Source organism: Somniosus microcephalus, chromosome 11 (assembly GCF_052327205.1).
Source record: "Somniosus microcephalus isolate GS21.2 chromosome 11, FLI_Smic_1.0, whole genome shotgun sequence".
NCBI classification, from domain to species: domain Eukaryota; kingdom Metazoa; phylum Chordata; class Chondrichthyes; order Squaliformes; family Somniosidae; genus Somniosus; species Somniosus microcephalus.
The window spans coordinates 222646877-222901721 of record NC_140997.1 but is presented as its reverse complement, the minus strand read 5'-3'; the positions used below and the strand labels follow the sequence as shown (position 1 = coordinate 222901721).

The 254845-nt window shown below is 46.8% G+C and overlaps 4 protein-coding genes and 1 pseudogene across 7 annotated transcripts; 2 read left to right on the top strand and 3 right to left on the bottom strand.

Annotated features, from left to right (window-relative positions):
- Positions 1 to 38071: 38071 nt before the first annotated feature.
- Positions 38072 to 57728, bottom strand: brk1 (BRICK1 subunit of SCAR/WAVE actin nucleating complex). Its single transcript, XM_086002034.1, has 3 exons — positions 57559 to 57728; positions 41310 to 41392; positions 38072 to 38497 (listed from the first exon to the last, which is right to left on the bottom strand). The coding sequence occupies exons 1-3, from the start codon at positions 57674 to 57676 to the stop codon at positions 38471 to 38473; spliced, it is 228 nt and encodes a 75-aa protein (XP_085858160.1). The 5' UTR covers positions 57677 to 57728; the 3' UTR covers positions 38072 to 38470.
- A 1126-nt stretch (positions 57729 to 58854) lies between these two features.
- On the top strand, positions 58855 to 64571 carry LOC147111280 (FANCD2 opposite strand protein-like). The gene is made up of 2 exons (XM_086002294.1): positions 58855 to 59070; positions 63488 to 64571. The coding sequence occupies exon 2, from the start codon at positions 63488 to 63490 to the stop codon at positions 64019 to 64021; it is 534 nt and encodes a 177-aa protein (XP_085858420.1). The 5' UTR covers positions 58855 to 59070; the 3' UTR covers positions 64022 to 64571.
- Positions 64572 to 67178: 2607 nt separating this feature from the next.
- Positions 67179 to 196650, bottom strand: fancd2 (FA complementation group D2). Its single transcript, XM_086002033.1, has 44 exons — positions 196426 to 196650; positions 185096 to 185236; positions 183732 to 183799; positions 180853 to 180956; positions 176808 to 176868; positions 176658 to 176710; positions 175822 to 175900; positions 174186 to 174310; positions 171320 to 171407; positions 168067 to 168171; positions 166127 to 166227; positions 165045 to 165153; positions 163424 to 163459; positions 161085 to 161231; positions 143356 to 143490; positions 132491 to 132622; positions 128686 to 128793; positions 128365 to 128474; positions 125794 to 125854; positions 124531 to 124650; positions 120351 to 120424; positions 118467 to 118613; positions 117158 to 117258; positions 109929 to 110044; positions 109554 to 109662; positions 107758 to 107859; positions 106842 to 106957; positions 105683 to 105823; positions 105235 to 105351; positions 102369 to 102497; positions 99706 to 99824; positions 98484 to 98594; positions 95865 to 95992; positions 94828 to 94927; positions 93745 to 93867; positions 90677 to 90770; positions 89480 to 89551; positions 88782 to 88820; positions 85894 to 85968; positions 84248 to 84322; positions 82392 to 82538; positions 81022 to 81105; positions 78996 to 79076; positions 67179 to 70048 (listed from the first exon to the last, which is right to left on the bottom strand). Exons 1-43 carry the CDS (start codon positions 196493 to 196495, stop codon positions 78996 to 78998), a joined length of 4353 nt encoding a protein of 1450 aa, XP_085858159.1. The 5' UTR covers positions 196496 to 196650; the 3' UTR covers positions 67179 to 70048.
- LOC147111279 (5S ribosomal RNA) lies at positions 183263 to 183382 on the bottom strand (annotated as a pseudogene).
- A 5995-nt stretch (positions 196651 to 202645) lies between the features above and the next one.
- emc3 (ER membrane protein complex subunit 3) lies at positions 202646 to 237924 on the top strand. Of its 4 annotated transcripts, none has more exons than XM_086002031.1 (9): positions 202646 to 202837; positions 209105 to 209162; positions 211675 to 211768; positions 213691 to 213795; positions 214940 to 215021; positions 217209 to 217288; positions 218105 to 218159; positions 226929 to 227011; positions 237649 to 237924. In XM_086002031.1, exons 1-8 carry the CDS (start codon positions 202683 to 202685, stop codon positions 226999 to 227001), a joined length of 702 nt encoding a protein of 233 aa, XP_085858157.1. In that variant the 5' UTR covers positions 202646 to 202682; the 3' UTR covers positions 227002 to 227011; positions 237649 to 237924. The 4 variants fall into 4 exon arrangements, with proteins under 4 accessions (XP_085858157.1, XP_085858156.1, XP_085858158.1 ...); XM_086002030.1 differs by lacking the exon at positions 237649 to 237924 and adding an exon at positions 232193 to 232322 and having other exon boundaries at positions 202648 to 202837; XM_086002032.1 differs by lacking the exon at positions 218105 to 218159 and having other exon boundaries at positions 202649 to 202837.
- Positions 237925 to 254845: the final 16921 nt, after the last annotated feature.

Sequence of the window (254845 nt, the reverse complement as noted above, 5' to 3'; positions counted from 1 at the left end):
ATTGCTTTGAAACATATCGACCTTTGAGGGACACTGACCTACGAATAACGCAATCGCCTGAAATTCCTGTCTGCGCTTTTTAATTTTTTTTTAGCACAGATTTAACTTTAAACAGCTCAAAGTCTCCGCGACAATATTGCAGAGAGATTTCAGCTGAGTGCATTAAGACAGTCGCCCACAGGGTGATTTCAAGGCACTTAGATTGTCAATTGTAGGAGAGCACTGTGGGGGAAATGATGATTGGCTTCTCCGGCTCTGACAGAACCTGTATCTCAAATATTAACCTGTCTCTCTCAGAAGCTGATGTACCTGCTGTGTATTTCCAATATTTTACTTTTTTTTTTCTTCTTCTGATTTTTCTAATTCACAAAGACAACATAAAATTGCCAAGCATTTTTTTTTTAACTAAGGCCAAACCTTCTCAAAGTGGCAGTGCCCAAGGTAAAGTTCCTTCCAAAACACAGTTACTTTTTTTTATGCAAGCGGGGTTGTTGGGGCATGGGAGGGCTTTACCATAAGCAGTAGTTGAGGTAAAGATAGAGGGCTACAGAGTCAGCTGTGGTTCAGTGGGTCATCTCTGAGTCAGAAGGTTGTGGGTTCCAAGTCCCACTCCAGAGACTTGAGCACGAAATCTGGGCTGACACTCCCAGTGCAGTGCTGAGGGAGTGCCGCACTGTCGGAGGTGCCGTCTTTCAGAGGAGACGTTAAACCGATGCCTCGTCTGCTCTCTTAGGCTGGATGTAAAAGATCTCACGGCGCTATTTTGAAGAAGAGACGGGGAGTTATCCCCAGTGTCCTAGGCCACTATTTATCCCTCAATCAACATCACTAAAACAGATGATCTGGTCATTATCACATTGCTGTTTGTGGGAGCTTGCTGTGCACAAATTGGCTGCCGTGTTTCCTACATTACAACAGTAATTCAAAAAAGCACTCTATTGACTGTAAAGTACTTTAGGGTGTCCTGAGGTTATGAAAGGCGCTATATAAATGAAAGTCTTTCTTCTATAGGGAAAAAGCAAGGCAGTGGGATTAGTTCCCTATGGCCTACATCTGCTCCTGTTTCTTATGTTCCAATTGCTCTAGCGAAGAGCCAGCACAGATACCATGAGCCAAAAGATGTGCTGTAAAATCCTATGGTTATAACTAGAGAGGCACATATTAATGAACACTAAGGGGGCAATTTGGCCAGCCCTGGGGAGGCAGGTATGGAGGCGGGACTGCCGGGAAAATGGCAGAATTTGGGGGCGGGTGCCCAACCCTCCCCCAACCCGCCTGCATGCCATCTTGCCAGGAGGCGGGTAGCCGTCCCGCGCCGGGTCCCGTCTCCTTGGAGGCGGGAAATGATTAAAGCCTATTAACTGCCTGTTAACAGGCAGTTAACAGGCAGTAAATAGGTGTGTACGCGGAGAGTCACGGACCTCCGTGTTGCAGATGACAGATGGCCATCGCATTCTCAGATGCAACAACCATCTCAGTTGTGTAAAAGAAAGAAGTTTGATGAGGTCTTAAATTCAAGACCTCATCAAACTACAGAGAATGTCAGTGTTTGACAGCTTCACAGAGCTGTCAAATGATGACAATTAATCTGTCAAAAAATGTTGACAGATGAAACGTCATATTTTGACGTTCTCTGCAACCGGCTTTCCCAAAATTGGCCTGCTAAGCCCGCTGGGCGGGCTTAACAAGGTCAATCAAGGGAAAATAGTGTGGGTTGGCCAGAAGTTGATGGAGGCGGGACATCGACCTGACAAGTGGGAGTCCCGCCTCCAACGCGCCCCCATTGACAAAATTGCCCCCTTGGATTCAAATAAAATACATTGAAAAATACCTCCCTCACAGGCCTAGTGAGTTAAGGCACCAGCCAGTGCAGCATTAAGCCAACCAGACTAGAAGATCCTATGTTCAATTCCTGGGCTTTTGTTGAGTTAGCTAAAGGTGCTACAATTGGCCACTGCACCTCCAGCTATGAAGGAGAGAAATGAGCCAGGATTCTCACTTCAGATCAGTGACCCCCACCCCCACCCCCCCATGGAAAGTATGAATGTACGGACATTGGGTGAGGACAACAACAACTTGCATCTATATAGCGCCTTTAACATAGTAAAACATCCCAAGGCACTGCACAGGAACGATATCAGACAAAACCTCCGAGAACCCTACATTCCTCCAACTCTGGCCTCTTGTGCATCCCCCGTCCCGCCATTGGCCGAGGAGCCTTCAGCCGTCTAGGTGCAAAGCTCGGGAATTCCCTCTCTAAACCTCTCCACCTCTCTCTCCTCCTTAAACATTCACTCCCTCCACCACCGGCGCACCGTGGCTGCAGTGTGTACCATCTACAAGATGCACTGCAGCAACTCGACAAGGCTTCTTCAAAAGCACCTCCCGCGACCTCTACCACCTAGAAGGACAAAGGCAGCAGGCGCATGGGGAACACCACCACCTCCAAGTTCCCCTCCAAGTTACACACCATCCTGACTTGGCTGTATATCGCCGTTCCTTCATCGTCGCTGGGTCAAAATCCTGGAACTCCCTCCCTAACAGCACTGTGGGAGTACCTTCACCACACGGACTGCAGCGGCTCAAGAAGGCGACTCACCACCACCTTCTCAAGGGCAATTAGGGATGGGCAATAAATGCCGGCCTTGCCAGCGACGCCCACATCCCAGGAACGAATAATAAAAAAAAGACTCTGCTCCAAAGCTACCTACCTCTTTGACCAAGCACTTGGTGAAGGATCAGATTTAGCTGTGACACGCCCTAGGATAGGAGAACCTGCTGGCACTCACTCTATAGAATAGGCACTTGAGCAAGGAACCGGAGGGTGACAGGCACCAGAGGAGCTTTACCCCAGCATGTCAACCAGAGAAAGGGGAGGTGTAAAGGAAAATGTTCACCTGCTGCACTTGTCAACATGGTGACAGACCTGCGCACCTTGCTGCCGGCTGCCCCGGCCCAATTTTCAGGCTTCAGTCTGCTGAGCTTAGATTGAGCAGGTTGGGTCCATTCTCTCTGGAGTTTAGAAGAATGAGAGGTGATCTCATTGAAACATATATGATTCTGAGGGGGATTGACAGGGTAGATGCTGAGAGGTTGTTTCCCCTGGCTGGAGAGTCCAGAACTAGGGTGCATAGTCTCAGGCCATTTAAGACTGAGATGAGGAGGAATTTCTTCACTCAGAGGGTGGTGAATCTTTGGAATTCTCTGCCCCAAAGGGCTGTGGATGCTGAATCATTGAGTATATTCAAGGCCGAGAGCACTAGATTTTTGGACTCTAGGGAAATCAAGGGATATGGCGATCGGGCAGGAAAGCGGAGTTGAGGTTGAAGATCGGCCATGATCTTATTGAATGGCGGAGCAGGCTCGAGGGGTGGTGTTATGTTCTTATGAGCTGCATCGGGTCACCTGTTTAGAGGTCCCTGCCAAATTTAAATCAGGCCGAAGCCTCAAAATGATGAGGGGGTCCTCTTCACCGCCGGAATGGGTTGGCCAGCCAAAAGGCCGAAATCTACCCCACTAGTGGGTGGAAACAGCAACCAACGCTGTTTCTCCAGGATTTCCGCCAATCTTCCGCCCAAGTGACGATGGGCAATTTGAAGAAGCCCCACGGAAATTCTAGGCCTGTACGCCTTTTAGAGTAAGATGGAGAGAGAGAGAGAGAGAGGAATGAGGAAAAACAGAAGTGAGTGTAATACAGATAATGAGAGCGAGAAACCACAGAGAGATCAAACACAGAGTCAGAGTAATACAGAGAAAAACGGGGTGAGTGACAAACAGGCAGAGAATATCAATTAGTTCTGGACTTTCCTGACATTTACTTTATAGAAATAACCACAAAATATAATAACATTCCATCTGCCTTAAACAAAGTCTGTTGATTATCAACAGGTTTCCGTGATTTGGAGCAACTTCAAGCATATCAAGCATAAGAATTAGGAGCTGGAGTCGGCCACACGGCCCCTCGAGCCTGCTCCGCCATTCAGTAAGATCGTGGCTGATCTTCGACCTCAACTCCACTTTCCCGCCCGATCTCCATATCCCTCGATTCCCCTAGAGTCCAAAAATCTATCGATCTCAGCTTTGAATATCTGAACCAAACATGTTTGGTGATGAATTTTAACAACTCATTTATTGATTATATGTTTGGCTGTGTGGTTGACAGAGAGGAAGGAAGCTGCAGACTGCAGGAAGATATCAATGGACTGGTCAGGTGGGCAGAAAAGTGGCAAATGGAATTTAATCTGAAGAAATGTGAGGTAATGCATTTGAGGAGGGCTAACAAGGCAAGGGAATACACAATAAATGGTAGGGTACTGAGAAATGTAGAGGAACAGAGGAACCTTGGCGTGCATGTCCACAGATCCCTGAAGGTAGCAGGACAGGTAGATAAGGTGGTTAAGAAGGCATACGGGATACCTTCCTTTATTAGCCAAGGCATAGAATATAAGAGCAGGGAGGTTATGCTTGAACTGTATAAAACACTAGTTAGGCCACAGCGAGAGGACTGCATATAGTTCTGGTCACCACATTACAGGAAAGATGTGATTGCACCGGAGAGGGTACAGAGGAGATTTACCAGGATGTTGCCTGAGCTGGGGAATTTTAGCTATGAGGAAAGATTGGATAGGCTGGGGTTGTTTTCTTTGGAACAGAGGAGGCTGAGGGGAGATTTAATTGAGGTGTATAAAATTATGAGAGGCCGAGATAGAGTGGATAGGAAGGTCCTATTTCCCTTAGCAGAAAGGTCGCTAACCAGGGGTCATAGATTTAAAGTAATTGGTAGAAGGATTAGTGGGAAGTTGAGGAGACATATTTTCACCCAGAGGGTGGTGGGGGTCTGGAACTCACTGCCTGAAAGGGTGGTAGAGGCAGAAACCCTCATCGCATTTAAAAAGTGCTTGGATATGCACTTGAAGTGCTGTAACCTGCGAGGCTAAGGACCAAGAGCTGGAAAGTGGGATTAGGCAGGTTAGCTCTTTTTCAGCTGGCACAGACACGATGGGCCAAATGGCCTCGTTCTGTGCCATAAATTTCTATGAAGTTCCTTTTACTGTATGGCAAATAACCCAGCCTCTGATCTTCTAATGGGTAATGTAAACGCTCAGATACCGAGTTGAGAAAATAGTCCTAAGCCTACTGTTATACGTCATGCAAATAGGTTCAATGGAAGCGAAACACAGGGTTAATAATACACAGGAAATCAGGGAATCACAGAGAAAGCTGTGGAGAGTGACAACATCGGAAAACTGTGAAGTTCATACAAATTTCAAGTACTGGCATAGAGAGAAAGACAAAGTCAAAACGAGACTTAGACATGTTGATACACATAGAAATATAGAGAAAGGCAGAAAACAGAGCAGGGAGGTTGATACAAGCACACCTTAAACATTCACCCACGATATATGCCTCTCTGCCACCTGGCAGTAGGAGATATGTGAGCGTTATCCCATCACAGGATAACTTTCCCTCCAATTTTCCAGCCTGACAATTTACCTCAGTTCGGTGACTCCCCACGGCAGGGCTAGGACTGGAACTCGTTGTACGGGGAATCATAAATCAATTGTCCTGAGTGCACCTAGACTTGGGGAGGGCGGAACGGAACGGCCAGGATTGCAGCTCCATCCCTGTCGCTAAGGAGCATGTGTCAATGTTGGGTACAGATTGGGTTGGGCGCAGATTGGGATGGGTTCGGTTGTGATGACCCCTCTTGATCAAACGGCTTCAAGGCACTCACTGTCATGATGGTAGCATGAAGAATGGCCACTTGGGTGAAGTACCAGAAGTTCCAGACACCAAACTTGGGGTAGATCTTGACTTTGTGCAAAGCCTGTTATCGCCCTGGGCGACTTACATAAGAACATAAGAAATAGGAGCAGGAGTAGGCCATTTGGCCCTTCAAGCCGCCATTCAATAAGATCATGGCTGATCTTCTACCTCATCTCCACTTTCCTGCACTATCCCCATATCCCTTGATTCCCTTAATATTCAAAAATCTATCGATCTCTGTCTTGAATATACTCAACGACTGAGCCTCCACAGCCCTCTGGGGTAGAGAATTCCAAAGATTCACCACCCTCTGAGTGAAGAAATTTCTCCTCATCTCAGTCCTAAATGGCCGACCCCTTATTCTGAGACTGTGATCGCTGATTCTAGACTCCCCAGCCAGGGGAAACATCCTCCCTGCATCTATCCTGTCAAGCCCTGTAAGAATTTTGTATGTTTCAATGAGATCACCTCTCATTCTTCCAAACTTTAGAGAATATAGGCCTAGTCTACTCAATCTCTCCTCATAGGACAATCCCCCCATCCCAAGAACCAGTCTGGTGAACCTTCGTTGCACTCCCTCTATGGCAAGTATATCCTTCCTTAGGTAAGGAGACCAAAACGGTACACAATACTCCAGGTGTGGTCTCACCAGGGCCCTATGTAATTGCAGTAAGACGTCTTTACTCTTATACTCAAATCCTCTTGTAATAAAGGCCAACATACCAGACTTCAATGGAAATAAAAAGCGGGAGACTTGCTATCAACCCGTTACACTATCGCACAAAGTCAAGATCTACCCCAAAGTCTTCAGGAGAGGAGGGCAGAAATGGTGGGGTTGGGGGGGGGGGTGGAATTATGACAAAGTGCCTCACACAATGAGCGTACTGCCCCTTTAAATTCAAAAGCAGCTTTAAAATGGAGGTTTGTGTTTTACAATGCAAGGACAGTCAACAGAGTAAAATACTCCAGTTGTGTTTTGGGATGTACTTGAGTTAGTTACAACTTTTTAGATTAAATGTGCAATCGATTGCCTATTGCCACAGCTAGTTTAATGCATTAGTTCTCTCGGGAATGCAAGCATCTATAACACAATGTTATTTTACTGTCTATCTCTTTACTGGTAAGTTGTGTAATCGAGGACAAAGTGTGTCTGGTTGTGTGGCTGACTGCGGGTGATTGACGGCTGAGTCTGACTGCTCCCGGAGGCTTTTTTTTAACCTTTCACATCTCGGTCTTTCTAACAATTGTGTTTTTTTCTTCCTTTATTAACTGTTGCGAAGGACTGTTGGCCATAATAATTGGAAGATTTTTACACTTGGATCACCCACTATCAGCAGGAAGAACTCCTAAGTGAGGCATAGCATGAATTAAATGCAGAGTTTACACTGACCCAACAATGCAGCTTAACCCTCACCTTCAAAATAACATCCCCCCTTTTCAGTGTTGCGACATTCCCATTTTTTGTATTCCCATCCCAGCCATCTTTAGTGCCTTACTGTCAGCCGTGGCTCAGTGCCTGTGTCAAAAGGTTACGGATTTAAGCCCCACTCCAGAGACTTGAGCAATTAATCTAGGCTGACACTCCAGTGCATAAAATAACCAGGGCATTATTTCGAAGAAGAGCAGGGGCGTTCTCCCTGCTATCCTGGTCAATATTTATCCCTCAAGAAACTTCACTAAAACATTATCTGGTCATTATCTCATTGCTGCTTGTGGGAGCTTGCTGTGCGCAAATTAGCTGCCGCGTTTCCTACATCACAGCAGCGATTGTACTTCAAAAAGTACTTCATTGGCTATAAAGCGCATTGGGACGTCCTGAGGTTGTGAAAGGTGCTATATAAAGGCAAGTCCTTTCTTTATTTAATGGCACCAGTCCCCTCTTCCCTGCCACTACTGGGAAACATAGAAACATAGAAGATAGGAGCAGGAGTAGGCCATTCGGCCCCTCGAGCCTGCTCTGCCATTCAATGAGATCATGGCTGATCATCCAAATTCAGTACCCTGTCCCTGCCTTCTCCCCATATCCCTTGATCCCTTTAGCCTTAAGAAATATATCTAACTCCTTCTTGAATATATTTAATGAATTCCACAGGTTCACCACTTTCTCGGTGAAGAAATTCCTCCTCATCTCAGTCCTAAATGGCTTACCCCTTATCCTTAGACTGTGACCCCTGGAAGTTGTGTGGCTATCCTAAGCTTCACTGATTGATAATCACTGCAAGAAATGTTTGGAAAGTCATTCTGCAAACAATGGGAAGAAAGAACTTGCATTTATATAGCACCTTTCACAACCTCGCGACGTCCCAAAGCGCTTGATGTGTATTGAAAGCCGAAGAGCTTTTAAAATTTATTCATGGAATTATGGGCATCACCAGCAAGGCCGGCATTTATTGCCCATCCCTAATTGCCCTCGAGAAGGTTCTGGTGAGCCACCTTCTTGAACCGCTGCAGTCCGTGTGGTGAAGGTACTCCCACAGTGACTTTGTCGTAGCGGTTTGGTACAACTGAGAGGCTTGCCCAGCCATTTCAGAGGGCAGTTAAGAGTCAACCACATTGCTGTGGGTCTGGAGTCACATATAGGCCCGACCGGGTAAGGACGGCAGATTTCCTTCCCTAAAGGACATTAGTGAACCAGCTGGGTTTTTCTGACAATCCGGTAGTTTCAGGGTCACCATTACTGATACTAGTTTTTTTTAATTCAAAATGTATTTAATGAACTGAATTTAAATTCCTCAGCTGTCGTGGTGGGATTTTAACTCGCGTCTCTCTAAGATTATTGGTCCAGGCCTCTGGATTACTAGTCCAGTAACATAGCCACGTACCTCCTTTAAAACACCTACTCCACGTTTGGCTCAACTCGCTTGGGCGAGTCAACATTCGCAGCGATCGCTTTGCTGATGTCAAAAACACCGTTCACAACCGCCGGAGGGAAAACTAAAAGCTGCACTAGGTTCCCCAACCCCGCACAGCCCGCTTCTACCTCCTTCCCAAGATCCACAAACAGGACTGCCCTGGTAGACCCATCGTTTCAGCCTGTTCTTGCCCTACAGAACTTATCTCTTCCTATCTTGACTCTATCTTTTCTCCCCTTGTCCAGTCTCTTCCCACCTACATCCGCGACTCTTAGGACGCCCTCCGCCACTTTAACAGTTTCCAGTTTCCTGGCCCCAACCGCTTCCTTTTCACCATGGACGTACAATCCCTCTACACCTCCATCCCCCACCCGGATGGCCTGAGGGCACTCCGCTTCTTCCTTGAACAGAGGCCCGACCAGTCCCCATCCACCACGACCCTCCTCCGCCTGGCTGAACTTGTTCTCACATTGAACAACTTCTCCTTTAACTCCACTCATTTCCTCCAAATCAAAGGTGTTGCCATGGGTACCCGCATGGGTCCTAGCTATGCCTGCCTTTTCGTGGGCTATGTGGAACAATCTTTGTTCCAGTCCTACTCGGGTCCCCTCCCTCACCTCTTTTTCCGATACATTGATGACTGTATCGGTGCCGTTTCCTGCTCTCGCCCCGAACTTGACAATTTCATTCACTTTGCCTCCAATTTCCACCCTTCCCTCACCTTCACATGGTCCATCTCTGACTCTTCCCTTCCCTTCCTCGACTTCTCCGTCTCCATCTCTGGGGATAGGTTATCGACCAATATTTACTACAAGCCCACTGACTCCCACAGCTACCTGGACTACACTTCCTCCCACCCCGCTTCCTGTAAGGACTCTATTCCATTCTCCCAGTTTCTCCGCCTCCGCCGTATCTGCTCCGACGATGCCACCTTCCACACCAGTGCTTCAGACATGTCTTCCTTTTTCCGCAACCGAGGATTCCCCTCTACCGTGGTTGACACTGCCCTCGACCGTGTCAGTTCTATCTCCCGCACCTCTGCCCTCACGCCTGCCCCTCCCTCCCGGAACCACGATAGGGTTCCCCTTGTCCTCACCTTTCACCCCACCAGCCTCCACATTCAACGGATCATCCTCCGGCATTTCCACTACCTCCAAAGTGATCCCACCACCAAACGTATCTTCCCCTCCCCTCCCCTTTCAGCATTCCGCAGGGACCGCTCTCTCCGAGACACCCTAGTCCACTCCTCTATCACCCCAAACAGCCCTTCCCCTTCGCCTGGCACCTTCCCATGCAAGCGGAGGAGATGTAACACCTGCCCCTATACCTCCCCCCTCCCCACTGTCCAGGGCCCCAAACACCCCTTCCAGGTGAAACAGCGATTTACTTGTACTTCTCGCAATCTAGTATACTGTATTCGCTGCTCACGATGCGGTCTCCTCTACATTGGGGAGACCAAACGCAGATTGGGTGACCGCTTTGCGGAACACCTCCGTTCAGTCCGTAAGGGTGACCCCGAGCTTCCGGTCGCCTGTCATTTCAATTCACCGCTCCATTCCCACTCAGACCTCACCGTCCTTGGCCTCTTGTACTGTTCCACGGAAGCTCAACGTAAACTCGAGGAACAGCACCTCATCTTCCGATTAGGCACTCTGCAGCCTTCCGGTCTCAATATCGAGTTCAACAATTTCAGATCATAACCTCGGCCCCTATTTCATTTTTACTTACATTTTTCCACCCCTTTCCTCCCCCCCCCCCTTTCCTTTTGTTTCTCTCTCACACCTGGCAGCTATCTTTTGCCCTGCCAGTACACTTTACACCTAATCCCAGCCTATTACCATCTCGTCTAGCTTCTAATCTCTTTTACTTCTTTTGGTTCTTTTATTCTTTTGTCCGATCGCAGCCCTGCCTTCGATCTAGTTCCTTTTCTCTCCAGTTTTGAAGAAGGGTCAAACCCGAAACGTCAACTCAAATTTCTCTCCACGGATGTTGCCTGACCTGCTGAGTTTTTCCAGCATTTTCTGTTGTTATTTCGGATTTCCAACATCTGCAGTATTTTGCTATCGTACTAGGATGAGCTGTGTCTGATTAACTCATGACGGAATGCCAAACCTTGGTGAAAAGGAAAGACTATAAAGTTTTTGCACTGAGCGGTGGTAGGTGTCCGTCAATAAATTCACGCACATAAGGTGCCTTTACCTGTATTGTGCGAGTCGGTGTAAGGCATGTATTCCACTAAAGTTAGCGCATGTGGCTAAAACAAGTGTCACCATAGCCACAGTTGCGGCTAGTCAGTGACTTCTATTGGACAATACTGCAATAAAGGGTGCTCTTCTGAAGCTGGAGGTAGGTGCCTGGGGGTCAAGTAAAGGAGCTTTAGTTCGCATCAAGCAGAATTATAAATCTCTGAGCACTCGTTCCTTTTACCAGCAAGATTTTTCCTCAGCTCTAATACTCAGATGTCAAGAAGGCCTGACTGGTAACAATCTGATAACTCTTGCTGCAGCTTTTCTTTAAGACAGTCACTTTGCTGGATTTATTTTCTTAACAGCGTGCAATTTAGAAGCAATATATCCCCGTGCATCAGACTTAGGTCAGTTATCAACAGTGGAACAATGTGAATTACTCCTCCCCTCCACCCCCTCTTTTTTTTTTAAGTAGTCGTTTGACTGACATTGTGAGTCATTGCAAACTGCAAAAAAAGGCTCCCTTTGAATGCAGGCAACCTCCTGAAAGCCAATTAAGAAAGAAAGACAGACTTGCATTTCTATAGCGCCTTGCATGACCACCAGACATCCCAAAGTGCTTTACAGCCAATGAAGTACTTTTGAAGAGTAGTCACTGTTGTAATGTAGGGAACGCGGCAGCCAATTTGCGCACAGCAAGGTCCCACAAACAGCAATGTGATAATGACCAGATAATCTGTTTTTTTTTTGTTATGATGATTGAGGGATAAATATTGGCCCAGGACACCGGGGATAACTCCCCTGCTCCTCTTCGAAATAGTGCCGCAGGATCTTTTAAGTCCACCCGAGAGAGCAGACAGGGCCTCAGTTTAACGTCTCGTCCGAAAGACGGCACCCCCGACAGTGCAGCACTCCCTCAGCGCTGCACTGGAGTGTCAGCCTAGATTTTTGTGCTGAAGTCTCTGGAGTGGGACTTGAACCCACAACGTCTGATCCAGAGACGAGTGTGCTGCCCACTGAGCCACGGCTGACACAGATGAAAAGAGAGAGAGAGAGAAAAAACTGCAAATGCTGACAATAATCACAGAAAACGCTGGAAAAACACAGTACTTCTGTCCCCTATTGAAAAGAAGAAAGACAGATTAACACTTCAGGCACAGGCCCTTTCTCACAATGCAATTCTGGTGAAGCATCCATCGCTCAAACGTTAACCTGTCTTTCGTCTTTCCAGATGCTGGTGGACCTTTCTGTATATCCCAGCGACTGCCGACTAAAGGGTTAACCTTGTTACAGTTCAGGAATCTGTGTCTGTCAAAGGGAAGGGGAGGGGTAGGTACAAGTCAAAAAAGCAAGTGATTCTTACCTTCATGAAGGTGTTCCTTATCTATACGTCCACTTTCTAGTCTGCATGTTCACTCTAAGTAATAGATTGCACAATGTCAATTCTTTATCTAACTAAGGACATGTCACATCAAAACTAGAAAACAGAACAACCTGTTAGGAATATAACAGAGACATAATGGTGAGACGTTAAACCGAGGCCCTGTCAGCCCTCTCAGGTGGACGTAAAAGATCCCGTGGCACTATTTCGAAGAAGAGCAGGGGAGTTCTCCCCTGTGTCCTGGGTCAATATTTATTCCTCAATCAACATAACAAAACAGATTATCTGGTCATTATCATGCTGCTGTTTGTGGGAGCTTGCTGTGCGCAAATTGGCTGCCGCGTTTTCTACATTACAACAGGGACTACACTTCAAAATTGGCTGTAAAGCACTTTGGGACGTCCGGTGGTCGTGAATGGCGCTCTAGAAATGCAAGTCTCTTTCTCGTCTATAATATTAAAATTAGAGCTTAGGCCATTTAGGAGGGAAATCAGGAAGCACTTTTTTTTCATACAAAAGGGAGTGGAAATCGTGAATTCTCAACCCCCAAAAGGATGTGGATACCGTGGGGGCAATTGGAGCTTCTGAGAGCGATAGCTTTTTTTTTTGTTAGGTAAGGGATATAGAAACATAGAAGATAGGAGCAGGAGTAGGCCATTCGGCCCTTCGAGCCTACTCCGCCATTCAAGGAGATCATGGCTGATCATCCAAACCCTAGCACCCAGTCCCTACACCGACAGCCATCCCACCCAAGCCCTATCCCCATAACCCCGTAACCCCATGTATTTAATCCCCCCTAACACTAAGGGTCAATTTTTATCATGGCCAATCAACCTAACCCGCACATTTTTGGACTGTGGGAGGAAACCGGAGCACCCGGAGGAAACCCACGCAAACACGGGGAGAATGTGCAAACTCCACACAGACAGTCGCCCGAGGCCAGATTTGAACCCGGGTCCCTGGCGCTGTGAGGCAACAGTGCTAACCACTATGCCACCGTGCTGCCCTTGGAGCTAAAGCGGGTAAGTGGAGTCGAGGTGGCAGATCAGCCATGGTCTAATTGAATGACGGAGAGGGCTCGAGGGGCGGAATGGCCTCCCTCCTGTTCCTGTGTTCCTGGACAGCAGGTTCCCTTTTGAGATCTTTTAGATAATTTCCTTATAAGTTTGTTTTAGAGAACAGGAATCTATGTCTTTGAAGCCGAGGTTAAATTCACAAAGAAGTACAGAGAAGGGAGATGATTCAGCCCATTTGGTACATCCTTCCATAGAAGCCAATGGTTCTCCCATTAAAGCATCTAATTGCCTCTTGAATGATTCATAGAAACATAGAAGATAGGAGCAGGAGTAGGCCATTCGGCCCCTCGAGCCTGCTTCGCCATTTAATGAGATCATGGCTGATCATCCAAATTCAGTACCCTGTCCCTGCTTTCTCCCCATATCCCTTGATCCCTTTAGCCTTAAGAAATATATCCAACTCCTTCTTGAATATATTTAATGAATTGGCCTCAACTGCCTTCTGTGGTAGAGAATTCCACAGGTTCACCACTCTCTGGGTGAAGAAATTCCTCCTCATCTCAGTCCTAAATGGCTTACCCCTTATCCTTAGACTGTGACCCCTGGTTCTGGACTCCCCAGCCATCGGGAACATCCTTCCTGCATTTAGTCTGTCTAGTCCTGATAGAATTTTATAAGTTTCAATGAGATTCCAGAGGTTTTTTTGGCTCCACCATCCAACCAAGACCATTCCAGGTGCTGATCATTCTTTGTGCAAAGAAGTGCTTTCTGATATCCTGAACTTGCCTTTTAACAGTTTTTACCTATGTCCACTTAACCTGCAGTTATAGTTTAACATAAAATAGTTTTCCAGATTTCTCTTTGCTATTCTGCATATTATATATAACGACGTGTATCTATATTGCGCCTTTTATCACAGTAAAATATCCCAAGGCACTTCACAGGAGCGTTACAAAAACAAAATTTGACACCGAGCCACATAAGGAGATATTAGAGGCAAGTGACAGGTTTTAAGGAGCGTCTTAAAGGAGGAAAGTGAGGTTGGGGAGGCGGAGAGGTTTAGGGAGGGAATTCCAGCACTGAGGGCCGAGGCAGCTGAAGGCATGGCCACCAATGGTGGAGCGATTAAAATCGGGGATGCTCAAGAGGGCAGAATTGGAGGAGCGCAGAGATCTCCGGGGGGGGGGGGGTGGTTGGAGGCAGTTACAGAGCTAGGGAGGGGCGAGGCCATGGAGGGTTTTGAAAACGACGGATGAGAATTTTTAAATCGAGGCGTTGCTTGACTGGAGCCAATGTAGGTCAGCGAGCACATGGGGTGATGGGTGAACGAGACTTGGTGCGAGTTAGGACACAGAGCTTTGGATGACCTCATGTTCACGGAAGTAGGACGTGGGAGGCTGGCCAGGAGTGCGTTGGAATAGTCAAGTCTAGAGGTCTTCTATAAGGAAACCTTTCATTTGCCTTCATTCAAGGTGGAAGAATCTGAGCGGGTGAAATTTGCCTTGGGCAGTTGCACAAACCAGGTGATAGCGAATCGGCTGCCTAATTTACATGATGCCCACTCTTCTTCTCCAGTGACCACCCAATGTTCTGCACCAGTTGGCACTAAAATTACACGCTCACTCAAAAAAAGCATTCGAAAGAAAAAAGATTCACATTGGTGCGGGGGGGGGGGGATCCCCTTTTGAGGTCGGGTTGAAGCATCATTGGGACAGGGCATGGGGACCTTTATGATTCTGCATCCAACTCATGCGATACATGATCTGGGAACAGTAGGTGCTGATGCGGAGGAATTTCTTCACCCAGAGAGTGGTGAACCTGTCGAATTCTCTACCACAGAAGGCAGTTGAGGCCAATTCATTAAATATATTCAAGAAGGAGTTAGATATATTTCTTAAGGCTAAAGGGATATGGGGAGAAAGCAGGGACAGGGTACTGAATTTGGATGATCAGCCATGATCTCATTGAATGGCGGAGTAGGCTCGAGGGGCCGAATGGCCTACTCCTGCTCCTATCTTCTATGTTTCTATGCATGTGATAAGTAAAAATGTTTTCCACTCCCCCGTGGTGACAACTCTCATCTTGACAAGCACAACCTATACACTAAAAATGAGTAGTCTTTGGCATAATGCGATACTGTACTTGTGAATACAGTCTTTGTATGAATTATGTAAGCAAAATCTGACTGAGCTTAATTCACCCCCCCTCCCACCGCCCTCGTGTGTTACAGCAAGTTAAACCCCAGTTGAGTCATTAGTTGGCAGCGCTCTGTAACTTTGATCTAAAAGCAGTTTCCTCGGCGGTCATTTCAAGTTGTTCATCCCGACGAGATCACAAAGAATACATTCTTTACAAATTGGTCCAAGGTATGTCAACTTTTAACAGCAATCCAAACATAAGCACATCAAAACGCTCTGGGCTCCTTCAAAGAGGCACTGTGTTAGTAAGCTGAACGTCTAAAATGTCTGGATGCGCACTGTTGGTGGCTGAGATGCCCTGTCAGAAGTGTGCAGCCAGAAAATCGTACCCCTTTTCTCTGAGCAGACATGCCGACTTTTAATAAAGGTTTCGGGTGTGTTGGTTGAAACTGCTATTTAACACTTAAGCATGGACAAAAAGTGCAATTTTTGTTACGGTAACCATACTTATAAATAGCAAACACACACAACTGCACATGTATGTGAATACGGCAGTGTAGCGGTTATGGCACTGGACTAGTAATCAATGTTCCCTCTCATTTTTATTCAGCCCATGCGCTCGCACGGTTTTTGCATTTAAATGCCGGAGAGCCGCCTGCGCGAGAGCTCCAGAGCGCTGCGCGGCCGGGCAACTTAAAGGGAACACTGTTAGCAACCCAGAGTTTGTGAGTTCAGATCCCACCATGGCAAGTTGTGATATCTGGTCATTTGTAGACAGGTATTGGAAAAATGACCATGAAAGCTACAGGAGTGTTGTAAAAAAAACACACACTGGTTTTACTAATCCTGTTCAGAGAAGGGAATCTGCCAACCCCTACTAGGTCTAGTCTACATGTGAATCCAATTGGAGGAGACAATTGCTGGAGAATCTATTCATCCCACTTGTATTCTGCCACAAATACCACACAATCAGAAGTGTGTTCATTCTATCTTTCCACTCTTCCCGGAAGCCCGTTGCAAGCAATTGAAAAGAAAAATCATCTCTAGTTTTCTCCATGTTATGTATAAATTCCAATGCTCAACAACAGGGCACTTTCTACGAGTGCTCCTCTACTGCTTCTGTTCACCAGTCACTAGCAACTCTTCCTGCAGTTTCCCCATCTTTCCGGTGGGTGAACGGCCTAGCCTTCACTTTGCTCCTGAAAGTATGGCAGATATCAGGAACTCATTACACGATTAAACGTAGAACCATAGAAGCTTACAGCACAAAAGGAGGCCATTCGACCCATCGTGCCTGTGCCAGTAATTTATTAGTGCAATCCAAAAGTAATCCCACTGCCCTGCTCTCCCCCAATCACCTTGTATTGTCCGCTGCTCAAAATGTTCATCTGCTCATCCCTTAAAAGAGCCAATGATGTCGACCTCAACTATTCCCTACGACAAGCAGAAGGTTCGGTAACCAGAGGTCACAGATTTAAGGTCATTGGCAAAAGAACCAGAGGTGACATGAGGAAAATAAACATTTACACAGTAAGTTGTTGTGATCTGTTCAGGCAGCGGAACCAGATTCAATAGTAACTTGCAAAAGGGAATTAGATAAATAATTCAACAGGAAAATTTGCAGGGCTATGAGGGAAGAGCAGGGGAGTGGGACTACAGGAAACTCTTTATTATCCAGCACCGACGGGACCAGCGTGGTGCCGGTTTATCAAAAAGTCCGGATTACAGAGAGGTATAGTTTAAAAGCTACGAGAGCTCCGTACACAGCAACAAACCCAGGCTTCCCTGTTGCTTAGCAACATGTGCAGGAACTCCGGCCACAGACCAAGCGTCCCTGTTGCTTAGCAACAAGTGCAGGAACCCCAGTTACACAGCCACAGATCCAGGAACTGCCACTAATATGAAGTAAAACTTACCTGAATCTACTCCTGAATTTTGCCGGTTAACAGAGATTTCCGGTTATTTAGGTGCCGGTTAAAAGAGAATTTCCTGTAATTGGAGAGCTCTTTCAAAGGGCTGAATGGGCCTCCTTCTGTGCTATATAAAGCATTCCAATCTCTAACAATTGTCTGTATAAAGACATTTCTCCTAATCTCGCTTCGTTCCTCACTCTCTTAGTGACAATTTTACTCCCCAACGAATTTCCCTATTCACCCTATCAAGACAATAACAACAACAACAACCTGTATTTATATAGTGCCACATCCCAAGGCGCTTCACAAGAGCGTTATCAAACAAAATTTGACACCGAGCCACATAAGGAGATATTAGGGCAGATGACCAAAAGCTTGGCCAAAGAGGTAGGTTTTAAGGAGCGTCTTCAAGGAGGAGGGAGAAGCTTAGGGAGGAATTCCAGAGCTTAGGGCCTTGGCAGCTGAAGGCACGGCCACCAGTAGTGGAGCGATTGAAATCAGGGATGCTCAAGAGGCCAGATATCTCGGAGGGTTGTGGGGCTGGAGAAGATTACAGAGATAGGGAATTTTCAAAACCTCTAATAAACCTTGGCTTATCCTTCTCTGCTCTATTGGAAACAGTCCCAGTATCTGAAGTTGCTCTCCATAACTATAATTTCTCATCCCTGGCATCACCTCAACATTTTCTGACATGGCTGTGTCCACTGTGTCAAATTTTATTTCTCAAGCAAGGACGAGCACGTAACCCAGGCGGATGTGAATATTGACACTACTGTCTCAGCCAATTAGTTGGAGGTGGAGCAGGAGTTGCGTTTTTCATTTACAGAGTCTCTGAACTCATGGCCGAAAGTACAGCAAACAGTTTACCGCGTACAGCGGGATTATTTCTCCAGCAAAGTACAGCGAATGGAAGATAGTTAGATAATGCAAAATATGTGCGTAAAATCAATCCCAGTCACTTACAGCAGTGATTGACGGGGGAATTACACAATCATCTACATTGTGGTTGAGGCTTATGACGTCTTTATATGCCGCCAGTCTTGGCTGATCCTTCATGTGCAGTGCTGAGGGAGTGCTGCACTGTCTGAAGTGCTGCCCTGCGAAGGATTAAACCAGGGCCCTATCTGCCTGTTTAGATGTATGTTAAAGACCGCCATGGCATTAAACCAAGAAGCTAAAGAGCTCTTCCAGTGTGCAGGCCAACATTCCTTCCTCAGCCCCATAAAGAAAAGATTAGCCAGTCATTCATCTGATGGCTGTTTATGGGATGTTGCTGGCACAGACTGACTGCTGCATTTACCTACATAACAGTCACTCTGCGAACTGAAGCACTTTGAGACATTTCAATGACGTGATAAGGCACTACAGTCTATTAAAGTCAATGCCAAGGGAGACTATCTTTTTTTTTAAAAGCAAGGCACTGCTTTAATCAAGCACTGAAAGTATCGAGTCACACCAAATCACAAAGACAGTTTTGTTAAAACAAGTAAATAGTCAGTCAGTCAGTCAGATCACTGTCTCAGATTAGACATGTCTCTTTAGCTCTAAAGACTCAATTTAGAAACACGCAGGCTTTAAAGGAGACATCTGAAAGCAAGAAAACATAAGCTACGAAAAGATTTTATGCAATCACAAATCAAGACAGGAACAATGCCTCGTTGGCTAGCTGCAGAATTACTCCAGGATTTTCTTGAGAATTTTTTTTTGATGAATAACCAACTTACCAGAGTTCAAGTGCAGCAATGAATGAAAACCCCAGGACTCACACAATCAGTCCAGTGTTCAACTGGAGAGATAATCTTAGCCATATCCAGGAAGTGGATAATTTGCAGGAACAGCTGGTGTGTGCACTGACCTCTCTCTCTCTCTCTCTGCTGTTCCCCAGTTTACACTTTCACCTTTCCCTTATTTCACAATCATAAAAGCTTGTGGCTTAAAGTGGCAGCGAACGAACTGTACTTCCTGACTTTTTGGAGCAATAAAGGATTGGAGGGAGAGACATTTCTAGAAATACGCTGCTGAATAAACACATCTCCTGTTGCTCCACACAACCTTCCAAACACTTTTCTTTAAAAAAAATTATTGTACGAGAGCCATCGTTTTTAAATTACCCTCTGGGTCCTTAACAAATGTCATGCGTCATCACTTGACATTTGAGCTCGACACAAAAAAGTGTAAAACAACACCTGGCTGGGAGGATGATTTGCTCAATGTTTCTGACCCCCTTCCTCTCCCAAAGGTGTAAGTCTTGCTGAGATGTCGTACAATGGGAGTCACTGGCACTCTGGATGCCCCAACCAAAGGTGGGGCCTGGACAGTAAAGGTTGGCAGGCTGTTCAACCACAGAGGCAGGACTGCTGAGCCCAGTCCCGTCTTCTCCCCGTGTCCACACACGTGCGCTTTGGGGCAGGAGGCACTGAATAGCAGTTAGGAGCAGAATCCTTGGCTGGTTTATTCCCTCCCTAACTCAGACGCAATGAGACCAATGCAGCAAATCCAACTTAGCCCTTAGATGACATTTAAAAAAAAACAGAAAATGCTGGGAAACACTCAGCAGGTTCTGTGGAGAGAGAAACAGAGTTAAGGTTTCAGGTCGATGACCTTGCCTCAGAACTGGAAGATGTTACAGATTTAACAGCTTTTAAGCAGGGAATAGGGAGGGAGGGAGCGGGGAATAGGGAAGGGGGAATAGGGAGGTAGGAGGGAGGGGGGGAATAGGGAGGTAGGGAGGGAGGGGGGGAATAGGGAGGTAGGGAGGGAGGGAGCGGGGAATAGGGAGGGGGGAATAGGGAGGTAGGAGGGAGGGGGTTATAGGGAGGTAGGGAGGGAGGGAGGGGGGGAATAGGGAGGTAGGGAGGGAGGGAGGGGGGAATAGGGAGGTAGGGAGGGAGGGAGGGGGGAATAGGGAGGGAGGAAGGGGGAATAGGGAGGGAGGGAGGGAGGGAGGGAGGGAGAGGGAATAGCGAGGGAGGGGGGAATGAGGGAGGGAGGGGGAATAGGGAGGGAGGGAGGGAGAATAGGGAGGGAGGGGAATAGGGAGGGAGGGAGGGGGAAATAGGGAGGGAGGGAGGGGGAAATAGGGAGGGAGGGGAGAATGCGGAGGGAGGGAGGGTGGGAGGGGGGAATGGGGAGGGAAGGAGGGGAGAATGGGGAGGGAAGGAGGGGAGAATGGGGAGGGAAGGAGGGGAGAATGGGGAGGGAGGGGGGGAATGGGGAGTGAGGGAGGGGGGAATGGGGAGGGAGGGAGGAGGGAGGAGGGAGTGAGGGAGGGGGAAATGGGGAGGGAGGGAGGGGAAATGGGGAGGGAGGGAGGGGGGAAATGGGGAGGGAGGGAGGGGGGGAATGGGGAGGGAGGGGAAGGGGGAGTGAGGGAGGGGGAAGGGGGCGTGAGGGAGGGGGAATGGGGAGGGAGGGAGGGAGGGAATGGGGAGGGAGGGAGGGGGGAGTGAGGGAAGGGGAAATGGGGAGGGAGGGAGGAGGGAATGGGGAGGGAGGGAGGGGGGAATGGGGGGGAGGAGGGAATGGGGAGGGAGGGAGGGGGCAGGGAATGGGGAGTGAAGGGGCAGGGAATGTGAGGGGGGCAGGGAATGGGGAAGGAGGGGGCAGGGTATGGGGAGGGAGGGAGGTGACAGGGAATGGGGAGGGAGGGGCCAGGGAATGGGGAGGGAGGGAGGGGGGAGGGGGCAGGGAATATGGTGGGGAGGGATAAAAAAAAGGGAGAGGTATGCAAAAGGGTGGGAGGCAGGAGTGAAAGGGTTGCTAAAGACAGGCAAACAAAGGCAATAACGAGACAAGTATAGAAATAAAAGATGGGGATGGGTTCAGAGGTGTAAATGGTTACAGCAGAATAGCAGAGGGGGAGGGAAGCATGGGAAATCTAGTAAAGAGAAGGCACCCGTGGCCCAGGAATGTGGTGGAAGAATGGCGGGTAGACCCCAGAGGGGTTGACCACCCCACTGCCTGTGTACTGATAGGAGATTCCCCACCCCAAGCACCGGCCCACACCACCTCCACTCCCAGTGGCCATCCTCCAATACCAGCACCTGCTGTCCGACAGAAAGTGGGAGCAGTGGTTAAGGTGTAAAGTTATTAAACTCGATGTTGGGGCCGGAAAGCTGGAAAGCTCAGCTCGACACTATCCAGAAAACAGGCCGTTTGACTGGCACTCCCTCCACCACCGGCGCACCGTGGCTGCAGTGTGCACCATCTACAAGATGCACTGCAGCAACTCGCCAAGGCTTCTTCAGCAGCACCTCCCAAACCCGCGACCTCTACCACCTCGAAGGACAAGGGCAGCAGGCACATGGGAACACCACCAGAGAAACATAGAAGATAGGAGCAGGAGTAGGCCATTCGGCCCCTCGAGCCTGCTTCGCCATTTAATGAGATCATGGCTGATCATCCAAATTCAGTACCCTGTCCCTGCTTTCTCCCCATATCCCTTGATCCCTTTAGCCTTTATAAATATATCTAACTCCTTCTTGAATGTATTTAATGAATTGGCCTCCACCGCCCTCTGTGGCAGAGAATTCCACAGGTTCACCACTCTCTGGGTAAAGAAATTCCTCCTCATCTCAGTCCTAAATGACTTACCCCTTATCCTTAGACTATGACCCCTGGTTCTGGACTCCCCGGCCATCGGGAACGTCCTTCCTGCATCTAGCCTGTCCAGGCTTGACAGAATTTTATAGGTTTCGATGAGATCCCCTCTCAATCTTCTAAACTCCAGTGAGTATAAGCCCAGTCGACACAATCTCTCCTCATACGTCATTCCTGCCATCCCAAGTATCAGCCTGGTGAATCTTCGCTGAACTCCTTCCATGACAAGAACATCCTTCCTCAGATAAGGCGACCAAAACTGCACACAGTACTCAAGGTGTGGTCTCACCAAGGCCCTGTACAACTGCAGCAAGACATCCTTGTTCCTGTACTCGAACCCTCTTGCTATGAAGGCCAACATACCATTTGCCTTCTTAACCGCCTGCTGCACCTGCATGCTTACCTTCAGCGACTGGTGCACAAGAACACCCAGGTCTCTTTGCACTTCCCCTTCTCCCAATCTATTGCCATTCAAATAATAATCTGCCTTCCTGTTTTTGCCACCAAAGTGGATAACCTCACATTTATCCACATTATAGTGCATTTGCCATGTTTCTGCCCAATCACCCAACCTGTCCAAATCGTACTGGAGTTTCACGACATCCTCCTCACAGCATACCCTCCCACCCAGCTTTGTGTCGTCTGCAAATTTGGAGATATTACATCCAATTCCCTCGTCCAGATCATTAATATATATTGTGAACAGCTGGGGTCCTAGGACCGATCCTTGCGGTACCCCACTAGTCACTGCCTGCCACTCGGAAAATGACCCTTTTATTCCAACTCTTTGCTTTCTGGCTGCCAACCAGTTCTCTATCCAAGTCAATACCTTGCCCCCAATCCCATGTGCCTTAACTTTACACGCTAATCTCTTATGCGGGACCTTATCGAAAGCCTTCTGAAAGTCCAAATACACCACATCCACTGGTTCTCCCTTATCTATTTTACCAGTTACATCCTCAAAAAATTCCAGTAGATTAGTCAAGCACGGTTTACCTTTTGTAAATCCATGTTGACTTTGTCCTCCAAGTTTCCCTCCAAGTCACACACCATCCTGACTTAGAAGTATATCGCCGATCCTTCATCGTCGCTGGGTCAAAATCCTGGAACTCCCTCCCTGACAGCACTGTGGGAGTACCTTCACCACATGGACTGCAGCGGTTCAAGAAAGCGGCTCACCACCACCTTCTCAAGGGCAATCAGGGACGGGCAATAAATGCCGGCCTTGCCAGCGACGCCCACATCCCGTGAATGAATATAAAAATGAACCCAGAGACCGAGACTGGGGTCTTCCTGTGCCACAGAGCTGAGTAATGTGGCAGGTGGTGGTCAGTCACTAAGCCAGTAGGGCACTGGAACTCGGCAGACAGACTTCCGCCGGAATTCCCCCAATCGTCCACCGTAACATTGGCGCAATAGCGCCGGAAACCCCAGGAAAAGGGCCCGGATGGCGTTTCCGCCGAAAGGACAATTGGGAGAATCCCCACGGAAATTCACGTGCCATATTGTTCCCAAGTGTAATTTATTTAACTCTGTGACGAGTCTGTGACCCCCCCCCCCCCACCACTGCCTTGCCTGTAGAATGCACAGAAAAACGTTTTCTATTTTTCTGGCGATACAAAACCATTTTCAATGCACGTTACATCATCAAGTAACGCAGTGATGAAGCACGACCAAGGGTTTGCCAGCTGCATTTCGGGGGAACGAGTGCCCCTTTAACAGCAAAGTACTAGCGCGAGAGAGGGGACAGAAAGGGCATGGTGTAAGGGTTACATATCATTAATAACCGAATGACTGCCCGACTTTCTGAATCTTGAAGAATGTACTTGTTATGTTAGTAAAGTTATGTCAAATAAATACTGCTAAATTTAAAGGCAATGGGAACTAAAGGAGATTCATCAGAGAGTCGGAGTTAAAGGGGAGGTGCCAGAGACAGCAGGAATTAAAGGGGAGGTGCCAGAGACAGTCAGAGTTAAAGGGGAGGTACCAGAGAGTCATAGCTAAAGAAGAGGTAGCAGAGAGTTGGAGTTAAAGGGGAGATGCCAGAGACAGCAGGAATTAAAGGGGAGGTGCCAGAGACAGTCAGAGTTAAAGGGAATGAATGGGAATGGGAATTTGAGTGTATGAATGTAGAGGCAGAGAGAGTATGAAGTGGTGAATGTTTTTAAGGAAATGGGAGGATGAGAGGTGCATTTAGAGGAAGTTTGATCGGTGAATCTAAAGACAGTAGAAGCTTAAGTGGGTGAATCTAGGGAGCGGGAGTTTGAAGGGATGAAATTAGGAATCAAGTAAAAGTCTAAATGGGTGAGACTAGGGACTCGGGGGGTGGGGAAAAAATTCAACTCCCACCAGTTTATGCACAAAATGGGTGGCACAATCGTCCGAAGACGCCGATGAGAGATCCAAGCCAAAAAAGGGCCTCAGGCCTCATTTGAATTGAACCGGCGAGCTGGAGATGCCAATTAGGTGTTCCCGATGCTGCTTCCCGGTTGGGGCCTTAGGAATTCCGACCAGACAAGCCAGCCGGATGGCGAGGGGAAGGGAAGGGGCGGGGATCTAAATAGTAGGGTCGCGCCCAGGCCAGCGCAGCCTGCAGTACTTGTGCGTGTGGAGCCAGGAGAAATACTCCTGCTCCTCCTGGCTCCACGGAAATGAAACTTTGAAAAACTTTCCTTACCGTTTAAAAAAAAAAAATTTGACCGGCTTCTGCCGGCTCCTTTAAGGACCGCAGGTTAGGCCGGTCAAGTCCCAGAACAACTGGGCAAAGTATGAGGAACGCAATCTCCGCCCGTTTGCTGACCAATTTCGATCGGGGCCCTACGACGCCGAATCGCAGTTGCAAGGTGCCCAACGCCCGTTTCAGGTGGGCACCTCTAACACCTAGAGCTCGCCAGCTTCCAATCTGGCAGCCGGCGCACTTCCGGGGAAAATCGGGCCTAGGAGATCACGACCCGAAATTCGATAGATCCCCTCCAACATTGATTTAAGGCCCAAAGACTGGCACAAAAATTTTAAATTTCTCCCCTAGGAGTTGGAAGGGATGAATCTCGAGTTAATGGAGTTTCAAGGAGTGTATCTAGAGGCAGTGAGAGTTTCAGATTATAGAATCAGAGAAAGTTACAGCACAGGAGGAGGCCATTCGGCCCATCGTGTCTGTGCCGGCTGAAAAAGAGCGATCCGGCCTAATCCCACTTTCCAGCTCTTGGTCTGTAGACCTGACGGTTACGGCACTTCAGGGGCACATCCAAGTACTTTGTAAATGTGATGAGGGTTTCTGCCTCTACCACCCTTTCAGGCAGTGAGTTCCAGACCCCCACCACCCTCTGGGTGAAAAAAGTTCTCCTCAACTCCCCTCTAATCCTTCTACCAATTATTTTATATCTATGGCCCCTGGTTATTGACCTCTCTGCTAAGGGAAATAGGTCCTTCCTATCCACTCTATCGAGGCCCCTCATAATTGTATACACCTCAATTAAGTCTCCCCTCAGCCTCCTCTGTTCCAAAGAAAACAACCCCAGCCTATCCAATCTTTCCTCATAGCTAAAATTCCCCAGTCCAGGCAACATCCTGGTAAATCTCCTCTGTACCCTCTCTAGTGCAATCACATCACAATCACATGAATCTAGAGATAGTGCAAATTTGTTGCAATGATTTCCAGGGGGTAAGTGCATACAGTGAGAGTTTGGAAGGGGGGGGGGGCTCATTTAAAACTGAGGGTTGTAGGGCTAGAAGAGGTTACAGAGATAGGGAGGAGCGAGGCCATGGAGAGATTTGAACACAAGGATGAGAATTTTTAATATTGAGGCATTGCCTCAATGGTAGCTATTGTTGCTGTATAGGCAAACTCAGGGCACTATGTATCATCCACCTATTGCTTAATTCAGCTTAAAGACAGCAGCACTTCTAAAAAAATCTGTTTTTAAGAATGTTGTCGAGGGAAATGAATGAACACTGGGGAGTTGCGAATGATAAAAATCCATTGTTAAGGAGGTAATAGCAGGACATTTAGAAAATCACAAGACAATCAAGCAGAGTCAACATGGTTTTATGAAAGAGAAATCGTGTTTGACAAATTTGCTAGAGTTCTTTGGAAGAGAAGTTCTGAGGAAGAGAGTGTTTGAAGACCAGGACCTCAAACCCAGCACCAAGCTCATGGTCTACAGAGCAGCAGTGATACCCGCCCTGCTGTATGCCTCAGAGACATGGACCATGTACAGCAGGCACCTCAAAGCACTGGAGAGGTACCACCAACGCTGCCTCCACAAGATCCTGCAAATCCATTGGCAGATTAGGCGCACCAACGTCAGTGTTCTCGCTCAGGCCAACATCCCCAGCATCGAAGCTTTGACCACGCTCGATCAGCTCGAATGGACGGTTCACGTCGTCTGCATGCCCGATACGAGACTCCCAGAACAAGTGCTCTACTCAGAGCTCCGACACGGCACGAGAGCCCCAGGTGGGCAGAGGAAACGCTTCAAGGACACCCTCAAAGCCTCCTTGAAAAAGTGCAACATCCCCACCGACACCTGGGAATCCCTGGCCCAAGACCATACAAAGTGAAGGAGAAGCATCCGGGAAGACGCTGAATACCACGAGTCTCTTCGCCGGGAGCAAGCGGAAGCCAAGCGCAAACAGTGGAAGGAGCACCGTCAACCCAAGCACCCCACCCACCCACCCCTTCAACCACCATCTGCCCCACCTGTGACAGAGACTGTAGGTCCCACATTGGACTCATCAGTCACCTGCGAACTCATTTTTAATGTGGAAGCAAGTCATCTTCGGTTCCGAGGGACTGCCTAAGAAGAAGAATTCTTTGAGGATGTAACAAACAGGGTGGATAAAGGGGAACCAGTAGATGTAATGTATTTGGATTTCCAGAAGGCATTCGATAAGGTGCCACATAAAAGGTTACTGCACAAGATAAGGGCGCACGGGGTTGGGAGTAATATATCGGCATGGATAGGGGATTGGCTAACTAACAGAAAATCAGGATAAATGGGTCATTTTCTGGTTGGCATTCAGTAACTAGCGGGGTGCCATAGGAATCAGTGCTGGGGCCTCAACTATTTACAATCTATATTAATAACTTGGATGAAGGGACCGAGTGTACTATAGCCAAATTTGCTGATGATACAAAGATAGGTGGGTTAGCAAGTTGTGAGGAGGACACAGAGGGGTCAATTTTGTCGAACCTGTTGGGAAGAAGGCGGGACTTCCCCTCTCGGGTTTCTGACCCGCCTACTTCGACGTCCGGCCAATCCGCGTGATTTTCCCTTGATTGACCTTGTTGAGCCCGCCCAGCGGGTTCAGCAGGCCAATTAAGGGCCACCCAGCAACAGGTGACGTCACAGACTGAAATTTCATCTGTCAAGATTTCTGACAGATGAAATATCAGTGTTTTACAGCTGTTTGAAGCTGTCAAACACTGACACTCTGATTTCTAAGATGAGTCCTTCTGCGCAGACTCATTTAGAAATCTCAGCAGCACTAAAAGCTGAAGGCTGTCACTTTTGACAGATCACAGCCGTTCAGCTTTAAGTTCCGGCTGAGTGATGAGCCCCCGACGGCTGCAGGAAGAAAGGCTGTGAAGGTAACTACAGGTAAGTAAAAGTTCTTTACACACTTTAGACACACCAAACACACTTACCTTTACACTCATGCACCCATCACTCACCTGAGCACCGACATCGCAACCCCTCAAACTCATTCAACCCGACGGCCCGCCTGCACTAACCTGGCGTGGTTTGGAGCCGTCGGGAAACCCACACGAAACCCCTCAAAATAGGGATTAGGCTAAAAACTGCCTGTTAACTACCTGTTAACAGGCAGTTAATTGGCACTAATCCCTTCCCGCCTGGTTTCGGTGGGTCCCAGTGCGGGGCAGGTACCCGCCGCCCCTGAAACTTACGTGGGGCGGGGTTTTGGGCGGGATGGTGTCGGGACCCCCAAAGTCGGGATTTTCTCCCCCCACACGCCTGAAACCCCGACTGACGGCTCCCTGAAAATCCAGCCCAAAGTGTCTGCAAAGGGATATCGATCGGTTAAGTGAGTGGGCAAAAATTTGGCAGATGGAGTATAATGTGGGAAAATGTGAGGTTATCCACTTTGGAAGAATGAAAAAGCAAATTATTATTTAAATGGAGTGAGACTACACAATGCTGCGGTACAGAGGGATCTGGGGGTCCGAGTACATGAAACACAAAAAGTTAGCCTGCAGGTACAGCAAGTAATTAGGAAGGCTAATGGAATGTTGGCCTTTATTGCAAGGAGTATAAAAGTAGGGAAGTTTTGATGCAATGTTACAGGGCGCTGGTGAGACCGCACCTGGAGTACTGCGTCCAGTTGTGGTCTCCATATTTAAGGAAGGATATACTTGCATTGGAGGCAGTGCAGAGAAGGTTCACTAGGTTGATTCCTGAGATGAAGGGGTTGAGCAGGTTGGGCCTATACTCATTGGAGTTTAGAAGAATGAGAGGGGATCTTATTGAAACATAAGATTCTGAGGGGGATTGACAGGGTGGATGCTGAGAGGATGTTTCCCCTCGTGGGGGAATCTAGAACTAGGGGGCATAGTTTCAGAATAAGGGGTCGCCCATTTAAGACGGAGATGAGGAGGAATTTCTTCTCTCGGAGGGTCGTGAATCTTTGGAATTCTCGACCCCAGAGAGCTGTGGAGGCGGAGTCATTGAATATATTCAAGGCGAAGATTGACAGACATTTGAACTACAGGGGAGTCAAGGGGTACGGGGTGAGAGCGGGAAAGTGGAGTTGAGGCCAAGATTGGATCAGCCATGATCTTATTGAATGGCGGAGCAGGCTCGAGGGGCCGATTGGCCGACTCCTGCTCCTGTTTCTTATGTTCTTATATCTGTACAGTAAACAGTGGGGTCATAGATTAGGATTAGCGGTGATAAATCTATGTGAGACTAGTCACTGGTGTTGAGAGGTGAAGCCATGAGCAATAACTATATAAACTAGGACTCTTCAGCCTAAAAAAGACTTTGCAGAGGGGGCTTTATGGGGTATATAAAATAGTTAATGGGATAGAGAAAGCAAGCCCTGAACAATATTTTCAGATACAGCAAGGCAGCACGACAAGAGGGCACATGATCAGAGTTGTGAAGGACAAATGCCAGTAAGCATTTCTTCACACAGTGGCTGATCAACATCTGGAGTGGGTTTCCTGCAAGTATGGTTGAGGCTGGGATTCATTTAAGAAACAGCTGGCTGTTGTAACGGGAAGGCTCTAGGCTGGAAGTTCGGGAAGGGTGAGATCAAAGGGGCCGAAGGGCCCTCTTCCTCTGGCGATCTTGCAGAGCATTAGTAGTACACTTGAGGTTTGTAGTTTAACACATTTTTAACGCAAGCAAAATCTATCTATATATATATAAAGCGGTTGATCTGTCTGTCTGTGTGTATGTCCTCTATACACTCAAAAGTTATAGAGCGTACCTACACATATGTTATATCAAAAGAAAACTTATGATTATGGAAGTGTCATAGGCATATTTACTTTTTGGTCAGACAAAATTTGTTCTGACAGTAGACAAAAACGTTCAAAAAATGGAAAAAAATCTGCTCATTAGCGGTTCACCAATCCTACCGCTCATTAGCGTTGAGTGACGTGATGCTTGACCAATCCTACAGTTGAGTGACCTGATGGTTGACCAATCAGTGCATCACGGAGGGCGTTTCATTGCGTGTGTGGGTAGGCCTAATCCTTCTGAGCTGAGGCAAGTGGCCGCCATCTTGATTCCTAACTATTCATTTATTTTTCCCACTTTTTGTGTGTTTATTTTGAAATATACATTTCCAGCAAAAAAAAAAGTTGGTTTTAAAAGAAAAAACCATTCTTTTGCAAAGGGGACTCGGGCTTTCCGCCCCCCCCCCCTCGGCGGTGGATGAGCTGCCTGCAGGCCTCAGGGCCTCGGCCTCTCCTCACCAGCCACGCCCGAGCTAGGCACCGCCAGTCCCGCCCCGCGGTCTCCGCCATCTTGGTAAAGGCTGGCGGGGCTGGGCTGAGCCGAACGCAGCCATCTTGGTAAAGGCTGGCGGGGCGGGAGACAGCGCGCGCGTGAACGTCGCCGGTGGCCCGGAGTGCAAACTGAGCTAAGGTGAGTCCAGCCGGGCCTCGCGCTAGGCCGCGCACCGGCCGGCCCGGAGGCGCTGATCCGCACACGGGGGCTTCAGGTCACCACGTCCGGGCTCTAAGGAAAGGGAGAGAGAGGGGGAGGGAGGGAAAATCAGGGAGAGACAGGGGGAGGGAGAGGAGAGGGGGAGGGAGAGGGAGAGAGAGGGAGGGACAGACAGAGGGGACAGGGGCAGGGAGAGAGAGGGGACAGAGGGGCAGGGAGAGAGAGGGGGTCAGGGAGGGAAAGAGTGACACAGAGCGGGGGTGCGGCTGCGCCCGGCCGTAAACCGCGTGGCCCAAAATTGCCCTGGCAACGCCGGGCACCCCCAGCTAGTTATAAATAAAAAGAAATGGGTACAAATTTAACTACAGTATGTGCAACTTGTATCAGATTGTTCAATGGAACTTTTGATTGTGAAAAGAAATTTGCATATTTCTATAGCGCCTTTCACGCCCTCAAGATGTCCCAAAGCGCTTTACAGCCAATGAAGTACTTTTGAAGTGTAGTCATTGTTATAATGTGGGAAACGCAGCAGCCAATTACAGCCCACAAACAGCAATGTGATAATGACCAGGTAATGTGCTTTTGTTATGTTGATTGAGGGAAAAATATTGGCCAGGACACCAGGGTGAACTCCCCTGCTCTTCTTCGAAATAGTACCATGGGATCTTTTACGTCCACCCAAGAGGGCAGACAGGGCCTCGGTTTAACATCTCATCCGAAAGACAGCACCTCAAACAGTGCAGCACTCCCTCAGTACTGCACTGGGAGTGTAATAGAAACATGGAAGATAGGAGCAGGCATAGGCCATTCGGCCCCTCGAGCCTGCTCCGCCATTCAATGAGATCATGGCTGATCATCCAAACTCAGTACCCTGTCCCTGCCTTCTCCCCATATCCCTTGATCCCTTTAGCCTTAAGAAATATATCTAACTCCTTCTTGAATATATTTAATGAATTGGCCTCAACTGCCTTCTGTGGTAGAGAATTCCACAGGTTCACCACTCTCTGGGTGAAGAAATTCCTCCTCATCTCTGTCCTAAATGGCTTACCCCTTATCTTTAGACTATGACCCCTGGTTCTGGACTCCCCTGCCATCGGGAACATCCTTCCTGCATCTACTCTGTCTAGTCCTGTTAGAATTTTGTAAGTTTCAATGAGATCCCCTCTCATTCTTCTAAACTCCAGCGAGTATAAGCCCAATCGACCAATCTCTCCTCATACGTCATTCCTGCCATCCCAGGTATCAATCTGGTGAATCTTCGCTGCACTCCCTCCATGGCAAGAACATCCTTCCTCAGATAAGGCGACCAAAACTCCACACCATACTCAAGATGTGGTCTCACCAAGGCCCTGTACAACTGCAGCAAGACATCCTTGTTCCTGTACACAAATCCTCTCGCTACGAAGGCCAACATACCATTTGCCTTCTTAACCGCCCGCTGCACCTGCATGCTTACCTTCAGCGACTGGTGCACAAGGACACCCAGGTCTCGTTGCACTTCCCCTTCTCCCAATCTATTGCCATTCAGATAATAATCTGCCTTCCTTTTTTGCCACCAAAATGGATAACCTCACATTTATCCACATTATACTGCATCTGCCATACATCTGCCCAATCACCCAACCTGTCCAAATCATACTGGAGTTTCTCGGCATCCTCCTCACAGCACACATGCCCACCCAGCTTTGTGTCATCTGCAAACTTGGAGATATTACATCTAGTTCCCTCGTCTAGATCATTAATATATATTGTGAATAGCTGGGGTCCTAGCACCGAACCCTGCGGTACCCCACTAGTCACTGCCTACCACTCGGAAAAAGACCCGTTTATTCCAACTCTTTGCTTCCTGTCTGCCAGCCAGTTCTCTATTCAAGTCAGTACCTTGCCCCCAATCCCATGTGCTTTAACTTTACACGTTAATCTCTTATGCAGGACCTTATCGAAAGCCTTCTGAAAGTCCAAATACACCACATCCACTGGTTCTCCCTTATCTATTCTACCAGTTACATCCTCAAAAAATTCCAGATTAGTCAAGCACGATTGTAAATCCATGTTGACTTTGTCCAATCCTGTCACTGTTTTCCAAGTGCTCTGCTATTACATCTTTTATAATGGACTCTAGCATTTTCCCCACTACCGATGTCAGGCTTACCGGTCTGTAATTCCCCGTTTTCTCTCTACCACCTTTTTTTGAATAGTGGGGTAACATTAGCTACCCTCCAATCCATGGGAACTGTTCCAGAACTTGATAGACTCTGGAAGATGACGAGCAATGTATCTACTATTTCTAGGGCCACTTCCTTAAGTAGCCTAGGATGTAGATTATCAGGCCCTGGGGATTTATCGGCCTTCAATCCCGTCAATTTCCTTAACACCATTTCCCTACAAATACTGATTTCATTCAGTTCCTCCCTCTCATTAGACCCTATGTTCCCCGACATCTCTGGGAGGTTATTTGTGTCCTCCTTTGTGAAGACAGAACCAAAGTATGTATTTAATTGGTCTGCCGTTTCTTTGTTCCCCATTATAAATTCTAGGTTTTTGTGCTCACGTCTCTGGAGTGGGCAGGAAGTGTTTTGTGAGACAGAGTATTCCTCAAGAACGAAGACTGCCAGTGAGTCACTGCACTTGGGGAATACTGGGCAAGCAATATTTGATGTTTTTAAATATTTTTTATACTATAAATATGAGAGATATGGTGCGATTTTACTAAATTACACCAAAATAAAAATCACACCCATCTGTGAAACTCAGCAAGCATATTTATCACACAAATGTGGATCACAATTTAATTGGGTTAACCAAACTCATTTACAATGCAACTGAACCAGGTTTGGCCTTATAACGTAACATTTAAAACTTAGGCTAATGAAACCAGAGGATATAATGGTTATGGTAAAAGGCAGAAAGCTAACGAAACATTCTAAATGGACTCAGTTTGTGCATATAGATCAAGTTAATTACAAAATAGATTTTCTTGCATCTACCTGTATCAAACACCATAAATTCCTGTTACCATGGCAGTATTGTTTTTTTGAAAGTTAGATTGAATCACTGAATGGATGAATCAATGGGCTGTGGTACACAGTCCTGGCGACTAGCTGCTTTGTATCACGCTAGACTGAAGCATGGCTTTATATCCAAAGCATCTGAAAATGTAGCATGCTCAAGAAGCTCGACACCATCCAGGACAAAGCAGCCCGCTTGACTGACACCCCATTCACCACCTTTAACATTCACTCCTTCCACCGTGACTGCAGTGTGTTCCATCTACAAGACGCACTGCAGCAACTCGCCAAGGCTTCTTCGGCAGCACCTCCCAAACCCGCGACCTCTACCACCTAGAAGGACAAGGGCAGCAGGCGCATGGGAACACCACCACCTCCAAGTTCCCCTCCAAGTCACACACCATCCTGACTTGGAAATATATTGCCGATCCTTCATCGTCGCTGGGTCAAAATCCTGGAACTCTCTCCCTAACAGCACTGTGGGAGCACCTTCACCGCATGGACTGCAGCGGTTAAAGGCGGCGGTCTTGAGGGCAATTAGGGGTGGGCAATAAATGCTGGCCTTGCCAGCGACGCCCACATCCCAGGAATGAATTTAAAAAATGCTCGAGGTGAACAGTAAATCCCCTTTGTAGATATTAAACTCACTGGAAACAGTGTGAAAAGCTTTGTACATTCTAATTTAAGGACAAGCAGCATTCTGGCAGACGACATCTCAAGCCGAGAAACCACAAATAACCAAACCAATAAATAACCAATAGCAAAACACAAATTTCACTGGACTTTTCGCAAAATAGTTGGTTCCGCACCAGTATCTTTAATTCCTTCTCATGAATCAGAAATACCTGAAAAGTTTTGATAATTCTCAGAATTTGACAAACATATCTGTGGGAAAAACTTATACATGAAATCAGATTTTTTTTTTTTTTTTATAAAAACAGCTCTTTTCCATTAGCCCCAGCTCATCAATTACCTTATGAAGCAGAAATTTACTAATGAAGCCTTGATTTGAGACCCCAAGATTTACTGATGAGTAAACTGGGAGACTTTTCACAGTCAAACAGTTCTTTAGTGAACCTTTTCTTCGACCTTGCCTTAAGCTGCCCCTCCCCTCATTTTCTCCCCCCTCTGGTTTGGTGCCTTTATCTTCCTTAGCTCAGGAACTGAAACCATTTTGTATTATTTAATAAGAGAAACTGCCAAGTGTTAAGGTAACTGGGCTGCAAGTTTGTTTTTATATACAATGTGAGAAATCCATTATTTCAAACAGTAGGCACTTTTATACAATTGAAAGACCATGAGGAACATTAGAATATGCATCTCCCTCTCTTTGCATAATCAAACATTTTCTAGATGCATTTTGTATACAATTTCAAAGTTCAAGACTTAAAAATCAAACCTGAATACCTTACTTCAAATACCAGTGGTGTTGACATTTCCCGCCCGTCAGCCGATTTGATTTAATCTTTAGAAACTGACTGTACAGCCAACACAATAGGGGCCACAGGAGTAAAGAGACCATTGCAGTCTGAAAATGATCACACACTATCTCTCTCACTCAATGGCTTTCTCAATCAATTATCTATCCAGTTCCCTCTTGAATTTGTTCCTATGCAGAATCCACAGTTGCTCACATACTCCCCACTGTCTGTATAAAGTGGTTAAATCTTCTGTAGCTGGAGTCGGTAACCCCTTGTGGTAACATACAGTGCAAGAGGCCCGACAAAATCAATGCATTAAACAGACAAGAGGTAGAGATCACAGTGAATTCCCTCCACACCATAACATTCCTAACCATCATTCAGTCAGCTGTGGCTCAGTGGGTAGCACCCTCGCCTCTGAATCTGAAGGTTGTGGGTTCAAGTCCCACTCCAGAGACTTTAGCACAGAAATCTAGGCTGACACTCCAGTGCTGCTGAGGGAGTGCTGCACTGTTGGAGATGCCGTCTTTTGGACGAGACATTAAACCGAGGCCCCATCTGCTCTCTCAGGTGGACGTAAAAGATCCCACGGCACTATTTCGAAGAAGAGCAGAGGTGGTGTCCTGGGCCAATATTTATCCCTCAATCACTAAAAGAGATTATCTGGTCATTATCACATTGTTTGTGGGAGCTTGCTGTGCGCAAATTGGCTGTCGCATTTCCTACATCACAACAGTGACTACACTACAAAAAAGTACTTCATTGGCTGTAAAGTGCTTTGGGATGTCCAGTGGTCGTGAAAGGCGCTATAGAAATGCATGTCTTCCTTTTCTTCATTCTATGCCAAGTCCAGGGTATCAACGAGCAAGGCCTGTGCTACCATTCTCCAGTCAATCTTTTGAGGTTTGCAGGTATGCCAAGGACCAGTGATTTATTTCCCTTCCTAGTGGGAACATACCAAGACTCAGCCTGCTGCCATTCCCCTAGACAACAGGAATCCATTTCTCACTGTTGTTGCATAGTACAGTGATGCACTAATACAGTGCCCAAAAGGCCAGACACCCGTTATCTCTTCGGCTCTCATTGTTTGACTAGTGTAATCTCTCAACCGCCAACAACTAACCTAAAAAGGAAGGATATACTTGCCATAGAGGGAGTGTAACGAAGGTTCACCAGACTGATTCCTGGGATGGGGGGATTGTCCCGTGGAGGAGAGATTGAGTAGGCTGGGCCTATATTTCTCTAGAGTTTAGAAGAATGAGAGGTGATCTCATTGAAACGTATAAAATTCTTACAGGGCTCGACAGGGTAGATGCAGGGAGGATGTTTCCCCTGGCTGGGGAAGTCGAGAACCAGGGGTCACCGTCTCAGAATAAGGGGTTGGCCATTTAGGGCTGAGATGAGGAGAAATTTCTTCACTCGGAGGGTGGTGAATCTTTGGAATTCTCTACCCGAGGGCTGTGGAGGCTCAGTCATTGAGTATATTCAAGACAGAGATCGATAGATTTTTGAATATTAAGGGAAGCAAGGGAGATGGGGATGAGGCAGGAAAGTGGAGTTGAGGTAGAAGATCAGCCATGATCTTATTGAATGGTGGAGCAGGCTTGAGGGGCCGAAAGGCCTACTCCTGCTCCTATTTCTTAAATGAGAACGTTTGCCTCAGGTTCCCCGATATCCAGTCACGCCAGCATAGTACAACGTTCTTTCCATTGTCATCACTTGCTGTTACTTGTCTTTCTCTTCCTCATATGGAAGAAAATTCCACCCAGGGTTTCGAATCAGGTCAACAGACCGCTAAGAGTGGAAGTTTTCAACACACAGGCTTTTGTAATTACTCAGTAAAGACAGAAATATTCAGTAACACTGGACTATCGTAGGATGCCCAGCAAGGAGAAAATGCCTTCAGGAAAGGCATAAAGAAAAACAGAAAGCGCTGGAAACATTCAGGAGGTCAGGCAGCATCCGTGGCAAGAGAAACAGAGTTAACGATTCAGGTCGACGACCTTTCGCCAGAACTGGAAAAAGTTAAGAGATGTAACAAGGTTTTAAGCAAGTTTTCTTTTTAAAAAGAACAGGGGAGTTCTCCCCGGTGTCCTGGGGCCAATATTTATCCTTCAACCAACACCTAAAATCAGATTATCTGGTCATTATCACATTTGTTTGTGGGAGCTTGCTGTGCGCAAATTGGCTGCCGTGTTTCCTACATCACAACAGTGACTACACTTCAAAAAGTACTTAATTGGCTGTAAAGGGCTCTGGGACGTCCTGAGGTCGTGAAAGAAAGAAAGGTTTGCATTTCTATAGCGCCTTTCACAACCTCAGGACGCCACAAAGCGTTTTGCAGCCTGAAGTGGGGAAAGAGTTAAAATGACATCGCTGGTAGTTTCACTGAATGGTGTAAGAAGGACAGGTGCTAACATGAAAAGCCACATCCATAAAGAGGCGGTCAAGATAGCTGACCTTTGAAGACTAAAAAGCAATTAAGTGGAGACAGGGTGTCTAGCATTTCAACTGCCCGCAAGAACTTTATTATGTAGGTCGCATTCCAAGGTATCTTTTAATCAGCATTCAGCAGTTTGAATGAATTAATGGAGGCAGCGGCTTACACGTGTTTACCATAGGATATATAACCAATCCGTGAAGGTGCATGCGGGCCAAGATCCAATCAGGTTGCAGGAATGAATTGTGCATGAGGCTGCCATGCTTATTTTAATGTATAAGAATGTAGTGTTTGCTGTAACAATTTGGAGAAGTCTGAAACACAGAAGATAGGAGCAGGAGTAGGCCATTCGGTCCCTCGAGCCTGCTCCGCCATTCAATGCGATCATGGCTGATCATCCAAATTCAGTACCCTGTCCCTGCTTTCTCCCCATACCCCTGGATCCCTTTAGCCCTAAGAAATATATCCAACTCCTTCTTGAATATATTTAATGTATTGGTCTGGCTAAAGACAGAGCAGACTGTCTCCCCACTGGTGCAATAAAGACAACTTGACTATCGATCTGAAAACCTTGTGTCGAGTGTTGGTTTAAAATGCTCCACAACACAGCCAATGAAGTACTTTCGAAGTGTAGCCACTGTTGTAATGTGGGAAACGTTTGTGGAGTCAGTCACTGGCACAGCAATTCGACTTCCAACTAAAAAAAAAAAGTATATAATTAAAAAAATACAGGTCCTATTCTTGCTACCCTGTCAGGGATGGCTGTTCATGGAGAAAGCGGGCTCGATAAACTACAACTGTGTGTGTGCGCATCAACTCCACTTGCTAAACAGCACTGTGCTGTAGCAAGACATGGTGGGGTACTCCAGCTGATCGAGAGGAAAATGCAACAGGCCGGTTTGGAGGTACACGAAAACTCTTCTAATAATTCCATTCCCCCCCGCCCCACCAAAAAAAATTCAATAAAAGTTTCCTTCAGGTACAATATACCCATTTAATAATACCAAAAAAAGTGTTTTTCTTCTCCACATTTTTATTTTCAATATACAGTGAACCACACTGGAGCAATGAAAATAAACCATAAAATGATAATTTATTTGTAATACCCACACCAACCCTCCCAAAAAAATTGTTGCATATGTGATGTTTTTAAGAAAGGCGGTAGTTATTTTCTCACCCAGGTGCTAGCTGGATAACTGGCAGGCTGAACATTAGCAATGGTTAGACATTATTTAATCAAGAATAAAATGGAAAGACAGGATTCATATACGTTACACTTAAGAGTTAGAACACAGTTCTTGAAATCTTGGAGGGGAAAAAAAAGCCACATCACCACAAATAAGAGTTGGCACAATTCCGCATCCACCCCCCTACACACGCCCCTTCCCCACTCCCCAAAACGGTCATCGTTTAATCCGGTGCTCCCTCTTTACAAATGTGGGAGCCAATGCAGCGTGGAACTCGCAGTCCGAATTATTTCAAACTCGCTCGTTAAAAGGCTTTTAATGATCAAAAGAGTTAAGATAGAAAGGAACAAAAATTTGATGGCATCTGTTCATCACCGACATGATTACGTCAAGTCCACACTCCAAGCAGTTCTTGAGACGCACCTGTTTTAGGTCAGGGTCTCCCCCTTGGTTACCTGCAAAGCGAATCCCAAAAAAAGTGCATCGTTAGCGCAAAATATTCATCGCAAACAATATCATTAAGCGGTTCTGCTGCACTCAGCTACCACCCACCCCGCCAACCCACCCCCAATGACTCTCTCTACCTCGCACCCAAAGAATGGTCACTACGGTGAAGTATGCAAAACCTTGGTTATAAATCTCATCATCAAGAAACTACTTATGAAATAACGCTGGACGGCCAGCTGGTGGCGCCGTCCAAGGAGTATAAATACTCGGGCGTAGGCCCCAGCTTGCCAGGGACATTTTGTAAGACAAGGAACTAGTGAAGTACAACTAGACCTCCATGTTCTGAAACAAGTTGATTAAAGCCTTGCTTTATACTCAAACCAAGTGCGTAGTGAGTTTTATTACGTCAACCTTTATTCATTCGCAGGATGTGGACGTCGACGGCGAGGCCAGCATTTATTGCCCATCCCGAATTGCCCTCGAGACAGTGGCGGTGAGCCGCCTTCTTGACTGCAACGGAGTGGCTTGCTAGGCCATTTCAGAGGGGCGGTTAAGAAACAACCACATTGCTGTGGGTCTGGACCCTACACATTGAACCATGGGTGGATCAAACTGAAATAAAGCCAGTCAAATCACACCCGCATATTGTCAGTAGACTTGTTCTGTCCATTATGGCCATTATAGGCCAGACCGGGTAAGGGCTGCAGATTTCCTAAAGGACATTAGTGAACTAGATGGGTTTTTACGACAATCTGGTGGTTTCATGGTCACCATTACTGACTCCAGCTTTTTATTCCCGTTTTTTATTTAAACAACTGAATTTGAATTCTCCAGCTGCCGTGGTGGGATTTGAACTCATGTCTCCAGGTCATTTGTCCAAGCCTCTGGATTACTGGTCCAGTAACATCACCGCTGTGCTACGTACCCTACGCACTGAACCATGAGAAAGGGCGGATCAAACTGAAATAAAGCCAGTCAAGTCACACCCGCATATTGTCAGTAGACTTGTTCTGTCCATTAAAAAAAAACGCATTTAAAAAGAAAAACATTTTCATACACGGAGTTGCATTCCTGCTACAGGGCTGACGTTACTATGACAGCTGCGTGGTCCGACTCTGTTACAGCACAATGCACTCTGACCCTGTTCCCCAGGTAGCTACGGAGCGGTGAGACACTCAATACAAAGTTCGCCAATGACGCCTTTACCTTTTGTTTGGGGGTGCGGGGGGGGTGGGAAAGAGGGTCTGGGTCTTGAGATTTGGCCAACGGTGCACCATTTTCCTGTGTTTATGCACTGAAGTGGAGTTGGCTTCAGTCTAAACAGACCGGAAATAAATACCTGTTGTGTTCTCCGCAGGCAAGGCTCCTATCCCCGAGAGCTTTTGGGCACTGGGCATCCACAAATGATCGATATTCCGACAGTAAAATGATCCGCCATGTTCCCAAGATTGAGCCGGATCATTTGAAGTTTAGGTTTTGGGGCGGGGTGGACCAAGGAACAGCATGTTATCAAGCGCAGCGGGTGGGCTTGTCCGGAAATCTAATACTGAACCTCAGGCGCACAGAACATTAAAAAGAGGTGAAGGATACACTTCCACGGTGTTAACAGCTACAAGAGTTCGAATGTGCCAGGCCCTGTCTTTCTCTCGCGCTCTCACAACAGCAAACGTACAAACGCACTGGATTAAACCTTTGCTACGATTGGTCACCAACTCCATTCTCAGTGTAACATGCGACTACCAGGATGGTAGAAGGCGAACTAGATGGATCTTTGGTCTTTTCTCATTCCTATGTCCGACAGTATATTTTCAGCACTTTTCTGCAGGATTACACTCAAGGTGATTTGTTTAAATAAAGTGCACTAATGTTCCACCATAGAATGATACAGCACAGGAGGAGGCCATTCGGCCCACTGAGTCTGTGCCGGCTCTTTGGAAGAGCAATCCAGTTAGTCCCACTCCCCCGCTCTTTCCCCATATCCCTTTTAAACGGGCCCATAATATTGGTCCCGCTTCCCTCAAATTCGCTTACTCAGGGTCAAGTGCCAACCACTTCTCCAGGCTGCGGCTGAAGCTCAGTAATCACCGCCAGCGATCTTCAAACTGAAACGCTTTCACCTCTGGGATTGGGGGGGGGGGGGGGGGGGGGGGGGGTGCGGCTCGAGGCCAACCCAGGCCGGAGAGCGGAAAGTCTCTTCTGTCTCCTGGCGAACAGGAGTCCGTTGTGAAATGAGCTTGAGCGGTTGTTAGTGGGCAAGGACTTGCAGCACAAAGCTGTCCCAACAGAAACCACAGGGTAACCAGTGCTGGAAATGGAGAATTTCACACGGCGCGGGAGAGGAGCTCTTTGGAGGGCGGGATCGCGGCACATGGCTGGGGCTGTAACTCCCGCACTTGACCTGAAATTGCTTGATGCTGATACTGGGTGCCCGTGTGAAAAGTTTCATTTCCCAGTCAGCCCACAATTCAAGACAAAAAGTTTTTAAAAAGAGTATTGCAAGAGAGGCAAAAATAATAAAATTATATGGGGGGAATATTGAATGTCCACATCACAAACGCAATATCCTGTGAAGTCCTTAACATGCAACAATACATTGAATGGAATGTCCACCACCATATTAGCTGAACACATTCACCAGCCTCGCTGGTTTATTAGAATGGATTATACACAACCACAAAAGATACATGACTGCTCTGTGCAAATATGGAGAGGGACAACCGCTCAAAGCTATGATTTACTTTAGTACTAACAAAGAATGAAACATTTTCTCTCAATATAAATTTTCCCATTGCACAATAAATCCAACCAGGTCCCTCTTACCCTTGCTTCGATGTATTCAATCCTTCGCTCGAGTGCGGTCAGCTTTTCATTCAGTGTTGCTAGCCGGGAGCGGCAGGACATGTCTGCAAAAAATGAAAGTACCACGCTTTACCTTTCTGCGTACATGTAGTGTTCCTTTTGTAGGCACAATGTTCCGAATTAACGCCCAACACTAAACCCAAGTTGTGCCAGATACACCGGGCAACACCAGAGTACGCTTGTTGAAGGTTAAGGCCAGCGGCCATGAGGATTCAGTAAAAAGAACTCCGCATTTATACGATAGCAAAATACTGCGGATGCTGGAAATCAGAAATAACAATAGAAAATGCTGGAAAAACTCAAGCAGGCCAGACAACATCCATGGAGAGAGAAATAGAGTCAACGTTTCAGGTCGAAACCCTTTGTCAGGACTGAGAAAAAAAACACAGGAAATGAAACAGGTTAAAAGGTCAGTTTGGGGGGCTGGGAAATGGCCTTTTAATCTGTTGCATTTCCTGTGTTTTTGACACTGTTGTCATGCAGGAAACGCGGCAACTAATTTGCGCACAGCAAGCTCCCACAAACCGCAATGTGATAATGACCAGATAAATCTATCTTTTAGTGATGTTGATTGAGGAATAAATATTGGCCCGGGCGCCGGGGATAACTCCCCTGCTCCTCTTAGAAACAGTACCGTGGGATCTTTTACAAAAGATATCCGACTGCTCTGCGCAAATATGGAGGGGGACAATCACTGGGAGAATCTAGAACTAGGGTTCACTGTTTAAAAATAAGGGGTCGCCCATTTAAGACAGAGATGAGGAGAAATTTTTTCTCAGAGGGTCGTGAGTCTTTGGAACTCTCTTCCTCAGAGGGCGGTGGAAGCAGAGTTTTTGAATATTTTTAAGGCAGAGGTAGATAGATTCTTGATAAGCAATGGGGTGAAAGGTTATCGGGGGTAGGCGGGAATGTGGAGTAATCGGCTCAGCCATGATCTTATTGAATGGCGGAGCAGGCTCGAGGGGCCGAGTGGCCTACTCCTGCTCCTAATTCGTATGTTCGTAGCCACCCGAGAGCGCAGACGGGGCCTCGGTTTAACGTCTCCTCCGAAAGAGGGCACCCCCGACAGTAAAAGAACGGAATCCAGCAAGTAATTGTGAAACCCGCATGTCAGGAGCTGGCAGTACCAGCGCACTGTAAAAACAGCTCTCGGCCAGTGACTGCGGGAACGCAACTTGCTTAAATACACCAGAGTTCATTCCCACAGCAACGCATCCTCGTTGCACGCACCTACTGCTTGCGGGATTAAAGCACAATGTTGTCCCCTGGTGTCGACAATGCACTTCAGTCCCTCCGCCACCCACCGGTCACGGGAGGCCTCAAGCGTGCCGGCGGACGCGGCATGCTCCCTCTCCGGGGACACCCGGGCGCGGAAATAGTTGCGGGAGAGAGGTGGGCAGTCGGGCTGAATGACCCCCCCTCGACTGCGCGCTGCCTGGACCGGTGGATGGCCACCCTCAGCCAGGTCAACTGGTGCCCAAGGTCGAGAATACATTGTGGCACGAGGAGGGAGCAGGAGTCGGCTGTCTCCATCTCCCACACCGAAAACTGGAAGGCAGCAAAATAAAGGTTACATCTCATTTTAAAATGTCTGTCTGGAACATTAAATGTAGGAAGTCACACAACACCAGGTTATAGTCCAACAGCTTTATTTGAAATCACAAGCTTTCGGAGCGCTGCTCCTTCGTCAGGTGAAGTGGAGAGAAGCATACAGGCTTTGGCTTGTTCTCTCTGCACAGATGCGGCCAGACCTGCTGTGATTTCCAGCAAAGTTTTTTGGTTTTTTTCTGTTTTTCATACAGACCCCAGCATCTACAACATTTGACTCCTTATGACCCCACCTCATTGTTCTTTGATATAATGTTTTCCTGACTGACCTGTTTGGACACCATTCACACCTTTGATTGCTGTGATTATCTCTCTGCCGAGGTGTGATAAAGGGCAGTTAGAAAGATTACCTGTAATCATCTGGCAGCTTTCTCTGACTATATATGCTGTGCCTGTATGCTTCTCTCCACTTCACCTGACGAAGGAGCAGCGCTCCGAAAGCTTGTGATTTCAAATAAAGCTGTTGGACTATAACCTGGTGTTGTATGACTTCCTACATTTGTCCACCCCAGTCCAACACCGGCATCTCCACATCATGGAACATTAAACACTTTTAATCTCCTCCTCTCTTCCCCACCTCCCCCAACAAAAGTACAAAAATAATCTGACGTAAGAAAACTACTAGGCACTTGGTCAGAGTATTAAACAAGGCTTTAATCAACTGTTTTTCAACATGGAGATCTAGTTGTGTCCTTCACTAGTTCCTGTTAAAGAATGTCCTGAGCAAGCTGGGCCCATGCCCGAGTATTTATACCCTCCCTGGACAGCGCCACCAGCAGGCCGCCCAGTATTATTTCATAAGTCATTGCCACATGAATGACAAGATTCATGTCATAATCCATTCATCATGATCTTGTATCGATACACAGAATTTACAAAGCATCAAGAATCCATTAGCCAACACCCAGCACAATCACAGCAACTGAGCCTGTGACCAGGGTTAAAAACACAGGGCTGGATTTTGCAGGGGGGGGGGGGGGTCAGCGGGCGCGATCGGTGATGGGTCGGAGGGTCAGGACCCAACTGTGAACCCGCCCCCACGCACCTTTACCAAATGTTGGGTCTGTCAGCGCTGAGCAGACCCAACACGCAGCGGCGGGGGAGGCAATTACAATCATTAGTGGCTTGTTTACAGCCACTTATCAATGGTTTTTCCCCAGTTTTTTGGATTTGACAGGTCGCCCACCGGTTTCCCGCTGTGCCTAGACCTCGTCTGTGAAGCTGAGGCGGGAGGTCACTGGCCATTGAATCAGCTGATGAGTTGACAGCTTCAAATGTCAAGTCAAAGCTCCCAGCTAATTGAGAAATGTTCCCTTAACCACTAGCTTCTCTAAACTGCATTTCCACTACAGATTCAGCATACTGCATGTCTTTACACAAGTCTCCATCCAGTCTGACCTCATTACCTCTCCCACCATTGACAGATCGCTTCTGTCATCTCTACTTCACCTGCCATCTATTCCATCAGCATGGGTGCCCTTGAAACTCTCACCTTGGCCCTCAAAGCCCCAACACCAGCATCACCAACCTTCTCCGCAATCAAATGATGCTGCACAGGACAGAGGGCATCAGCACCCGACCACATTGATGCCCGGGAGGCCAGGGATGGCCTTCCCATGGCCAGATTTACTTCATTTGATGCTGTACACATGATACACCAGGTTGGCACCACCCTACACCAAACACCATAAAGCATCCTGACAATGACCAAGCCATTCCTTTCACACTCATCACCACTGCAGGGGGTACCGTTATGTCTCACCATTCACTGTAACTCACTAAGCCACTTTGAATGGTGCACACAAATCTGTCCAAGAACGCAGTGTTGAAAATAAAGGTTTCAATGTTTGACATCACATTAACAGAAACTTTACATGAACATTGCATAAAACACCCAAGTACCTACCCTTGTGTGTTGTTAGTTGATATGATTGCACTAGGATGAGGGCGAGTGTGAGGGGTGGCTAGTGAGATGGGGAAGTGATAATGTTGATAGAGAGGGATGGGTGGAGGTGCAAGGTAAGTTGGTGTGAGTAAGGATGTGCAGGAGTAGGGTAGAGAAGGAAGAGTGATGGGAATGTGATGAGAGGCACAGCAGGATGAGGTTGAGTGTGGCTTTGCAGTAATATTTCCTGATTTATGAGATCATTGAAACTTTTGCAGCACTGCACCCAGGTCCTCCTGACCACATCCCTGCTTGTGCCCTCCTCTGCAATGTGCAACCAGGCTGTGTTGATCTCCTGGGGAGGTCTCTTCCGCCCATGGGAAGGGAAGAGGACCTCCCTGCGTGCTGTGACTCCCTCCAAAGGCATATGGAGGGAGTCATGGGAGAGCCTGGGTGCAGCCGTGCACCACTTGTCAGTGTTTGCAGCACCTCAATGCTGCAGAACACTGACAGCACAAATGTCAAAAGAAAGTTGGCCATGGTCCCTTTAAAGAAACCAGTTGATGACGCGTCATCAAATGACGTCACCAGATCCGCTTCCTCTAATTGGCCGGGAAACACGCTGGGTGGGCAGCGGGGTCGGGACCGGCCGAGGTTCGTAAAACCCAGCCCAAAGTGTCGGAAACAAACGGCAAGCCTGCCTGCATCTGAAAAGAGAAATGTTAGCTTAGCTCCTCTGGACTGCAGCTCAGTATCCAACCCCAAGGGACAGCAGCAGAAACATTAATGTCTGAAATGGAAATAAAGAGACAGGTTTATATTTCTAATGGGAGCTCCTTAGACCAGACTAGACCCTGATGAATGCTGATCACTCTTCACTCCTTTCCAGAAGCTGACAGATCTGCTCTTTGCCTCCAGCAACTTTTAATTTTTGATTCCGATTTCTAACATTTGCCTCTTTTCCTTTTTAATCCTACTGTAGACACTGCGTGCAATCAGGCACATGAATCTGTTAATTATGGCCCTTCACGTAATCCTATCCTCTGTCCTTTCATCTCGCTTGTAACCTTCTGAATCAGACTTACTGTGCATGGCAGTTTTATCCAAAGCCAATATAATACAACACCTAGTATATGCCATAGTTGGGAGTAGCGTGCGCTGTCCTGGGCACCTCAATTTAAAAATTCTCATCCTTGTTTTCAAGTTCCTCCATGGCCTCCCCCCTCCCTATCACTGTAACCTCCTCCAGCCCCACAAGCCTCCGAGATCTCGGCGCTCCTCCAATTCTGGCCTCCTGCTCAACCCCGGTTTTCATTGCTCCAGCGTTGGTGGCCGTGCCTTCAGCTGCCCGGGCCCCAAGTTCTGGAATTCCCTCCCTAAACCTCTCCGCCTCTCTCTGCTCCTTTAAACCTACCTCTTTGACCAAGCTTTACCTATCCTAATAGCTCATGTGGCTCGGTGACAAATTTTGTTTGATAATCTTCCGCGAAGCGCCTTGGGATGTTTTACCAAGTTAAAGGTGCTAGATAAATGCAAGTTGTTGTTGTTGTGGTGGTGGTGGATTTATTTACATCTAACAGAAGCAGATTCTTCATTCCCGGCACTTAGCAGGACAGCAACTTTCTAACTTTATTTTTTACCAAGTCAAATTAGCACTTTCTGTTAACTCATGCACGGAAACAGGAATCTCTCGATAAAAAGAAACTTTTGGAAACAGATGTTCTTGCAACAGAACTTTGCTGTATTTACAGCTCAGTCGCCCAGCTCTGCTTGGCCACAGTTCATACGAGCCACTTATTCTTTCATAGCAGCTGGCAATATTTAAGTACTAGATTGACGTCAATCTTTGCATCAGGAAGCACTTTTTCCACACAAAGGGTAGTAGAAATCTGGAACACTCTTCTCCGCCCGCCCCCCCCCAATATCAAGGGATATGGAGCAAAGGCGGGTAAATGGAATTGAGGTACAGACCAGTCGTAATCTAACTGAACGGCGGAGCAGGCTCGAGGGGCTGAATGGCCCCCGTCCATTCCTACTCCAAGAACAAACTGTGAACAGCTTAATGTGGGCTGCTGCTTATTCCTGGGTTTGTATTTACTGGAGAAGAAAAATTAAGTTTCTTTTTTTTAAATGTTCTGCTGAGTCAGTGAGTAAAGCTGGCTAGGACGGTCTCAGACTGAATTGCTGATTTGTCCTGGGTTAGCTGATCTTAGTCAGCAGCAGGAGCACTGCATGTGCCCTTAGCTTGACAGGGCAAAATAAAAAGGGCTTCTGCTCTTAATCAGCCTCAAACCACCCTTCGCCGGGTAATGCTGAGGCCTGGGCGTCAGGTGCGGACAGGGTCTGGTGCGGCCTGGCGCCCCCAAAGACAACTCACCGGGATGAACTTTCAACTTTGGTGGGGGCGAGGGTGGGGGTGTAAAATGGTGCAATAGCGGAGCGGCTGCCCATTCTACACCCCACCCGATTCCCCTTTCCGCTGAAGTCCAGAGAGAGGAAATTCAGGCGGGGTGTAACGAGGAGGCGATTCCCCGGGGTGTACAACGGGGGGGGGGGGTCAATTCGTTGGGGTGTATTATGGGGGGGGGGGGGGGCGATTCTCTGGGGTGTATTACGGGGGGGGGGGTCGATTCTCTGGGGTGTATTAGGGGAGGGGGGCTCGATTCTCTGGGGTGTATTACGGTGGGAGGGGGGTCGATTCTCTGGGGTGTATTACGGGGGGGGGGGTCGATTCTCTGGGGTGTATTACGGGGGGGGGGTCAATTCTCTGGGGTGTATTACGGGGGGGGGGGTCGATTCTCTGGGGTGTATTACGGGGGGGGGGGGGGTCGATTCTCTGGGTTTATTACGGGGGGGGGGGGTCGATTCTCTGGGGTGTTTTACTGGGGGGGGTCGATTCTCTGGGTTTATTACGGGGGGGTCGATTCTCTGGGGTATATTAGGGGGGGGGTGTCGATTCTCTGGGGTGTATTACGGGGGGGGGGTCGATTCTCTGGGGTGTATTACGGGGGGGGGGGGTCGATTCTCTGGGATGTATTACGGGGGGGTCGATTCTCTGGGTGTATTATGGGGGGGGGGGTCGATTCTCTGGGTGTATTACGGGGGGGGTCGATTCTCTGGGTGTATTACGGGAGGGGGGGGTCGATTCTCTGGGGTGTATTACGGGGGGGGGGGCGATTCTCTGGGGTGTATTACGGGGGGGGTCGATTCTCTGGGGTGTATTAGGGGAGGGGGGGTCGATTCTCTGGGGTGTATTACGGGGGGGGGGGTCGATTCTCTGGGGTGTATTACGGGGGGTGGGTCGATTCTCTGGGGTGTATTACGGGGGGGGGGGGTCGATTCTCTGGGGTGTATTACGGGGGGGGGGGGGGTCGATTCTCTGGGGTGTATTACGGGGGGGGGTCAGGGTCGATTCCCAGGGTGTATAACGGCCGGCTGACCCGCGACCTCCCATTTGATGTTTCTGCCGACATTGAAAGTTCCGCCCACTGTCCACAAATCAGACATGGGTCAGAGCCACGTGGGCGAGGTGACAGGGAGCAGGATACACCTTGGAACCTGACCCTACTAAGAATCAGCACTTTCAAGCGAGGAGGGAAGGAAGCTGTGCTATAAAAATTATTCACTATGCCTCTCTCTCTCCGACTGACTTACATAGAATATACAGCACAGAACCAGGCCATTCGGCCCAACTGGTCTATGCCGGTGTTTGTGCTCCACACCAACCTCCTCCCCTCTTCATCTAACCCCATCAACATATCCTTCTATTCCTTTCTCCCTCATGTGATTAGCTTCCCTTTAAACGTATCTATATTATTTGCCTCAACTACTTCCTGTGGTAGCGGGTTCCGTGTTGTAACCACTCTCTGGGGCAAGAAGTTTCTCCGGAATTTTCTATTGGATTTATGAGCGACCATCTTATATTGACGGCCCCTAGTTCTGGTCTCCCCCACAAGTGGAAACACCTTCTCTAAGATTATGAAAGGATCTGATAGGGTAGACGTAAAGACCTCCATCTGGTCAATCCTCATCCTTCTCTTTTCTAGAGAATAGTGCCCCGGTCTGTTCAGCCTTTCCTGACAGGTATAACCTCTCAGTTCTGGCATAGAAAACATAGAAGATAGGAGCAGGAGTAGGCCATTCGGCCCCTCGAGCCTGCTCCGCCATTCAATGAGATCATGGCTGATCATCCAAACTCAGTACCCTGTCCCTGCCTTCTCCCCATATCCCTTGATCCCTTTAACCTTAAGAAATATATCCAACTCCTTCTTGAATATATTTAATGAACTGGCCTCCACCGCCTTCTGTGGTAGAGAATTCCACAGGTTCACCACTCTCTGGGTGAAGAAATTCCTCCTCATTTCTGTCCTAAATGGCCTACCCTTTATCCTTAGACTGTGTCCCCTGGTTCTGGACTCCCCGACCATCGGGAACATCCTTCCTGCATCTAGTCTGTCCAGTCCTGTCAGAATTTTATAAGTTTCAATGAGATCCCCTCTCATTCTTCTAAATTCCAGCGAGTATAAGCCTAATCGACCCAATCTCTCCTCATACGTCATTCCTGCCATCCCAGGTATCAGCCTGGTGAATCTTCACTGCACTCCCTCCATGGCAAGAACATCCTTCCTCAGATAAGGCGACCAAAACTGCACACAATACTCAAGATGTGGTCTCACCAAGGCCCTGTACAACTGCAGCAAGACATCCTTGCTCCTGTACTCAAACCCTCTCGCTACGAAGGCCAACATACCATTTGCCTTCTTAACCGCCTGCTGCACCTGCATTCTTCTTTGCACCTTCTCCAGTGCCTCTATATCCTTTCTATAATACTAGGAATTCCCAGAGTAGAGCACTTTGTGGGGAGCCCATCCTTCTTTCAGCACCTCCCTCACAAATACTCTACCATAAATTAATAGAACTCATGACTTCAACCAGCATTCTAATAGATAGATTTTTGGACTGATCGATAGATTTTTGGGACTCTAGGGGAATCAAGGGATATAGGGATCGGGCAGGAAAGTGAAGTTGAGGTCAAAGATCAGCCATGATCTTATTGAACGGCGTATGGCCTACTCCTGCTCTTATTTCTTATGTTCTCAGGTACCACACCATGGCATAAAGCAATCAGTGTGCACGAATATTTTTTTATACCAAAATGTAAAAGTAGTATCGCAGAAAATGTTCAATTTTTGAGTTATAAGAACATAAGAAATAGGAGCAGGAGTAGGCCATACGGCCCCTCGGGCCTGCTCCGCCATTCAATAGGATCATGGCTGATCTGAATCTAGACTCACATCCACTTCCCTGCCCTCTCCCCGTAACCCCTAATTCCTTATCTGCTAGGAAACTGTCTATCTCCATTTTAAATGTATTTAATGTTGCAGCTTCCACAGCTCTCTGGGGTAGCAAATTCCATAGATTTACTACCCTCTGAGTGAAGAAGTTTCTCCTCATCTCAGTTTTGAAAGGGCAGCCCCTTATTCTTAGATTATGCCCCCTAGTTCTAGTCTCACCCATCAGTGGAAATATCCTCACCGCATCCACCCGATCAAGCCCCCTCACAATCTTATATGTTTCGATAAGATCGCCTCTCATTCTTCTGAACTCCAATGAGTAGAGGCCCAACCTACTCAACCTTTCCTCATACGTCAACCCCCTCATCTCTGGAATCAACCGAGTGAACCTTCTCTGAACCGCCTCGAGAGCAAGTATATCTTTTCTTAAATATGGAAACCAAAACTGCACGCAGTATTCCAGGTGTGGCCTCACCAATACCCTGTATAACTGCAGCAAGACTTCCCTGTTTTTATACTCCATCCCCCTTGCAATAAAAGCCAAGATTCCATTGGCCTTCCTGATCACCTGCTGCACCTGCATACTAACTTTTTGTGTTTCATGCACCAGGACCCCCAGATCCCTTTGTACTGTAGCACTTTGCAGTTTCTCTCCATTTAGATAATAACTTGCTCTTTGATTTTTTCTGCCAAAGTGCATAACCTCACACTTTCCAACATTATATTGCATCTGCCAAACCTCTGCCCACTCACTTAGCCTGTCTATGTCCTTTTGCAGGTTTTTTATGTCCTCCTCACTCACTGCTTTCCCTCCCATCTTTGTATCGTCGGCATCCTCCAAATCGTTAATATAAATTGTAAAGAGTTGGGGTCCCAGCACTGACCCCTGCGGAACACCACTAGTTACTGACTGCCAGCCCGATAACGAACCATTTATCCCAACTCTTTGTTTTCTGTTAGATAGCCAATCTTCCACCCATGCCAGTATATTACCCCCAATCCCGTGATTTTTTACCTTGATCAGTAATCTTTTGTGTGGAACCTTGTCAAATGCCTTTTGGAAGTCCAAATACACTGCATCCACTGGTTCCCCTTTATCCACCCTGTATGTTACGTCCTCAAAGAATTCAAGCAAATTTTTCAAACATGACTTCCCCTTCATAAAACCATGCTGACTCGGTCCTATTAAATTATGTTTATCCAAATGCTCTGTTACTGTTTCCTTAATAATGGACTCCAACATTTTGCCAACCACAGATGTTAGGCTAACTGGTCTATAGTTTCCAGCTTTTTGTCTACTTCCCTTAAGTAAGGGTGTTACATTAGCAGTTTTCCAATCTGCCGGGACCTTTCCTGAGTCCAGGGAGTTTTGGAAAATAATCACCAATGCATCCACAATCCCTACCGCCACTTCTCTCAAGACCCTAGGATGTAGGCCATCAGGTCCGGGGGATTTATCCGCCTTAAGTCCCATTATTTTACTGAGTACCATCTCCTTAGTGATTTTAATCGTCTTTAGCTCTTCCTCCCCCTTTGCCCCCTGTTTGTCCAGTGTTGGGATATTTTTAGTGTCCTCTACTGTAAAGACTGATACAAAATATTTGTTCAGCGTCTTTGCCATCTCCATGTTCCCCACCACTAGTTTCCCGGTCTCATCCTCTAAGGGACCAACGTTCACTTTAGCCACCCTTTTTCTTTTTATATAGCTGCAGAAACTCTTGCTATCTGTTTTTATATTTTTTGCTAGTTTACTTTCATAATCTATCTTCCCTTTCTTAATTAATCTTTTAGTTATTGTTTTCTGGCTTTTAAATGCTTCCCAATTGATATACCTATCACTCCCACTAGATTTGGCTACTTTATATGCCCTTGTTTTCAGTCGGATACTATCCTTTATTACTTTACTAAGCCACGGATGGCTGTCTTTTCTTTTACTCCCCTTTTTCCTCAGTGGAATATATTTATCTTGAAAGATGTGAAATATCTCCTAGAATGTAGACCACTGCTCTTGTACCGTCTTACACTTTAATCTGTTTTCCCAGTCCACTTTAGTCAATTCTACTCTCATACCTTCATAGTCTCCTTTATTTAAGCTCAGTACGCTGGTCTGAGATCCAACTCTCTCACCCTCAAACTGAATTTGGAATTCTACCATATTATGGTCACTCATTCCAAGGGGATCCTTTACTAGGACATTTTTTATTAATCCTGTCTCATTACACAGGACCAGATCTAAGATTACCTGCCCCCTGGTTGGTTCAGTTACATACTGCTCAAGGAACCCATCCCTAATACACTCTATGAACTCTTCCTCAAGGCTGCCATGCCCAATTTGATTAGTCCAGTCAATATGAAAGTTAAAATCCCCCATGATTATGGCTGTTCCCTTATTACAAGCCCCAACTATTTCCTGATTTATACTCCGACCAACAGAGTTGCAACTGTTAGGAGGCCTATAGACTACGCCCACTAGTGACTTTTTCCCCTTCTTATTCCTTATCTCCACCCAAACCGTTTCACTATCCTGAGCCTTTGACCCAGTATCATTTCTGACTATTGTAGTGATTCCATCCTTGATTAACATATCCACCCCACCTCCCTTTCCTTCCTGTCTGTCCTTCCTAATTGTCAAATACCCTTGTATGTTTAGTTTCCAGTCATGATCATCTTGTAGCCATGTTTCCGTAATGGCCACCAGATCATACCCATGTGTAGTTATTTGTACCGTCAACTCGTCTATTTTGTTACGAATGCTGCGTGCATTCAGATAAAGAACTTTCAAATATGTTTTCTGACAATTTATTCTTGCTTTTACCCCTTTTACTACTTTAGCATTATACATTCTGTCCCTTCCTGACACGCTCTGGTTTTTAATTCCCCCACTGCTACCTTGCTCTATTGCCTTCTCCGCTGTGATTTTTATTTTTCGCTCTCTTAAAACCTCCCCCCCACTAATTAGTTTAAAGTCCTCTCTACAGCCCTAGTTATTCGATTCGCCAGGACTCTAGTCCCAGCACTGGGCAAGTGAAGTCCGGCCCAACGGAACAGCTCTCTCCTGTCCCAGTACTGATGCCAGTGTCCCAAGAAGCAAAACCCATTTCTCCCACACCAGTCTTTGAGCGACGCATTTAACTCTCTAATGTCAGGGGCGGAGGAGGACGGGGGGGGGGGGGGGGGAAGGGGGAAGACAGGGAGAGGGGAAAGTGGGGAAGAGTTGCAGTAAGAGTAGGAGAGGGGAAAGATTAGGGGTCAATCTTTGGGGCGAGAGGAGAGTCAAAAACGTAAGTAAATATTTGAATTTCTCTTACTGATTTGATGTCTGAATTGACTCTGTTAAAAACTGCATACGTTGGTAGGAAAGAGATTAAGATATCAACACTTTATTGCAAAAAGACACAAAAGAAAACTTTCATTTCTATAGCGCCTTTCATGACCTCAGGACGCCCCAAAGCGCTTTACAGCCAGTGAAGCATAGTCACTGTTGTAATGTAAGAAACGCCGTGGCCAATTTGCGCACAGCAAGCTCCCACAAACAGCAATGCGATAATGACCACATCATCTGTTTTAGTGATGTTGATTGAGGGATAAATATTGGCCAGGACACCGGGGATAACTCCCCTGCTCTTCTTTGAAATAGTGCCGTGGGATCTTTTATGTCCACCTGAGAGAGCAGACGGGGCCTCGGTTTAACATCTCATCCGAAAGATGGCACCTCCGACAGTGCAGCACTCCCTCAGCACTGCACTGGGAGTGTCAGCCTAGATTTTTGTGCTCAAGTCTCTGGAGTGGGACTTGACCCCACAACCTTCTGATTCAGAGGCGAGGGTGCTACCCACTGAGCCACGGCTGACAGTGCTGCTGTCAAAATAACAGGACTTAAGCCCTGGTTGCAAGTCTGAAACACAGAATTGGCTGTTATTTGCATCTGCTTTCCGGAGTCAGTTCTCAAACTAACTATGAGGAACTGACCCATATCGCTTCATGAGACAAAGTCAAATGAATTGCTTGGCTTGACCCACTCCTCTCTCTGGTCACAGAGCCACAGCAGTGATTTACATGTTAGGGGTGGAGGAGGACGACAGGGGACAGGGAGAGGCCGGGGGGAGGGAGAGGCCGGGGGGGGGGGGGGGGGGGCTGGCGGGGGAGAGGAGAGACAGGGAGAGGGGAAAATGGGGAAGAGTTAGAAATCAGAGAGCAAGTCTTAATTGATTCTCACAAATATCCAAACAGCATGCCACAGAAAAGCACAGGCAGAGGACAAAATACTTCAAAATGCAATCAAATAGGAAATTTCATTGCAACTGGAAAGGCAACCTTATTTCAATACACTCTTTCCCATAGAGACCCGTCTTCATACAACTACCACACTTCCTTTCAAATATAAAACTCAGGAATCAAGACAATTATACACCATCAACCCAACAAGCACGCTCAATTTGGCGTCAGTTGATAGCACGTTCACCTTGATTCAGAAGGTTCAACAACAACTTGTATCTATATAAGCATTATCCAAGGCGGCCTTCGAGACACACAACAACGCAAAATCGTAGAGCAGAAACTGATAGCCAAGTTCCGCACTCATGAGGACGGCCTCAACCGGGATCTTTGGTTCATGTCATGCTACATGTAACCCCACCTGACGTAGGGTCATCCAGACTCGATTCGTCATTGGCTTGTTCTCTCTATACAGATGCGGCCGGACCTGCTGTGATTTCCAGCAAAAAAAATGTTTTTTGTCTGTTTTTTGTTTTTCATACAGACACCAGCATCTGCAACATTTGACCCCTTGTGACCCCACCTCATTGTTCTTTGATGTAATGTTTTCCTGACTAACCTGTTTGGACACCATTCACACCTTTGATTGCTGTGATTATCTCTCTGCCGAGGTGTGATAAATGGCAGTTAGAAAGATTACCTGTAATCATCTGGCATTATTCTCTGACTATATAAGTTGTGTCTTTATGCATCTCTCAACTTCACCTGACGAAGGAGCAGCGCTCCGAAAGCTTGTGATTTCAAATAAAACTGTTGGACTATAACCTGGTGTTGTGTGACTTCTTACATTTGTCCACCCTAGTCCAACACCGGCATCTCCACACCATATCTATATAGCGCCTTTAACATAGTAAAACATCCCAAGATGCTGCACAGGAGTAGCACAGGAGTATTTTAAGACAAAAAATTTGACACCGAGCCACATAAGGATAAATTAGGGCAGGTGACCAAAAGCTTGGTCAAAGAGGTAGGTTTTAAGGAGCGTCTTAAAGGAGGAAGCGAGGCGGAGGTGTTTAGGGAGGGAATTCCAGAGCTTAGGGCCGAGGCAACAGAAGGCATGGACACCAAAGGTTGAGCGATTATAATCAGGGATGCTCAAGAGGGCAGAATTAGAGGAGCGCAGACATCTCGGAGGGTTATGGGGCTGGAGGAGATTACAGAGATAGGAAGGGGCGAGGCCATGGAGGGATTTGAAAACAAGGATGAGAATTTTGAAATCGAGGCGTTGCTTAACCGGGAGCCAATGTAGGTCAGCGAGCACAGGGGTGATGGGCGAACGGGACTTGGTGCGAGTTAGGACACGGGCAGCCGAGTTTTGGATGACCTCAAGTTTACGTTTTGCTCATCCAGAACTGTATGTCGGACAAGCAGTCTGACCATTTAGACATCGTGGAGGGGCTGAGAGAGGAGGTGGTGAGGTAGAGCTGGGTGTCGTCAGCGTACATGTGGAAACTGACGCTATGTTTTTGGATGATATCGCCAAGGGGCAACATGTAGAAGAGAAATAGGAGGGGGCCACGGATAATTAGTTCACTAGAAGATTGAACGCATAATCTTCAGTGCAGTACTGAGGGAGCGCTGCATTGAGAGAGGTTGGAGACTAGAGATAAGAAAGTCAATGACAAGCTTTTGTGTCCTACCAACAAGGTGAAGGAGGTCTTTAAAAGGCCTTCCTTAATACACACTGTGGACACACTGGTGTAATAGAATTAAGAGATGTTCCTCTTTACAGATACTCAATTTGGTGGATTTCAATGCACTGCTGTTTAGGGCCTGATTAACTTAAGGTAACAGGCAATTCAGGAAACAATCTTGAGACAATGCATCAGTGTTGGGGCATTCATAAGAACATAAGAAATAGGAGGAGTAGGCCAATCGGCCCCTCGAGCCTGCTCCGCCATTCAATAAGATCATGGCTGATCTGATCCTAACCGCCAATCAACACGTTTGTCCATGGAGTGTGAATGATGCTTGTGATAAGAGTTATATTTTTGAATGAGCAAAATTACCTCTAATATAATAACACAGTCGTTCAGACTATTTATTACACAGATGATTTAAAACCCATTCAAGGTCTAGACGGTGTTAAATTGGCTGATTCCAGCCTGGGTGGCAGTTGGGGTGATACGATTAGCTTCAGCAACCTCTGCATGAAGGTCAGTTGAGAACGGCAATGCTGCCATGGTCAAATAGCTGCCGACGCTCACGGTCTAGATTCACACATGAAGAATGGGTACTTGGATGAGACTTCAGAGGGCAACCGATACCCAAGGAACCATCACCGTACAAGAAGACAACACCCTGGGGGGGGAGCTAGAAGACAACACCCTGGGGTGCGGGGGAGCTAGAAGACAACACCCTGGGGTGCAGGGGGGGAACTAGAAGACAACACCCTGGGGTGCAGGGGGGGAGCTAGAAGACAACACCCTGGGGTGCAGGGGGGGAGCTAGAAGACAACACCCTGGGGTGCAGGGGGGGAGCTAGAAGACAACACCCTGGGGTGCAGGGGGGGAGCTAGAAGACAACACCCTGGGGTGCAGGGGGGGAGCTAGAAGACAACACCCTGGGGTGCAGGGGGGGAGCTAGAAGACAACACCCTGGGGTGCAGGGGGGGAGCTAGAAGACAACACCCTGGGGTGCAGGGGGGGAGCTAGAAGACAACACCCTGGGGTGCAGGGGGGGAGCTAGAAGACAACACCCTGGGGTGCAGGGGGGGAGCTAGAAGACAACACCCTGGGGTGCAGGGGGGGAGCTAGAAGACAACACCCTGGGGTGCAGGGGGGGAGCTAGAAGACAACACCCTGGGGTGCGGGGGGGGGGGGGAAACTAGAAGACAACACCCTGGGGTGCAGGGGGGAGCAAGAAGACAACACTCTAGGGGGGTGCAAGAAGACTGCACATTGGAATTTCTCTCCTTTCCCCTTGCCCAAACATATATTAACCCCACCCCCTTTAATCGATAATTGGAAATTAGATGCAATTTTATTTTCCCACTACCGTCAAGTCAGAGCCAAACTAGCAGCGGATATGAGCTGAAGCAGGCCCTCCACCCCAGCATCACTGGCACCCACCGGGGTGGGTGTAAAGAGGAAGCTCGCCTCTGGTGCCACTGCTGGCTGTTGTTGCTGCTGTTGCCACCGCTCCTTACCGAATGAGTTGAGGAAGTCCGCGATCTTCTTGATGCTGCTGGTGATGACCTCAATGTACTCCCTGTTGGCCCAGTCCTGGTGGATCTCCCTCTGCACCGGATCGCCCTGCCCCGCCATGTCTGAAGCACCCGGCCCGGCCACCGCCTGCCACCGCCGCGCTGATTGGCTGCATCTCGCCCGTCCCGCGCGCCGATTGGCCACCTCCAAACCCAGAAGTGCGAGGTCGGCAAAGCTGATTGGTCAGGACTCAGACGTCGGATGAAAGGAGAGCTTCCATTGGTTAGACGCGAGGGAGGCTCGGACTTTGTAGCAAATGAAGAATCTGAAGTGGCTACATTTGGATTTCATTGAAGAAGCAATGATTGGTTTAAATTGGGTTAAGCAATATTATGAGGGCAATGAATGGATGATGATGATGAGAACAATTCAATTGGCCAAGGTGAAATAATAATATTTTTATGAAGACAGAAGTTATTGGGTTATAAGAGGGTGGGGGACGTAACTGATTGGTCGCAAGTTCATTCATAAACATAGAAATAGTAACACAGATTCACCCGATTGGTTAAACCCTCCAGCTCCAGGTTAAAGCTCTGCTGTTTCCAAAAGAAAGACTTCTGTATATTTATCTCTTCTTTCTCTTAGGCAGCCCCTCGGAACCGAGGATGACTTGCTTCCACATTAAAAATGAGCTCGCATGTGGCTGATTAGTCCAATGCGGGACCTACAGTCTCTGTCACAGGTGTGGTTGAAGGGGGGGTGCGGGTGGGGTGCCACACAGTGCTGCCCCCCGATTATTGTATATTTACATAGCACCTTTCACGACCTCAGGACGTCTCGAAACGCTATTACAGCCAATGAAGTACTTTTTGAAGTGTAGTCACTGTTGTGATGTAGGAAACGCGGCAGCCAATTTGCGCACAGCAAGCTCCCACAAACAGCAATGTGATAATGACCAGATAATTTGTTTTTGTGATGTTGGTTGAGGGATAAATATTGGCCCAGGACATTGGGAATAACTCCCCTGCTCTTCTTCAAAATAGTGCCATGGGATCTTTTACGTCCACCTGAGAGGGCAGATGAGGCTACAGTTTAACGTCTCATCTGAAAGACGGCACCTCCGATAGTGCAGCACTCCCTCAGCACTGCACTGGAGCATCAGCCTAGATTTTTGTGCTCAAGTCTCTGGATTCAGGACTTGAACCCACAACCTTCTGACTCAGAGGCGAGGGTGCTGCCCACTGAGCCACAGCTGAAAATGTAGCATTAAAGTTCTAGAGCGTTTTAACGCACAATATTCCGTCCATTGTGATGTCAGCATCAATGTATCGAATTGTTGCTATATAGTCAAACATTAACACACTTACATTTCAGGTAACTAAGCAACCTAACACAATTGTGTCATGACTCACCGAAACAGACAAATCACATAAAGAGTCGTAGAAGGTGGGATTTCAAAAATAGCCTTACCTTCCAGCATTATTTTTTCATCCTGATCACTGGATCAGTGGAACGTTGAGTGTTAACTAAAATGTTTATTGTTTCATGTCATGTTATGAAGACTGGTCACACCGAATCGTGCTCTAATCATAGAAATTTATGGCACAGAAGGAGGCCATTCGGCCCATCGTGTCTGTGCCGGCCGACAAAGAGCTACCCCGCCTAATCCCACTTTCCAGCTCTTGGTCCGTAGCCCTGTAGGTTACGGCACTTCAAGTGTATATCCAAGTGCTTTTTAAATGTGATGAGGGTTTCTGCCTCTACCACCCTTTCAGGCAGTGAGTTCCAGACCCCCACCACCCTCTGGGTGAAAAAAGTTCTCCTCAACTCCCCTCTAATCCTTCGACCAATTACTTTAAATCTATGTCCCCTTTCTCAGACGCCAAACCTACGGCACTCCTCCCTCTCACAACTTACAGACTTTAAAAAATCCAAGCACAGCATCATCTCGCCATTACTTGGCCAACTTCGATACTGGCGCATCGCTTTACAAGGGACAGAGTTGGAAAACAAGGAAGAATTGGAGGAATTTGGGGAAGGGGAACAGAAGCATGGCTCAGGAGATGGATTTTGAAGGAGGTTTTGAAAGCAGAGAGGTATTGAGGTAAAGTCGTTTCAGAAGAGAATTCCAGCGGACATGGACCTAATGGTTAAAAGATCACTCCATTTATCATGGCCCGGAATTTGTGGTCGGGATGACGGTGAACTGGCAGCGTTCGCCGTCATTCCGCCTTTGAAACTGACCGCGACTTCGGGATTTGGCGCATGCGCAGGCGTTGTGCGGAAATCTTGAAGTTGCAGTTTGTCATTCACTGCTCCTCCATACCCAACCCCCGCACCGCCCCCCCCCCACCCCCGCACCCCCTCACCCCACAGAGCCGGCAATCAGTAAAATCTCTCAAATCATTGAAACTGACAGAAACTTCCTTCCGCAGTAAGTACACTGTTAAATACCCCCATTAAAAGTTAGATCCAAAGGGATTAGGTGAATCTGGAATTTTAACAGTGTTTTGACTGCTAAACGAAGGTTATGGGCCTGAAAAACTAATTTTAATTTTGTACAGTGTCAAATTTATCCATTTTAATAAAAATTAAATTTAAGAAACTTTAAAACAAAATGTTAATTAAAAAAAAAAGTTTGTTCATCTTTATTTCAGGTTTGCCTTTTCCCCATGTGAAATCCCCAATCTTTGTTTTGCTCTCTCCGATGTTTTTAACAAGTTAGAATTTTAAGAGCTTACTCACTTCCTTGTTCGCTGTCTGTGAGAATTCTGCATTTTGATTGGCTGCTTGGACAGCTTGTTGATGGCACAGCAGCTCACACTAGGGGATCCCCACTATACGGCATTGATTTGAATTACACGTCGGAAAACCCGAACTTCTTGACACAGAGATCGCAAGATCTTTGTACAAAGCTTACTTCGGGGCCAGAGGCGAACATCTTTACTTCGCTGCTGACCGCAAATTCTATGCCCATGTTTTTTATCATATTCCTTTCACACATGTCACTCAACCAACATCTGTAAAGAGCAGATTAGCTGGTCACTGTCATTGTCTCATTGCTGTTTGTGGAACCTTGCTGTGTGCAAATTGGCTGCAGCGATATGTTGCATTACAACAGTGACTACGCTTCAAAATTGCTTCTTTGACTGTAAAGCACTTTAGGACATCCTGAGGTCGTGAAAGGCATTACATAAGTGAAAGTTCTTTCTTTAACATTACATTTGACATGTGAAACTTTTCCAAGTTTCTCTCCTCATTCCCCCAAGGCATTGATTCCTTTCTGGTTATGGTTCCACTAACAAAATTCACCCAAGTATCAGTAACCTTTTCAATTACATCACCTAGGTATAATCCTGACTTTATTTTCCATATGGAATAGAGGGATGAAGTACAGTTTGAGTTAGCCTGTCTCTCTGGTTAAAGAATATAGGTTTCCTCCCTGGCTGCACAAGCCACTTCATCTTTTAACTTAAAAGATGAAGTGGTTATGCTTGAGCTGTATAAAACACTAGTTAGGCCACAGCTAGAGTACTGCATACAGTTCTGGTCACCACATGACAGGAAAGATGTGATTGCACTAGAGAGAGTACAAGGGAGATTTACCAGGATGTTGCCAGGACTGGAGAATTTTAGCTATGAGGAAAGATTGGATAGGCTGGGGTTGTTTTCTTTGGAACAGAGAAGGCCAAAGGGAGACTTAATTGAGGTGTATAAAATTATGAGGGGTCTAGATAGAGTGGGTAGGAAGGACCTATTTCCCTTAGCAGAGGGGTCAACAACCAGGGGGCATAGATTTAAAGTAATTGGCAGAAGGATTAGAGGGGAGTTTAAGAGAACTATTTTCACCCAGAGGGTGGTGGGGGTCTGGAACTCGCTGCCTGAAAGGGCGGTAGAGGCAGAAACCCTCATCGCATTTAAAAAGTACTTGGATATGCACTTGAAGTGCCGTAACCTACAGGGCTACGGACCAAGAGCTGGAAAGTGGGATTAGGCTGGATAGCTCTTTATCGGCTGGCACAGACACGCTGGGCCGAATGGCCTCCTTCTGTGCTGTAAATTTCTATGATAACCCAGGGTAGCATCACAGCCACATCCAGCCCTGTCTTGTTACAAAAGCAGGAACTGCTAGAAACGCTCACCAAGTCAGCCAGCATCTGTGGAGAGAAACGTTGACTGTTTCTCTCTCCACGGATGCTGCCCTGGCCTGCTGAGTTTTTCCAGCGTTTTCTGTTGTTATTTCAGATTTCCAGCATCCGCAGCATTTTGCTATTGTAGTTAAGTTAATGTTTCAGGTGTGGAGCCTGATCTTCACTCATTGTTCACACGCACACACACCTCCAGCAGGGAGTACTGGATAAAGAGCAGGAACTCTGGCTGATTTCCCTCCCCATAATCCTGTAACGTTGCTACATTGTCAAGCCTTAACACTCTCACATTTCAGATTGGTTACTAATTCACCAACCAATGGAAACACTGTCACCATTCAGCCACTCAAATTTATTTGTAATTTTGAAAACTTCTATTATATCCCTCCTTTGTTTGTGAAGAATCTTTCAAGGCTTTCTTCATAACTACAGCTTCTTACCCCGGTGCCATTCTAGTGATTTCACTGTGCCTTTTCCAGTGCTCTAAAACAACCACAACTTGCATTTATATAGCACCTTTAGCATAGTAAAGCGTCCTAAGCAATGTTCCCTGTAATTTTTTTTGAGTGTGCAGCCCATTATAATCTCTGCGCATGCGCGGTACTTCCATTGGAAAGCCGGTAAGCGGCCTGTGAGGGACCTCCAGACCGCTCCGCAGCTTAATGGGAACATTGGTCCCAAGGTGCTTTACAGGAGCATTCTGAAACAAATTTCGACACTGAGCCACACAGAGAGATATTGGGACAGCTGACCAAAAGCTTGGTCAAAGAGGTAGGTTTTAAGGAGCATCTTAAAGGAGAGGTAGAGAGGCGGATGGGTTTAGGGAGGGAATTCCAGAGCTTAGGGCCCAGACAGCTGAAAGCACGGCCACCAACGGTGGAGCAATTAAAATCGGGGATGTGCAAGAGGCCAGAATTGGAGGAGCGCAGAGATCTCGGAGGGTTGTAGAGCTGGAGGAGGTTACAGACATAGGGAGGGGCGAGGCCATGGAGGGATTTGAAAACAAGGATGAGAATTTTTTAATTGAGGCTTCTTGTAATAGGGTGCCCAGGACAGCACACAATACTCCCAACTAATGGCATATGTTAGGTGTTGTATTATGAGCTGAACAATAGGTTTACATTATAAGTGTTAGCTGTGACTCAGTTGGTAGCACCCTTGCTTCCGAGTCATGAAGGTTATGGGTTCATAGTCCCACTCCAGAGACTTATAGCACAAAAATCTAGGCTGACACTCCAGTACAGTACGGAAGGAGTGCAGCACTGTCGGAGGTGCTGTCTTTCGGATGAGACCTTAAACCGAGACCCCGTTTGCTCTCTCATGTAGACATAAAAGATCCTGTGGCACTATTTCTAAGAGCAGGAGAATTATCCCTGGTATCCTGGTCAATATTTATCCCTCAATCAACATCACTAAGACAGATTATTTGGTCATGATCACATTGCTGTTTGTGGGAGCTTGCTGTGTGCAAATTGGCTGCTGCGTTTCCTACATTACAACAGTGACTACACTTCAAAAAGTACTTCATTGGCTGTAAAACACTTTGGGAGGTCCGGTGGTCATGAAAGGTGTTCTATAAATTCAAATCTTTTCTTTTTTGTAATATATTTTGTTTTAACTATTTTTACACATATATATCATGATATCAATAAAAAATATTTTCAAGCACCACCAGTGCAATTGGATTTTTTTCTCATCACAAGCATTAAGTGAAAAGTTGATAACTGACATCTTTTTTTCCTCTTTTCATGGACCTGATCTTTCATGAACTTTACGACCGAAGATGACTGCATATCAGCTGTGGGATCCGTGGTCTCCGTTTGATGGGAGTTTCCAGTGGGTCGGATACAGCACGAGTTCCCTCGGGAAACTAGATGGGGCAGAGACAATCCAGAGGCCCTCGCCGTCAGACCAAGAGGTGGCACTCTACCTGCAAGACGACGTGGTGACCGCTGACTGGAATCTCTTGGACCTTCTTGGGGAAACGGGAAAAGTCACTCCCGAGATGTTGTGTTACACTTCAGAAACTGAGCACACTACAGTGCTATATAAACCTCAACCCGTCAAACTCAGCTCCGTCGATTCAGTATTCGGAAGAGCCATCACCACCGGAGCACCAAAACTGGCGGGGGGCTTCCAAACTTCCGAAGGGTCGGCTTTCACCGAGATCGTCAGCGTCGGGTCCCCCACACCCACGTTAACTGCGCGGTATAAAATTAATCTCCTCATGATAATTTACAGGCAATTATTAAGGGTCGTCACCTTAATTTACACAGCTTACCAGAAATGTTTTTATGTCTCACAGCATCCAATTTGATACTGGCAAAATTTGTTTCTTAAAAGACATATTTGATTCTTTTTAAAATTTAAAATAAATATTATTTTATTCCCATTGCTCCTCCCTATAGATCCCTTCAGCTAGGGCAGCAGAATACATGCTGACCTTTTCCCGCAACCACTGTAGTTAATGGGTAGGCTTGTCTTCTTCCCTGGAGATACTAGTTTGTGAGGCATCATAATGTTTCCGACCGGAGCCCTTTAAGCATACTCCTTCAACAAAAATAAATCATGAACAACACTGGGCAAGAAGTGACATAACGTTATGTTACTAGTACCACTATTTGTGTGTTTGCATCAGGAACTGGATGAGGTGTGATTTCAGTAATTCCTTTTTCTGCTGAGAATCAACCAACCCAAAACCATGGTTGGCTGTAACTGTGTTGCCCCTTCTGTATTTACAAACAAAATACAGCCAATAGGGATGAAATTCAACAAATTATTAGATAAGACTATTTAAAAAAAATAAAGTTTTAGAGAAGTCAGACTTTAGGAACAACCAAAATAAAACTGACATTTTTATTACTGTTTACACCAGCTTCATGAGGTTTTTTTTTACACATTACTCCAAGTCATTAGAATTCATCCACAATTGAAAAGAAAATGTTATTAATTTTTTGCTTAGGCTGCAATGCCAACCACACGCTGGGGTACGGTAGCATAGTGGTTACTTTACTGGGCTAGTAATCCAGAGGCCTGGGCTAATGATCCAGAGACATGAGTTCAAATCGCACCACGGCAGCTGGGGAATTTAAATTCAATTAAATAAATCTGGAATAAAAACATAGAAACATAGAAGATAGGATCAGGAGTAGGCCATTCGGCCCCTCGAGCCTGCTCCGCCATTCAATGCGATCATGGCTGATCATCCAAATTCAGTACCCTGTCCCTGCTTTCTCCCCATATTCCTTGATCCCTTTAGCCTTAAGAAATATATCCAACTCCTTCTTGAATATATTTAATGAATTGGCCTCTACTGCCTTCTGTGGTAGAGAATTCCACAGGTTCACCACTCTCTGGGTGGAGAAATTCCTCCTCATTTCAGTCCTAAATGACTTACCCCTTATCTTTAGACTGTGACCCCTGGTTCTGGACTCCCCGGCCATCGGGAACATCCTTCCTGCATTTAGTCTGTCTAGTCCTGTTAGAATTTTATAAGTTTCAATGAGATCCCCTCTCATTCTTCTAAACTCCAACAAGTATAAGCCTAATCGACCCAATCTCTCCTCATACGTCATTCCTGCCATCTCAGGTGTCAGCCTGGTGAATCTTCGCTGCACTCCCTCCATGGCAAGAACATCTTTCCTCAGATAAGGCGACCAAAACTGCACACAATACTCAAGATGTGGTCTCACCAAGGCCCTGTACAACTGCAGCAAGACATCCTTGTTCCTGTACTCGAACCCTCTCGCTACGAAGGCCAACATACCATTTGCCTTCTTAACTGCCTGCTGCACCTGCGTGCTTACCTTCAGCGACTGGTGCACAAGGACACCCAGGTCTCGTTGCACTTCCCCTTCTCCCAATCTATTGCCGTTCAGATAATAATCTGCCTTCCTGTTTTTGCCACCAAAGTGGATAACCTCGCATTTATCCACGTTGTACTGCAATTATCCACTTTATTAAAAGCTAGTATCAGTAATGGCGACGATGAAACTACCGCATTGTCGTAATGTCCTTTAGGGAAGGAAATCTGCCATCCTTACACGGTCTGGCTTATATGTGACTCCAGACACGCAGCAATGTGGTTGACTCTTAACTGCCCTCTGAAATGGCCCAGCGAGACACTCAGTTGTACCAAACCGCTACAAAGATGCATCACAGACTGCAGCGGGTTCAAGCAGGGAGCGCACCACTTTCTCAAGGGCAATTCGGGATGGGCAATAAATGCTGGCCTTACCAGCGACACCCACATCCCGGGAACAAATAATTAAAAAAAAAAATCTTCCTCCACTGTGGGCAGTTACCAGGTTTGGGGGGGGGGGGGGGGGTGGTCTAGGCAGTTCCGAGCAAAAGAAAGCATATAAAGGTACTGCATAATCTCCTCTATTATTGAAAGTACATGTTCTCTATTTACAGTACCACATTCAGATGAAATACATTGGAATTTTACACCCTTTTCACACCTAGGTGCATAATTTATCCTAAGCCCAAGGGCATCATGCAGTGCAACGTAGCTCCAATATATTGTGCTGCAGAGCAGTAAGATGTGCGTCTGCACGATTGCCCACACGGTGATATATGGATAACTCGTCATTGTAAGACGTCGGAGAGAAGAAATTTATAGGTCCACTAATAATTCTAATAAAAGTTCTGTTTTAATAGCACTCCATCACTTGCTGTGTGGAAGACCTGCAATAACCATGCCTCCTCATAAGCATTTCCTGACTTCTTTTTGCTGAAAGGCAGGAAGGAGAGAAAACAGCACCGAGTTCAGCTGGGTCAGTCAACTTTACAGCAAGGTGACTTATGAGCGAAGGCGCATACAGAGGCAAGTCTATCGATGGCCATGGATGAAGGGCAGATTGATCCCAAACAGCCACTGCACTGTACACTGGGTGTTACTGCTTCATGACTGAAATGGACTGGTCAATGACCAGATTTAGGAAATACTTGTTGGAGTAATTTTTCAAGCAAAAAAAAAAAATCAGATAATGTTCGATTGGGCTTGTACTCACTGGAGTTTAGAAGAATGAGAGGGGATCTCATTGAAACTTATAAAATTCTGACAGGACTGGACAGACTAGATGCAGGAAGGATGTTCCCGATGGTCGGGGAGTCCAGAACCAGGGGTCATAGTCTAAGGATAAGGGGTAAGCCATTTAGGACAGAAATGAGGAGGAATTTCTTCACCCAGAGAGTGGTGAACCTGTGGAATTCTCTACCACAGAAGGCAGTAGAGGCCAATACATTAAATATATTCAAGAAGGAGTTAGATATATTTCTTAAGGCCAAAGGGATCAAGGGGTATGGGGAGAAAGCAGGGACCGGGTACTGAATTTGGATGATCAGCCATGGTCGCATTGAATGGCGGAGCAGGCTCGAGGGGCCGAATGGCCTACTCCTGCTCCTATCTTCTATGTTTCTATGTTCATCCCAATCACTGAAAGCGGACGTGCAATAAAAACTCAGATAAAAACTGTTAATAAAATTCTGACTTTTATTAATCTTTATACAGCAGCATAACTTGTTAACAAGACGGTAGTTTATAATTGAGTCACATAGCCCTTACAATCAGAAACAAAACACACACCTTGTTGAGCAGCATAAAAGGGACTGCAGGACCTTCTCCATTATTAAAAGTAATTGTTCTGTATTTACAGTAGCACATTCTGATGACATGCCGTGCAGTGGAATTTGACAGCAATTTCCCATCTTGGTGCATAATCAAGACTAGTCCCAAGGGCAACATGGTGTTGGCGTGCAATGTAGCTCCAATATAATACATTAGAATCCATCATTTAACAAAAAAGTTATTTCCACTCCCTGTAATATGCCTGGCTGATATGACCTCTGATCTCCAATTCAAATTACAGGAAACTTTCGTTTATCCGGAGGTTAAATGTCCGGAAAGCTCTATCTACCGGCAAAATTCAGGAGCCATTCTCTAAGTTTTTTTTACTTCTCGTTGCTTTTTTTTCCCCCCAGTCAGGCTCTGCAAGGTCTAGCTGAAGCTGTTGCTTAGCTACAGAGACGCTTTTAAGCTGCGGCCGACTGTTTAGAAGCTGTTGCTAAGCAACAGGGTTTGTTGCTAGATACGGAGCTCAAAAGCTCCGTATGCTTTAACATTAGCGCTGGTTTGTCCGGCAGTTTTGATGGGACGGCAACAGCTCGGTCCCGTCGGTGCCGGATAGCACAAAGTTTCCCGTAAATGAATGTTTTAAACTTCAGGAAAGCAGCCCCCCAACAGCAAACTCAGACACACCGTCTGACGGTAAGATGGCAGCAATGTGACTTCGCCAAAGACACATCATTACCGTGTGTCTTTAGTCTGTACAGTCAACTCCTAATAATTCAAATATAACAACAGAAAATGCTGGAAATACTCAGCAGGCCTGAAACGTTAACTCTGTTTTTCCACTCTCCACGGATGCTGCCTGGCCTGCTGAGTATTTCCAGCATTTTCTGTTGTTATTTCAGATTTCCAGCATCCGCAGTATTTTGCTATTGTCCTAATAATTCAGTCAGTTTGTGTGCCAAGAAAATTGGAATTATCCAATAATTTGAATTAAGCAATGTTAACACAGCTAAATTGGTGCTAAAAATCTGAATGATCAGATAATTTGAAATGAACGGACTTTAAGTTAAGAATAGAAAATTAAGGGACTTAAGACACACCTCTTGTTCATACTTAGGTTACCTGGGTCTCCCAAGACCTTTTTTTTGTTGTAAATTATGTAATTAAGATTGGCTACATCTTGTGTAACACCCTACGACATTACTTTATATAATTAACAAATACCAGGTCGGGCTACAGAAAACATTTCACGAGTAACTCAGCCTCAAAAGCTACAAATTTATGTTGACTGACCTTATCTGATGTCAGGCCACAAGCGGTAAAACTAATATGAAGCGTGCTGTTTAAGTCGCCAAACAGCCACCTGCGAATGCTCAATCCACAGTTCAAAGCCATTGAGCATTAGTGAAGTACAGGAAACTCTTTTAACTGGCACCTAAAATAACCGGAAATCTCTGTTAACCAGCAAAATTCAGGCGTAGGTTCAGGTAAGTTTTACTTCATATTAGTGGCCGTTCCTGGATTGTGGCTGTGTAACTGGGGTTCGCGCACTTGTTGCTAAGCAACAGGGACGCTTGGTCTGCGGCCGGAGTTCCTGCACATGTTGCTAAGCAACAGGGAAGCTTGGATTTGTTGCTGTGTACGGAGCTCTCGTACCTTTTAACTATACCTCGCTGTAATCCGGACATTTTGATAAACCGGCACCACGTTGGTGCCGGATAATAAAGAGTTTCCTGTACCACTCAATAGTGCTAGGTAAAGTGTTCTGGCCAAGACACTCACCAGCAGCTCCACATGCCTCGAACTGAGATTAATGACCAATTCTTTAATGTTGCTTTATGGGATCTAAAAGGAGAATAGGCTCATTTTGGGGGGGGGGGGGGGGGGGGGGGTCTTTGCACACAAAAGGCAAGTTAGTGAGTCCATAGATCAGAATTATTTTAACGATCCTACCACACACTACCCACAGCAGGAAGGGTAGGCAGCAATGTTCTCCCTAAGGTGCGCATCCATCGGGAGGGCCCTGCGCAGGCTGCTCACAAGTCGCCGAATCTGGAAGATACCGCACGTGCGTGGCCACGTAGCAAATTCAAAGGGACCGGGGGGGGAAGGGTGAAAAAAATTAGAGGGAACATTGGTAGGCAGGATACCCGCTCGTCGGCGGCGTGTGAACAAAGATCAGGGGTGACTGTCCCTGAAATTGTTCCTGCCTTTGTGAGAGTGCCTGGCATTCGCTTAGGCTCTCGTCCATAATAGCAGATCCGAGAGATCAGTACGGAGAATGGTGGACCGGGACGCACACTTCACCCAATTCATGGCACTCGGCTCCCCACGGCCAGTGTTCTGCTCCCCTCGCCACAGTGCACAGGTGCTCCAATGGACTATGTTGTTGAAATGCAAATCTCAAACATGAACAAGTACAACTGGCTAAAATAAATGTAAAATGCTCTGACTGGAGGTATAAGAAAAAATCATAATAATTAGATAGAAAAACAGCAAGTAATACAAGGGCGAGAACACTTCACCGTGGGAACTGAAGTCCCTTTCACGCTGCATTATATGATTTTACAATATATTCATTCACCAAGTTGATTTTTTTTCTACTCGAGTGGTTTAGCAAGCTCTCATTACCTGGGCATTACCAGACTTTTTTTTGGTATATTTACATGTAGATCATGAACTGCATTACAGAAACATAAGATGGGACAAGACACTCCTGACTATTCCTCAGCCTCAATCCGTAACACTCGATAAGACTCCAGTACTGACCTGCGAAAAGGGAAAGGAATACAAATGGATTAGGATGGATAGTCGGCAACTTTTAAATTAATAGGGACTCATATTTATAGAATCATAGAATGGTTACAGCACAGGAGGCCATTCGGCCCGTCGAGCTTGTGCCGGCTCTCTGCAAAAGCACTTCAGCCAGTCCCACTCCCCCGCCCTTTCCCCATAGCCCTGCAAGTGTTTTTCCTTCAGGTACTTATCCAATTCCCCTTTGAAAGCCACGATTGAATCTGCCTCCACCACCCTTTCAGGCAGCACATTCTAGATCCTAACCACTCGCTGCGTAAAAAAGTTTCTCCTGTCGTCTTTGGTTCTTTTGCCAATCACCTTAAATCTGTGTCCTCTGGTTCTCGAACCTTCCGCCAATAGGAACAGTTTCTATCGATCTACTCTGTCTAGACCCCTCATGATTTTGAACACCTCTATCAAATCTCCTCTCAACTTTCTCTGCTCTAAGGAGAACAACATCAGTTTCTCCAGTCTATCCAAATGACTGAAGTCCCTCATCCTTGGAATCATTCTCGTAAATCTTTTCTGCACCCTCTCGAAGGCCTTCACATTCTTCCTAAAGTGCAGTGCCCAGAACTGGACACAATACTCCAGTTGAGGCCGAACCAGTGTTTTATAAAGGTTCACCATAACTTTCTTGCTTTTGTACTCTATGCCGCTATTTATGAAGCCCAGGATCCCGCATGCTTTTTTAACCGCTTTCTCAAGCTGCCCTGCCACCTTCAACGCTTTGTGCACATATACCCCCAGGTCTCTCTGTTCATGCACCCCCTTTAGGATTGTACCCTTTAGTTTATATTGCCTCTCCTTGTTCTTCCTACCAAAATGTATCACTTCACACATTTCTACATTAAATTTCATCTGCCACCTATCCTTCCATTTCACCAGCCTATGTCTTCTTGAAGTTTATCACTATCCTCCTCACTGTTCGCTATACTTCCAAGTTTTGTCATCTGCAAATTTTGAAATTGTGCCCTGTACACCCACATCCAAGTCATTAATATATATCAAGAAAAGCAGTGGTCCTGGTACCGATCCCTGGGGAACACCACTGTATACCTTCCTCCAGTCCAAAAAACCACCTTTCACCACTACCCTGTTTCCTGTCACTTAGCCAATTCCGTATCCATGCTGTCACTGTCCCTTTTATTCCATGGGCTTCAACTCTGCTGGCAAGCCTATTATGTGGTACTTTATCAAACTTATAAAAAAAAACAGCAGAAATTCAAACTAACAGGTTTCTTCTCTGTTCTCTTTCAACTTCCCCTCCCAAAAAGAATTTTGCATTCACTGCAGATATCTGCCCTCCTTAGGATTCACATCATTACCTAACCGGGATGCCTATTTTGCTCTGTAACTGGCCAGCAAGCAATGTGTAAGCACGGGACGGGCGTGACTCATCCACTGATTTTTCTCTTGTGCAAAGGAGTGACTCCCAGCCTATATTCCTTGCCTCCCTCCAACAGTCTTGGCAGAGATCGGGACTTGCCATGATGGGCTCAAAGAACCTACTTGCGAGCACATTAGGCTTCCCCAGCACACCTCAAATGTCCCTAGCCTGACGTCAGTAGTTGGAGATGTGACTTGGGGTGACTCCAGGTGCAAAATTTAAGTTTCTTTTGTTTGTTCTTCAGATGTGGACAGCACTGGTGATGCTGCATTTATTGCCCATCCTTAGTTGTCCGGAGAAGATGATGTATCTGGCTTACTGGACCACTTTAGTGGGCATCAAGAGTCAACCATGTTGAGTGGGACTGGAGTCCCACGTAGGTCAGACTGGGTAGGGGTAGCAGGTTTCCTTCCCTGAAGGAACATTAGTGACAATCCAGCAGCTTTCATGATGATTTTTTTCCCCTAATGCCAACCTGCAAATGACCAGATTTATTGAATTAATTTCTCACGTTACCACTGTGGAATCTGAATTCACAATGTCTGGGCTGCTAGTCCAGTACCATAAGGTACACTAAACCACTAACCTGAAGGAGGAAAATAATAATGTGGTGTATTTTAATTTATCAGATGGAAAACCAATACATAACATGAAGAAGCAGCACTGACTATGTAATTTTGTTCTGACTAAAGTCAGATTATTTGCTGGGCAGCTGGATGGTGCTCTCACATGCTGTACCACCACATGGTTCGTCAGATGTTCAAGAATGGTGATCTCTCCTGTCTCATCACGGAAAGGCAGCCAGTCAAGCACAAGCAATCCAACATGATACGGGAGGCAAGTCACCCCAGCCTACTCTTAACTTGGGTTTGACTTCCTCTGGTAGCTCACTACTCAACATGCTTGCAATAAAATAGTTTTGTGCAATGCTTCACCACAGCTGCTGACCCGTTTGTTCAAATAGCTGAGCGGTCGACCTAAAATAGCCCAGAACGGAATTTTATATGACTGTGTTAAGCAGTGCAGCACCAGCAGAATTTAAACCCTTAACTTGCACCAATTCCCGCTCACCCATCTCCCACGCTCGCTGACCTACATTGACTCCCAGTTAAGCAACGCCTCGATTTTAAAATTCTCATGGTCTTCAAATCACTCCATGGCTTCGGCCCTCCTCATCTCTGTAATCTCCTCCAGCCATATAATCCCCCTAGACCTCTGCGCTCCCCCTATTCTGGCCTTTTGAACGTCCCTGATTTTAATTGCTCCACCATTGGCGTCCACGCCTTCAGCTGCCGAGGTCCTAAGCTCTGGAATTCCCTCCATAAACCTCTCCGCCTCTCTATCCTCCTTTAAAACGCTCCTTAAGCCTACCTTTTTTTTGTTCATGGGATGTGGGCGTCGCCAGCAAGGGCAGCATTTATTGCCCATCCCTAATTGCCCCGGAGAAGGTGGTGGTGGTGAGCCGCCTTCTTGAACCGCTGCAGTCCGTGTGGTGAAGGTACTCCCACAGTGCTGTTAGGGAGGGAGTTCCAGGATTTTGACCCAGCGACAATGAAGGAACGGCAATATGCTTCCAAGTCAGGATGGTGTGTAACTTGGAGGGGAACTTGCAGGTGATGGTGTTCCTATGCGCCTGCTGCCCTTGTCCTTCTAGGTGGTAGAGGTCGTGGGTGTGGGTTTGGGAGGTGTTGCCGAAGAAACTTTGGCGAGTTGCTGCAGTGCATCTTGTAGATGGTACACACTGCAGCCACGGTATGCCGGTGGTGGAGGGAGTGAATGTTTAAGGTGGTGGATGGGGTGCCAATCAAGCGGGCTGCTTTGTCTTGGATGCTGTTGAGCTTCTTGCGTGATGTTGGAGCTGCACTCATCCAGGCAAGTGGAGAGTATTCCATCACACTCCTTACTTGTGCCTTGTAGATGGTGGAAAGGCTTTGGGGAGTCAGGTGGTGAGACACTCGCCACAGAATACCCAGCCTCTGACCTGCTCTTGTAGCCACAGTATGCGTGTTGCTGGTCCAGTTAAGTTTCTGGTCAATGGTGACCCCCAGGATGTTGATGGTGGGGGAATTCAGCGATGGTAATGCCGTTGAAGGTCAAGGGGCGGTGGTTAGACTTTCACTTGTTGGATATAGTCATTGCCTGGCACTTGTGTGGCACGAATGTTACTTGCCACTGATCAGCCCAAGTCTGAATATCGTCCAGGTCTTGTTGCATGCGGGCATGGACGGCTTCATTATCTAAGGAGTTGCAAATGGAACTGAACACTGTGCAGTCATCAGCGAACATCCCCACTTCTGACCTTATGATGGAGGGAAGTTCATTGATGAAGCAGCTGAAGATGGTAGGGCCTAGGATACTGCCCTGAGGAACTCCTGCTGTGATGATTGACCTCCAACCACCACAACCATCTTCCTCTAGGTATGACTCCAGCCAGTGGAGTTTCCCCCCCCCCCCCGATTCCCATTGCCTTCATGTTTTACTAGGGCTCCATGATGCCACACTCGGTCAAATACTGCCTTGATTTCAAGGGTAGTCACTCTCACCTCACCTCTGGAATTCAGCTCTTTTGTCCATGTTTGGACCAAGGCTGTAATGAGGTCTGGAGCCGAGTGGTCCTGGTGCAACCCAAACTGAGCATCGGCGAGCAGGTTATTGGTAAGTGCTGCTTGATAGCACTGTCGACGACACCTTCCATCACTTTGCTGATGATTGAGAGTAGACTGATGGGGCTGTAATTGGACAGATTAGATTTGTCCTGCTTTTTGTTGTCAGGACATACCTGGGCTGTTTTCCACATAGATGCCAGTGTTGTAGCTGTACTGGAAGATGATGCCTCTACGGTCATCAGTGCGTACGCCGCAACACTGGAAGCCACAGACGAGACCAAAGAGGAATTCTACTCCAGCCTCGAACAATCCCTGTCCCGAGTCCCAACGGACTACAAGCTGATCCTCGTCATAAGCAACACCTTGTTCCGTCAGAGAGACAGGTACAAGGCTTCATGGCAACACCCTCGCTCCAAGCACCGGCACCTGCTGGACTACGTCATCGTCCGAGCGAGGGACCGCAAGGACGTCCGCATCACCCGCGCCATGACAGGAGCAGACAACTGCTGGACAGACCACCACCTAATCTGCTCTGTCATCTCCATCAACGTAGCCCCAAAACCACGGCGGCAACAGAAGCAATGCCGCAGGAAAATCAACGCTGGAGCTCTCAAAGACCCTGCTCAGAAAGCCCTATTCAGCCTGCGCCTCACAACCAACCTGACGACTCCCAGTGATTCAGAGACACAGAGTGTCCACAGCGCCTGGGCTGCACTCAAGGCCTCCATAATCAGCACCTGTGAAGAGACGCTCGGTCACTCGGCCAGGAAACACCAAGGCTGGTTCGACGAGAACGACCAGGATATCCAGGAGCTAATAAGCCGCAAGCGCAAGGCATTCCTGATCTGGAAACAGCAACAGAACTCAAGAGCAAGAAAGCAGCTCTACAGACGCCTGAAGGCCGAGGTCAAACAAGAAACTCGCGACCTAAAGAACAGATGGTGGGTGGAGAAAGCGCAGGAGATCCAGCAGCTAGCCAACAACCAAGACGTGCGTGGATTCTTCAGCGCAGTCAAGACCACCTACAGCCCAAGCACCCAAGTCCTACCCCACTGCAGGTCAAGAACGGAGAGGTACTCATCAAGGACAGAGAGGCAGTCAGTGCTCGCTGGAAGGAGCACTTCGAAGATCTCCTTAACTGACACTCTGTCTTCGACGCGAGTGTCCTCAACTCCATCCCGCAGCATGCTACCCGCCACCACCTCAGCACAACCCCAGCCCGGCATGAGGTTGAAAAGGCCATCCGACAACTGAAAAACAACAAGGCCTCAGGAGCAGATGGAATCCCCACCGAGGCGATAAAACATGGCGGAGAAACACTATTGGCACGAATACATGAACTAATTTCTCTTATTTGGAAGGAGGAGCGCATGCCAGGGGATCTCAGAGGTGCCGTAATCGTGACCATCTTCAAGAAAGGTGACAAGTCCGATTGCGGTAATTACAGACGAGTCTCCCTGCTGTCTGCCACAGGGAAAGTCATCGCAAGAATCCTCCTCAATCGCCTTCTCCGAGTGGCTGAAGAGCTCCTCCCAGAGTCGTAATGCAGATTCCGCCTACTAAGGGGCACAATGGACATGATCTTCACCGCGCGTTAACTACAAGAGAAATGCAGGAAACAGCACCAACTGCTGTAAGTGGCCTTCTTTGACCTCACAAAGGCCTTCAACAACGTCAACCGTGAGGGATTATGGAGTGTCCTCCTCAAATTCGGCTGCCCTCAAATGTTTGTCACCATCCTCCGCCTGCTTCACGATGACATGCAAGCCGTGATCCTGACCAACAGATCCACCACAGGCGCAATTCACGTACAGACCGGGGTCAAGCAAGGCTGTGTCATTGCACCAATGCTCTTCTCGATCTTCCTGGCTGCAATGCTTCATCTCACCCTCAGTAAGCTCCCTGGAGTGGAACTAATTTACAGAACAAACGGGAAACTGTTCAACCTCCGTCGCCTCCAGTCCAGATCCAAGGTCGTCCCCTCCTCTCATCGAATTACAGCATGCAGACGACGCTTGCATCTGCGCACACTCCGAGGCCGAACTCCAAACCATCGTCAACACCTTCACCGAAACGCACGAGAGCATGGGCCTTACACGAAACATCCGTAAGACAAAGGTCCTCTACCAACCTGCCCCTGCCCCACAGTACTGCTCCCCGATTAAAATCTATGACGAGGCCTTGGACAACATGGACCACTTTCCATACCTTGGGAGCCTACTGTCAACAAGGGCAGACGTCGATGACGAAGTCCAATACCGCCTTCAGCGTGCCAGTGCAGCCTTCAGACACCTGAGGAAGAGAGTGTTTGAAGACCAGGACCTCAAACCCAGCACCAAGCTCATGGTCTACAGAGCAGTAGTAATACCTGCCTTGCTGTATGCCTCAGAGACATGGACCATGTACAGCAGGCACTTCAAAGCACTGGAGAGGTACCACCAATGCTGCCTCCGCAAGATCCTGCAAATCCATTGGCAGGATAGGCGCACCAACGTCAGTGTTCTCGCTCAGGCCAACATCCCCAGCATCGAAGCTTTGACCACGCTTGATCAGCTCCGATGGACGGGTCAAATCGTCCGCATGCCCGATACGAGACTCCCAAAACAAACGCTCTACTCGGAGCTCCGGCACGGCAAGAGAGCCCCAGGCGGGCAGAGGAAACGCTTCAAGGACACCCTCAAAGCCTCCTTGAAAAAGTGCAACATCTCCACCGACACCTGGGAATCCCCGGCCCAAGATCGCACAAAGTGGAGGAGAAGCATCCGGGAAGGCGCCGAACACCGAGTCTCTTCGCCGGGAGAAAGAGGAAGCCAAGCGCCAACAGCGGAAGGAGCGCATGTCAACCCAAGCAGCCCAGCCACCCGCCCCTTCAAACACCGTCTGCCCCACCTGTGACAGAGACTGTCGGTCCCACATTGGACTCATCAGTCACCTGAGAACTCATTTTTAGTGTGGAAGCAAGTCATCCTCGGTCCCGAGGGACTGCCTAAGAGAGCTGTACTAGAACAGCTTGGCTAGAGGCGCAGCTAGTTCTGGAGCACAAGTCTTCAGTATGACAGCCGGGATATTGTAGGGGCCCATAGCCTTTGCTGTATCCAGTGCGCTCAGCCGTTTCTTGATATCATGTGGAGTGAATCGAATTGGCTGAAGACTGGCTTCTGTGATGGTGGGGACCTCAGGAGGAGGCCGATATGGATCATCCACTCGGCACTTCTGGCTGATGTTGGCTGTAAACGCTTCAGCCTCGGCTTTTACACTCACGTGCTGGGCGCCACCATCATTGAGGATGGGGATATTCATGGAGCCTCCTCCTCCCGTTAGTTGTTTAATGGTCCACCACCGTTCACGACTGGATGTGGCAGGACTGCAGACCTTTGATCTGATCTGTTGATTGTGGGATCGCTTAGCCCTGTCTATAGCATGCTGCTTCCATTGTTTAGCATGTACGTAGTCCTGTGTTGCAGCTTCCCTAGGTTGGCACCTCATTTTTAGGTACACCTGGTGCTGCTCCTGCCATGCTCTTCTACATTCTTCATTGAACCAGGGTTGGTCCCCTGCCTTGGTGGTAATGGTAGAGTGAGGGATATGCCAGGCCATGAGGTTACAGATTGTGGTGGAATCCAATTCTGCTGCTGCTGGCCCACAACGCTTCATGGATGCCCAGTTTTGAGTTGCTAGATCTGTTCTGAATCTATCCCATTTAGCACGGTGGTAGTGCCACACAACACGATGGAGGGTGACTTCAGTGTGAAGACAGGACTTGGTCTTCACAATAACTGTGCGGTGGTCACTACTACCAATGCTGTCATGGACAGATGCATCTGCGACAGGTAGGTTGGTGAGGATGAGGTCAAGTAGGTTTTTCCCTCTTGTTTGTTCACTCACCACCTGTCGCAGGCCCAGTCTGGCAACTATGTTCTTCAGGACTCGGCCAGCTCGGTCAGTAGTGGTGCTGCCGAGCAACTCTTGGTGATGGACACTGAAGTCCCCTACCTAGAGAACATTCTGTGCCCTTGCTACTCTCAGTGCTTCTTCCAAGTGGTGTTCAACATGGAGGAGTACTGATTCATCAGCTGAGGGAGGGCGGTAGGTGGTAATCAGCAGGAGGTTTCCTTGCCCATGCTTGACCTGAAGCCAGGAGACTTCATGGGATCCGGCGTCAATGTTGAGGACTCCCAGGGCCACTCCTTCCCAACTGTATACCACTGTGCCACCACCCCTGTTGAGTCTGTCCTGCCGGTGGGACAGGACATACCCAGGGATGGTGATGGAGGAGTTTGGGACATTGGCTGAAAGGTATGATTCTGTGAGTATGACTATGTCAGGCTGTTGCTTGACTAGTCTGTGGGACAGCTCTCCCAATTTTGGCACAAGTCCCCAGATGTTGGCGAGGAGGACTTTGCAGGGTCGACGGGGCTGGGTGTGCCATTGTCGTGTCCGTAGCCAGGGCCTAGGTCGACGTCAGGTGGTCCGTCTGGTTTTATTCTTCTTACTGATTTTCATAGCAGTTTGTTATAACTGAGTGGCTTGCTAGGCCATTTCAGAGGGCAGTTAAGAGTCAATCACATTTTTGGTCATCTGCCCCAACATCCCCTTATATGGCTCGGTGTCACCTCTTCTTTAACAACGCTCCTGTGAAGTGCCTTGGGACGTTTTATTACGTTAAAGGTGTTAAAGTTGTTGTTGATGTGGAGATGTATCGCAGGAAGCCTACAGGTGGGAAGAGTGGTCAAAGAACTGCTGAACTCAAAATCCCAATTAAGAAAAAAAAAGGAACCTCCTCAGCCTTGCAAACTGTTCAGGACGTTAGGAAACAACCAGATGACATGCCAAGCACCGAGTGATACAAGTGCATTCTGAAATGTAATCAGTAAGGAGCTTCCAGTTGTATTATGCAGTAGCGCTGTGTACAGTAAATACAGACCTAATCACTGTCAGAGTCTTCATCATCATCCCTTGTAGCTTTCTTTGCGTCCGACTCACAACTATCATCCTCCGCCATCTCCTACAAGAAAACAAACAAAAATTCTGTAAAGTTTTCTCTGTCCCCTCTGTACGTACTAAAGCAAACCAAGATTCCCATGCATCATTATAAGTCATTGATGGATTATTCCAAAATCTGTCTGCCGTGGCTCAGTGGGTAGCACTCTCACCACTGAATCAGGAGGTTGTGGGTTCAAGTCCCAATCCAGAGACTTGAGCACAAAAATCTAGGCTGACACTCCAGTGCTGTCTTTCGGATGAGACGTCAAACCGAAGACCTGTCTGCTCTCTCAGGTGGACGTAAAAGATCCACGGCACTATTTCGAAAAGGAGCAGGGGAGTTATCCCCGGTGTCGTGTCCAATATTTATCCCTCAATCAACATCACTAAAAAACAGGTCATTATCTCATTGCTGTTTGTGGGACCTTGCTGTGCACAAATTGGCTGCCACGTTTCCTACATTACAACAACGACTACACTTCAAAAATGTACTTCATTGGCTGTAAAGGGCTTTGTGACGTCCTGAAGGGTGCTATGTAAATGCAAGTCTTTCTTTCTATTGAAGTGTTAAATATTGAGGTTGTAAGCTTTACTATTTTATTCCAGTCAGATAAACAAAAGATTTTCCTGGTCTCCTCCCTCCTGCTGTCCAGGATGAGCCATGGCCAAATTTGGTGTGTTGGGCTGTCAACACGGCCCAATTGCAGCCCCAGTGCAGGCACGCCCCCCGGCAAAGCCTTGTGCCAGAAAACAGGGGAGAAAAATGCAGTGTAGCTGCAGGTCTGGCCGCTGGTCTCTAGGCCTTCTGGCTGCTGCTGGAAATCAACAGCTACAAGGTGCCAAGGCCCAAAGATCCGGCGGTCGCTTAAGAAAGAAGAATCTAACTTACTGTGGGGACTTCTCTTCAGCTTGCCGCAGCACCCCCCTCAAACCTACTGATCTGAGGAGGCGCCTTGCACAAGTCAACCTGCCAGGGCACCCTTGCATCTGAGCACCTCATGGACGCTACTTCAGGAAACTGAGATGGGAGGCTGGGGATGTCCCTTCCCTACCCTGCAACTCAGGCAAAGTCCCAGAAACTCTCAGGTGACATAAAAAGGGGCAGAGGCCCAATCTTAAGGGTCTCCACCCCCTTTTTCCTGACCGTTGCTCTGGGGAATAGGTGTTCCCTGAGGTGATTATCCCTCCCTCTCTCCTCGCCTGGATACCTGCTTTCCACTTCATGGTGGGGATCAGAAACATATATATTGTATCACAGACATGAGCCTGCATCGTTCCACTTCCTAGCGCGGAAAGAGGGAAACCAATTTGAGTGTCCCCACCGTCACCTTGGCTGAGAGCAGTTAAAACGGTGACCAGAGATCAAACCCTGGACCTCCATGGTCTGTATGGCTTGGTATCTCACTATAAGGGCACACTTACCTGCAGAGCTATTGGGAGAGTTAATTTTTTTAAATTATACTACGACAAAGCAGCTAGCTGTCTCTCATGTTTAAGGCATCATCTGAACTTTTATAACTTGCTTCCTCGTATCCATTATTCCAAATACAAAGAAAAAAACTTGCCTTTCTATAGCGCCTTTCATGACCACAGGACACCCCAAAGCATTTTACAGCCTATGAAATATTTTTTTTGTAATATAGGAAACATAGCAGCCAATTTGCACACAGCAAATTCCCACAAACAGCAATGTGATAATGACCAAATAATCTGTTTTAGTGATGTTGATTTTGAAATCTTTGGAATCAACTGATTGAATTACTGTCTGATAACCATACCCACTGTCTGATAACCATACCCTGAATACTGTCTGATAACCATACCCAAGTAGTAATTGGTCATAATTCTCTTCCCATCAGCTGATTCAATTTTACACCTTGAATAGCACTAGTGTGTTTTTTTGTACAATTACAGCAAATTATTTTACTGTGAGCACCCCCCCCCCCCCAACCACCCCAGGAGCTTACCTCTTCTGCATCGTCATCCGGTAACTGTGATTCTTCATCACCCCCACTCTCCTGCTGGGGGCCCTGGGATAAGATCTCTTCTCCCTGTGTGAAAACAAGAGTCAAATCAGTGAACCGCTGAAGCATTCGCTCCAGCAAAGACTTCATTTTGAAGTGTTGCTCAGCACAAACATACACACAACTTTCAAGTGGGTAGGCGTGGTGGGGGGGGGGGGGGGGGGGGGGAGGTAACTGTCTCTCTGTAACAAGCCACCAGGACATGCATGAATGCAACCCATTGTGACCCATCCTTTGATTCACTGTCCATTCCTGTTGTGAAGCGCCTAGCTGTTCATCTTCGCACCTCCCTCGACAAGTCATCCAACATCAGGAACTCACTATATGCTCATATCCAACAAACAAGATTCCCCATTGGGCTGTCCTCCTGTTAACAAAATTTTAAACTTAACACCGTCCATTGATGAGTAGCAATGGCTACCACAATGGGGCAAACTGGCGCCCCATTTGACTATGCACAACACCAGATATTTTCAGTCACTGTTTGCCGCATAGTTAGACATCTGGAGGGTGGTACAATAATGTCAGCACCAAGCTCGCTGTTGCAGGCAGTTCCAGACCAAGGCTGGTGGTGGCCTTGGACATTCAAAGCGTCTTAATTAAAACTGAGAAACTTGGGTGGTGGGCAATGGCAAATGTCCATCATGCAAGACACCAGCAAGGCTGAAAAGAATAAAACAGAAGATGAGGTAGATGAAAGAACCAGAGGCGGCAGGGGGAAAAACTCTTTTACGCAACGAGTGGTTAGGATTTGGAATGCACGGCCTGATGGGGTGGCGGATACAGATTCAATAGTAGCCTTCAAAAGGGAATTGGATAAATACTTGAAGGAGAAAAAATTGCAGGGATATGGGGAAAGAGTGAGGGAATGGGACTAACTGGATTGCTCTTCGAAGGAGCCGACGCAGACTCGATGGGCCGAATGCTCTCATTCTGTGCTGTACTGTGAGGAAGCAGTGACTAGGTGACGTCACCCTTGGGCGTTAAAAAATCTGCAGACTGTGGGAGAAGTGAAGATTGAAGGGCGTAAGGAATTCAACAGTGTTGAGATTCTGGAAAAGAATGAGCTAGAAGAGAAGATGATGTGATCATTCTTGATTTCAACACAGCAAGGAGGGAGCGAGGAGTGTGTAGGAGGGAATATTTGTGGCTTAGGAGGAACTAGCCTAACTTGCTAACCCAGCAATTTGTGAAGCATAAAATGTGGTAACAAAAAGCAACCGAGACACATCGATAAGCATGTGACAATGCAGCAAAATACAGTTCCACTTTAATGAACCTACAAACATAAATCCACACGTGCTTATGCTCACCTGCAGGTCTCGGTTTTTGAGGTTTCCTAGCCAGAATGCCTCTTGGCACTTGTTGATGGTTAACATTGCTTTGACTCGGTACACAAATAATTCCAACAACTTCTTCAGCAGTGGGACGTGATTAGTCAGATTAGTATCCTGGTTGAGCTACAAATTAAAGGGGAAGACGACATTTAATTGACAGTGAATCCCAGAAGTTCATGTACTCCTGATTGATGGTACAGTTAAAAACATCAAAATGCACTAACAAGGCAACATTGCCTAAATTTTACTTTCTATTAATGTAAGACTAGCTGGTCTATAACCTGACAATTCACAGCTCACTCCATTCTCCATTTTTTTGACATCATTGCAAAACAGTCTCCTGTTCTTGGGTACTACCCTTGTACTCTTGGTGTATTCCAGATTCCAGACAATAGCCTGGATTTTCTGATCCATGTTACTTTAATACTGATGACATTTCATGTAAAAATGACTACTGACTTTAAAATAAGGCTGATTGGAAAATCTAGGCTAATGTGGCCACAATTCACTTGTGACTTATTCACCATGATATTCTGATTTCAATTGTAGTCATTCAATATGGTGACACTCTGAATGTTTAGTCTGCAAACACATATAAATGTTTTTTGTGTACTTTACCCGTTATAATGTAAGAACAATTATGTTAACATCAATATGTGTTACCTTACATTTCTCAACATTAAATTTCTGTAAATCTAATCATTGTCCATAATTTGAATAATCCTGGGTCCCGACAGAGCTCCGTTCCATCCACCACCTTCGATGAAGTGTTTACAGTAATTTCGCTAGGGTGGCACAGTTGATTCAGACACTCTTTCACTGTAAGGAGCTGAATTTCAATCCAAACTGGCTGGATGAAGATTTTGGCTCCACTGGCTGAAAGCATGCTCAGATGATTCTAATATTCCCATTTACAGGAAACTTTGGTTTATCCGGAGGTTAACTGTCCGGAATGCTCGAGCCACCGGCAAAATTCAGGAGTCGGTTCAGTAAGTTTTTTTTCTTTTCGTTGCTTTTTTTTCCCCACTAGTCAGACTCTGCAAGGTCTAGCTGAAGCTGTTGCTTAGCTACAGAGACGTTTGCAAGCTACGGCCGACTGTTTAGAAGCTGGGTTTGTTGCTAGATATGGAGCTCAAAAGCTTCCGTATGTTTTAACATTAGCGCTGGTTTGTCCGGCAGTTTTGATGGGACGGCAACAGCTCGGTCCCGTCGGTGCCGGATAGCACAAAGTTTCCTGTACATGTCTTTTAGACCCATCTGTTGTTTCTTTACTTGTGCCATTACCATCTCCTTTTGCCTTTTACAATCATACCTTTTGTCATTTAATCTCCCCTACTTTCCACCCCATCACAGACCTTCCCTTTTGTACTTTCATCCCTTCTCTCCTTTCCCAGCCTCAGCAAGTGCTTAAGACTTGCTACATCTCGAACTTTTTCCAGTTCTGACGAATGGTCATCGACCTAAAATGTTAGCTCTGTTTCTCTCTTCACAGATGCTGCCTGACCTGCTGAGTATTTCCAGCATCTTCTGTTCTCATCTCAGTGAAATGGGTTTTGGCATGCTCGATGCAGAAGTAAAGGAAGTGGTATGAACACAGATATATTTTCTCACATCTTCCTCATTTAGCTCACCTAAAATGAGTTTCCAGGATCCTCCTAGCTTATAGTATTTAAACTAATCCAATAAAAAATTATATTGTAAAATTAAGTTAACAGTGGAGGTTACATCTTAATCATTAGATATTTTTGCATTAAATTCAAACTTATAACAAGAAAGCACACTGATACGAACTATTTCAACTCCAATAATCCTGGGTGCTACAGGATACATACCTTGCTATGTCCACACATATTGTGGAGCTGACGAGTGCTCAGCTGCAGGGTTTTTAGCAAACTCTGAACATCATCCTTTAAGAAAAAGAGATTCAAGTTATAAGAAAGAAGAGAATTTGTTATAACGTAAGAATTTTAAAAAAGAGCCTTTTGAAAGTGAACTTGTAACATCGCTGCCCTTTAAGCTACAATAGGCTGACACTCCAGTGCAGTGCTGAGGGAGTGCTGCACTGTCGGAGGTGCCGTCTTTCGGATAAGGCATTAAACTGAGGCCCCGCCTGCTCTCTCAGGTGGGTGTAAAAGATCCCATGGCACTATTTCAAGGGGGGGGGGGAAAGAAAGAGTTCTCCCCGGTGTCCTGGGCCAATATTTATCCCTCAACCAACATCACTAAAACAGATTATCTGGTCATTACCACATTGCTGTTTGTGGGAGCTTGCTGCGCACAAATTGGCTGCCGTGTTTCCTACATTACAACAGTGACTACACTTCAAACTCTTGCATCAAATTAAAATACAATTCCAAGACTTTTTTGGTCATATCAAAGAGCAAGAAATGCTCCAGAGCAGCACAATGAGAGTGCACACAGTTACTTCGGCTGAGTTAGTACACATAGTTCCTAACCTCAGGGACACAAGGAAATCTGTAAGGTGAGGCAATGCAGGATGTGGCTCCGAGCAGACAGCTACAGAGCAATATTGGCAGAGGCCTGGGAGCAAATTCCTTGCCTGCCTCCTGGCTGAGGGAATAGTAAACTAAAATGAAACGTGTAGAAATATAAATAGAAAGACTCCTCTATTCCATACATTTCTTCAATTCTACTTTTTAAATGTGGTGTAGAGATAATTACTGATTATGTAAATAAACACTTGGAAATTCTGTTTTGTCTGTAAAGATCTTCGGTATGTATGTATCGAACTTTGCATGTATGAGGTCGCAGGTTCAATCCCCGGCATTTTCATCCACTTCAAAATTAGGTGTCAGCCTTGGCCCAGTGGTAACACGCTCACATCCAAATCAAAAGGTTGTGGGTTCAAGTCCCACTCTAGAGACCTGAGCACACAATCAGGGCCAAAGTGTCTGCCGTACTGAGGGAGCGCTGCACTGTTGGAGGTGCCGTCTTTTGGATGAGATGTTAAACCGAGGTCCTGTCTGCCCTCTCAGGTGGACGTAAAAGATCCCATGGCACTATTTCGAAGAGGAACAGGGGAGTTCTCCCCGGTGTCTTGGACAATGTTTATCCCTCAACCAACATCACTGACGTAAGAAAACTACGAGGCATTTGGTCTAAGCGTTAAACAAAGCTTTAATCAACTGTTTTACAACATGGAAGTCTAGTTGTGTGCTTCACTAATTCCTGTTAAAGAATGTTCTGAGCAAGCTGGGCCCATGCCCGAGTATTTATACTCTCCCTGGACAGTGCCACCAGCAGGCCGCCCAGTATTATTTCATAAGTCATTTCCACATAAATGACAAGATTCATGTCAATCACTAAAACAGCTTATTTGGTCATTATCACATTGCAGTTTGTGGGGCCATTATTAGATTACATTTAAACCACCTGAACCCCTTGATTAGATAAGAGCTTTGTTGTCAATTCCTACTTATTTTCTACTGAGCTTGCATTCTTTGCTGGAAATTCATACCCTGTGCTTCTTGAAGCTGTAGTCGAGGAGTGGCATGCCTTGCTTAAGAAAAGATTCAATGAAAAGGCGTCCATGCTGCATCACAAAAATATAACATGCATTAGACGAAAACACTGTAGCAATTCCACCATCGTAGAACTAATTTCTATAAAAACTGTACAGTATGTGCAAAAATCATAGTTTCCGATAGGAGGCTTCCTGCGTGCAGATGCCCCCTATCGGGGAAAAAAAATCTACGCCCTTACCCGAGGGCTCCCGAGGTCCGGCCATTTCCGATCCTGGGCCTCTCCTGGTCCGCGCGCGCAGAGGCCCACGTATCCAAGGGGCGCATGCGGTTCACAAGCGTCCCTGGGATCACGTGGGCCAGGCGAGCCAATGGGAGAAGGGGATCCCCCTTCATACTTTTTGACAGGTAGACCTGTCAAATATATGAATGGGGATCACTGAAAAAGGACATCAAATCATTAATTACATTTTAAAAAACCATCACATTTTTAAAATGAGTTAAAATTACATTCAATTAAATATTTTAAACAAAAATTTTATTTTTTGAAAAAAAATTGAAGTTTTTTACGGGGCTAAAAATAAACTTACCTTTTTAAAAAATATTTTTGAATTATAGATGAGTGAAAGGAAAAAAAAAATTTTTTTTTAAACTCTTATGCTGGTAAAAGCAGGCCTGCTTTTACCAGGCGTAAGATTTTTAAGGGATTTCAGCAGGTGGAGGTTCTGCAGAAAGCAGAACTCTCCACCCCCACAGAGGCCCTTCTCCAGGGCAGGCGTGCGATCTGTCAAGAGGATCCTTGACAGATCGGAAATGCCGGTTTTCAGCTCATGCGCTTCGCATGCCTGAAACCGGCACTTGCGAGGTCCCTACGGGTGAGTACACAGCTCGCACACACCCGTAGGGATCAGAAAATACAGGCCAATGCATTTTGATGTTATTTGTGGCAGCCTGATGGTGACGTACTTTGGTGTTCCAGTCTGACATGCTAAATGTAGTAGTTAGGACAACATTTCAATTCCATAAACCCCATGGTCATTCAAAGTCTTGATCACACACAACGAGGGGAAAAACAGCAACTACAGGCTAGGCATTATCCTTGGGGAGGTGGGAGCGGATGGGTGTTATAGGAAGATAGAGCATAGTCACTGCATCCTTCCCTCTCATGTCTTCTAAAAGCAGGTTCAAGACCAGTATTGAGACGCCACGGAACACGTTGCTTGTCCATCTTTTGTTTCAGACAACGGGCAATTTACCAGATGATAAGATTAGAGTATTTTACTTTTTTTCCCCCAATTTCTTTTTAACCCATTGGCAGTGTGGGACACTACTGTGAGGCACAAGTAGGTAAACATCCAATCTCCATTTTGATCATTACATTTCAAGCAATGAAGATTTACCAGTGCCATCAACTGTGGGCACAATTGCAGAAGTGTCAGCAGTCTTATGGTTTTGAGCCAGCACCAAGGCATAATCTAAACTGACACTCCAGGACAGTACTGAGAGTGTGGACGTTGTCAGATAAGATATTAAGTTGAGACCTTGTTCCCCGCCCAGGTTGAGGTGAAAGGGGTAATTTGAAGATTACAGAATTGATCTTCTGGAAGGATGAGATCAAGCGGAACAACGGTCCTTGTCCATCTGAACCCAGCTTGTAGTGGGCTTTGCAAAGTAACTGTTGGTTGCAAATGGGAAACTGCGTGTATGGGGAAGGGGAGAGAAGAAAGGATAAAACATCTCATCACCATTATTGGTCAACTGAGTGTTCCATTAAATAAAGGGGAAAACCCCAGCCATTTCCTTAGTCAATTTTCAACAGCCTCATTGGCACTATTGTGAACTTTGGAAAGAGATTATACTTTAATACTGTAGCCACACAGTTGTAGTTCTGTAAACTGCAGAATTTCCCCGCTCATGAGCTTTTTGAATACCATAACAATCACAGAGGTTGACACAGCAGTGAAGTACTAAGAAAATGCTTCATTTTTAGAGGCATATAGAAAGAAAGAACTTGCATTTATATAGCACCTTTCATGACCTCAGGACAGCCCAAAGCGCTTTACAGCCAATGATGTACTTTTGAAGCGTAGTCACTGTTGTAATGTAGGAAACACGGGAGCCAATCTGCGCACAGCAATGTCCCCCAAACAGCAATCAGATAACGACCAGATAATCTGTTTTAGTAATGTGGATTGAGATATAAATATTGGCCAGGACACCGGGGAGAATTCCCCTGCTCTTCTTCAAATAGTGCCATGGGATCTTTTACATCCACGAGAGAGCAGACGGGGCCCTCGGTTTAATGTCTCATCTGAAAGACGGCACCTCCGACAGCGCAGCACTCGCTCAGTACTGCTCTGGAGTGTCTGCCTAGATTTCTGCGCTCAATTCTCGTGTAGGTCTTGAACATCACAACCTTCAGACTCAGAAGTGAGTCTGCTACTACTGAGCCAAGACTGACACATATTGTTCATATGAGATGCTAAACTCAGGTCTCATCTGTTTGTTTAAAAGATACTAAAGATACAATGGCACTATTCAAAGAAGAGTTGGGAGTTTTCCCAGTGTTCCGGCCAACATTCCCCTCTCAACCAATAGCGCACATTATATATACACACACACACGTATATAAAACATATATTTTAACTGGTCGGTCATCTCATTGCGGTTTGTAGGATGTTGCTGGTAAGGAATAGCTGCTGGTTTTGCCTACGTAACAGACACTGCACTTGGAACAAAGTAATTCATTATATGAAGCGCTTTGAGATGTTTCAATGATGCGATCAGGCACTATATGAATGCAAGTTCCTTTTCTTTATATTTAAAAAAAAACCTAACACCACCACTGCCAAACCAAAACCAAAAAATGTATTAAGTTCATTACCTTGAGACAAACACCCAAGACAGGCCTGCTGTCAAACACCTGTGTGGTTAGAAAACATTAATGAACATAAAAATAGATTTGTTCAAACTATGACCAATGCAAACAAACCGATACTAAAACAAGGGTTCACAACAAGAAGCCACATAAACAGATAGCAGTCAGGCAACCTGTTGCAGCATTAGCATGTAGCACCATAGTCATGCTTCAGTCACCTACTCCCTCAGGTTCTTGATCTCACCTGCACTGGTGCAGGGAGAAACTGAGTAAACAGAAAAACAGGAGGAGTGAAAATCCCAAGGCTGTCTTACATGTGTCCTTGCAGCTAGTTCAGAGTGACACTGGCAAAGGCTTGGGAGGATCTCAACCACCTGCTGTCTTAGCCAGGTACTCTGTGATGTGAAGTTAGGAAACACTTCTACACACAAAGGCTGGTAGAAGTTTGGAACTCTCTTCCGCAAATGGCAGTTGAAGCTAGGTCAATTGTTAACTTTAAATCCGAGATTGATAGATTTTTGCTAACCAAAGCTATTACGGGACATGGGGCATATGGAGTTAGGTCACAGATCAGCCATGATCTCATTGAATGGCTGAACAGGCTCGAGGGCCTAAATGGTCTACTCCTGTTCCTATGTTCCTATCAGAGGAATAGTGGGACAAAAATAAGAGGAATTGCACACCCTTACCAAAAATAAAGTTACCTTTACAAGATTTACTAGGATATGGAAATCCCGCACAGCTACGTTCCAACGCAGCAGCTTCTCTATCTGTACCTGAAACCAAATGCGAGTCAGTTAATGTATAAAGTCACAATTTTTCCCTATTCTGTCATTATGACATGAACAGCTCCCTTCATCTCCTTCATGTAACAAATTGTGTGCAGTTTTAGTCGCCTTATCTGAGGAAGGATGTTCTTGCCACGGAGGGAGTGCAGCGAAGATTCACCAGACTGATACCCGGGATGGCAGGAATGACGTTTGAGGAGAGATTGGGTCGATTAGGCTTATATTCGCTAGAGTTTAGAAGAATGAGAGGGGATCTCATTGAAACTTATAAAATTCTAACAGGACTAGACAGACTAGATGCAGGAGGGAGAGTCCAGAACCAGGGGTCACAGTCTAAGGATAAGGGGTAAGCCATTTAGGACTGAGATGAGGAGGAATTTCTTCACCCAGAGAGTGGTGAACCTGTGGAATTCTCTGCCACACAGGGCAGTTGAGGCCAATTCATTAAATATATTCAAGAAGGAGTTGGATATATTTCTTGAGACTAAAGGGATCAAGGGGTATGGGGAGAAAGCAGGGACAGGGTACTGAATTTGGATGATCAGCCATGATCTCATTAAATGGCGGAGCGGGCTCGAGGGGCCGAATGACCTACTCCTGCTCCTATCTTATGTTTCTATAACCCCTGATCACAGCCTCTTGCTTGTGAATGGCAGTACATGCCTTCACCAATGTAGTTTTCTGTTGTACCCGTTGAGTGCCCGTATTTCTGCTCTAAATATTACTGTACATCATTCCAAACCTTTGTATAAACAGGTTGCATAATGATTCAATTGTCAATATCATGGGGATGAAATCAGACAAAAAAAAGGAGGCAAGCACATATGGGCCTGATCCTGCCTCCTCCAGAGTACCAATCAAAAAAAAAGTTTACAAATAAAAATGTTTCTCCCCCTCCCCTTGATGTCCCCTCCATGACACACACTATTCCTGGACTGTTTGTGAATGCCAAGTCAACCTTAAATGTATTAAATCCTTAAAGGATGATCCAATTGATGTTCTTTTATTCGAATTTTGCCATTTTGCTTCTGGTGACAGGTTTCGTTCCGCATGAGTAGAACTGAAGTGCTGCAAGATGGTGAAATGTCAAGAGACCAACATGGTCTGCATTACCTCAGCTGAATCGGACTGCATGCCAGCCGGAATATCCTTTACCGACTTGTCCAGTTCCCTCATCATCACCCGGTAGAAGACCAGGAAAGTTTGCCTGTAAAAAGAAAAAGACTTGCATTTATATAGCGCCTTTCACGACCACCGGACGTCTCAAAGCGCTTTACAGTCAATGAAGTACTTTTTGACGTGCAGTCACTGTTGTAATGTGGGAAACGCGGCAGCCATTTTGCGCACAGCAAGCTCCCACAAACAGCAATGCGATAATGACCAGATAATCTGTTTTTGTGATGTTGGTTGAAGGATAAATATTGGCCAGGGCAGTAGAGAAAGTAAGCAATTTATTTCACTGTTTTTCCAAGTTTTCCTAACCTCAATCCCCTTCTTCACCTTGATGTCTTTTCGCACCAAACACTGACTGAAAAGTGTGGCAGACTGAACCCAGTGCCTTCCTGATGGTGCTCAATATGTGGCCACAATGACAGTGGCCTTGGGATGACTCATTCTCCAATTTTCTTTCCATTTCTGTCACTGAATGCTTGTATTCCACTCGATATCTCTTAGTGGCCAGTGAGATTGGGTACTCACTGCAGGAGACCGTGGGCACACATCAGTTTCCTGCCATTGGATGGCACAGCTCAATTCAGCTCCAATGCACCCAGATTTAAGCACAATTAAAATGAACCCCCATACTAACAGCAAATTCTATTAAATCCGTTGCTTATGGCCTACCGCTATTCATGCTCTTCCACTTGGGAGGGCTAGATGGTCTCAGGTGCATACTTCTCCATGACCACCAATGCTACTGTGATTGGCTATTAGCTTGTGCAATTCAAGCCAAATAAGAACATAAGAAATAGGAGCAGGTTTAGTCCATTCGGCCATTTGAACCTGCTCCGCTGTTCAATAAGATCATGGCTGATCTTCTACTTCAACTCCACCTTCCTGCCCTATCCCGATATCCCTTGTTGCACTTAGTATCCAAAAATCTATCGCTCTGTCTTGAATATACTCATCGACTGAGCCTCCACGGTCCTCGGAGGTAGAGAATTCCAAAGATTCACAATCCTCTGAGTGAAGACATTTCTCCTCATCTCAGTCCTAAACGGCTGACCTCTTATTCTGAAACTGTGACCTCTAGTTCTAGACTCCCCAGCCAGGGGAAACATCCTCCCTGTATCTACACTGTCAAGCCCCTTAAGAATTTTATACGTTTCAATGATATCACCTCTCATTCTTCTAAACTCTAGAGAATATAGGCCTAGTCTACTCAATCTCTCCTCATAGGACAATCCCACCATCCCAGGAATCTGTCCAGTGAACCTTTGTTGCACTCCCTCTAAGTTTAGGTCATCGTATTGCTAGTCTTCTCCAGTTCCTATGCCAGTATTCCCTCACTGAGAATGTGGACAGGCAAGCAACTTATTCCCAGGTCACTCCACACCAGTCAACAAACCTTCACCGTGGCAATTCTCCAGATAATTCACAACTTAGAAACATAGGGGAAAAAATTGGGTTGCTTTGCGTCTCCCGTTAGCGCCCCCGGCACAAAGAATGTAGCGCCCCGGCGCGGTGCCGCTAACGCCTCCCGCGGAATTCAGCGGGAGGTTCGTGGCTGCGTTAGCCGGTTGCGCCCCACGGCACAGTGTCCCACTCGCAAACTTCGCTCGCGATCCCCTGATCCACCGCCAGACGCTATGTCCGACAGGGTCACAGTGCCGTGCTTGCGGCCAGGGCAGCGCAAATTAAAGGGCAGGTGCCGGGCGGCCATTTTTTTTGGGCCGCCTGCCAGCACCTGCCCCTTTCACCTCTTCCTGTGGGGTGCCGGCCACGATCGTTTAGCCCGGCACTCCTCTAGAGCGCCGGGCTCTTTTGCCGGCACCCCGCTCCCCGCTGGTCCAGCAGGGTCCCGGTGCGCGCTGCGCTAGGCCCCTCCTTTTTAATAAGGGGAGGCCTGTAGTACCATAGCACAACGTACCGACACGCGTGGAGCTGCGATATTGAATAGTAGCGCCCCAAGAGGGAGTGGGAGCGCTTCCAGTAGCGCCCCGCCTCCTGCTTGGGGCGTTACCATTCAACTTCTGGCGTGGGGGCACTAACATTTTCAGGGCGCTAAAAGTAGCGCCCTAGCGAAGTTAGCGCCCCAAAGGGGGCGCGACCCAATTTTTCCCCCCATAGGGTGCTGGGAATGGCCAATGAGAGCTCAAGTTCTACCATTCTTCTGCTCAAAACTCTGTCGCCTCCTCTGGGGTCCCCCTTTGCTTGTAGGATTTGATATCCCCCTCCCCTATTTTCTCCTTAAGATGTTGACTGATAAAAAGAGGTAGTTTCACAAGCATCGTTAGCTCTTCGGTGCTTCAACCAGGTGAGATCGGAGACAGTGAGTGTCGGTATGCTGACATTGATTCTGTCCTCAGCAGGCATCTGCACACTTTCCAGCAGGCAACACTGGACAATGATCGAAGCAAGAATATTCTCATCCCTTCACATACTTAAGAGCATGGAGGCCAATTGCAGCACCCCACCATCCCACCCAGCTGCGATCGTGAACACAGCACAGACTAGGTAGGTGGGGGCATTCAGCCACTGCGACATCAGTGAGCTGAATTGTGCGATTTTAACTAATGGTTACGCCATAACTTCAGAAGTATATTTTTTATATATATTTTTTATCCACACCTTTGGTTTGTACCTTTTCCTTTTTCTCTCTCCCACATGGCAGCTCTCACTCTGCCAGCGCATTTCACACTTCATCTCGAGCCGTCTTTTGTCTCTTTACCTGTCCTATTACCATCTCGTCTCGCCTTGAATATCTCTTAATGTCTCTTCACCTCTCCCAGACCTTCCCTTTTGTTCTTTCATCCTCTCCCCCATTTCCCAGCCCCCAAACTGGCCTTTTAATGTTTCATTTCCTGTCTTTTTTTTCCTCAGTTCTGAAGAAGGGTTTCGACCTGAAACGTTAACTCTGTTTCTCTCGCCACGGATGGTGCCTGGCCTGCTGAACTTTTCCAGCGTTTTCTGTTGTTATTTCAGAAGTGCTATTGTTGGTAGAAGCAAAACTCCATTCACACCTGGTCAATGTTGGAAATGTGACCGAGCTGCCATCCTTGGTCGAGTTCAATAGCTCGGGAACACCCACACCAGCGATTTCCTCTACAGATTTCAACACGTCATCTGTGTGCTTCAGGTAAATACTGCAAACCAGGTAAAAACAAAAATTAGCCATCAGATTGCTGAACGTTCAGTTGATGCTGGGTTACCCAACATAGCAATACTTCACATAATTTGCCAACATTTGTTTTATTCTATTCCCCCCCCCACACAACATTTTCTTGTAAAACAGGGAACGCAAACAACTTTCTCTAGGCCTGTTAATGCCGCTATTTAAAAGGAAATTAGTGAGGAGAGTGATATGGAGCAATTCAGAATCCAAAATTTCCTATTTGCTTTGGAACGTATATAGCTGCCACATAGCGAAAAGCAGGCAGAGCATGTTTATACATAGTCTGAATGAACGTTTCAGGCAAAAAATAGGTTTATTTAAACAGAGTATCTATATATAAACCAGCTCACTGCTCCCAAAGGTATCCTACATGCCCAAAAAGACATCACACAGATTCAGAGCCACAGTGCATTGGTGTATGAACATTCTGGGCTGAAGGGTAGTAGAATGTGGTTCTATCTTGTAACCAGCTATATATATTAAGCTCCTAATCTCTGCAAGATCAAGTTGAAAGGGGGAAATAAAAAAAATAAGAGAAAGGGAGTGGGGATAAAAATGTGTATTTGGGACTTCTTAGCTGATGGTAAACAAACTGCACCACAAGCTGCCACAATATATTGGAGCCCCAGGATGCTGTAGATTGGTTGGACCTGAGTGTGCACCAGAGACAGCAACACTAATTTTCTGATCTCATATAACAGTTTCACTGCAGGACCAACCAGAGGCCAGGCAAGTAAGGAGGTTGGGCACTCTCACGCGTGCCCTAGCAGCTGGTATCAGAGTGTACTTCAGCTAAGCTTTTCTACTAAAAGAGCCATCATCAAACTTAACGTTTACCTCGTATGCACTAATATGGGCTTGCCTTCAGAGACAGACAAAAAGAGGTCCATCTTCATCCCAGGCAATTCATTTGATTACTGGTTGTACTTACCATAGGAGGGTTTGCAGAGTTTCATTGTATCGATTGCCTTTCTGTTTATCCCCACTGGGCAGAACCCAGGATTGGCACAAGAAGCCTCGTGCTATTGATGCTGAAAGGAGAAAACTGAGAGCAATCACTACAACCATTTTTACAATGTAGATATACATATCACCAATTCAAAATAAATTTCGTTAAGTATGTAACTTGCTACAGGTTAAAAAAAAATTTAAATGCAATCTCAGAGACAGGGAAGTTCTGATCAGAACAGGCCTCAAAGCAACAGAAGGGAACGTTAGGAAGTGGGTGCTGCGTAAATCACATCCTCGCTGTACATTTGTAACACCGTCAGCCCCATAAAATGCAGGATATACGTGGCCTCACGGAGAGGGGACCACTCAGAAATTAGTTGAAGAAGCAACGCTCTGCCCTATCTCTGTAACCTCCTCCAGCTCTACAACCTTCTGAGATCTCTGCGCTCCTCCAATTCTTGGCCTCTTGCGCATCCCCCTATTTTAATCGCTCATCTATTGGTGGCCGTGCTTTCAGCTGCCTGGGCCCAAAGCTCTGGAATTCACTCCCTAAACCTCTCCGCTTCTCTCTCCTCAAAACCTACTTCTTTTGGTCATCTGTCCTAATATCTTCTTATGTGGCTCGGTGTCAAATTTTTGCTTGATAGTGCTCCTGTGAAGCACCTTGGGACGTTTTACTACGTTAAAGGCGCTATATAAATGCAAGCTGCTGCTGTTATTGCACTGCGAAGTGGCAGCATACAAACTTGAGCTCATGCTGCATAAATGAGCCGAGATAAACAGTCGTGAAGGAACCAGCCCCTTACCAAAAGAAACTGAGGGACAGTCATTCCCCCATCCGACTGGACTCACAATTTCAAAGCAACGTTGGCAGTGGAACAGGTCTCTCGGAGACTGTTCGTGGTGGGAAAATACTTAAGGTTCCAGCTGCGCCTTCTTCCTTTATTACCCTACAATCTAGCGCTCTCCCGCCTCCCCAACCCAAATTATAAACATGACGCCAAAGACGGAACAAACCTATTTTCTCCTTGTACTGGTTGTCTGGAGATCTCGCTGCTATGACAATAAGAAGCTGGGTAAGAGTCACGGCAGAGGCGCAGCGGGGAATGCTGCTGTGGAAGTTCTGCAGGTATCGGAAGGTCTGCCTGCAGGGATAGAGATGATATTTCGTTAGCTGCACGAGACCGAATTTCCGAAGCGGACTAAATAATGTAGATTTTGCTTGCTTTGTTACCTGCAAAAAATTCCAATGTTCAACATTTTAAAAGTGAAATTAAGAGAACAGCACTGGTGAGGGAGCAAAGGTTAAAATATAATTAGAGGGAAAGGGAAAGTCAGTAATCTCTAATGCACCCCCTTACAGCCAGGTTAATAGAAGCTTTTGCATGTGGTGCAGAGAGAGCGCTGGAAGGATGGGGAGAAAATATCATTGAAGGGGAAAATAAAAACATTTTAAAACTGAGTCAGTTGTAGAAAGTCTTTTTTGTTTCTTTTAAATTAGATTTATTCTGGGTTTTACCCCCCAAACAGCAAGAGTTATTGATCGCTGCTGGGCCGCTGTGGCAAAGAAAATGATTAAAATTTATGTCAAATTTGCAAACGATACCAAATTGGGAGCAGTGGCAAATGATGACTATTAACGTGCACAAATTCAATTAAAAATCCTCCCAGGCTGTTAACAAAGCAAAGAGAATGTTGGGATGCATAGCAATAGGGAATAATGTACAAGTCTAGAGAGGTCAGTTTAAAACTGTAGTTGGCCCTGCTGCGGCCACATTTGGAGTCCTGTGTGTGCAGATTCGGTCTCCCTATTTCAAAAAGAACAATCAATTATTGGAGCGGGTACAGAGAAGCGCTATACAGTTGATCCCAGAACTTAAGGGAATGACACATGAGGAAAGATTGACTGCCCTGGGACTTTTCTCTCTCGAATAGACTGAGAGGACACACGACAGAAGTGTTTCAAATTATAAAAGTTTTGGATAAGTTAGTAAGCTTTTCTGCCGTGTACAAAATTTAAGCACGAAAGGCCAAATTTACAAATGAAAGATTTTACTAAGAGGGTGGTAAGTTTTGTTTTATTTATTCATTCTTGGGATGTGGGTGTCGCTGGCAAGGTTAGCACTTATTGCCCATCCCGAGTTGTCCTGAGAAGCTGGTGGTGGACCACCTTCTTGAACCGCTGGTACTGGTTTGATACAACTGAGTGACTTGCTGGGCCACTTCAGGAGGGCAGGTAAGAGTCAACCACGTTGGTGTGGGATTGGACTCGCATATAAGCCAGACTGGGTAAGGGTGGCTGGTTTCTTCCCCTAAATAAATGAGTTAACCAGTAGGGTTTTAATGGCACTTTTCCGACACTTTCATTGACACTTTTACGGACAACAGCTTTTTATTTCCAGATTTTTTTGAGCTGAATTGAAATTCTCAACCTGCCATGGTGTGATTTGAACTCACGATCTCTGGATTATTAGTCCAGTAACATAACCGCTGCACTACCGTACAGATTACCGGCGGTGGAACAAGAAACCTTAATGGGTTACAAGAAGGAACAAAACAGCTTCTTGTCAACGTTGAGATTCAGAGTGATTAGAAACGCACCAAGGGAATCCTGTGGATAGGGGGAATGAGATAGACCAATGGTCTTCTCCTGCCTGAAACCGTTACTATATTACTAACTCTACCAATGTCTGGCTCAATATCAGCACCAGCAGAGACATGGGCACAAGTTATTTGCCTGACCTAATGGTCAGAAATAGACGGCAGCATGGGGAGAGAAGAGAAAAAAACAAAATGTGATTCCGCAATCTGGCGATGCCAACTAGGAGCAGTACTCACAGGGTGTGCATTGCCAGAAATTAATTGATGGAAAATCGTGGCTGCATACCTACGATTCCTCAGATGCACTTCCTTAGTGTGCCAGACTGTGGAATCACCCCTACACAAGTCAAAAACTGCCCGTGTCCTGCTCACCCATCACTCCTCCACCTTGTTGACATACATTGGCTCCCAGTCCACCAATGACTCAGAATTTTAAATTTTCATCCTTGTATTTCAATCCCTTCATGGCCTTGCGCCTCCCCATCTCTAACCTCCTCCAGCCATATAACACCCCAGCGTACTCTCCATTCCTCTGACTCTGGCCTTTCGTGCATTCCCCCCCCTTCATTGCTGGCCATGCCTTCAGTCATCTAGGCCCCACGCTTTGGAATTTCCTCCCTAAACCTCTCCACCTCTCTCTCCTCCTTTAAAGCCCCCCCTTGAAACCCACAGCTTTCTCCCATCTAAGATCATCTTCTCAGTCTTGCCGTCGATTTTTATCTGATTGCACCTCTGTGAAGCACCTTGGAACATTTTTCTACGTTAAAGGGGCTGTATCAATTGCAAGTTGTAGATGTTATAATATACAAAAATGAACAGGAAAAAGAACATCCAGGGGTGGATGGAGGGCAATAAATGCTGGCCTTGCCAGTGACGCCCATGTTCCACGAATGAATAAAAAAAAAGGCGCCATTTTCTTCTTAAAGCCTTTGTTTGTCAAGCCTGAACTTGAATTATCTTTTTGGCCCCAATTTCAGTCAACAGAACTCATGTCTTTACACTACGGTCATAGCAATGAAAAGTTCCTCATAATACCTGAAGAGCTCCTCCAGTTCCAATTCACCATCTCCTGCTTTGAGTCTGTTGGCCAGGACACCAAGGGCTACCTTCAGTAGCTTACGGTTTTCATGCTGGGCAAATCCACACCTGTATGTTAAAAAGAAAAACACCAACTCAGTTACTGTACCAGTAAAGTCTCCCGCTCCTAATTCTATCCCAGTGAGAAATCAATTGTTTTATTTTGCCACCACCGAATCGTAGAAACTCCATCTTCTCTTCACCTCTCCTTTCCCAATTTACAGGAAACTTTGGTTTATCCGGAGGTTGTATGGCCGGAAACCTCGATCTAACGGCAGAAATCAGCAGCCGTTTTGTTAGGTTTTTCTTCTTTTTTTTTCTTCTCCTAGCATTTTTTTTTTTTTTTTTTTAAAAACAGTCAGTCTCTGGAAAGCCTCTCTGAAGCTGTTGCTAAGCTACAGAGACGCTTCCAAGGTACGGGCCGACAGTTTACAAGCTGTTGCTAAGCAACACAGTGTTTGTTGTCAGATACGGAGATGAAAACCTCTGTATCCTTCAACATTAGCGCTGGTCTGTCCGGAAGTTTTCACAGATCGGCATCACGCCATCACCCCATCGGTGCCGGATATCGCGAAGTTTCCTGTAGTACAGATGTTATTTTTATCTGCTGTACTGAGGGATGTGTGTGTGTGTGTGTGTGTGTGTGTGTGTGTCTCTCAGAGGTGTTGCTAGAGTACGGTGGAACCTTGATTTCTGCCATAATGAAAAAGACACCCCAGCAGATAATGGAATTTGCCACCATTTGGTTATGCTGTTCTGCTGGCAAGGTCCAGTTGGTGCTTGAACAACTGATCTAACAGCTGATCACCCTGGTGACCACAGCTTCCTCATGCCCATGCCTCAACTCCAGAACCAAGCAAGCCGGCCATAAGCATGGCAACTAAAGCACCCAAAGTACTGGGATGATCATTAAAGGCAGCATGTGCTCACTTCCAGCAATCACAGCTCCATAAATCTGATCCCAATGAAGGTGCTAACTTTGAAAATGAATCCACAGCCCGTCTTTCTGAACACATTACTGTGCCCATGAACGGAACACATGCTGGAAGTAACACCAGCCTTTACTTGATTTTATTAAACATCTCCAAAAGAGCCGTTTATTTCACTCACACAGTGCAACTCATCAATTCTTTTCAATTAGCCTCTACCCATCTTCCACTATAGCAGACTCTGTACCTACCAAGCAAAGAGCGTGTTCAAGATCTGAAGAAGTAACTGATAGCATGCAGCCATCCGCTGATGTTCTTTTACATTTGCTCCCAGAACATCCACCACACCATTGTTCTCAGCCATCATCACCTGTACACAAAAAAAAGCGACTATTTACAAAGGAAAGCGGTCAGTCTTCACCAACACAGTCCACAAATCTAAAATAAGGGCTTCGTCATTCTAAATATTCACTGAAGTTTCATTAAGATTAAGTTAATTCCAGGTAACATACATTAATTCCTGCGTGGGTTAGGCCTCGCGATTCCTAACTTGGTAAATTTTCACTCTTAGGTTTTGCAGAAGGCGCAAGCAGATTCTTCCCACAGCGGCACTTTCATACACTACCTCGCGCACGGTTAGAAAGTGGCACAGAGAGGGTCAAGCGAGCACATTCCTATTTGGCTCAGAGATGGTCTTGGATTACAAGAACCCCCAGCTTTCGCCCTTCATCTCTTGAAGGTGGTAATGCATGCTGGGGTAGCATTCCACCAACCCTGACTCAAGTAGTTGTGCTTCATGTGTGAGCCCCGACAGTGATTGTCAGATATAACAACAGAAAATGCTGGAAATACTCAGCAGGCCAGGCAGCATCCAGCATTTTCTGTTGTTATTTCAGATTTCCAGCATCCGCAGTATTTTGCTATTATATTAGTGATTGTCAGATGGTGGTTTAACATTGGGGACCTCATCATAGCCTGATTGTGTCCTAACCCAACATCCATATGTGTGTTGTCCAAAAAGGATTGCAATCAAGATCGGAAATCTGTCTGATTTTTCCTGTGCCGAGCCCACAGGTATAGAGATCAATTGCAGTGCCTGAGTGGTCACCAGGCTGAGATCAGGTAACTCAGCAGAGAGTAAGAAATTAATCTTGGACTTTCTTGGAATACACATTTCGGTACCACACTTAGGATAAAATTTGGTTTAAGGGATATAAAGGGGTTCTCAATATTCGACCGGTATAAAACTGTCTGAAAGGTACCATTTAGTCTTGTTAGCTGGAAAACAAACGCAAAGCACCATGGGATACTTGGCTATATTAACCCTTTTTAAACTAACAAATAGATTTAGATGACCAAGGACATTCCAAAGCTCCGCTCGTAAATTACTCCGAGTACATGTTTGGAGGAGGCCTCTTGAAAGAGATAAGGGTACAAAGGCACACTGATGAGGCCTTTGCAGACAGGTCTTGGAGAATAGTCAGCTGGCCCTTTTGACTAGGGCTTTGTTCAGCGAGGCCATGTCTTGCTGAAGATGCCTGCCTCCCTATTTTGATAACAAAAATAAGAGATAAGCTCATGAATGCGAAGTTAGAATGAAGCCTTTGCAGCCCATCAGCCTCTCACTGACGTATTCAGGGGGTACTCGAGTTTGAAGGACAGGCTTAGTAGTTGATTGATTAACCATGTAAATCAATGAAGTATCAATATTCCCATGTATACACCCCATTAGTAATAAGTGGGTGTTGTCTAATAAACTGTATAAACTAAGCTGTATTGTCACTTTTCCTCCGAGAACGATGCCTCTAGCTAAGGGTAGCTGAGGTAGTTCTCCCGTGTGCACTCGTAATAAAACTATTGATCTGGGTAACACCCGAGTCTGTTAGTTCTGTTTTACCATCCAGATTTTCCTCGCTTACACACACCATGTGGTGCGAATACCCAATGAGCCATCAGTGGAGTATTGTCTCAATTGCATTTTGAGGTTTAATTTTTTTTTTTACTCCATTCTTCCCTGATGTCCCTCACTGTACGGTAGCATAGTGGTTGCGTTACTGGACTAGTAATCCAGAGGCCTGGACTAATGATCCGGAGACATAAGTCAAATCCCACCATGGCAGCTGGGGAATTTAAATTCAGTTAATTAAATAAATCTGGAATAAAAAACTAGTATCAGTAATGGTGACCATGAAACTACCGGATTGTCGTAAAAACCCATCTGGTTCACTAATGTGGAAGGAAATCTGCCACCCTTACCTGGTCTGGCCTATATGTGACTCCAGACCCACAGCAGTGTGGTTGACTCTTAACTGCCCTCTGAAATGGCCTAGCAAGCCACTCAGTTGTACCAAACTGCTACAAAGAAGTATCACTGTGGGAGTACCTTCACCACACGGAATGCAGCGGTTCAAGGCGGCGGCTCACCACCACCTTCTCAAGGGCAATTAGGGATGGGCAATAAATGCTGGCCTTGCCAGCGACGCCCACATCCCATGAACGAATAAAAAAAATCCCAGTCACAAGTACGTGCTGGAGTCCTTGCCAGAGGTTTCTATAAATAGCTACCATAATCTACACGAACAATTTATGGCAACTAACCCTTCAATTTTCCATCCTTTCCTGTGGGGCTGTGTCTTCCTCTGCTCAGTCCCTTACCACAACAACACAACGGAGATTGGAAAACATCACATGGGAGAATCACAGGAGCAAACCCACATCTTATCCTTTTAAATGAAACCTTTATTTTATGTTTTGAAGAGAAATCCTATATCTTATTGATCAGGAATAAACAACTCCCGATTTAGAAAGAATTGTAACCCACCTGCCTTCAGGGTTCATGAGCTAGCTCATACAAATTTCAACATCTCCTTGCATTGCCCTGGCTAATTATGTCTCAGCAGACACCAGCCTTTACCTGAAAGTAATTGTGGGTATTTTCAAGGTGGTTACACAAGGGATTGAGCAACTCTACAGCAAACCGAGCGAGTTCTTGGGGAGTCATTTGGCGCAAATGCGAAAATCCAACATCCCGATCTCCTTTAACCTGCATGAAGAGGAGGAAATAGTACAACGTGCTTCTAAAGATTTTCAGAATTTAACCCTCATTTATTCACAATGCAGCCATCACATTACAGTAAAGATAGAAGACAATACAAACACATTGAAAGACAAAGTCCTTTGTAAAGCGCCTTTCACAACCTCGGGACGTCCCAAAACCCTTTACAGTCAATTAAGTACTTTTGAAATGTAGTCACTGTTGTAATGTAGGAAATGAGGCAGCCAATTTGGGCATTACAAGGTCACACAAACAGCCATGTGATAATGGCCAGATAATGGTGTTTTTCTTTTTAAGTGATGTTGGTTAAGGAATAAATATTGGCCAGGACACCGAGAAGGACTCCCCTGCTCTTCTTCGAAATAGTGCCATGCAATGATCCTTCTGAGCTGCACACGTGCGCGGACACGCAGCAAGCGGGAAGGTACCGCACAGCCGCTCACGAGCGGTTCCCTCTAATATACCACGCACAAAGTTTTTTTTTTAATAAAAGAGGGAACATTGGTGTCATGGAATCTTTTACCTCCACCTGAGAGGACAGATGTCCTCTCGGTTTAACGTCTCATCTGAAAGATGGCACCTCTGACAGTGCAGCGCTCCACTCAATACAATAATACAATACAATACAAATCGCTTTATTGGCATGATAAGGTACCTCTTATGTTGCCAAAGCATCAAAATACATTTATGGTTGAACACATAAACGCGGTTCCATTCATACAGTGTATAAACAGGTATATCCCTGAGTTTATAAATATATTTTCGCCTTGTTTATATGTACTCTTGTCTTAGTTTACTGGTTGTCCCTCTGTTCATGGCAAGCTGTAACATAGTGTGCCGCCAGTGTTACACAGCTTCTCTCCTCCCCCAGTAGGAATGGGAGTTTTTGGTTGTCAGTCAGATTTCTGAATTCAGGGCACTCCCTCAGTACTGCACTGGAGTGTCAGCCTTGATTTTGTTGCTCAGGTCTCTGAATTGCTACAGTGAAAACAGACAACAGAGTAGCTTGGATTTTTTATAACCTTCCTCACACAAGGGAATATATTGGAGCTCCTTACTTGGTTGAAGAGGCAGTTTTAAAAAAGGGAGAAGTCTAATGAAACAACAGTTGAGGACTACAGCATTTCAGTCTTTCTCATGTAGCAAGTAAAAGTAACTTAGGTGGAGAGTTTCAAAGAAGGATTAGTGACTAAAACTATGTGTGTGTGTGTTCGGGATCTTTTTGCTGCAATGTTAAGAAAGATCTTCCTTTTTTTCCACTTCCTTCCATTTTTAAAGCTATTTTTAATGTTATCTATATTTTCTTCCCTTCTTGCTATATTAAGTAATTCAACAACTGAGAGATGCAGGCAACCTGTGCCCAGGCTGCCACGTGAGTTGGCTGCTTTCCGCTTCTGGTTTTCTGGCCTCCCCAAGAATAAGTGCCTCACTCTGCCAGGAACCATCTTCTACCTCCCTCCCTCCCTCCCCCAGCAACAGCCTGACTGAGATCAGGATGTTATCATGTGGGAAATATTCAGATGAACCTATGTTCTCTCACAGACACATGGGGCAGGATTTTCTTTGGGCCGTGGAGGCGGGATTGGAGGCATGTGGGGGATTAAAATCTCGAAATCGGGGGGGGGGGGGGGGGGGCACGAACCCACCCCGCCCCCAAGGCGGGAAGGGGATTAGTGCCAATTAACTGCCTGTTAACAGGTAGTTAACAGGCAGTTTTTAGCCTAATCCCTATTTTTATTGCTGAAGTGTGGGATTCCCGACGGCTCCAAACCACGCCAAGTTAGCGAGGCGGGCCGTCGGGCTGAAGGACTTGGAAGGTTCGAGGTGTCCGGTGTTCAGGTGAGTGATGGGTGCATGAGTTCAGAGGTAAGTGTGTTTGGTGTGTGTACAGTGTTTAAAGAGGTTTTACTTACATTTACTTACCTTTACAGCCTTCCTTCCTTCAGGTCTCGGGAGTCCCTCATCTCACCGGCACAGAAAGCAGAATGGCCGCCAGCTGTCAAAAGTTGCAGCATTCAGCTTTCTGTTCTGGAGAGATCTCTAAATCAGCCTGAGAGGAAGGAATTAACTTAAGAGTACAGATTGTCAGTGTTTGACAGCTTCAAACAGCTGTGAAACGCTGATATTTCATCTGTCAAAAGCTTTTGACAGATGAAATGTCAATCTGTGACGTCACCTGTTGTTGGGTGGCCCTTAATTGGCCTGCTGAGCCCGCTGGGCGGGCTCAACAAGGTCAATCAAGTGAAAATCGCGTGGGTTGGCCACAACTCGATGGAGGCGGGACTACAACCCCAAAAGTTGTAGTCCTGCCTCCTACACGCCTCCTCAATGAAAATCCAGCCCATGGCATTAGTACAGCAATGTGTTTTGGTATTGAGCCACCTTTAATTGAAACAGCCAATGTGCAACGTAGAAGAAGTCAAGTTCAAACAGTTAATTAGTTCTAATGAAACAACAGATGAGCGACTCCAGCATTTCAGTCTTTCTCATGTATCAAGTAAAAATAGAACAAGGGACATTTGGAAAAGATTTGCAAAGCTGCACCCGAGGGTACAGAATATTGCTCGTATATTGTAAACAGTTTATGGCTGTTGCCTAGTCTTAAAGATTACAGCATGTGAACTCTCATATCGTACTTCCACACCCAGAGAACATAATTTATCATAATTTAAAAATATATACTTCCTATTATCATGAGCATTTCCAGTTTCAATGACATATGTACCTTTAGGAAGAGCATTTTCTTGAAAGCAGCTGCTACCAGCATGTAGTCCAATTTACGAGCTAGGTCCTCCAGAAGAAACACGAGTTCCGCTGACCCCAGCTGTACAATCTCAGTAACCTACAAGACAAGACAGGACGGTCCTCAATACTGACATTGGCCTACAAGTCAGCTTGGGATTAGCAGCCATTTTTGGTCAATTTAATTCACTACTTTTGCAACTTAATTTACACTATTAGTATGGTTAAACTGACAGTGTTACATTACACAGCTAATTATCTCAATTGAACTGTTTGGATCATGATTATAAATTTAATAGTTTCTTGCTGTGTGGCGGTATATTACTGTTATACCTGTACCATAAAAAGGAATAAAGCGGATAGAATCTTTTTTTAACTGCAAGATAGTTTTTTTTGACGACAAACAATAAGAGTACTATCCATACACTGACCTTGGTATGTAGCTCAGTGTCCAGTAGGGACTTGGTTACCAGGCCACACTGTAGGACAAAAAATACGTCTGTATCCAGCTCTCTAAAGTAGGCTCTGTAATTGGGCAAGTTAACAAAGACTTTCCCTTCTTCAGTGTTTTCCTGCAGAATACATGACGATATTGCATGAAACATCACCTAGATATTTATAGAATACACACACACACAGAGACACACACACACACACAGACACGCACACACACAGACACGCACACACACAGACACAGACATTTCCTAAAAGTGCACTGTGGATCATCACTGATTAATTTTCAGTGTTTTATATTGCAACCAACGTGGACATCATCAGTGATATATAAAGCACTGGCCACCAATGTTCCTGCTCAGGTGCGCGTGTGCGTGCAGTAATCTGAAAGGACATGCGCAGGCCGCTCACCGGCTTTTACATTGTAAATACCTCCCATGCGCAGAAATTTAAAGGGACCGTGTATTAAAAGAAACAGGCTGCGCAGAACAAAGCGCAGCTTTATAGGGACCACTGCTGGCCACCAACATCCACCGTGTTAACTGCCCTATAAAGCCACTCTTTCCCCCGTCCCAAAAGAGAACATAACCACTCCATGCGATCTATAACAATTATATTAAAATAATACATGTGGGAGTCATTTCAAGGAAGTGCATTGATTGTGGATACATGCGCACTGATGCAGCAATACATTGCACCATGGAATGGCGGGACAAAGATTCACACCCGCAAACCCTCACCTGCTAATTTGCCCAACTGTAAAGAGGTGCTAAATGAGGCATATGCTCTCACCAACAGGGAAAGTGGGGAGAGAGAGAGAGAGAGAGAGAGAGAGAACAAGCGAGAGAAAGGGGGGGGTGGGCAGAGTCACTACTTCACAGTAGCAGGGTACCAGTGAAGCAAAATAATTTTAAAACAGAGTTGGACAGGTACTTGCGGATGAGGAATTTACAGGGTTACGGACAAAAAGCGGGGACGTGGGACTAAGCACGACTGCTCTTTCAAAGAGCCGGCACAGGCACGACGGGCCGAATGGCCTCCTTCTGTGCTGTAAGTTTCTATGAATTCTATAAATCTAAGTTCAGAGCCAGAGGATGCTCTCCGAGCCAAACACCTGCCTGCACTCGTTAACTGTACCTTCCCTTGTGTACTCTCAGCTTGCACTTGACTTTCTTCTGCAGGCTCCTCAGTCTGAGAGCTGTCTGTAGAGTTCTTGTTACCCCCAGACTTCTGCTGCTTCTTCCCCTTTTGATCTTCAAGGAAAAATACAAATAAAAACAAACAAATAACTCTGAATTTACTGGTATTAGACCCTTATGCCCAGGAATTTTATTATAAGTCTATTGGTACTTTTTTTTTGCTCATTTTTTCCCCTCTTACTCTGCTGAAGATCAGTTCCAAAGGCAGCCACCCACTTGTACCCTGGCCAAGTGGCCATTCCTTATCTGTAAGCACCAGCAGGCCATTCAACTGAGATGGGGAATCACAGCAGAGTTTGATCATTTCCCCAACAACATCTGCATATGCATTTTTTCCCACGAGAGTCACTGGATAACGGTCAGCCGCAGAAACCCTGGCTGCTTTTCCTCTCCCTCGTGCCACCTCGGCTGAGGTCACCTAACTCACTGTAGCTGGTGAGCGAAGCTTCGGCTCCTGCTGCTGTATAGAGCTCAGCTGTTCACTGGGCAGACTTGCTGACCCAGCAGGCAAACTCACTTTTCATCGGAAATTGAGTAGGTACTTCAGAACCAACTTAACCCCTCTCCCCAAACATGCTATTGGTCACAGAAGGAGGGGAGGAAGAAAAACGGAGACTGTGTCAACTGGAGTCACAATGGCACAGAGTGCCACTGCCTGATCCCTGGGACCAGACCGCCGACCACCCTCTTGGCCAGAGATGGTACATGATCCGAAGAGATAAAATTAGGATGGGTAAGGGAGGCCATTTGGCCCATTACAGCTGTACTGGCTCCCCAAGAACTTTCTGTTTAGTCCCATTTCCCTGCCCTTTCCCCAAACTACCAGAAGTTTTTCTTTTACACGCTTTAATTACCTTTCTTTCCTTTCTTAGCTGGTGCTGCAGGAGCTACGGTTGGAGGAACCTCAGTGATCTCTGAATCAAAATTTGCTAGCGGGGGGACATATCCAGGGGTTGCTGAAATGTTAAAGGAAATGGCTGTAGGTTAGAACCTTCAGAGTGAACACCAAGGACAGTGGTAGCGTTGTAAGCACCAAAATAAAAAATAAGCAGAGTTACAATGAGGAAGAAGAATAGCTTCTACTGGTATCATTTTCAGATTAACTTTGGAGGGTTACATGTTCCAAAACACGTGCCCTTTTATAACTCGGAGGCATGAACTTGTATCCAGTTCAAACTGATCAAAATAGTAAAAGGAGACTTCCATGCTAAGAATCCCAAATTTTCCAGACTCAATCCAGTTCATATCAGACACACATTGGGATGATTTTCATCCCCTTTTCGGTCGGGAATCAGATGGCAAAGTGCCGAAAATCAGCATCCTGTTCCCGCCATCATTCCCTTTGGTCCATTCAGACAGGTGGCCAAGGCTCTCCCTGGAAACAGGCAGAGACCTCATGTACAATGCAAATTGAGGTCAAATTAACGTCTCTAGGAGGGTGGGGTGCATGCTGGTACCCAATGTAAAGTAGCCTAACCAGAGGTTCCTTTAAGGAGGCTGCTCCAAAAACAGGACCGGTAGTCCCCCACCCCCCCCGCCAGTGCTTTGTGGAGCCAGGAGGAGCTGAATGCCCGACCCTCTGCTGTCTCCTACCCACGCCTAACTTAACTCGTCTGGCTCATCTCTGCTGCCGGATTTCCCACTCCTCACCTTCCCTCCCCCCTTCCCCCCCCCCCCACTTGGCGAGCTGCTCTGAATATGCAGGCAGCTCCCCACAGGTCCCCATAGTAATAAGGTCCACTATTCAAAACTGTTTGGGCCTCCAACGACTTTCATCAACCGGGCAGCAGGCCCACTCAGCCTGCCTCTTGGGAAACAAAAGGAGTCACATCAAAATCAGCCCCACTATGCTTAATGTGGTACTAGTCAGCATTAAGTTGAGATCACACGGCATGCCGAAGCTCAGATGGTGGGACTGTAAACAGGAAGAATGACTAAAGGCAGGTAGCCCCATTGTCTCACCTGAAATGCTGTATGGAGACTTCAAAAGGAGAAAGAAATAAAATTAAGTGTTGTAATAGAAAATCTACGTCATTAACCTCTTCATTTCAGGTCAAGTACAAATATGGCTTTCACACCACCTTACAAATACCAACTCCCGCCACACACAATCACCCAGAAAAACCTCAAGAGTGGTTCAGAACTATGTCCATACAACATGTTGTACAAGAAAAAAAGAAAGGAAGAAAGGAAGACGTATGTATACAGCACCTTTCATGACCTCAGGACGTCCCAAAACGTTTTACAGCCAATGAAGTACTGTTGTAATGTAGGAAACGCTGCAGCCAATTTGCGCACAACAAGCTCCCACAAACAGCAATGTGATAATGACCAGATCATCTGTTTTTGATATGTTGATTGAGGGTTAAATATTGGTCAGGACGCCGGGGATAACTCCCCTGCTCTTCTTCAAAATAGTGCCATGGGATCTTTTATGTCCACCCGAGAGAGCAGACAGGGCCTCGGTTTAACGTCTCATCCGAAAGACGGCACGTCTGACAGTGCAACGCTCCCTCAGTACTGTACTGGAGTGATAGCCTAGATTTTTGTGCTCAAGTTTCTGGAGTGGGAGTTGAACCCACAACTAAACACTGCATGCAGGTAAAATAGCCAAGCATTCGTAGCCACAAGAGCATAAACCAAACCGAACCTGCTATACACTTCTCCAGCAACACCTGCAGCTGGGTAATGTTCTGCAACCGGAGAAGTACCTTTCCCTTCATCTCAGTGTCCTGATGCTTACAGAATGCATTCACTACCTGGAAAGCAGATCGAAAAATACGTCACCAGTGACAACACCACAGATAGGACTGTCTCCCTGTACACGTTACTGGTCAGCTATGCTGGAATAGATCTTGCAATTGTCTTGATTATTTTGACTTTGTAATTCAAGGAGTCACATTAGCAATCAAATCCGTACACGGCCATCACAGAATGAGCTTTTAGAGTTTAAAAAACAGTATTCTAATCCACTACAGACTAACACCAGACCCGTTCACTAATAACGTTACGCTAGTTTTGTTACCTCTCTGAACCAATTGAGGGCGTGAAACAGCAGCGAGCATAGAAGTTCCCGCTCCTGTTTGGACAGCGACTCTACCTTCTCCACCAGCTCCAAGTTGGTCATGTAAAGTGGACAACCTGCAATGAGATAGTCGGCTGAGTAAAGCCAAAGGCCCCAATAATCATGGTGTACACATTAATCTGCTTTTTGCATTACATGCCTGTCTGTTTTCCACGTTACATACCAGTTCACTTTTTCAGACGCACAGGGATCATACAGCAAGATTCACTTACATATTGCGCTACATAATGACATTTTAAAAACTACTCACCTGTTACGATCTGCACTATGATCTATCCTGCTTCTGGGCAATTCATACATAATCTAAATCACGTGCGCCATTCATATTAATATACTACATTACTACACGGTAATCTGCTGTAAAGTACATTGTTACATACATTATTACGTTACAACACCAATCAAATGATGCTGCTATTCTTGATCAGAACACTTTACAGGCATTATTCCAATATCGTTTCTGCACTGTGTTCGTCTTCACAACATTAACAGCCCTGTTACAAGCTTCCTGGGATGAGAGGGGTGTCCTATGAGGAGATTGGGCCTATACTCTCTGGAATTAGAAGAATGAGAGCGGATCTCATTGAAATATATAAGATTCTGAGGGCAATGACAGAGTAGATGCTGAGAGGCTATTTCCCCTGGTTACAGAGTCTAGAACTAGGGGGCGTCGTCTCAGGATAAGCCACTGGCCATTTAAGACCGAGATGAGGAGGAATTTCTTCATTCAGAGGGTTGTGAATCTTTGGAATTCTTAACCCCAGAGGGCTGTGCATGCTCAGTCGTTGAGTATATTCAAGGCCGAGATCAATAGATTTTTGCACTCTAGGGGAATCAAGGGATATAGAGATTGGGCAGGAAAGGAGTTGAGGTCGAAGATCAGCCACGATCTTACTGAATGGCGGAGCAGGCTCAAGGGCCATATGGCCTACTCCTGCTCCTTATTCTTATATTTTTATGGCTCGCCCAATGTCTCAGGGGGTTTATCTAGTGAGTAGCTGAGTGGTACAGGTCAGGAAGGTCTCACGTTTAATCCACAATCTGTGGTTAAGTTAGCTGTTCTCAGCTAAGGCAGTGTTAGTGGCACCGGCCTCAGGTTAGGGAGGGAAAAATCAGCCCAGATTCCTGCTCTTAATCACTGCATAGCAACCGCTGCTAGAAATGTATATGCACGGCGCTGTGAAAGGACAAACAACTGCATTTTCCCTCTCTCTCCCCCTCCAAATACGAGTATGCAACTCCAACACCAGCATTTTGTACAAGGGCCTGGAGCATCCCTTGATTGCAGATGGGTTTACGCACAGCTCCCAGCACTGTATAGGCTCATCACCGTGCTTGCATTGGTTGAGGAATGTTCTCCTCCTTCGGCAGTCCCTCGGAACCGAGGATGACTTGCTTCCACATTAAAAATGAGCTCGCAGGTGACTGATGAGTCCAATGCGGGACTTACAGGCTCTGTCATAGGTGGGGCAGATGGTGGTTGAAGGGGCGGGTGGGTGGGGTGCGCTCCTTGCGCTTGGCTTCCGCTTGCTCCCGGCGAAGAGACTCGAAGTGTTCGGCGCCTTCCCAGATGCTTCCCCTCCACTTTGTGCGGTCTTGGGCCAGGGATTCCCAGGTGTCGGTGGGGATGTTACACTTTTTCCAAGGAGGCTTTGAGGGTGTCCTTGAAGCGTTTCCTCTGCCCACCTGGGGCTCTTGAGGAATGTACAATGTAACAAAACAAATGCATCTCTGTGTGATTATATTTCTCGTGACAAAGTATAGTTGAGTAGAAATGGAGATAAAGACTCAACAGCTCGTCGCTGAATCATAGAATAGTATAGCACAGAAGGAGGCCATTCGGCCCATCGAGTCTGCGCCGGAAGTTCCCGCTTCAGAAAACCTGGGGGCCGTTATGACGCAAACTTGCTGGCCGATCTGCTCATGTTTGAACACTTTTATTTACAGCAGCTGTTCAGCACCCATTTTAGAAATGGAAACTGCCCGAAAACCCACAGCGCTGTATCAGTACACATTTGAATAGGCTCTGAGGAACCCAACACTACCACAAGTCTGCTAAACGTTATTTAAAAAAACCCCAGAACTTTCATGATGATTCAGCTGGTAAAGACAGTGTGCAGCTGCACGGGGCAGCCGACAGCCCCAGGTGCAACCCCCCCAATAGGTTAGCTGATCTTAGCTGGTGGTAGAAATACTATAATTGACCGCAGTGCCCTGAAAGAAAGACAGACAGACTTGCATTTATATAGCACCTTTCACGACCACCGGACGTCTCAAAGCGCTTTACAGTGGAGTCACTGTTGTAATGTGGGGGGGGGGGGGGGTGCATAGAGGGGAAAGAAGCAAAATTAGCAAGGGTTCCTGCTCCCGATTCTTTTGTATTTAAACTAAGCAGTGCTCCAGACAGATACCTAAAATGCCTGATTGCAGCCAGAACATCAATAGGCATTACAATTGCCTTCAGTACTGATGGTCTACGGAGCGTGGGGGGGGGGGGGGCAGAAAAAAAAGCAGATGCCTGTTTCTGGTCTCTATCGAGTGATCCACTGGAATAGGCTAGATAGGTGGTTGAAGGGAAGGTAAATAATGGGATATGGGAACCGAGCAGGCACATAGGATTAGGACTAAAACAAAAACAAAATACTGCGGATGCTGAAAATCGGACATATAAACAGAAAATGCTGGAAAACACTCAGCAGGTCAGGAAGCCTCTGTGGAGAGAGAGACAGAGTTAACGTTTCAGGTCGATGACCTTTTGTCAGAACTGGAAAAAGTTAAGAGATGGAACAGGTTTTAAGCAAGTGCAGGGTCAGGGAAAAATGACAAAAGGGCTGATGGTGCAAGGCAAAAGGAGATGGCAATGGGGCAAGTAAAGAAACAAAAGATGGGTCTAGACAAGAGGACCTGAAACGTTAACTCGGTTTCTCTCTCCACAGAGGCTGCCTGACCTGCTGAGTGTTTCCAGCATTTTCTGCTTTTAATTTAGGATCAGGACGACTGCTCATGTGGAGTATAAACACCAACATGGACTGGTTGGGCCAAATGGCCTATTTCCGTGTTCTAATTTTGATATAATTCTATGGAAAGCCTGTTGGATAAGAATGGGCCCTTAATACTCACTGTCCACACTCACATATGAAGACTGGTCACTTGGGAGAGATACTGGACAATTACATAGTAATTACAGCACAGAAACAGGCCATTCGGCCCAACTGGTCTATGTTGGTGTTTAGGCACCACACGAGCCTCCTCCCACCTATCTTCATCCAACCCCATCAACGTATCCTACTATTCCTTTCTCCCTCATGTACTTATCTAGCTTCCCCTTAAATGCATCCAGGATAGTCGCCTCAACTATTCCTTGCTCCACATTCTCACCACTAACTGGGTAAAGAAGTTTCTCCTGAATTCCCTTTTGGATTTATTGATGACTATCTTGTATTTATTGTCTCGAATACCCATGGAACTTAACCATAACAAGATTTCATACCTTCAGAAGAGGGAGGAAGAAAGAAATACATAAAAAGGAAGTTTTTAAAAAAAATACATTTTTGACCTTCACACTTGTGAATTACAGATTTCTGTTCATTTTCAAATCTACCAATCAGGGATAATTGGACTTGAAAAAATACTGGGCCCTTAATTTGACAAGTGTGTAAAACGCTCTACTGTGGAACGCAAATTTAAATCAGCACTACAATGCTGCAGTAATAGGTTTTACCACCAGAGAACCCTCTTGAGCCACTCTGAGGTTCTCTCAAGTTTCACATCAGATGATCCTTTTTCCACAAATATTTTGAACTCACGGAGGAAAAAAGATAAAGAAATATTGTTGGAAGAGGTGCTTGGAAACATTTTTTAAAATTTGTTCATAGGATGTGGGTGTCGCTGGCAAGGCCAGCATTTATTGCCCATCCCTAATTGCCCTTGAGAAGGTGGTGGTGAGCCGCCTCCTTGAACCGCTGCAGTCCGTGTGGTGAAGGTGCTCCCACAGTGCTGTTAGGGAGGGAGTTCCAGGATTTTGACCCAGCGACGATGAAGGATCGGCCGATATACTTCCAAGTCAGGATGGTGTGTGACTTGGAGGGGAACTTGGAGGTGGTGGTGTTCCCATGCGCCTGCTGTCCTTGTCCTTCTAGGTGGAAGAGGTCGCGGGTTTGGGAGGTGCTGCTGAAGAAGCCTTGACGAGTTGCTGCAGTGCATCTTGTAGATGGTACACACTGCAGTCACGGTGCGCCGGTGGTGGAGGGAGTGAATGTTTAAGGTGGTGGATGGGGTGCCAATCAAGCAGGCTTCTTTGTTCTGGATGGTGTCGAGCTTCTTGAGTGTTGTTGGAGCTGCACTCATCCAGGCAAGTGGAGAGTATTCCATCACACTCCTGACTTGTGCTTTGTAGATGGTGGAAAGGCTTCGGGAAGTCAGGAGGTGAGACACTCGCCACAGAAAACCTAGCCTCTGACCTGCTCTTGTTGCCACAGTGTTTATGGGGCTGGTCCAGTTAAGTTTCTGGTCAATGGTAACCCCCCAGGATATTGATGGTGGGGATTCTGCAATGGTAATGCCGTTGAATGTCAAGGGGCGCTGTTTAGACGCTCGCTTGTTGGAGATATTCATTGTCTGGCACTTGTGTGGCGCAAATGTTACCTGCCACTTATCAGCCCAAGCCTGAATGTCATCCAGGTCTTGCTGCATATGGACATGGACTGCTTCATTATCTGAGGAGTTGCGAATGGCACTGAACACTGTGCAGTCATCAGCGAATATCCCCACTTCTGATGAAGGGTCATTGATGAAGCAGCTGAAGATGGTTGGGCCTTGGACACTGCCCTGAGGAACTCCTGCAGCGATGTCCTGGGGCTGTGATAATTGACCTCCAACCACCACAACCATCTTCCTTTGTGCTCGGTAGGACTCCAGACAGTGGAGAATTTTCCCCCCGATTCCCAGTGACCTCAGTTTTACCAGGACTCCTTGATGCCACATTCGGTCAAATGCTGCCTTGATGTCAAGGGCAGTCACCCTCACCTCACCTCTGGAATTCAGCTCTTTTGTCCATGTTTGGGCCAAGGCTGTAATGAGGTCTGGAGCAGAGTGGTCCTGGCGGAACCCAAACTGAGCAGCAGTGAGCAGGTTATTGGTGAGCACTGTCGATGACACCTTCCATCACTTTGCTGATGATTGAGAGTAGACTGATGGGGCGGTAATTGGCCGGATTGGATTTGTCCTGCTTTTTGTGGACAGGACATACCTGGGCAGTTTTCCGCATTATCGGATAGCTGCCAGTGTTATAGCTGTACTGGAACAGCTTGGCTCGAGGCACGGCTAGTTCTGGAGCACGACAGCTGGGATGTTGTCGGGGCCCACAGCCTTTCTGTATCCAGTGCGCTCAGTTGTTTCTTGATATCACATGGAGTGAATCGAATTGGCTGAAGACTGGCTTCTGTGGTGGATGGGACCTCAGGAGGAGGCCGATATGGACCATCCACTCGGCACTTCTGGCTGAAGGTGGTTGCAAACGCTTCAGCTTTGTCTTTTGCACTCATGTGCTGGGTGAGGATGGGGAAACATGCTTGGAAACATTTTGTTCTAGACAGGAAGCGAGAGGTTAGTGCACGGAAATTGAGTTTTTTTTCCCCCTAGTCCGTACTCAATCGCCTCCTGGCTTATTTTTCTGTACGCAGCTTCCACTCTTCATATACTGGACTTCTCACCCCTGTCTCTCGGGTCCTGTGCTGTGGAACTCTCCATCCAGTTCCCTCCCTCTCTAATCTCAAAAACCTACTTAAAACCCTCCTCCTTGACCATGCCTCTGCTTCCCCATCCTAGGAACATAGCAACAGGAGTAGGCCATTCAGCCCCTCGAGCCTGTTCCGTCATTCAATGAGATCATGGCTGATCTGCAACCTAACTCCATATACCCGCATTTGCCCACATCCCTAATACCTTTAGTTAACAAAAAGCGATCAATCTCCGATTTAAAATTAACAACTGATCTAGCATCAATTGCCGTTTGCAGAAGAGAGTTCCAAACTTCTACCACCCTTTGTGTGTAGAAATGTTTCCTAATTTCACTCCTGAAAGGTCTGGCTCTAATTTTTAGACTATGCCCCCCTAGTCCTAGAATCCCCAACCAGCAGAAATAGTTTCCCTCTATCTATCCTATCTGTTCCCCTTAATATCCTAGCATCTCCATTCCCTTCCTTTTCCCTGAGCTCAACATGCACCATATGCTTTTCCTCCTGATTGTAAAGACATGTGAAGAGCGTGATAGAAATGTAAGTTCACCAAGATTGGCAGGCCCCAGCAATGGAAAAGAAAGACTTGCATTTCTATAGCGCATTTCACGACCAACAGATGTCTCAAAAGCGCTTTACAGTCAATGAAGTACATTTGAAGTGTAGTTACTGTTGTAATGTGGGAAACGCGGCAACCAATTTGTGCACAGTAAGGTCCCACAAACAGCAGTGTTCATCTGTTTTTGACGAACAGATCTACCAGATCATCTGTTTTTGTTATGTTGGTTGAGGGATAACTATTGGCTAGGACATCGGGGATAACTCCCCTGCTCCTCTTTGAAATAGTGCCCATGGGATCTTTTACGTCCACCGAAAGAAGGCACCTCCGACAGTGCAGCACTCCCTCAGCACTGCACTGGAGTGGGACTTGAACCCACAACCTTCTAACTCAGAGGTGAGTGTGCAACCAACTGAGCCACAGCTGAAGTACTTCCCCATAAGGTGTCGCAGTGTATTGGAGCTCTGATGTGCATTACGTAGCGACATGACATAGGTCTGTATCTGAAATTCTCAATTAATGTGTTTATAACTATAGATGTCCTATCACAGATAGGTACTTAAGCAGTGACAAAGGAAGGGGAAAAAAATTAAGATTTGGGTGTCAGGGAGGGAAATATGTTGTCCTGGACCACTAGCATTCCTCCTAGTAGCCAGAGTTAAGAGTGATATTGGCAAGTAGCCCGTTACCCATAAATACATTTATAGATAATACTTTTTTTTTAATGTACTTGAATCACATTATTTGCAAAATTAGCAGATACCCCACATGACAGGAAACTACTAGCCACCTGGGATAAAAATCAACTTCAGCTAAAATGATTTTTTCCAAAGATGACCCTTTTTCTATTCAGCGTTGAGCACTGCAGAGCCTACCTAACAAAGCGTCGATCTCCTCCAAGTTTCCACTGTGCTGCACCTCTTCACAGAATCTCAGCAGACGGAAAAAGGAAGCGAGACTCACAGGAGAAATACACCTAAAAATGACAAGGAAAAACCATTTTGCTCTTTACCTTTTTTTTTAAAAAAAAGCAAGTCATATCCATGTTGTCCATTGTTTTATGATGAAATTCTTGTTAAAGCAATGAAGACATTGGGCTGGATTTTAAGGTGGAAGGCAGGTTGGGGCGGGTGACTCTGAGGGCTGGTTTCCCGCAGGCCCTGCCGACTTTAACGGACATAAAAGATCCCATGACACTATTTCAAAGAAGAGCAGAGGAGTTATCCCCGGTGTCCTGGCCAATATTTATCCCTCAACCAACATAACAAAAACAGATGATCTGGTCGATCTGTTCATCAAAAACAGGTGAACACTGCTGTTTGAAGGACCCTGCTGTGCGCAAATTGGCTGCAAATTGGACCTTTCAGGAGTGAAATTAGGAAACACTTCTACACACAAAGGGTGGTAGAAGTTTGGAACTCTCTTCCGCAAACGGCAATTGATGAGAGATCAATTGTTAATTTTAAATCGGATTGAGGGGCTGGCTGGCTGCGGGCTGGTAGGCCTGGGGCACTAGGCCGCACAGAGGAGGGCGAAAGGGTTCGCGTGGGGGCCAGGCTGTTAAAAGGATCGGGTGGTTTGGGTGGGGGGGTGTCGGGCAGAATATCGGGCGGCGGGGGGGGGGGGGGGGGGGGGAAAGAGAGGATCGGGCCGGATGATCGGGGGCGGGGACGGTGAAGGGAAGATCATGGCAGGCCACCGGAGGATCATGACCGGCCTCCGGATGATTGGGGGTGGGGGGAGGCCTGGGTGTGTGATCGGAGGCCTCGTTGGAGGGGGGTGTCTCTGATTGCGGTGGATGTGCTAGGTAGGGACCCTGGATCCAGGAGGTAGGTATAAAAGCACTTACCTCCTGGATGCAGCAGCCCCCCCTTGCTGTAACTGCCAGGTTTTACGAAGTGTGTAAAACCCGTCCACATGCAGTTAAAAACAAAATGGAGGTTAAAAAAGAGGCTTCCAGCCTCATTATATTTAAATTGACATCCCGCCTCCTGGGAGCAGGTTGGCTGCCCACTCCCATCCTGGTTCCCGTCCCGCCTCCGTTAAAACTGGAAGTGGGTGGATTGGAGGCGGTTCAGGTCGGGAATCCGATTTATAACAATTTAACTACCCTCATGCTCCAAACCCACCCTTTTTTTGTTAAGGTTAAAATTCCCATTATAACTAAAGACCAATTATTCTTACTTTTTGGTCCCTTGTTTGCCAGGTGCTCTTTCAAAGCCAGTGCTAATCATGCTGTTGGACAGCAGCGGTAGAAGGTTGATAACAATCCCACCTTCACTCTCCTCTTCATCCAGATTATACATGGACTTCAGTGGCAGCAGGTATTTACTGAAAGAATCAACAGCATGTGCATTAACAGCTATGTGTGGCTCACAGAACTGCACAACGGGAGAGACCAAGTATGATATTGAATTAAAACACTGACCTTTCACTTCTGGGTTCAAACACAGACCTGACTGATAGATCACTCTGTAAGGGACCTGCATGAAATTAGTTCAGGCAGTCTCAATCCAGCTTCTAATGACAAGGGTCTATAATCCAAAAGCGCCCCTAATTCAGCACCAATTGGAAATATCGCTGAGAGAGACCACATGATAGTTGGTGCGGTAACTAGAAAAATGTCACACTGGGGTGCTCTTCTAAAGTTGGAGCTGAGGAATGTTGTTTTGGGGGGGGGGGGGGGGGGAAGGTTGAGGGTGCTTTACTCTCCAACTAACCATACTATCTCAGATCTATGAGTGTTTCATGAGGCCACTGGGTGCCCATCACCAACATCCCTCAATGAAAGAAAGACTTGCATTTATACGAACACAAATTCACAAAAAAAAGTTTCTACAGGGGGAAAATAACAGAATTGAACAGTAGTTTAGATTACCCACAAAAGCACTGCTTTGCATTCTTTCCTCTATGACCATTTCTCTTCCATGGTGGAACGTACAGTCTATACTTCATGGCGTACTGTGAAGGAATATACTATATAACCTTTTCAGAAAAATATACTATATAGCCTTTTTAGAAAAATACACCATCTTATGAAAGAATTCTGGCCTTGTTGAGATAAGGCAGTGATTGACCCTGAAGAGTACCTTATAAGGAACTCTACCTTGTAAACATGGCAAACTGGGTTTGGAAATTTAGAAACCTAACTATGAAATAGCTATGAAAGAATTCTGGCTATTGAAACAGGGCAAGTTGTTGACCCTGAATAAATAACCTTATTGAAACAGAAGAATGGGTGGCTTCGAGTGGCTGGCCTTTTGGAAACAGAACCATGGTCAACCCTGGATAAGTGATTTAAATTAAACTTCTTAAAGATGGCACATAAGATAAGGAACATCTGCCCTCGTAAAGATGACACATGAAATAAGGGACATCTGCCTTCACACCTATATGGTAAAAACTCCCAATCACTATTGCCGATGTAGCAGTAAGAGTTGCAGAGGTCGGCAGAAAGATGAATAGTGATAATAAACTTGGACTGGCAGAAACTTTATGGGATACAACTGAAAAAGGGTATAAATATTGAAGTCTCAAATGGGATATCAGACTCGCTTTAAATCGGGCAAAGCGATTCTCGTCTACAGAGGCGGCTCTGTGGTCTTCACTCTTTGTACCTCGGGGATCGAAGGTAATTTGATATTGATGGATATCCTGTAACAGGCAGTTAATTGGCACTAATCCCCTTCCAGCCTCGGGGAGGCGGGTTCCAGTGTGGGTCGGGTACCCGCCTCCTTTGAAACTGGCATGGAGGCGGGTTGGGGGCGGGATGGGTTCGGGCCCCCCAATTTCGGGATTTTAACCCCCCCACACGTCTCCAATCCCGCCTCCACGGCCCAATGAAAATCCTGCCCTATGTTTCCAACCATCCATAACCTGTATCTGTCCAATAATTTGCTCTTGCAAAGTTTTGAGACGTGCAGGGTTGACACTTATCCCATTAGCAATGATCTGCATACTGGATTAATGTTACGATTGTTTTAGGGATAAATGGTGTCCTACTGAACTCAAATATAACTTTGGCCATGCATGAACCAGCAATAATACCAAATGTTTTTCGTAGCTTACCCATCTGTTTCTGGCAGCAGATCTACAACGAAGTCCTCTTGAAAATCATCAAGTACACTTTTTCCAATCAACTCCTAGTGATGAACAAAAGGAGAAAGGTGCTTACTGCAATGTTGAATATTTTTTTCCTGCACATCTATGCCATTTTATTTTTAAAAGGTGTATTATACAGACATACATATGGTGGCACAACACATTGATGCTAAATCAGAGAAGCAGGACACAATTTCACTTGTGCCACTACTGTATTTTATGGCATTTCCCTCCAACTTTGCTCATTTTCTGTAATTATACACACACCCACCTGTGGGGGTTTTTTGTTGATGCTGAGGATAAAACTCCACCGGAGTAGAGATGTTTTTCTCTGATTCTTGGGTCTTCTTACACCATATACAATCCTCAACGGAGAGCCGCCGCACCATTTCCATCCTCGGTCTTAAAAACCACCCCGAAAACAACCATTTAGAGCTGTGCTCGAATGCCGAGTGACTTCTCCCGCCCCATAAGAAAGTGCTTGACCTCTACTTCGCATCTCTCCATAAACACAAAGGATTCAAAGGAAGGGATGTGGAATGGGGTAGGGAATCAGAAGCAGATGCACGTGGAAGCAAGAAGCAGAAATCAAAACAGTCCATCCTTTTAGACAAACTTTTCAAGAATTCAGTATGCTGACAAAAAAAATAGCTGGATGCCAGAGCATCTACATAGCTGCTGATATGAAGCTCTAGCTTACTGTCCAGGATCAGTATGTACAGAAAACTATTGTACACTTTTGAAAGTCACTAGCCCAAACATTATAATTACAAGGCGGAAAAAAAGATTTTACTTGTGGTTAATCAAGTATTCATTGCCTCGCCCCTCCCTATCTTTGTAATCTCCTCCGGCCCCACAACCCGCCGCCACCCCCCCCCACCGAGATATCTGCGCTCCTTTAATTCTGGCCTCTTGAGCCTCCCTGATTATAATCGCTCAACCATTGATGGCCGTGCCTTCTGTTGCCTCGGCCCGAAGCTCTGGAATTCCCTGCCTAAACCTCTCCGCCTCGCTACCTCTCTTTCCTCCTTTAAGACGCTCCTTAAAACCTACTTCTTTGACAAAGCTTTTGGTCACCTGCCCTAATTTCTCCTTATGTGGCTCGGTGTCAAATTTTTTGTCTTTTAATACTCCTGTGAAGCGCCTTGGGACATTTTACTATGTTAAAAGGTGCTATATAAATACAAGTTGTTGTTGTTGTTGTTCTCCTGCCCTACACCCTCCAAATTTCCAACATAATTTTCACTTTTCACCTTTTCTTTCTCCCATCTCATTTTACTTCGCTAAGTCAATACATGTTAACCTTAAACATAAATAGATGTTAAAAAAATTGTTTTTAATATGAAGCATATAAAATGTCCTGTTTAACCATTTGAAAGCACATCCATTGGTCTCAATCCATGAATGAATTTATTTCATGACCATAGGTAACCATGTGGCAATGACCTATAAATAATTTGTAACAGGCATCTGGCCAGTTAATATTTTAACCATTATTCAGTTTGACGTACGTATGAAACCTGTGTTTAAAAATTACAAACAGCTGGGTATTCTGCAGCGAGTGTCTCACCTCCTGACTCCCCAAGGCCTTGCCACCATCTATAGGGCACAAGTCAGGAGTGTGATGGAACACTCTCCACTTGCCTAGATGAGTGCAACTCCAACAACACTCAAGCTCGATACTATCCAGGACAAAGCAGCCCGCTTGATTGGCACCCCAGCCACCACCTTAAACATTCACTCCCTCCACCACCGGCGTACCGTGGCTGCAGTGTGTTCCATCTACAAGATGCATTGCAGCAACTCGGCAAGTCTTCTTCGACAGCACCTCCCAAACCCGCGACCTCTTCCACCTAGAAGGACAAGGACAGCAGACACATGGGAACACCACCACCTTCAAGATCCCCTCCAAGTCACATACACCATCCTGACTTGGAAGTATATTGCCGTTCCTTCATCGTCGCTGGGTCAAAATCCTGGAACTCCCTCCCTAACAGCACTGTGGGAGTACCCTCTCTCTCTCTCTCTCTCTCTCTCTCTCTCAGTCCCTCGGAACCAAGGATGACTTGCTTCCATACTAAAATATGAGTTCTCAGGTGACTGATGAGTCCAATACAGGACCTACAGTCTCCGTCACAGGTGGGGCAGACGGTGGTTGAAGGGGCGGGTGGGTGGGGTGCTTGGGTTGACGTGCGCTCCTTCCGCTGCTTGCGCTTGGCTTCCGCTTGTTCCCGGCGAAGAGACTCGAGGTGTTCGGCGCCTACCTGGATGCTTCTCCTCCACTTTGAGCGGTCTTGCGCCAGGGATTCCCAGGTGTCGGTGGGGATGTTACACTTTTTCAAGGAGGCTTTGAAGGTGTCCTTGAAGCGTTTCCTCTGCCCACCTCGGGCTCTCTTGTCGTGTCGGAGCTCCGAGTAGAGCGCTTGTTTTGGGAGTCTCGTATCGGGCATGCGGACAATGTGGCCCGCCCATCGGAGCTGATCGAGTGTGGTCAAAGCTTCGATGCTGGGGATGTTGGCCTGAGCGAGAACACAGACGTTGGTGCGCCTATCCTGCCAATGGATTTGCACGATCTTGTGGAGGCAGCGTTGGTGGTACCTCTCCTGCTGTACATGGTCCGTGTCTCTGAAGCATACAGGAGGGCGAGAATCACTACTGCTCTGTAGACCATGAGCTTGGTGCCAGGTTTGAGGTCCTGGTCTTCAAACACTCTGTTCCTCAGGCAACCGAAGACTGCACTGGCACACTGGTGTTGGACTTAGTCATCGACGTCTGCCCTTGTTGACAGTAGGCTCCCGAGGTATGGAAAGTGGTCCACGTTGTCCAAGGCCTCGTCATGAATTTTGATAACTGGGGGGCAGTACTGTGTGCCGGGGGCAGATTGGTAGAGGACCTTTGCCTTACGGATGTTTAGTGTAAGGCCCATGCTCTCATACGCTTCGGTGAAGGTGCTGACGATAGTTTGGAGTTTGACCTCCGAGTGTGTGCAGACGCAAGCATCGTCTGTGTACTGTAATTCGATGACAGAGGATGGGACGACCTTGGATCTGGACTGGAGGCGACGGAGGTTGAACAGTTTCCCGTTTGTTCTGTAGATTAGCTCCACTCCAGCGGGGCGCTTACTGAGGGTGAGATGGAGCATTGCAGCAAGGAAGATCGTGAAGAGCGTTGGTGTGATGACACAGCCTTGCTTGACCCCGGTCCGTACGTGAATTGGGTCTGTGGTGGATCCGTTGGTCAGGATCACGGCTTGCATGTTGTCCTGAAGCAGGCGGAGGATGGTGACAAACTTTTGAGGGCAGCCAAATTTGAGGAGGCCACTCCATAATCCCTCACGGCTAACAGTGTCGAAGGCCTTTGTGAGGTCAAAGAAGGCCACTTACAGCGGTTGGTGCTGTTCCCTGCATTTCTCTTGTAGTTAACGCGCGGTGAAGATCATGTCCATTGTGCCCCTTAGTGGGCAGAATCCGCATTGCGACTCTGGGACGAGCTCTTCAGCCACTGGGAGAAGGCGATTGAGGAGGATTCTTGCGATGACTTTCCCTGTGGCAGACAGCAGGGGAAACTCCTTTGTAATTACCGCAATCGGACTGGTCACCTTTCTTGAAGATGGTCACAATTACGGCGCCTCTGAGATCCCCTGGCATGCTCTCCTCCTTCCAAATAAGAGAATTGAGTTCATGTATTCGCGCCAATAGTGCTTCTCCGCCATGCTTTAATGCTCGGTGGGGATTCCATCTGCTCCCGAGACCTTGTTGTTCTTCAGTTGTCGGATGGCCTTTTCAACCTCATGTCGGGCTGGGGTTGTGCTGAGGTGGTGGCGGGTAGCATGCCGCGGGATGGAGTTGAGGACACTCGCGTCGAAGTGCTCCTTCCAGTGGGCACTGACCGCCTCTCTGTCCTTGATGAGTACCTCTCCGTTCTTGGCCCACAGTGGGGTAGGACCTTGGGTGCTTGGCCCGTAGGTGGTCTTGACTGCACTAAAGAATCCATAAACGTCATGGTTGTCAGCTAGCTGCAGAATCTCCTGTGCTTTCTCCACCCACCAGCTGTTCTTCACCACACTGACTGCGGTTCAAGATTTGAGGACAGATCTGAGTATCCAATAGTTAATTGGTGAATGACTAAATGCTAATGGGTACTTTACCTGCACTTGTGGGTCCAGGTTTCCTTTCTGCACCAAGTTAGCCAACTCGTCATAGTAGAGAGCAGCAGCCTCTGGAGAATGCTCACTGCAGGTACGCACCAGTTCAAGCAGGGCTGTGGCCTTAATATATAAAATTGTTACAGAAATTAGTAAAATGACAAAACCAAACTGACTATCTTCTTGGTGGTCTTAGTAAAAGTCACGTGCAGAATAAATAAGAAGGAACAACAAAACAAGAACACTGCCATCGATGGGTTCTGACAACACGAGGGACTGCAGGATGTAGAGAGATTACATGCTGAACAGAACTATAAACCACAATTAAAAAGCCTACAACTTCAGTCAATTAAAGATCAGTCCACATCTTTGGAATGATTTATTTTAAACTTACAGTGCTTCTTTGGAAATAAAATCTATCTTACTGACCAAACCTTTTGGTAATAAGTCTCAGCTTGATTCAGTTGGTAGCACCCCCACCTGAGTCTTCCACTCTAGGACTTGAGCAAATAATCTGAGCAGTACTGAGGGAGTGCTACATTGTCAGAGATGCAGTCCTTCAGATGAGATGTTACACTGAGGTGCTTCTGTCTGTTCCAGTGGTTTGAGTGAGAGTTAAAGATCTCATGAGAGTGTTCAAAGAAGGGCAGAGGGTTATCCTAGTGTCCCAGTCAGCATTACCCCATAACAGTGGCTATTTTACAGCAATTTATTTAACGTGAAGTGTCTCGGGATGTTTCTGAGAGATGCAATAAGATGCATTGTAAATGCAAATTCTTTCTTCTTTCTAATAGTCAGCTGCACTATTTTGGAATCAGGACACCCGAGCAGTAGACTATCTGAGTATTCAATAATAATGCCGCTGAAAAATGGACTATGATGTAATATATTAAACGGTAAGTATTTCATAGTTACGTTTCATTAATAAAGTGTTTGTTTCGCTGAAGTATATAGCTACTTTACTTTTCTTTCCATACATTTTTTAAAATTTTTTTACTTAAATTGAAGTGACAAATTCTTTTGATTCAGTAATGTTTCGGGTCGTATGGAGCAACATCAACAAGTGCGCATTGCAGACACCACTGCTGTAAATAAATGAAAAATGTGGAAGAGAAAATATCTCACTCAACGCTACGAGCCGAGTCACTTTGGACTGCTCTCGTATACCACATAGCAGATGCCTGATGCCAATGCTTTCAGCCAAGCAGCTTTATGCAGCTCCAAAGAGGGGGAGGAAGTAAAATCGAAATTATAAAACGGTCGTACCTGTCTGAATGATTCCTTGCTCATGGATGGCAAATCTGACGAAGACGTTTCAATTTTACTTCTGGAAAAGAAGCACCATTCAGGAATTTAGATATTGTGTTTGGGCTTAAATTTAGCTACATGGATAACAATATTTTACCATATTCTTACAGGCTGAAATTATACCAGTTTCACCATGTTGGTTTGTGCTGTCGAAATCCATGCTGAGCTTTACAACAGTCGGTACAACATAATTATACATAAATAGATGTGGTAATTGTGCAGCAACAAATCTACAGACTACAGGTTTGCACACAACAAACCACCCATTTTTCATTGCGTCAGCTGTGGCTCAGTAGGCAGCACTCTCGTCTCCGAGTCAGAAGGTTGTGGGTTCAAGTCCCACTCTAGAGACTTGAGCACAAAAATCTAGGCGGACACTCCAGCGCAGTGCTGAGGGAGTGCTGCACTGTTGGGAGTTGCTGTATTTCAGATGAGACATTAAATGGTGGACGTAAAAAGATCCCACCGTGGCACTACTTCAAAGAATAGATGGGGAATTCTCCCCGGTGTCCTGGCCAATATTTATCCCTCAATCAACATCACAAAAACATACTATCTGGTCATTATCACATTGCTGTTTGTGGGAGCTTGCTGTGTGCAAATTGGCTGCCGCGTTTCCTACATTACAACAGTGACTACACTTCAAAAAGTACTTCATTGGCTGTAAAGCACTTTGGGACGTCCGGTGGTCGTGAAAGGCGCTATATAAATACAAGCTTTTCTTCTTGTTCTTTTTATTGATAACATTGGCACCTTCACATCAGTGCTGTTAGGTCTGGTGAACAGTGAGACCACGGGGAGTTTCAAACACTGTCAGGTTACAGAACTAGTCCTGACGTTTTTATATAAATGGTCCATTGGTATCAACTGTGCTCCCGATGCACCATGCCAAGGGTCTTGTAATGTTACATTATTTTCAGGGTCTCTCTTCCACTTCCAAGTTAACAAAGAAAGGAGTAACTTGCATTTATATAGCGCCTTTCACGACCTCAGCACATTCCAGAGCACTTTACAGCTAATGAAGTATTTTTGAAGTGAAGTCGCTGTTGTAATGTAAGACCTGTGGCAGAAATGTGCGCACAGCAAGGTCCAACAAACAGCAATGAGATAATGACCATCTGTTTTAGTGATGTTGGTTGAGGGATAAATGTTGGGAGCACTCTCCTGCTCTTCTTCAAATAGCGCTATGGGATCTTTTACGTCCACCTGAGAGCAGACGGAGCCTCGGTTTAAGGTCACATCCGAAAGACGGCATCTCCGACGGTGCAGCACTCCCTCAGTACTGCACTGGATTGTGCTCAAGTCTCTGGACTGAAACTTGAGCCCAGAACCTTCTGACTCTGAGGCGAGCGTGCTACCACCGATCCACGGCTGACTCTGGAAGTCTACGAGGTACTCTGCTGCCTGCTGTCTTGGCTAAGGGAGGCACGTCACACAGGGGCGCTAGAAGCATAGAAATTTACACCACAGAAGGAGGTCATAAGAACATAAGAAATAGGAGCAGGAGTAGGCCAATCGGCCCCTCGAGCCTGCTCCGCCATTCAATAAGATCATGGCTGATCTGATCCTAACCGCCAATCTATTATCACAGAACCATCTCCCGAATCTAACAGAATTAGACACACGAAATAGGAGCAGGATCAGGCTACACGGCCCCTGGGCCCGCTCCGCTACCCACAGGGCCATGACCGATCCGGACCTAGACTCATGTCCAAATTCCTGCCCGCTCCCCGTAACCCTTAATTCCCTTTACTTCTAGGAAACTGTCTATTTCTGTTTTAAATTTATGTAATGATGTAGCTTCTACAGCTTTTTGGGGCAGCATATTCCATGGACCTACCACCCTCTGAGTGAAGTAGTTCCTCCTCATCTCAGTTTTGAAAGAGCAGCCCCTTATTCTAAAACTATGCCCCCTAGTTCTAGTTTCACCCATCATCGGGAACATCTTCCCTGCATCCACCCGATCCAACCCCTTCACAATCAGCCTATCGAGTCTGTGCTGGCCGAAAAAGAGCGATCAGGTCTAATCCCACTCTCCAGCTTTTGATCCATAGCCCTGTAGGTTACGGCACTTCAAGTGCATATCCAAGTACTTTTTACTTGACTACTGATGGGTTCGACTTTAGTTGCAAAGCAGTACTGTCTACTCATTTCCAGGCTTGGAGATTCACATCTCTGCAAAAATCAGGCTCACTGAAAAAGAGCCACCCATCCACTCTGACGTAATAAAACTCACTACACACTTGGTTTGAGTATAAAGCAAGGCTTTAATCAACTTGTTTCAGAACATGGAGGTCTAGTTGTACTTCACTAGTTCCTTGTCTTACAAAATGTCCCTGGAAAGCTGGGGCCGACGCCCGAGTATTTATACTCCTTGGACGGCGCCACCAGCTGGCCGTCCAGCGTTATTTCATAAGTAGCTTCTTGATGATGAGATTTATAACACACTCTTTCAAATGCCTTGCTATAGCCTTGCCACCCCCCCCAAGTCATTAAACATTCGAGGAGATGATATGTATGTTACAATACCTGTCATAGGCCATGCAGCCCACCATCATGACTGCCCCAATGATCCCAATGCGCTTATATTTGGATGTTGTATTAGACAGCTGTTTCCTGATAACAATGTGCATGTCATCCTGCGGAATAGGACAAGGCAACTGTTAGCAATCCCTCTAATTAACGTGGAACATTACCGCAGGGGCTAGCTCTTGTAGGTAAAGAAAATACTTGTATTGCATACACAAATGCAGGTTTTAATCAGACCCGCCATCCGAACCGGCTGAAGGGCTCTAGAGCACAGGCAGGAGAAACCAGCGTCCTCTGGGGTTTTCAGATTCTCTCCCTCACCTGAATGTGGCTGCCCTCCTGTCCTCTGCAAAAAGCAAGTGTGCTGAGTACAAAAAACAGCTTCCTAATCTGTTGGGGAGACAGGTTGTCCATGTAATCCAGGATACCCTGCGAAGTAAAAAACAAACTTCCTAAAGATGCAATCAAGATTGCCACGAGAGCCATTTTAAAGCGCTGCTAACTTATTGGAGAAACGTGGGCTGCCCTCATAATTTCTGTGCATTAAGATGCAATTTAGAATAGGAAACAGATGTAAGCTCCATCCCTCAAACAAACGGAGCATTAAGTCTTCATAAAATCCCTCCTGTTAAATTGCTGGTAGCGACAATCCTGCTCCACTCTCAGCGTTCCAGAGGCAGGTTATAAAACGGGGCTTATTCCCCTGTTATCGTGATTAAATCAACACTGTCTCAATGACAAGCAGATAACTTGGAGTCCTTTTGCTTAGTTAACTCATTGCATAAAAGGACTGGATTTAGAACTGATTTAAAATACAATTCTGTGTAGCATTTTTTAAAGATTTATTGATTTTACAGTGTCAGCCATGGCTCAGTGGGTAGCACACTCGCCTCTTGAGTCAGAAGGCTGTGGGTTCAAGTCCCGCTCCAGAGACTTGAGCACAGGAATCCAGGCTGATGCTCCAGTGCAGTGCTGAAGGAATGCTGCACTGTCAGAGGTGCTGTCTTTCGGCTGAGACGTTAAACCGAGGCCCCGTCTGCTCGCTCAGGTGGACGCAGAAGATCCCACGGTACTATTTCGAAGAAAAGCTGGGGAGTTATCCCCGGTGTCCTGGTCAATATTTATCCCTCAATCAACATTAACAAAACAGACTTTTTGGCCATTATCACATTGCTGTTTGTGGGAGCTTGCTGTGCGCAAATTGGCTGCTGCGTTTCCCACATTACAGCAGGGACTAGACTTCAAAAAAGTACTTAATTGGCTGTAAAACACCTTGGGACATCCCGAAGTCATGAAAGGTGCTATATAAATGCAAGTCTTTCTTACTTTTTCTTTATGTTTCAAAGCACTCCTCTTTTGCTACTTCGGAAAGTTAGACTACAGCGATCTTTATTCCTATAGAAATTTGGATCCATTCTTGCAATTTTTCTTGCGTGTACCTCTAAAGTGCAGGAAGGCCACACACTATTGTGCACTTAAGAAGGTGGGCAGAAGACTTATTCCCCAGGTATCTGTCACTGGCACTATGAAATATGTCAGCAAAACCCAGAGTGACTCACCTTAATTTGGATGGATGAATGGACGGATGGAAGGAAGGGCAAAGAAACTTGAATTTATATAGCGCTTTTCACGCCTTTAGGGTGTCCCAAAGCATTTCACAGTCAATGAGGTACATTTGAAGAGTAGTCACTGTTGTAACATAGGCAAGTGGTGTAGCCAATTTGCACGCAGCAAGGTCCTACAAACAGCATTGACATCATCTGTTTTAGCGGTGTTGGTTGAGGGATAAATGGCCAGGACCGATGTTCCCTTAAAGTGCGCGACTGCGCATCAATCGGGTGGTCCCGCGCAGGCCAAAAAAATTAGAGGGAACATTGGTCAGGACACTAGGAGAACCCCCCCCCCACACCCCCTGCAATTGTTCGAAGAGTGCCATGGGATCTTTTAAATGCACGGGAGAAGGGAGAAAGAGCCTAAGTTTTTAATTAAATGGAAAAGATGGCACCTCTGACAGTGCAGCACTCCCTCAGTACTGCACTGAAGTGTCAGCCCAAATTATGTGCTCAAGTCTCTGAAGTGGTCCCACAACCTTCTGACTCAGAGGCAAAATGCTACCACTGAGCCAAGGCTGATAGTTAAAAGAAAAGCCTGGGCCGTGATTTTACAAACCTCGGCGGGTCCGTGGCGGACGACATCAGTGATGGGTCCCGACCCCGCTGCTGTCTCCATCCCAGCCTCTGAAATTAAGTTCCCTCGATTGGGCTTGTTAAGCCCGCCCAGCCCATTTGCCAGCCAATTAGTGGAAGCAGGTCTGATGATGTCATTTCATGACGCGTCATCAGCCCGTTTCCTTAAAGGGACCATGCACAAATTGATTTTGACAGTTGTGCTGTCAGTGTTCTACAGCACTGAGGTGCTGCAAACACTGACAAGCACGGCAGAGAGGTGCAGGGCTGCACCCAGGCTCGCCCATGACTCCCACCATAAGCTTACATCGAGGTCCTCATCCCTTCGCATGGGTGGAAAAGACCTCCCCAGGAGATCAACACAGCCTGGTTGCACATTGCAGTGGACAGCACAAGCAGGGATGTGGTCAGGAGGACCTGGGTGCAGTGCCACAAACGTTTCAATGATCTCAGTAGATCACGAACGTTAGTACAAAGCCACACTCAACCTCATCCTGCTGCACCTCTCCGCAAACGTTTCAATGATCTCAGTAGATCACGAACGTTGGTACAAAGCCACACTCAACCTCATCCTGCTGCACCTCTCATCACATTCCCATCACTCTGCCTTCTCTACCCTACTCCTGCACATCCTTACTCACACCAACTTACCTTGCACCTCCACCCATCCCTCTCTATCTACATTATCACTTCCCCATCTCACTAGCGACCCCTCACACTCACCCTCATCCTAGTGCAATCATACTAACTAACAAAACACAAGGGTAGGCACTTGGGTGTTTTATGCAATGTTCATGTAAAGTTTCAGTTAAGGTGGTGTCAAACACCGAAGCCTTTATTTTCAACACTTTGCATTCTTGGACAGATTTGTGTGTACCTTTGGAAGTGGCTTAGGTGAGTTGCAGTGAATGGTGAGACATAACAGTACCCCGTGCAATGGTGAGGAGTGTGAAAGGAATGGCTTGGGCATTGTAGGGATACTTTATGGTGTTGGTGTGGGGTGGTGTCAACCTGGCAACATCATGTGGCAGTCAGGGTGTACAGCGTCAAGTGAAGTAAATCTGGCCATGGGAAGGCCATCCCTGGCCTGCTGGGCAGCAATGTGCTCGGGTACTGATGACCTCTGTCCTGTGCAGCATCAGTTGATTGCGGAGAAGGTTAGTGTTGTTGGTGATGCTGGTGTGCCTGGTGATGCTGGTGTTGGGGCTGATGGTGGTGGGATTCGGAGGACCAAGGTGAGAGAGTTTCAAGGGCCCCCCATGCTGATGGACTAGATGGCAGGTGATGTAGAGATGACAGAAGCGATCTGTCAATGGTGGGAGAGGTAATGAGATCAGACTGGATGGAAGCTTGTGTAAAGACTTGCAGCATCCTGAATCTGTGGTGGAAATGCAGTTTAGAGAAGCTAGTGGTTAAGGGAATATTTCTCAATCAGCTGAGAACTTTGACTTGACATTTGAAGCTGTCAACTCATCAGCTGATTCAATGGCCAATGACCTCCCGCCTCAGCTTCACAGACGAGGTCTAGGCACAGCGGGAAACCAGTGGGCGGCCTGTCAAATCCAAAAAGCTGGGGAAAAAACATTGATAAGTGGTTGTACACAAGCCACTAATGATTTTAATTGCCTCCCCCGTCGCTGCGTGTCGGGTCTACTCAGCGCTGAGACCTGATATTTGGTAAAGGCACGTGGCGGCAGGTCCACAGCGGGGTCCTGACCCGCTGGGGGGAAAAAACACTTTCCCACCCGCCCCGCCACCGATAGCGGCCGCTGACCCCCTGCAAAATCCAGTCCCTGGAATCTGCTATGGCATGTGATACTGGAATACCGAGAATCAAATACTTTTCCAGCTGTGCCACATTATTAGACACTTTAACTGTTTCTCTTGAAAGTAAAATGCAAAACAAAATTGTTTCTCTGCTCAGAATTCCTTCCACCTACCTTCACAAATACAGCATAGACAGCCATTGCAGACGAGCTCTGGTAGACCAAGTCTGTAAGTACATCGAGCGAGACATCCACCTCGGCGGTGAAACCGCTACAAACGTGAGTCACCAGCGCACCAACGACCTCCTGTACAAAGAGACGAATAATCAACGCTCTCCGGATTCAAGGAAGTGCTTTAACTTGAATGTCAGATGTGTAAAATACTGCACAATTTACAACATTTGTTATGACACTTCTTCACATTTTGATTCTTCAGAGACATTATATTAAAAATTCCTCACAGCAAAGTGTACTAGATCAGTGGCTTATTAGTAGGTGAAACAACACAGTGCTGGGCTCTTCGCCAGTGAACCAGACACCTGCCAATTAGTGTTACTATACGGCAATGCCAGCAGAAAAGCAAAGCCACTCTCCAACTTTGCGAGCAACTTTGTTGCTTCAGTCCTTCAGCTTCCAGTTATGGGAATGGTAGCATAGTAGTGATGTTACTGGACCAGTAATCCAGAGGCCTGGACTAATGATCCTGAGACATGAGTTCAAATCCCACCACGGTAGCTGTGGAATTTAAATTCAGTTAGTTAATTAAATAATCTGCAATAAAAAGCTAGTATCGGTAATGGTGACCATGAAACTACCGGATTGTCCTTAAAAACCCATTTGGTTTACTAATGTTCTTTTGGCAAGGAAATCTACCACCCTTACCCGGTCTGGCCTATATGCGACTCCAGACCCACAGCAATGTGGTTGACTCTTATCTGCCCTCTGATTGGCCCAGCAAGCCACTCAGTTGTATCAAACCTCACGGACTGCAGCGGTTCAAGGCGGCGGCTCACCACCACCTTCTCAAGGGCAATTAGGATGGGCAATAAATGCTGGCCTTGCCAGTGACGCCCACATCCCATGTATGAATTAAAAAAAAAGTTCCTATAGCATGGATGCTGTAGTATATTAAGATGCTCCATGTTCTGTAGCGAGCACAGTCTAATCAAGGACACCAATCACAGGCTGGAGACAACAAAAAAAGGGATTGCATCTAAGCAAGAGATCACAGGCCAGAAGTGCAGGAGACCAGCAAGAACCAGTCAATAGAGACGAAGTTGTAAAATGTTCTCAGCCATTTTAAACTACAGCGACCTGATTTTCATCTCACTTGGGGCGCAATGAATCAAGAAAATCGGCAGAGATCTGCTCCACCTGATCTCCACCGATTACCTTGGGTGTCCTTGTGCACCCATCGCTGAAGCTAAACATGCAGGTGCAGCAGGCAGTTAAGAAGGCAAATGGTATGTTGGCCTTCATAGCGAGAGGATTTGAGTACAGGAACAAGGATGTCTTGCTGCAGTTGTACACCTTGAGTATTGTGTGCAGTTTTGGTCGCTTTATCTGAGGAAGGATGTTCTTGCCATGGAGGGAGTGCAGCGAAGATTCACCAGGCTGATACCTGGGATGGCAGGAATGACGTATGAGGAGAGATTGGGTCGATTAGGCTTATATTCGCTAGAGTTTAGAAGAATGAGAGGGGATCTCATTGAAACTTATAAAATTCTAACAGGACTAGACAGACTAGATGCAGGAAGGCTGTTCCCGATGGCGGGGGAGTCCAGAACCAGGGGTCACAGTCTAAGGATAAGGGGTAAGCTATTTAGGACAGAGATGCAGAGGAATTTCTTCACCCAGAGAGTGGTGAACCTGTGGAATTCTCTACCACACAAGGCAGTTGAGGCCAACTTAAGAAATATATCCAACTCCTTCTTGAATATATTTAATAAGGCTAAAGGGATCAAGGGATATGGGGAGAAAGCAGGAACAGGGTACGGAGTTTGGATGATCAGCCATGATCTCATTAAATGGCGGAACAGGCTCGAGGGGCCGAATGGCCTACTCCTGCTCCTATCTTCTATGTTTCTATACAATCGGGGCAGGAAGCTCCTCTGGGTGTGATTCAGGACAGGAACAGGATTTGGCTACGGTGCCCTCTACAGTCAAACAGCCTACTAACACTCAGTCTCGGCTCATACTTAAAAAATGACCACTTGGGTGAGATATCAGAAGACTGTGGTAAACCACTGTTTGTATTCCACTGTGTACATGCCTGGACATGCCTCGGCTGACTCCTCCCACAAGTCCTAGTATAAAGGTGACTGCTCCCCAGCCCTTTGTATTTCTGGACCGGTCGACCACTCGAGGCAGACCTTCATTCTTTTGTTAATAAAAGCCTTTAGTTACTCTCTTAACTCTCAGTCTTTTATGAGTAATTGATAGCGCATCAATTTTATTAACAACATTTTTATAATGGAGAAGATCCTCACACCAGCATGCCTGGACTTAGATCATCGGGAGGCGGACTCATCCACCAAGTTTACTCACTGGCTTAAGTGTTTCGAAAAATTCCTGACCGCCTCCGCAGCAATCAAATCGGACGAGGACAAACTGGATGTCCTGACCTCCAAAGTGAACCACCGAGTGTACTCGGTCATCCAAGACGCGACCTCGTACGCGGACGCTATCAAGCTCCTCAAGGACCAGTACACGCGCCCAGTGAACGAAGTGTACGCCAGGCACCTTCTGGGGAGTCGTAAACAACAACCTGGGGAGTCGACCGTGGAATACCTTCAGGCACTGTCTGTGCTTGGCCGGGCCTGTGGTTGTAAGGATGTAAAGGCCGCCATGTACACAGAGGAACTTATCCGGGACGCTTTTGTAGCGGGCCACAGATCCAATTACACCCGACAGTGACTGTTGGAGCAGAGTGACCTCGACCTCAACAAGGCCTCTGAACTCGCACTATCATTGGATGCAGCCTACCGGGGCATGGATGCCTACTCCTCTGCACCGTGGATGCCGCGGGGAATGACAGCCTGGGACACGGTAGGACCGCCTCATAGCGCCGTGCCACCCCAGCCACGGCCCAACTACCGCAGCAGTGTCCCAAGGCCAGACAGCAGTGCCCCAAGGCCAGAAATGCTACTTCTGTGGCCAGGCAAAACACCCCAGAGTGCGCTGCCCGGCGAAAAACACGATCTGCTCGGGCTGCGGGAAGAAGGGACACTACGCTAACGTCTGCAGGGCCAAAGCCACCCCGAACCCCAGCAGCGCCGCGTGTGGGCCATGCGGGCCGCCATCTTGGGCCTCCCCGGCCATGTGCGAACCACCGGTACAGCAGCCATTTTGGACGCCTCCAGCCACATGGGGATCATGGACGCCGCCATCTTGGACGACAGCCGGAACGCAGCAGGCCCCCAACACCGCCTCATCTGATACCCGCAGCGACACACCGACCCCTACGCTGGCATCCGTTACACTGGACCAAGCGAGACCGCACCAGCTGGCCAGTTCCACAATGGACATTAAGGTAAATGGCCACGATACAATCTGCCTTTTTGATTCTGGGAGCACGGAGAGCTTCATCCACCCCGACACGGTGCGGCGTTGCTCTCTCCCAGTCCTGCCTGCGCACCAGCGGATTTCTATGGCCTCCGAGTCCCAGTCGGCGGACATCGGCGGCTACTGCGTAGTGACACTCGTAGTAGACGGGACCATGTACGATCATTTTAAACTTCTGGTCCTGCCCGACCTCTGCACTGCCGTCCTGCTGGGGTTAGATTTTCAGTGCCACCTTAAAAGTGTTACGATGGCGTACGGTGGACCCCTACCCCCACTCACAGTCCGCAGCCAGCAGCTTCCAAATTGCCCGCCGCGCACCAGGTGCAACCTCTCCACACTCAGAGTCACCCCCCCACCACTGTTTGCTAACCTCACCCCCGACTGTAAGCCCATCGCCACAAAGAGCAGGCGATACAGTGCCAGGGACAGGGTTTTCATTAAAACCGAAGTGGAGCGGCTCCTGAAGGAAGGGATTATTGAGGGCAGCACCAGCCCCTGGCGAGCCCAGCTTGTGGTCGTTAAGACCGGCGAGAAGCAGCGCCTGGTCATCGACTACAGCCAGACAATAAATCGCTACACCCTGCTGGACGCCTACCCACTCCCCCGCATAGCTGATATGGTCAACCAGATCGCGCAGTACCGCGTCTTCTCGACCATTGACCTGAAATCAACGTACCACCAGCTCCCTATCCGCCCTGAGGACCGCCAGTATACTGCCTTTGAGGCAAACGGCCGCCTCTACCACTTCCTTAGGGTTCCCTTTGGCGTCACCAACGGGGTCTCCGTCTTCCAAAGGGAGATGGACCGGATGGTAGATCAAAATGCGTTGCAGGCCACTTTCCCATATCTGGACAATGTGACCATCTGCGGCCGTGACTTGCAGGACCATGACGCAAACCTCGAAAAATTCCTCCGCACCGCCCAACTCCTGAACCTGACATATAACAAGGAGAAGTGCATATTCCGCACAAACCGCCTCGCCATCCTTGGCTGTGTTGTGGAACACGGTGTCATCGGCCCCGACCCCGACCGGATGCGTCCCCTTATGGAACTCCCACTGCCCCACTGCCTCAAGGCCCTGAAGAGGTGCCTAGGGTTTTTCTCCTATTATGCCCAGTGGGTCCCCTACTATGCGGACAAGGCCCATCCGCTGATCAAGTCCACCTCTTTTCCCTTGACGGCAGAGGCCCGCTTAGCCTTCCACCGTATCAAGGAAGACATTGCCAAAGCCACCATGCACGCAGTGGACGAATCCATCCCCTTCCAGGTGGAAAGCGACGCGTCCGACTTTGCCCTGGCCGCTACCCTCAATCAGGCGGGGAGACCCGTGGCCTTCTTTTCACGAACCCTCCAAGGCCCGGAGACCAGACACTCCGCTGTTGAGAAGGAGGCCCAGGCGATTGTGGAGGCTGTGCGTCCTTGGAGGCACTACCTGGCCGGAAAACGATTTACCCTGCTCACTGACCAACGTTCAGTTGCTTTCATGTTTAACAACAAGCAGAGGGGCAAAATCAAAAATGACAAGATCTTGAGGTGGAGAATCGAACTTTCCACCTACAATTACGAGATCTTGTACCGGCCCGGGAAGCTCAATGAACCCCCGGATGCGCTATCGCGTGGCACCTGCGCCAGCGCGCAGATCGATAGACTGCGGGCCCTCCACAATGACCTCTGCCACCCGGGGTTCACCAGGTTCTTCCACTTCATCAAGGCCCGCAACCTGCCTTACTCTATTGAGGAGGTCAGGACCATGACCAGGAACTGCCAAGTCTGCGCTGAGTGCAAACCGCACTTTTATAGACCAGACAGGGCCCACCTGATAAAAGCCACTCGCCCCTTCGCGTTGATTTTAAAGGGCCTCTCCCCTCCTCCGACCGCAATGTGTACTTCCTCAATATTATTGATGAGTACTCCCGTTTCCCGTTCGCCATCCCCTGCCCGGACATGACCAGTGCCACGATCATTAAATGTCTGAACGACCTCTTCACCCTGTTCGGTTTCCCCAGCTATATCCATAACGACCGGGGCTCATCGTTTATGAGCGACGAACTCCGTCAGTACCTGCTAACTAGGGGTATTGCCACAAGCAGGAGCACCAGTTACAACCCCCGGGGGAACGGACAGGTGGAAAGAGAAAATGCGACAGTTTGGAAGGCCGCCCTGCTAGCCTTAAAGTCTAGGGGCCTTCCAACCTCCCGCTGGCAGGATGTGCTCCCCGATGCGCTCCACTCTATTCGGTCACTGCTCTGCACTGCCACTAACGCCACCCCTCATGAGAAAATGTTTGTCTTCCCAAGGAAGTCCACATCGGGGACATCGCTACCGCCATGGCTGACGTCCCCAGGGCCGGTCCTACTGAGAAGGCACGTGAGGACCCATAAAATGGACCCCCTGGTCGAGAGGGTCGACCTCCTCCACGCCAACCCCCAGTATGCTTACATTGCATACCCGGACGGGCGGGAGGACACAGTCTCTGATGTGCCTCAATAATTCCGAGACTCGATGTTAGCGAAACAAAACAAGGCTTTTATTAACTTAGAAGATAACACGCAGTGGAGAGAGGTATCTTCCATCTGGAGATCTGCAGTACTGGATATGAGGCCAGACTGCTTGCTTACATAGGGGCCAGGTATGGGCGGAGCCCTACACACAATGCATTCCATACATTCCAATATACAATACAATGGTGAGGAGAAACCTGAAATCGACCACAGTCACAGGCAGTGATGAATGGAATATTTCATCACATTCACCCCTTCTATAGATTTAGTCTGTCCGGGGGTTTGGTAGTCCTCTGCGACCGACGTGGCTGATGTGGTGTCGCGGGTGTCCCCGGGGGCCTCCTGGGTCTCTGCCGGGGGTGCCGCCAGGGTTGTTGAGGGGGTAGTTGGTGGGGGTGCCGTTGGTCGATGTTCTTCCGGGGGTGATGAAAGAGTAGTGGGTGGGTAAGGGTTGCTGCGATCGTTGTCGCTGCTATCGCCGTGGTTGTCGTCGTTACTGGCTGGGGCGACGTCTTTTATGGACACGGTGTCCTCCCTTCCGTCGGCGTGCCGGACATATGCATATTGGGGGTTGGCGTGGAGTAGGTACACTGGCTCCACGAGAGGGTCCGTCTTGTGGCCCCTCACATGCCTTCGCACGAATACCGGGCCTGGGGTGGGAGAGCCATGACAGCATGGATACGCCGGAGGTGGATTTCCGGGGAAAGACAAACATTCGTTCATGAGGCGTGGCATTAGTGGCAGTACACAATAGCGACCGTATCGAATGGAGCACATCCGAGAGGACTTCCTGCCAGCGGGAGATAGGGAGGCCCTTGGTCCTTAGAGCTAGAGTGACTGCTTTCCATACTGTCCCGTTCTCTCGCTCCACTTGACCGTTACCCCGGGGGTTGTAGCTGGTGGTACGGCTCGTGGCGATCCCCCTGGACAGCATGTACTGGCGTAGCTCTTCACTCATGAAGGACGCCCCCCTATCCGTATGGATGTAGCTCGGCATACCGAACAGGCAGAACAGGCTGTTGAGGCATTTAATGACCGTGGCGCTGGTCATGTCTGGGCAGGGGAAGGCGAATGGGAAACGGGAGTATTCGTCCACAATGTTCAGGAAGTAAACATTGCGGTCGACGGACAGGAGGGGGCCCTTGAAATCTAAGCTGAGCCGCTCAAAGGGCCGTGTAGCTTTGATTAAGTGGGCTCTATCTGGGCGGTAGAACCGAGGCTTGCACTCAGCGCAAGTGCGGCAGTTCCTGGTCAGAGACCGAACTTCCTCAATCGAGTAGGGTAAGTTGCGGGATTTTATGAAGTGGAACAGCCGCGTGACCCCTGGGTGGCAGAGGTCGTTGTGGAGGGTCTGTAGCCGATCCCCGGTGGCGCTGGCACACATCCCTCGTGAGAGGGCGTCAGGGGATTCGTTAAGGGCCCCTGGCCGGTAAATGATGTCATACTCGAAGGTGGAGAGCTCGATCCGCCACCTAAGAATCTTATCATTTTTGATCTTCCCCCTCTGTTTATTATTGAACATAAACGCTACCGACCGCTGGTCGGTAAGTAGGGTGAAGCGTTTGCCGGCTAGGTAGTGGCGCCAGTGGCGCACTGCCTCCACGATGGCTTGGGACTCCTTTTCCACGGAAGAGTGTCTGATCTCGGGCCCTTGGAGGGTCCTCGAGAAGAAAGCTACGGGCCGCCCCGCCTGGTTGAGGGTGGCCGCCAAGGCAAAGTCAGACGCATCACTTTCCACTTGAAATGGAGTGTTCTCGTCCACTGCCTGTAGCGTGGCCCGCTCAATATCCTGCTTAATGCTTTTGAAGGCGGCGTGGGCCTCAGCAGAGAGCGGAAAAGAGGATGCTTTCAAGAGGGGGCGGGCTTTGTCGGAGTAGTTGGGGACCCATTGGGAATAATAAGAAAATAACCCCAGGCACCTTTTCAGGGCTTTGGGAGTGTTGGGCAGGGGCAGCTCCCGTAGGGGGCGCAATCGGTCGGGGTCTGGTCCGATTTCCCTATTCTCCACCACGCTGCCTAGTATGCAGAGGCGCGTGGTGTTGAAAACGCACTTGTCCTCGTTGTAGGTGAGGTTGAGTTTTTGTGCGGTTTCCAGGAACCTCTCGAGGTTCGAGTCGTGATCCCGCTGGTTGTGACCGCAGATGGTGACGTTGTCGAGGTAGGGGAAGGTTGCCTGCAAGTGGTGGTCATCGACCATGCGGTCCATCTCCCTCTGGAAGACCAAGACCCCATTCGTCACCCCAAAGGGGACTCTGAGGAATTGGTAGAGGCGTCCGTTCGCCTCGAAGGCGGTGTACGGGCGGTCCTCTGGTCTGATAGGGAGCTGGTGGTACGCTGACTTAAGGTCGATGGTGGAGAATACCCGGTATTGGGCGATTTGGTTCACCATTTCTGATATGCGGGGTAGCGGGTAGGCGTCTAGTTGCGTGTACCTGTTGATCGTTTGGCTATAGTCGATCACCATCCGCTTCTTCTCGCTACCCCTTACCACTACCACTTGGGCACGCCACGGGCTGTTGCTGCGTTCAATAATGCGCTCTTTCAGGAGCCTGTCTACCTCGGTCGCGATAAACCGCCTGTCCTCCCAGCTGTACCTCCTGCTTTTGGTCGCTATTGGCCGGCAGTTAGGGGTAAGGTTCGCGAATAGCGAAGGCGGCTTTACCTTCAGGGTAGCTAGACCGCACACTGAGGGGCGGCTGGGACCCACCGTACTTGAGCGTGATGCTTTGGTGGTTGCACTGGAAATCCAGGCCCAAGATCACGCTCGCACATAGATTCTTCATGATTAATACTTTAAAATTATCATAAACGGTTCCGTTAACGGACAATTGTACCGTGCAGTAACCCAGAATGGTCGATGTTTGGGTTTTATCAGCCATAGAGATGGTACCCGGAGTAGGGACCACCTTTAGTGAGAGTTGTTGTGCCAGTTCAGGGTGGATAAAACTCTCCGTGCTTCCACTGTCAATTAAACATTTAACCCTGCACCCGTTTACCTCGATGTCCACCATTGATTTGGATAGCGGGTGCGGCCTGGTCTGGTCCACTGTGACCGATGCCACTGTAGGGCCCTGATCGAGACAAGATGGCGTCCACGCTGTCTGCTCATAAGATGGCGGACCCCACGAGGTCGGGCAAGATGGCGTCCAAGATGGCCGCTCCCATGGCGCGCACGCGGCGGTGGCGGGTTTTCCGGCGGTTGGTTTTCCGGCGGGGTTCCCTCTGCACACCTTCCCGAAGTGCCCCTTCTTACCGCACTTAAAGCAGGTGGTGCCTTTCGCCGGGCACAGGTTTCTGGTATGCTTTGGCTGCCCGCAGAAGTAGCAGTTGGGTCCCCGACGCGTCGCGGCTGTCGTAGGGCTTCTGGGGGGAGAGCGGGGCCCCGACGGTGTCGGGCTGCCGGGCGGGGAAGATGCCTTCCAAGATGGCGGCGCCCTTGGTGCACACGTGGCGGCGTGGACGGTGCGGGCTGAAGAGTAGGCGTCCGAGTTTCTCTGGGCCACATCCAGGGATCGCGCGGTGTCCGCAGCCTGTTTCAGGTCCAATCCCGTTTTTTCCAGCAGTCTTTGCCGGATGTAAGTGGAGCTGAGGCCTGTGATAAAGGCATCACGAACAAGCTCGTCGGTGTACTCTGCGGCTTTTACATCTCGGCACTTGCAGTCTTTGCCAAGCATTTTCAGGGTGCCTAGGAACTCCTCCACCGATTCCCCAGGTCGCTGTGCGCGAGTGGCGAGCAGATGCCTAGCATACACCTCATTCGTAGGCTGCTGGTAATGCGCCTTTAAGATGTCGCAGGCGGCCAGGTACGTGTCGGCGTCTTGGATGAGGGGGTAAACCCGGTGGCTTACCCAATTCCGCAGAATTCCGAGTTTCATCCTCGCAGCGTCCGTAGCGTCTTTGACGGCTGCGGAATTGTCCAGGAAGAATTCCATACACATAAACCAGTGTCCGAAGCGTGCTGATGCATCCGGAGCATGCTGATCCAAATCCAAACGTTCGGGTTTCAGGAGTTGGTCCATTGTGTTGAAAAATAAGTTAATAAAATTGATGTGCCTCAATAATTCCGAGACTCGATGTTAGCGAAACAAAACAAGGCTTTTATTAACTTAGAAGATAACACGCAGTGGAGAGAGGTATCTTCCATCTGGAGATCTGCAGTACTGGATAGGAGGCCAGACTGCTTGCTTACATAGGGGCCAGGTATGGGCGGAGCCCTACACACAATGCATTCCATACATTCCAATATACAATACAATGGTGAGGAGAAACCTGAAACCAACCACAGTCACAGGCAGTGATATACAATACAATGGTGAGGAGAAACCTGAAACCGACCACAGTCACAGGCAGTGATGAATGGAATATTTCATCACAGTCTCCATAAGAGACCTTGCACCCTCGGGGGCCGCAGTAACCCACTACTCACTACCACTCCCCCCCACGATCCGATATCCAGCCCCAGCAGACGGCAGGCCTGGGCCCCGCGACCCGCTCGACATCTACGAGGACGACACGCCTGTGCCACAGCCCACGCAGGACTCGATGCCGGAAGCTCCACTACCCCTGCCGTCGCCACGCCGATCACAGCGGCAGACAAGACCTCCGGAGAGACTCCAATACACTAACTTTTAATACACTTCACCCCGCCGGACTCAATTTTAAACAAGGGGTGAATGTGGTAAACCACTGTTTGTATTCCACTGTGTACATGCCTGGACATGCCTTGGCTGACTCCTCCCACAAGTCCTAGTATAAAGGTGACTGCTCCCCAGCCCTTTGTATTTCTGGACCGGTCGACCACTCGAGGCAGACCTTCATTCTTTTGTTAATAAAAGCCTTTAGTTACTCTCTTAACTCTCAGTCTTTTATGAGTAATTGATAGCGCATCAAAGACGCCCAATGAAACCGTACCCCTAGAAAAAGTTAGCTCTTCACAAGTGGAAGGAGAAACACACACAGAAGCCCTTCTCTTACCTGCTGACAGTAGGAGTCAAACATCATAAAGGCCTGTTTATACATCTGACTGCCGAACGATACCACACTCGCATCCGGGGATCTCAGCAGGGTCTGAGCCAAGGACAGTACAGAGGGAAAGTACTCACGGACAACCTGGAAAGAAACAATGGAATGTTTATAGAGCTACTTCTGGCTGTGAGGAACAACCGTGGCAAATAATAGTGTGTACCACAAATTGCTATATACAAAGCTTTTAGCGAACCTATTGCCCCTGTCACTGACAGGTTGCAAAATAGGCATTAGGCCTCAGTTACAAAGAACCATGTTCTCACAAGCGGCTGGCCTTGCACCGCAGTAGTGCAACTTAAACCTACATTTTTATTTAATTATGTATTTGGGAAGAGTGTTGGCATAGCTAATTTACTGCCAAGATAATCAAATTACAAAATGCTGCTGCTTTAAATGATCCAGAGTTGGAGAGAGTTAATACTGAAGCATTGAATCAGAAGGTTAAAACACAACAGATGTCCTCTGTAATTTCTTTCAAAAACAAAAGAAAAATGGCTAAATACCAAATAAATATGGAGACTGGGAAATCTTAGTGCTCAAAGCATTCTTGAAGGAATGGGGTGGCGGGGGGGGGGGGGGGTGCGGCGACTGGAACCTATGAAGATAGAGGGCAGGCAGCGTGTCTAGGAGTAATACACAATACAGGGAGAGGATGAGGGATGGTCGTAGATGGAGGGAGTAAACTTTCGAGGCTGGTTAAAATGATTGAAATTGATGAAGGAGGAATTATACCGCAGCATTCGTTGCAACCAGTGGCACGCGAGTCCCGAAATGTGACTGTATTTGCCGAATAAAACATTTTGCAGTGTGTAAAATATAAGTGTAATATTAACTTTTGGGTCAGACTGATAAAAAAAACTTGCTTTTCTATAGCGCCTTTCACGTCCCAAAGCGCTTTACAACCAATGAGGTACTTTTGAGGTGGAGTCACTGTTGTAATGTAGGAAACACGGCAGCCAATTGGCGCACAGCAAGCTCCCACAAACAGCAATGTGATAATGAGCAGATAATCTGTTTTTAGCGATGTTGATTGAGGAATAAATATTGGCCAGGACACCGGGGGTAACTCCCCTGCTCTTCTTCAAAATAGTGCCATGGGATCTTATACATCCACCTGAGAGGGCAGAAGGGGTCTCGGTTTAACGTCTCATCCGAAAGACGGCACCTCCGACAGTGCAGCACTCCCTCAGTACTGCACTGGAACATCAGCCTAGATTTTTGTGCTCAAGTCTCTGGAGTGGGACTTGAACCCACAACCTTCTTACTCAAAGGCGAGAGTGCTACCAAATGAGCTACAGCTGACACTAAGGCATATGGAGACATACAATACAAAACTTGAAAGCCGGGCCTGGCTTAAACATAAAGCTCCCTTTGCTCAAACAATAACCATCGCAGGTTTCATCTGGACATTTAAGACACTTGGGCCTAGAAATTCAGTATAGCCACTTTTGGGGCGGTAAAGTCGGGCGGCCGCTAAAGTTTGCGCCCGCCGGAAAGTGGAGGCCACTTCGCCGATATTCAGTAGCTTTGGCCAAGGAGTTTGCTCGAGCGCTAAAACTGGCGATGCACGGCTATCTTTAGGCGCTAAGCCGGCGGTGCAGACTGATACCGCCGAGGCTGGGCGCAGCGCAGGTGCGGTCATGTTTTGATTGACAGCAGACACCCTGGCGCCGGCCAGCTCTTAAAGGGGGAAGGGTCGACTTGGTCTGCTGCCACGCCCTGGATACTGCAGCCCTCCAGCTAGGCCTAAACACTGCTGCTGGAGAGAAATAGCGCCAGGAAGGATGCAGAGGGCCCGTGAGCGAGTGCAGCGCTTCTCTGCCCATGATTTAAAGGTGCTGGTTAGGGCTTTGGAGAGGAGAAGCCATATCTTGTTCCCGGACAGTGGCAAGAAGCCTCCCACCAGGGTGTACAGGAGAGCCTGGAGGGATATCGCCCAGAGGGTCACAGCCACCTGCGATGTCCCCACGACTGGTGTCCAATGCCGGAAAAAGTTTAACGACCTCACTCGGATTGTCAGGGTGAGTACCCTTTCCAGTGTCCTCCTCATCCTTGCATGTGCACCTCACATTATGGGCAAAGGGACCTCAAAGGCCTAATGGCCAGCCCTCATCCAGCAGCTATGGCACTGGCATGAACATCAATTGCACTTTCTGCACTTTACACACTGGCCAAGCTATTCGACCATGGGAGGCAGTGCACACAACAACAGGGCACCACACTGTACTTAGAGGCCGTCCTTTCTCTTGCAGGCCAAGCTGGCCCAGAATCTGAAGAGCCGGACTGTCACCGGAGGAGGCCGTCCCCAGTTCCAGCAGCTCAGTGACCTGGAAGAGCGCGTGGGTCGACTCATGGGTGGCCGGCTGATTGGCCCCGTTGCATGTGGAGATGCCGACCCTGTGCTGGGCCCCAATGGCAAGGACATGACCTTTTGGACCTCTCTCGTTCCCCTAGCGCTTCAGATCTACATCCTTTGCCACTGTCCGACCAATGCGCAGAATGCCACCACTCATGCCTCCCTCGCTGACGCCCTGTCCTCACTCTAAAGCTACTCTTGTGCCTTCCTGCTTTCAGCTGGTGAGGAGGAGGTCCCTGAAGCTGCGAGTGTCAGTCCCTCGGAAGAGGAGGAACAAGAGGAAGGCGGCCCATCGGGGGAACCCTCATCCGCGCCAGGGGATGGCAATGGAGGGGACACGTCTTCCCTGGAGGAGAGCCAGGGGGAAGTGTTGCAGGGGGGTGTAGCTCCTGTGCCCAGTGGCGTCCAGCCACGCGGGAAGGGTCGGGCAGCTCGGCTGCCTTCTCCCCAGAGGGAGGGGGGGGGGGGGGGGGGGGGGGGAAGTGTTGCAGGGGAGTGTAGTTGCTGGGCCCAGTGGCGTCCAGCCACGCGGGAAGGGTCGGCCAGCTCGGCGGCCTTCTCCCCAGAGGGAGAGTCCGGCCTCCAGTCCGGAGACGGTCCTCGCCCAGGAGGTGCACCTCCTTGATCAAATGTCCGCGGACTCGGATCGTCGGCACACCGAGTTCATGGGGGTTGTGGCACGGTTGCCTGAGGCCATCGAGTCCCTGGCTCATAGTGTGTCCGATTTCGGGGCCTCACAGGCCAGGGGTTTCGAACTCGCGGCAGCACAGGCCAGGGGTCTTGAACAATTCGGGGCAGCACAGGACGCGAGTCGGGCCGAATTGAGGGCAGCACAGGACGCGAGTCGGGCCGAATTGAGGGCAGCACAGGACGCGAGTCGGGACGACTTCAGGGCAGCACAGGCAGCGAGTGGAGAGTTGATCAGTGGTGCCGTGCAGTCACTGGCTGGTCTGATGCGGGCACAGACCAGGGCAGTACGGGCACTCACTGCTGCCACACTCGCTGTGTCAGGCAGGCATCGCCAGAGCACCCGCCGCGCTGCAGCAGCACAGCGGTCTGGCCTTCACCAGATTGCTGCGCTTGCTGCAGTGCCAGCCCGGCCGAGTGCCAGTGTCTCAGGCGAGCAGCGAGCGCCTGGCATCAGCCAGCTTGCCCCCATTGCTGCAGCCGCCACTGCCACTCCCCCAGCGAAGCTGCCACGAGCTGCTGGAGAGACTGATGCTGCCCAGCCACAGCTGCAGCAGTCAGCAGCCGGCCCCTCGAGGGCCAGAGCTCGTCTAGGCCGACCCCCAAGGGCATCTGCCGTCACGCAATGTGCCCCTCAGGAGCCTTCCCCCAGCCTTGCAGCACCCACAGGGCCCAGGTTGAGGCGGAGCAGCAGGTCGGCCAGGGGCCGGAAAAGGCTGGACAAAGACTCGCCCTCTCGGCACACAAAGTAGAGTGTGTTGGCAAATGTTTTTTTATGTGCGGGTGGTTGTGTTGTCTATGGGGGGGGTTCTTTTGGTAAGGCCGAGGATGAAGGCCATTTGGATGGACAAGTTTTGTTATTCCTCCCCAGGTTGTGGGAGTGAGATATGTTTTTGACTGTTTTTTGGGGGTGTTGTCTGTTTTTGGGTTTCATGTGGGAAGGGCCCTGAGTTTGTTCAATAAAGCTTTTTCTTTATTCAGCTTGTCCATGTGTGATGTTTCAAGTGGTTGTTGCGTTAACCGGCTGAGGGCTTGCGGAGCGGCTGCATTCATGTGCCTTCATTGCCACAAGCCATTCCCTGACAGGGGGCCTAGAAGTGTCGTTCAATAAGCCGCCGACGGACGGCCCTTGGACCTTGTGGCTCCCTCCTGGGCTGGTACTCCTCCTCCTCCTCATGGTCCTCCTGAGGTGGTGGTCCAACGTGAGGTGGCAGTGCCTGAGTCCTGCGGATAGCCAGGTTGTGCAGCATGCAGCAAACAACGACGAACTGAGACACTCTATCCGGCGAATACTGCAGAGGTCCGCCGGAGCGATCCAGGCAGTGGAACCGTTGCTTGAGGACGCCAATCGTTTGCTCTATGATGTTCCTTGTGGCTTGATGGCTTTCGTTGTATGCCTCCTCAGCAGGGGTCCTGGGCGCGCGGAGCGGGGTCATGAGCCATGTACACAAAGGATAGCCTTTGTCCCCGATAAGCCATCCTCTTGGGGGAGGCTGTGCCTGGAACATGTCAGCCACAGTAGTCTGGCGCAGGATAAATGCATCGTGGCTGCTGCCTGGAAAGCGGGCATTGACAGCTAGGATGCGCTGCCTGTGGTCACACACCAGCTGTACATTGAGGGAATGGTAGCTGTAAGAGCCATGAAAGTTCAAGAAAATACTTTAAAATATTGGTTAAATAGCATAATACAGTTAATTTACCTGACTGACTTATTGTATTAAGAAACCCCCTATTTTCTTGCTCCAGTAGTATAGTCCGAGATACCCCCTTCATTCTTGCCACAATGGTACAGTCCTTAAGATCGTCACATAGCCAGCAGCCATTTTACAGTTTAAACTCCACGTGGCTGAAGGAGGCAGAAGTTGTGAGGGCTGGAGCAATACAGTTTTTGACCGTGTTCGTTTATACGTGTTTGCTTTGTAATTCTGTTCGTAAAGTGTTATAGTAAACAGTTTAAAAGACAAAGCTACGTTTGGGAACGTTTTATTTCGACACGCGTCTACTCGTTGTTAAAAGCCCCACAGCTCAGTGGCTGCCTGTTTGGAAACTAAGAAGCGCCACTACATTAGTCAAAAACTAGCTCCCTAAGAAGGAAAGGACGGAATTGTCGGCGAACGTATACATGAATGGTCACGGAGCCAGACGACAATATAAGAAAGCGAAGGTACAGTGACTGTGACTTGCTTTGTTCATTCTATTGAGAAGCTAAATAAGAGCTGCGGGTAAAATGGCCGAGGCCTTACGGAGCCAGGAGCTTCTCCCAGCCAGAAGGATTGCTGGCCAAAAGAGGGAAATAAAGCTCACCCCAAAGGCAATGGAAGAGAAGTTACATAGAAGCATAGGTGCAAGGAAGGCTAAATTAGCTCAGATAACTGGAAAAATGAAGATAATTGATTGTCTCATGGAAGATAATGCTAATATTAAGAAAGCTGAAGACATAATGCATTACGATTTCTCCAAGCTGCATGAAGAATTTAATGTACTCAATGAAGATGTATTAGCACTTTTGTCTGAAGAAGAGGGAAAAGCCGATCAGCACAACTGGTTTGATCTTAAATCATCCAGCATTAAGGACTATGTCAAGGCCACAGAACAGTGGATGTTAAGGATTCGTCAAGATGCTGATACAGCAGAGAAAGATAAAGTTGACGATGAAGTCGGACCAGATGATAGCATTTCAGAGACTTCAGCCAGACTGAGCAAAAATCGAAAAGAAGGTAGCTCTGTTTCTGGACGCAGGTCAGTCGCTTCTACCACATGCTCGTCGCGACGCATGAGAGGAGGTTGAACGGGCGGCGTTGATGGCGCGCGCAGCATCTTTAGCGGAGAAGCAAGCTGTTGAACGGGAAGAGGCCCAACTGCAGGCCCAAGAGGCCCAACTGCAGGCCCAAGTGCAGGCAAAGAAAGAACAGCTGGAGATAAAAACAGCTATTGCGGTCTCAGATGCCAGGTTGAGTGTGTATGAAGATTACGAAGGCTCACGGGACGGCGTGAGCGAATACTGCCAGTCAATGTTGTCACATAGAGTTGGATCCAGGGCACCTTCAAGAGTTACAAGAGAGTCCGAAGGCCATCTCCTGGCATTACAGCGTGGAAGAGTGGCCTCTCCACTAACAGGAGCACGTGATGCTACCCCAGACGTCAGACGGTCTAGACTAGACCCTGCTGATGACCACCAGAGGCCTGAAGACACAGGGAGAAGCCTATACCGAGTGATGCAACGTCAGAACGAAATTACAGAGATGCTTGTAAAACAACAGAATCTGTTTCGACTCCCTCAAAGAGACATACCAGTGTTCCAAGGCGACCCACTCAAGTATAAGCCCTTCATCAGATCCTTTGAACAAGCCATTGACTCCAAAACAGAGAGCAGCAGTGATAAGTTGTACTACCTGGGACAGTACACCAGTGGTAAACCACAAGACCTGGTTGATATACCTATCAATTCGTCCAATAAAAGGCGACGAGTTAGGAACGTAACTAAAGGTTTTTATTGACTAAATAACAGAGCCCACCCTCGTGGGTGATCGGGTCCAACAAGGAGGAATACCAGCCAGTCGACTACCTTTATACCTGGGCAGGTAGGTGGAGCCATGGGCGGAGTCGGAGGTGGTCAGCCCAGGTATAACAGCGCGACAAGAGGCGACCTCGTATCGTGATACAACGGTGATAACAATACAACAGTGATAACTATAGTGTAACGATAAAGTGGTTTACCACATTCACCCCTTGTTTAGATTTGAGTCCGGCGGGGTGAAGTGTACTACCAGTTCTGGTATGTCAGTCTGTCCGGAGGCCTCGTAAGCCTCTCCGATCGTCGCAGCGGCGGTGCTGCATCATCCGGTGTTAGTGCTGGTGTCTGCGTGGTCGGCGAAGGCTCGTGGGGTTCCGGCATGCCGTCTACCTGGGCTGGAATTGGGGGGGTGGTGGGGGGGGGTAAAGGTGGTGTCTCCGGAGTGCCCGAGGGTGCGAGGTCTCGTAAGGAGACAGTGTCCTCCCGCCCGTCTGGGTAAGCCACGTAGGCGTACTGGGGGTTGGCGTGCAGGAGGTTCACCCTTTCGACCAGGGGGTCTGTTTTATGGGCCCTCACGTGCTTTCGCAGCAAGACGGGCCCCGGAGAGGTCAGCCAGGTTGGTAGAGTGGTTCCAGTAGTCGACTTCCTGGGGAAAACAAACATTCGTTCATGGGGGGTGGCGTTAACGGCAGTGCAAAGTAGTGACCGGATGGAGTGCAGCGCTGTCGGGAGGACTTCCTGCCAGCGGGAGGTTGGGAGGCCCTTAGACTTTAAGGCTAAGAGGACGGCCTTCCATACCGTCGCGTTCTCTCTTTCCACCTGGCCGTTCCCTTGGGGGTTGTAGCTGGTGGTCCTACTTGCTGCAATACCTCTCGCTAGTAGGAACTGACGGAGTTCCTCGCTCATGAAAGAGGAGCCCCGGTCACTATGTATATAGTTTGGGAACCCGAACAAGGCGAAGAGGTCGTTCAGGCATTTAATGACCGTGGTACTGGTCATGTCTGGGCAGGGGAAGGCAAAGGGGAAACGGGAGTACTCATCAACAATGTTGAGGAAGTACACATTACGGTCAGAGGACGGGAGGGGCCCCTTAAAGTCGATGCTCAGGCGCTCGAAGGGGCGGGTGGCCTTGATCAGGCTTGCTCTGTCCGGCCTAAAGAAGTGCGGTTTGCACTCGGCGCAGGTCTGGCAGTTCCTGGTTATGGTCCTGACCTCCTCGATGGAGTAGGGCAGGTTGCGGGCCTTAATGAAGTGGTAAAGTCTGGTGACCCCGGGGTGGCAGAGGTCGTTGTGGAGGGTCTGAAGTCTATCACTTTGCGCGCTGGCGCATGTAATTCGTGACAGAGCATCGGGGGGTTCGTTCAGCTTACCTGGCCGGTACAAGATATCATAATCGTAGGTGGAGAGCTCGATTCTCCACCTCAAGATCTTGTCATTCTTGATTTTGCCCCTCAGCTTGTTATTAAACATAAAAGCGACCGAACGTTGGTCGGTAAGGAGGGTAAATCGTTTGCCTGCCAGGTAGTGCCTCCAGCGTCGTACCGCCTCCACAATCGCCTGGGCCTCCTTCTCGACCGACGAGTGTCGGATCTCAGGGCCCTGTAGGGTCCTTGAGAAGAAGGCCACCGGTCTCCCCTCCTGGTTAAGGGTGGCGGCTAGGGCGAAGTCGGATGCATCGCTCTCGACTTGGAAGGGGATGGACTCATCCACTGCGTGCATAGTGGCCTTGGCAATGTCTCCCTTAATGAGGGAGAAGGCTGCGCACGCTTCCTCCGTAAGGGGGAAGGATGTGGACTTCATGAGGGGTCTGGCTTTGTCCGCATAATTGGGCACCCATTGGGCATAGTAGGCGAAGAGCCCCAGGGTTCTCTTAAGTGCCTTAGGGCAGTGGGGGAGGGGTAGCTCCATGAGGGGGCGCATTCTTTCGGGGTCGGGGCCGATGAGTCCGTTCTCTACTACACAGCCAAGGATGGCAAGGCGCGAGGTGTTAAACACACATTTCTCCTTATTGTAGGTGAGGTTCAGCCGTTGGGCTGTACGGAGGAATTTCTCCAGATTCACGTCGTGGTCCTGCCGGTCGCGGCCGCAGATGGTGACGTTATCTAGGTAGGGGAATGTGGCCTGCAGTCCGTTCTGGTCAACCATCCGGTCCATCTCCCTTTGGAAGACCGAGACCCCGTTGGTGACACCGAAGGGGACCCTAAGGAAGTGGTATAGGCGCCCATTCGCCTCGAAGGCGGTGTACTGGCGGTCCTCGGGGTGGATAGGGAGTTGGTGGTAGGCCGACTTAAGGTCGATGGTCGAGAATATGCGGTATTGTGCAATCTGATTGACCATGTCAGATATGCGGGGAAGGGGGTATGCGTCCAGCTGGGTGTATCTGTTTATGGTCTGGCTGTAGTCGATGACCAGGCGATTTTTATCGCCGGTCTTAACGACCACGACCTGGGCACGCCAGGGGCTGTTGCTCCCCTCGATGATGCCCTCCTTCAGGAGACGCTGCACCTCAGAGCAAATGAAAGCTCTGTCCCCAGCGCTGTACCGCCTGCTCTTGGTAGCGACGGGTTTGCAGTCGGGGGTGAGGTTAGCGAACAGGGAAGGTGGCGGCACCTTGAGGGTGGATAGGCTGCAGGTGTTACGCGGTGGGCGGTTTAACCTTCGCTGGTTGTCGACTGTGAGTGGGGGGAGGGGTCCACCGTATGCTAGGGTTACACTTTGGAGGTGGGATTGGAAGTCCAGCCCTAGTAGGACGGCAGCGCAGAGCTGGGGGAGGACGAGGAGTTTAAAGTTTTTATACTCTGTACCCTTAACCGACAAGGTCACAGCACAGTAGCCGCTAATGTCCGTGGCGTGGGACCTCGATGCCATCGAGATTCGGTTGCGCGTTGGCAGGACAGGGAGGGAGTAGTGGCTCACCGTGTCTGGGTGGATGAAGCTCTCCGTGCTTCCGCTGTCGAACAGGCAGGTCGTGGCGTGGCCGTTTACTTTGATGTCCATCATCGACTTGGACAGGTGGTGTGGGTGGGCTTGATCCAGAGTGACGGAGGCTAGCGTGTAGGTAAGCGAGTCGTTGTCGTCTGCGGGCGAGGCGGTCGTCGGGTCCGGGGGCCCGGTGGCAGTCGGGCGTGGTGGGTAAAATGGCGTCTCCCACGAGGTAGGACAAAATGGCGGAGAAGATGGCTGCCCCCATAACTCACATGAGGCACTATTGGGGTCGGTTGCCTTGATCAAAGATGGCCGCCCCCATGACTCACGTGTGGGGATACTGGCCTCAGTTGCCGTGAAAGAAGATGGCCGCCCCCACAGTTCGCATGAGGCACTGCTGGCCTCTGAAGATCCGCTCCTGCAGGCCTTAGAGAAATGGCCTTTCTTCCTGCAGGTTGTGCAGGTAGAGTTCCTGGCTGGGCAGCGCGACCTCGGGTGCTTCTCCTGGCCGCAAAAGAAGCAGCCGGCGGCCCGATCGCGGGTGCCCGATGTCGGAGCCGGTACCGGGGGTGGCGGGCCCGGTCGGGTCCGGGACGCCGACGCTGAGGTAGGTCCCGGGGGCGGCGCTGCGAAGGGTATTGCGGTAGGGGTCGGGCCCGAGTCCCAGGGTCGCGAGCAGTACCTGGAAAACGCCTCCTGGTCCTGATGGGCCACCTCCAGGGAGAGAGCGAGGGCTTCAGCTTTGTCCAGGTCGAGGTCTTTAGCTTCAAGCAGTCTTTGCCGTGAGTAGTCGGACCGTAGGCCTTTCACAAAGGCATCGCGGATATTATCTTCCGTATTTTCAACAGCCGTCACCGCTTTAAAGTCACAGTTCCTGCCGAGTGCTCTTAGCGCCCGTAAAAATTCAGCTACAGACTCTCCTGGCTGTTGCGGGCGGGATCTTAGGAGGTGCCTGGTGTACATGTAATTTACCGGGCTGCGGTACTGCTGTTTCAGTAGGTTGATAGCGGCCTCGTACGTAGTCGTGTCCTGTATGAGTGCGTATACTCTCGGGCTCGCTTGGGCGTTCAGAAGTCTTAGTTTGGATCTCTGCGGGGCGCCGGATTCTTCCAGGTAGGATTCGAAGCAGTCCAGCCAGTGTTTGAAGTTGAGGGCTGCGTTTGCTGCCTGTGGGTTTAGATCCAGGTACGGTGGTTTGAGGGCTTGCAGCCAAGCCGGCTGGTGTGGCTGTGCTTCTGGGAGGGCTTCTGGCTGGCCAGTAGTAGACATCTTTAAAATTTAGTCAATAAAATTGATATACCTATCAATTCGTCCAATAAAAGGCGACGAGTTAGGAACGTAACTAAAGGTTTTTATTGACTAAATAACAGAGCCCACCCTCGTGGGTGATCGGGTCCAACAAGGAGGAATACCAGCCAGTCGACTACCTTTATACCTGGGCAGGTAGGTGGAGCCATGGGCGGAGTCGGAGGTGGTCAGCCCAGGTATAACAGCGCGACAAGAGGCGACCTCGTATCGTGATACAACGGTGATAACAATACAACAGTGATAACTATAGTGTAACGATAAAGTGGTTTACCACACTGGTCAGAAGCTGTGAACACATGAGACCGGACCGGGGATACATAGAAGCCAGGAAGTTGCTGCAGGAGCACTATGGTAACGAGCTGAAGATAGCCACTGCATATATCGAAAAGGCTACCAAGTGGCCACAGATCAGATCGGAGGACGGAGAGGCATTGAACGCATATGTTCTTTTCCTCATAGGATGTCGCAACACCATGGAGGATGTTGAATTCATGGAAGAGATGGACAATCCTATGACTATGAGAATCATCATCATCTCTAAGCTTCCTTACAGGATGAGAGAACAATGGAGAAGAACAGCCTTTGAGATAATGGAGAGACGGAAAAGTAGAGCCAGGTTTGCAGACTTAGTGAACTTCATAGACAAACAGGCTAAAATTGCTAGGGACCCATTGTTTGGAAACATCCAATGTGTCAGCCCGACCACCGATGGAAGAGTGAAAGCCAAGCCTGTTGAATCAAAGACTCTCAGGAAAGGTGGTTCCAGGGGAAGCAGCTTTGCAACTATCGTCACCCAGGCCGAGGAAGAAAGGCCCCAGAACTCATCTCCCAAAAAGAGCAGCACAGTGACGTCTGCTAATGCCTTTCAGAAGCCATGCTTATTCTGCCAGAAGAATCATACATTGGATTTCTGCAGCGACATCAAAGCACAGCCACATAAGGACAGAATCGAATTCCTGAAGTGCAACGGCCTATGCTTTGGATGTCTCTCTCAGGGGCACCTGAGTAGAAACTGTAAGCAAAGAGCAACATGCAGAGAGTGCACTCGGAAACATCCCAGTCTGCTGCATATCCATAAAGAAGAACAAGTCTCTAAGAAGAGTGAAGAAAACAATACCGACAAGAAGGTTGTTTCAAGTGCTCTGGTGTCACTAGAACCAGAGACTTGTGGATTCACTGGGGCCGGTGACAGTGATTGTATTCTTGCCATCGTACCAGTAAAGATCAAGTCTAAGAGGAGTGAGAAGTTCGTGGCGACTTACGCCTTCATGGATCCAGGTAGTTCAGCAACGTTCTGCACAGAATCACTCATGCGACAGCTGAACGTTAGAGGCAGAAGAACAGAAATCCTATTACGCACCATGGGTCATGAGAAGTCAATGCAAAGTTATATCCTGTCAGACCTAGAAGTGTGTGGACTTGAAGAGAAGGACTTCATAGACCTGCCTAATGTTTTCACACAGAGGGAGATTCCTGTTAGAATAGGGAACTTAGCCCTGCAGAAGGACGTGGATAGATGGCCTTACCTAGAAAAGGTGCGTCTCCCATACATTGAAGCAGAAATTGGCCTGTTAATTGGAACCAATGCCTACAAAACTATGGAGCCATGGCAGGTGATAAACAGCAAGGATGACGGACCCTACGCCGTCAGGACAGCCCTTGGATGGGTAGTCAATGGACCGTTAAGGAGAGATGATGGCAACAAGTCGAACAAGGAGGAACGACAAAATGTCACAGTTAATCGCATCTCTATCGCAAGCATTGAAGAGCTGTTGATACAGCAGTTCAACGCAGACTTTTCAGAACGCAGCTGCGAGGAAAAGACAGAGATGTCACAAGAAGACCATCAATTCATGGATTTGATGACAAGGTCTACACAGTTCATCGATGGCCACTATCACATTGGTTTGCCACTGAGAAGACAGACCGCGAAGATGCCGAACAATCGCTGCATAGCAGAGCGACGTGCCATCAGTGTAAAGAGAAATCTGAACAAGAACCCCGACTTTCACGAAGACTACAAAGGCTTCATGAGAAACATCATAGCGAAAGGCTATACTGTAAAAGTGCCCGAGGAACAGTTGAACAGAGACGATGGAAGGGTCTGGTACATTCCTCATCACGGTGTGTATCACCCAAAGAAGAAAAAGATCCGTGTAGTGTTTGACTGCGCCGCCTCATTCAGAGGAACTTCACTGAATGACCAGCTGCTTCAAGGTCCTGATCTTACTAATACTCTCATTGGCGTCTTGACTAGGTTTAGACAAGAGCTCGTTGCCATGATGGCAGACATAGAATCAATGTTCTACCAAGTCAGAATCCCTGATGAAGATGCTGATCTCCTGCGTTTCCTTTGGTGGCCAGATGGCGCCGTTAGTCAAGCGATGGTGGAATGTAGAATGGCCGTACACTTGTTCGGAGCCACATCATCTCCCAGCTGTACAAGCTACACTCTCAGAAAAACTGCAGAAGATGGCAAAGGCAAAGCACCATCAGAGGCTGTGGAGACAATCTTCAGAAACTTTTATGTCGATGACTGTCTGAAGTCCGTGTCAACAGAAGACGATGCCATCGCACGGTCAAGAGACCTTAGAACTCTGTGTTCGAATGGAGGATTCCATCTGACTAAGTGGATAAGCAACAGCAGAGCAGTTCTAGCGTCTATCCCAGAAAAGGAAAGAGCCACTGAAGTCAAAGATCTGGACCTGAGCCACGATGTCCTTCCTATCGAGAGAGCTCTTGGTGTACAATGGTGCATTGAGTCAGACACGTTCAACTTCAGAATAATGGTGAACGAAAGACCATCCACAAGACGAGGGATTCTCTCCGTGGTCAGTTCCATCTACGACCCTCTTGGATTCCTGGCACCACTCATTCTGCCGGTGAAGCTGATGCTACGAGAGCTGTGTAGAGACAAGAGAGGATGGGATGAAGATATCCCAGAAGGTCAAGCTCAGAGATGGCTCAGATGGTTGACAGATTTGCAACAACTTTCTAGCTTCAACGTCAGTAGATGCATCAAGCCTGTGAGTTTTGGAGTTACAAAGACGGCTCAACTACATCATTTCTCGGACACCAGTGAGGACGGCTATGGCACGGCTACTTACCTCTTGCTGACAAATCAACAGGGCCAGAAACATTGTGCCTTCCTCATAGGGAAATCCAGGGTGGCTCCGCTGAAGCAGGTCACCATCCCGAGACTGGAGTTGACGGCAGCGGTTGTTGCAGTTAAAGTTGACCAGGTGATGCCGAAAGAGTTACAGCTCCCACTAGAAGAATCTGTCTTCTGGACGGATAGCACAACGGTGCTGAAGTATATAGAGAATGAGAAGATACGCTTCAAGACCTTCGTAGCAAACAGAATCTCATCCATTAGAGAAGCTACACAACCATCTCAATGGAGGTATGTAAACACCTCATTAAACCCAGCAGATCAAGCCTCACGGGGATTGAAGGCTAAAAACTTCATGAGGAGTGAAACTTGGATACAAGGCCCAAGTTATCTGCTGGAAACAGAGATCATGGCCAGAAAGACCAGATATGCCAAGTCAGATTGCTGAAGACGACGTCGAAGTCAAGAGATCAGTCACAGTAAATCTCATAACTACGAAAGAGAACTTTGACACAGTGAACAAGCTTGTTAACCATTTCTCAGGATGGCACCAGTTGAGGAAAGCAGTTGCATGGTTTCTAAGGTTGAAAGAGTTGCTGCTACACCTGAGCGGTAAGAGAAAAGAGTACCGAGCCACTATCAGTCAGTCTGAAAGTAACCCTGATAAGCAGAGAATGCTTCTACAGCAGTATATGCATCAGCACGAGACCACATTGGGTAAGAATTCATTGACCGTGGAGGATTTGGCCAAGGCTGAGAGGGAGATAGTTTGCTTCAGTCAAAGGCAAAGATACCCAGAAGAAATCGAAGCTTTACAGCGAAATACTCCAATCAAGAAAGGTAGTCATATCTACAAGCTGGACCCTACACTGCAAGATGGAGTACTGAGGGTGGGAGGGAGACTAAACAAATCTGCTATGCCAGAGGAGGCCAAGCATCCTGCTATCCTTTCTAAGGACCTCCGGGTTGCTACTCTCATTCTTCAGCATATACACCAGAGTATTGGACACAGTGGGAGGAATCACGTGCTTGCGAAGCTAAGACAAAGATACTGGATTCCAGGAGCTAATTCTGTAATAAGAAAAATACTCTCTGAATGCATTGTTTGCAGACGGTTACACGCTAGAGCTGGGGAGCAGAAAATGGCAGACCTGCCTGAAGACTGTTTGTTACCAGACAAGCCCCCATTTACAAACGTAGGGGTGGACTATTTCGGGCCTTTCGAGGTAAAGCGAGGACGGAGCCTTGTCAAGAGATATGGTGTGCTTTTCACTTGTTTGACAATCAGAGCAGTTCATATTGAGGTGGCACACACGCTTGACACTGATTCCTGTATTAACGCCTTGCGGCGCTTTGTCTGTAGAAGAGGACAGGTGTCCATTATGCGTTCTGATAATGGCACTAATTTCGTCGGAGCGGAGAGAGAACTACGGGAAGCTATTGAAGGTTGGAATCAGCTTAAAATACAGGAAGCCATGATGCAAACAGGAATTAAGTGGATCTTCAATCCTCCGGCTGCATCCCACCATGGAGGTGTCTGGGAAAGACAGATACGCACCGTAAGAAAACTACTCAGTTCTGTACTGAAGCAGCAAGCGCTTGACGACGAGGGACTCCAAACCGTTGTGTGTGAGGTCGAAGCCATCATTAATGACCGACCGATAACTAAGACATCAGATGATCCCAACGACCTCGAAGCCCTGACTCCGAACCACCTGTTGTTGTTGAAAACACAGCCAGCCATGCCCCCGGGAGTCTTCAAAAAGGAAGATCTGTATGCCCGTCGGAGGTGGAGGCAAGTTCAGTATATGTCGGACCTTTTCTGGACCAGATGGACAAGAGAATACTTACCTCTGCTACAGGAGCGTCAAAAATGGTCCAAAATAAAGAGGAACTTCATTGTCGGAGACATTGTCTTAATCGTGGGTGATTCAGCCCCTAGAAATTCTTGGTTGATGGGAAAAATAATTAAGACCATGCCAGACTCCAGAGGCGTCGTTCGTCGCGTTTGTTTGCAAACCAAGACCAGTACCCTGGAAAGACCGATCACAAAGCTCTGCCTGCTACAAGAAGCAGCGTGAAAAGTTCCTGAACGAAAAAAGTGGACACTTGTATTGTAAATATGTTGAACTCATTAGTTTATGACTCTTAATGTTTGAGTAATTGATATGCTTCATGTGTCTAGTCAATTAGGGGCCGGAATGTAAGAGCCATGAAAGTTCAAGAAAATACTTTAAAATATTGGTTAAATAGCATAATACAGTTAATTTACCTGACTGACTTATTGTATTAAGAAACCCCCTATTTTCTTGCTCCAGTAGTATAGTCCGAGATACCCCCTTCATTCTTGCCGCAATGGTACAGTCCTTAAGATCGTCACATAGCCAGCAGCCATTTTACAGTTTAAACTCCACGTGGCTGAAGGAGGCAGAAGTTGTGAGGGCTGGAGCAATACAGTTTTTGACCGTGTTCGTTTATACGTGTTTGCTTTGTAATTCTGTTCGTAAAGTGTTATAGTAAACAGTTTAAAAGACAAAGCTACGTTTGGGAACGTTTTATTTCGACACGCGTCTACTCGTTGTTAAAAGCCCCACAGCTCAGTGGCTGCCTGTTTGGAAACTAAGAAGCGCCACTACAGTAGCCCTTCCGGTTGCGGTAATCCTCGGCATTGTCGATAGGTGCCCGCAAAGCCACATGCGTGCAGTCAATGGCGCCCTGCACCATGGGGAAGTCGGCGATCCTCGCAAATCCGACTGCATGCTGCTCCTGCCTCTCTAGGGTCATGGGGAAGGAGATGAATTGGTGTCTCCTTGTGAAAAGGGCATCGGTGACCTGCCGGATGCAGCGATGCACGGCGAACTGGGATATGTTAGCTATGTCCCCAGCAGCGGCTTGGAAGGAGCCGCTTGCATAAAAGTTCAGAGCCACCGTGACCTTCACTTCCACCGACAGAGACGTCCTGCACATCAGCTGTGGACGCAGATCTCTGAAGCAGCTGGCAGATCTCTGCAACCACCTCCCTTCTGAAGCGCAGCCTCTTAACACACTGCGCGGCATTCATGGTGAGATAGGACACCTGCTGGCGGTATTCCCTGAGTGGGTAAGGCCTACGTTGCCGACGCCTGATGCCCCCTCTGCGTCTAGGCATGGCTGCCCCTCTCACACAGCGTCTGCGAGCCCTTCGCACATAATGCTGGAACTGAGGGTTGGAACCCCATGCAGCCCCCATAATATACTTGCAAACAATGAAATCACAATGAGGCAAATTTCCAAGCTCTGGCCAGAAGCCAAAAATACCTCTCCTATGTTGGGCCAAATCAGTAAGGTCTCTTCCTTGGTCTCTGTCCAGAAATCCGTTGCAGAAAAGTCATTGCAGCAAAATGGCTGGCCTTTATAGTTCAGTGTAAGTGCCCTTTAATTAGCGCTCCCCGAGGCCCACAGGGCCTCTGCTGCGTTCCACTTCACAGTTCTTAACACCGCCACGCCCACATTGGGCGGGCGCGACTGAAGTTCCGGTTTGGGGCGCACAAAAGGCGTTGCACGACAAAATGACGTCATAAGTTGCGCGCGCAGCTGAGCGCGCGCAAACACTTTGCGCCGGCGCTAAATGTCTACTGAAGTTGGGCGTAGGCGCAGATCGTCCTGCGCCCGGCCGCTAAGTGCCTAGCGCTCGAGATCTACTCCTCCTAAGGCGCTAACGGCTGGCGAACGCAACTGAATTTCTAGGCCTTGATATCAGAGAAATAAAACCACTGCAGTCAACGGATGGTACTGACCAGAGCGTGACTCCTGAACGCAACCTGCAAAAGCTGATCCCTGACATGGCCGAGGCGGATCTTGCTACGTAGCAGTTTCTCCACTTGTTTCTTACTGTTGCTCGTGCTGGTTGTGTGGAGGATCAGGAGGACCAGCAGATCTATAACCTTCAAAGGAAACAAAAACATCACGAAATACCACTCATAGCAAAAGAGAGTGGGAGAATTCTGCATCCCCTCCGCCCACCACAGCAAGAAATATTCCACAGTACAAGGATCTACTGAGTACAGCAAATCATTTTGTGTCCCGAGATTGCGAATGCAGCAATTCTTGCGAGTGGAAGAAAGAGGTAGATTTAAGGTAACTGGCAAAAGAACCCAAGGTGAGCTAAGGAGAATTTTTTTTTTTTTTTTAACACAATGAGTTATGATGATCTGGAATGCACTGCATGAAAGGAGGGGTGGAAGCAGATTCAAGAATAACTTTCAAAAGGGAATTGGATAAATACTGGAAGGGGACAAATGTGCAGGGTTATTTATTTATTTATTTATTTATTGATGGGATATGGGCGTCGCTGGCTAGGCCTGCATTTAGTGCCCATCCCTAATTGCCCTTGAGAAGATGGTGGTGAGCCGCCTTCTTGAACCGCTGCAGTCCATATGGTGTAGGTACACCCACAATGCTGTTAGGAAGGGAGTTCCAGGATTTTGGCCCAGCGACAGTGAAGGAACGGCGATACAGGTCCAAGTCAGGATGCTGTGTGGCTTAGAGGGGAACTTGTAGGTGGTGATGTTCCCATGCGTCTGCTGCCCTTGTCCTTCTAAGTGGTAGAGGTCGCGGGTTTGGAAGGTGCTGTTGAAGGAGCTTTGGCGAGTTGCTGCAGTGCATCTCGTAGATGGTACACACTGCAGCCACAGTGCGCCGGTGGTGGAGGGAGTGAATGTTGAAGGTGGTGGATGGAGTGAATGTTGAAGGTGGTGGATGGAGTGCCAATCAAGCGGGCTGCTTTATCCTGAATGGTGTCGAGCTTCTTGAGTGTTGTTGGAGCTGCACTCATCCAGGCAAGTGGAGAGTATGCCATCACACTCCTGACTTGTGCCTTGTAGATGGTGGAAAGGCTTTGGGGAGTCAGGAGGTGAGACACTCGCCGCAGAATTCCCAGCCTCTGGTCTGCTCTTGTAGCCACAGTATTTATGTGGCTGGTCCAGTTCAGTTTCTGATCAATGGTGACCCCCAGGATGTTGATAGGGTGCAAAATGTGCAGGGTTATGGGGAAAGGGTAAGGGGTTGAGACTATTTGGATAGCTCCTTCAAAGAGCCAGCATAGGCACAATGGGCTGAATGGCCTCCTCCTGTGCTGGATCATTCTAGGATTCTAATTCCACCACAATAAAATAGCTGCCAAGAACAGACATATTCTCAATAGGTGCCCGGTGTACTTTTTTGATACTGGAATTTGAAAGGCTGCGCGTGGTAATGTATGTCTTTCTCCCTTCCAACCAAACATTTCACTCTCTCTTTAAGCTCCTCTGCCCATGATCAGGATGCAACTCCTGTCACTTGGTTAAGGGAAGAAATGCATGCAGTGACATGGACTTGAAGCCATCATCCCTCCCAGTGGGAGATGCGGTTTGATTCCACGATCAAGATCGAGCACTACGCATTTACTCAATACTCAATCAGAATATTGTATTCCATAAATCTTCCATCACTTTTAAAAACAAAGCCTACTAGCTCTTCCTTTGTTTCGAGTCAGTCTATAGTTCATGTTCTACATGAAATCAGATCCATATTAACTACGATAGCAAAATACTGCGGATGCTGGAAATCCAAAATAACAACAGGAAATGCTGGAAAAACTCAGGCCAGGCAGCATCGGTGGAGAGAGAAACAGAGTTAACGTTTCAGGTCGATGGCATTTCGTCAGAACTGGAAAAAAAGCAGGAAATGGAAAGCAAGTTTAGGGGGCTGGGAAAAGGGGGCGGGGATGAAAGAACAAAAGGGAAGGTCAGTGATAGGATAGAAAGCAGGAGAGATTAAGAGACATTAAGAGATATTCCAGTTCTGACGAAAGGTCATCGACCTGAAACGTTAACTCTGTTTCTCTCTCCACGGATGCTGCCTGACCTGCTGAGTTTTTCCAGCATTTCCTGTTGTTATTCCATATTAACTACACTTGGCAGGCTAAAGCTGGACAGTTAACACAACACATTCCATCTCTAATGAGGTGCTTATTCTTTCACTTCACTGGCAGCATTTACTTCAACACAGGACAGAGTAGCCTACATGGTTTATTTTTAAAATAAGCATCATTTGCAACAATTACAAGAAAACGCAGATAGCAATGGGAATTAGTTACCTTGTGCTCGGCAGCAGAATCTACACTTTCAATAGCCTGCAAGAAAAAGTAACAAATATCAGCCAGTCTCAGCCTTGAAATTTTCCTGCACACCTGTATTTTAGGTACAAGTCCCACTCCAGAGACTTGATCAAGCCGGACACACCTGTGCAGTACTGAGGGAGCGCTGCACTGTCAGGAGGTGCCGACTTTCGGATGAGACGTTAAACCGAGGTCCCGTCTGCAAGCTCAGGTGGACGCAAAAGATCCTGTGGCACTATTCGAAGAATAGCAAGGGCGTTCTCCCCGGTGTCCTGGCCGATAGTTATCCCTCAGCCAACATCAATAAAAAAGATTATCTGGTCATTATCACATTGCTGTTGGTGGGAGCTTGTTGTGTGCAAATTGGCTGCAGCGTTTCCTACTTAACAACAGTGACTACACTTCAAATGTACTTCATTGGTTGTAAAGTGTTTTGGGACGTGTTGATGTCATTAAAGGCGCTGAAAAAAAATTACAGGGAACATTGTTGGAGAGTTAAGGGTTAACAGTTGAACTTCTTTGTATCATGGAGCAACAGGCTTTCCAAGATAAACAGGATGGTTTTGAAGTGTCGAGAGACAGAAGCATGGCTTATCTTCTTTTAGAGTCTGTGGGTTATATACGAAAAGTGCTTGTGTAAGGAATTAAGTGACAGTAATGAAGTCAGCCATGAGTGATGAAGTTTTAACCTTAGTGGCTAGGGTAATAAACATAGGTAGAGGGATCCATTAACTATAGTATAGAAAGGTAACAGTTAATTAAGCCTGTTCTTCAAAGAGGTTCAGAACAGTTACGTCAGGGAGTCTTGTTTCAGGAAAGTAGCTACTACAACTTTTTACATGAATAGACTGTCTTCAAAGGATTTGGGAATAGATATGTCACGAGGTCTCATCTGTGACCTGTACCTTTGATACAGGCAAAATATATGGCATATAAAAGGAGCATGGTTTTCAATACAAAAGCAAAATATGCTGGATGCTGGAAATCTGAAATAAAAACAGAAAATGCTAGAAATACTCAGCAGGTCAGGCAGCATCTGTGGAGCGAGAAACAGAGTTAATGTTTCAGGCTGATGACCTTTCATCAGATGGAAGGTCATCGACCTGAAACGTTAACTCTGTTTCTCTCTCCACAGATGCTGCCTGACCTGCTGAGCATTTCCAGCATTTTCTGTTTTTATTTCATGATTTTCAATAGTTCTTCAGAGAGCTCGAAAGATAAAGAAACCAAAAAGCTCCCCTCTCTGTATACAGTTAGGCCGATCACTATGCTGTATATCAATAAAACCTGTTCCGTCCAATATGGGAACTCATCATTGACTCCACCATCAAGTGTCTCATGCTTACTCGAAGCGTGTTGTTGTGAACCAGAGAAGGAAGGAGGTTGAATGCTAACAATAGTCACAGCTCCCAGTATTGGTTTGGTTCCACAATGACAGGCCTGTGCAAGACAAGCAGTGTCCATGTGGTTCACAGGTGCCCACAATACACAAAACCAAAATAGTGTCATACCTAACCTTAGTGCATCACTGCGCCGACCCATTTAATATTTTTGACCTTGAAAACTTTGTCAACATAAAAGAAATGACATTTGGGATCACCTTAATCCAAGCTTCAGCTGCCGCTTTCTGAAACCTTACAGCAGCTTTGATAACATCGAACATAATCGCAACGCAGTCGTGGCCGCTGTTCTCCTGATTCACCGAGGTCCTAAGCACGAAAACACAACATTGATCAGCATCCAGTTATCGTCCGCAAAACATAGAAGATAGGAGCAGGATTAGGCCATTCGGCCCCTCGAGCCTGCTCCGCCATTCAATGCGATCATGGCTGATCATTCAAATACAGTACCCGGTCCCTGCTTTCTCCCCATACCCCTTGATCCCTTTAGCCTTATGAAATATATCCAACTCCTTCTGGAATATATTTAATGAATTGGCCTCCACTGCCTTCTGTGGTAGAGAATTCCACAGGTTCACCACTCTCTGGGTGAAGAAATTCCTCATCTCTGTCCTAAATGGTTTACCCCTTATCCTTAGACTGTGACCCCTGGTTCTGGACTCCCCCGCCATCGGGAACATCCTTCCTGCATCTAGTCTGTCTAGTCCTGTTAGAATTTTATAAGTTTCAATGAGATCCCCTCTCACTCTTCTAAACTCCAAGACAAAACTTGTCTTCCGAGTGAGCATCGCATTGTATTTAAGGAACTCCTGATGTGGACTGGTTGTAGAGGTCAGGTGCATTTTCTCTTATGCTTGGTGGACTCCATCAAAACAGAACGATACAGCCTTGCGTGTTGAGCATTACCATGGGTCGGAATCACCAATTCTTCAAAAGATTTCGGAAATTGGAAACTCGTGGGTTAAAAATTAAGAAATTTATTTTCAACAGGTTGGTAACTCCACAGGGCTATTCAGACAGTTGACTGTGAATTGTCTCAGTAGCTTTTGCAGTTGGGGGTTATTTTTTTTTTTTTTTTTTTATAAAAGTTGTCTCGACTGGGAAATAACAGGTTTAGATGTTTCTATTCAGAGAGGAGCGGGGTCCATTTTAATCTGGCTCCCCCTTTGCTTGAATTTTATTTTCTACTCAACAAGATGAGGGATTTCCACGTTACAACATTACAACTGTTACAATTCCAGCTGGATCATTTATGCTTAACGTTGCTGTTTTGACATCGTACCTCGTCGCACTCTTCTGCTTCAGTTTGTCCTGGCTAGCCTGCAGTTGTGGAGGAAGCACACAGGACTCCAATTCTAGATTCTTGCGCAGGTCTGTAATCACCTACAAGAAAAACAGCGCAAGTCTCAGTGAACCAAGTTCTAAACTAAGGCTCCCGCACTGTGTCGATGAAAGCCACATGAAAATTTAAATCTGGCAGAAGTCAAATGAGACACTTTTCCTACTCAAAATAATTTCGTACTTCCGCCTTTGAAATCAAGCTTTGCATGGCCACAACACAGGGCAGCATCTCGTAGCCAGGCTGAGACTCAAAAAAAAAACTTAGCAACTGAGGGTGACTTTATATTACAAGAGTGTAGCTGACAGTAAAGGCAACAGTGGCTGTACATTTAAACATAAACTTTTTCTGGTTCCACTTTTTTGCAAGTTGTTGCTGAATTCAGCAGTCTGCTTCTGGCCCACGAAACACATGGAATGGGCTTAAAGAATCTGACAGCATAACGTCAGCAGCTTTGGAAACACACAAGGACAAACGAGGTCATGACTGCGCACATTCGTAAAAAGAAAACACATTTCCAAAAAAAAAACGTTTCCGTCTTCCTCAAATAGAGTCCTGTGAACCTATACCAAGTGGCTCCAGGTCAGATAGAATACATAGGGTTAAGGTATTGTGGGGACTAGCAACGCAGAGGTCATGAGTTCAAAGCCAATAAATCTGGTAGAGTAACCATAAGAGCTGCCAGACTGTCATAAAACCCAACTGGTTCACTAATGTCCTTCAGGGAAGGGAGCCTGCACTTCTACCCAGACTGGTCTACATGTAACCCCAGTCGCAGGCTATAAGGTTGATTCTTAATGTCCTCTGAAGTGAACTGGCTTTCGAGCAATTTGTAAAAAAAAAATCACTACAGTTCTATATAAAAATTGGACAGATCCATCAGCAACAAACCAGGCGATCGCAGCCCAGTCGACCCTGCCAAGTCTCTCACCAACGTCTGGGGACTGGCACCCAATGTCCCCTGCAATTTTTTTTCCGGCCACGCCTACCCTTTAGCAGGCTGTGCGGCCCATTCAAAATTCCACGCATGCACGTTTTTTTCAATTTACAAGCCGGCTCACTAGCTGTGTGGGACTCGAGAGCACTGCGCAGCCGCGCAACTTAAAGGGAACATTGGTGCCCATGTTGGGAGAACTTTCCTACAGATTGGTCAAGCAACAGCCTTAAATTGTTTAACTCACAATATCTTATCTTTCAGCCAACACCCCAGACATCTCCCTCACCATTTTGCTGGGTATGTCCTGGCCCACCGGCACAGTGGTATACAGCGGAGTGGGACTGGTCCTGGGAGTCCTCAACATTAACTCCAGACCCCCCCTGAAGTTTCATGGCCTACTGACCCCCCCACCCCCCAACACACCTGATGAATCAATACTCCTGCAAGTTAAATATCACCGAGACAGCTCGGAGGGAAACAAGAACACGGCATGTACGATGGATGGGGATATCAATGTCCACCGCCAACAGTGGCTTAACTATTTAAACACACTTAGTACCAAATTGCACTTAGCACCAATGTCTGGTGAAGCCAAGCCCTCTTTTCAGAATTACATTCCTGACAGGCTAATATTAATTGTCCTGTTGTATAATTCTATAAAGCATTTAATTGTCTCATCAAGAGTTTGGCTCAGTTGGTCACAATCTGGCCTCCGAGTCAGCTGCAGGGCTTGAGCACATAATCTAGGCTGGCACTTCAGTGTAGTACTAAAGTGCTGTACTGTCAGAGAGGCAGTCTGTCGGATGAAATATTGAACCAAGACACTGTCTGCTCACTCAAATTCCACAAGAGCATGGCAAGTCGGGCAGTTTATATTTCTGACGACAGCGGGCGGTTCATCATCGGCTGTAGATTTGTAACATTAAAGCCAATTTATGTGTTTTACCTCTACCGCATCTGCTGTTGTGATGGCATGAAGAATGAACTTGACAACCACAGGGAGATCATCAAGTTTCACTGCAGACAGGGTTGACATGACAGAGTGACGCACCTGCGGGTGAAAAAAAAAGAGAAATGAACCACACATTGAAATATTTTCCTAATGTGAAAAAACCCCAATAGTTTTTCTGTACAAGAATATGCAATTACATTGGCCCGGATTTTGCGGTTGGTATGACGGGTGCACTCTCGGAGTACGCCCGTCATACCGCCTTTGAAATGGACACCAAGTTCGGGATATCCGCATGAATCCCGAACTTGCAATCTGTCAAGTTCTGACTTGACAGGTGATCCGCACCGACTTGGAAATTCTAATTGCTGGCGCAGAGTTGGGCTACCAACTGTTTGCACAGCGCAAGGGGATACCTCCTGACAAATCCAGGCAATTTTAAAAGCTTTATGAGGCGGGAAATGGAAGCATTTACGTATGACCCACAGGATTTTGTCCATGGTGTACACTACTTGTTATGATTTAAAGGTTAATTTAGTTGGGGATTAGCTTAACAAATACCAAAAAAAATATTGTACAGCTCGGCAAGTTTCTGCATTTACTGTATAACTCTTAGATGTCAGCGTGAGAGTCATTCTCGCAGCTCTTAACAAAATACTTTGCAGCAGAAAGCATTGCACTAGCGATGTTAATACGCAAGTTCTGCGAGACCTTCTGTTTGTTGATTGGTGCACCGGCCCGCGTGATCCCAGACACGCTTACGCACACGATGCGCCCCGGGATCCGCGGGCCACTGCACTGCGCTCAACTCTGCAGCGTCTCACAGCAACTTTCCATTTGGGGCCTCGCAACAGGTAAGCGCGCATTCGGTTTGGATGCCGGTGGCGTAATCTTTAATTACGCACTTGACCGCAAAATGTGTCTTTAATTTCCCATCCATACTTCAACTTAAATCATTTTCAAAGTACCAGCACATTATGAACCGGTATTTCTCAGGCTGGCAAGTTTCTACAAGGCCTTGGAGAGGGTGCAGAGGAGATTTACCAGAATGGTATCAGGGATAAGGGAATTAATTTATGTGAAGAGGCTAGAGAAGCTCGGGGAGGATGGGGGGGGCGGGGGTGGGTGGGCAGAGGGGGAAGGGGAGAAGTTACGATTTGGAATGCGCTGCCTGAAAAGGTGGTGGAAGCAGATTCAATAGTAACTTTCAGAAGGGAAGTGAATATATACTTAAAGGAAAAATTTGCAGGGCTACAGGGAAAGAGCAGGACTAATTGGATAGCTCTTTCAAAAGAGCTGGTACAGGCACGATGGGCCAAATGGCCTCCTTCTGAACTGTATGATTCTCAATGGATAAATGCATATGGTATGACTCTGAGCCATATAGATCAGAAAGGTCCCTGGTTCATTCCCCGAGTTACCGGATGTCAGCTGGGAGCAATCATTTGGGTGCTGCCAATAACTTCAGTCTCCAGGCTAGGAAGAAGAAACTAAAACAAAACAGTCCAAGATTACTGCTTCAGATTTCTATCCAGCAGTCTGTGCTGGAAGTGCGTGTGTAGATACCAGATGAGGACTAGATTGGGCACAGCTGTAATGTTCCTCACGGTCAAATAGCCAGCTGACAATCACTGTCGCGGCTCTCACTTGAAGACTAACCACTTCACTGATGCTGCGTGTAGAACTGTACACGCTCATGAGCCACCATCTTCAAAAGAGGTGGTTTAAAGAAAAAATACCAACACACTATCAGATAGCCAAATGCAACAGAGAAATAAAAGAAAAATAAAGAGACTTGCATTTATTTAGCGCCTTTCACAACCTCAGAGCTCCCAAAGCGCTTTACAGCCAACAAAGTACTTTTTGAAGTGTAGTCACTGTTGTAATGTAGGAAACGTGGCAGCCAATTTGCACACAGCATGATCCCACAAACAGCAATGTGATAATGACCAGATCATCTGTTTTTTTTGTTATGTTGATTGAGAGATAAAAATTAGCCAGGACACCGGGGATAACTCCCCTACTCTTCTTCAAAATAGTGCCATAGGATCTCTTACGTCCACCTGAGAGGGCAGATGGGGCCTCGGTTTAACATTGTATCCGAAAGATGGCACCTCTGATAGTGCAGCACTCCCTCAGTACTGTACTGGAGCGTCAGCCTAGATTTTTGTGCTCAAGTCTCTGGAGTGTGACTGAACCAACAACCTTCTGACTCGGAGGCGAGGGTGCTGCCCACTGAGCCACGGCTGACACGCTAGTAGTATTGGCAGAAGACTGGGGTCACAGATGATGTAATTATCTTTCCACCTTGCATATCACACGTAGACGGAAGAGTATTACAAAACCTTTTCATCACTCCAACATTGGCAGCTCTGGAATTCCCTCCCTAAACCTCTCTCTCCTCCTTTAAGACACTCCTTAAAACTCTTTGACCAAGCTTTTGGTCACCGTCCTAATATCTCCTTATGTGGCTTGGTGTCAAACGCTCTTGTGAAGCGCCTTGGGATGTTTTAGTACGCTAAAGGCACTATATAAATGCAAGTTGTTGTTTTGAAAGTTACTACTGAGTCTGCTTTTCAGGTAGAGCATTCCCAATCAAGTCTATGTATGCACTTTTCCAGCAGGGACTAACAGAATAGTTGACTTTGCCCTCCCCCGCCCCCCAACACCCCAACCCGAGACATTTAGGCAAATTGCAGTGCCCCGACATATACCCCAACTAAAATTTATTTGTACTGCCACTTTGCTTTCTGTTCTCAATCATGGAAGGAGCCGTTCAAGAGGGTCCATCCATTTTGATGCATTACAATTACCCGTCCTCACATTGTATAGCTGAGCAGGAAGTGAGGGAATTTCATTACAGGAAACTCTCTTTTAACCGGCACCTAAATAACCGGAAATCTCTGTTAACCGGCAAAATTCAGGAGTAGGTTCGGGTAAGTTTTACTTCATATTAGTGGCAGTTCCTGGATCTGTGGCTGTGTAACTGGGGTTCGTGCACTTGTTGCTAAGCAACAAGGATGCTTGGTCTGCGGCCAGAGTTCCTGCACATGTTGCTAAGCAACAGGGAAGCCTGGATTTGTTGCAGTGTACGGAGTTCTCATACCTTTTTATACCTCTCTGTAATCCGGACTTTTTGATAAACCGGCACCACGCTGGTCCCGTTGGTGCCGGATAATAAAGAGTTTCCTGTACTTTAAATATTGCAATTCTGGGGAGGTGGGGGGTGGGGTGGGGGCGGAAACCTCACCTCTATCAATAGCTCAGCGTGTAGATTAAGGCTAGAGAGAGCATCCAGGATGGGCACCGTCAACTGAGTGTTCTGTTGCAACAAGGAACTGTCAGAAAGAATAAATAAACAAGTGTCAGAAAGAATTAATGTCGAACTGGCTGGAAATGTGAGCTAACTCACAAATGCTAAATCACTCAAGAAAACAACATATACAATAAAGAAACCAAATTTGCATATGGAGATTCATAAAGAGATGAGAGTAACAACATACGCTTCACTTTCAATGTTGAGACTCCCTCAATATGGAAAAGCAATTAAAAAAAGGAAACAGAATGTGGGGATGAATAGGCAGAACAGTGCAAGTCTACAGAGGTTATGTTAAGGCTTTTTATATGTAATGGCCAGACCACACTTGTGTATTATCGTGGTTACATTAAAACTGGAGTGGAAAAATAATTTTCTTTTGGAAAAAAATTCTAAACAGCAGAAGGAAAAACATAAGTGCTTACCCAGACAGTGGAGAATTTTGCTGGATTCCAATTGCCCAATCTGGTAATTGTATTTTACAGTTTGGACTATTTCCTTGGATATCTAAATCTCTACTATTTGGATATTATCACAAACCTCTTGCCAGGTTAAGCTGTTGCAAGATATAACTCATTATTATGTTCACAGTGACTAGGGGGTAGCACCCTCACCTCCGAGTCAGAAAGTTGTGGGCTCAAGTCTCACTCCAGAGACTTGAGCACAAAAATCTAAGCTGACACTCCAGTGCGGTACTGAGGGAGTGCCGCACTGTCGGAGGTGCCGTCTTTCGGATGAGACATTAAACCGAGGCCCCGTCTGCTCTCTCAAGTGGACGTAAAAGATCCCATGGCACTATTTTGAAGAAGAGCAGGGACGTTATCCTCAGTGTCCTGGCTAATATTTATCCCTCAATCAACATCACTAAAACAGATTATCTGGTCATTATCACATTGCTGTTTGTGGGAGCTTGCTGTGTGTAAAATGGCTGCTGGGTTTCCTGCATTACAACAGTGACTACACTTCAAAAGTACTTAATTGGCTGTAAAGCGCTTTGGGACGTCCCGTGATCATGAAAGGCGCTGTATAAATGCAACTCTGTCTTTCTTTTTCTTTTCACAGCTATGAGACTAATTTCTACAACTAGAAAGTTGTCGCAAATACTGACCGAAGTCCCACTGTGAATATAAAACTTACTTTCCAGCATTTAAGGAAAATCCTGCACTTTGCCCCTCTAATTTTCTCATCTCTACTGGAGACACTGACTTGTACTGGGGTATGATTCCATGGGGGCTGAATGGTCTCCAGTACCTCAGACAATCCACGGTGGGGCAGGGGGGCGGGGTGTCATAGTGAAGCCCAGCCCTTCCTCACATGTACTTTCCAGCAAGAGTCATTGGATAGTTATCAGGAGTGGGCGCCAGGTTGATTTTCCCCCTTGGTGTCATATTTGACCCCGAAATGAGCTTCCAACCATACATCCGCGCCATAACTAAGACCGCCTATTTCCACAACATCGCCCGACTTCGCCCCTGCCTCAGCTCATCTGCTGCTGAAAACCTCATTCATGTCTTTATTACCTCTAGACATGACTATTCCAATGCACACCTGGCCGGCCTCCCACATTCCACCCTACGTAAACTTGAGGTCATCCAAAACTCTGCTGCCCGTGTCCTAACTCGCACCAAGTCCCGTTCACCCATCACCCCCGTGCTCACTGACCTATATTGGCTCCCAGTTAAGCAACGCCTCAATTTTAAAATTCTCTTCCTTGTTTTCAAACCCTTTCATGGGCTCGCCCCTCCCTATCTCTGTAATCTCCTCCAGCCCCACAACCCTCCGAGATTCCTGCGCTCCTCCAATTCTGGCCTCTTGCGCATCCCCGATTTGAATCGCTCCACCATTGGTGACCGCGCCTTCAGCTGCCCAGGCCCGAAGCTCTGGAATTCCCTCCCAAAACTTCACTGCCTCTCTTTCCTCCTTTAAGACGCTCCTAAACCCTAACTCTTTCTGCCCCAATATCTCGAGTGGCTCGGTGTCAAATTTTGTTTTTGAAGTGCCTTGGGACATTTTACGACGTTATATAAATACCAGTTGTTGTCTCTAGCCCAGAGGCACTGAACCAACTGTAAAACTCCTGACTCCATCCTTGCTGAGATCAGGTTGGTCAATATGAATTGGATTGGACCTGTACAGTTCAGTTCCACATTAGGAAGTGTACTCATCAACATAGAAACATAGAAGATAGGAGCAGGAGTAGGCCATTCAGCTCCTCGAGCCTGCTCCGCCATTCAATGCGATCATGGCTGATCATCCAAATTCAGTACCCTGTCCCTGCCTTCTCCCCATATCCCTTGATCCCTTTAGCCTTAAGAAATATATCTAACTCCTTCTTAAATATATTTAATGAATTTGCCTCAACTGCCTTCGGTGGTAGAGAATTCCACAGGTTCACCACTCTGGGTGAAGAAATTCCTCCTCATCTCAGTCCTAAATGGCTTACCCCTTATCCTTAGACTGTGACCCCTGGTTCTGGACTCCCCGCCATCGGGAACATCCTTCCTGCATCTAGTCTGTCTAGTCCTGTTAGAATTTTATAAGTTTCAATGAGATCCCCTCTCATTCTTCTAAACTCCAGCGAGTACAAGCCCAATCGACCCAATCTCTCCTCATACGTCGTTCCTGCCATCCCAGGTATCAGCCTGGTGAATCTTCGCTGCACTCTCTTCATGGCAAGAACATCCTTCTTCAGATAAGGCGACCAAAACTGCACACAATACTCAACTTAGCCACCAGAGGAGCTTAACTCTCAGCAATATTTAAAAGGGCACATGCACCAAATATTTCAGATCTAGCTTACTTGAGTTCCTTGGCAATATCATTGTGTTGAGCATCTTCAAGGATTTCTGGCAAGCTGGTGATGATGTCACGCTGGATTTCAAGAGGTGCAACACTAATCAGCTGCATGACCTTACTCGTCAAATCCTGGAACAAACCACGCAGGCAAGTGAGGAATGATTACAATGTGTACAGTCCAGTGCTTCAATGCCATAAACATACAGATACAATATAAAGAATTTCATATATCCACAAACCCAAAAGTAAACAAATGTAATGAAACAGCAGAATACAGCAGTAGTGTGCAAGAAAGAATATCCAGGAGCGATTACAAGATAATTATCTTCTTGAAAGATTCTTATAATTAACAGATTAGAATATTAACATCCCATGATCCATTTTAAATGACATTCTGTGTATTTTGTGGTGATGGCTTTATTCCAATATTAATGGCTGGTGGCGCAGCAAGCACGCCACGTAGGTGATGTGAACCACAGAGGTTTACACAGTGTAGAAGGAGGCCATTCGGCCCAACGTGTCTGTGCCAGCTCTTTGCTAGAGCCGGCCAAAATCAATCCCACTGCCCTGCTCTCTCGCCACAGCCCTGCATCATCTGCTGCTTCAGAAAGATACTCTCTCCTCACAAGATACAATGTTCTCTGCCTCAGCCTAACTCGCTATAGTAAATCCATGCTCCACTAACTCTGCATAAAAATTTCTCCTAACCTCTCTCCTCACTCTCTTACTGACAACTTTAAATAGGCGACCTGTAGTCACAATAGTAACATGTACTTTATTATTAGTATACAGCAAAGGAAATGGAATGCTAATAAGTATCTAAAAATCTAATGATACAGACAGAAATCTGATGACTTCGTGAAGCCAGACACCTTAGCTTGAAAACCCATAGTCTAGGCTTGTGCACGAAGGAGCCTCCTGAAAGTTGTTCCATGGAGCCATATCCCAGCCTGAGTTAGTGCCTTCGGAAGTGATGGGGAGAAAACAGAGAAAAAAGATACTGCCAATATAGTAGTAGTGAATCTATGTGGTGGAGATTTAGCTGTTAATATATCAGACTTTATTGTGTCCTTCCAAATATAGTTACTTCCGTATTGTCAATCAGAGGAAGTAGTATTTCCCTATTCACCCATCAAAACCTTCATAATTTTGAAAACTTTTAAAATCTCCTCTTATCCTATTTCTGCTCCAGTGGAAGTAGTCCCAGTTTTACAAGTGAATCTAAGCTGCACGTCCTCTATGGTTTCAATGTCCTTTCTATAATGGGGCACCCAAAACTACACATTTCTAACTATGGCTTACCCATTGCCTTGCCCAAATTTATTAACTTAAATGATCATCCAGTTACTGATCATAGTCAATGAAATTACAAGATTAGTAGTTAAAAAACAAAGCTTTATATAGGTCCACCGAGGAGAGAAATTAAAAGAAATTCCAGACAAATTGTCTCTTAAGTGGTGGCCTCTACAAGGCAGCCATCTTCCTCGCCACCGGTCCTGAAGATGTGTTCTCAACACGTGCCTAAGCAGCAAATTAATCGATGAGAATTAAATGAACAATGATACAAGATGTTGCAGTTGCGAAAATATTTACCTTCATTTGGAAAAAAAAGCTTTAAAATTTAAATCTTACACCCCTACCTTACTGTCTATGATCCTGTCCAACCATTTAAACTGATTGATGATGAGTCGCGGCATGTTAATCCCATCCTCTGGAACACTAAATTTGAAGAAAAGTGCGTAAAGGGATTGTCCAACATCATCATACTCATCTATTTTCGCAAAAGTACTTGGGGGGGGATATCAGTGCGATGAGATTCGACAAGATCTGATAGTAGTTCAATGCTTAACCCACTTAACCAGAGTAAATGCCATATTCTCACATTATTCTTCACTAATCTAAAACAATGTTAACTCACAAGGAGATATTATCAAATGGTTGCACCTTGTAGGCTAACAGCCTCTCAAAAAAATGGTGTAACCCGTAGCCGTAAATGGAAAAACTCCATAATAAAAATATTTAATAGGGGTTGTCTGTTATTCCTACCTCCATTTTACTGGAATAAAGAAAGAACTTGCAGATAGCATATTGTTGCATCACTCAGGACACCCCAAAGGATTTCAAATCCAATCCTTTACTTTTTTGAACTGCAGTCACTGGCGTCATGTAGGCCAAAAGCACAGCCAGGTCCCACAAGCAACAATTAGATGAATGACATCCCAATCTGTTTTTGATATTGGTTGAACGAGGATTGATGGTGAACACACCAGAAGAACCGTGTGTGCTTAATCTTCCTTCACATGGTGTGGGGATACAGTGCCAGTAGTGATTTGCTGCAGCCTTGTTCAATTAACAATAGCACTAACCCTTTAGATCATCCAATGCGTATAGCGGGAAAATCGCGTTAGCACCAACACGTCCGCTATAAGCGATGGGAACTGCATCAACTGCACTGAAGAACAAAAGTGCACCTTACCCATCATATATAAATTCAGGAATTTTTTCAAATAACATGTTCATAACAGGAGGCTAAGAGAAAAAGGAAAACAATAGCTTAGTGAGTAAACCACAAGAAATATGCACTTGTTATTCAGAGTGCTAACTACAACTGCTGCAATTGTTTTACCTGCAGAATCTCGATCCCAAGTAACAGCTTTATGAGACTTTCCTGATAGTTCACGGTGTTACTGTAATAAATAAATGAATACACACATAGAATATAAATAAAACTATTGGAAAATGCAAGTTGTAATAAGATGATGGAAATTAAAAACTTTTTTTTGTTGCTTCCCCTAAAGGTCTGGGCCCAGAAGTTCGGGTCTCCACGGGTGAGTACGCACGGGGTGCTCACCCGTAGGCCCGATGGAAGTGCCGGTTTCCTGCATGCACTGCGCATGCGCGGGAAACCGGCACTTCCGTTCCTCTGAACGAAGAGGTTCAGAGGTCGAACACGTGCGGGGGAGAGGCTGCGCGTGCGCATCGAACTTCGTTTTTTCCCCCAGGTTTTCCTGGGAGGGTAAGCCTGCAGAATTTAGAAATATAAAAAGCAGGCATAAGGCCTGCTTTTTACAAGGTAAGTGGTGAATTAATTAAAATTAAAACATTTTTCCACAGGTTTATTATTTTTAAATACTTTAAAGCAAGGTAAGTTTATTTTTAGCCCCGTTAGAATATAACATTATTTTTTTCAAAAATTTAAATTATTGTTTAAAATAGTTATTTCATGTAATTTATAGTTTATTTAAAAAATGTGATTTAAAAAAATTTTTATTTGAAGATTTAGTGCTATTTTGGGGCCGTAGTATTTATAAGTCTTGACAGCACTTCCTGTCAGACTTATGAATGGAGCATTCCCTGCTCCGATTGGCCCACGTGATCCCAGGGGACGCATCGAACTAACTGCGCCCCTGGGATACGCAAGCACTGCACGCCGGCAGTTGGACCAGGCCCCGGATCGGAATTCCACGGGGACCCTACAGCTCAACGGCCGGCGCGCTGGGTAAGTGCAGGTCGGGGGCTTACACCCGCGGGAAGCCCCCGACCCGAATTTCTGGGCCCCAGCTCCACAGCGCAAACAGCCCTATGGCACCTCGACTGAATGTCCATTCTTCATGTCTGAGGCTACACAGCGAGTGTCACCAGGCTACACGACCCTGGAAGACAGCACAGCCTGATTCTGCCCTCATTCAACAGATGGACAATTTCCAGCAGCAGTCACTGGATCGAGATCCTGAGTGCGACTGCCAACCTCACCGGATTTTTCCTTTTCTAGCCCAGGCGCACCAAGTTCAATTGTCATATTCCAATAGCTGCACTAGCTGAGGTCAAGTAAAGGAGCGCAGGCTGTCGGGTTGGTGCAGAGAGTTAGGGTAAGGAGCAGGTGCGGGTCAAGGTCTGGGAGTCTAGATATGGGAATGTGGGGCCGGGGCTGGAGTGGGAGGAAATATTGTAGAAAATGTTACATCGTGGTTTATTTCCCATGCAGTTGCTGACTGGATTGACTCCTACTGGGACAGGACTTGGGCCACTGAATTGTCGGGATTAGGCAAACAAAGATTTCACAAGGGAGGTGGCCGGCGTGTAAGTTAGCGAGTGTGTTAGTGATTTATCCAGCAGATGGGTCTATCGTCACTTCCTCAAAGGCGACTCTTCCCTCTATTTCTGGAGCGTGATATTCTTCCTGAATTTCCGCAGGTTTTAAACTGGCAAGCCGCCATTGTTGGGGCCCTAAGCTCCCAGAAGTGCCTACTTCTTCACGGCCAAGGATTACTCTCTCTCTCTCACACACTCGCTCTCTTCCCCCTACCACAACAGAGTCTCTCATCTTCCCCCCCCCCCCCAGTGTCTTCTTTTTCTCTTCTCCGAACACTCTCTCTCCCCCTCATTGCAACAGAAGAACATAAGGAATAGTAAGAGTCGGCCATACGGCCCCTCGAGTCTGCTCCGCCATTCAATAAGATCGTGGCTGATCATCGACCTCAACTCCACTTTCCCGCCCGATCCCCATATCCCTTGATTCCCTTAGTGCCCAACAGGGACTGTGTCTCTCCTTCACTCCTACTCAGAACCCGAGGCCAGCAAGGTGAAGCAGTGAAGGAGGCAGAGCACAGGGCAGGTCCTACCAGACCAGGAACAAAGCTGAAGCACTCAGGATGGGAGCCAGCATATTGTGTTCCAAGCTAGCCAGGTTCCACTGTTACTACCACCATTACTGTAAGAACACCAAACAGCCCCCAATCCCTACTCTATCCAGGCTGGTATAGAGCCAATCAGATCAGTAAAAAGGGGCATCACACCATGGATCAGTCAAGTCAACAACTTGTATTTATATAGCACCTTTTATGTAGTAAAGCGTCCAAGGTGCTTCACAGGAGCATTACAAAACAAAATTTGACACCGAGCCACATAAGGAGATATTAGGACAAATGACCAAAAGCTTGGCCAAAGAGATAGGTTTGAAGGAGCGTCTTAAAAGGAGGAAAGAGAGGTAGAGAGGTTTAGGGAGGGAATTCCAGAGCTTAGGGCCCAGGCAGCTGAAGGCACGGCCGCCAATGGTGGAGCGATAATAATCAGGGATGCTCAAGAGGCCAGAATTAGAGGAACGCAGATATCTCGGAGTGTTGTGGGGCTGGAGGAGATCACAAAGATAGGGAGGGGTGATGCCATGGAGGGATTTGAAAACAAGGATGAGAATTTTAAAAGAAGAATTTGAAAAGGACACGGACAGCAGAGTTTTGGATGGCCTCAAGTTTACGGAGGGTAGAACGTGGGAGGCCGGTCAGGAGTGCTTTGGAACACACAAGTCAGTAGAAGAGGACATCATCAAAACATTCAAACTATTTTTAATACAGATTGATCAACAGATTCTTCATTTGCAGAACAAATCTATCAATTTAACAAGATGTGGGCTTAGATAATTGCTTCACAGTTGCAACTGAGTAAACAGCAAGAAAAAACTATTGTATTGACTAATACCTGGGAAATAGTGTTGGAACAGCAGAAGAGCTTTCTCTTTTTCGCTCAGATGCATCAAGAAACATCCATTTTAGCATATAGAAACTTTATTTTAAAGAAAACAGTCAGTCATTCATTGTTTTCTCGACATGTTCTCCTCTCCAAGTCTCTCTAAGCAAGACACCGTCCCCAGCCAAAGAGCAGGTAAATGACCTGATTCCAAACCATTGTCCATTAAAGCCATTATTAGGTGCACTATGAACAGCAGGGTGATTCTCATCGCCCTTTGAAAAGAACTTAACCTCTAATCGGGCTTTCCCAGGACAGCGAGGCCAAAATTAGAAATTCACTGCGCAGCTAATCATACATGTGGGTTTGCATCTTACCTCTGGGCCCACCCAGGTAATAAATCACCCTTCAAATTATTTGATTCAGCAGATCAACAGTGCAGTATCGAAGTACTCCCAATGACTCAACACATCAGTAGCTGATCAATGCAGACCAGGAGGGTTTTGGATTTGATCTGTACCGAGTTAGCTGATCTTAGTTGGGCAGAATAATTCCACAATCGCTTTCACGCCCCTGGATTAGAGAAGGGGAAATCAGCTGGCGATTCCACTTCCAATCATTATTCAGCGAATCTTGCTACAACGAAGACAGAATCAAGCTTGGCTATGTTGCAGTTGAATAACCTGCAAGCACTCACTGTCTAGGCCTGCACAGCAATAATGATGACAAGCTGGGTAAGATACCAAAGAGCAACTAATGCCCAGCAAGAAGTCAATGCCTTTGGGAGAAAAAAGAAAATAGTCCTTTATAAAAAAGCTTTACAGTAAAGCATTTTAACTTACGTTAATAGACACAGTACTTGCAAAATTTGTAAGTTACAGGAAACTTTCGAATAACCGGAAATGTCGGTTAACCGGCAAAATTCAGGAGTCGGTTTCAGGTAACTTTTATTACTTGCACAGCAACAAATGGAGGAAGGCAAGGGTGTGGCTGCAGCTGTTGCTAAGCTACAGAGACGCTTGCAACTTGTGGACGTTGTTCTGAAGCTAAGCAACAGGGTTTGTTGCTTTATACGGAGCTCTGAGCTCCGTATCTTTTACTATAGCGTTCGGTTATCCGGAATTGTTGCTGAACCGGCACCACGTCGGTCCTGTCCGTGCCGGATACCAGAAAGTTTCCTGTACATCACTGATACAATTGTGGTGTACCTTGATTCTCCCTCTTGGGATTGCCCACAGGGTAGGAGGCAGTTTCTGAACTTGTCCCTGTCCTCGATGTGTGACTCCAAGCCACTTGTAAACTCCTGCACAACCTGCAAATAACACAGCTCACATTAGTTCCTAACAAAAGGCATTCACCGTTCCTGCAGTCCAAGAAGTACGGTACGGTAGCGTAGTGGTTGTGTTAGCCTGGACTAATAATCCGTAGACAGGAGTTCAAATCCCACCACGGCAGCTGTGGACCACAGTTCAAAGACAAAATAAAACCCCAACATCGACGGGAACGGAAGCGTAGTGGTTATGTTACTAGACTAGTAATCCAGAGGCCTGGACTAATGATCCAGAGACGCAAGTTCAAATCCCACCACGGCAGCTGGGGAATTTAAATTCAGTTAATTAAATAAATCTGGAATAAAAAGCTGGCATCAGCAATGGGGCCATGAAACTACCGGATTGTTGTAAAAACCCAACTGGCCTACACATGACTCCAATGTGGGCGACTCTTACCTGTCCTCTGAAATGGCCACTAGGCAAGCCATTCAGTTGTATCAAAAGAAATTGCTATGATGCTTCAGGAAGGCGGCTCACCACCACCTTCTCGTGGGCAATAAATACTTGAATGAATAAAAAATAGCTAGAATGGCGTCCAGCCATCCAAACACACAGAACACCAAGAGAGAAGCAGTTAACTGATGCTTTCAAACTAACCACAAAAAATGCATGAAAGCAGCTGAAGGTTGTTCTCCAGATAATTTCCTACCCTTGTCCTCCTCTCCTAAAAGGGGTTGATTATTTACTGGTGGGGTACAGTTTCAGTGGCGTTTTCTACTGCGAATGTCTGCAGTCTGTCGTACCGCTTCATAGCTGAGCTCAGTTGTGACCTCAACCCATGTTCACACTTCCAGGAGGGGTCACGGGACAGCAAGCGGCAACAGGCACCTATGCCACCACTTATTAGTTGAATTCAGTGATTGATAGCTGGTGCCATCACCAATAAAAAAGGAAGTAGGTGCTCCCTTTTCAAGGGGCACAACCAATACATAGAAACATAGAAGATAGGAGGAGTAGGCCATTCAGCCCTGCGAGCCTGCTCCGCCATTCAATGAGATCATGGCTGATCATCCAAATTCAGTACCCTGTCCCTGCCTTCTCCCCATATCCCTTGATCACTTTAACCTCAAGAAATATATCCAACTCTTTCTTGAATATATTTAATGAACTGGCCTCCACCGCCCTCTGTGGCAGAGAATTCCACAGGTTCACCACTCTCTGGGTGAAGAAGTTCCTCCTCATTTCAGTCCTAAATGGCTTACCCTTTATCCTTAGACTATGACCCCTGGTTCTGGACTCCCCAGCCATCCGAAACATCCTTCCTGCATCTAGTCTGTCCAGACCTGACAGAATTTTATAGGTTTCGATGAGATCCCCTCTCAATCTTCTAAACTCCAGTGAGTATAAGCCCAATCGACACAATCTCTCCTCATATGTCATTCCTGCCATCCCAGGTATCAGCCTGGTGAATCTGCGCTGCACTCCCTCCATGGCAAGAACGTTCTTCCTCAGGTAAGGCGACCAAAACTGCACACAATACTCAAGGTGCGGTCTCACCAAGGCCCTGTACAACTGTAGCAAGACATCCTTGTTCCTGTACTCGAACCCTCTTGCTACGAAGGCCAACATACCATTTGCCTTCTTAACCGCCTGCTGCACCTGCATGCTTACCTTCAGCGACTGGTGCACAAGGACACCCAGGTCTCTTTGCACTTCCCCTTCTCCCAATCTATTGCCATTCAAATAATAATCTGCCTTCCTGTTTTTGCCACCAAAGTGGATAACCTCACATTTATCCACATTATAGTGCATTTGCCATGTTTCTGCCCAATCACCCAACCTGTCCAAATCGTACTGGAGTTTCACGACATCCTTCTCACAGCATACCCTCCCACCCAGCTTTGTGTCGTCTGCAAATTTGGAGATATTACATCCAATTCCCTCGTCCAGATCATTAATATATATTGCGAACAGCTGGGGTCCTAGGACCGATCCTTGCGGTACCCCACTAGTCACTGCCTGCCACTCGGAAAACAACCCGTTTATTCCAACTCTTTGCTTTCTGTCCGCCAACCAATAAAACTGTAACTTAAACAAAAACTCAAAGTAGACTTAACAAATCAAATTAAAATGTTGTTTTGGGGTTGATGAAGCATTCCAGTCCCTCCAGTGCCCACCGATCAGGGAAGGCCTCAAGCGTGCTGGTGGACACCACGTGCTCCATCTCCAGGGACACCACATAGCCACGGAAGAGAGGCAGGCAGTCGGGCCGAACGACCCCCTTGACCGCACGCTGCCTGGACCCGTTAATGGCCACCTTGGCCAGGCCCAGGAGTAGTCCTATGTAAATCTACTGCACCTGGTATTCCCAGGCAGTCTCCCATCCAAGTTACTAACCAGGCCTGACTCAGCTTTGCTTCCAAGATCAGACGCGATCGGGCGCGCCCATAGCAGTGTGGCCGTAGACCAAGCACCTGCGCCAAAGTTTCCCCGCCTTAGTGCCGGGGTGCTCAGTCCAACTGTGGCAACTCCCTGGCTGAGATCAGCTAGCTCAGCACAGACCAGGGACTGAACTAGGGATCTTCTGGTCGATGTGTCATAGTGCTTCACCTGGTAAAGCACTTACCCAATGAGACTTCACGGAACCAACCAGCCGGAAGATCTAACAGTCATTAGAATTAAGTTAAGGATTGGTGTGAACCTGAGCATACTTGCCATTAAAATTTCACTAGCCAATTGCTATTAGTAACATGCTTTAGCAGATACCCCAGCAATTACAATAAAAGATAACAATTTGAAATAAGAAAAAGACTTACGTTAGGATAACGTGGATGCTTCCGCAAAGCTTTATAAAGCTTCTTTTGAAAAACAGCTTGGTCCAAAGCTACAAGGATTAAAAATCGAAACGAGATGAACTCATTAAAGGATGATTTAAGCAGATACAGAATTTGACAGAGTACAGATATGCTTTGGGTTTTAGGTCCCTGGTATTCAACAATTATCCCCCATTTTTGCACTGCCCTTCTATGCTCGTTCACTCTCTCTCCCCCTCCCCCCACAGCTAGGCATCCACCCACACACCGGCACAAGTGGTCAGCCTGAAACTGTCTAAACAAGGAACTGTTTTGTACCCACTGAGAGCTAGGTACATCCCCAAATTCATTTCATAAAAAACACTACAGCAAGGAAGGCTTTTATTTAGTCAGACCGGGTAGGATTCAAAGCCAGGTGCCAAAAGTAAAAGAGAAAGTGTTCTTAGCATCACCACTAAGGAGTCAAATACTTCTTCAACCTGTACTGGAAGCCTGTACATGAAAATCTTTAAGGCCAGAATTGGAGTTGGCTGTAATATCATCCCACATGACCGACCAGGTGCAGAAGGCACACCTGGAACTGGGCAAGTACTGAGTAAGAAAAGAGCTTCAGATGAACCTCTGGGAACAGATAGGACATCAATCTCCATCAGATCAACAGAGGTACTCACTCTTTTACACAAAGGGTAGGGGAAATTTGGAATTCCATCCCCCAAAAGGCTGTAGCTGCTGGGTCAGTTATGTGGGGAGCAATGAAAATTAGCAGACCAAAATTAAATCTTTGTAATAGCATAGCATCTGTAATCACCTGATACATTTGCAATGATATCACAATCTTTAATCCTTCAGGACGGGTACTCACAGGACATTCACTGAATGCAAAGGAATTTTTTTTAAACGCCCACGATTTTTAATTTAATAGTTTAAATGATAGTTATAAACCACTGAAGCTTCGCAGTTTGAGATGTCACCTGAATGCTGGGATATAATTACTGGCTTGCAATCACCCTCAAGTATCTATTATATATTATACTGTACATAAACCACCTGAAGTCACAGGATAGAATTGTACAGCACAGAAGGCCATTCAGCCTGTCATGCCGCTGGTCCCACTCCTCTGCTCTTTACCCATGGCCCTGCAAATATTTTCCTTTTCAAGTATTTATCCAATTCCCTCTTGAAAGTTACAACTGAATCTGCTTCATCCTGAGCTATTCCCAACACCATTTCCCCCCCTTTTTTTCCCCTCACGACTGGGTATCCACTATTCGATATTTACTTGGGCAAACGAAAAGTAGTAACAAAATTTAGAACAAAAATCAATGTGAGGTTTTAGATAGCAAACGGTCTCTTTTTGAACAACGTACTTAGTTTATTTGGTTGGCTTCCATATTTCAGAATCACTCCAGATGTTTTCAGCAACTGTACAAACACTGTGTCATCATCCACCTCGCCCTCCTGGGCAGATGTTGTTCGTTTTCTCCCACCAGTTTTGCTTTTCTTTGCCCCTGGGAAAAATCACCACAAGAAAAAAATCTCTCTTCATTAAGCAATGATTGTACTTTTTATTATTTTTGGAAGTTATTGATTTTTTTTATTTTTATATACAACACACTTTAACATCAATTTATGATCCACATGCTAATGACAGCAGAGACACTGGTACCAGAGTTTTCAAATGTAGTTACATACTTCAGTTTCACAAGCACAGATGAGGGTCAAACAATGTTACAGCCCTGGAATTATTCCTTTTAGATGCAAGGATTATAATATAATATTAGCGTTATGTAATGCCATTGCACAGGATGGAGCATTCTCTACTTTTACTATCCAGTGTTAGCATCAAGCACTCAGGTGCTGCAGCATTACCACCAACATATGAAAAGTTTAGGAGTTACTGAATTGAAGTCACAATCTCTTACATCGACATGTGGTCAAATGTCAGAAATCCGTCTAATTTTTAATGCCAGTTACAAAATCTTGGAGAGAATGCTGTACCTGCTGCGTACCATCAATTAGCAAGAGGATAAAACTGCCTCGACACTGACTCCAACAAAGCATATTATAAACTAGATTTCTCCACCCATTCATAGTCAATTAGCAGAAAATCTAACCCAGAGATAACCTTCAGAAGAGCACCCACTACTGCACCAATGTGATATTTTCCATTTCTGTCACCAGCCCAAACATTATCTGCACAAGATTACAAAAATACCAAATGATGGATGATTTTGGGTTCAATAGGAACTGGATCAAGACTCCACACAAATAATTTCATTGATGCTTATCCAAACAGCCTGGGTTAGATTCAAAGGCAGTTCGCAAGAGGTAAAAAAATTAGGATGTATTCTTGAACAGTCACAGGCTAAACAAAAAGTGTGTGTGTGTACACCTTAGGCAAGATCAGGACAGAATTGGAATGGTTAATGGTGTCTCACATGACCAAATAGCTTACTAACGCCATTCATAGAAAGAAACATAGAAGATAGGAGCAGGAGTAGGCCATTCGGCCCTTCGAGCCTGCTCCGCCATTCAATAATACAATACAATACAAATCGCTTTATTGGCATGATAAGGTACATCTTATGTTGCCAAAGCATCAAAATACATTTATGGTTGAACACATAAACGCGGTTCCATTCATACAGTGTATAAACAGGTATATCCCTGAGTTTATAAATATATTTTCGCCTTGTTTATATATACTCTTGTCTTAGTTTACTGGTTGTCCCTCTGTTCATGGCAAGCTGTAACATAGTGTGCCGCCAGTGTTACACAGCTTCTCTCCTCCCCCAGTAGGAATGGGAGTTTTTGGTTGTCAGTCAGATTTCTGAATTCAGGGCATATTTGTGAGAATTTTTGATAGAAATTCTCTCTGATGCCCTGATATTTTCCACAGGCTGTGAGGAAGTGCATCTCTGTCTCAACTACTCCCTGACTGCAGTGAGAGCATATCCTGTCTTCTCTTGGCAGCCTGGTCTGCCTGTGTCTGCCTTTTTCGATCGCTAGGCTATGTTCGCTAAGTCTGTACCTTGTCAAGGTTCTTCTCAGTTTGTTATCCTTTACCATGGTCAGGTAATCAGCTATGTTGTATTGTCTGTTTAGGGCCAAGTAGCAATTGAGTTTGCTTTGGGTTTTTGTTGTTTCTGCCCAATATGACAGATATTTTTCCTTTTGCTTAGCGACGATTGTGTTGGGTCGAATTCTTTGTGTTACCCTGTCACTGTCCTGGGGCTGGTTATTGTTAGTATTGTTATTAGTTACTTTATTGAGTCCCAGGACTAGTTGACTGAGGGTATTCTTCTTTATGGTCAGCTCTTGGCATTTCAGGGCGTCGTAGTGATAGCATTGGGGGTTGCTCATTTGTAGGTGATTCCAAAATTTGGTGGCTCTTTTTTGGATAGTGATTATTAATGGGTATTGGCCTAGTTCCGCCCTGCATGCGTTGTTTACTGTTTTCCTTTGAGTCCGGAGGATACTTTTACAGAATTCCGCATGTAGGATCTCAATTGGGTGTTTGTCCCATTTTGCAAAATCTTGTTGTGTTAGTGGTCCCCAGACCTCACTGCCATAGAGTGCAATTGGTTCAATTACTGATTTGAAAATTTTGAGCCAAATGCTAATTGGGATTTCTATTTGGATTGATTTTTTGATGGCATAGAAAGCCCTTCTTGCTTTCTCTTTCAGTTCATTCACAGCCAGTTTGAAGTTTCCCGTAGAACTGATTTTTAAGCCCAAGTATGTGTAGTGAGTGGTTTGTTCAATTTTGGTTGTTCCTACTGTGAAATTTATTGTGGGTCCATGTTGTTTGGATCTTTGCTGGAACACAAGGACTTTGGTTTTTTGGGGATTTATTGTCAGGGCCCAAGTCTGGCAGTACGACTCCAGCAGGTCCAGGTTCTGCTGTAGACCCTCCTTAGTTGGTGACAGCAGAACCAGGTCGTCGGCATAGAGGAGGAATTTAACCTTGGATTCATATAGGGTGAGGCCGGGTGCTGTAGATTGTTCAAGTAGTTTTGCCAATCCATTAATGTAAATATTAAAGAGTGTCGGTGAGATTGGCGAGCCCTGCGTCACCCCCCGCCCCTGTGGGAAGTATTTTGTTTGTTTGTCTCCAATTTTAACTGCACATTTATTGTTTGTATACATTGATTTAATTACATCATATGTTTTACCTCCTACCCCGCTTTCGATAAGTTTCAGGAATAAACCGTCATGCCAGATGGAGTCGAAAGCCTTCTGGAAATCTACAAAGCATGCGTAGATTTTGCTTTTGTTATGGTGAACGTGTTTGTCAATTAGGGTCTGTAGGGTGAAGATATGATCGGATGTTCTATAGTTTGGCAGGAATCCAATTTGGCTTTTACTCAAGACATTGTGCTCTTCAAGGAAGTTTATAAGTCTTTTGTTTATGATGCTACAGAATACCTTCCCCAGGTTACTGTTTACACAGATGCCTCGATAGTTGTTTGGGTCGATTTTGTCCCCACTTTTGTATATGGGTGTTATGAGTCCTTTGTTCCAGATGTCAGGGAAATAACCGACACTCAGAACCAAGTTGAAGAGTTTTAGGATAGCCAGTTTCAGTTTGTCGTCTGCGTGTTTAATCATCTCGTTTAGTATGCCGTCTGTCCCGCAAGCTTTTCCTGGTCGCAGGTCCTTGAGTTTTTCAAGAAGTTCTTTTTCTGTTATTATGGCGTCTAGCGGGTTTTGGTTATCTTTTATGGCCATTTCAAGCTTTTCCAGTTTTTTGCGTATTTGGTGTTGCTCTGGTCCTAGTGTGTTTTTCTGGTATAATTTTTCAAAGTGGTTTACCCATGTGTCCCCATTTTGAATGGACAAATCGTCGTGTTGTTTTTTGTGTAGTGTTTTCAAGTTGTCCCAGAAACAATTCGACTCAATGGATTCCTCCATGGAGCTGAGTGTATTCTTAATAAATTGCTCTTTTTTGGTCCTGAGTGTGTTTCTGTATTGTGTTAGCGTCTGACAATAAGTAAGGCGTAATTCCTCGTTTTCTGGATGTCTGTGTTTTTGGTTTGATAGTTTTCTAAGTTTTTTCCTCATGTTATGGCAATCATGGTCAAACCATTTTTCATAGTTTTTTGTTTTGGGTTTGTTCTTGCGAGCTTTCAAGTTTGCATTTGTTGCCAAATTATCAAAAATATTGTTTAGTTTACTAACTGCCCGGTTTACGCCTTCTTTATTGTGAGTGTATATGTTATCCAGAAAGGTGTCTAAGAGAGCTTGAGTTGATGCATTGCTAATTGTTTTCTGGTATTTTTCCGTGTCGTTTTTGGCCCATCTGTACGATTTTTTGGTGTTGTACACAGTTTACTGGGTTGTGTTTCTATGTTGTTTGTTTCTGTCTTTTTGAGAAACATAGTAATTTGACTGTGATCTGACAGTGTTGTTTGTGGTTTGACTGTGAATGCTCTGAAAGAGGATGGGTCCAAGTCTGTAATCATATAGTCTACTGTGCTGCAGCCAAGAGGTGAGCAGTAGGTCGATCTTCCTAGGAGGTCTCCTATGAACCTACCATTGACAATGTACAGACCCAGGTTTCGACAGAGCTGTAGTAGCTGTTTACCGTTGGTATTTGACTGCTTGTCGCAGTTATGCCTGTATGGAAGGGAAGGGATGTCAAAGTGGTTATTCCCAAATACGTAATTGTTTCCCGGATTATTGGTGAAGTCTGGTTCTTCGCCCGTTCTTGAATTGAGGTCCCCACAGATCAACACGTTCCCCTGGGCCTGGTATTGGATAATTTCCCCCTCCATGTTGGAGAAGGTGTCCTCTTTGTAGTACGGGGAATCGATTGGAGGGATATAAAGTGCGCAAATGTAAACATCTTGGGTGTTTGAGATAATCTCCCTCTCAAGTTTGAGCCACATATGGTTTTCGCCCTTTTTTATAAATTTGATGTAATTCTTAAGTTCTGTTTTAAACCAGATCAGTATGCCTCCGGAGTCTCTGCCTTGGGTTACACTTGGTAATTTATTGGAGGGGACCACTAGCTCAGTGTACCCTTGGGGACAGCCGGTGTGTCCTTTTCCTTTATACCAAGTTTCCTGTAAAATGATAATATCTAGATCTTTAGTTTCCTCTATGAACTCTGGGGTCCTACTCTTCACTTCTCGCAGTGAAGAGCATAGACCTTGGATATTCCAGGTCGAAATATATAAGGATTTCATGTTAAGTTTTATCTTTTTCTATGATAGGTTAAAGAGTGGTACGTGTTTGTCGTGTCTAAGTGTGGGGAAAAAAAAAAAATCACCCCAGTTGTCTACAAAAGTTAATACAATTTGGTTACAGTTCTTTCTATTAATTAGTCCTTGATCCATAAGGCGGAAGTAGATGCTGCTGCACATCTGCTTATTGTCTCTTAATGGATTGTTTCTGTCTGAGGTATTGCGTACGTCCTGTGCATCTCTCCCTCTGTCTGGCTGGTAGCGGTCCTATTCCCCTGTGGGACAGGAGTGGTGCAGGTCTGATAATGTTGTTTTGCATGGGGATCCTCTCCGGTCTCGGTTGGTGTGGTGGTGGTCTTTGTAGTGTTCCTGATATGTACCCCGCTGATCTCTGGTGGTCGGGGGGGGGGTCCTCTTGGAGTCTGGGTATGGACCCGGTTAAAAGCGACGTCCTTCAGGGCTTTAGCAAAGATCGATATTTTTTGCCTTTGGATGTGGACGTGGTCGTAAAGACATTCTTCATCGAGGGTGGGGTGTTGGGCCAGGTGTACGTTGTGGTTTGATTCGCATTCTGTTGCTATGCTGGCATTTATCTCATGAATTGTGTTGTTGTTGAAGTCTGTTCTCGGCAATATTGTGGAAACAGTGATTCTAGTGTTTGGAAATGTACTGCTTGCCTTCCTAATCATTCCTCTGAGCGATGTTGCTACCTCTTTCTGTTTGGCCTTTAGGTCATTTGTGCCCGTGTGTATTATTATGTGTTGGGGGGAGCCTAATCTGGCTTTGGTCAGCCATCCCATGGCTCTGTCTGTTGTTGGGCACCAAATCTTTTCTACTTTACTTCTAGGGAAGAGCTTTTTCTCCCATAGAAATTTCCCATTTGAGTCTATGAGTATTACGACGTCAGCCTTGTTTGTGTTTACTGTCTGGTGGCTTTCGCCTGGACTCATAGTGTGTGTGCTGGGCTGGGGTGTCTGGTGTGTGCGTACCTCTTGTGAGCGGCTCGCTTGTGGTTCCATGGTGGTGGGGGAAGATTGCGAGTCAGCATGCTGGTCGGTCTGTGTGGCACCCCTTGTATTGTGTGTCTGTTGCTTTTGTTCCGTGTGGGAGTGCAGCCGTTCCGTCCGGCTCTGTCTTCTCTTATCTCTAGTCTCTGGTTGCTGGTCTAATGGTGTTTTCTCTCCTCTATGGCTCTCTTCTTTTTCCTGCAGCTCTTTCACCTGATTCTTAAGTAGATTCACCTGGTTATCAAGTCTATTCAGCTCTCTCTTGTGTCTCTCCCTCTCCTGCTTTTGTTTGTCATTCAATTTGAGGACCTCCTCTCTAAGTTTAACCATCTCTATCTCTAATTGATAAAATTTATCTTTTGGTTGCATCTGGCTGTGTGATCCCGGGGTATGTGTCTGGTCGGCCCTGGAAGGCTCACTCACTTCCTGGCTAAGCTGGTCGGCCCTGGAAGGCTCACTCACTTCCTGGCTATGCTGCTCTTCTCTTGGTGGGCTGGGAATGGTAGGGGAACTATGTGTGGCTTCCTCCGTGGTAGTTATGCTGGGGTTTGTCAGTTGTATCGTGTGGCTGTGGTTCCCCGGGGTTAGTGTCTGGTTTGAACTGTGTGGCTCGCCCACTAAAAACACTGTCATGGCTGATCATCCAAATTCAGTACGCTGTCCCTGCCTTTTCCCCATATCCCTTGATCCCTTTAGCCTCAAGAAATATATCCAACTCTTTCTTGAATATATTTAATGAACTGGCCTCCACCGCCCTCTGTGGCAGAGAATTCCACAGGTTCACCACTTTCTGGGTGAAGAAATTCCTCCTCATTTCAGTCCTAAATGGCTTACTCCTTATCCTTAGACTATGACCCCTGGTTCTGGACTCCCCGGCCATCAGAAACATCCTTCCTACATCTAGTCTGTCCAGACCTGACAGAATTTTATAGGTTTCGATGAGATCCCCTCTCAATCTTCTAAACTTCAGTGAGTATAAGCCCAATTGACACAATCTCTCCTCATACGTCATTCCTGCCATCCCAGGTATCAGCCTGGTGAATCTTCGCTGCACTCCCTCCATGGCAAGAACGCCCTTCCTCAGGTAAGGTGACCAAAACTGCACACAATACTCAAGGTACGGTCTCACCAAGGCCCTGTACAACTGTAGCAAGACATCCTTGTTCCTCTACTCGAACCCTCTCGCTACGAAGGCCAACAAACCATTTGCCTTCTTAACTGCCTGCTGCACCTGCATGCTTACCTTCAGCGACCGGTGCACAAGGACACCCAGGTCTCTTTGCACTTCCCCTTCTCCCAATCTATTGCCATTCAAATAATAATCTGCCTTCCTGTTTTTGCCACCAAAGTGGATAACCTCACATTTATCCACATTATAGTGCATTTGCCATGTTTCTGCCCAATCACCCAACCTGTCCAAATCGTACTGGAGTTTCCCGACATCCCCCTCGCAGCTTACCCTCCCGCCCAGCTTTGTGTCGTCTGCAAATTTGGACATATTACATCCAATTCCCTCGTTCAGATCATTAATATATATTGTGAACAGCTGGGGTCCTAGGACCGATCCTTGCGGTACCCCACTAGTCACTGCCTGCCACTCGGAAAACGACCCGTTTATTCCAACTCTTTGCTTTCTGTCCACCAACCAGTTCTCTATCCAAGTCAATACCTTGCCCCCAATCCCATGTGCCTTAATTTTGCACGCTAATCTCTTATGTGGGACCTTATCGAAAGCCTTCTGAAAGTCCAAATACACCACATCCATTGGTTCTCCCTTATCTATTTTACCAGTTACATCCTCAAAAAATTCCAGTAGATTAGTCAAGCATGATTTACCTTTTGTAAATCCATGTTGACTTTGTCCGATCCTGTCACTGCTTTCCAAGTGCTCTGCTATTACATCTTTTATAATAGACTCTAGCATTTTCCCCACTACCGATGTCAGGCTTACCGGTCTATAATTCCCCGCTTTTTCTCTACCACCTTTTTTGAATAGTGGGGTAACATTAGCAACCCTCCAATCCATGGGTACCGTTCCAGAGTCTATCGAGTTCTGGAAGATGACCAGTAATGCATCTACTATCTCTAGGGCCACTTCCTTAAGTACCCTGGGATGTAGACCATCAGGCCCTGGGGATTTATCGACCTTCAGTCCCATCAATTTTCCTAACACCATTTTCCTACAAATACTGATTTCTTTCAGTTCCTCTCTTTCATCAGACCCTATGTTCCCCGGCATCTCTGGGAGGTTATTTGTGTCCTCCTTTGTGAAGACAGAACCAAAGTATGTATTTAGTTGGTCTGCCATTTCCTTGTTTCCCATTATAAATTCCCCTGATTCTGACTGTAAGGGACCTACGCTTGACTTCACCAATCTTTTTCTCTTCACATATCTATAAAAGCTTTTACAGTCAGTTTTTATGTTCCATGCTAGCTTACTCTCTCATTCTATTTTCCATTTCTTAATTAATCCCTTTGTCCTCCTTTGTTGACTCCTAAACTGCTCCCAATCCTCAGGATTATTGCTTTTTCTAGCCAATTTATATGTCCTCTCCTTGGATCTTATGCTATCCCTAATTTCCCTTGTTAGCCACGGTTGAGTCACCTTTTTTGTTTTATTTTTATGCCAAACTGGGATGAACAAATTCTGTAGCTCATCCATTCGGTCTTTGAATGTTTGCCATTGCCTATCCACCGTCAACCCATTGAGCGCCATTCCTCACTCAATCCTACCCAACTCGCTCCTCACCGCGATAATGTCATCTGAGGTGTTTTCAACACCCTCTATTCCAGCTAAGGCATTAGCTATCTCATGCTGATATTGCTCACTAGCTGAAGATACACCAAATATCAGCAGGTTCGATAATGTCCATGTCCCTCAATTGTTTTATTTTGGCCTCTACTGCCCCCCTTAAGTTGAATGGTATACGCCTGAGTGGCTGGGCCACAGGCTTCACTTGTGGGTCGATATACAAACTGATCTGATTTGTGTTCAGCCTTCCTACTCCCTGGAACACCTTTTGGATACCGCTGTTCTAGTAGCTGTCTTACATCTACCACAGCTGAGACATCTGCGCCTATTTTTAAAACTCCCAGTTTCATGGCTGTCTCCCTTCCTAGCAACGGCTCTCCATGGCCTTTAACCACAATGAACTCCGCCTGCTCAGTTCTCTTACCTATTGTAATCCCACATGTGAATACACCTTTAACCGACAGTGGTCGGCTAGAAGCATAAGAGAATAACTTTCTCTCTGTCTTAGGGACATGTGACTGACACTTAATGTGTTCTGACTTTAATCCTTCCCATGTATTCTCATCTATCATATTACTAGTTGCACCCGAATCAATTAACACTCAGGTTTACTCCCCCCACACAAAAGATAAGTCTCTCTGTCACGTTATTTCCAGTAACAGCAAATGCAAAGTCATTTTGTTCCTCTACATTGTTCACACTGTGTTTCTTTGTACCCTTTGTGCAGCATACTTTGGAGAAATGATCCTTTCCCTTGCACTTATGACACGTTTGTCCGCGTGCTGGGCATTTCGGATCTCTGCCCATGTGGTCTGTGTGTCCACATCTGTAACATTTCCTTTCGTTCCTATTGCCATTTCCCTTTGGTTTCTCTGTCGAGCTTTTCGCATAATACCCTCTTTTCTGTGTAACACGACGAACAGTATCTGTCTCCGCCTTCTCTGTACATGACATGGCTGACATCTGCTCCTTGATTTTTTCACATTGTGAGGCCAACTGCAACGTGCGGGCGAGCGTTAGACCATGCCCTTCCTCTAGCAATTTCCTCCGCACATAGGCTGACGTGCACCTACTCAGGATAGCGTCTCTCATTTGATTATCCGCATCCCCCCCAAAAGCACAGTCTTTAGCAGCCTGCCGCAAGCGAGTAGCAAATTGTTGCACAGTCTCGCCTGTCAACATAATATGCTCAGAACGGTCACTTGGGAGAGGGGCCAGAGCACCAACACTAGCTAGCAATCTGTGCCTTTGTCTTAAGGAGTGATGGGATAAAAGGAGAAAATTGAACAGGACAAAAAAGACAAAGTTATGACCATTGTGCATCCAGTGCCAACTAAGATATTCAAATCCCCAAAACTTGTTATAGCTGTAACACTGACATTACACTGGCATGCAGAAAGATGCATGCTTTAACTTGAAGGTGAATGTCACTCTGGATAAAGAGCAGAGAATCAATGCAATGTCAATGTTATTCCTTTTACTCCTGTTAATTCAAATACATTGTTGCACAAACCAAAATCAAATTACCCACTAATTTGAATTAAGCAATTTAATTAAAACCACACTCTCAAATCAACAGGTAAATTCAAATAAAACTTCAAAAATTAGTAAATTGTATTGGCCTTCCCAGCAAGGGTGTAAGGAAATATTATTTTGCATTTATCCAGAGACTTTTTTTAAATTGATCCAGGACCAGAAGCATGCATCTATCTCTTGCTGCCAACCAGTTAAACATAGATTTACAACTTGGACTTCAGGGTGAAGTAGTGGAGGCAAAAAACCTGGAGACAACTGACTGTGGGGATTGGTGAACTGTAGCTTCTTTCTAGATGGATGTACTAGAATTATACAATTTCTTATGTTCTTATTTCACAGCACAGGAGGCCATTCGGCCCGTCGAGCCCGTGCCGGCTCTTTGCAAGAGCACTTCAGCTAATCCCACTCCCCCGGCCTCTCCCCCTAGCCCTGCAATTTTTTTTCCTTCAGGTACTTTATCCAATTCCCTTTTGAGAGCCAGGATTCAATCTGCTTCCACCACCCTGTCAGGCAGCACATTCCAGATCCTAACCGCTCGCTGCATGAAGAAGTTTTTTTGCTCACACGTCGCCTTCGCCAATCACCTTAAATCTGCGTCCTCTGGTCCTCGACCCTCCCGCCAAGGGGGAACAAGGTTCTCTCTACCTACGATAGCAAAATCTCTCTACCTACTCTGTCGAGACCCCTCATGGAATGGCCTCACTCGTATCTTGTGGATGGGAGCATTGTGACCACCTGAGGTGGGGCACTGCTGATGGATTGGGAAGTGTGTGGGTGTGGTCCATGGAGGTTAGACAATAATTGATAAACATAGAAACATAGAAGATAGGAGCAGGAGTAGGCCATTTGGCCCCTCGAGCCTGCTCTGCCATTCAATGAGATCATGGCTGATCATCCAAATTCAGTACCCTGTCCCTGCCTTCTCCCCATATCCCTTGATCCCTTTAGCCTTAAGAAATATATCCAACTCCTTCTTGAATATATTTAATGAATTGGCCGCAACTGCCTTCTGTGGTAGAGAATTCCACAGGTTCACCACTCTCTGAGTGAAGAAATTCCTCCTCATCCTCATCTCTGACCTAAATGGCTTACCCCTTATCCTGAGACTGTGTGTCCTGTCCCTGTGTGTGTGGAAAATTAATGGAAAACACAACAGCAAATCGGTGTCAAACACTTTAAAAAATAATAATTATAAGCTTGAGGGATTTAGTTACTTGATATCTCTTTGGCAGTGCCCTCATGGTGATCATCGGCTGACTTGGAGAGTCTTCGTTTGGCCACCATGGTCTGAAGCTCAGGCCTCCTGCTGCTGCCTCACTCTCCCGCTCCGCTGCCGGCGGCTCAGCAAACTCGTCCAGCCCGCCACTCGGGGCAAGGCCACTGCGCACGCGTCGCCGCCCGGGTCCGCGGTCACTGCGCCTGCGCGGTGTGAGGAGTGCATCATGGGACTTGTAGTCTTTTCTTTAAGGAGGCCCCTCAACTGCTGCCGCATTGGGACTCAAAGGAAACTTCATTCATTTTTTCCAAAATACCAAACCCCTCCTCCCCTCCAAGAAAATGTTGGAAATACTCAGGCTTTATCTGTAGAAAGAACAGACAAGCTGATGTTTCAGGTGTGGAGGCTTCATCAGAACACCTGTTTTGAGTATTTCCAACATTTTTTTTGTTTTCAGATTTCCAGCACCTGTAGTTTGTTTTGTGTATTTACCCCCTCCCCATTTAGTTTGGTTTAACAAGCTAACTAACTGTCTTCATCCGAAGAGGGTCAGCACTTAAAGTTTCAACTTGTTCCTCTTTTAATGGACCAAATAAATTAAACAAATAAACTGTAAATAAACCTCTAAAACTTTAAATAAACCTTAGCAAATCAAATTAAAATTTGGTTGTCCAATCCAATTATGCACTCCAGTCCCCGCGGCGCCCACCGGTCACGGAAGTGCTCGAGCGCGTCGGCGGACACCGCGTGTTCCATCTCCAGGGCCACCCGGGCGCGAACATGGCCGCGGAAGAGAGGGAGGCAATCTGGCTGGACGACCCCCAAGTTTCAACTTGTTAAGTTTTTAACTGGCAGGCGTTTAAAAAAAGACTTGCATTTATACAGCGCCTTTCACAACCACCGGTCGTCCCAAAGCGCTTTACAGCCAATGAAGTACTTTTTTTGGAAGTCTTCTATAGGCATATAAATAGTAAACGGGTAGTAAGAGGAGGGGTGGGGCCGATAAGGGACCAAAAAGGAGATCTATGCATGGAGGCAGAGGGTATAGCTGAGGTACTAAATGAGTCGTCTTCTTCTTAGGCAGTCCCTCAGAACCGAGGATGACTTGCTTCCACATTAAAAATGAGCTCACAGCTGACTGATGAGTCCAATGCGGGACCCACAGTCTCTGTCACAGGTGGGGCAGGCGGTTGTTGAAGGGGCGGGTGGGTGGAGTGCTTGGGTTGACGTGCGCTCCTTGCTCTTGCTCCCGGCGAAGAGACTCGAGGTGTTCGGCGCCTTCCCGGATGCTTCGCCTCCACTTTTTGCGGTCTTGGGCCAGGGATTCCCACGTGTCAGTGGGGATGTTGCACTTTTTCAAGGAGGCTTTGAGGGTGTCCTTGAAGCGTTTCCTCTGCCCACCTGGGGCTCTCTTGCTGTGTCGGAGCTCCGAGTAGAGCGCGTGTTTTGGGAGTCTCGTATTGGGCATGCGGACAATGTGACCCGTCCATCAGAGCTGATTGAGCGTGGTCAAAGCTTCGATACTGGGGATGTTGGCCTGAGCAAGAACACTGACGTTGGTGCACTTATCCTGCCAATGGATTTGCAGGATCTTGCGGAGGCAGCGTTGGTGGTACCTCTCCAGTGCTTTGGGGTGCCTGCTGTACCTGGTCCATGTCTCTGAGGCATACAGCAGGGCGGTTATCACTGCTGCTCTGTAGACCATGAGCTTAGTGCCGGGTTTGAGGTCCTGGTCTTCAAACACTCTCTTCCTGAGGCGACCGAAGGCTACACTGGCACACTGAAGGCACACTAAATGAGTACTTTGCATCTGTCTTCACCAAGGAAGAAAATGCTGCTAAAGTCATAGTGAAAGAGGAGGTAGAGTGGAGTTACTGGATGAGATAAAGAGGAGGTAAGTCACCAGGACCGGATGGGTTCCATCCTAGGATGCTGACTCTTAATACCGGCAATTGCTGATTTAAAGTCAAGCAAGTGCCCCCTTTTTAAAGGGGCACAACAAATAAAGACTGTAAGTTAACAAAAAAAGTTAAAAGGAAACATAACAAATTAAATTAAAATTCCATTTCCAGGGGTGATGATGCACTCCAGTCCCTCTGGTGCCCACCGGTCGTGGAAGATCCGAGGACGCTGAGGGAAGTAAAGGTGGAAATTGCGAAGGTACTGGCCATAATCTTCCAATCCTCCTTGGATACGGGGGTGGTGCCAGAGAACTGAAGAATTGCAAATGTTACACCCTTGTTCAAAAAAGGTTTGTAAGGATAAACCCAGCTACTACAGGCAAGTCAGTTTAACCTCGGTAGTGGGGAAGCTTTTGGAAACGATAATCAGGGACAAAGTTAACAGTCACTTGGACAAGTGTGGATTAATTAAGGAAAGCCAGCACGGATTTGTTAAAGGCAAATCGTGTTTAACTAACTTGATCGAGTTTTTTGATGAGGTTGATGTGGTGTATATGGACTTCTAAAAGGTGTTTGATAAAGTGCCACATAATAGGCTTACCAGCAAAGTTGAAGCCCATGGAATAAAAGGGACAGTGGCAGCATGGATACGAAATTGGCTAGGTGACAGGAAACAGATTGTGTAATGGTGAACGGTTATTTTTCGGACTGGAGGAAGGTGTACAGTGGTGTTCCCCAGGTGTTGGTACTAAGACCACTGCTTTTCTTGGGAGTACAGGGCACATTTTCAAAATTTGCAGATGGCACTAAACTTGGAGGTATAGTGAACAGTGAGGAGGACAGTGATAGACTCCAAGAAGACATAGACAGGCTGGTGAAATGGGCGGACACGTGGCAGATGAAATTTAACCCAGAAAAGTGCGAAGTGATACATTTTAGTAGGAAGAACGAGGAGAGGCAATATAAACTAAAGGGTACAATTCTAAAGGGGGTGCATGAACAGAGAGACCTGGGGGTATATGTGCACGTAGTGTTGAAAGGTGGCAAGGCAGGTTGAGAAAGCGATTAAGGGATCCTGGGCTTCATAAATAGAGGCATAGAGTACAAAAGCAAGGAAGTTATGATGAACCTTTATAAAATACTGGTTCGGCCTCAACTGGAGTATTGTGTCCAATTCTGGGCACCGCACTTTAGGCAGGATGTGAAGGCCTTAGAGAGAGTGCAGAAAAAATTTACGGGAATGATTCCAGGGATGAGGGGCTTCAGTTACGTGGATAGACTGGAGAAGCTGGGGTTGTTCTCCTTAGAGCAGAGAAGGTTGAGAGGAGATTGGATAGAGGTATTCAAAATCATGAGGGGTCTAGACAGAATAGAGAGAAAGTGTTCCCATTAGCAGAAGGGTCAAGAACCAGAGGACACAGATTCAAGGTGATTGGCAAAAGAACCAAAGGCGACATGAGGAAAGACTTTTTTACGCAGTGAGTGGTTAGGATCTGGAATGCACTGCCTGAAAGGGTGGTGGAGGCAGACTCAATCATGGCTTTCAAAAGGGAATTGGATAAGTACCCGAGGGGAAAAAATTTGCAGGGCTATGGGGAAAGGGCGGGGGAGTGGGACTAGCTGAAGTGCTCTTGCAGAGAGCCGGCACGGGCTCGACGGGCCGAATGGCCTCCTTCTGTGCTGTAGCCAATCTATGATTCTATGTGTAGTCACTGTTGTAATGTAGGAAACGCGGTAGCCAATTTGCGTAAAGCAAGCTCCCACAAACAACAATGTGATAATGACCAGATAATCTGGGGGTTTTTAATGTTGATTGAGGGATAAATATTGGCCAGCACACAGGGGATAACTCCCCTACTTTTCTGCGAAATAGTGGCCATGGGATCTTTCCCGTCCACCCGAGTGAGCAGACGGGGCCTCGATTTAACGTCTCATCCGAAAGACAGCACCCTCCGACAGAGCAGCACTCCCTCAGCCTAGATTTTTGTGCTCAAGTCTCTGGAGTGGGGGGGGGCGGTCTCTGGAGTTTGGTGCTAATCCTGATATTTTACCACCATTGGCAAACTAATATAACTTAGTCATCCTGGGACATAAAACTCTTACCAGGGATTTTTAAAATTTGTTTATGGGATGTGGGCATCACTGGCAAAGCCAGCATTTATTGCCCATCCCTAATTGCCCTTGAGAAAGTGGTGGTGAGCCACCTTCTTGAACCGCTGCAGTTTGTGTGGTGAAGGTACTCCCACAGTGCTGTTACGTAGAGAGTTCCAGGATTTTGACCCAGCAACGATGAAGGATCGGTGATACTTCTAAGTCAGGATGGTATGTGACTTGGAGGGGAACTTGGAGGTGGTGGTGTTCCCATGCGCCTGCTGCCCTTGTCCTTCTAGGTGGAAGAAGTTGCGGGTTTGGGAGGTGCTGCCGAAGAAGCCTTGGCGAGTTGCTGCAGTGCATCTTGTAGATGATACACACTGCAGCCACGGTACGCCGGTGGTGGAGGGAGTGAATGTTTAAGCTGGTGGATGGGATGCCAATCAAGCGGGCTGCTTTGTCCTGGATGGTGTCGAGCTTCTTGAGTGTTGTTGGAGCTGCACTCATCCAGGCAAGTGGAGAGTATTCCATCACACTCCTGACTTGCGCCTTGTAGCTGGTGGAAAGGCTTTGGGGAGTCAGGAGGTGAGACACTTGCCGCAGAATACCCAGCCTCTGACCTGCTCTTGTTGCCACAGTATTTACGTGGCTGGTCCAGTTAAGTTTCTGGTCAATGGCGACTCCCAGGATGTTGATGGTGGGGGATTCGGTGATGGTACTCTTCTTCTCTTCTTCTTAGGCAGTCCCTCGGAACCGAGGATGACTTGCTTCCACATTAAAAATGAGTTTGCAGGTGACTGATGAGTCCAATGCGGGACCTACAGTCTCTGTCACAGGTGGGGCAGACGGTGGTTGAAGGGGCGGGTGGGTAGGGTGCTTGGGTTGACATGCGCTCTTTGCGCTGCCTGCACTTGGCTTCCGCTTGCTCCCGGCGAAGAGACTCGAGGTGTTCGGCACCTTCCCGGATACTTCTCCTCCACTTTGTGCGGTCTTGGGCCAGGGATTCCCAGGTGTCGGTGGGGATGTTGCACTTTTTCCAAGGAGGCTTTGAGGGTGTCCTTGAAGCGTTTCCTCTGCCCACCTGGGGCTCTCTTGCCGTGCCGGAGCTCAGAGTAGAGCGCTTGTTTTGGGAGTCTCGTATCGGGCATGCGGACAATGTGACTCGTCCATCGGAGCATCGAGCGTGGTCAAAGCTTCGATGCTGGGGATGTTGGCCTGAGCGAGAACACTGACATTGGTGGCTGTCGAGGGGACTGTTCGGCCTGATTGCCTGCCTCTCTTCCGCAGCTATGTTCGCGCCCGGGTGGCCCTGGAGATGGAGCACACGGTGCCCGCCTGCACGCTCAAGGCCTTCTGAGACCGGTGGGTGCTGCGGGGACTGGAGTGCATCATCACCCCGGACGGGGTGATTTTAATTTAATTTGACAAGTTTTAAACATTAATCTAGGGTTTTTTAAGCTTTTTTACAGTCCACTCTTAAGGCTAAAGGGATCAAGGGGTATGGGGAGAAAGCAGGGACCGGGTACTGAAATTGGATGATCAGCCATGATCGCATTGAATGGCGGAGCAGCTCGAGGGGCCGAATGGCCTACTGCTGCTCCTATCTTCTATGTTTCTTACTTGTTCGGTCAGGAGAGCGAGAGGCTCCGCTCGGCGATGCAGAGAGCCCTGCAGATGGAGAAGAATGTCAACCAGAGTCTGCCGGATCTGCACAAAGCCTCCACTGGGAGCGCGGACCCTCATCTGTGTGAATTCCTGGAGACCCGCTATCTCTGGATGAACAAGTGCCCGAAACGTCAACTCAAATTTCTCTCCACGGATGTTGCCTGACCTGCTGAGTTTTTCCAACATTCTCTGTTGTTATTTTGGATTTCCAGCATCTGCAGTATTTTGCTATCGAAGAAGCTTGTAGAGACTGGGATCCCCTGCCTTGTAGGCATGAGGGGCTTGTGACTTTGCACAAAGAGCTGAGACTTGAGCTTTGTAAATGTGATTTACTGTAAAATGTTCAAATTTTAAATAAAAAAGATTGTGAAAAAGAAACACTGACATTGGTACTGCTGTTGAATGAAAGGTGCACACTAATGAAACATCTTGCATTGCAGAGGAGGAGAGGGGGGGCGCGGCCTAAAAGATGACGCCGCCGCCGCAGCAGCTTGGACGTCGGTCACGTGCCGTCACGTCGGCTGCGTCGAATCCGTCACGTGATCTTTTGATTGATGCGTGCGGGGGGGGTGGGGGGAGATGTCACTTCCGGCAGAAGATGGCGGAGCCCGAGTTGCTGCTGGACTCCAACATCAGGCTCTGGGTGGTGCTGCCCATCGTCTTCATCACCTTCTTCGTGGGCCTGATCAGGCATTACATCTCCATTCTCTTGCAGAGCGATAAGAAGCTCACGGAGGAGCAGGTTTCCGACAGGTAGAGAAATTACATCCAGCAAATAATAACCCGTTTTCCCCCCCACCAATCTCCATGGAGACCATCTTCTTTCCCAGAACCTCTGGAGTGATTGTCAAATGATTAATGGTGTTTCTGCTTTTCATTTGGTCACTTTTAATTTGTGAATTCGTTTGAACGTTCCAACAATTGCATTTTTTAAATAGGTTTTATTTGCCATCTCCCATTTCTGGCTTTCTGGATATCGTTAATATATAATAGATGTGAAGGGAGAGTCTCCATGCAGATCCTGATCGTCTTCAGCAATTGAAGCGCAGTTTATTCTAGGCTGATTTTTTTTTTAGCCTGACACAGAAATGGGAGCAGCGTGTGCTGTGTGCAAAGGGGACAGTTAGTCCTGCACGGGAGTATATGCACGATAGAAGGACAAAGGTTGACCCCCGCAATATCTGAGATGAACTTTGAATGTGGTGTGTATGCTTGGGTGCCAAAAGCAATCTGGGATTGCGACTGGCTGGAGTCGTACAGCACTGCACTGTTCAGCTCCCTTCTGATGACCCTGCACTTTGTAAGATACTTTATAGCCATACCGATTTTGTTACTGTGCTGAGAGAGCAGTACCAGTTCGGCGAGTTTTTTGTGCTCCACATTGATTGAATAGTGTGGGTAGAATGTTTTTTAAATGGTGGCTACAGACATGAGGGGATGGCCTAATTTCTCAAGAATCCGGTGCAGTTTTAATATACATATATATTTATTACTTAAGTTACTGGTATAGTTTGCATTATGAACAAAATAAATGGAGAACTTATCCAAGATTTCTGGGGGCATAAAGCAATCCCTAGGCAACTTAGCCATCCTTTCTGTTTTTTGTACTTTTTGACCCAAGATTTGATAATTCCCTTAATTTTTGGTTGATGTATAACTACAGTTGTGTTTTTTTTATTCGTTCATGGGATGTAGGCGTTGCTGGCAAGGCCAGCATTTATTGCCCATCCCTAGTTGCCCTCGAGAAGGTGGTAGTGAGCCGCCTTCTTGAATCGCTGCAGTCCATGTGGTGAAGGTACTCCCACAGTGCTGTTAGGTAGGGAGTTCCAGGATTTTGACTCAGCGGCGATGAAGGAACGGTGATATACTTCCAAGTCAGGATGGTGTGTGACTTGGAGGTGGTGGTTTTCCCATGCACCTGCTGCCCTTGTCCTTCTAGGTGGTAGAGGTCGTGGGTTTGGGAGGTGCTGCTGAAGAAGCCTTGGCGAGTTGCTGCAGTTTCTAGTCAATGGCGAACCCCAGGATATTGATGGTGGGGGATTCGGTGATGGTAATGCCGTTGAATGTCATGGGGCGGTGGTTGGACGCTCGCATGTTGGAGATAGTCATTGCCTGGCACTTGTTTGCTGTGGCGCGAATGTTACCTGCCACTTATCAGCCCAAGCCTGAATGACGTCCAGGTCTTGCTGCATGTGCGCATGGACTGATTCATTATCTGAGGAGTTGCGAATAGCACTGAACACTGCAGTCATCAGCGAACATTCCCCAGTTCTGACCTTATGATAGAGGGAAGATCATTGATGAAGCAGCTGAAGATGGTTGCGCCTAGGACACTGCCCTGAGGAACTCCTGCAGTGATGTCCTGGGGCTGTGATGATTGACCGTCAACCACCACAACTATCTTCCTTTGTGCTAGGTATGACTCCAGCCAGTGGAGCGTTTTCCCTCCGATTCCCATTGCCTTCAGTTTTACTCGAGCTCCTTGATGCCACACTCGGTCAAATGCTGCCTTGATGTCAAGGGCAGTCACTCTCACTTCTCCTCTGGAATTCAGCTCCTTTGTCCATGTTTGGACCAAGGCTGTAATGAGGTCAGCAGCCGAGTGGTCCTGGCGGAACCCAAACTGGTCATCAACGAGCAGGTTGTTGGTGAGTAAGTGCTGCTTGATAGCACTGTCGACGACACCTTCCATCACTTTGCTGATAATTGAGAGTAGATTGATGGCGATAATTGGTCAGGTTGGATTTTTCCTGCTTTTTGTGGACAGGACATAACCTGGGCAGTTTTCCACATTGTCGGATAGATGCCAGTGTTATAGCTGTACTGGAACAGCTTTGCTAGAGGCGCGGATAGTTCTGCAGCACAAGTCTTCAGCACGACAGCTGGGATGTTGTCGGGGCCCATAACCTTTGCTGTATCCAGTGCGCTCGGCCGTTTCTTGATATCACGTGGAGTGAATCGATTTGGCTGAAGACTGGCTTCTGTGGTGGTGGAGACCTCAGGAGGAGGCTGATATGGATCATCCACTCGGCACTTCTGGCTGAAGATGGTTACAAGCGCTTCAGCTTTGTCTTTTGTACTCACGTGCTGGGCTCCACCATCGTTGAGGATGGGGATATTCATGGAGCCGCCTCCTCCCATTAGTTGTTTAATGGTCCACCACCATTCATGACTGGATGTGGCAGGACTGCAGAGCTTTGATCTGATCTGTTGATTGTGGGATCGCTTAGCACTGCCTATAGCATGCTGCTTCTGCTTTTTAGCATGCGCGTAGTCCTGTGTTGTAGCTTCTCCAGGTTAGCACTGCGATTTTAGGTACGCCTGGTGCTGCTCCTGGCATGCTCTTCTACACTCCTTATTGAACCAGGGTTGGTCCCCTGGCTTGATGGTAATGTTAGAGTGAGGGATAATGCCTGGCCATGAGGTTACAGATTGTGGTGGAATACAATTCTGCTGCTGCTGATGGCCCACAGCGCCTTATGGATGCCCAGTTTTGAGCTGCTAGATCTGTTCTGAATCTATCCCATTTAGCACGGTGGTAGTGCCACGCAACACGATGGAGGGTGTCCTCCGTGTGAAGACGGGACTTCATCTCCACAATGACTGTGCGGTGGTCACTGCTACCAATGCTGTCATGGACCAATGCCTCTGCGACATGTAGATTGGTGAGGACGAGGTCAAGTAGGTTTTTCCCCACGTGTTGATTCTCTCGCCACCTGTCGCAGGCCCAGACTGATAGCTGTGTCCTTCAGGACTTGGCCAGCTTGATCTGTAGTGGTGCTACCGAGCCACTCTTGGTGATAGCCATTGAAGTCCCCCACCCAGAGTACATTCTGTGCCCTTGCTACCCTCACTGCTTCTTCCAAGTGGTGTTCAACATGGAGGAGTACTGATTCATCAGCTGAGGGAGGGCGGTAGGTGGTAATCAGCAGGAGGTTTCCTTGCCCATGCTTGACCTGAAGCCATGAGACTTCATGGGGTCCGGAGTCAATGTTGAGGACTCGCAGGGCCACTCCTTCCTGACTGTATACCACTGTGCCGCCACCCCTGGTGGGCCTGTCCTGCTGGTGGAACAGGACATACCCAGGGATGGTGATGGAGGAGTTTGGGACATTGGTTGAAAGGTATGATTCTGTAAGTATGACTATGTCAGGCTGTTGTTTGACTAGTCTGTGGGACAGCTCTCCTAATTTTGGCACAAGTCCCCAGATGTTGGTGAGGAGGACTTTGCAGGGTTGACTGGGCTGGGTGTGCCGTAGCTGGCCCAAGGTCGATGCCGGGTGGTCTGTCCGGTTTTATTCTTAATGTTTTGCGTAGTGATTTTTTACAACTGGGTGAAATGCTAGGTCATTTCAGAGGGCAGTTAAGAGTCAACCACATTGCTGTGGGTCTGGAGTCACATATAGGCCAGACCGGGTAAGGAAGGCAGATTTTCTTCCCGTAAGGACATTAGTGAATCAGATGGGTTTTTACGACAATCCGATAGTTTCATGGTTACCATTACTGATACTAGCTTTTTATTCCCGATTTATTTAATTAACTGAATTTAAATTCCCCAGCTGCTGTGGTGGAATTTGAACTCACGTCTCCGGATCATTAGTCCAGGCTCTGGATTACTAGTCCAGTGACATAATCACTACGCTTCTGTTCCCGTCGAAGTTGGGGTTTTATTTTGCCTTTGAACTGTGCTCTATAACCTTGATGAGTGACGAACGACACGTTGTGTTGTGACTGCAGATTTAGCCACAGAATCTAGTGTGTTTCCCTGCCCTCTCCCCGCTGTCATTTTAGACATTTTTCTCCCATTTTTGGTTTATCCAAGAAACAGACCATTCCCCTAGTTTGAAGCGAGCCACACCCACCGCTGGTATTCTGTAACCCGCTGTAAGGAGGTGTATAAGGGTCATCTGGGATGATGTGTGCTCCGGTTGAATTAGTGATTTTTAATTCCGCCCCATTCCTTATGCAGTAGAGCCCAGCTTCCACTCAATACTATAAAGAGTGGGACTGAAGAGTTGTTGACAGATCACCTACTGACAGTGGTATTTGGCAGCACAGGTGTTTGCTGACCCGGTGCCATTTGCTGCAATTATCGAAAAATTCTTGTCCATTATGTACTGGTAGCTTGTTCAGATAGTGTCAAACATACAATCTTTGAGCACATTTAATGGGTATAAGTTTTCCACAGTGTGCACAAGTTTGCCATTATTTTGTAAAAGCAATTTTCCAATATATTTTAGAACTAGGCTGACCTAAATGTTTTTATAAAAAAAAAAAAAAAAAAATCTGCAAAATGTAAGTATGACAGGTGTTCTATTTTTGCTGCCTTTCAATAATAATCTAGATATTTAACCAAAGTTCCCCTGATGGCTTATTCGGTAAATGCACTGCCTGGTATCGAACTGAGACAGACTATGCATGCAGTTCCCAGAGTGCTTGGTCTGTACTGATTTAGCTGAGCTCAGCAGGGGACCAGTAGGGATACTATAATTGGCCTCCGTGCCCCTGTCCGAACATAGTCAGCACATCTGCAGCAATAGCTCCTCCTCCCGTCACCACCTGATGCTTCTGGGGCGTCCTCATTGGCCCACCCAATATCCACGTTTGCACGTTGCTGACATTACAACGGTTTGGGCCCATTTCCACATGTATGTGGATGGCACCAAGCTGTATCACTCCTCCATCATTCTTGACTCCGTGACCGCCTGTGAATTGTCAGATCACTTGACAGGATTGGGGGAAGCCCAAAATTTCTCCAAGTGAAGGTCAAAGCCATCTTATTCGGCTCCTACTAAAAACAGGCTTCATTTTTTTTTAAATTGATCTACTTGGTGGCGGGGGGGAATGGTGGAAATGCTCAGCAGGTCTATCAGCATCTGTGGAGATAACTGATGACTTCATGTTTCAGGTGTTCAGATAGTAATTAATATAGAGATTGTGAGCCCTGAAACGTTAACTCTGTTTCTCTCACCACAGATGCTGCCTGACCTGAGTATTTCTAGTATTTTCTGTTTTTATTTCAGATTTCCAGCATCCGCAGTGTTTTCCTTTTTGTATTAGAGATTGTGAGCATGTGGTTTCCTTTCAGGAGCTAGCGAGGTTAACCCTGCAGTTTATTTCCTTGTTTATCTGTTTTTAAATAAATTCACCTGATAGTCAAAGTTTGAAACAAGATCTGACGTTGAAGCGCTGCCGCTTTTCTTAGAAGAAAACCTTGTGTAGGCATTGCTAATTACAGTAAGTAAAGTAATTGACTGAAACATTTTCTGTCTGTTGTCCTGAGCGCATTATCGAAAGCTTAAACCTAGATCTCGGATCTGAGGAAAATGCTCCCAGAGGGAATTTGGGCTTGCCTTGAGAGTAATTAAAATATGGCAGCTGAAGATTTTAAAGAGTGATTGAAAAGAAGAAGAAAAAATCTAATAGTTAAAGGGTAATAATTTGTAAATGTAAACATGTGCATCAGACAAGTGTAGCTTTTCCAACAATTATGCTTTCAAGTGTAGTGCAAAAAAAAAATGAAGTCGTTGCACAGAATAACCACTGGATGGCGTCTGTGCCAACTGCGAAGACTTGGAATTACAGTGTATAAAAAAGTTAATAAGCTGTACAGCTGATGGTGCAGGGAAGATAGCTCCACTCGCGTGGCAAGCCTATTGCTCACTGGGTGTGTCTCCCAAAACCAATCACTGTATTTTTCTTTTACACACCATTGTTTTCTAGTGTGTACCCTTCACCTACCGCACACCTATCTGATGCTGTAGTCAAATCGCTTTCATGATGTGGATATTAAAACAAGAGCTAGAAAAGAGAGAACTTTTTATTAATAAGTTAGTGATTAACTGAAATACTGTATCGGCACTCAGCCATGTGAAATAAGTGCAAAAACCCACGACCGTTTCGAAGGGGGTTATCAAACTACTGGTGAAAAATTTGACGTTTCGTCCCATCTGGCATAACTTCCATTTCTGTTGCATTGTATAGTCTGTTAAAGTATAATTGATTTGTTTTCTTTTGCAGTCAAGTTCTGATCAGGAGTAGAATTTTGAGAGAAAATGGCAGATATATTCCAAAACAGGTAACTCTTAACTTCTCTCCTTAGCCGCACAAAAGTAACTTTTTGGCCCTTGGATAAGGTGGTTACTGGTCAACTAATTTGTGTGTTTGAGCCAATGTAGTCCATTGTTAAACTGAGTGGCACAAAGCGCCTGAGAGATTGTTGAATTACCCAGCTGATTTTATTTCATGGCTCACATACCAGTCTGGAGGGTGGGTATCTGACTTATTCCTCTGCTGCTCTTGATCCATTGCTAGGAGGAGGATGAGACAGACCCAGATTTTCATGTTTCAGTTTCTCATAAGTTTCAGGATAAAATCTATCGGCATTGTCATCTGTAATATTCTCTCTTTTTGGTTTGGTTCAAAAATTTGAACATTTCAGATTCTTTTTCCTTTCTAATGGCAGTCACCTTGCCTTTTCTCTAGTATTTTGTCTTTGAATGCAGTTACTTGTGCTGGGATATGGTTCCAGAGGTGGCAACTGCACGCCAGTAATTAAGAACATAAGAAATAGGAGCAGGAGTAGGCCATACGGCCCCTCGGGCCTGCTCCGCCATTCAATAGGATCATGGCTGATCCGAATCTAGACTCACGTCCACTTCCCTGCCCGCTCCCCGTAACCCCTAATTCCCTTATCTGCTAGGAAACTGTCTATCTCCATTTTAAATTTATTTAATGTTGCAGCTTCCACAGCTCTCTGGGGTAGCAAATTCCATATATTTACTACCCTCTGAGTGAAGAAGTTTCTCCTCATCTCAGTTTTGAAAGGGCAGCCCCTTATTCTAAGATTATGCCCCCTCGTTCTAGTCTCACCCATCAGTGGAAACATCCTCACCACATCCACCCGATCAAGCCCCCTCACAATCTTACATGTTTTGATAAGATCGCCTCTCATTCTTCTGAACTCCAATGAGTAGAGTCCCAACCTACTCAACCTTTCCTCATACGTCAACCCCCTCATCTCTGGAATAACCGAGTGAACCTTCTCTGAACCGCCTCGAGAGCAAGTATATCTTTTTTTAAATATGAAAACCAAAACTGCACGCAGTATTCCAGGTGTGGCCTCACCAATACCCTGTATAACTGCAGCAAGACCTCCCTGCTTTTATACTCCATCCCCCTTGCAATAAAAGCCAAGATTCCATTGGCCTTCCTGATCACCTGCTGCACCTGCATACTAACCTTCTGTGTTTCATGCACCAGGACCCCCAGATCCCTTTGTATTGTAGCACTTTGCAGTTTCTCTCCATTTAGATAATAACTAGCTCTTTGATTTTTTCTGCCAAAGTGCATAACCTCACACTTTCCAACATTATATTGCATCTGCCAAATCTCTGCCCACTCACTTAGCCTGTCTATGTCCTTTTGCAGGTTTTTTATGTCCTCCTCACTCACTGCTTTCCCTCCCATCTTTGTATCGTCGGCAAACTTGGATATGTTGCACTCGGTCCCTTCCTCCAAGTCGTTAATATAGATTGTAAAGAGTTGGGGTCACAACACTGACCCCTGCGGAACACCACTAGTTACTGATTGCCAGCCCGAGAACGAACCATTTATCCCAACTCTTTGTTTTCTGTTAGATAGCCAATCTTCCACCCATGCCAGTATATTACCCCCAATCCTGTGATTTTTTATCTTGATCAGTAATCTTCTGTGTGGAACCTTGTCAAATGCCTTTTGGAAGTCCAAATACACTACATCCACTGGTTCCCCTTTATCCTCCCAAGTTGCCACTCTTGATGTGGATATTGAGTATTGGCAGGCTGTTCAATTGCAGCTAAGCACCATATTGTTCCCATTTGATATCCACACGATTAGGAGCAGGAACTCTGTCATTTTCTCATTCTCCAATCTTATGGGATGCTGAGGCCCATTGTAGGGCCCCCGCACTACTGTTACAGTTGACATAAATTAGCCCAGCAAGGGCCAGGGATTGACCTTGGCATCTTAATATACATGGCTGTAGCATGCTGAGAGCTTTTGAAAGGGTCACAGCCAAACCAATCCTGTTCTCATCATACATGCACACCCTCAACAGGGCTATGCTGAATAGCAACCAAAGCTATGCAAGCTAGGCGCTGACTTGTGCTCCCTGGCTGGTAAGGCATTTGGGTGACCTGGTCATTTATTCCAACCAGTGCTGATCTGTAGCCGGCCACTCGAAGATTCAAAACGTGGTATGGATGGCTTTCACATTCACCTTCCCCCAAAACTGGGCAAGTACCTTTTTGGAGCCCTCCACCAATAGCTCGGTTGAAATTGGGACCTTGGCAAATGGAGATTTTTTTTTTAATGCTTTGCATTCTAGATAGTGCAAAAATAATAAATTGATGTAATTGCCCAAAGTGCCAGATCTCGATAGAAACTAGCTATCCTAATATTGTACCCAGATTTCCATATAGATTGGATTTCATTCTGTGTATTTCTCACCAACAGTGTTTTTTTTTCCTCTTCTGGTGAAGTTATACAACATATTTAACATACTTAAATTCTATTCATTTTGATCTGTTTCCCTATGTTTAACATTCCAGTCCTTCTTAACACGGAAGTATTATTTTAACAACCCTGATGATGGATTTTTCAAGAAGACCAAAAGAAAAGTTATTCCACCCTCTCCCATGACTGGTAATGGGTTCTTTTTCCGCTTATAAGATGTGTAGAGGATATATAATCTGTCTTTCATACAAGACGCTAAACCGAGGTGAGTTTAAAAGATAAGCTGGCAATATTCAAAAGAAGAGCAGGGGTGTTCTCCCAATGTCTTGGCCAACATTTATCCCTCAACCAACATCACTAAAAACAGATTATCCGGTCATTATCACATTGCTGTTGTGGGAGCTTGCTGTGTGCAAATTGGCTGCCACGTTGCCTACTTTACAACAGCCTGTCATCAGTTTTAAAGAATAAATACAGTAAAATGCGCAGTTGCACGAGACTGATAATTGTATGTGTATCTACATTGTCAAATGCACGTAACCTTTTTACAGAAAGTAATCTGCTGGCACTTTAGTTGTTAATCGGGAATATTCACAGGAAATTTAATTTCAACCTGCACCTCCTTCCCCTGCAAGATGTCATTGCTGCCTTCAGTCGATTGGACAGTCAAGACTGTACTTTCTGTGTAATGACCGCAGAGCAAGGCACTCTGTGAATAAATGTTTGTTGGAGCAGGGAGAGATGGACTGTGATTGAGGTCCCTCCCATCCTCTCCCGATGTGCAATGTTCTCCTGTTGGGGGGGAAAAAAAACACAAGACCTGTTTGTTTTCAGTAACATATTGCAACTGTGTGGACTTTTAATGGGACAGATTAATGCAATATGTTGATATACTATCAGATTACAATAAAGACTTGCATTTATATAGTGCCTTTCACGACCTCTGGACATCCCAAAGCGCTTTACAAGCAATTAAGTACTTTTGTAGTGTAGTCATTGTTGTAATCTAGGAAACGGGGCAGCCAATTTGTGCACAGCAAGCTCCCACAAACAGCAATGTGATAATCTGTTTTTGTTATGTTGATTGAGGGATAAATATTAGTCAGGACGCCGGGAATAACTCCCCTGCTCTTCTTTGGAATAGTGCCATGGGATCTTGTACGTCCACCTGAGAGGGCAGATGGGGCCTCGGTTTAACGTCTCATCCGAAAGACGGCACCTCCGACTGTGCAGCACTCCCTCCCTCTGTACTGCACTGGAGCGTCCGCCTAGATTTTTGTGCTCAAGTTTCAATGTGAAATTGTAGGATGTTGTTTCATGCCCATTGTTTCCCACACTAAGTTATCAATTTTAGCTGATCAATTTTAGCTGGTCTGTTGAAGGAGAGGGAGAAGGGAAAAGTGAATGTAGGCTGCCTAGGTCCAGAAAATAAAAACTCTGAACATGAATCGGCCCAGTATGCTTATATGCGCCTCCTAGTGACTAATTTGAGTTAGGAAAATGCCTGAGAATCTGCTTCCTTCAGCTAAGGAACGGGGCATGGTATGGGAAACTTTGTGATATCCAGCACCGACGGGACCGAGCTGTTGCCGTCCCATCAAAACTGCCGGACAAACCAGCGCTAATGTTAAAACATACGGAAGCTTTTGAGCTCCGTATCTAGCAACAAACCCTGTTGCTTAGCAACAAACCCTGTTGCTTAGCAACAGCTTCTAAACAGTCGGCCGTAGCTTGCAAGCATCTCTGTAGCTAAGCAACAGCTTTAGCTAGCCCTTGCAGAGCCTGACTGGTGGAGAAAAAAAAAGCAACGAAAAAAAAAACTTACTGAACCGACTCCTGAATTTTGCCGGTGGCTCGAGCATTCCGGACAGTTAACCTCCGGATAAACCAAAGTTTCCTGTAGTAGGAATTTCACATCTGGCTTTATTTCTTTTCCTATTTTTGTATCTTAAGGGAAAATAGTTTCCTGCTTAACATGGGTGACTTGCTGATTTACGGTCACGTGTCTAACAAATGTGACAGAAATTGTGCCTGAGCAACGGTTCTTGTTCTGCTTATGATCAATGAGATGAGACTGAAACCTAGTGATTTTTCCAATTTTGTATTTTCAGACCCCACCATGGTGATGGATATGATGAAGGGTAATGTGACTAATGTGCTTCCCATGATTCTCATTGGTGGCTGGATCAACTGGACCTTCTCTGGTTTTGTTACCAGTAAGTAACACACTGTAGAAGAGTGGAAGCTAAACTTAATTGTTAATATACTGTATGTAAACTGAACCTTGCTGTTTTTTGGACAAACATCAACTGCAGGTAGGTGACCCCCTTTCACCAATGTTACGGAGCCAATTTCCTCCAACTGAACATTGGGAAGGCTAACTACAAATTCCGTTCCCTTGTAGTGACTCCGTCACTTGACCCAGCGCATGCAAAGCCTTGGCATCCTCTTCAACCCAGAGTTGAGCTTCAAACTCCACCTCCCATCCCAACGCCAAGACCGCTTCTTTCAACCTCCACAACATTGCCTGCCTCCACCGCTACTTTAGCTTCCACCACGGAAACCCTCGTCCATGCTTTTGCCACCTCTGGACTTGATTTCTCTAATGTCTTTGCTGGCGTTCCATCCTCCACCCTCCATAAACACTCAACTGATTCAGACCTCAACTGCCCATATCCCGGCCCACACCAAGTCCTGCTTATCCCATCACCTCCATCCTTGCTTACTTACATTGGCTTCCACACTCTCAATGCATTAAATTTGAATTCCTCATCCTCATCTACAAATTCCCATCATGGCCTTTGAACTCTCATCCTAAACCCCACTAACTCACCTCGACTGTTTCCACCATTAAAACCTTCTTTAAGCATTATATAAATGCAAGTTTTGTAGTTAAACTCCTTTCAAAGTATAGTTTCTTCTTCACTCCCTGCCAATGTAAGTTGTTTTATCCTATTTGCTCCCTGCCAGTGTAAGTTGTTGTGTCCTCTTATTTTGATCTCCATGTTCTACATACCCATTCCTTCACTGAAAGTGGAGTCGTATCCTCTGAGTTTGGAGAATCTCCCGGGTTTATAGGAGATGCTGGAGAAGGGACCACATTTACTTTTCCCTCTCGTCGTCTTGACTTTAATCTACATTTTCCCTAATGTGTCTGCTGTGTCTGCTGCTATGATTGAATTCCATTATACTGTACTGTCTCGGTGGCGTTCATTTTATGCTTCTGATTTATTAATACAAAGCAATTCTAGATGGTGCTACAAACACAAATCTAGCGATAGTCCAAATGTTAAGTATGTGTTCAGGAAATTGAGGATGGAATGTTCTTGCAAATACTAAAGCACTTTCTATTGTCTTTAGCCAAGGTTCCATTTCCTTTGACGCTGCGTTTTAAGCCCATGTTACAGCAGGGAATTGAGCTGCTCTCGCTGGATGCTTCCTGGTATGTTGAAAAGCGCACATTAAAAAAAAAAGTCAGAAAAGGGTACAGGAAACTTCGCGATATCCGGCACCGACGGGACCGGCGTGATGCTGATCTGTGAAAACTTCTGGACAGACCAGCGCTAATGTTGAAGCATACGGAGGTTTTCATCTCCGTATCTGACAACAAACACTGTTGCTCAGCAACAGCTTGTAAACAGTCGGCCCGTACCTTGGAAGCGTCTCTGTAGCTTAGCAACAGCTTCAGAAAGGCTTTCCAGAGACTGACTGTTTTAAAAAAAAAAAATGCTAGGAGAAGAAAAAAAACCTAACAAAACGGCTGCTGATTGCTGCCGTTAGATCGAGGTTTCCGGCCATACAACCTCCGGATAAACCAAAGTTTCCTGTATTTGGCTCATCAGTACTCATCCCTTTAGTGCATGTTACAGATACGATGCACCAAAAGCATAACAATACTCACTTTTATTCTACCAACTGGAATTTTCCTTACCTTGCTTGAAACAAACTGCTTGTGTTGACACTTGCACACCATACGTCAGGTATTAAACTTTTAAAAAGCCATTAAAACTTCCACAAAAGTTAAGAAATGGAACCTTCTGGGGTAATAAGCTAATTATCATTCACCATATTAATGGATCCAAAGATGAAAATATTTAGCCTATTGACTTTGAGCCTCAACCTCATTTTCAAATCCTTCTGTGTCTCACTCCATTTTATCTCAACAATTTCTTCCAGCTATACACCTCCACATGCACGCTCTTCTCCAACTGAGTATTACTCCCTGTTCCACCATCAATGGCCATTCCTTCAGCCACTGGGTCTTCAACTTCTGCAACTCCTTCCTTGAATCCCTCTCTTTTGCCACCTCTTTCTCTGCTTTCAGCCCTCTCCTGCTCAGTGTGTGCCTTTATAGTTCTCTCTTAAAGTGCTCAAACATGTTTCCTTGAATTGGGAGTGCTATAGAAATACAGATGTATTTTTAAGGAGGGCAGGAGGAGAAACAGAAATTTGATGGGGCCGAACGTAGTTTTTAGAAGCTGTCTAAAAGTTGGGAGGGGGTTGCAGAAGTCTGGGCACCATTTCTGAAGGAATGACTACTAATGGTGAAACCAAGAGTAAAAAGGAAAAATGGTGCCTTAAAATGGCCCCTTTTTCCAATGGATGGGGCCCATCAACAGGGATCATAATTCTCTCTGACTGATAGCCATTCGACTTGTTCAGTACCACTTTAAACATCCATTAAAGCAGGGCAGTAAGTCAGGGTCATAAAACGCTTGAGATTCCAGTATGGATTCAGTAGGTCTATTGATTTTTAAATGGAAACTAGATCAATTGGGTCATTCAAGACTCCATTAACCTCCTCACGAGTTTTATATTAAAGATTCCTAATTCTGTCTCTCCAATCTCACTTTTAGACTCTCTGTCATCCTTTTCTTCTGTCAAATACCTTAGCCCTTCTCACACAGATGAACATCTTTGTAATTGTAAGTTGATATTGTTGACGTAGGCAGAATGTAGAGGTTTAAACTGTAGGTTGTCGCCCACACAGAGCTTCATTGAAGTGAGGTTATGACTGTGCAGAAGTGATAGGCTCTCTTAGTGCATCTGTTGTGATGGCATTGTAGTCCTTAACCAAATTCTAGACAGCTGAAAATACAATATACTTTTTTTTTAATTGTCTAACACCGGCAGCTTACTCCACTTCTTGGTGTAGCAGTAAGTTATACTGACCAGAATGGCTCCAAGTTCCTACCTGACCTGTAATTGTCACTATGCAGGTTTGCAAGTAAAGAATGGCCAGCAGTCACTGCCTATGGAGCCCATACCCTAGCATGATCTGCCCTTGGGCCAAGAGTCTATAGGGAAATGAAATATAGGGAAATTGGAAGAGGAAAATAAATAGAAAAACATGAATCGCACATGATTTGATTTTGGTTGGTTGGGTGAGTTCGATCAGGTCTTTTGCTGCTAGGTGGAGCACAATGTAGAAGCAACGTATAAGGAAAAAATACCCGATTGGAGATGCTTTGATGATAAAACACTCAACATCTTGACTGGAGGAGAATGTCTGCTGTAGCAAGAGGAAAACAAAGTTGAGGAGAGCGGAGGAACATTGTCACTTTTACTTCTAACATGTTTTTCATTCCTTTGAAACTAATATTATGGGTTCTTTTTTGTTTTTACTTAGGGTGAGCTCTGCATCTTGGTACTTCTTGAACGTGTTTGGACTCAGAAGCATGTATTCCTTACTTCTGGGACAAGATAATGGTAAACACTGACTTAAACACTTATGTTTGGGGGGGGAGGGAGGGAGGGAGGAGACAGAAGTGAGATATTTTCCCACAAGGAAGGACGCTTAAGCCTGGCTGATCTACACCTCTAGTGATTTGTTACTAAATGGCATTGGTAGAGAAAGCAGTTCATCTACATGGCTTTGTGATTGGTGAATCTTTAAGGAGCAACAAATGAAAACAGCCATGTTTTACTTGGATGAGGGTAGGGAAGAAGGGGAAAGAGTCTGAAATTAAGCATGCACAATTTATAGTGTCTTTGATTGCCTTATTGGGGGAATTTAATACAAAACAGTTTTCCTGTTGCAGCTTGTATTGTGTTTTAAAGCCTGTCCCAAGAGACTCCTCAACCCCTTCAGACTCAACACTGGGAATAGAAGATCAAAAATAACAGCTGGGTTTGAGTGAGCTATGGCCTCTAACACAACATGGTTCTAAAGGCTCCATAAACTGAGATCTTTGACTCTTAGCAGAACCTCTAAGTTGTGTTGTAGCCTTGTAGTGCACCACAATCCAGCTGTTGTCCTTTAGTCGGGTAGGTGCTAAGGATCCAATGCAACCATTTGAAGAAAAGTATCAAGTTCTCCCAATGCCTTAGGCAACATTCCTCCCTCGACCAGCGCCATCAAAAAACAGTAACTGGTCATTCATCCAATTACTGTACCTGGAATCTTGCTGTATCTAATTGGGCGCCATGCTTGCTTGCATAAATCACTCTGCTTCAAAGTGGTTCATTGTATACTCTGAGGAATGTGATGAGATATGATCTAAATGCAAATGTTTTTCTTTTTAGATTTTGAACACTTACGTGGCACAATATTCAACTGCAGTTTTGAAACTTTAAGCTGGTAATTAGGGAACTATTTTCCACGTTCTCTGGTCGTCTTTGAAAAACAGGACTCTTCAATGTGTTTTGCCAACAAGCCTGTGGAGACTGAAGTTGGCAGGTGTTCCCTAGTCTTAATGCACAGTCTCCACCGGCTGGTACCAAAACATTTCAAAGTGAGAAGAAAGAGAAAAATAGACTGGTTGATGGTAGCATTTTTTTTTTAAAAGCATCAGTGATCTTTTGCAGTATATTTACCTAAAAATATGTAAACAAGAATACAAGAAAGAAGTTGTATTTATACAGCGCATTGTCACATCTCTTGGAAATGTTCCAAAATCCTTAACTGCTTGGATGTGTCATGTAGGCAAAACACAGCGACTGTTTTGAGTGCAGCAAGGTCTTGCAAACAAGCAGTTAGCTAAATTGCCAATGAATCTATATTTGGTTGTGTGATTTAATGGCTACTCTTGGCAAAGACATCAAGCAAACACCCTGCTCTTCAAATAGTGTCGTGGGTCTTTAATGTCCACTTGAACGTCTCGTCTAAAGGACAGGCGAGTATAGAAGATGCAGGTGTGTCCTAATGGTGCTAATTAATTTTGTTGAATACTCCGTGGCCTGAAGACTGAACGGAAACTAAAATACCTAGCTATGTCCCAATAAGGTAGCCAAGGAAACAAGGTTACGCATGCTGAATTTCTGACCTCTTCCTCCACCCCTGCCCCCTTCCCCACCCTGCACAAGCAAAACACATCAGTGGGGTGATTTGTTAACCTGAGTGTCTGGGAGGAAGAATCTGGAATAGGAAATTCCACTTTGAATCTCTGACAATTGGCATTTGTACTTGGACATCTCCCAAAGGTTGAGCTTCACGAGCCTCGGAAGCTAGGACGTTCTCTTTCCTGTCTACAGGTGATTTGCCACCCTCCTAAGAGGCACACCAGTTAATGGAAAATAATTACAGGCCTGTAATTGAATTGGGAGGGTTAGATGATATTAACCAAGGGTTCGCAACCTTTTTGCTTCTAAAACCCCCTCCCGTGTTAGAAAAATTCTAACGCGCAGACCCCCTTTAACACAACACAAGTATTTTTTCTGTATAGAAATTTGGGGGGAGGGTGCAAAACAGTCTGTCCCACAGTCTGCATGGTTCTGGAAACGCTACGGGCCCAGCACCACCAGACAACCCAAGGAGCGGCTGCACTGCCGAACGGCGCCTAACGGTAAAGGTTTCAGGGAATTACCAAGTTGGGACCCGGACTCGGTAACCGGCGCCCAGCCCAATGAAGCCAGCCGCCTCGCTCCATCCCCGTACAACTGCAACCTCCCCTGCGATCGGTCCCTCAGCCCGACCAAGGGCCAGCCCCCAGCCGCGGACCTCCCCAGAGAGGCCCGCCCCCGAGGAACCGATCATTCACTGGACCCCTAGTTGAGAACCCCTGGTATGAACAGCAGAAGCAGTATATGATATTTTGTATGGACAAGAAAATGTCATTCATCCTATTTAGCCTTCTCCTTCCAAAGGACTCTGTTTTAGTCTGTGGTGCTCATAATTCAGCATTTTGAGGGAAGGGGAAAAATGCAGATAAAGATTCAAGGAATATTTGGAAATCTGAAGCTGTCGTGTTCCATCTCATCACCTGCGTCTAAAACATTTCTGCAACTTTTACACAGCAGGATGTATTACTAAAACCATGTTTTGAATGAAGAGGGCAGATAGTTGCCCTGGCCTCATGCCCCAGATATCGTTGCTCGTGGTGTAGCTTAGGTTTAACCTCTGCTGGGTTTGCTGATCTGGGTTGGCAGCAGTTGTATTAATCCACATCAACAACTCTGATGAGGGGGAAAAATCAGGCAGGGTTCCTGCTCCTTCTCGCCGACCAGCTAGAAAGTATGTGGTGAGACTTGGCTGCGGTGCCCCCATCCATGATAAAATAGCCAGCAAACATCCACTATTTAGCTTCATATGATTTTGATTTGAAGTACCAGATTGTCACTGGCACCCTTGAAACCACATGAGTCAGTGGCTTGAGGAAGGGATAAACTGCGGGGAGGGGAATAAACAGTGCTTATATAAGTGGTATATTGCTTTTTAACCACAGACCAGTTAGAATATTCTAAAATAGGGGCGTAACTGTTCTGCAGAATTATAAAACATCTATTTGAATAAATGATGAATTTTCAACCTTAGCAAGACCAAAACATTTTTGAGGATGTAACTGGTGGAATAGATAAGGGAGAACCAGTGGATGTGGTGTATTTGGACTTTCAGAAGGTTTTCGATAAGGTCCCGCAGAAGAGATTAGCGTGTAAAGTTAAGGCACATGGGATTGGGGGCATGGTACTGACTTGGATAGAGAACTGGTTGGCAGACGGGAAGCAAAGAGTTGGAATAAACGGGTCTTTTTCCGAGTGGCAGACAGTGACTAGTGGGGTACCGCAGGGATCGGTCCTAGGACCTGATATACCTATCAATTCATCCAATGAAAAGCGACGAGTTAAGAAAGTAACTATAGGTTTTTATTGGCTAAATAACAGAGCCCACCCTCGTGGGTGATCGGATACAACAAGGAGGAATGCCAGCCAGTCGACTACCTTTATACCTGGGCAGGTAGGTGGAGTCATGGGCGGAGTCAGCAGTGGTCAGCCCAGGTATAACAGCGTGACAAGAGGCGACCTCGTATAGTAATACAACAGTGTGAACAGTGCTAACCATAGAGTAACGATATAACAGTGATAACTATAGTGTAACGATAGTGAACGATAAAAGTGGTTTACCACATTCACCCCTTGTTTAGATTTGAGTCCGGCGGGGTGAAGTGTACTACCAGTTCTGGTATGTCAGTCTGTCCGGAGGCCTCGTAAGCCTTTCTGATCGTCGCAGCGGCGGTGTTGCATTATCCGGTGTTAATGCTGGTGTCTGCGTGGTCGGCGAAGGCTCGTGGGGTTCCGGCATGCCGTCTACCTGGGCTGGAATTGGGGGGGTGGTGGGGGGGGGGTGAAGGTGGTGTCTCCGGAGTGCCAGAGGGTGCGAGGTCTCGTAAGGAGACTGTGTCCTCCCGCCCGTCTGGGTATGCCACATAGGCGTACTGGGGGTTGGCGTGCAGGAGGTCCACCCTCTCGACCAGGGGGTCCGTTTTATGGGCCCTCACGTGCTTTCGCAGCAAGACGGGCCCCGGAGAGGTCAGCCAGGTTGGTAGCGTGGTTCCAGTAGTCGACTTCCTGGGGAAAACAAACATTCGTTCATGGGGGGTGGCGTTAATGGCAGTGCAAAGTAGTGACCGGATGGAATGCAGCGCTGCCGGGAGGGCTTCCTGCCAGCAGGAGGTTGGGAGGCCCTTAGACTTTAAGGCTAAGAGGACGGCCTTCCATACCGTCGCGTTCTCTCTTTCTACCTGGCCGTTCCCTCGGGGGTTGTAGCTGGTGGTCCTGCTTGCAGCAATACCTCTCGCTAGTAGGAACTGACGGAGTTCCTCGCTCATGAAGGAGGAGCCCCGGTCACTATGTATATAGTTTGGGAACCCGAACAAGGCGAAGAGGTCGTTCAGGCATTTAATGACCGTGGTACTGGTCATGTCTGGGCAGGGGAAGGCAAAGGGGAAACGGGAGTACTCATCAACAATGTTGAGGAAGTACACATTACGGTCAGAGGACGGGAGGGGCCCCTTAAAGTCGATGCTCAGGCGCTCGAAGGGGCGGGTGGCCTTGATCAGGCTTGCTCTGTCCGGCCTAAAGAAGTGCGGTTTGCACTCGGCACAGGTCTGGCAGTTCCTGGTCATGGTCCTGACCTCCTCGATGGAGTAGGGCAGGTTGCGGGCCTTAATGAAGTGGTAAAGTCTGGTGACCCCGGGGTGGCAGAGGTCGTTGTGGTATCACTTTGCGCGCTGGCGCATGTAATTCGTGACAGAGCATCGGGGGGTTCGTTCAGCTTACCTGGCTGGTACAAGATATCATAATCATAGGTGGAGAGCTCGATTCTCCACCTCAAGATCTTGTCATTCTTGATTTTGCCCCTCAGCTTGTTATTAAACATAAAAGCGACCGAACGTTGGTCGGTGAGGAGGGTAAATCGTTTGCCTGCCAGGTAATGCCTCCAGCGTCGTACCGCCTCCACAATCGCCTGGGCCTCCTTCTCGACCGACGAGTGTCGGATCTCAGGGCCCTGTAGGGTCCTTGAGAAGAAGGCCACCGGTCTCCCCTCCTGGTTAAGGGTGGCGGCTAGAGCGAAGTCGGATGCATCGCTCTCGACTTGGAAGGGGATGGACTCATCCACTGCGTGCATTGTGGCCTTGGCAATGTCTCCCTTAATGAGGGAGAAGGCTGCGCACGCTTCCTCCATAAGGGGGAAGGATGTGGACTTCATGAGGGGTCTGGCTTTGTCCGCATAATTGGGCACCCATTGGGCATAGTAGGCGAAGAGCCCCAGGGTTCTCTTCAGTGCCTTTGGACAGTGGGGGAGGGGTAGCTCCATGGGGGGGCGCATTCTTTCGGGGTCGGGGCCGATGACTCCGTTCTCTACTACACAGCCGAGGATGGCAAGGCGCGAGGTGTTAAACACACATTTATCCTTATTGTAGGTGAGGTTCAGCCGTTGGGCCGTACGGAGGAATCTCTCCAGATTAACATTGTGGTCCTGCCGGTCGCGGCCGCAGATGGTGACGTTATCTAGATAGGGGAACGTGGCGTGCAGCCCGTTCTGGTCAACCATCCGGTCCATCTCCCTTTGGAAGACCGAAACCCCGTTGGTGACGCCGAAGGGAACCCTAAGGAAGTGGTAGAGGCAGCCGTTCGCCTCGAAGGCTGTATACTGGCGATCCTCAGGGCGGATAGGGAGTTGGTGATAGGCCGACTTAAGGTCGATGGTGGAGAATACCCGGTACTGCGCAATCTGATTGACCATATCAGATATGCGGGGAAGGGGGTATGCATCCAGCTGGGTGTACCTGTTTATGGTCTGGCTGTAGTCGATGACCAGGCGGTTTTTATTGCCGGTCTTAACGACCACGACCTGGGCACGCCAGGGGCTGGTGCTCCCCTCGATGATGCCCTCCTTCAGGAGATGCTGCACCTCAGAGCTAATGAAAGCTCTGTCCCCGGCGCTGTACCGCCTGCTCTTGGTAGCGACGGGTTTGCAGTCGGGGGTGAGGTTAGCGAACAGGGAAGGTGGCGGGACCTTGAGGGTGGATAGGCCGCAGGTGTTGCGCGGTGGGCGGTTTAAAATCTGCTGGTTATCGACTGTGAGTGGGGGGAGGGGTCCGCCGTATGCTAGCGTGACGCTTTGGAGGTGGGAGTGGAAGTCTAGGCCTAGTAGGACGGCAGCGCATAGCTGGGGCAGGACGAGGAGTTTAAAATTTTTATACTCCGTGCCCTTAACCGACAGGGTCACAACGCAGTAGCCGCTGATGTCCGTGGCGTGGGACCTCGATGCCATCGAGATCCGGTTGCGCGTTGGCCGGACAGTGAGGGAGTAGTGGCTCACCGTGTCTGGGTGGATGAAACTCTCCGTGCTTCCGCTGTCGAACAGGCAGGTCGTGGCGTGGCCGTTCACTTTGATGTCCATCATGGACTTGGACAGGTGATGCGGGCGGGCTTGATCCAGTGTGACGGAGGCTAGTGTATAGCTGAGCGAGTCGCTGTAGTCTGCGGGTGAGGCGGTGGTCGGGTCTGGAGTCACGGTGACGGTCGAGCGTGGTGGGTAAAATGGCGGCGCCCACGAGGTAGGACAAAATGGCGGAGAAGATGGCTGCCCCCACAACTCACATGAGGCACTGCTGGTGTCGGTTGCCTGGATCAAAGATGGCCACCCCCATGACTCACATGTGGGGATGCTGGCCTCTGTGGCCTTGATGGAAGATGGCCGCCCCCACAGCTCGCATGAGGCACTGTTGGCCTCCGTTGATCCCCCTCTGCAGGCCTTTGCAAAGTGGCCTTTCTTCATGCATCTCGAGCAGGTCGCGTTTCTGGCTGGGCAGCGCGCCCTCGGGTGTTTCGCCTGGCCGCAGAAGAAACAGCCGGCGGCCCGATCGCGGGGGTCCGATGTCGCAGCCGGTACCGGGGGTGGCGGTCCCGATCGGGTCCGGGACGCCGACGCTGAGGTAGGTCCCAGGGGGGGTGCTGCGGGGGGTATTGCGGTAGGGGTCGGTCCCAAGTCCCAGGGTCGCGAGTTACAGTACCTTGAATATGCCTCGAGGTCCCGATGGGCCACTTCTAGGGAGCGAGCGAGGGCTGCAGCTTTGTCCAGGTCGAGGTCCTTTGCTTCAAGTAGTCTTTGCCGTGAGTAGTCGGACCGCAGGCCTTTCACGAAGGCATCGCGGACGTTGTCTTCAGTATTTTCTGCCGCCGTTACCGCTTTAAAGTTACAGTCTCTGCCGAGTGCTTGTAGCACCCGTAAAAATTCATCCACAGGCTCTCCTGGCTGTTGCGGGCGGGATCTTAGGAGGTGTCTGGCATACATGGAATTTACCGGGCTCTGGTACTGTCGTTTCAGCCGGTTGATGGCGTCCTCGTATGTTTTAAGGTCCTGGATGAGTGCGAATACTTTAGGGCTCACTTGGGCGGTCAGAACTCTTAGCTTGGATTTCTGAGGCACGCCGGATTCTCCCAGGTAGGACTCGAAACAGCTCAGCCAGTGTTCGAAGTCGAGGGCTGAGTTTGCTGCCTGTGGGTTTAAATCCAGGTACGGTGGTCGGAGGGCTCGCAGCCAAGCCGGCTGCTGTGGCTGTTGTAGCTCGGCGTCTGACGGCTGCTGTGGCTGTTGTAGCTGGGCGTCTGGCTGGTCTGGCTCGGTAGACATTTTAAAATTTAGCCAATAAAATTGATATACCTATCAATTCATCCAATGAAAAGCGACGAGTTAAGAAAGTAACTATAGGTTTTTATTGGCTAAATAACAGAGCCCACCCTCGTGGGTGATCGGATACAACAAGGAGGAATGCCAGCCAGTCGACTACCTTTATACCTGGGCAGGTAGGTGGAGTCATGGGCGGAGTCAGCAGTGGTCAGCCCAGGTATAACAGCGTGACAAGAGGCGACCTCGTATAGTGATACAACAGTGTGAACAGTGCTAACCATAGAGTAACGATATAACAGTGATAACTATAGTGTAACGATAGTGAACGATAAAAGTGGTTTACCACAGGACCCCAGCTATTCACAATATATATTAATGATCTAGACAAGGGAACTAGATGTAATATCTCCAAGTTTGCAGACGACACAAAGCTGGGTGGGTGTGTGCTGTGAGGAGGATGCTGAGAAACTCCAGTATGATTTGGACAGGTTGGGTGATTGGGCAGATGCAGTATAATGTGGATAAATGCGAGGTTATCCACTTTGGTAGCAAAAACAGGAAGGCAGATTATTATCTGAACGGCAATAGATTGGAAGAATTGGAAGTGCAACGAGACCTGGGTGTCCTTGTGCACCAGTCGCTGAAGGTAAGCATGCAGGTGCAGCAGGTGGTTAAGAAGGCAAATGGTATGTTGGCCTTCGCAGCGAGAGGGTTCGAGTACAGGAACAAGGATGTGTTGTACAGGGCCTTGGTGAGACCACACCTTGAGTATTGTATGCAGTTTTGGTCACCTTATCTGAGGAAGGATGTTCTTGCCATGGAAGGAGTGCAGCGAAGATTCACCAGACTGATACCTGGGATGGCAGGAATGACGTATGAGGAGAGATTGGGTCGATTGGGCTTATACTCGCTGGAGTTTAGAAGAATGAGAGGGGATCTCATTGAAACTTATAAAATTCTAACAGGACTAGACAGACTAGATGCAGGAAGGATGTTCCTGATGGCGGGGGAGTCCAGAACCAGGGGTCACAGTCTAAGGATAAGGGGTAAGCCATTTAGGACTGAGATGAGGAGGAATTTCTTCACCCAGAGAGTGGTGAACCTGTGGAATTCTCCACCACAGAAGACAGTTGAGGCCAATTCATTAAATATATTCAAGAAGGAGTTAGATATATTTCTTAAGGCTAAAGGGATCAAGGGATATGAGGGGAAAGCAGGGACAGGGTACTGAGTTTGGATGATCAGCCATGATCTCATTAAATGGCGGAGCAGGCTCGAGGGGCCGAATGGCCTACTCCTGCTCCTATCTTCTATGTTTCTGTCCAGATTTGGGCCTGGAAAATAGGTGGCTGAGTCAACAGACAATGGCACCTTGCATCCACAATTGGCATTACCAAAGTATTTGCCCACTCGTCAGGCAGGGAGTAATTGGTTGGTGGTTAGGATCTAATTGTACCAGGAGGAAAAGTAATGCAGCAGCCTAGAAACTGTCGAACAGCAATTTTGTGTTTCCGTTCGACAGCTAAATTATTTTGGACGGGTGGAGACACAACTTTGGGCTTGGGTATAAGCCCTAGTCATATCCTACAGCTGTGCGTTGAGAAAGATCGCAAATCAATCTGTGCTCTGGATGTAGCTTGGGGATGTGGGTTGATAATTCAACAGGAATTGCAGTTTTATTTTTAAAGAGGGCTAATTCATATGTTTACTTTTTGCACTGGTTGCCAGGTTTTACAGAGCTTTTTTGTTGTTGCAAGAAATAAATCGATTCTGAAAGAACTTATTGATTGTGAGATTCGCTGCACGTGTTTGTGTGGAACAGCTCGCTATATTCAAGAATGTGTGCCTCCGGAATGAATGGGGAAAAGCTCATACATGAATAACATTTGCCCTTATCAGTCTTTTTTTTTTTTTTTTTTTTTTTTTTTTAAGTGGTTTGGTCTTTTTTTTCCCACTTTGACATCTAATCCAGCAAATTCAAATGATCCTCTTTTGTAGCTGCAGACCAGTCTCGTGTTATGCAAGAACAGATGACAGGTGCTGCAATGGCGATGCCTCCCGATACAAATAAAGCATTTAAGGTATGCTATTTTACATTTTTAATTATATATTCTATAGCATTGGAAATATCCCATTATAGGCCCTCCGGTATTATCCTAATTATTTGCGTTCTTTATGTCCTTTCTCTCATGATGTTGCACTTCCCCACAAGAAGGAAATAAAAACTGATTGATCAGTTATCCTGAACCCCATTAGCTACCAATTTGAGTGGTATTGGCAGAATCTAGGAGGAGGTGGTGGTGGTACTCCATTGGAAAAGAAGAGAAAATGTAACATTTTTGTTTTTTTTTATTTAAAACTTCACGTTTAGAAGAGTTTTGTTTGTAACTTTATTCTGATGTATCTTCCATCTTGCTGAGACTGATCATAAGAACATAAGAATTAGGAGCAGGAGTAGGCCATACGGCCCCTCGAGCCTGCTCCGCCATTCAATAAGATCATGGCTGATCTTCTACCTCAACTCCACTTTCCCGCCCGATCTCCATCTCCCTCAATTTCCCCTAGAGTCCAAAAATCTTATCTATCTTGGCTTTGAATGTACTTAACGACTGAGCCTCCACAGCCCTCTGGGGTAGAGAATTCCAAAGATTCACCACCCTCTGAGTGAAGAAATGTCTCCTCATCTCAGTCCTAAATGGCCGACCCCTTATCCTGAGTCTATGCCTCCTAGTTCTAGACACTTCAGCCAAGGGGAAACAACCTCTCCGCATCTACCCTGTCAATCCCATTCAGAGTATGTTTCAATGAGTTCACCTCTCATTTTTCTAAACACCAGAGAGATTTGTTGCCAGCCCTGCATCAATGGTATGTTTGAGCCATAGGAACTTTGTGAGAATGGGCTGAGGTGATTGCTCTCTGCAAAGATTTTCTTGGCAATCACTTTGCACTTCTCCAAGGCATGAACATGCTGCACCAGTGTCACTGACATGCCATGAGCCATTGAGAGATAATGGCACAAAATTGAATTGTCACTAGAAGTGACAAAAGTGGGACATGAGCTGCAGCAACATTCATGGGAGGAAATACTTGAGTAGAAGTTTGTAAAACAATGATTAATGGCACACGGCTTTCAATGAGTAAAGCATTCTTCGAGAACATGACTGCAATCTATTCATATTGTCTGCTTCTGTGCAGTTTGACATTCCCCAATGTCGAAAGCGATGACAGACTGAGAAACAAAATGATTGAACTTAGTTCCTGACAACCTCATGTTCAAGTGCACCACACTGAGCCATCTAGACCAGGAATTCCCAGGATCGATCCCTAGTCTGTGCTAAGTTAGTTGATTTAGTTGCAAAACTCCTGGGACTGGGGTTTCTGCTCCTGATTACTATCCAGTGACATCTGCTGAAAAGTGTGCATGGATACAGAATCTATATGGGTGGAGCTAAGAAATAGCGAGGGGCGAAAAACATTAATAGGAGTGGTATATAGGCCTCCAAATAGTAAAATAGAGGTTAGGGAGGGCATCACGAGGGAAATTAGAGAAGCGTGCAATAAGAGCACAGCTGTCATCATAGGTGACTTTAACTTACATATAGATTGGACTAGCCTAATCAGTAAAAATAATGAGGAGGAGGAATTCCTTGAGTGTTTGAGGGATGGTTATCTGGATCAATATGTCGAGGAACCAACTCGGGAACAGGCTATATTGGACTGGGTACTGTGCAATGAGAAGGGACTAATCAGTAATCTTGTTGTACGGGGACCCTTGGGTCAGAGCGATCATAACATGATCGATTTCTCACTCGAAATGGAGAGCGAAGAAATTGACTCAGAGACTAAGGTCCTGAATTTAAACAAGGGGAATTATGATGCCATGAGACGGGAACTGAGTAGGTCTGATTGGACAACGTTCCTGGGAGGACTGGAGGTAGATAAACAATGGCAAACATTTAAAGATAGAATGACAAAATTGCAAAAATTGTTTATACCAATCTGGCATAAAAGGAAATCTAAAAAGGTGACTCAACCGTGGATAACAGGGGAAATTAGAGACAGCATAAAATCCAAAGATAGGGCGTATAAAATAGCCAAAAAAAGCGCCAGAGCGGAAGATTGGGAACAGTTTAAGATAGAGCAAAGGAGGGCAAAGGGCATAATCAAGAGGGGCAAAATAGCTTACGAAAACAAGCTGGCGGAAAATATAAAAACTAACTCCAAAAGCTTTTATAAGTATATCAAAAGGAAAAGACTGGTGAAAACCAAAGTTGGTCCATTGCAGTCAGATACGGGGGAATATATAATGGGAAATAAGGAAATGGCAGATCAACTAAATGCATACTTTGGGTCAGTCTTTACGAAGGAAGACACAAAAAACCTCCCTGGGATATCGGGAAAAATAGGGACATTGGCAAAGGAGGAACTGACGCAAATCAATATCTCTAAGGATATGGTGTTAAGGAAGCTAAAGGGATTGAAGGTGGACAAATCCCCAGGGCCTGATAACATGCATCCTAGGGTACTGAAGGAGGTGGCCCTAGAGATAGCGGATGCACTAAGGATGATTTTTCAGAATTCATTAGACTCGGGAACAGTGCCGATGGATTGGAGGGTAGCTAACGTTACCCCACTATTCAAAAAGGGGGGTAGGGAAAAAGCAGGTAATTACAGACCTGTAAGCCTTACATCAGTTGTGGGCAAAATGCTGGAGTCCATCATTAAGGATGAAATAGCGGAGCACTTAGCAAATGGGGACAGGATAGGACAGAGTCAACATGGATTTACAAAGGGTAAATCGTGCTTGACTAATCTATTGGAATTTTTTGAGGGAGTAACTGGTAGAATAGATGGGGGAGAGCCAGTAGATGTGGTGTACCTGGACTTCCAAAAGGCCTTCGATAAGGTCCCACATAAAAGATTAGCATGGAAAATTGAGGCTCATGGGATAAAGGGGAAAGTTTTGGCGTGGATAGGGAACTGGCTGTCAGATAGAAAACAGAGTTGGAATAAACGGCTCATTTTCTGAATGGCAGGCAGTAACAAGTGGGGTACCACAGGGATCTGTCCTGGGCCCCCAGCTGTTCACAATTTACATTAATGACCTGGATCAGGGAGTCGGATGCAGCATTTCCAAATTTGCAGACGACACTAAACTAGGAGGGGGGGTGGGCTCAGAGGAAGAGACCAGGAAGCTCCAGAGCGATTTGGACAGACTGGGCGATTGGGCGGATAAATGGCAGATGCACTATAATGTGGACAAGTGCGAAGTTATCCACCTTGGGTGCAGGAACGGGAGGGCAAATTATTATTTAAATGGCAATAGATTGGGAGAGGGGGAAGTACAGAGAGACCTGGGTGTTCTTGTACACCAGTCACTGAAGGCGAGCATGCAGGTGCAACAGGCGGTCAAGAAGGCAAACGGTATGCTGGCCTTCATAGCAAAAGGGTTAGAATACAGGAACAGGGATACCTTGCTGCAGCTGTACAGGGCACTGGTGAGACCACACCTCGAGTACTGTGTACAGTTTTGGTCGCCTCATCTGAGGAAGGATGTTCTTGCCATGGAGGGGGTGCAGCGGCGATTCACCAGGCTGATACCAGGAATGGCGGGAATGACCTATGAGGAGAGACTATGTAGTTTAGGGATGTACACACTGGAGTTTAGAAGATTGAGAGGGGACCTCATAGAAGTGTATAAAATTCTGACAGGTCTAGACAGACTGGATGCAGAAGGAATGTTTCCCTTGGCGGGTGAGAACAGAACTAGAGGACATAATTTAAGGATAAGGGCTAAACCATTTAGGACAGAGATGAGGGGGAATTTCTTCACTCAGAGAGTGGTGAACCTGTGGAACTCATTGCCACAGAGGGCAGTGTATGCCAGCTCATTAAATATATTTAAGAGGGAATTAGATATATTTCTACGGGCAAAAGGGGTTAAGGGTTACGGAGAGAAGGCGGGGACGGGATACTGAATTAAAGGATCAGCCATGATCTCATTAAATGGCGGAGCAGGCACGAAGGGCCGAATGGCCTACTCCTGCTCCTATCTTCTATGTATCTATGTATGATAGGTGAGAACAGGATGTTCTCCACATTCAAGCAGCACGCCAACACTAACTTGTAGGCTTTTACGTGAAGAATGGCCACATGGGATGCTGGAGGCATGCAAGTGCACCAGTATGAATGAGCACTTTAAGGAGAGGAGGGAGAAACATAGAAGATAGGAGCAGGAGTAGGCCATTCGGCCCCTCGAGCCTGTTCTGCCATTTAATGAGATCATGGCTGATCATCCAAATTCAGTACCCTGTCCCTGCCTTCTCCCCATATCCCTTGATCCCTTTAGCCTTAAGAATATATCTAACTCCTTCTTGAATATATTTAATGAATTGGCCTCCACTGCCTTCTGTGGTAGAGAATTCCACAGGTTCACCACTCTCTGGGTGAAGAAATTCCTCCCACCTCAGTCCTAAATGGCTTACCACTTATCTTTAGACTGTGACCCCTGGTTCTGGACTCCCCGGCCATCGGGAACATCCTCCCTGCATCTAGTCTGTCTGGTCCTGTTAGAATTTTATAAGTTTCAATGAGATCCCCTCTCATTCTTCTAAACTCTCGTGAATACAAGCCCAATCGACCCAATCTCTCCTCATACGTCATTCCTGCCATCCCAGGTATCAGTCTGGTGAATCTTCGCTGCACTCCCTCCATGGCAAGAACATCCTTCCTCAGATAAGGTGACCAAAACTGCACACACTACTCAAGATGTGGTCTCACCAAGGCCCTGTACAACTGCAGCAAGACATCCTTGTTCCTGTACTCGAATCCTCTCGCTACGAAGGCCAACACACCATTTGCCTTCTTAACCGCCTGCTGCACCTGCATGCTTACCTTCAGCGACTGGTGCACAAGGACACCCAGGTCTTGTTGCACTTCCCCTTCTCCCAATATATTGCTGTTCAGATAATAATCTGCCTTCCTGTTTTTGCAACCAAAGTGGATAACCTCGCATTTATCCACATTGGGCAGAAGCATGGCAGATGCTGTATAATCACCCAACCTGTCCAAATCATACTGGAGTTTCTTGGCATCCTCCTCACAGCACACACGCCCACCCAGCTTTGTGTCGTTGTGTGTGTATATTATATATTGTGAATAGCTGGGGGAGAAAACTTGAATACAAGTTGGAAAGTCTAAAGTTGAAGGGGGGGGAAAAAATAATACTCAATTGTATGTGGTTCATGGTTTTTATTCTGTAGGCTGAGTGGGAAGCTTTGGAAATCACGGATCATCAGTGGGCCTTAGAAGAAGTTGAAGAGGAACTCATGGCCAAGGACCTTAATTTTGAAGGGATGTTCAGCAAAGAGATGGAGACATCAATGTTCTGAGGCACCTTAACCAGTGGCCCCCTTAACCTCCTACTACCTTGTATTTGTAGTAAGACTGATATTTCTCCCGTCGTCTTAAAAATTCACTTGAAAGCATTAGAAACATTTATTACAGCTTCAAGTTACACAAACCACTAACTTGATATTTTACTGTGAATTTGGAAGTCATTAGTGTAAATCAATAACTTGTATTGATGCTAGACAAGAATAGATTGTATTGTTTCTTCCAACACCCTAGGAATTGACTCTCGCTATTAATCCTTAAAAGTGCAAGTTACTTAGAAGTCCATGCTGTCCATGACCAAATGTATTGAACCCACTTTTTGTTTATAAAAGTGTGAAAAAAAAATACTGTTCTCGTGTAGGTAAGTGTGTTTCTTTGGATAACACTTGCTGTTGCAGTATGTTGCATTGGGTTTATCCTGCATAGGTCAGCGTTCAGAGGTGAACTGCATTTAATGTTCACCACGTGTCTATATGTTGGCATCTATCAAGTTCTCTCTTTTTTGTATTAATGCTATCGGGACTGGAGTAAATAGCTCAATGTGAGGTTTTTTTCCTTGGATGATACGTTGATATCTTGGTTGATGTAATGAAAAGTTACAAGTGTAGCATGTTACATAATGCACATTTTGGTGGTTTGAGGGGGATTGGAAACTATTTTGTGCCCAGCATAACAACCCCAATTAATTCATCATACCTGGTTTTTAATTAAAAAGAATTTTCAACTAAAGACTTCTTCAAAGCTGAATTTCTTGTCCCTGCAAACTCACGGAAATTGAATTACCACAGGAAGTGGCAACTAGAGGTGTCAAACGGAGATCAAATGCACACTCGCACAAGCATTACCGTCAATGTAATTGTACTTCACTTTTTGGCTTTTCCAATCCTGTATTTCACATCTTATCAGCGTCATAGATTGATAACCCACAGATGGCCGCTTACTCTCTTAGTGTAAGGAGGGAAGTCACAATTTAACCGTCAAATGTTGAAGCACTCGCTGCTTGTGATATTATACAATACCTGTACCATCATTTTATTTATTTTTTTGCTTTAGAAATGTCACCTTGCTAGAACTGCTTCAGTGTTTTAAAACACAGGAAACTTTGTGCTATCCGGAGGTGAGCTATCCGGCAATCTGGAGCCACCGGCAAAAATCAGCAGCCGATTTTTATTCTTTTTGTTTGTTTTTTTTTTGCTTTGTTCGAACAGTCAAGCTGTGCAAGGTCTGTAGCTATAGCAACAGCTTCAGCTACAGAGCTTTAGGGCCACACCCGAGTGTTTAGAAGCTGTTGCTAAGCAACAGTGTTGTCAAATACGGAGATAAGAATCTCCGTATCTCTCAACATTAACTCTGGAGAGTACGGAAGTTTTGAGGCAACGGCAGCAGCTCGGTCCTGTGGGTGCCGGATAGCACAAAGCTTCCTGTATCCTGTTTAGTAATGGCACAATTTGAAGTTCACTTATTCAGTATATGTATTTCTTCTGACAGCTGAAACCGCCCATTTATGCTAGGGACGGGTGGAGAGTACCCTTACATCCTACTGCAATGCTATGTAGCGCAGTGCATAGCTGAGCCACTCCTACCAGGAAAGTCCCAAGTTCAATTTCAGCCTGTGCAGTGAGCTGATCTTCGCCGTGGTGGCGACGGGGAAACCTCATTTGGTCTCGGCCTACTTCATTTAGGGAGGGGAAAACTCAGCCAGGGTTCCTATTTCTGACCTGACAATCCATGCTGGCAACATGCTTTCTATGTGGACATTGATGAGACCATAAATGCACTCTATGGTAGACTAGCCCACTGAAATGCAGCATCAGAGTCTGCATGTGGAGACTGGGCATTGGACAAGGTTTTGTATGCCAGCAAGTAAGAAATTAACACTTTCTCCAAGAGGAATGAAAAAAAATTGGCAATATAAATGTACTTGACTTTTTTTGTCTTCAAAATGTATTCAGCAATTCCCCACATGGTAGCTCAGATTGTGAGGGAACCCCAAGTAGGAGGTTAAAGGTAGAAATTGGTTTTTTTTCAAATGCACTTGGGATTAAGCTGTCAAGTCCCCACCTATATTTTTCTCCATATTTTTGAATTAGTCCAGGTCTCAGACCTAGGACTGAGGTGGATCTGGACCAAATCAGAAATGTGGGGTTCCCATTGTTTCAAAACTAATATTAAATTTACATATGAATCCAACATTCTTTTCGTATGTTTAATAATTTCAGTTTGTAAACAATCTCTGCTCCCTGACGTGATTTCTGGCATGCCTTCGATAGAAACCATCTAACAAATAGAAGTTCTTGTATGACTCATAACAAATGTTGCACTTGACCCTTGGTTTTGCTTTACTGATTTTTTTTTTTCTCCCCCTCCCCCCCCCTTCCCCCCCCCCCCCCCCCACAATGCCCTCGCCTCCTTTCCCGATGGAGCTGACTTACAGTTCGATACGGTTTTTCAGATGCAGTTAGCCCTCCAGTGGCCATTCTTCACTTTTTGAACCCAGAGAGTGAGTGGTGATGGGCTATATGATGATTGTTGTGAGGTATCACAGTTGAGCCCAATCCTTGTGCTTCCCCCCCACCCCCACCCCCATCCAGTCTGTTAGGATGCTGATCCAAATCGTGCCTCTATACCATCCCAGTTGAGTTTGGTAAATACTAGCGATTGAACCCGAGGCGTTAATGGGCTTTGTGGCTGTGTATTGCGCCTGGCAATGCACTTGCAGTCTGAGCCACTGGGGCAAGATGTGTGGTCATGGCTTTTTTTTTAAAAGACTGCCTACTTTTATAAGTGAATTGCATACTATTGTCAGATTTATTGGCTGTCATGAATAAAAGGTGAAAATCCCATGATGTTTGTTAATTGCCGCTGGATATTAAATCGGTGACCTTGTGACTGTGCACTGGCAGATAAGTTTGTGTGCATTTTGCTAACAATCATATCCGATCGGTGCATTAACATTCCAATTGAAATCTCCTTCAGTTTGCATTATACCCAAATTTGGATGGCCTCTCGCTGTAGTTGAGCATTTCTTTTGTGCCGTATATTCCAGCACCAGTGCACAAAGTTGCTCGCTTGTACTTTGTGCAGCTGCTCTGTATACGGGCATCATTATGTACTGTGGACTTCTACTTGCTTGCCCTGTCTCATGGAAATTTCATAAAATTGCAACAAGAGGCATGCCGAAAGCACCATGTGGCCTCCTCCTCAATGAGTGGGTCAAAAATGGGATGATGGGTTCTTTTTGGTACAGTAAGTGGCAAACTCCTGTTTTCCAGGTTTCTTTGATCTTCACAAATTACCAATCTCTCTTCTGAACTGGCAATTAGAGGAGCATGAGCAGCCCAAGTACAATGATTCCCTCTGTGGTGAAATTTCATGCATTAGAATTGAGAACAACTTGTACAACAGTGTAACTTGCAAACTGCGTTTGGCTTACTTAATTAAAAATCTTGCATACTGTTGCTGGCCTCCTGATCGGGGCTATCCTTTACTTGCTATTTTCAATACGGAAACATGGAGTTTGTGCTCCGCTTCAGCTCCAGCATCTCTTGCTCCAGCATCATGTTTTAGCAGCTCTGATTAGGAAGGCCAAGAGCGGAATGGTTAACTTTTTGTATCTGTAGTTTTCCTCCCTGAAACACTCGGCAATATCCCAGTCCTGCAGTTCCCTGACATGACGTCTAGTTATCTGCAGTTAAATTGTGAAATGTGTGTCGTCTTGTCTCCGCTCAATGATGTGCTTTAGTTTCAAACGTGTGAGTTTTGACCACGTGAAGACGTTTATTGCCATTTCATCACGAGCAAAAAAGGAGACATCTTCGAGCTGACCAAAAACTTGTCTTTTATTGTTGGGGTTTTAAATCCACGGTTTTATTGTTTAGTTGGATGTTCATTATAAAAATTACATTTACGGTTGTTACCAAGTGAGGTCTAATAATTCATATGCTTTGTGTTATGAGTAAATATCAGCAGAGGCGTTTCTGACGGCATTCCTTTCTTGTTGAACCTTTTTGCAACTTAAGAATCTCGCTCCTCCTTGACTTGCAAAAAATGTCTTTGGTTCGCAGCACATCCCATGAATTCAGGGGGCATAATTGTTGCATTAGTAATACGGCAGATAAAAGATTGTGATCTCTGGTACGTATAGTATCGGTTGTTAAATGTACTTTCTGTATTAACACAGTATGGGTAATTGGGATTTCTCGGTAGATGTGTTTTTGCTGGAGTAAATACCAGTAATAATAGGTTATCGGAGTTATCCCCGGTGTCCTGGCCAATATTTATCCCTCAACCAACATAACAAAAGCAGATTATCTGGGCATTATCACATTGCTGTTTGTGGGACCTTGCTGTGCGCAAATTGGTTGCCACGTTTCCCACATCACAACAGTGACTCCACTTCAAAAAGTACTTAATTGACTGTAAAGAGCTTTGAGACGTCCGGTGGTCTTGAAAGGTGCTATATAAATGCAAGTCTTTATTGACTGGGCTATCATATTAAAACCAATGGCAGTTGACATGAGCATTGATACAACTACTTGGTAGTTTCTCCTTGAGCTCCAAAACACCAAGATTTTATAACACATTTTTCACAGCTAATTAACGAACTTGATGAATTTTCATCGTTTTATTTTGTTTCTGGTTTGTGGTGTTTAAATAATTTAGATTGCTGAGGTGACTCGCATTAGTCCTTCTGGAGTGGGAATACACATGTGAACGTCATCTCTAGGGTTAGATGGGTTTTATTTCTTTTCCGTCCCCACACAGAAGTTTGCCAATTGGAGGAGTTGTAGAAATTCTTCCTTTTAATCTTGTTAAAAGTAACCAATAAACATGGTCCTGAAATCTAACTTTGGCAAATTCAGAGCAAAGCTTCAAAACCGAGCTTTCTTAGAATCTGGGCAAATACGAAGTTTAAACTCAGCCAGGCTAATGGTTTCTGAATTTGAAGGTGGAAGCAGGGATTTTAATTTGTTCAAGCGCACATGAATAGCATTTTACAGTGACCATGTATAGCCAACTGACGCTCATTGTCTAGGTTCAAACGTGAAGAATGGCCACATAGGCAATGTACCAGAGGGCAGCTGTTGTACCCCAGCGACTGTCAGCATCTTCAGAAGAGGGAGTTTTTTTTTTTTTATTGTCTGCAAATATATGACTAAAGCACACTCCCGACCGCTCTATTCTATGGCGAAGAATTGCTATTGGTGATACACCACCTCCGCTGCTGTTCTAATAGTTAATCTGCAACTTCTGTGAACAGATACAAGAGAACACCCTGTTTTTCAAATATATTGTTAAACTTGTGTGTGCTCTTCAATTATAGGGCCTTCCCAAAGATAAAAGGATGTGAAAACCTTGTGGAACCTACATAGTTGAATGTGTACTCTATTATAACATGATGACTGATCCTTGTGTGAATTGTTGACCTTTTTCACTGGTTTGCAACTGTGTCTTTTTATAGTCACTCTGTAAAAGCTGTTCCCATATTTAATAACCCTATTCTCAGATACTATCTGCGTATTTTGCAGATAAAAAAGGCAGTTTTATATGAGATGTTATTTTCAATATGTGTGTTTAATAAAATTTTTGAGTAAGAATACTTTTTAAGTGTGACATGATTATTTCTGATAGCCTCTAGGTGAGAAGTATGTCGTTTTTGTATAGTACTGGTGAAAATGAATGAACAAGTGTTCAGTACCATTCTCGGACCATCTGGTTGCCAAAACTAAGACTAGTGGTATGTGTTTAAAATGTACAAACATTGTGATGTCCTGGTTGTGCAACGCATTGGTTTACTGATGAAGTCTCTTGTCAAATCGATGGATGAGTCTCAGTTGTGGGTGCACTGATGGAGGACAAGCCCAACGCTGGATGCACATATACGGCCACACACATTGCACTGAAAGCCAGGTGAGGCGGGTAGATGAGTTGTCTTGTGTGCCAGGTGCTTGGCAGCCAGATCTCGCAACCTCAAATTAATTCAAACTGACCTCGGACACTACACCATTGTGGTCTGTTGGTGTCTGTCTTTTCCCAGGTATCGGGGTTAACCTTGCAAGATTTTAAGGTAGCCTTTAGTGTGTCTTTTTATAGCATTTCATCTGTCCACCTCTGTTGTGATATCCGGACTGCAGCTTACAGTAGAAAATTGCTTTGGGAATTCTATAAATAGGCATGCAGATGACAAGTTCAGACCAAATCAACTGGACTGTTTTCATCGTCGCCTCAATTTCAGTTATATTGCAGTGCTTGACCACACCAGTGTTGGGCACCTACCCTGCCACTTTATGCTAATGATACGCCATCAACAACGCAAGTGGAAATGGTTAAGTCGCCCGAGCAAAATAATTGCATATCAACTGGATATCCTGAAGAGTTTGAGCAAATCATTGGCAAACAGCCTATCCGTTATCTGCATTACTTTTTGTTTTAGCACAAAGCTGATGAAGCTGCCATCGTCTGTACCGTATCAAATAAAGATTACCCATAACGGTCCTTGACTGCCTCGAGCAGTACCGCAGCAAATGGTATGCTGTGTGGGGTTGGGGCAAGAACACCGCCTTGTTTGACACCATTCGTGACGGCAAATGGTGGTGACGCACACCTTTGAATCTATTACTTGGGCCTTCATACCAGTATGTGGTTGCCAGACAACGTTTGCTAATCTGCCAGGACATCCGAGCTTGGAGGAATCTCCCACAGTCCATCATTGTTCACTGAATCAAACGCCTTTGTCAAGTCAACAACAACCATCGCAGTTCTGGTGCTCTTTGCTACTTTTCCTGGAATTGGCGAGCTGAGAAAATCATCTTTGATATTCTGCTATCAAGCTGAAAGTCGTATTGGTTTTCCGGGGGGTAATTTTTTCCCACTGGTTGTTGAGTCAGTGAGGTTTACTACTGCTAGGACAAATGATTTGATCTTGGGTAGGCAAATGTGCTAACTCTTTTTGCACACAGCAAGGGCCCACAAATGGCAATGAGATGAATGACCAGCTAATCTCTTTCCGATGGTGTTGGGTGAGGAGGAATAGTGGCCAGAACACACAGCTCCCTGCTGTTCTTCGAATAGTGCCATGGGATCTCTTGCGTCTACCTGTAGTACTGAAACTCTGTTTAACGTCTCCTAAGGACAGCAATAATGCTTTGTACTTAAGTGTTCAAGTTAACCCATAACCTTCAGAAACATAGAAGATAGGAGCAGGAGTAGGCCATTCGGCCCCTCGAGCCTGCTCCGCCATTCAATGCGATCATGGCTGATCATCCAAATTCAGTACCCTGTCCCTGCCTTCTCCCCATATCCCTTGATCCCTTTAGCCTTAAGAAATATATCCAACTCCTTTCTTGAATATATTTAATGAATTGGCCTCTACTGCCTTCTGTGGTAGAGAATTCCACAGGTTCACCACTGCGTGAAGAAATTCCTCCTCATTTCTGTCCTAAATGGCTTACCCCTTATCCTTAGACTGTGACCCCTGGTTCTGGACTCCCCGACCATCGGGAACATCCTTCTTGCATCTAGTCTGTCCAGTCCTGTCAGAATTCTATAAGTTTCAATGAGATCCCCTCTCATTCTTCTCAACTCCAGCGAGTATAAGCCCAATCGACCCAATCTCTCCTCATACGTCATTCCTGCCATCCCAGCTATCAGCCTGGTGAATCGTCGCTGAACTCCTTCCATGCCAAGAACATCCTTCCTTAGATAAGGCGACCAAAACTGCACACAATACTCAAGATGTGGTCTCACCAAGGCCCTGTACAACTGCAGCAAGACATCCTTGTTCCTGTACTCAAACCCTCTCGCTACGAAGGCCAACATACCATTTGCCTTCTTAACCGCCTGCTGCACCTGCATGCTTACCTTCAGCGACTGGTGCACAAGGACACCCAGGTCTCGTTGCACTTCCCCTTCTCCCAATCTATTGTCATTCAGATAATAATCTGCCTTCCTGTTTTTGATACCAAAGTGGATAGCTTGAAGGTGAGAGTGCAATTGTTGAACAGTCTGGGAATATTAGGGAAGGAGGAGAAAATGATTTTGAAAAAGAGGAGTTTATACTACCATAGTAAAAACCATGGATCGAACTCTTCCACTTTTGCATCTGGCCTCCAAGGCGACATAAGAAATAGGAGCAGGAGTAGGCCAATCCGCCCCTCGAGCCTGCTCCGCCATTCAATAAGATCATGGCTGATCTGATCCTAACTGCCAATCCACTATCACAGAACCATCTCCTGAATCTAACAGAATTAGACACACGAAATAGCAGCAGGATCAGGCTACACGGCCCCTGGGCCCGCTCCGCTACCCACAGGGCCATGACCGATCCGAACCTGGACTCATGTCCAAATTCCTGCCCGCTCCCCGTAACCCTTAGTTCCCTTTTGCTATGCCTTCAATAACCACAAAACTAGAAGTTATAGACTTAAACAAGTTGGCTTTTAATCACTGAGATCAGAGCTAACATCTCAACACGCCGACTGGTTCACAGGAATGAGTCATACAGATCCTGGGATCTTTATGTAAAAGAAGTCGGGCAGAGCCAAGACCTGGAACCTTCCAGGTTAGTCAGGAAAGAGGAAGTGAAACTATACACCGTGTGAGGGAGGGTAATATACATGAGTGCAAAACGAATACAGGATCAAGATAAACAGATTTCATTACACCTTTACTTCTAGGAAACTGTCTATTTCTGTTTTAAATTTATGTAATGATGTAGCTTCTACAGCTTTTTGGGGCAGCATATTCCATGGACCTACCACCCTCTGAGTGAAGTAGTTCCTCCTCATCTCAGTTTTGAAAGAGCAGCCCCTTATTCTAAGACTATGCCCCCTAGTTCTAGTTTCACCCATCATCGGGAACATCCTCCCCGCATCCACCCGATCCAACCCCTTCACAATCTTATATGTTTCAATAAGATCGCCTCTCATTCTTCTGAACTCCAATGAGTAGAGTCCCAATCTACTCAACCCCTCCTCATATGTCCATCCCCTCATCCCCGGGATTAACCGAGTGAACCTTCTTTGTACTGACTCGAGTGCAAGTATGTCTTTTCTTAAGTATGGACACCAAAACTGTACGCAGTATTCCAGGTGCGGTCTCACCAATACCTTGTACAACTGAAGCAATACCTCCCTATTTTTATATTCTATCCCCCTAGCAATAAAAGCCAACATTCCATTGGCCGCCTTAATCACTTGCTGCACCTGCATACAAAGGCCTGCTTACTCGGGTGCTATAGACAATGAACACAGCAGTCTTTAATCTAGCCCCTCATATGTATAGATCCACAGTACAAATGACTGGTGTAGAAAGTGAAAATTTACATTGCTGTGGCCTGGATCTATCTCCTGCTATAGCTGACCTTGGAACGTTTGAACATACCTGCATTTGATGGCCCTCATCTTGAGCACAGAAAAAAACTTTTTTAAAGATTGGTTATGATATATTTGTATTGTATCTGGCTTGGAAAAACACGACTACACTCCTGGTGAGTTTCCGATCTTGGTCGAGTTGCTACCGAAGAGGAGTTGGACAGAGTTGAGATACTGTTACATAGAGAAAAATGTGAAAATCAAACCACCAGTAAACTCTTAAACCTACACCCAGGTATAGAATGCACTGGTTTGTGGGGAGACTTTGAAGACGAGGGAGAAAATAATGAAATAAAATTTAATTCCAATAGCAAACTTGATTGCCAGTTAAATATTGTTTATCACTCTGCTTCTAAACTTTATAAATTGTGTTCCAAGATGATGATGCCCATTTATTTTAGCTGCAGTATATGGATAACGAGCAAATATATTCCACGGTTTTCAAAGCTCTATAATAAAGCTCATTTACAGCAAAAATGGCTAACCTGCAATTTCATGTTATGCAAATTGACCAAGTTATTTAGTGACCTAGTCCAAAAATATTAATCTTTTAGATTGTCCAAAATGTGTTTTTCCTCTTAAAAGTCACAATTGACTGCTTCCATTCTTGTTAAGTGCTTAAAATAGAGATTTACTACAAGAGCATGTAATGCATTATAAATTGTTTACTAAACAGTTTCATATCTGGTAATGTGATCTCATTTTTATTGATGTATTGACTTTACAGATGCAGATGCTATTGGCGGTATCTATTACGTTCAATTATTAAACGCCTAAAATATACCACCACAACAATGCATTCTCCTATTACAACTTAGAATCATCCTCTCAAACAAATTGTCCAACTTCCCACAAGCAATACTATGACATCCACATATGTGTGTGTAGTTTTAATATTAATGTAAAATATATTTCTTTTTCACTTCTGAGAAATGCCATGGGAGCTCTTGTATTATAGCTATTCAGTTAGTTTTTATTTAAAAACTTAAGTAATCTTACATTGTTATTTGTTTTTAGGGTTGATCTGTTTGTGTTCTTGGGTGTTTGAATTGTTACTTCACACCAGTAGAATTGAAAATACAAGAAACCTCCCATTATGATTACGCCGGCAGTAGAGGCCAATTCATTAAATATATTCAAGAAGGAGTTGGATATATTTCTTAAGGCTAAAGGGATCAAGGGGTATGGGGAGAAAGCAGGGACAGGGTACTGAATTCGGATGATCAGCCATGATTGCATTGAATGGCGGAGCAGGCTCGAGGGGCCGAATAGCCGACTCCTGCTCCTATCTTCTATGTTTCTATGCCTTGTATAGCTCAGGAGGTGGGTAGTGTAACATCCCCAGTTCCCAGATTACTGTTTGTACAGTCGCGTGGCTTGCTAGGCCCCTTCAGAGGACACTAAGTCAATCACACAGCCTAGAGTAGGCAAGAGGATTAGTTGAAGCAATTGGGTTTTTCCGACCTGGTCATTTCTTGTTCAAGCCCCCAAATTGCCAGATTTCTTGCATTCAGTTACATAACTTGTATAGAACCTTGGTTAGACCATACTTGGAGTATTGTGAACAGTTCTGGTCTCCATGTTATTAAAAAGGATAGAGGCACTGGAGAAGGTGTAAAAAAGAATTTACTAGAATGGTACCAGAACTGTGAGGTTATACTTATCAGGAAAGATTGAACAGGCTGGGGCTCTTTTCTCTAGGAAAAAGACTGAGGGATGACCTGATAGAGGTCTTTAAGATTATGAAAGGTCTTGACAGGGTAGACGTAGAGATGTTCCACTTGCCGGGGGAGACAGAACTAGGGGCCATAAATGTAAGAGAATCACTAATAAATCCAATAGGAAATTCAGGAGAAACTTCTTTACCCAGACACTCGTGAGAATGTGGAACTCGCCACCACAAGGAGTAGTTGAGGCGACTCGCATAGCTGCATTTAAGAGGAAGCTAAACACACGAGGGAGAAAGGAATAGAAGGATACGTTGATGGGGTTAGAAGGAGGAGGGTGGGAGGAGGCTCTTGTGGAACATAAATACTGGGATGGACCTGTTGTCCCGAATGGCCTGTTTCTGTGCTGTAAATACTATGTAATAGAACGTGCCATGGTGGGAGTTAAACATTCGGCCTCTGGGTGGTTAGTTCAGTACCATAACCATGACATCATTCTGCTCGTGTAAGGAAACTCTATGCTGCGTTCCAAATGCATACAGATCAAAAGGTCCTACTTTTGATTCAGTTTGTGTTGTGTCGGCTGATCTTAGCTGGCGTACTAGAAATTGTATTGTGCTTGGGTCTTGTGAATGAAAAATCAATCATGGTTCCTGCTCTGATTCTTATCCATTGTCTCCTGCTGGAAAATGAGTGCTTGCATATTAATTGAGGACAATAGCTTATTGAGATTCACTGTCCACATTCATGCATGAAGTATTATTATATTGACAAGTTACGAGAGAGCTACCAGTGCCTATGGAACTTTATCTCAGTCAGGAGCACCAGAGAGAGAGAGAGAGAGAGAGAGTGAACTTGCATTTATACGGTGCTTTATCACATCTTCAAGACGTCCAAAGCGTTTTTCAAAAGAAATCCATTGGATGTCGTTCAGTCACTTATGTAGGAAAATGCAGCTGCTAATTTGCAGATAGCACGGTCCCACAACGGCAAATATATGAATGACCAGATAATCTGTCTTTGGTGGTGTACATTGAAGAACTTTTGGGTATGAACACAATTTTCCACAAATAATGCCACGAGATCTTTTTATGTATTCCTGAGCAGGTAGACATAGCCGTGGTTTAATGTTTCATCTAAAAGATGGTACCTACGACAAGGCAACACTGCCCCACTATTGTACGGAAGTGTCTGCCTCGATTATGTGCTCAAGTCTGTCGTGGGGCTTGAACCCACAGTCTTTTGACTCTGAGGTGAGCTCTACACATCCGAGATGAGCTGAAGGGAGAAAATTAAACAATACACACAAGTGAAAATATCAGTTGCAGCTCCAGTTCTAACCGCAGGTCGCACTGTGGGACTAACTCACTTCACTGTCTCTACAGCCACTAAAGTAAAAAAAAACAAAGGACCATCAATACCAATTGTATATGGGAGGCTTTAAACAGTGGGACATAACATTGCTGTTTATTTCAATCATGAGAAAACTAACCTAATTTTCTCATGCTTGCAATGTTTGTGAATTTTGGATCTTTCATACTTCGTCTCATAAAAATATTGCATACTGCATAATTTCATCTACTTAGCGCTCTCCAACAAGGGAAAGTCTAACCACCGCCCCTTGACATTCAACAGCATTACCATCGCCAAATCCCCCACCATCAATATCCTGGGGGTCACCATTGACCAGAAACCTAACTGGACCACCCACATAAATACTGTGGCTACAAGAGCTGGTCAGAGGCTGGGCATTCTGTGGCGAGTGTCTCCTCATCTGATTCCCCAAAGCCTTTCCACCATCTACAAGGCTCAAGTCAGGAGTGTGAGGGAATACTCTCCCCTTACCTGGATGCGTGCAGCTGCAACAATACTCAATGCTTTAATGTCCTCTAAACTAAGCCATCATGATGTATGCTAACCTAGTTGTTCTCATGTTGGTATAAGCGTGCAGCAAGTTGGAGTTCCAACCTGCTGTGCCATAAACTCAATCCTGCATCATGTGATGTGCCAATCTGAGACCAGTCACTTCCTCATCAGGAGGGTCGAATGGATAACATATTTTACCCCATGCCACTTTTGTGGAGATGGTATCTGCTGGCATTGGCAAATACATGCGCATAGGTTGATTTCCCACTCTCTCATCCAGAGACTGGTGTCCAACCTGGGAAGCTTTAAAAAAAAATCTACGAATGATTTATTGTAGATAACATCAACATAATCTTTATTTTGTATTTTTAGATACACCATTTAAGTATTTTTCTGTAACTGAAGTAAGGCGTTGTGCTATTATTGTCTCTGATCTATGCCACACGTCAGTATTTGTGATTCAGTAATCTGACCTTGCTTGTTAGTTGAGATTTCCAAGGGGAATTCATGCCTGTTAGCAACCAGTTCTGCCGTGGAGTAAGCTCTTGAATGTTTGATGTCATTAATACCGGACATTGCAAAAGGAAGTTGAATTTTTGTTTCACTCATGAAGAGCTAATCCTTAGACATTACTGAAGCTTTTGCAACATTTAAAAGAAAAGTATGTTTGTACACATTTCTTTTGTTTTAAATACTGCAAAAGCTTCAGTAAAGTCTAATCTATTCATTCATATTTTCATTACTAGAAATAACATGAGGCAAAGACTGAACTGGATACTTTATGTTGTAATTCACATTACATAACAAATTTCAGGTTACAACCATGGACTATATCTTAGAAGGTGTCATCGCTAAGCTAGTGCAGTACACAGGGGACTGATACACCGAAACCAAGTGTCAGGAAGTAGTAAGATGTGGATTCCCAGCTGTGATCCTACATACCACTGATTTCCTAATTTCAATAACATTGGGTGACATAGCAAGTGGAGAGACTGCACTGTATTTTTAAAAATATTATAGCCGGGGAATTTAAATTCAGTTAATTAAATAAATCTGGAATATAAAAGCTAGTATCAGTAATGGTGACCATGAAACTACCGGATTGTCGTAAAAACCCATCTGGTTCACTAATGTCCTTTAGGGAAGGAAATCTGCCGTCCTTACCCGGTCTGGCCGATATGTGACTCCAGGCCCACAGCAATGTGGTTGACTCTTAACTGCCCTCTGAAATGGCCGGGCAAGCCACTCAGTTGTACCAAACCGCCTCGACAAAGTCACTGTGGGAGTACCTTCACCACACGGACTGCAGTGATTCAAGAAAGCGACTCACCACCATCTTCTCGAGGGCAATTAGGGATGGGCAATAAATGCTGGCTTTAAGGCGCAGCCGGTTAGCTGGCTTTTAGTTGAAAAAAAACGTGCATGTATGGAATTTTGAATGAGCTGTGTGGCCCGTTAAAGGGGCCGCGCGGCCCAAATAAAATTACAGGGAACATTGTTGCTGCGTGCTTCCAGCATTTTCTGTTTCAGATTTCTAGCATCTACAGTATTTTGTTTTTTGTAATATTACTTGTTGCTGCTGGAGTCCATAAGTCATAGCATCTGCACATATCAGCTGTAGAGGGCAGCTCCTAGCCACAGAGAAAGAGAGGCGTCATGTTGTCCTTATAAACAATATAAAATTGACTGCCGTGACTCGATTTATGCTCATTGATAAGAAAGTATGTGTTTGCATCAAGAAGATAAGCTCACTTTACATGAAGTATGGAGTTAGCATAGCATCACCCATTGAAGACCAAACTGAAAGTCTGTTGTAGTAGTGCTAGCTCTGCTGATGGCCTACTGGGTAAAGGCATTAACTGGTGAAACATTAAGTTCAATTCCCAGTCTCGTTGAATTTGCTGATCCTGACCCAGCCCAGGGTGTCAGTAGGGGCACTAGAATTAGTCTCTGGTCCCCTAGACTATGAAAGGAAGAAAAGCCAAGTTTCCCTGCTGCAAAGTATATGTGTGTGGATGTCAGATAGATACAGGAGTGCACCTGGATGTGGTTCCTTGTCAGGGTCAAGAAGTCTGCCAGCACACACTGTCCAGGCTCACGCATGAAGAAGGTATCAGAGGTTGAGTTACTAGAGTCAGTGACTTCAGGCAAGAAGGGGGGAAGAAAAAAATGCAACAACAACTTGCATTTGTATAGCACCTTTAACGTAGTAAAAGATCCCAAGGTGCTTCACAGGAGCGTTCTCAAACAAAATGTGACACCGAGCCACAGAAAGATATATTAGGTGACCAAAAAATTGGTGTCAAAACAAAGGACGTCTTAAAGGAGGAGGGAGCGAGGTAGAGAGACGGAGAGGCTTAGGGAGGTAATTCATAGGATCATAGAAAGGTTACAGCACGGAAGAAGGCCATTTGGCCCATCGAGCCCATGCCGGCTCTCTGCAAGAGCACTTCAGCTAGTCCCACTCCCCCGCCCTTTCCCCGCAGCCCTGCAAATTTCTTTCCTTCAGGTACTTATCCAACTCCCTTTTGAAAGCCGTAATTGAATCTGCCTCCACCACCCTCTCAGGCAGTGCATTCCAGATCTTAACCACTCGCTGAGTAAAGAAGTTTTTCCTCACGTCACCTTTGGTTCTTTTGGCAATCACCTTAAATCTGTGTCCTCTGGTTCTCGACCCTTCCGCCAATGGGAACAGTTTCCCTCTATCTACTCTGTCCAGACCCTTCATGATTTTGAACACCTCTATCAAATCTCCTCTCAATCTTCTCTGCTCCAAGGAGAACAAACCAGCTTCTCCAGTCTTTCAACGTAACTGAAGTCCCTCATTCCAGGAATCATTCTCGTAAATCTTTTCTGCACCCTCTCTAAGGCCTTCACATCCTTCCTAAAGTGTGGTGCCCAGAATTGGACACAATACTCCAGTTGGAGCCAGACCAGTGTTTTATACAGGTTCATCATAATTTCCACACTTTGTACTCTATACCTCTATTCATGAAGCCCAGGATCCCGTAAACCTTTTTAACTGCTTTCTCAACCTGCCCTGCCACCTTCAACAATTTGTGCACATATTACCCCCAGGTCTCTCTAGTTCGTGCACCCCCTTCAGGATTCACAGAATCACAGAAATCCCACAGTGCAGATAGAGGCCATTTCGGCCCATCGAGCCTGCACCGACACATATCCCACCCGATCCCCGTAACCCCTACACCAACACATATCCCACCCTATCCCCGTAACCCCACGTATTTAATCCCCCGAACTCTAAGGGTCAATTTATCATAGCCAATCAACCTAACCCGCACATCTTTGGACTGTGGGAGGAAACCGGAGCACCCGGAGGAAACCCACGCAAACACGGGGAGAATGTGCAAACTCCACACAGACAGTCGCCCGAGGCCGGATTCGAACCCGGGTCCCTGGCGCTGTGAGGCAATAGTGCTAACCATTGTACCATTTAGTTTATATGCCCTCTCCTCATTCTACCAAAATGTGTCATTTCGCACTTTTCTGCGTTAAATTTCATCTGCCATGTGTCCGCCCATTTCACCAGCCTGTCCATGTCTTCCTGAAGTCTATCACTCTCTTCCTCACTGTTCACTATACAGTACTTCCAAGTTTTGCGTCATCTGCAAATTTTGAGATTGTGCCTGTACACCCACGTCCAAGTCATTAATATATATCAATTAAAGCAGTGGTCCTAGAACTGACCCGTGAGGAACACCACTGTATACCTTCCTCCAGCCGGAAAAACAACCGTTCACCACTACTCTGTTTCCTGTCACTTAGCCAATTCCGTATCCATGCTGCCACTGTCCCTTTTGTTCCATGAGCTTCAACTTTGCTGGCAAGTCTATTATGTGACACTTTGTTGAACGCCTTTTGGAAATCCATGTACACTACGTCAACTGCATTACATAAGAACATAAGAAATAGGAGCAGGAGTAGGCCATTCGGCCCCTCGAGCCTGCTCCGCCATTCAATAAGATCATGGCTGATCTTCTACCTCAACTCCACCTTCCTGCGCTATCCCCATATCCTTTGATTCCCTTAATACCCAAAAATCTATCGATCTCTGTCTTGAATATACTCAACGGCTGAGCCTCCACAGCCCTCTGGGGTAGAGAATTCCAAAGACTCACCACCCTCTGAGTAAAGAAATTTCTCATCTCAGTCCTAAATGGCCGACCCCTTATTCTGAGACTGTGATCCCTGGTCCTAGACTCCCCAGCCAGGTGAAACATCCTCACTGCATCTGCCCTGTCAAGCCCTGTAAGAATTTTGTATGTTTCAATGAGATCACCTCTCATTCTTCTAAACTCTAGAGAATATAGGCCTAGTCTACTCAATCTCTCCTCATAGGACAATCCCCCCATCCCAGGAATCAGTCTGGTGAACCTTCGTTGCACTCCCTCTATGGCAAGTATATCCTTCCTTAGGTAAGGAGACCAAAACTGTACACAATACTCCAGGTGTGGTCTCACCAGGGCCCTATATAATTGCAGTAAGATGTCTTTACTCTTATACCCAAATCCTCTTGTAATAAAGGCCAATATACCATTTGCTTTCTTAATTGCTTGCTGTACCTGCATGTTAACTTTCAGTGATTCGTGTACAAGGACACCCAGGTCCCTCTGAACACCAACATTTCCCAATCTCTCACCATTTAAAAAATACTCTGCTTTTCTATTTTTCCTACCAAAGTGGATAACTTCACATTTCTCCACATTATATTCCATTTGCCATGTTCTTGCCCACTCATTTAGCCTGTCTATATCCTCTTGAAGCCTCTTTGCATCCTCCTCACAACTTACATTCCCACCTAGCTTTGTATCATCAACAAACTTGGATATATTACATTTGGTCCCCTCATCCAAATCATTGATATAGATTGTGAATAGCTGAGGCCCAAGCACTGATCCTTGCGGTACCCCACTAGTTACAGCCTGCCAACCTGAAAATGACCCACTTATTCCCACGTTCTGTTTTCTGTCCATCAACCAATCCTCAATCCATGTTAGTATATTACCCCCAATCCCATGAGCCCTAATTTTGTTTAGTAACCTCTTGTGTGGCACCTTATCGAATGCCTTCTGAAAATTCAAATACACCACATCCTCTGGTTCCCCCTTATCAATTCTGCTAGTTTCAGCCTCAAAAAACTCAAAGATTCGTCAAACATGATTTCCCTTTCATAAATCCGTGCTGACTCTGCCCAATCCTATTATTATTTTCTAAGTGCCCTGATTACCCTCATCAACCCTCTCTGTTACTTCATCAAAGAACTCAATTAAGTTAGTTAAACACGATTTGTCTTTAACAAATCTGTGCTGGCTTTCCTTAATGAATCCGCACTTGTCCAAGTGACTGTTAATTTTGCCCCTGATTACTGTTTCTAAAAGCTTCCCCCCTACAGAGCTCAAACTGACTGGCCTGTAGTTGCTGGGTTTATCTTTACACCATTTTTTGAACAATGAATTCTCCAGTCCTCTGGCACCACCCCCGTATCTAAGGAGGATTGGAATATTATGGCCAGTACCGCTGCGATTTCCTCCCTCAGTTCCCTCAGCATCCACTCCTGGTGACTTATCTACTTTAAGTACAGCCAGCCTTTCTAATACCTCCTCTTTATCAATTTTTATCCTATCAAGTATCTCCACTACCACCTCCATTACTATGTCTATGGCAGCATCCTCTTCCTTGGTGAAGACAGATGCAAAGTACTCATTTAGTACCTCAGCCATGCCCTCTGCCTCCATGCGTAGGTCGCCATTTTGGTCCCCAATCAGCCCCACCCCTCTTACTACCCTTTTACTATTTATATGCCGATAGAAGACTTTTGGATTACCTTTTATGTTGGCTGCCATTCTATTCTCATACCCTCTCTTTGTCCCTCTTCTTTTTTTCACTTCTCCTCTGACTTTTCTATATAGAGCCTGATTCTCAGATGTATTTGCAACCTGACATCTGTCATACGCACTCTTTTTCTGCTTCATCATATTCTCTATCTCTTTCGTCATCCAGGGAGCCCTAACGTTAGTTACCCTGCCTTTCCCCCTAGTGGAAATGTACCTCAACTGTACCTGAGCTATTTCCTCTTTAAAGGCAGCCCATTATTACATTACAGTTTTGCCTGCCAATTTTTGATCCCAGTTTACCCGGGTCAGATCCGTTCTCATCCCACTGAAATTTGCCTTCCCCCGTAAATATTTTTACTCTAGATTGCTCCCTGTCCTTTTCCATAGCTAATCTATACCTTATATGATACTATGATCACTGTTCCCTAAATATTCACCTGCTGACACTTGCTCCACTTGACCTACCTCATTCCCCAGAACCAGATCCAGCAATGCCTCCTCCCTCGTCGGGCCGGAAACATACTGATCAAGAAAGTTCTCCTGAACACACTTCAGACATTATTTCCCTTCTCCGCCCTTACACTATTACAACCCAAGTCTATACCAGGATAGTTGAAGTCCCCCATTACTCTATAGTTCTTGCACCTCTCTGTAATTTCTCTGCAAATTTGCCCCTCCATATCTTTCCCACTATTTGGTGGTCTATAGAATACACCTGGTATTATAATGGCACCTCTTGTGGCAAAGCCACCAAGGGACTCCTGTATGGCTATACTAGCTGGGGGTGCCCGGCGGTGCCGAGGCTTTTTCGAGGGCATGTTGTTGTTGGAAGAGAGAGAGAGAGCGACTGGGGGGGGGGGGTGGGGGGCGGAAGAGAGAGAGAGAGCGACTGGGGGGGTGGTGGGGGGGGCGGAAGAGAGAGAGAGAGCGACGGGGGGGTGGGGGGGCGGAAGAGAGAGAGAGAGCGACTGAGCGGGGGGGAAAGAGAGAGAGCGAGGGGGGAAGAGAGAGAGCGAGTGGGGGGTAAGAGAGAGAGCGAGTGGGGGGGAAGAGAGAGAGCGAGTGGGGGGGAAGAGAGAGAGCGAGTGGGGGGGAAGAGAGAGAGCGCGAGTGGGGGGAAGAGAGAGAGCGCGAGTGGGGGGGAAGAGAGAGAGAGCGCGAGTGGGGGGGAAGAGAGAGAGCGAGTGGGGGGGAAGAGAGACAGCGAGTGGGGGGGAAGAGAGAGAGCAAGTGGGGGGGGAAGAGAGAGAGCGAGTGGGGGGGGAAGAGAGAGCGACTGGGGGGGAAGAGAGAGCGACTGGGGGGGGAAAGAGAGAGCGACTGGGGGGGAAGAGAGAGCGACTGGGGGGGAAGAGAGAGCGACTGGGGGGGAAGAGAGAGCGACTGGGGGGGAAGAGAGAGCGACTGGGGGGGAAGAGAGAGCGACTGGGGGGAAGAGAGAGCGACTGGCGGGGAAGAGAGAGCGACTGGGGGGGGAAGAGAGAGCGACTGGGGGGGAAGAGAGAGCGACTGGGGGGGAAGAGAGAGCGACTGGGGGGGAAGAGAGAGCGACGGGGGGGGAAGAGAGAGCGACTGGGGGGAAGAGAGAGCGACTGGCGGGGAAGAGAGAGCGACTGGGGGGGAAGAGAGAGCGACTGGGGGGGAAGAGAGAGCGACTGGGGGGGAAGAGAGAGCGACTGGGGGGGAAGAGAGAGCGACTGGGGGGGAAGAGAGAGCGACTGGGGGGGAAGAGAGAGCGACTGGGGGGAAGAGAGAGCGACTGGCGGGGAAGAGAGAGCGACTGGGGGGGAAGAGAGAGCGACTGGGGGGGAAGAGAGAGCGACTGGGGGGGAAGAGAGAGCGACTGGGGGGGAAGAGAGAGCGACTGGGGGGGAAGAGAGAGCGACTGGGGGGGAAGAGAGAGCGACTGGGGGGGAAGAGAGAGCGACTGGGGGGGAAGAGAGAGCGACTGGGGGGGAAGAGAGAGCGACTGGGGGGGAAGAGAGAGCGACTGGGGGGGAAGAGAGAGCGACTGGGGGGGAAGAGAGAGCGACTGGGGGGGAAGAGAGAGCGACTGGGGGGGAAGAGAGAGCGACTGGGGGGGAAGAGAGAGCGACTGGGGGGGAAGAGAGAGCGACTGGGGGGAAGAGAGAGCGACTGGCGGGGAAGAGAGAGCGACTGGGGGGGGAAAGAGAGAGCGACTGGGGGGGAAGAGAGAGCGACTGGGGGGGAAGAGAGAGCGACTGGGGGGGAAGAGAGAGCGACTGGGGGGGAAGAGAGAGCGACTGGGGGGGGAAGAGAGAGCGACGGGGGGAAGAGAGAGCGACTGGGGGGGAAGAGAGAGCGACTGGGGGGGAAGAGAGAGCGACTGGGGGGGAAGAGAGAGCGACTGGGGGGGAAGAGAGAGCGACTGGGGGGGAAGAGAGAGCGACTGGGGGGAAGAGAGAGCGACTGGCGGGGAAGAGAGAGCGACTGGGGGGGAAGAGAGAGCGACTGGGGGGGAAGAGAGAGCGACTGGGGGGGAAGAGAGAGCGACTGGGGGGGAAGAGAGAGCGACTGGGGGGGAAGAGAGAGCGACTGGGGGGAAGAGAGAGCGACTGGCGGGGAAGAGAGAGCGACTGGGGGGGAAGAGAGAGCGACTGGGGGGGAAGAGAGAGCGACTGGGGGGGAAGAGAGAGCGACTGGGGGGGAAGAGAGAGCGACTGGGGGGGAAGAGAGAGCGACTGGGGGGGAAGAGAGAGCGACTGGGGGGGGAAGAGAGAGCGACTGGGGGGGAAGAGAGAGCGACTGGGGGGGAAGAGAGAGCGACTGGGGGGAAGAGAGAGCGACTGGCGGGGAAGAGAGAGCGACTGGGGGGGAAGAGAGAGCGACTGGGGGGGAAGAGAGAGCGACTGGGGGGGAAGAGAGAGCGACTGGGGGGGAAGAGAGAGCGACTGGGGGGGAAGAGAGAGCGACTGGGGGGGAAGAGAGAGCGACTGGGGGGGAAGAGAGAGCGACTGGGGGGGAAGAGAGAGCGACTGGGGGGGAAGAGAGAGCGACTGGGGGGGAAGAGAGAGCGACTGGGGGGGAAGAGAGAGCGACTGGGGGGGAAGAGAGAGCGACTGGGGGGGAAGAGAGAGCGACTGGGGGGGAAGAGAGAGCGACTGGGGGGGAAGAGAGAGCGACTGGGGGGGAAGAGAGAGCGACTGGGGGGGAAGAGAGAGCGACTGGGGGGGAAGAGAGAGCGACTGGGGGGGAAGAGAGAGCGACTGGGGGGGAAGAGAGAGCGACTGGGGGGGAAGAGAGAGCGACTGGGGGGAAGAGAGAGCGACTGGCGGGGAAGAGAGAGCGACTGGGGGGGAAGAGAGAGCGACTGGGGGGGAAGAGAGAGCGACTGGGGGGGAAGAGAGAGCGACTGGGGGGGAAGAGAGAGCGACTGGGGGGGAAGAGAGAGCGACTGGGGGGGAAGAGAGAGCGACTGGGGGGGAAGAGAGAGCGACTGGGGGGAAGAGAGAGCGACTGGCGGGGAAGAGAGAGCGACTGGGGGGGAAGAGAGAGCGACTGGGGGGGAAGAGAGAGCGACTGGGGGGGAAGAGAGAGCGACTGGGGGGGAAGAGAGAGCGACTGGGGGGGAAGAGAGAGCGACTGGGGGGGAAGAGAGAGCGACTGGGGGGAAGAGAGAGCGACTGGGGGGGAAGAGAGAGCGACTGGGGGGGAAGAGAGAGCGACTGGGGGGGAAGAGAGAGCGACTGGGGGGGAAGAGAGAGCGACTGGGGGGGAAGAGAGAGCGACTGGGGGGGAAG

What these genes read in the sequence shown, in the direction of transcription:
- brk1 (XM_086002034.1), bottom strand. Translation starts at nt 57,676, where the DNA reads ATGGCGGGGCAGGGCGATCCGGTGCAGAGGGAGATCCACCAGGACTGG. An exon ending in GGACTTCCTCAACTCATTCG is followed by an intron (nt 41,393 to 57,558) that starts GTAAGGAGCGGT and finishes CATTTTTTGCAG; the next exon opens with ACATGTCCTGCCGCTCCCGG. An exon ending in TTGAATACATCGAAGCAAGG is followed by an intron (nt 38,498 to 41,309) that starts GTAAGAGGGACC and finishes TTCGCTTTGCAG; the next exon opens with GTAACCAAGGGGGAGACCCT.
- LOC147111280 (XM_086002294.1), top strand. Translation starts at nt 63,488, where the DNA reads ATGACTGCATATCAGCTGTGGGATCCGTGGTCTCCGTTTGATGGGAGT.
- fancd2 (XM_086002033.1), bottom strand. Translation starts at nt 196,495, where the DNA reads ATGGTGGCCAAACGAAGACTCTCCAAGTCAGCCGATGATCACCATGAG. An exon ending in AAGCCAACCAAATAAACTAA is followed by an intron (nt 183,800 to 185,095) that starts GTACGTTGTTCA and finishes TAATCCTTGTAG; the next exon opens with CTTTGGACCAAGCTGTTTTT. An exon ending in CCTGAATTTATATATGATGG is followed by an intron (nt 175,901 to 176,657) that starts GTAAGGTGCACT and finishes CTTCAAATTTAG; the next exon opens with TGTTCCAGAGGATGGGATTA.
- emc3 (XM_086002029.1), top strand. Translation starts at nt 202,683, where the DNA reads ATGGCGGAGCCCGAGTTGCTGCTGGACTCCAACATCAGGCTCTGGGTG. An exon ending in CTCTCGCTGGATGCTTCCTG is followed by an intron (nt 215,022 to 217,208) that starts GTATGTTGAAAA and finishes GTTTTTACTTAG; the next exon opens with GGTGAGCTCTGCATCTTGGT. An exon ending in ATACAAATAAAGCATTTAAG is followed by an intron (nt 227,012 to 232,192) that starts GTATGCTATTTT and finishes TTTATTCTGTAG; the next exon opens with GCTGAGTGGGAAGCTTTGGA.